Raw genomic sequence first — 281,237 nt, 5'->3', positions numbered from 1 at the left:
GGTCTATAAATCCAGAGAATTTTTTGTGGCAAAGCCTATCATCTGGAGCCACAAAGAAAAATTTCTTGTTAATCAAGTGCACGGGCAATTGGCCAAGGAAACTGAAAGCAAGCTTCAGCAAGCTCTATTCCAAGTAAGGTTTAACCAGAACGAAGATGTCGGCCCTATACATGGCTCCAAGGTGTTCGTTACGTGGAAGCAGGTGCTCGCGCCAATGCAGATCGGCAGCTTACGATTGGCAACGGCTTATCTCCGGCGGCTGACCTTCGGCGATGTGCTACTCCAGAGAATTCAACTCGCGGAACTGCCGACTATCGTAACCCGGTGCTCTATGCATAGAATGGCGCTCGCTTCTTTGCTGTTTTTAATACTCTTGAGGACTCCGCGCAAAATCACGCCTTACTTCGAGCCGTTTTGACAAAATAACCGGCGTCGAATATACGATTAGCGTTGAGATCTCGCTGACGTTGAGTTCACACGTGCTCCCACAGCGGTGGCGGAGCCTGCACTATAGTAGCCCGGATGTAGCTTCGGTGTGTTAGCATGAGCAGGTTGACAATTTTGTACCCAAACATTACGGGTCACGCTAGTCATCGATCTGAATTTGTTTCCCCCCACACTAATTACTGTGGTGTTTCTCATCCCCCACGTCATATTGTCCACCAGATTGTTGCATAAGGTTTTACGCACACTAGAACCCTCCAAACAAGTTCCGGATATTTCTGGAAATGTCAATTGGCTAGACAAGTTTAAGTAAGAAGTACGCGTCAATACGCATGCATTATCTTTACTTATTGCGTGTTCTGCTATTTTATTTTGTTTGATCATCTGGGTTGTGTATACTGCCGAGCCGGGGAGAAAACAGTGGGAACATTGCGTGTATCTGAAATGTTCATGTGGATTTATCATTTGCAAAATGAACTGTTTGACTCGTAGCATCATGCCCTGTTGTTTCCTGGTATGTAACTCTGAGGAAGACGCGATTATTGACGATAAGTTGGCACTGGGGTGAGGCTTGGGTTCAACTTTTTTGTTTGAGACACATCGTTTGTTTACTTTTACAGTTCCAGATGTGCTAAGCGGGTAGTCCGGGTTTCGTGCTCATGTAGCCGAAAACCCCCAAGCGTGCTTCAGTGCTAACTCAAACGTGCCGTGGCAAAGCGCATCCCCGAAGTCCGATGTAACGAAAGCTTTACTTCTGATCGGCACGAAATACGAAAAAAAAAAAAAAAAAAAAAAAAAGAAGGGCGTGTGACCAGGACGACGTGTTCCGAATGACTCACCTCTGATGGAGGCGAAAAGCAAAAACGCCCGTGTGTACGAGATTTCGGCGCACGTTAAAAAATCTCCAGGTGGTCGAAATTAATCCGGAGCCCTTCACTACGGCGCGCCTCATCGCCTGCGTTGCGTCGGCGCGTTAAACGCTACAATCAATCAATTATTCTGGAGATTTTTTTTTCTGATATCACGTATCTGAAATCTGCCTTACATGCGCGCCACCGCATATGCCCGCAACTATGCACTGAGCATCATCGTCTGAGTGCTCGAAGCGCTTTCCATGTTTTTTATTACTCGACACCGTTTGCAGTCGTGGCGCATTTAGCATTATTCGCAGCGACCGAACCTTGTTATGAGCTGAAAACACATTCTGCACTCCTGCCTGCGCGTTATTCTGTGTTTTGTCCCAGTCGAATCGTTTTTTTTTCCCCTGAGAATCCCGTAATTTAACATAACTCGTCCAACTTCAGATGTTGTTCTGTCTCCGAGTATAAAGAGGCAGGAAAATGTAAAAATCTGTATTTAGGCGCTTAGAGCCATTTCTATGAAAATTTAGGCAACGACAGCGCCCCTGAACGTATGCACGGCCAATGATAGAATACACGTGTGTCATGTGAGCTCTATCCCATCTGACATTGATTGTTGCGTTATAAAAAAAAATCATAAACCTTGGGGCAGAGCGCATACGCTTGAAAAAGTGCGGGAGGAAGTACAGTTAACGAACAATGAACTGAACCGGGCATTACTTTCCTCTCGTCGCGAGAGCCGTGAGGGGTGTTCTTTTTTTCAAGTACCAATGGTAAAACAGGAATTGGGAGGAAAAAATGTATTTGAAACAACGCTAGTAAGTATTCGGTAAAAATTATGTTTCAGCCACGGCGGTCACTTTTATGAAAGTGTTGCAAGGTTCCTTTAACAACGCTTGTGCCTACGTTGACGTTGTATTGCGGACACTCCAAAATTTCGGTTTATGTCTCCGAACAGACCGCTGGCCCAGCACAAGTACAGCTGTGCCTGCAAGCAATAAGTTCTCTATCACAATACTCTCGTAGAATCGACGTATTAATTTTCTTGGCGCCAGAAAGCGCGGAAATTGATAAGGAGGTGCAGTTTTTTGGCACTGATTCTACTCGCGTAAACGGACACATGAGCAACACACTGTACGATAACTAGTAGCGAGCGCTTCGCGTTCCGTGATAGGAGAGTGCCTCATTAGACCCTGGCCAACTGGAGACGAGGGTCAGCCAGCACGAAAGCGAAGGAGTTTGTTTCAATGCGTCTGCTATACTAGCGAACGCCGATTGGTTGGATGCCAGCGGTTTGTGGTAAGCCCCTTTAACTCCGTGGGTCTGCGTTATCGCGACCTTCTGAGCATCGATCGTCCCATGTCAAAGATATCCAGATGGCCTAAATCAATCCGTAGCTCCCCACTCACTGCCCACGTGTAGCGTCGGCGCGTAAAACCTCAAATTTGAATGTGAAATCTCAACCCCAATATGACTGTCCACGCATGTGGCTCTTGTTTCCGTACAGAGGGTGCGCAATCATGCCGCTGCAGGTATACGGCTGCGGCCATGACCTTGTTAATACAGATCCGCAAAACTAACACCGCCGTATTAAAATCGCTCACCAGGCTGTTCTGAAGGCTCCTGTGTAGAAAACTGCGGCCTGCACTGCCCTTTTCACCATGTCTTGGGCAATTCGAAATGGCAGGCAATGAGAAAACGCGTGACATAAAGAATTATTCGCCCGTGCATCGTGCATCAAGGCGGCCACGTCGAAGTGGCGGGCCAAGATTCGTTTGAACAGTGTCGACGCTTCACCGGGACGTTGAAAGGTTGTGCTAGCTGTATCAGAGTACCGCCACTGAGGCACGCAAGTCGTCAATGGCGGCCACCTTAGTACTGTTTATCAGTGTTGCGAGATGGCCGCACCTACGGCCTCGCCGCTACCTTCGACCGGGTTTTTTGTTAAAAACACTGCCGAAGATGCAGCAAAACGGCATCTCCGGACACCCCCTTGCTCCTGAAATGCTCCTACACGCGTTACCTTTTATTCACATTCGGAACGGCCTCAGTCGCCCGCAGCCGCGGAGCAGGCAGAACAGGCTAAGCCTGCCAGAGTTGACCGACTAAAACGCATACGCAACAAAATGGTGGCGCCCATGAACCGTCGCAGTGTAAACAAATGTCACGTGATGCTAATTATCATCACGGCGGCGGCACGGGACAATAAAAGAAAGGAGTGCCGATACTCTGGAACCTTTTCTAGTGACACTAGTTTGTGCCAGTGTTTTGGGATGGATTTATTCCTCAAGTCACCTAGCGTGGTAGTCATTTGCCACTGCGATAAGGCTGACGCTGGCTGCCGCAACGCGCAGAGAAGCCCACTGACTATAAATGAACGTGCCGTAAAATGAATTTCATCCCTAACGGCTGCTTCGGTTCGCGAGCACAATTTGCGCGTTGGGAAGAAACGTTAGAGAATAGGCTGAAGAAAAATACGCGGCAGCCTGAAAATACTGCGACATACTTTGTCTTCGAGGTCGCGCGGGGTAATGCACATGGACGTTGTTTCCTCTGCCCCCGGCCTTAGATTGTGTTTCCGAAATCGAGGGTTGGACGGAAACCCGTCTGGTCAGGAAAACACATGACAATAAAAACTTGCACCGACCAAGAATGTTTAAAATCCAAAAAAGGCGTTTCGGCTCCCGTACGGGTGCCTCGTTCACAATGAAAAGTGGGGGCGAAAGTGATCCGGTTATGTTTGCTTCAAGGTGTGACGTAGGCAACATGCGCACACGTGTGGGAAGTTGCCGTCATTGTGATTAAGTGCGTGCTCCGTGGTCTGGATTGTCAGGGATTCAAGATAAAGCCGTGCGGTGCAATTCTTCTTTTCCGATTATTTTTGCATTTATTTCATGGTGAGTTGCTTGTGCGTGTTCAGCGAGAGCGTTAGAAGACACGTTCTTCTTTCTTACGTCGTACATGTGCTGCTTGAGCCTTTTCTGAAAATTTCCTGTCTCGCTGACATAGCTTCGGTCGCAGTCTGCGCAGGGAATGATGTAGACAACGCCTGGGAACTTTTCCTCTGTGAGCTTGTCCTTCACGTTCACCAGGGTGTGCCGCAACTTTTGAGTTGACACATGCGCTACCTGCACACTGTAGGGGCGCAGAACACGCGCCAAGTGCTCGTTAATTCCAGGAACATACGGTATCAGAGCACGACGATTGGAATGCGTGTTGCCGGACAGCGCAGGACGTTCTAGCTGACGTTCCACGGAGCGCACAAATGAGTCAGGGAAGCCACTTGCAGAGAGGTCCCGATGCACGTGCTGTATGTCGGCGGCGACATCTTCCGGTTTCTTGCAAACCCTCTTCGCACGGCTTACAAGCGAGGTGATTACAAACCGTTTGTGGGAGGCAGCGTTCAGACTTAAAATGCAGGTAGTGACCCGTGTGGGTGCTCTTTTTGTACGCGCGCTGAACGTCAAAGATTTTCCTTCGCGCTTTACCAGGTCGTCCAGGAACGGAAGCTCGCCGTGCTGCTCCTCCTCTACAGTAAACTTGATGGTAATCCAACCCCTAACCAGCCGAGTGGCCGCCTTCAAAGGGCACCTTAACTTCAACGAGACGTGCAAAGCGCGTGGTTTTATTCCGCGGTCCCTGCGTCTCAACAGACCTGTGCCTACCAGCTTCGGGAACAGCGTCGTTTTCAAGGCGGAGCGTCAGCTGCTACAAGCTAGTATTTTGGACTGCAGACAACGGGTACGAACGCTCGAGAACGAGGCCTTCTTTGCACGTCGTCGACTAGAGCACCAGTTTCTGAAGGATTTCGCGAGCATTCAGCTGCACGCCAACTTCAAGGCCAAGCTGCACTGCCGCCGTGCCCAACAGAGCCAAGAGTGCAAGCTCGAGAGGCTTAACCATGGAAATCCGGCCTTAGGGCGAAACTTCTTGGTCGGTGCCAGTTTTTATTGTCAGATTGTGTTTCTGCGTCGTCCTGGGCAGTGTGTAAAAATACGTCCCCAGTTTTTCCCTGGGTGCAAGATTATTTCACGCGCACCCAACGATAGGCCGGTGTCGGTACAGAGGGGTATACCTGCATCTAAACTTAACATGTGTCATTTGGATGAGATTTCGGGACACATATTCCGCTCCAACTGAGCAAAGGCAATTGTATAACACAGTACTACCAAAACACATTGAAATACAAAGGAGCGCATTGCTTTCAGTTCATGCTGAGCATCCTGTAAAAATAAGTGAGGAGAGTTTGTATCTAACCTTGATATGGAAAGAGAATCATTCGACGCGTGAGCATTTTGATTTGAGAGGTCGCGCATTCGCAGCATGCATAGTATGTACTACTGGAAGCAACGGGCTCCGTGATTCGCATTTTAATGTACCTTGATAGTACATGCCGTGCACTACTAAACTATTTTGCAATCTAATATAGCATATTTACATTTTATGTACTTGCAAACTTCTATACCTACCCCCACCCCCTCCCCCCCAAAAAATCTCGAGCGCTGAAAGCACATAATGAAGAAAAATCAAGCGCCCGTAGAGTTATGAATCCACAACTGACGACTTCGTCGCGACGCTCTCCACCAGCCTTAAAGCCGATTTTCGTTCTATTTTTGTTGCCAGTAAAACCACACAGGGATATAAATATATAACATACCAAAATTCAGGAAAGATTCCACCGGTGCCGTGGTTGTTCGCAGGTGCTGTATACCAAGGTATTGTCTCTTTAAAGTACCACTTCGTCTTCGGAAGTGGTTCACTGTGGCTCTGGCACCGCCAAAAAGCCGTGAAGGCCAAGTACTACACGGTAACATATAGGGCGGATCATTATAGACGAACAGAGCACCATGTGTCCTCTTTTAGGTTTTGATGCACCATATCCCAAATAAGTGTTCCTTTACTAACCTGGCCTTATATTTTCTACAAACGTATACCAGTTCAGATAGATTATATCCGCATGTAGCCATACCGCATTCGTTGTTTGGAAAAGCGAAGCATCTTCACATTCAGAAACAGTTCAACAAGAATGCGTCAATTAATTTTTATTGTTTTCACTAAAGGAAAAAGGCGTGTATATTTATCCCAAATGTTGCTTTACGACAAACGGTACATATCTCAATGATATGTAGACTACAAATTGTCTTGGAGCTACTCAGCACAACTATTACATAAACCCCTTCATTGAGGATTTCAAATCGCCTCTGCACGAGAGAAAGTGCGTGAAGGATGCCTTGACCGGCACGCCTTTCAGCGCTCCGCTACATCTTGGCCATTCAAGGCGCGCAAGCGACAAGATTGGCGTCAGTTAAGCCGGCACAGTCGACACGACGTTCCGTATAAGAACCACGTTCGTCGTGGCCACGTCATCGCGCGCTTCGCAAACTCACTTGAGCCACAGGAACGCGCGTTCTGGGCCTTGAAAAAATTGGAGACACGTTGCGCGCACGATTGCAACACTGCAGTCTTGCTGCAATATACGCGCGCCTTTCGATGAACACGTTCCTGGAGGCCGCATCCGCGTAGGCAGAGCGTCCCCCAGCCTCGTGGGCACTCTTTTTCCTCTTGTTTTAGACGACAAACCATGGCCCATAACTGCGAAAAAAATTAGCGATAAGTTTGTTACAGCAATTGTTTAGAGCCCGACATTACTTTTATACACACCAACACTCTCCATTTATATCGGCAGACAACTTAGCCACCGTACATTTACGACGTCCGGCTGCTCTGCCCACTGCTTTTAATTATATTACAAAGCACCCAGACAATAAACAGGCTATTTCACTTCATTCTCGGTCAGCCCCCGAGTATTAAGTGCCGTTTCTAAGAAAAATATGCTCACCTAGGGAGTTCACATCCCACACCGTTGAGCAATGCAGATGCGCCACAGCGTGGAATGGGGCCGACTTCCTGCACACTGTGGTCTCGCCTACATTGTTGCAGCAGAAAAATCCGCCCACAGCTCTTATTTCCCCGTGCTGCCGATTCCATCCACACGAAGGATGCGGCACCCTTGGCTCCCTCGATATCCTGCCAAACGTAACCATCTGCGAGGGCGGAGGCAGGGCCGCCGTGCGCGCCCCTGTACATAATCTGATCCGGACTGCTCTCCCTCTCCCTCCAGAATGTCACTCGGGCTAAGCAAAGGCGGGGAAGCCCCCTCGCATTCGATTTCAATTGGATGTAGCCTTCCCAAGATATTTGTTTGTGTTTCTAAATTCAAAATGTCCCTTGGCCTCTTCGCCCTACACGCAATACCCACGAAGACGTCGAGCCAGGCGTCTGTCCAAGCTCAATGGTCAAGGTTCCATGGCAGTCTCCCCATCACACGTCTGTGTAGGCCGCATGACATGCACTCGAGTGGAGGACGGCCTATACCAACGCTATTGTGGTGCACTTGCGGAGCACGGGACCGGAGGGAGTTCTAGAAGCATCAGTCCGAGGCTCTGTGCGCGTGCGTGCGTGCGTGCGTGCGCGTGCGCAAACTCAAATGTTGAATAATGTTGCAAAATGTTGAACGATGCGCGCGTGCGCATCATTCAACATTTTTTGTTTAATTTTTGGCCACATCTGGCGTAGCAAGCTTAGCACAATGGATTCGCTGACATATTCGTTAAATGTTCCCCCCTCTACCTCTCTCTCTCCCTCTCCTTCTCTCTCCCCCCTCTCTCTCTCATGCATACACACTCATCGCCCGCATCACAACCGATCATTTGCGCCCCTATCTTGGTACAATTAACCTGGTGATCAATCGCGGGATCATTTACCGCCGCGAGCGGCTTTCGCTTTCGTTTTTTGCACGGCGTCATTCCCTTCGTTTCTTACAGGGGCGACATCTGAAGAACAGGCTATCACTAGAAACACAATATTAAATATCTAGGCAGTATGTAGAAAGAACTACTATGTCGTCGACATTTGTCGTCGAGAAATACCAGGGCATATCAGACAGCGACTGAAATCGCAAAAAAAAGTACCCGGGAAGGTAACTATCGTTTTCAGAACCTTGAAGCTTTCAGGCCTTGATGTGAGCTGTTTGCTTTCCTCCCTCCTTGACTGAACAGTTGTCGTCGGACCTGGTTTGACACGGTGGTTGTCAGCGCTACAGCTTAAAGGGATCCTGCAACACTTGCCATCGACTACTAGTAATGTATTTTGGGATAAAGTCTATTGTCCCAGAAATCTCCTCCCGCAAGAATTATGAAAATCCGTTCACAATTAACGAAACTACGCGCGATGAGAAATCGCGCATAATCGTTCCCTCTCAACTCGACCGCGGGCAACGCGACGAAAGCTGCGCGCTCTCTCCCGGAGAGGGGGGCGGCTCGCGGCGTTCTCTTCGGCGGCCTTCGATATATCACATGCCGGGTAGTTTTCTCCTTTTCTCCGCAACGCGGAGGGGCCTATTTCCGGTATGGTGCCACAAAAAAGCAGGCATGGGGGCCTGCTCACAAGTGCGCGCTCGGGCTGGTAGGTCGTTTTTGAAGAAATAAACGTTTGTAGTCGAGTGGTCCTGTTGAAAGGGAAGTATTGAGCTCATCACTCAAGCTCCGCGCGCACTCAAAACACAAAAGAAACGGCAAAACTGTGCCTGCAGGTTCAGGCATAGAAGAGGTTCGTACGCAGCGATGACGACGACGGAAATGGGAGAATCTAGCCGCGAAGTTGACCAGTGACAGCCGATCGGGCAGCCATGGCCTATGTGACGTCCCTCAGGCCCTGCATAATGAGGACAACTGAAGAGAGAGCGGTTTGTTTTTCCGCGTCTTTCTCATCGATTTGCGCGCTCACCGCTTCACGTGCACGTGTAATATTTGGCTCAGGTATTCCTGGCAGTGTAATCTAAACGTCGCGCAGGTTTACTTGCACTGCTCAAAGAGTGTTGCAGGGTCCCTTTAATTAAGCGGCCGTCTTTTCAGGCTCATTTGTTCTCCCGGAGAAACAAGATAAAGGATTGTGGAGATGGCGTCATGACGCCATCTCCTGTCCTGTCATGACGCACTGTCATTCCTGTCATTCCTGTCGCATTCCTGTCATGACGCACTAAGCACGGCCTAAAAAGTAACATCGTTAGCATGCTCTGACAGCTTGAGCCAATCCATCTGCCCGTGCTCCGTCGTGCATAGATACACGAAGCTGGACGTCAAGGCGTCAAGAGCAACGTCTGTTTCCGGTCAACTCGGCGGGCCTGCAGCCCTGAAGAAGCGAGCCAACCGACCTCCGATATGCACACGGGTTGCGCCATACATGCGCAATGCTTTGGGGGCACTTTGGTATCACGGCAAGGCGTGCCCAGTGTTGAGCCATTATCGGCAGTCGTGCGATGACGCCTGTTGACCCAGCACAAGACCTAGAGATTGCTAAAAGCGCAATCAGGACTTCCTTTCCCTGGAATTCCTACTGAGCCGTGGGAAAGTCGATCCCCAACGAAACGAGTGTGTTGACGAAAAGCTCTGAGTATACGGGGCCTACTTCCAATCCTGCCATCTTTTCCGGTGTTTAGGTCATACCTTGTTTTTGTTCTGTGCTTACAAACCTTTTTGTCGGTTTTAGCGAGTTCCCGTGCGCTTCGGTGCACGTGGTGTCATTTTTTTCTAGTATAAAAAATTACATTTCCACAGTCAACAGCATTAGCGCTCGACATGTTCAGGAACGCGAGTATTTTACAAAGTCCTTGCCACCGGTTCTATATTTTTTTCTTTTCCATGCCATCTTATATTCAAACAGGGCGTATGTAAATAGCGCGACTGTTCGATAGTTGCAGTACCATTTGTACAGGACTCCGTACTCTCTTTTCGTTCTCAGCACTGTTGACAGCGCGCCGAGGTCGATTCAAACCCTATGCGCCCACGCGCATCTCTTTGCCTCCAAGATGCAAAATGCATGTCAACAGGCCGGCAAACCTGTCTGCACGTAGTGTACGCCATTTCCGCACGTGGCATTTCGAACAGCTGAAGCTGCGCCTGAAAGGCTCACTGTGATGCTTAGCGTGCACTCGTTCGTGGCAGTTCCAGGCCACGGGCGTGCATGATTCCTCGCCAGTTTCCACCGAGGAAGACACCTTTCGCTGCGCTCGTCTCCCTTTTCACGCTTTATTCCTTCAGACGACTTGGGCGTTGACGTCTAAAACAAGGCAGCCGAAAAAGAGAAAGCGATGGGGAGGGAGCGGGCGACGCCGGCGCGGCCCTTGCCGGCGCTAAACCTGGCAGCGCGCCACGCAGGAAACCGCTGCGCGAAAAATAGCCAAACAGAGAGCTTTGAATCCCAGGCGACGCTCGCCCAAGTATGAAGAATGGCGTCCCGCGTGAGGCAGCGCTGAGGGCCCGCTGTGACGCTTCGGTATCGATCGCTCACCACCGCGGTCCGTCCAAAGGGAGCGAGCCAACGGATGCGTGCGGTGAAAACCACGTGGCTTGAGGTGACTCGCTTCGAGCAGTTTTGCAAATGCGCGGCGCTGTTTCATAACCCCGCGCCCTGTTGCAGCGAGTGAACCATCACAAAATCTCATTCTGTATACATTGGGCAGCTGACACGTAGCCCCGGAGCCATGCTGTGCTCGTGCAGACAGAGCGTTGTGCTGTCACGGGGAGTATAACACTGGAACAATCTGCGTGTACTTTCGGAATCCACGCACCCTAAGAAGGCCAGGGAGTCTAACGTATTGTAAGGGCAACGTTCCTGGGCTGTCATCCTGCACTGCGAATCGCACACGGGGCAGATCCTGGGATAGTTTCGGTGTCGCATCCCGGCGTTCTGCCTCTCGTGTGCAGCCCGCGCATGCTTCGGGGCCACGCGACAGGCACCTGACTTTCGCCGTGCCGTGCTCGGCGCGCTAAATTGGGCCACGGTGTCTCCGGTGGCACGACGGCTCGAAATGAACTGGCTCCGGACTACCGGGCGGCACTGATGGATGACTTCCAGGAACTTCATGTTCCCTCGCCTACGCGGGTCCGTTCGACTTTGCAAATCGAACGCGTTGGCAGCAGGGGGCTAACCGCGCTGCATCGCAGGTCGACTAATTGCGCCGCCATGGGCCGCGGACAACGGGGTCGCGTGAGTCCATGCAAATGTGCGACGCTGGGCCACGCGCAGTGGGACCTCATGACGCGCTTGCTTGCGCACTGCCCGTGCACGATCGGCCGATATCCACCAACGCTGGACGCTACGCCGGTCAGCAGCACAGTGCGGAAAGCGCGATGCCACGCCACAGGACACCCTAGCAGAAGAGAACTCTGCGGGACGGTTGCTGTGCGGAGGCCCGAATTAAGGCGAACGAAGGCTGCACAGCACGCGACACTTTGTGCACCAGTCTGGGGCACTTGGCAGGGAGCGGCCGCAGCGCCCACATGGCTCTTCGGTCTTCTAATATCAATCGATCAATCGATCAATCGATCAATCGATCAATCGATCAATCAATCGATCAATCGATCGATCAATCGATCGATCAATCGATCAATCGATCAATCAATCGATCAATCAATCGATCAATCGATCGATCAATCGATCAATCTATCAATCGATCAATCGATCGATGGCTCAAAGGTACAGCACTCGCCTCGTATGCGGGAGGTCCGGGGTTCGAATCCTGGTACCGCCGGACACCCACCGGTTTCTTTAATGGGTACAGGCGTCCCTGGTCGAGTGCGGACCCTTGAAAGGGGATTTCACGTCTGGAAAGCTGCCTTTACCCTATCGAGGGGCCCCTGACCCTTGTCCATCTGGCGGGGCCCCCGGCCATCATGCCGCGTTGCGCCATTGCCGGGGGTGAAAGAGTCTGGCGGCTTGTCCTGCCACAGGCGGTTGCGAGTTGAGCGTCCATCGTGGCTGTGGAAGGCACCACGTGAATTCGTGTTCCTTGGTGGCGCCGGGCACCTACCGGTAAAATAGGTACAAGCGACTCCCCGGCCTGGCGCTCGGCCCTTGTGTGGGACTACAACGCTTGGGAAGTTCACCCGGCTTGCACGGGAAATCGCCCCTATGGAATGGGGCGGCTGCAAAATCGCAGGAACTTTTTTTTTTTTTTTTCCGATCGATCGATCGATCGATTGATCGATCGATTGATCGTTTGATCGATTGATCGATCCTTTATTCGAAGAAACCAAAATACATAGTGTGCTATAGGGACAGAGACTAAAGGCTAAATCGCCTGACGAGGACTCTGTTCCTGTGCAGTTCAACAACGTTGCTTGTACATTTTACGCAAAAGATGTAGACAGTTTGGGTATCTGTACAGAGCAAAGTTTGCCACAAAAAAAAAAATATCTAAAGCAACTAGTCCATAAAAGAACACCAAGAAAATAACTACATCCAAAATATATACGAGCAAGTTCACAAGATAATATAATTAAAGCAGCTGATAGAACCGATGCCAAAAAAAATAAGAAATAAAATAAAATAATAAAAAAATATGGCTCATGAGGCTGCAGACGACCTTGCGATAGTTCTTTCAGCTGCATCCTTATCTAGCTGTTTTTCGGAAACACTTAGGGAAGAGCATATTAAGCGAGTGACGCAACTATGAATTGTGTAATTCAGCTTTAACACAAGAGCAGGCCTAGATTTGGTTCATTTGTACCGTCACTTTGTCGATAATTCCCCCCCCCCCCCACCCTTGGCTATGTGGCACACCGTTAGTGCTGTGTAAATTTGGTCGCCAAATCCGAGATTCGCGCTATCGGTACACACTTAACACAATTTGTGCTAGCACAGGAATACACAATAACTCAAGTTACACGTTGTTTCTGCTTGTTGATGGCTTCACATAAAATAGCCGCTCCTTTTTTTTGCTAATATTTTCGGGTTTTCTTTGTTTTCTTTTGCAGTTAATGTACATTATGCGAAATCGTTGTAGCAGAGAACACGGCATCACAACCGGTGTCTCTGAGGCAGATGGATCAAAAATGTTCAATCCGCCTGGAATTGTAGGCAAAGTGCACCACTAAGGCTGTGGAAAGTCTCAAACCATATACAGTCGAACACGGATATATCGAACTCCAAGGAGATCGTGAAAGAATTCGATATATCGATAATTCGATATATAAAATACGCCTATCTGAAAATTATCTGGAAACTCCGCACATCACTGAGAGTTTTCTAAAGTCGTAGAAAACGGTAGTTTACCGTTTCGACCCTCAAAGCACGGAAAATCCGAACCGCAGCATGATGACCACCGCACTTTATCATTGAAATGTCTTTGAGCTTCGCTTGTTTTTTTTCTACTGCGTCGTAAAGTTCGCCAAATTGTCTTCAAGATAACAAACACGCACAAATGAGAAAATCAACGCTGTACAATGTGCCCCAACAGAGGCGAATAACGCTACGTAACCTCGGCTGCAGTAGGCGGTTGGGAACGTTGTCAGGCACTGAGTGCCGTTATCTTCAGTATCCGAACCGAACACCTCCCCCACCTGGAGGCGTGCAACGAAGTCGCTTTGCGCCCGACACGCTCCGGAATAGCCGGGGCGGGTTGTGATGCATTCGCCTTTACGTCAACGTTGATGCGTGCATCGCCCTCAAAACAACTGCGAGGAATTCCGAATACCTTTTCAAACAACGTCTTTTAGCAGCCTGCACCCTGCAAATTCCTGCCTTCGTTGCTCCTAAATGAATGCCTTGGACAAAACAAACATACAACGCCGCATCGGTCCCCCTGCACGAGCCACCAAACAGCTCATTCTCTGAAAAAGAGTGCTTCCGGTCAATTTCTTTTGCTCCTTTATGTCCTTTCGCCCCAACCACTATCCGCGTTCTAGCTATCGTGGACCAGCCCCTCGTGCTAGCGTGAAAACAGCTGGTGAAGGCCATCGAAGCGACATAATGCCGCGGACGCCGTCTCTGTCTCACCAAGCCAGGAAGCTCCTGCGATGAGTCAACATTTTCATCAGCTCCACCCCATCAGAGGAAGCAAACTTTCAAGGGCACCTTCGGCGCGGTATTCGATATGTCGAAGTTGCCCGTGATCAGGAGTTCGGTACACGCGCACAACAGCCCTATACTTTTGCATGGGATTTTCAAGGGGATGCTTGTACTGTTCGATATAGACAATAATTCGATATATCCGTGTTCGATATATCCGTGTTCAACTGTATAAGCTTCAGTAAGGTATACGTGCGCCTTCTAATGTAAAATAAATGCGTCATGTTGTAAGTGTGCTCGGTGCCAACAATCTCCCCATGAACTGTTCCATTCAGTGGCTCTTTACGGAGGAACTTGTTCCCAGGAAATCTCGCGGCCAGTTTCAGCGCTTATCACAACTACTCGCACGTTACACTGAAGGAATTTCAAGGTTTAACTGCTTTCCGTGTAATGGTTTGAATGTCCTTTCAACCGACGGCGAATGTCCAAAAAGTGTCCGCGCAGCTCATCGAAATGTGTACCCCATTACTTTGAGGCCTAATTTTCGTTCTGAGGCGACACGTGCACTGTAAATTTGCCGATGAAGACAAGTACTGAGGAATGGAAACACCCGGTTTTTTTGCTGGAAGAGTCGCTAGTGACCGAAAAAATCTTGCAACAACCTCGTCACGCGAGAAGCGGGAAGTTTAAGACCGAACGTCGAGCAAAACTTTTACGACAAAATCAATCAAGTGAATTCAGTAAAGCAACTCGCCGAAGCCATGGGAACGAGGGGGAGGCGCGTGATGCTGGCTGGCTTGTTGGCACTTATACGGTGGCGTCGGCATCAGTAACCCATCTCATGGCTTTGGGCAGTGTTCCCTTTCAGATTCTCTGGTTTGGCAAGCTTTCCTCTCAACTTCTGAAAAACACGATATATTGCATTTTGCCAACTGGCACCAACTATGTGGCCCTGAGGTTCCCTATTCGAACAGTTACTGCACAAGCAAAGTTAGTTGAAGTGAAGGCGTTTTCACGAAAACATTTAGAGGCAAAATGAGCGCCATTGAGAGTTCAATGCCTTCAACTATGATGCCAGAGTGATGCCGTTATACCGATAATGGCCGTTCCTTAGTCACCTGCTGAAGCTTCTAGCATAGGCGTTAGCAAGAAAGGCTTCGCAGGTTAAGTTCGCTGGGGTTTCGCAGTGCAACTGCATGGTGATGGGGAGATTTACGAGATGTTCTCATCACTCGAAGGCGTAGACACAAAAACTGCTGGCCAGCCGACCTTTCACTGCAGCCCACCTCCGCCGCGGGTGAATGGGAGGGGCAGGCCTGTGATGTCGGGGGTCACCTCTGGTTCAGGGACGAACCTATCGCTGCACCCGTCGCGGTGGCTTCGGGGCTAATGCGTTGTGCTGCTTATGCCGAGGACGCGGGTTTTATCCCGCCCGCGGCGGCCGTTTTTTAGATGGAGGCGAAAAACGAAAACGCCCGTGCTGCGAGATTGCGGCGCACGTTAAATATCCCCTGGTGTTCGACATTGAACCGGAGCCCTCCAGTATGCGGCGCGCCTCGTAGATAAGCTGTAGCGCTGGTGTGTAAAATTCCAATTTAAACTGTAAACCAGTCACTGTGAACTAAATATGACCGCTATTACAACGTGTGTACGACAAGCTTAATAATCTGTCCGTGTGTAGGCGTGTGCGTGTGTGCGTGCGTGTGTCTGGGTATAGGCTAGATTGAAAGTTACAGCGTTCGGTAGCAGCAGAGCGGCAGTTTTTATAGCACAAAGAGATTGGCTTCGTATTCAATGACTGCATCGCGAAGCCAACGCGCCATTAGGGCGCCCAACCGTCCAGTTAGAAACGGGGACGCTACTAAACCCATTTTCTTGCGCTTCTCTCGTCTCCGTTTTACGTCTTCTTCCTCCGGCTGCTATCCTTTCGGCTACATTGATTTAGACGTCCGAATTCGGCATTGACGTCTAAAGCATGGTAGCCGAAAGAACAGTCTGTACTCTCGATTCATTAAAGGTAAATTCTGACGTCTCCCTAATTTGTGACCCCGCCTGTGTGGGTATTGTGTAAATTCGTAGTTCTACGTTTGAGTCCCCTGTCTTCTGCAAAAGGGGTAGCTGGCCGTGCCTATATCATCTTGTAAGAAAACATTCCTATAACCTTGGAACACATACATTTGAAACACTGTGAGTGCGTGTTTCCATCTGCATTCATCCGTGAACGTGTGCCTTGATGGCATGTAATCACTTGCTGTGTCTTTGTATCAATATCTGAAGGCAAAGTTGCCGTACGAAAAACAGAGCAAAGCGTTACTGGTCTAGCGCGCTGTTTTCATCGGTCTCCGCGCGGCAGAACAACTTCGGATCCCGTCCAGCTACAACGTTTTTTTTTTTTTTTTTTTTTTTTTTTTATGCCAGATCACGTTTGCGGATAATTCCGATTGAGCCTCATACTGGGGACTGGCTTCGAAAGTGGTTCGGTGTTCGCCGTGTAAACGAAATTTTGATGCATGCATGCACCAAGCGCCTAGAAGATATTCAGGTTTATATATTGATTGATTGTGGGGTTTAACGCGCCGACGCAACGCAGGCGATGAGGCGCGCCGTAGTGGAGGGCTCCGTATTAATTTTGACCACCTGGGGATCTTTATCGTGCGCCGAAATCTCGTACACACGGGCGTTTTTGCTTTTCGCCTCCATCAGAAAAGCGGCCGCCGCGGCCGGGAATCGAACCCGCGACCTCGTGCTCAGCAGCGCAACGCCTTAGCCACAGGTTTATATATTCGAAAACAATGTACAGATTTACGCATGCAAAGCTTAAATGCCGAGGGCGGAAAGCTTAAGCTTTGCGCGTGCGCATTTTCTACCGCACTGTAAGGGCGCACGCAAGGGTATTTTCTGCGTTAGTCCACATGAGCATATATGCTCCAGAGCGTACCCGAAATTAACGGCAGCACTGCTTCCTTGGCTTCGACTTGATTGCTGTACCGAACTGTACGCGCGCAATGTTCCACCTTGGGCTTTTTCTCCACAGCGTCTTTTTTAATCTTGCAAAATAACGCTAATTACCTGCGGCTTGGCCAGCCACGCCACTCCTGTTGTCACAAAAGTGAGCGAGCTCTGGGGGCAAATTCACTTCTCCTCCTTTGTCCGATCCGCTGGTGTGGAAAAAGTTCCTTCCCGTTCCAGTTTGTGCCTGGCGGGAGACCTTATAGGTTTTCTTTCTGTCAAAGACCATTTTTCTCCCACACGCGCCCAAGGAAAGTCGGCACACGACTAGCCAATTTACCAGCCGTGCCGTAAGGATTGCTTTGTAACCATTTGTTGGCTGTGGCCACTGGACGACGAGCGGCTGCAATTAAGGACTGAGGTACCAGATGGCGGCCCTTTCCTTTCCCGATACTATACCTGCCTATTCCTGTTTGAAGGAAAACGTGACCTGCCAGCTCAAACTAAAGTCACTATTTGTTGACGGTGCGCCCAACGAGCTCGCTCTCAGGGATCTCTCCTCGGGGTTGGGGGAAGGGGTGGGAGTGGTAGGTCTGGGTTGTCCTTGCACTCCCAGATGTTGCCTGGTTGTCAACAAAATTTGCATCGTTGATCGTAGTGGGTGGGAAATAGTAGATTAATTCGAATGGGGTATTCGTTTGAAGCAACCTGAGAGTGGTTTCCTGCGTTCTTGTCAGCTGTGGTGGGTGCGGGGCTGGAGAGTCTTCCTGCTTAGCTTTCAATGTTCCGTGATTTCATGGTAGATCGTTAGTGGGGTAGGCTCCGCTTCTCTTTCCGTGGCCTGGTCGGCGAGGGCTGGGGCCGTGAAATGGGCAAACTCGTTGCCTTCCACGGAGGAGTGGACAGGGGTCTAGACAATATCAGCCTTCCGGTTCGGGGGTTTGCTTCGCAAGATGCGAACTGCTGCCGGTGCCACTAGACGCGACGTGAAACGTCGGCAAGCCTTTTGAGAGTCCGCAACCACAGTGTAGGTATCTTTTTGCGTTGCTGACTCTTTTTTTTTACGTCCTCACCTTCAGGTCTGGACTGGCCCATGGGACGCTTATAATCCACGTTCCATGCGACAGCTATTCGCTGTTATCGGACATAGTAATCCACTTAAGTGGACACAAGTGCCTTTACAGTGAGCAGTACATTACTTTTCGTAGGATGTATCTATACAAGGGCTGATACCACTAACACGAGCTTTGCGATGGTTCACCCATATTAATGGCGATCCCGACGATGCGAAGCGTGACACGGGCAGGTCGCAGCGTCAGGTAGCGCAAAACACACGCACACACACACACTTCAGTTAAAAAATTCCAGCGTTCCGTGTCGGGAACAGGCGTGCGGGAGAGACATCGCGTGATATACTGCCGCTTTAAAAAGTAGAGCGTAGCGAGGACTTGGCGGCGCCAGCTCGGACGACCGCCGCCCAGAAGCACGAGTATAAATCAATGCCCTGTTTGGGGGGAAGGGGCAGCTCTGAGACACTTTCCAGTGGCCAACTTTCTCGCAACACAAACAAAGCAAGCCGAAGCAAGAAAGTGGCTCCGTGGACTTCTGAAATCAAATCCACACCCCGCATGTGAGCGTCTGCGAACACAGCGGCGCTCGTCTCGCCCTGTAAGGGCACGCTATCTTCTCGAAACGTGATAGGTGCGGTGCCTCGTGTTTCTCTCTTGTCTTTTACACTGACTTCGTCCTAGGCCTATGATTGTACGCCGGCCGCATTGAGCTCCGGCCGGGTCCTGCCGACTGTCACCAGTCGCGCAAGAAGTGCACAGACGAAATCTGTAGTTTACTTTCGGTGCGGTGGCGCCGGGTCGTGGGCTCGTTGACGTGCGCGGCCCGTTTCAGATTTCAGGCGAGAACGAAAAATACTTTATGTCCGGCGCTTGTGCGATCTGTTTAGACAAACTCAACTGTGTCAGCAACACGCTTCGGTCTCTTCTGAATGCGCACCGATAACTGTGAACCGGCAGCTTGCGTGTTCAGTTTTACTAGCCCATGCTCGCTCGGTTCTGGTAATTGACCATTTGCTAATGATTACAATAATGAAAGTCCACGCAAACTCGGCTATATGTGCTCAAACGCACCGTGCTCAAAAGACGGCCTGGTTAACATGAACCTCGGGGCCCCGCATGTATTTACACTGTACTGCAGCTGACTTCTAAAATGTTGCAGGCCACCGATGAACGCCGCCGAACATTGCGCAGTATTGTCGGCGGCAAAGACTTAACCGAAGTTTGTAATTCGAGACGGGCTTGGCTTCACGCACACCATAAGGCGCGCATCTGTGCCACTCAACGTGAATTTAAGCTGGACAAGTGGCGGAGGGTCCACAGGCGTGATTACAGCGCAGGCCACTGTTTCCATTTTGAGGCGGCATCTGTGTTCTGTCCTGAGCAGTCCTTTGCTCGGCGCGCTGTTTCTCCAACTGAAACGGATCACGTGACGAGGCCTAGCTACAATCGCTCAATATATCGGACATGACGCAGATGCCTGAGGAAGCGAGTCTTCACTCGCTTATAATGCGGGCCATCAGGTGGAGTTTCAATGGCTTTACGGCCACACCTGCTTTATTGGCAGCTGTACAGCTGCTAAAATAGGTAGCTTTGACGGACGTGTCTAGTTCGGCATGAATACTACTCCGCACGTTTTCCAAGAAAGAATCAGCATTGTGGCTCAAAGACGCGACTCGCCGCGGTCGCTCAGTGGCTTGTGCTGCTAAGCCCAAGGAAGCGGGTTCGACTAAGGGCGCCGTGGCCGTCTTTCTGATACAGGCAAAAAAAGACGTCTGTGTGTCGATATTTTGGCACGCTTAAACATCCCCAAATGGTGAAGATTAATCCGGAGCCCTCCACCACGGCGCACCTCACAGCCAAGGTGTAGGTGTAGCACCGGTGCGTTAAACCCTCATTATTATATACTCAAAGACGCGACGAAGGAATAACGTCTCCACTATACCAATCCCTAACCCAGCTTAAAACTCTCTCTAAGCTTTCTGCGCAGCGCAGTGATCTAAGGGGAACGGGTGTATCCAAGCTTATAAACACGACGATATTGACACGTGGTTGTTCATTCAGTTCGAATTTTTGACATAGCTTAGTGGAGTAGGCTCTCTCGGAATGTCTTTAAAAGCATGGTCACACGAACACACCCGAAGTTGGCTTTTCTTAGCCCGCCGATTTAGCCATATGCAATGCATATAAGAACGTTTTCCGCAGCTTATATATGAGGGATACCTATACTTGAGTGACGCTTACAGGGAGACCACACGGAGGCCTCTTGCTGCAGCTATCACACTCTGTTGACTGGATACTACATACGAATATTTTTCTCTTGTGCCCCAAATTGGTGGTTATATTTGTCTTACGCCCCAAGTTGGTGGTTGTAACGCTAACTTGGTTGCATCAACTTGGGGCATGAGACACAGATATTCATATGTAGTATACGCAGACGACAGAACTTGAAAGTTATAGTTAATAAATAAGTTTAACCGTATACGCACCTACCTTAAAATCCCCCTCTTACTCTTTTGTCGGTCTCTACTTCCTGACGTCATGCAACCTTAACAAGAAGGGGCCATGAGCCCGTTTGTGTTCCTCCACCCCTCGCGACGCCCTAGCCAATTCTTTGCCTCCGAATTTTCTGATTTCGTCCTCCATTAATGCTCCTCCTCTGCTGCTCGTTGGGTACTTTTACAGTCCACCGGTTGTCATTGATTGATTGATTGCGGGGTTTAACGCGCCCACGCTACGCAGGCGACGAGGCGCGCCGTAGTGGAGGGCTCCGGATTAATTTTGACCACCTGGGGATCCTTAACGCGCGCCGAAATCTCGTACACACGGGCGTTTTTGCGTTTCGCCTCCATAAGAAACCGGTTGTCAGTTTTATGCATTACATGCGCAGCACAGGCAAAATGGGCTTGAACGCGCTGTTAGAACACTGCGTTGCTGTAGCCAGCTCCCGGCCCGCACAAAAAGCTGCGGGCACGTGTGCGTTGAGTGCGTGCGTTTTCTCGTTCGTACACGGCAGTTATCTCAACGCACTCCGCATGTAGCAATAGAACAGCCACGACGATCAAACACTTCCCGTAATCACCATTTATGCTTGTAATCTTTTTGTTTTCTTTCTGCCTTGAACGTAAACTAATCACACGTAAATATATGCCACCGACGCGCGCTAGTCGCTGCCACTTGGCTAGTAAAAGACAAAAAGCGAAACGTTTCGGGCGAGCCACATTCGTTGATAGCCCCAAACCGCGACTGTTCGTGAGAGCAATAAATGCCCCCGGGAATTGGCCCGACGCGTGCGGACTGCAGCCGGACAACGACCGGCGCGGGGCTTTGTTTTTGCGTGTGTTTTCATTTCATCCCTTACCGTTTCTCGCTCTTTCTTACGACGCAGTTTTCGCTTCTTTTACGCGCGGGGGTCGCTAGAGGAGAAAGGAAGCGAGCCATTTTTCTCCGAGCGCGGAGCTACCGGAGAAAGTCGCTTGCGGAATGGCCGGCCATTAATTAGGGAAACGACGCTGGTGCGTATCGCTCTCAGCCATCGCTGCCAGCGAAGGAGGGTGGTGGGGAGCCGGGGGTGCCGCACCGGCCGACCTTCGCTCGCTGTCTGCGGCGCGCGTGAGCCGGCAAGACTGCTTATTCTGCCGCGCGATCGGAATCCTGGGGCGCCGATGACGCGAGCGCGTGCGGTCGAGCCGCGAAATCAGGTGACGTTCGTTCAGCTCTGCGGCACAGTTCAAGCTCGGCGAGCGCGCTGAAAATATGTATGGAGCTCAAGGGCATCCTGGATGGATTGCATCGCTGGTTACCCATTCGCGCAATTTAGGTGATAAGGCAAGATGAACTATCAAGACTTTCTGGCGGCATGTCAGGAAAATCAATGCCCCCCCCCCCAATTGGGGCAGCGCCTGTACAGCCTGTGGACATTTTGGCGGCTGACTGACCTGGTCTCAATGCACCCTAGTGTTCTGATGTGGACGCGCAAAAATCGGTGGCTTGCGGGCAAGGCTTTTTCTTTTTGTTCGCTGATTCAACATAACAAGCTCTCGATCTGTCGTTAATGGCGGAAAAAACAATTCACAAATTGTTTCCTGGTTGCCACCTACGCCGGGATTACCCGCAAGGAGCTCGCTGCAGCATGGTGCGTAACCCGTTCATGACTCCGGCAATATTACACTCCACTGCGGCATTAAAGAACCCTAAAAGGTCAGTACAAAAACTAGCAAAAAAAAAATGGAACCATGAGAACACACGAGAATGTGCTATCCGACCTGCTATAGAAGAGTGAAAACTGCGGTTTTGCAGGACCACGGATTGCCGAGATAAAACCCTGACTGCGGTCTTTATTTCTGGGCCCTCGCCATGAATTGCCGGAATGTTTGCGCCATTCATAAAAAGCAAGTGATTGCATTTGCCTTTTTGCTGAATTTTCTTAACTGTGGTTCCTCGCACCAATCACTCCCGTTCAACGGTGAGCACATCGCAGCACCAGACCACGCCATCCAGCACCTCAAGATATAACTTGATCAGACAGCCCCATTGCCCGATCGCATCCTAACTCGGTTACAGAGGACAGTGCTGCTGGGAACCCGCGAAGCGCCTGCGTGATAAGCAGGGGAAAGAGCTGTGTGCGTCGAAGTGAAAACCGGCTGTTCTAAATCCAGTTTGTACATGCAAAGCCTTATGCTTTAATTGCCTAAAAATATCCGGCTTTTTTTTTTTCTGTGGGTTTTAGCGCTTTCGTTTTCAAAACATCGTTGAGACCCTTAACCACTATATGGGTTTCATGTTGCCATCCATGAGATGCCCACCATCTTGAAAGCCTAAAGTGCCCCGTAGGGCAAAAAATTGTTCTCGTTAAGTGCAGAAACTGACTTCTGCTTATAGAGTAAATAAAAGAACACATTCGATATCGTATGGGAATTGAACCAAGACTCTAGAGTAGGAGCCCATACGGCCGTCGACCTACCTCAGTTTTTTTTTCATCGACACTTGCTAGCGGTAGAACAAGTCGCCCAGTATGTGCGGCGCTGACGTCGTGTTGCCTAACAGTTGAACGTGACGTCACATGAGTAGAACGGGTGCCCGCCAACCACGGGGAACTCTGATATCGGGGAAGCTGTTGCACGAAGTGCCGCCACTCTGCCTGTCGAAGTAATTCGTGCCAAATGATGGAGACGCAATTACGATGTAGCAGAAAAGTCCTTAATAAGTACCGCCAGGGGAAGCGTTATCGCCGTCAGAGCACGTAAGCAGACTTAAGTGACCCTAAGAATTTTGTTTTTGGCCATCGCAATCCTGTTTAACTACATATATTGTCAGTACCATAACAAAGCTTTTTGGCCCATCAGTAGCATTTGCGTCATTAAAACTAGAGCCAATTAATCCCCTGCAGTTGTTGAAGGGGCACCTTCACGTGCAGGGGTTTTATCGCGAAAACAAAACGACCTCATAACCTGCATTTCATCATACTATTTTCTCGACGTCCCCCAGAGTCTGCGATCACATGTTTCTTTTATTATTGTAAGCGAACCCAGTATACAATTGACTTAGTTTCTTTAGTCTGTGTTACTACCACGTGTTGCAACTTCACGAGGTCGATTTCAAATGGACCTACTCGATGAGGCAGCTGGGAGTTTTGATCCCATCACCTTTGCGGACGAATCGAGGCTGAGTGCGGCTGTAGTTGGAGTGAAGTTGAACGGGGGTCCGGAATCAGCACGATTTTTTTTTTTTCGAAGGGGACAAGTTTTTCATCCTGGCAATATTTATTTTGTGCATGAGGAAGTGAAACAAGCCTCTTAAAAAAAAAAAAAAAACACTCAACATCCATGCTTGCAGTATTCACTCTTGATATTTGTTTATTAAGCTTACACTTCAAAACATAATTGGTGGGCCTCACAATGACAAGCTTATTTCTACTTTAATTGCACTCAGTACATACACTGACCAGTTCAGCAATGCCGCCGAACCATGAACGCGCAGAATACTCGCGAAAAAAAAAATTACCCTTGCTTTTTTCGGTAAGCAATTAGCAGGTGCTTGAAGAAGTCTTCACAATAACTTGGTAATAACGGAACCGGGCAATGACCCGGGCTTTAAGGCGAGATGAGCTCGTGTTCCAGCGGAGATTACAAGCGACCTGAAGCTGAGGTTGTGTTGCCGGAGCCAAACCTCAATGGTGACGTTTAAATGAGCAAAAACTGGCTTCACTTTGGCGTCAGTCCAAAGCTAGTGAGCTTATTGGCCCTCCTGTGACAATCCCTCGCCTTACTTAAAGGAGCCATGAAGACAAAATACAAGTTGGGTTTATTAGAAAGACTGCTTAGTCCCGATAACAATGATACCAATCTCATCGAAATCTTCGAACAAATAACGGAGATATTAAAGAAAACGTGTGAAGCAGTCGCGACCCCCTAGCCAATTTCCCGCAACTTTTCTATGACGTCACGGAACCTTGTTTGTGCGATTGGCGGCCGCCTAACTCACCTGTCGCGACGACACATGACTGGACGTCTGTAATGGGGCCTCTAGTTCGATTTGACCGCATCACTTGAATTCTAACGTGCAGTTAACGCACTGAAAATTATGTTTTATTGTTGGCCCGTATGACGTCATTCTTGCTCATAACACGTCACTGTGGCGCAAAATTTGAAAATTTTTAAATACTTCTTTCTTTTTTTTCGTTAAAAAACGTCTTTTGTGGCTTTAATGGAGCTGAGTGAGATACTGAATCCTAGTTCTTTCAAATTAAACCAAGTTGTATTTTCTCTTCATGGCTCCTTTAAGGCACAAGAGGAAAAATAGATGATAGGTTGGTCCATTCTGCTTCCAGAGCCACCTGTTGCTCGGTGTGCATGTACACACCGACAGTAGGAATATGCACTGTACTGACTTCTCTACTTTAGCCAACACTACTTTCGACGACCAGCGAATTTACCGCTCACATGGCGAAACCAAGCATGTACAATAAGGAAATAACGTGCGTCAATTTCAGCGGTGCCATAGTTTGTGCTAAAAACACGGCGTACCAATAATCGCGTGTCATGGTCCCGTTTATGAATTCATGAACACTTGATCCTGAATCAAGTGTTGTATGTGCCGACATATAACACTCGATTATTGCAGTGTATGAAAGCGATTAACGTTTGATGGCAAGGCCGCCCTAAAGACCGCTATAAACTTAAGAACAGCAGCGGAATCGGTGCCCTGAGGCACTGACTGATGCATTTCCAGGTTCATGCATAGGTAAGTCACCAGCGCGCGTACGTTTCAAACTGGTACCGACCTTTTCATATCTCCGGCCATTATTGTGAACAATTAACCGCCAGTTGTGGCGTATCGGAGGCTCTCACTATTGCTCCGGTTGCACTGTTCTTGCTGTAGTGTTCGTCACCGAGGGCACGAGGATACTCGATACAGCCAGCTAGTACAAAACCACCGGGAAAGAATATGACCGTGCTGTGTTTACTTTTTTGACCAGCGGACCTGTTGTACAAGTTCGCTGTTTCAGGAAAAAAATACCAAGATTGTTATTGTTGTTATTCCCCTTTTTTTGTGGCGTATACCCACTTGGGGGATTGGCCAGGATTGGCAGCTTTTCTGGGGCTACTGTTTCCGATGTAGGAAACTAAGATTTGGAGAAAAAATTGATTAGAATAATCGCACAACAAATATAGGCATTTACAGAAGAAAAGGGGCATACTATGCGATAAGTTAGAAGTTGCGGAGCGCTCGTAAGCGCGTGCCTCGCGGAGACCGCCAGGCTCGCGCAGTGGATTTAGAAAAAAAGAAAAAAGAAAACATCCAGGCCTGTCATCAAGCGCTGCCGCGCATGTAATGCTTGGCGTGACGAACACGACGATATATCGATGCATATGACGATGAACACTACTAGCACAGTGAAAAGTAAGGACGGAACATCTAAATAAACAATTTCAAACTTGTACAAATGCGTGGTGAAGTGACCTTTAGCGCTCACGTATAAAGAAATCCTACGACTTCGCTATGGTTCAAGCCTTGCGCGACTTAGTGCAAGCTCCCCCAGTTAGCTGGAGGAAGTGCACAATGCTGAGGATGACTTTGCATCCACCTCTCGCTGCGAAGAAGACGACGACCTCTTCGATGCATATGACGTCAGTTTCTAGCACCGCAACTGTGCACATGAACAACGATACTGGAACTCAACTACGTGTCCGGCAATGCTCACCTACAACAGCTTGGCCAATCATGCAACCTTCCCTGAAATTTCTCGACGAAACACGACTAGTCGCCGACTGAGCGCAATTATTGCCTCATCACAGGAAGGTTCAATGTATAACATTATACTTTATCTGTTAACGCATGAAAGACTGAATCAACACGGTACGCTGCAGTGGGTTTCGTGCCCTTGTTGAGAAATATTTCAAGCAGGTAAGCTTTGATGACAGGGTCGCAGATGTATATTATTGGTACACAGGTTCCACCTCTGCCCGTCACTCTATTAAATGTCATGAGTGGGAGCAGCCATTAGCCTCTTTCACTAGCTTCTATATCTATGATTATGAACGCGTTTTCAGCCGCCGTGATAAACGCATCCTTATGTCAGCATGGTTTGTGAGGCTATTCTGATTTTCGTATTTTTTTTTTTGTTGCGCATCATGCATGAACTATTCATAGTTATTACGTATAAAAGCCTGGAAGAATGCTGCACGCTAGCTGGTGGTTTTGTGATTTTGTTGAGCAGTATTTCAAGCATGTAACCTTTACAAGTACGTAGGTTCCCCCTCGGCCCGTTACTGTATTGTAAGCCGAGGATCGGCGCAGCCATTAACCTCTTTTAATGGGAACGTGCTCTCAGACCCCGTGTTTAACGCAACTTGATGCCGACATGCTTTCGGAGGATATTCCGAAGTTTAGTATTTGTGTTTGCGTGTGCGTGTTATTAATATTGCGCTTCAGCAAGCTCCTTTCAGAGTAATTACAGGCCCACGCCCGCCAGGCATGCGCGAAGCTCTCTATACGTTCTCCCCGGGAGGTTTCCCAATTATCATTTCTAATCAAAATCAAATTTAAGGGCATCTACCTTACCGAATATTTTCACATTTGGGCGGGCGGCATAGGTCGGCAAAACAGAAAGAACTCACTCAAACTCAATCACTATTTTTTTCATTCACGCTGTACTCAATCAAACTCAGACTCAAAAAGTTCGTCTGTTCACAAAATCACTCGTACTCACTCATCAAATACTCATTTGTAATCGTACTCACTTGTACTCAAACTCATTTGTCCTCACGAGTATTCGTACTCAATCTGTACTCATGAGTACTGAATCTGTACTCATGAGTAGTCACTCTGTACTCATGAGTACTCAATCTGTACTCATGAGTACTACTCATTCTGCACTCATGAGTACTACTCATTCTGCACTCATGAGTACTACTCATTCTGCACTCATGAGTACTCAATCTGTACTCATGAGTACTCAATTTGTATTACTCACGAATAATCAACTTATCTGCACTGTTAGCTAGGTCGTAGCTGGAATGAAAAACTAAGTAGAAAAAAGAAATTGTTTAATTGATTAGAAAAACACAGGTTTCATATAAATCAGGACAGAGGAAGAAAACGTTTGACGCGGTGCACTGTCGTTGGGCGACTTACTGCGCGAAGGCTAGTACATGTGAGAAAGCGAAACGGAACGGAACGTAAGCACTCGCGTTGCGTCTGGCGTCTCCTCTTGTTCTCAGGCCGGGTCGGCCTCAGGGGAGCTCGGGGCTTATCGGTGCAGCCGTGGCCGTAAACTGCGTTTTTCTGCGTGTCTTCGGGTGGCAGCTTTTGTCGTCCGTTTTCTTGTTTGCACTACTGTTTGCACTACTGTATTCAGGAGTGCATATACTCAAGAGTGCAAGCACTCGCAAAAACAGTATTCATGAATACTGTACTCATGAGTACTCATACTCATGAGTAGTGTACTCATGAGTACTGTACTCACGAGTAGTGGACTTACCCCTGTACTCACTCGTCATCGTACTCACTGTTTTTTTTCTGGGTGTGTCATCACTCATCATCGTACTCACTCGTGAGTTTGAGTACAAATGAGTACAAATGAGTGTACTCACGAGTGAGTACGCCGACCTATGGCGGGCGGGCATTGTGAAAGCGACTTCAGCGGTTTCCTAGACATGTAAATGCGTTAACGCAGTTATAGAAAAGTAACAACAGCGTTATTTTAGATGCGACGCTGAGAGGAGCATCTCTTGCCGGCGGCCCTGTCCTGCGTCCGTCGTCGGCGGCGTCTGCGTCCGCACAGCTGCGTCTCTCCTCCGCTCACCCCCTCTCCTCTCTCCGATAGCGAACACTCTCGCCCAACATCTGCGGGCGCGTGGCGCAGCGCACTCTCACTCCCCCGGTGGGCGGAGCTGCGCGCGGCGCAAGCGCGCTGTGCGCATGTGCAGCGCCCTCTCTCTCCCCGGTCTCCTCTCCTTCGGGCGCGCTGCGCATATAAGCGGAGTGCCGCGCTCCGGTCGGTTTCTCAGTCGACGGTCGTCCGCACCACGCTTGCTCTCTCTCTCTCTCTCTCTCTCTCTCTCTCTCTCTCTCTCTCTCTCTCTCTCTCTCTTTCTCTCTCTCTCTCTCTCTCGCATTACCCGACGATTTCTCACGCAATTCGAGTAATCGACCCAACGGAAACGCACAATGGAACCCCCTTCAGCGTCGCATCACACCAGGGTTCCCGCGAGGGGAGGTGGGCGTAATTTTTCTTCATTGAACTTTTTCTCCGCTGGCAGGCGTTTTTGGCGTTGCCTCAGCAGGTAATACTGCTAGAGGCCGAAGCGTCTGCTTTATTCATGTGGTGGATAATGGCGGTAGAACGAAGAATGAAATCTTGCTAATAGGCCGTGTACCCACACTGTCTTCAGGCCATGATAACCACAGCGCATTGCTCTTCCCGCCTATCCATACCCAGCAAAAATAGCTACGGCTGCTGTGGCTTTGCAGAAAATCGATTGATTAGTTTGTCTGTCTGTCTGAATTGACAGAAGTGCACAGGAAGGATAGGGGCGTTAGGTACTCGACGTGTTAGCTATCCCGCGGAGATGGCTGGAAAAAATGGGCCTCAGCTGGGCCTCTTTGCCTGAGGAAGCCGTGGAGTGGCGTCATGCGGGAAAGTCGAAAACTAATTTTCCTACCGAGCATACAGGCAAGCAAATTTGCGAGAATGCAAATGAGCAAGCGGCTCATTGTCATGCGACGTGTACCACCGACAAAACGCAGAAAAAGCAAGCCTGCAAGCCACCCCAAAGCTTGCAATTAAGCAAACGTGCGTTAGAAACCGCATCTTCGTGCCACCAAAGCGTATCATAGTTCGAATAGTCTTGGAGTGCGCGTGACGACGTCCGACTCAGTCTTCTTGCTGCATGGCGACGCCCACTGGACTAGCCTCTTATCGAACGGCAATGAAGCAACAGGCACGCTGTGCTCGCGCTTTTGCCGGCCGACGTCTAGTGGCTGTAGCAGTATTTTTTTATCGACGCGATGGTCCTCCAAGGCTTCCAATGACCGGTGTTTATTCTTCCGTTTTTTAAGGTGAGGCAATACGTACAAACCATGGTGAATTACCACTCCGTCTTCCATATTTCTTAAAAGCCATAGAGCTTATGTATAAAGGCAAGCAGGGAAGCAGTCGTGGCCCAATATTCCTAACCCTTAAATAGTGTGGTGTGGGTTCGATCCCCGTTCTTCATGACTGGCGATTTTGTTTTGACACCTACTTTCCGTGCGCGACGCGAAGTCAGAAAATATATAGGTGAATTTGGTGTCGCCAAAGGCATTTTCATGCCCATAGGGCAAGAAAAAGCACGAAAAATGGGGACAGACGCGGGGTCGTCTGTCCTGCAAAGTACAACAGGAGTCCACTCAAGTGTGAGGACTTCAGGGAACGCAGTTGGGGCATGAGGTTTGTTTGATACGTATGTCTAGTAAAACACAAAAAATAGTTTTTTGTACAGTTCAGTGTATTTGTCAGCACACTGTCCCTTGAAGGCCACACATTTGCTGTCTCGAGCTTCCATTTTTTAAATCCTGTAACTAAAGTAGTAACTGTCAAGTCCAAAGAAAAAAAAATGGTTGATTCCTCTGTCATAGGAATCGGTAAAACACAAAAGTGAAATGAGCAGCGAAATGTGCAGAGCATGATTTGCGGGTCAGCTGCTGTCTTGTGGGTGTGCTTGGCGAGCGACGTCCTGCTGGCAGGTCGCTTCGGCAAAGGTGTACTGGCGTCATTTCCGTGACGGATATGACGTCAGAAAAATCTTGGGGTATCGTGGCATAAAACACTTACGTGTTAAAATATAAAACCTGAAAACGAATAACCATAAGTATAACGCACTCTTAAGTACTAGAGGTTGCTTCCCTGCAAGACGTCCCTATGTGCAGGGGTGCACCCTTTACAGGCCGCGTGACGGATATGACGTCAGCGAAATCTTCGTGTATGCGGGAATAAAACACTTTTGTGTTAAAAATAAGAGCCCTGACACCCAGAGAAGAGGGAAGCCCAGGGAAGCTGGCGCATTGGTGGCATTTGCTGTGTTTGGGTTTTAGCTATATTGGGGATTTGCATGTTGAAATATGAGGACAGTGGCGCGATCTCTACCTCATAGACAAAGGACACACCCGACTCGTGGTTGGAGACAATGACGCTTTATTGTAGCGTGGCTACACCCATCACGGCGCAGGCTGTAGTGCGCCGCACAGGTGGCCACCAAAGAGCGCGCGGCATTGCGCAAAGTCAGGGGGACAGAGACGTCGCGCGTCACGACTGGGGAAAGAGGCTGCAGCGGTACCCTCCATACTCCCTCCGTAGATGGCCATGCTTCACTGGGCAATACGCAATGTGCAAAAGCCCGCCTAACAAAGACCAAGCTTACATCGATGCCCTTAAAATTCAGCTTCACCTCCAAACAAAAGTACATTGCTAGGAAAACATGTTTCGGGGGCAATAAAAGCGGTCTTACATTAAAATATGGAGGCCCTAGGACCATTTTTTACTTTCTATTTTTTTTTCATACGCTGAAATTTGATCTAAGCTCGGTCCTTCGCGGGAGCCGATCTGCCGGATCTTAGCCGTAGACAGCTTCGCTGTAAAAACCGCCTCCGCGGACTGGGACGTAATGACTGGGCTCCACAAACGTTGCGCATAACCAAATGACATGTTTGATGTCTTCGCCTGTATCGCAAGCAAGGCAATGAAGATGCCCGCTGAATTTTGAAGATGAAATACTTTGTAAAGGGAACATTCAACGTGCAGTCGATGCAAGATAGCTTGCTGAAGTTTGCTTAGCGCCTTCCGAAGGCGAACTCCGGAACAGTTAAGTGCAGGGCGCGTACTGCTGTCATGACTCAGCGGAGATGCGTGTCCCAGGCAAACTAGTATGCCAGCGCTACCATATCTTTCAAAGCGGATGAAACTGGCAGCGCTCACAAATTAAGGATGTGGGCATGAGAGCGCTTCATTGGGGGCTACATTGCCGGCGACCCCTCACTGTGCAAGACAGTGCAAATTACAGGGTGTACGGCATCTGTATGGTTTGCACGCGTATGAAGTAACCTTCAAGGGCCAGTTTTGGGGAACGATGCTAAACACTCGAGTGCCGGCTTCGGAATTACTAAAAACGTTCCATCGTATACGTGTCTTTTGGCTAAGCGAGGCTCCGATGCATGAACGCAGAAAGGAATGTCTGGCTCCAAACAATTTCTGCAGCATCGTTATCGGTAATTTTTGCGCAAGCGTGTGCCAGGGTTTCCCTTCTGGACCAAGAGCAAAAGCGTGCCCACAAGGGCCTCTTGGCCGTGCGTATGAGCGGCCGTGTTCATCGAAGGCACGCCTGTATCGCTGCAAGACTGTTGCAATCATGCCCGCGACGTGTCTCCAATTTTTTCCAGCCGCAGACGCGTGTTCCAGTGTCTCAAGTGAGTGCGCGGAGCGCGACACTACGTGACGACGGCGGACGTGTTTTCAATTCGTAACGTCGTGTCGACTGTGCTGGCATGACGAACGCCCATCTTCTCGAATGGCCACCAGTAGCCGAGATATAAGATGGATGGATGGATGGATGGACGGATGTGAACATTTATTAGAACGAGCGGTCTTGCATACGTTTTCTCTCTGGCGTGGCGGTTTGAAGTCCCTCACGTTGCTGGAGACACCGTTGTGAGCAGAAAGACTTCCATTCTTTGCCGCCTCGGCACTGATTGCAGCTGCAGAAAGATGCATGCTTCCTCGGCCCGGTGCTCTTTCTGTACCGGTGCTGCACCCGGCTGCTAGCCAGGAACCAGTGTGAAGGGCTCACTTATATGGGCCAAGTTTTAGTACTTCATGCAAAGCTGAGAAGACTCAAAACGATATGTCTGAAAAAAGGCGCAAAAGAAGTCGGGCTCGGAATGCCCGTAAGAGTTGTTTACGAGGAGGAGTTCCATTTTGAGAAAGAACAAACCGGTTCTTGTCCATCTCGGCAATCGCATCAGACGACGTCGAACTTGCTTGGCAGCCTGTTATAGCGCGTAGTACGAATAATGCACCGTAAGCAATTATTTCTTGTCGTTCACAGCCCCGTGGGAAACGCTAATCTTGACGTATGCGGGTCGTAACGACATCATCAAGTACTCGCCGTGACTAGCCCGTCACCCGAAAATCACGGTGTAGAAGCACGCGTCTTTCCGGATTTTTTTTTCTCGTGTGTATAGTCTTTTTTTTTTTGTTCCTTCTCTGCATTTCTGTATTGCGCGGCAGTTGCGTTAGCCAAAGTGATGAAGACAGAACGGCTAGCCGTCTCTGTCGCCCCAAGGTCTCGGGGCGTGGGATCGGCCTCCTTCGAGCCCACAGCGAATGGAATCCGGTTCTTCTCACCCCTGCCAAGTGTTGGGGCATCGTACTCAATACTCTTTTATGCCCTTTGTGGTCAAAAAGGGTGTAGCGTAAGTAGAAAAAAGGGTGTTGGGAGGCCATTACACCCTTTTTCTGGAACCTCAACACCCTTTTTGTGTTAAAAAAAAAGGTGTTGATCAACTTCAACACCCTTGGTTTTCCTTAGTGCTGAAAGGGTGTGGAAAAGGTGTTCAGCTGTTCATTGAATAAGGCCATGCATGCATGTATAAATAATTGCAATGTAAAGAACAAGACATTCCGTCATACCCTCCTCTACTCGTAAGAAATGTTCAAAAGCTATATATATATATATATATATATACACACACACACACACTGTGCGCCTCATGCCCCAAGTTTAGCTTTGGCACGTGAAGCATCAATTTGAACCTTTAAAATTAAACAAACTATAGTTGTGCGGTGAAGAGGGTGCTGACCGACTGTAACACGCTTGGATTTCTGTAGGGTGTTGAAACGGTGTAACAGAGGTGTTCAGTTGCAAAAAAAGAACAGCGAAGCTGGGGGTCAACCCAGTTTCTTCCGGTGTCTGCTGTGTTTCGAACGTTTGCTGGGCTTTGCTATGTTCTTGCTAAGCTAGGATAAGCGCTGAGGGGTGGGGTCAAGTTTAAGCGGATTTTTCAAGGCTGTTCCAGTGTCCCCCCCACCACCACTGACAGCGGATCCGAAGGGGAGAGAAGCTAAATCGACCCCAGCTATGCTGTTTCTCCAGCCATGCACCACTTTGGCGAGCTGCCCCATTTTTTTTTTGCGTTTTAGAATCCCAAAAAGACTAGTACCTTTAAAATAGTATGCTACTATGCTCGTCAGTAATGCTACTGGCTATAGCCAGTAGCACTTGGGCCGTCGGTGATGTGTCATACCTACCTAACCTCGGTGGTGTGGGGATTCATTTTGTATAGTATACGCATTTCCTGAAAAATTAAGTACCTACTCCATTTCTGCAATGTGACGACCTTCGGAACAAACTCGTAAGCTCGCAGTGCGAAAAATGGGCGAGAGACGGAAATTGTGTTTAAATTCAATTTTGATTGCTACCCGACCTGCACTCTCTCCATCACCACGAACCGACGAAAGAGCAGGCTCGTTTGCCTTCATTCACAACATTACTCCGACGGCGGAGGCTGAATGTGCTGTTTGTGAAGGGGTGAGCATAGAGCCTAGCCAGGAAGGATGTGGTGATTGCGGAAGTGGGGAAGGGGATATGAAGCGTGGCTCACACCCGTCCCTCCATCGACCTTGGCTATGAGCCACGCAGAAGTTTACCGATTAATTCAGACAATTTACGGGATGCGCCAAAGTCTTACTCACACGGGTTTCTTACCTAATACAAAAACATCCGCTGGGACCGGGATCGAAACAACGCCACCACGAAAAGACTAAAGTTTGACTGCTTACGCTAATCCTGTTATCCGAGCCAAGTTTCAGGCTAGGCGCGCCTTGTTCATGCTTTCGGGTGGCGACGTTTTCTGACGTTTCTTGAACTCTTATACTAGCATCGTCAGAACGACATTCGAGTCACGACCCCGTAAGCAGGCTTCGTCCTTGCCTAGGAGGCGTTAGTCGAATCCCCGCCCCCGCTACTCATTCGCAAAGTATAACATGGACGCCCACCTAACGCGCACTCCGGTATCTCCAGCTGTTCGACAGAGTCAGCCGCCCGATTAGTGCGCGCTTCCAAAAGAGGGTGGTGGGCAATCTGTCCAAACGCAGTCAGACCAGCATACTCATACCGACAGCCAGATGACTGACTGTATGCCCGGGTGCGGCTTGCCCGCGCGCCTGCAGCGCGAGTGCCGGCAAGAGTAACGAACGGCGAGACCAGAGCCGACACTCGCCAGAAGCGTGGCTCTTCATCGCCGGGACCTGTATACGAACAGGGCCGCCGCGAGCAGTCTTCTCGTGCACGCCATAAACACGGCGGCGGCTGAGGCAAAGACTACCGGCTTTTAGCAACACTTACGCAGCGACAATAAACAAGCTGCGACGCCGTTCCGCGACTGCGCCAAAGGGCCACGAGTGCGTCCCTAAGATCTCGTACTCGCGCGGCCCCGTATCTCCTGCTACGCAGGTGCCGCCGCCTTCCCTCGTCGTCTTTGGAGCGTTTGCGGTCAGTACAGTGGTGTGTTGCGCGCGCTCAGGACACGTGCGCGTAAGCTAATTGGAAGAGGTAGCATTCATCCGGCTCCGTCGAAATAAATCGAGCAAAATGGTAGCGCCGCGCCGGCCCCGAAAAGCCGCACGCGTGCCAGGCGGAGATCGCGTATCTAGCCTTTTATTTACCCGCTTTCGATGCCGCCTTTCCGTCGGGAGGAAAAGCAAATCGAAGAAGTGGCCGTTGTTTGCATTTGAGAAGAAGAGAAATGCTCCTCGGAAGCAGCGCGGGCATATTGGGTTCGCGCGCTCGGTGGAGTGCCTTCCCGCTCTACGCGATATGAGCCTCCGCGCTGGCCTGGTTTCCGTCGCTAATTCGCGGCGTGTTTATCTTTCTGCGGCCGCGGGGCCCCGGGCGTCGCAGTGCCGCCTCGGCCGCCGCGCTGTCCATCATCATTACGAGGCGCGGCTGCCGCCGGCTGGCGCGTTCCCGGTCGCCCACGTGCGCTGCCGCCGCCGCCGCCGGAACGGGGCGAGAAAAATCGCCGCGCACCTCATCTCTCCAATGCAACATTGCACTTGAATTTACGAAATCGTAAATTACCAGATTCTGCCCGATTGCTGACCTAGTTTCCGTGTGTCTGTGCGTCGGTGCGCAGCGCGCGCGTGCTTGCGCGCGATAGCGCGCGAGCTTTGTTTATTTAGGACACCTTGCAGGCTCCTTTACAGGGCACCGAGTGGGGCAGATTACGTATGCAAGATGGAAATAAAAGCAAGATTAAGGGAAGGAGTACAAACTAAAGTACAACGTAGGCTACGAGTTTACCTTTATAGAATGCCACTGTAGAAAATGTCGGCTAGAAATAAATTTGACATTAGTCAAATAAAGCAAACCGAAAAGAAATGACAAAGTGAGACGATTGCTTAATAAAGTTACCAGAAACAGTCGTGAAATAATTCAATGTAGCAAAATGTATAATTTGAGATTCACTGAAAAGTAAGCTGGCCCCATCACTCAAAGAATATACAACCAGGGCATACAGCCGGTGATGACAAATGGAGCTGCAACTTGGCGCCTTGCTAAACTTAAAAGTAAACTTAGGTGGGCTCAACGGGCTATGCAACAAAGACTCGTAGGAGTTGCACTTCGAAGGATGAAAGCCCCCGCACGGGGCACCTTGAGTATTCATGGTGACGGTGAGCAGCGACACCGCGGACCCCGAGCTCCCAACATAAGCCGTGTCCAACCGTGGCGAGGTGTTTAAAGGTGAAGGATAGAAGCCGTAAACGGTGGCCGTCGGAGCCTTGGTCAAGCTCCGGCCGATGGGCTCCCTGCCTGTCTACCAGGCAGGGAGCTCCGGGACCTCTTTGACTACCAGGGTAAGGTCAAAGGAGAAAGTACCCCCGTCTCCCTGCTTTTATACTATGCTATATGGCATTTTCAAAACCCCCCTCCAAACGTGATCGTCCTCCGAAAAGGGGCCGCACCGAAGTTTCATTTCCACCTCTTTCAACAATTGTATTTCCAACAACCGTAAACAACTATTCCCGTTTTCTTGTAGTTGAGTCAACTGACACAGAAAGATCTGTCTCTTCATTGTCTGTCTTCTTGGTATCGAAGTTCCTGACGAGCATAATTGGTGAGCCGTACAAAGCCAAGAAACAAAGAACTGGGCAATTGCTGGTCGAAGTCACCAAGCAGCAGCAGGCAGAAAAACTCTTGAGCACAAGCACGCCTGAAGCATGCCCTGCTTTCAGGCAGAAGTTACGCAGACGCTGCTTGCCGGGGGGTGGAGCATCGTCTGGTGGATGCGGGCACCCAGTGCAACCTGGTCCCGCCACAGCCCCCCGCTCAGCAGCAGAAAGTTGCTCCCGTGGCTTCTGCTGCTACACCCTCCTCTAGTGCTGTGCCTAAGGCTTCCAGCGCGACCACCTCTGCTGCGCCTAAGGCCTCCAGCACGAGCTCTGGGGCTGTGCCTCAGGCCTCAAGCACGACCTCAGTCCAGATGAGTGATGATCTGGCTCCATCCCGGGCATCTGCAAAACAGCAGAAGGCTGCTCCTGCGGTCACTGCTGTTGCAGCAATGTCCAGTGCTGTGGCTGCGGCCTCTAGCACAAACAGTGTCTCCACTGACACTTCTCCTTCAGAAACCTTGGATGAGGCCATGGATGTCTCTCCAAGCACACCTGCTTCTGAAACACAACAGGAGCGCCGCAGTTCCGCTGGTCGGGGTAAATCAAACAAACCGAAGTCGTCCAAGATCACTACACCGGGAACTAACTCGGCGACCTAGGTAAACTACTCAAAGGGCCCCAAAAACAAAACTCCCTCACTAATGACCCTTTTAATGGAAAAAGAACATCTCACGATCTGTATTTCTCTTCTCTTGGTATTTATGGCTGCTGAAAGTGATATCCAGTGGAATTGTAGGGGGCTGTTGAACAACCTTGACGATATATATGATATACTCTCAAATCACAAACCAAACATACTGTGCCTCCAAGAAACACACCTACGCCCATCTCAGTCAAACTTTTTAACACAATACACTATATTTCGTAAAGAGAGACTGAACTACCACCATCCGTTTGGTGGTGTGGCAATAATAGTACAAAAATCTGTTGCTTGTCAACACCTGCAGCTACAAACTTCACTTGAAGCAGTTGCCGTTAGAGCCATAATTTTTGATAGACTAATAACAGTGTGTTCTCCTTACATTCCACCGGACTATCGTCTATCCAGCGTCGAATTTGAAAACCTCACCAATGAGCTACATGAAGCCTACTTAATTATTGGGGATTTTAATGCCCACAACCCTCTCTGGGGATCTGCGCGAGCTGATGCGCGAGGGCGGTTAATTGAAAAGTTCATCACATCATCCGGCAGTTGCATCTTTAATAAGAAACATCCAACATACTACAACACGGCCCACAACACATATTCTGCAATAGACCTGGCAATTGGCTCCGCAATTTTTACTGCCCACCTGTGAGTGGAAGGTAATTAACAACCCATATGGCAGCGACCATTTCCCCGTGAAACTACTGACTATAAGCAATAACTCCCAAGACACCGATTCGCCTCGAACTTTTAAACAACATGCAGCTGACTGGAAAACATTCAAAGAACTTTCCAGACTAACCCCTTCACTAATAAGTCATTTAGATGTTGAAGCAGCCAGCTCACTTATTACGGTCCATATTCTTGACTGTGCTCAAAAAAGCATTCCACAGACCACTCCTAAAACCCTCGCCAGACCTAGACCATGGTGGAATGAGGAGTGCAAGCGTGCACGTTCCGAACAGAATAAAGCATGGGCACTCTTACGCCGCTATCCTACGGCAGACAACCTGCTTAAGTTTAAACGGGCAAAAGCCAAAGGAAAGCGGACACGGCGCTTAGCAAAAAACGAAAGTTGGACAAGGTTTATATCGTCTATAAACTCTTACACACTCTCGCAAAGTATGGACTAGGATAAAGAAACTAAAAGGCTACAAGACCAACCCTACTCCCCTTGTAAATAGTGTGGGTAACACAATAAAAGACCAAGCAGATGCTCTCGGCAAACATTTTGAACACATATTCAGTTCCTCTCATTACAAACATTTTTACAGCACAAGAAAGCAGCTGAGCGCCAGCCCCTTTGTGTGAACCAACGCTCAAATGAAGGATACAATGCACCATTTACGATGCCCGAACTAATTACTGCATTGTCCACATGTGGTAAGTCAGCCCCTGGAGCTGACAGAATCAGCTATGAGATGATCAGGCACTTACACATGGACACACTTTACACAAAACTCTCTCTCTTTAACAAAATATGGCAGAAAGGCCGCTTTCCAAAAGCATGGAAAGAGGCAATCATTGTACCTCTTCTAAAAGAGGGGAAAGAACCATCCTTTGCTGCTAGTTACAGGGCTATTGCCCTGACCAGCTGTTTGTGTAAGCTCCTGGAAAAAATGATAAACCGGCGACTTTTTTTACGTTCTGGAGTTTCATGGTGTTCTAGACAAAAATCAGGCAGGGTTTAGGTCTGGGAGATCAACTACACATAATCTGGTTGCGTTTGAATCGTATGTTAAAGACGCTTTTGTCCATAAACAGCACTGCTTCTCTGTATTCTTTGATATGGAGAAAGCCTACGATAGAACGTGGCGATATGGCATTCTATTGGACTTGCAGTCGTTTGGCCTTAGTGGCAATATACTCAATGTTATTCAAGACTATTTGTCTGATCGCGCATTTCGTGTCCGTGTGGGGACTGCCCTGTCTAGAACATTTGTTCAAGAAAATGGCGTACCCCAGGGGGGAGTGCTGAGCTGTGCACTGTTCATTGTTAAAATGAGTTCTCTTATAACTGTGCTGCCTCGGACTGTTTCATAATCTACCTACGTTGACGATATCCAAGTTAGCTTTAAATCCTGTAATCTGTCGATATGTGAACGTCAAACCCAATTAAGTGTCAACAGGCTGGTTACATGGGCTGAAAGAAATGGTTTTAAGTTTAACGCTGATAAAAGTGCTGTTGTTGTCTTTTCTAGGATACGCGGTGTACAACATCTTACTTTTATCACGTTAGGAGGTCAGCCCATACCAGTGAAAAAGGAACACAGGTTTCTAGGTATTTTGCTCGACCACAAGCTCACATTCATACCACACACTAAATTACTAAAAGTAAAATGCCTGAAAACAATGAACATTTTAAAGGTACTATCTCATCAGTCCTGGGGTACGGATACAAAATGTCTGCTAGCACTTCTTAATAATGTTGCTAGGTCAAGAATAGACTACGCCTGCATTGTATACCAGTCTGCAACCAAAACAGCACTCAAAATGTTGGACCCAGTATACAACTTGGGGCTTCGCTTGGCCACAGGGGCATATCGAACAAGTCCTATTCCATCCCTTTATGTCGAATAAAACCAGTGGTCTCTAGGGTACCAGCGCGCCTACACTGCTCTGGTGTATGCCGCAAAGATGACTTCTTTGAAGGAACACCCCCTGAATACCATAATGAAAAATAACACAACTGATCATCTCTTTGAAAACCGACCACCATAGCTCCACCTTTCCCGCTGGCAGTTTCACACCTCGTCAGCGAGTTCCAAGTTCCTCTCACTGATGTCTACTGTACCTCAGTTTATGACTTGGTCGCTCCATGGGACACTTTTCCAATTCACTGTGACATGTCCTTTAGAGAAATTCAAACGAAAAATGTACCAAACTTTGTCATCACTCAGCATTTTCTGTTCCTCCGTGACAAATACAAGGCAGCTGAATTTTACACAGATGCTTCAAAAACTACCACAACCGTATCCTGTGCTGCAAATGGCCCCCTACTTAATATATCCAAAACAATGAACAGGAACACAAGTATATTCACTGCAGAGGCGCACGGTATTCTACTGGCTTTGAACCACATTCTTCGAAACAAAGTTAAAAAGTCAGTTATATACACAGATTCTCTCAGTGTCGTCTCAAATCTTTCATCTGGGAAGGTCAGTAGAAACCCTACTTTTAATTGTGTTTTAAGAGCTCTCCACTCTGCTTATGGCCTGAAACTCGTTGTCACAGTCTGCTGGATTCCTGGCCACTGCGGCATTCCTGGAAATGAACCTGCTGACCGTAGTGCTGCAGCTGCCACCCTTCGAAGCAGCATAGATATAAACAAGGTCCCATATCAAGATCTGAAACCTTTTGTAAAAAGGAAGCTGCGGGACCACTGGCAGCAACAATGGGACAGAGAAGCAGAGAATAAACTACATGTCGTTAAACCCAAAATAGGAAAGCCCCCTGCTGAAAAACATGACAGATTTGTGGAGGTAGCCCTATGCAGATTGAGAATTGGCCACACAGACATCACGCACTCATACCTTTTAACAGACGCAAACAAGCCACACTGTCATCGGTGTGGGGGGCAGCTCTCAGTTTTCATGTGCTTGTTGAATGCGAGATGTGCAACATAGAAAGAAAACGTCACTTTCATGAAATATACACTCATTGCATACCCTTGCACCCTTCATTATTTTTATCAGATAGTCCCATGTTTTCTTACAGAAGAGTCTTTAATTACCTTGCCGATGTTGACTTCTTAAAGTACATAACATACTCCCCATGATCTCGCTTGTCCTCATGTTCCGCCACAAAACAATGGCGGTATTGTGGGGTTTTTAACAACTTGCATACCAATATTTCTTACTTTTAATTATGGCCCTCTACACCAACTTCCATAGTTTAATTTTGATGTGGATTTTTCAGATTCCATTTTAATATCGCCTCAGCATCCCAACATTGTCATGGCGCTCTTTGCCCTCGTCGGCCTTGCGCCATAAAACCCTAAATCATCATCATTTACAATGTCCAGGTTATTTTGAGAAAATGTTGACCCACATTGTAATTTTGCCGAAATGTTGGAAATAGTGACGCGTTCATTCGCAGTGTGTTAAGATGGCCGCTCAGGTGGGATTCATATCGGACCCGCCACGGTGGCGCACTGGCTAAGGCTTTGTGTGCAGAGTCCAAAGATGCGGGTTCGATTTCAGCCGCGGTGGCTGCTTTTCAGATGAAGTCTAAAGCGAAAACGTACGCGTGTGGAGATTCAATCCGTAGCCAACCATAACGGCGCACCTTATAGCGCAGGTGTAGCTTCCACGCGTTAAACCCCGAACTTTTTTTCAAATTTCCGATTCATATCGGAGGTCGTGGTGGTCAGTGCTCACCTATGTGGCTTTCCCGAGCGCCACCTGCATTTCTCGAACACACGTCTCACGCGACTCAAAATTCCTTCAAGAAAATCAGCCGCTCGGAAGCAGCTGGCAGCCATTGATATACTGATATTTTTTTCGGTTGAGGGCGCACCGAAAACGAATGTGCACCGGTGTCAGCCTGGGCTTGAAGCTCAGCAGACAGCGCGGTAAAGTGCACCAACCAATCAGTGAATCAGTCAATCTAGAGCAGAAGTGCGCGGAAGGTCTGCCTAAATATCGGTCAGTGTTTGCGGAGTGTAAGACTTCGGTAGACTTCAGCTACAGAGTAGCATATACCCGCAATGGGGTGCTATCGGGAAAGCATTCTACTTCGGGTGTAGCCAAACAGTCTGATTTCTTTAGAAGGGAACTTCGTCTGAAAAATTGTCTACGGTACTGTGGGGGCGTTTTTAGATAAAACTCGTTTGAAACGAAATTTGAAAGCATACTTCCCCCTTCGACATGCTTCGAAGGGATTAGTATGCTTGGGGCAGTGAAGGGCCAAGTGGGGTAGCCGCATAACGGGAAAACTCCATGTGCACAGCGTGCGCGCGTTCCACCCGTCTCCCTCGGCGGCCGCGTGGTATACGCGCGCAGCCATTAGCGACGGCACTCGTGGTCTGACAGAGCACCGACGTTAGGGAGCACACGCCCACAGAGATTGGCGCCAGCTCTCCGGCTGTGCGCATTGAAGCTATAAAAAAGCGCCTCGCGGTGATCATTCGTTCTAGTTGCCATTGGGCTGAATTCAAAGATATGCTTTCTTACCGCCTTAGTTCGACAAAACGCCGCCATCTCCACCCTTTCGCTCGGTCGGCAGGTCGGCTTTGTAAAGTGCGCTGCTCGTGCCGCCCGAGAAGAAAATTGAACAGAAACGACCATGTTGAAACATGCCTGTTATGAACGCCAACTTCCCGAATTAGGGCTTTCTACCAGGAAGCAACAACTGGGCATCTAGGAGCACTACCGTGGAGGCCTATTAACCAATTTACACGTGCTCGAGGTCTTTTAAATTGTGCTGAAATCCCGTATACGCGGCATTTTTTTTTATTTCGCCTTCACCAGAAATACACCATCCAAGGGTGTGAATCAAACCAGCGGAGCCACCGAGCCGCGGCGGCGGCAGGCCACTTCTCCCAATCGATCAAACTTCCAATTGATAGTGGCACCATAATATTATATAGGCGTGTTACTGCCCTTACTCCATCATGACCGGGCAAGCGCTTAAGACTGATTGTCAGGCACGGAAATTAAAGCGCCCTCATGTATGTGGCCAGCTACGTGTGCTAGGTTTGCGGGCAGCAGTAATTTAGCGGTGACATAATGACAGGGTATCACGCGCAGTTAAGTGTTGTGATTGGAAAGACTCTGTTGCATTATCGTCTCTAACCCGTCTACGAGGAAGCGTAGGCATCTGGCACGTGGCCAAAGTACCCAAAGAAAACAATTTCTGCCTGCGCCCCGGGAAACTAATCTGCATGCGCTTTCACCACCTCCTAACAGATTGCCTGTATGTAAGCTAGATTGATCGTTATTTCTTACTCTGCGCACCGGGTGACGCGTAATTACCTAGACCTAAGCGCTTGTCAACTAATTTATTCTACATGGGTTTAAATAACTTCAATGCTGAGGTTTAATTTTCCGAGTAACTCTTGGGCCCACATCAACCCCGGCTCTTGCCGGCCTCGGGGGAAATGAGGCAGCCCAGGGCGTCGCTCGAAGACTTAGAATCCGAGGGCCATAGTCTCGTACCATACCGTTGGGCCATATCTGTCAAGGACAGATTCAAACATTACCGCCTCGTCCGCCGCAAGTATCCCCCTGCCCATTCTCAACTCACCTACGCGCGGGCACGCACATGGAGACTCCTCCAGACTCGCACACTCCCTTGCCGAGCGGTACTCCACCACATCCCTCCCTCCCTCCACCCCTCTCCCAATTGCCCTACGTGTGACACACGCTCCACGGTACCCCACTCCATGTGGGGCTGCCCTAATGGCCCCTTCCCTTTCATTTCCTCCGACGAGCAGTCGGAATGGGCTCCGGGTAGCTTTGACCTGGGGCACAATTCTCCGTTGTAGACAGGGCTACACTAATCGCCGCCAGGCTGGAGTCTGCGGCCACTCTGAACCGCTAACCCTACTGCCAACAATAAAGTTTTCTTTCTCTCCGTAGGCTCCGGATTATTTCCACCACGTGTTATTTCATGTTCGCTAAGCGTCGTGTGCGTGGGCGCCTTTCTATGTTTTCCACAGGAGTAAGATTGTCCACAGGAGTAAGGCAACAAGTCAGACCAAGAACGCGTACTTGGTCTGACTCGGTGCCATACTTGGACGCTGTGGCCACTGAAGCACCACAGTCATGGACGCATTGACATGGTTTGAAGCCCCTTACTGTAATCCTGTTATTTCACCAGTGGAATCAAGACTTAGAGCCGAGGCACTAGCTGCGCATGCAGCTTATCGCGATTCGGGCTCGTCGAATCGGCAAAGGCAGCATAAGAGGGGACTCCAGGCCAGCACACTGCCCGTAACAGGTCGTAGGCGTAAGGGGGACGGAGAGGGAGAGGGAGGTGCGGGGCTCAACGAACGCGGTATGGAATGTCTGAAATGATGTCGATGTCACTCTGTAGGTCACGTGGCAGTAAAAACACCCGTCAAACGTGGGCCATTGTTTTTGGAATTTTCTTCATCAACCGACGCGCTTAATTGATCAATAATAATAAAGTCGGCCTCTTGCTGTGAGCCATGCTTGTGAGGCAAGTTCATATATAGGTATACACCTACACCCGTACAGGTACACCCGTGGTACACCTACAATTTGATTAGAGGGCAAGGCACGCTGTGAGTTAGCGTGAAGGCCTACTGTTTAAGGCGCTTTTTAGCTGGCTCCTTTTGAAAATTGGACACATTGAATTACTGTGATGTACAGCCGTGAGCTGAAGTAAACGGACCACGGGAGCGGTGGCCAAAACTAATCGCTGCGCCGTCTGGTTGCGCGGCGCCTGCTGTCGAGATCGCACACAGCGCAGGAGCGGCCTAGCAGTACAGCACACATGCCGCTATCGCTCGCTGCTTCGCGATTGTCTCACGCTCCGATAAATTGACGCCAGGGGAATCACGCCGCGCAGTTAGAGGAACACTGCCGGGCACCGCCCTATCATTGAAAACGATGCGACTCACCTGACAAGTGGCAATGGTGCTACGCTGCCACACATAGCGTGTTGTGGCTGCGTTGGGCTCGTAGCCTTTTTTTATTCAAAAAGCAGGAGGTTTCTTTTTTGTTAAGTGATGAAGTTTCTCAGTTGATATCTGCTGTCTTGTTGTTTGTTCGAGTTTCTGCATGAGAGTGACAGAGTTGGGTCCCATAGCTATTTGTGTACACAACAATTGACTGTCTTTGTGGCCGCTCAGCGGCCTATAGAATTGGTTAATTGATAGGTCCTCCTCACTCTCGGTTGAGACGTCTCTTTGGCAGGCGGGACTTTTGTAATTAAACAAAGATTATGACATGGTGAAGGAAAGGGCTACCCGCAGGACTTGGGATTTGCCCGACCTCTGATTTTTTTATGCCAGTGGTACTCGGCCGGTAGCGTGCCAAAGACTCCTTCTGGGCTTGCAAAAGTGGTGAGGGACCCCACGATAAAATATGTTGATACGTGTCCTATTGTCGCACAATTAACCCTTGCAGCCAAAGTCGCTCATACACATATCTCTATGCACGCCCTTTGAGTGTGGCTTTTCTGCATAATTTACAAGTTGTGCAAAAAGCGAGCTTTAAAATTTGTGCTGTGCGGAGGCGTTATTAAAGACGATAGTCTTTCTTAGACATACAGACCAAGATTTCTGGGTTTAAGTAGCCTGTCTGTCTGTCTGTCCGTCTGTCTGTCTGTGACTATTCAGCCACCCGGCCAAAGCAAAACAATGCCTGCGCAATAGTCTTATATAGTCACAGCTAAATCTACCCGTCTATGTCCGGTGTAATGTTCATACTTGTCAACATTGTTGAAGAAGAACAAGATATTACGCAAATATGAGACAACAAATCAATACAGAAGCGATATTTGCAGTGTTCCTTTATAAAAACATCAAACATGCTTGACTTTTGCGAAATTAAATGCTTCATCAACTGCAGAAAAAGAATTCACTCCGCCGTCGCCTGCTGTCGCCCGCGCCGCTATAGCTTCTGGCGCCATTTTAAGAAATCAACCGGCAACAGTTGCGCAAGGTTCCACTAGATAGTTTCCACGTTCTGCTTGCAACGCACGTGGAGTAGGGAAACGCGGTTCTATAAACGTTGAAGTAGGGTGCCTCGATTAACGCGCGTCTTCGCCGTACGGCAGCGTTCGCATCGAGACACCCGGTTTGGAGCAGTGGAACGCGCAAAATTTAAAATGATTTAAGCAAACATTTGGAGTCTTTACCTTGGGAGGAGTGCGACGCAAGAGGAACAACATAAGAGGTGATCGGGAAAGCGAAGGGAGGCATTTACTTCGCAAAAGCCGATAAAGACTCGTCTTTATCGGCTTTTGCGACGAAAGGAGCAGATGCGCGGCCAATTTTTCTAACATGTCATGAGGCAAATCCACTTTTTTTAGTTCGCGGCAGGGTTTGAAAAAAAAAAAAAAGGAAGTTGGGAGTATCGCGGAGGTACCCACGGAGTTCCTCTTCTCCCACGTTCATCTTTTTGTCTGCGGACCCCCATCTATGAACGACAGCCCTGTGCAATGCTTTGTAAAATATTACGTGTAAATAAACTTCGCTGTTTTACTGTCGTTTGTTTGCCGCATGCCGTCGACCATAAGCCAGTAATCTTTTTATCTTCAATCGTCGACTGAACGACCCTCTTTAGATCAAATCCTTCAATTTCAACTCGTGGCACAGAAGTGCGCAAGAACTGTCAATAAAGTTTTCAAGTGCAAATAAATCTAATCGAAAAATGTAGTTTGCATGCAGTTCGATAGTCGCTGGGAATTGAAGGCGTGGTTCAGTGGTATCTCATATCGCAATATAGTTTTTGAACATAAAATGTATCCGTCGGTGACTCGAACTTGAAAAATTGCGAAGCTGGCAAACGAAGTTTCATAAAGCAGTGCAGTACATACCTAAACACAGCAGTATTTGTCAAAACCTTGGCATGTAAGGTTAACATCAATAATTTTCCCAGTTCGCTGATATTCTCGGGAGGCTGTGATTTCGCATCTATCCTCAAAACCGACAAAGATTGTGTTGTTTTATTTTCTTCGACTGTCCAGTGATTTTTTTTCTGCTTCATTTTCTGCTTCAATATATGACCGGGGGCGGGGGGAGGGGGGGATTGCAAAAAAAAATTCCCGCGAGGGGAACACGAGTAAATGCAGAGCATTGGAGGTCGTTAACGCCGCGTAAAGTCGCGTTAGGGTGGGTAGTTGGGTCGTAGTTGCGTTGGTGTTGTTTTGGGGTAGAGAGAGGAGAGTAAAGTCGCGTTAGGGTGGAGCGAGCGTCAACCAAGGAAGGAAGGAGCAACGCAGTGACTGAAGCACGAGCGACCGCTAGCCGCTTTATATTTGCAGCGCGCGCAGTAGAGGGAGAGCAGTACGGGGGAGAGAGCGCGCATGCGCAAGCAGCGCGCGCCCTTCCACGCCCCACCGCGCTGCTATCACGCACCTGTTACGCCGAGACCACGACGGAGCGAACGGGCTGACTACGACGCATGCGCGCGCCAGCTGCTGTTGAGAGAGAGGAGGGAAGGAGGAGAGGCGCACCTGCTGCGGACGCGGAGCTGTGGACGCCGTCCGACCCAGGAAGAGGCGAGGCTAAGAAATGCTCTGCATTTAAAAAAAAGCTTGAAGCCCGAGATAATCACCAGCGCGCCAACTCTGCCAGCGGAGCCGCGTTGCCGCCGATTGCGCCAGCGCGCCATTTCCACTGAAGGTGTGTGACCCGCAGGCAGTAAAAGGGCAGCGCGGCTCCCCTGGCGTCAATTTATCGGAGCGTGAGAAAATCGCGAAGCAGCGAGCGATAGCGGCATGTGTGCTGTACTGCTAGGCCGCGCCTGCGCTGTGCGCAGTCTCGGCAACAGGCACCGCGCAACCAGACGGCGCAGTGATTATTTTTGGCCACCGCTCCCGTGGTCCGTTTACTTCAGCTCACGGCTGTACATTGTTATAGATCACGCCATTCACGATGGCCCCACACGAGGTCGCAATGTAAGTGGCGCCGTCCATTACAGCCCATCTGTGAAGTCGGCGTCCGGCGGATTCACCACTTGCAGCCAGTTGCAGTTGGAGCAGAATTTTCGCGTTCCCTTGCAAAGCCAGTGGGTGACTTCGACGCATTCTAAATTGGCAAAAAACTGCAAATGCCCCTATTTGCGCATTCAGATTCGTAATTTTTGAAAAAAAACTAAATTTTGAAAGAGAGCTTTTGAAAAAAAAAAAAAAAATGGCCGCGGCTTAGCTCGGCAAACCCTGGATATGCAAAGCGAAAGCTTGGCTTAGCCTGGTTAAGTCTTGGTTTCACTTGGTTCACCATTGGTTTAAGTGTAAATATTATACTATATGTTCAAAGCCTGCCTTTATCTACGGTTGTGATCCCACTTCCGACGTTTTCGTAGCCGAACGGCGCGCTCTTCCTCAGTCTCCGTCGCTAGCTTCGCGCGCTTGGCATTCCGGACCCTTTCCAGTGAAGCGGCTCGCCGGATCATATCCGAGGTGTGGTCTGAAGCCGCTTCCCGACGATGGCTCAAAGCCTCCAGGATCCGTGCAATGCTCAAAGACGGCCCCGCGGTGGTGCCATCTGCTTGGCCATGAATGAGAGCGAGAGCTTGGTCATAAATGAGAGCGAGCCGGGGCCCCGCCTCGCTCTCATTTATGACCAAGATAGCATGCACGCGGCGAGTCACGTGGGCAGGCGACGACTCCGCTGCGGAGAGCGCATGCGCCAAGCCAGCAGCAGCTGCAGCGGCGACGGCTGCCAGCGAACGCGGTTATCGGCGGAGCTCTGCCCGACGACTCACGTGATGCGTTGCAAAGGGTACGGTGCCGCTGCGGTCAAATGAGTCAAATCTTCCGCGACGGCGAAACTGCTCGAAGAGATTAATAAAGCTTTGCCTCAAAAGTTTAGTCGATATCATAACACCGGTTTCTATCCTACATGCTGAACCTCTCACAGTACTGTTTGACGCCCTTGGGACTAGTTGGCCTTCCGCCACTAAATAAGTAGCATCATCACCGAAAAAGCTCTCACTCGCCCACTATCTCTCTCTTGTTTCAAACGTGCGCTGAGCGCGTGGCACATTCAGGCTGCAAATCCTCGCATCTTCGTATGCATGTATACGGGCGCCGCGCGCGGCAAATCACTTCCTTATTTATACCGGCCGTTGGCGCCGCCTTGCAGCCGCGAACGTGCGGCCGCGCTGTGAGACCCAACGAGACCGGCCGGCTGGCGCCAAATCGCGTCTGTATAATTATACCAACCTCGCTGCGCGGATCTCGAGTCAAGGGAACCGTGCAAGCTCCGTGTGAAAGGCAACCAAATCACAGCGTGTGATCGCGGTCACGTCGTCGACGCGGCGCCGCCGCCGCCGCTCGCTACATTGCGACACAGCTGTTTGCGAGTACGGGTAACCCAACTAGGGGCGAAACTTCTTCCGAAGCATAACTACCACCACCACTCGGTACAATAATTTTTCAAGGGCACCGCGAAGAGTGGAAGATGCTGAGAAGAGAGAAAGTAAGCTTGAGAATAGCGCGCCGACGATTACCGGCGTCTGCGTTTGGTCAGCTGTGGTTTACAAAGAAGCTCTGTTTAATCATGTCTTATAAGCCGTCCGAGAAAATTGGATAAACGAAGTCTTCGCTCCAGGGCACTCCTGTTGGTAATTCTGAAGGGAAAGCCGCGTTATGCAGGCTGCAAAATACTTCGGGCCAAAATCATGCGTGAGCTGGAAGCATTTTGGCAAGCGGTAGAAATTACAGGTGGCCTTTGCGTCACCTGTACAATACATCACAAGGGGGGGGGGGCAAAACTATAACAAAATATTCACTAATATGCTCCTTCCACTCCACACGCACCTTATATTCCTGGCACTGTTTTGGAAGGTGCCTAATGATTTGCGCACGGCCTGTTTAAATCACTGCAACGAATATCCTGTGCATAACAGCATAACTAAATCATGTCAATTTATTCATCAAACTCCGAGTGAATGATGTATTGCTTAATTTCTGGCTTTGTTTGTCGGTTGCAGTATTGCAATCTGCTGCCGAGCACCACTTGGCAGGTTCGATTAGTGTGAAAGCCCGGTTCGCATTCCGCATACCGCTAGCAAGGAAAAAAAAAAGTGATGAAATGCGCGCGCATTGAAATCTGGGTGCGTACTAAGGAATGCGACGGGGTTTGAATAGATTCGGATCCTTTCTACGCGACGCCTCTTCATTTACTCGGGTGGAGCTCCCGAGAATGAAAATTCGAACTAACACATTTAACTTCAATGCCGGCGTTGCGTCCCAGACTGTTGCGAGCAAATTTGCAGTTATGAAAAAAAAAATCCTGGAAGGTAAGCCACTGTTTTTTTTTTCTTCCAGCGAAGACACGCAACACCTATGAAGTGAAAAAGTTAATTGTCTATAGAAAATATAGCCAATAATGTTTAAGTGGGGAATGGTGCAAGGTACGCGACAGTATGGAGCGAAGAGTGAGCTTCTTTTGAAAGTAGAATCCATTCCTTGAAGGATCGAGGTCGCTAACATGTTGGATGGAGGGTGGTGTCTAATGGCGCAACCAACAACTGAACCCTCCACTACGGCGCGCCTCATCACCTAGGTCTAGCTTCGGCGCTTTAAGCTGCTTAGCGGTGGCAGCTAAAAGTCCTGCATCGCCACAGTCAAATGTTTCTCTCCCGCTGCTCTTCGTTCTTCCTTGGCGTCCGGCAGCCCCTTCTCCCTCCTCGTCTCTCGCATTTCCATGCGCACAGGATCGTTGCGCGCGCAGGAGGAGTTCGTCGGTAAGATCAGGCGGAACAAAATATTTTCACAGCCCTGTTTCTTATATTTCGTCTCGTTGTCACACGCGACGCCCTTGTTGCCGCTCGTCCGGCTTTCTAGGCGCGGCTGGTCGAGTCGTCCGTCAGATGGCGCGCAGCTGCTGTCATCATTGCCGTGGCGGTGCTCTCGGATATCGTCTAACTTGGCACGAGAGTCGTTTGCATGCGCTCCCAGTGCGTTTCTTATTTAGAGTGTCCCTCACCACGGGCTGAGCCGACGGCCCAGTCATTGGCCGCCGCGGCGACGATGAATCAGGCTCGCGCCGAAGAGCTCAGACAGTGAATTTCATTCTGCGGTTCAAGTGGCCACGCACCGAGAAGTGGCCTTGCACTCTGCGCAGCTGTCAGTCGGGCCACTGGCGTTCCGCGAACCAGACGCGCCTCCGAGTCCTTGCGAGGCGGCTGTCAAGAAAATGGTATCAACGAGATGGCACGGAGCGCTCAGTCTGTCTAAGCGCTGACTCACCGCTCCAACTCATCCTTGACATTGAGGGGTTTCTGTCCTCTTACGCCGGGGGGCGGCAATGCCTATTGTTTGGGTGTGGTGGGATCGCAAATTAAGAGGAGCGTTGCAGCTACTTTGAACCAGCAGCCAGAGATGAGAGGACGCCATAACGCTCAAGGCCCTTTTATTTGTCTCCTCACTGGCGCCAAGGCGCTTCCTGTGTTGACCTGGGTATTAATCGGGAGTCACGGACTAGTAGCCTACAGTCCTCTAGACGTAGCCTGGCTAGTTCCGGTTCCGAAGGAATTTTGCGAGGAAAACGGGTGTAGTCCTAGGCGATTACTGCACGCACATACAGGCACGCACACGTGCGCACTGCTTGGTTATCGGTGTTTTGTTTGTCTTTCTCGCGCGCGCGATGCAACGACCTGGACGAAAAGGGCGATGAAAGGGGCCAGGTAGTGTTTTCACACAGCATCTTCGGCAAATCTAAAATGATGCAAGATAATTCTATTAGAATCCGGACCATGATGCTCTGGGGAAAGTGGAAGCAGTGAGAGACGAGGGAGGGGAGCAGCGGAAACTTCAGATTAAAGGATGCTCAATAAAACGAACGACGGGGCACGTAAGCGATTCTTATCATGCGCTGTTAATGTCGCTGAGTTATGCAGCGGAGTTTTGTGTGGCGGCGGTGTCTCGCCAAGTTTAATGCTGCTCCTCATTGCCTCCGCTGACCCCTTTCCATGACTGCTGGCTGCGTTGTCGCTTTGTTTGCTGCCACGCCGTGTTCGCCGTTTTCCGCTCGCTGGGGACTCGCGGATGTGTGTCTGTGCAGCTACTGCGCCACGGCGTGCTCGCTTCGAAACGGACCCCCTGTTTTCCCCGTTGCCGGGGCTTGGCGGGTGAACATTGCTCCGCCGCCGCAGGTCGTTTCGCATGGTCTCGTACAGTCGTCCACTGTCTTTGGTGCAAAATAATTTAGCCACAACTGTTGCATGTCTTTCGAGAATAACGGGGCACTTAAGTCATCCACATTCTTTTAAACAGTTTTTCGTCAGAACTTTCCAGATATTCTGCGCTAAAGTTGAATCTGATGTTCCTGCTAAGCCTGTGGACAACTGTGCTTCGTCGGCACTGAACCGGCACCTCCAGCCACGCTTTGCTGTCTCTCCTGATGGATGTAGACGCGAGGGATACTGCGCGCTGAGTCCAGCTTGTACATTTTGTGCATCGCTCGCGAGACATCGTCAAACGGAATCCATGTGATCCGTCGCAACCAATAGTTTGTTTGCCACTGGTTTGTAATGAGAGTGGGGTTTTCGCACAATGAGCGAAATAATGCTGCACATTAGAAATTTACCTGGAACCTGGCGCTGCATAATATGCAAATCGGTCTTATAACGGCCTGTAGTCAGGGGCATATTCTCTGTAAGGAAGAAACCGTTATTGTATTTATTACCCTGTTGTTGTCCATTTCAGGGACGAAGTTTCCTGGCGTAAACAACAAACCCCTTCGAACTGCGCCATATGAATTTATTTTTTCGCCCCGAATTTTCCCGTTTCATCCCTAACACCGAGGCTTCTATCTTCCCTACCTTACCACTCACCCCCCCCCCCCCCCGCCCCTTGTAACCTGTTCTGTTTTCCTGGCGGTCCGTCTGTTGGCCGTCATCCCCATTAAGGGGCTGGACTAAATAAACTTATCCTAATTTGAGAAAATGTTTTCTACGCAAGTTTATCCCTAATCCGCGACGTTCATTTCCTATTCGAAGCGGTGCCCCTATTATCCTCATTCCAATCTCACTGTGAGCTGCTTTAAGTTTTCTTTCAAGGTTTTTGTAAAACCCAAAATTTCTCCCTTATTATTAGCACTGAGAGCACGCATTGTCTGTATACCAGTCTTTTGTGCTAAACGGATAACCTAGTGCAAACTGAACGCTTTCTGAACGGAGCTATCCCATACTAGTTCCACGTTGCTTTTTTTTCCTGGTTACAAGCATCAGTTGCACCCTTTCCGATATAATTTCCTATTTTTTTGTGCTTCATCACGCAGGCTGCAGGGCTGCCCAATCGTGCCGTGGTTTACATTTCGCTTTCTTCAAATTCATCTTTACTCCTAATACTAAGCTTCCTTCTCAACCATTATTTTAAGTCTTTTCCGAACTCTCTGAGCAATACTTTTTCATACGGAAATGACAAGTACCTCAAAGGGCCCTGTTTACTCCTGCAAGCGCCTGTTACAAAAAAAAAACAAACATCAGTGCCAATATTCCACTCTGCGAAGGATGATGATCAGCGGAGCTGTTTGTGGGTTACTGGTTGGCCATAAACTCCCGCTTAAACCGCGCCGTCGCGCCTGGGAAGCGCTCAGCAAGGTTGTGAGTAGGCCTCGCTGTGCGAGAAATGTGGGGAAGCCAGCTTACAAAAACCAAGCTTACGCCGATCTTTTAGGGGCGAAGCACCTTAGGACCTCGCTTTGTACGCGGCTTGTCCATTGGAGCCCGTGTACAGTGTTTCGCATGCGCGGGGAGCATTGGATTTGATTGGATTGTACCGGATTGGATTGGAATTGTATATACTGTACGCACGCGTTGTCACTCATTTGCATGCGCGAGTGGGCAATGCCACGGGTGATTTTCGGTAAGAACGATCCCCAGGGCTTCGCCCACTCGTCATGGTTCACTTCGTGGAGACGCGCGGATTTTTTTAAAGTCACCCTTGCTTTTAAACAAAAGTGCATTGCTGGGAGGACATTTTCTCAGGGGCAATAGACGCCATCTTATATTAAAATGTGAAGTTCCTGAGGCTAGCAGGTGGGTGAACGGGGAGGGTGTGCCAAAGTGTGAAGAAGTGAGTAGGCTTCACGGTGTAACACTGAATGTGGGAAAGCCAGCTTGCAAAGACCAAGCTTACACTGATTTTCTTAAAGTCGGCTTTACTTCTAAACGCGTGCATTGCTGGGACGGACAGACAGGCAATGAACGTAGGTCCGGAGGAGCACCGCCGCCGTTCAGGGTGGCAGCGCGGCGGGCCACTCCCACGTGGGGACGGGGAGGCCGAGCCTCACCGCCGCGTCGTGAGCCCTCTGGAAGATTTTTTTTTTTTTTTCAGTGGGCAATGTACGCCATCTTGCATCCAAAGATGAAGCGCCTGAGGAGAAGAGGTGGCTAAATGGCGAGAATGCGCCGAAGTGAGGATGAGGGGAGCGGTTTTTCTCGTCCTATACGAACTCAATAAACGGAGGAGGTAGACTATAACAACTCCGCTGTAAAAAAAGATGGCCCGTCAGCGTACCCTGTAACAAATTCAGAGAGATGGTGTGCCCTTGTCATCCGCTTTTCCTAATACGGAACGTACGTCTTTTTATGGAAGGTTGTCGTGCACGCCGACTGTCAGTGTGTGTCCTACAAGAGTCCTATGCGACTCTTTTTTTGCCTGACCTCGCAAGGCTTACATTTATGTGGTGGTTTGCACTGGATCGAACTTTTTCGGAATTTCTAGTTCACGTAGAGAGGCTTGTTTTATTCTTTTTGCGGATTGCGTGTTTTATAGCGTGGATGCGTTCCGCGGCAGGGTAACTTTTGTGGAATTCAGCCTATTCTTCCGGTTGATTGGAGTCTATGCTGTCACTTTTGCGACTATTACTTTGTAGAACAACTTGTCTGCGCCATGGAGTGCAGCGGTTGGTCTACAATTCTCAAGCACTTTGACATCACCCTCCTTGGGGATCAGAATTCTGTTGGTATTATTCTAGGGTAGACATACCTGGAATCGAGCTAAAACATGCCTAGATACGATTCTGGACCGGGGAAGTGAGTGAGCATTACTTAGATTGAAGACACGAAAAGAGAAACGGGAATACGAGCAATAAAACAAGCAAACAAATTACGCTTTTTGTTCCTTAAAAACATTACTGTGACAGTATGTAACGGGTCATTCCTCCTTGTGGGGTCCTCCAACACATTCACCAATCCACGGAAGGTCCACAGTACATAAATGGCTGATCGACCACTGCTCACACCCCCCCCCCCCCCTCACACCTTAGCACAATAGGAGAAAAAAGGAGGATATCCTTAAGGGCGGAGTATTTTATTTGAGGGTAGTCTGTTGCCATGATCGTCTTGGGGGTTCTGGGATTCTTCAAGTGTGTTTGGAGGTGCTGATGCCAGTAAAGGGATGGAAGGACTTACATGGTGGGGGAGACCCGCCGACTTAAAAATGTGCATGGGTGAGTGCTACAATGCGTAGTACCGCTGATCACAAGGTCGTGTATTCATTTTCAGACTCGGGGGCTGCTTTTATGAGAAAAAATAAAAAGCGGATTAGTTTCAGACGTCAGAACGGTCGTGAAATGAATACTGCAAACATTATTCCATAACCCAGCACCTGGCTGCACCTTAAAGCCCGGGAGAAAGCTGGCCACGTAAAACACCAACTTGAACTTGTGAGGGGGCCCTTGAGAATAAATTAAGCAGTTTAAAGCATCGCAGGGCAGAGGCAGGTGCAGTAGCTGTGTTCCGGCAAACGTGTTCGGTTGTAGTGATGTTTCGACACACGCATACGCATGCAGTGACGTGTATATACTTGATATAGTAAACTATTAGATGGGGCACCACCATAAAACGAAAACTAAATAGAAAGATGAGGTTTCCAAGCTCAGGAAGGGGCAGTGTCTGGTGGAGATCATTGCCAGATTTATCTAAAATTGTACTCTAGACAATAATTAGTCGACAATTTTTTACAACAGGGCCCAATTTGTTAAAGATGTATTTGTCGCAAACATGGAACACTAAATGTACGCGTTTTTAGTTATTGGGTATAACTGATACTCGTTGACGTGGGGGAAAAAGCCTTTCATAATGGCAGCTCACACGGTTTCAACACTAGTTTGCGACCAACATGTCAAAAAAATGTCCCACAAATTTTTTTCTGTGTACTTCTGGCCAAAGCACCCGAGGAATGTTGCTGCGGTTTTTTATGTGTTTATTACTTTAGCCTGTTTGCAGTCACAGCCAAAAGGGCATTTCCGGGTGGCGAATTAGCTTTCACTTAGCCATGTCTGGCTGATGTGGTGGGTCTTTCAAGCTTAGTGGTCGCTTTTTAAAGCTAATTCAGCAGTTATCTAGACAGCCAAGGACTCGTGCTTTTTACTTTTGGCTCTACATGAACGCAGTTCTGGGCCGTAACTTAGCACCCCTCTGGCTTTCGCGAGAAAATGACGCGAAGCCTGTTATTATGTGCAAGCGGAGCGCCCGCGGCAAGAAGCTTGGCGAAATTAAGGGAGAATGTTAAGTGGGGCGCAATTAAATGCCCGGTCGCGCGCGAAAGTTTATCACCTGCAATTTTCTCAAGCCGCAAAGTATAAACAGGAAGCCATGCTAATAGTTGGAACCTGCAATAGAGTGGAAAATGTTAGCGTAATGTGTTTAGCAGGTCGTTTTAGAAGCTACACAGCACTTTTCTTCGCCACATGAACTGGCGAGGGTGTCCCTTTTCTCAAGGCACGCAAAACGACGATTTTTCGTGTCCGCTGCTGGTGCTGAAAACTGATGAAAATTAATAATACTGCTTTCGCAAAAGCGTGCACATTTTCAATCGCAAGTGAGGGTTTATGAAGACATCGATGCAAAAGCGTTTCTAGCAGCTGGTAAGATACAGTCTGCGCATACTGCTATGTATTCGGGCGATGCGCTTCACAGGCTGTATTGTTCATTGCTTTTTGCAGTGGCAACGGCCATAGTGGCAGTCTCGTGCGCCTATCACCGTGAGCGTCACCCTCACACCAGGAGGTAAGCTGCATTTCCCCTTGTCGTTATTTGGATTACGTAGTGTTTTTTTTTTTTTTTGGGGGGGGGGGGGGGTACTCGTATTTGCACGAAGCAGTTTGTCCATCTTCACGAGGAGGCAGGGTACAAACGTAGTAAAAAAAAAGCAAATCTAATGGCGTCGGTGCACTCGTGGGCTCACTGACTGCACGCGCAGTGCATCTTGAATCACTACGCCATCTAGAGCTTCGACGAATGTTTTTTTTTTTTTTTTTTTGGTTGGGGCACCACATAATAATACCGTTATAGCAAAGTACATGTTAACAGCATGCTTATGGCGGTCGCTAGATATTACACTCGCATGACCATCGCTATTAAGTTACCGAAGATTAGAGTTTGAGCTCTTATACCTCAACGGGCAGAACGAAGCAATCAGAAATGTTGTTTGTGGTTGCTTCATCAGTAATTTACAACTTGCAAAGCCGAGAAGACACTAACTAGTCATTCAGACACGTACTCGACAAACCACATCGCGGGACTAAGTAATCACGTAACCTTGAGTGGATTCGGATAGGGCTTCACACTTTCAAGTTAGGAAGTAAAAAAAAAAAACTAAATAAAACAGCGCTGGCACAGAGCGGATACGACTTTACGATATGTGTCCACTGAATACTTGTACTTATTCTGCATCTGATAGAGCAATACATCTAGATCAGGATACAAGTGTTGCACCCGGAAATCGAATAAAGCGTATGAGCTCAAAGAATTGAACCAGGCAGTCAAAGCTTTTTTTCAGTTCAAAATATGAAAGAAAAATTGCAGGGTCCTACCACGAAGGGGGGTGCCGGTTTTCGCGGGGGCGTATTTTTTCAAATTTCTGTTGTCATTGTTTGTCTGGCTACTGTCTTATTGTTTGCCTTATTGATTCTCTCTCATTTTTAGCCCATTTCAAGACAGCGCAATAACGCATACCATTCGACTTAACAGCTGCACCTCTGACCTCTGGTCATTCGCGCCGCTGTGCCAACTTTTTTCCAACTTTCATCATCGAGCTTCTACACCCACTACACGTGATCTTCGAGTTGAAGGGCGTATAAGCGTACGCAGAGAGTTCAAAATGTTCAAAATTGTTTCACTAAGGTTAATACGAGTAGCGCTCGAGTGCGGGAGCTTCGCTTGGTTGTGCGCAGTAGCCAACGACGCGGTTCGGACGCTCCCCTTGCCGCGCCAAAAACCGACCACGGACGCACGATGGAAAGGACCTCTGCCATCGAGCGGCCGTGAACCGACGAACCTGGGTGTTGCGTTGCAGCGCGTTTTCTTGCTCGCGCGGCATTCTTCCCCTCCATTACCTTTATTGAGAAGGTTCACACCCTTACGGAACGCAGTTGCCTATAGCAACGCCCTTTCTTGGCCTTTAATGTCGAGCGCCGCTCACCTTAGTGAGCTTCATACCTACGCGACATACACCCGCGGCGCGATATACTAATCTGGACCCCTGCACACTCCGGCCTGGCCGCGAACAAATCCGCGCACGACGCCGCTCGAGGCATCAATGACCGAGAGGACGTCAGTGGTAGGCGAGGGCTTTGTCTCGCTGTCGGGCAGAGACAGACTCGTGTCCCACATGGGGATTGCCAACCACTATCGGCTGACCTGGGCCCATTGCCAACCTGCGCATCCCTCCCTAACTAAACGCCAATCCGTGGTCTGATGACCCCTCCAGACAAACTCGTACCCGAGAGCGATTGTCTACAGCTACTGTTACCCAGGGCGTTACCCCCCAGAGTGCCACAGGTGCCAGGAACGAGCCGACCTTGCACACATGCTATGGCAATGTCCGCAGGCAGCCACACCAGGTCACAGTGTTAATAACAGTGAGAAGTGGGAGACCGTAATGCGCAGCTTCAATTCGGAGGATCAGATCTCGGTCGTCCAACTGGCTGAAAACGCTGCCAGATCCCAGGGGCTTTTGGCCGACGCCTAGGAAGTCCAGTTGGCAACTAAAGCTTTCTCTCTCTCTCAAGGTCAATGCGTATACGCTCACGTGTACAAGTAATCGTAACTCTTTAAAGAACGTCATATAAGTCGGTCTTTACGCCTTTTTTTGTAGTATTTGTTTTCTGAAAGTGTGATTGTTTGATAATTTTCCAACAAGAATATAGAAGATTATTCTTTGAAGTTTGCTCTGGGGGTTCAAGAACCTAATCAATCGTTGGAGTAACTGCCCTTGCGATGAATGGTAGTTAGGGTCGTTTGAAAACAAGTCTGTGGTATGACGACTAATGGTTTACTGCTTATGTCACGTCGAGCCGTCCTTAGACCAAGAGAATGAGGACGCATGGGCAGGTAAGCAGACTACCGTGAAATGCAGGATTGAGACCGCAGCTACCATAACCGCCGAACGGTGCACCGCTAGCCTGGGTAACAAAAGCAGCGTCGCTCATTCGGCCAGCGGCAGCGCACGGCAGTTTTCCTCATTTCTTTCTTACTCAAATTTAAACTCACATTTTTGATCAAATATGCAAGCATGTAATACAGAGCTACTCTGACTTGCTTTGTTTCTTATTGTTTCCAGATCCCGCATGGAGCATCTCAACTCATTAGGTACTTCTCTACTTAACGGTATGAAACGTGTTCAACGCAATACTCTTTCATGGCCGTATATATAGCTTGAAAGTAGCACCTCGTGCAGCTTGCTTTGCGTATACCTGCATGCGCCGAAGATAAGCGTGAGACGAATATCACTATCTGCATTGGTTAGAGCATTTGCGGCACGAAAGTGTCTAACCAGAACGGATACCACCCAAGCGCGCGCTAGCAGCATTCCTTGGCTTGGTTACGTCCCAACAGAAAGGCCTAAGCAGGCATACGTACACACATGTACGTACAATACGTGGGCGCGCGTACATGCCCGATGTGCGTTTACCTGTTGAGCTGCAGGGCTAGCTGTCCGCCCTTCCATTTTCTGATGCATCTATTTATTTATTTAGAAAAACCTTACAGGCTCCAGGTGGAGCATGGGGTAAGGGGGGCTATACAAAGAAGAGGAACTTTCCATATATACGAGCACACGGGAAAGAGAAATATAAACAGGATTATAAGAACATCATTATACATTCCTTAAGAAAAAAAAATACCCTGAAAAGTTTATAAGCAATCAAAAAAGAGCAGAATTCAAGGAAGGAACAAAGAGAGATACAAAGGCATCGTTATCACGTTTGTTGGAAGCACAAATATGGAACAAAAATATTAGGAAAAATGCGCATTAAGCTCACGGCATCTACCAAAGTTTGATATAGAAGCGATGGCGTCTGGAAGGTCTTTCCAATGAGATATGGCACGAGGTACAGCTGATGAATTGGATGCAAGCGTGTTTCCATAGATACGCTTGAAGCTGAATTGATTGTGAAACAGGCACAGAAGAGCGACCACGCGACGAATTTGTTATGGTTGCAATGGGATGTCAAGTTCTATGTGTGTGATACTTGAATTGCGATTATAGTTGCGAGAAATAAAACGGGCGGCTCTGTTTTGAATGGATTCGAGCAGATTAACTAAGTAATTTTGACGGGGTGACCATATAGATGATGCGAATTCTAGCTGCGGGCGGACGAATGTGCAGTAGGACAATTTACGCATTTGTTTGCTTGCAAAATTGTGTTTCTTTTCAATTCTGCAGCCTAAATTATGCAATACAAAGAAATAAAAAAACACGTTACATAAACATGCATGAAATACCACTTTGGGGTAGGTAACGCATTTCTTCACAAACTGAATGTATATAACTATTTTGGGGAATTTAGCAGGGCTGACGTTTTCGACGAGGAGGGGCAGGAGCAACAAACTTTATTTTTATATTAGTTCTGGAGTCATGGCAATTAGGGGGGGGGGGGATCTTCTCAGTCCACAAGTCCCTGGGCGGTCGCTGCCAGGCGGGCCCTTTCAACCCGCCGAAGCTGATCGACAAGGCCCGGGTTGTCTAGCATGCCTCCCCACTGCTCATGGTTGGGGGAGGGGATGGGGGGAGGGATGGTGTGTGGGAGCACGCCCAAATCATATGGTAGAGTGTACATGGTTGGGGACAGTACTTGCAGGTGGCAGAGTAGGCGGGGGGGGGGGGGGGGGGGTGGCAAGGAGGAGGGTGTCGTGCGGGTATGTGTTCGTTTGGAGGCGGTGGTAGGTGGTGGCTTCTTCCTTAGGCAACTTGTCGTGGTGTGGGGGTAAGATGCGGCGTTCGAGGCGGTAGTGTTCGAGGATATCTTTGTAGTTTTGAGGCACAGAATGGTACGCTTTCGACGGTGAAGAGGGAAATAATTTTCGTCACGGCCTCGGCGAAAGCAGTTCTTTTTGTAGGCGTTTGCCCAGAGCCACCCTGTTTGGGAATAAAGGTCTTACAACAACAAACATATAAATACTTCGTCTTCATCCTCGCTATTGTGAAAGAAATATTGTTAATGCTGCAAGATTTACGCAAATGTTAATGTTCAGGCACACACACATAAATAGCGCCGGTGTTTTTTTGCAGCATGAGAAAGCAAGGACCAAAATTTGGGTCAATCTCCGAAAATCGCATATTACCAGTCTAGGAGTGCTGTGTATTAAAAGACTGCCCATGGAAAAGCAGTGGTAACCCACTCACTGCAAGATGATTAACGCAATTTTAGACTTGTTGGTAATATGTTACACTTAAAATGCTTCTCGATAGCAGCTGCAATTCCTTTTGCGCAGTCACAAGCTTGCAAGACGACAGTGAAGGACGACCCCCAGTGGAAGTGCCGCCTCAAAGGGCCCATCCGCGCGGTGGACTCGAGCTACCGCGGCGCGGTTTGAGGCGACACCAGAGGCACCGGCACCGGCGGCGGCCGCACAGCCACAGGGGGCCAGACATAGTTTACAGCTTCGGCAGCCAGGCAGCACCCAAGCTTCTCTACCGGGGCAACAAATACCACGTTGGGCCCTACTCAGGCTATGTGGACGTATGGACTATAGAACGTAAGCCGCGGCCTTCTTTGGTGCCGCGACCCAGGCAGTCGACGCCAAGGCCGTCTACGCCGGAACCCAGCCAGAGACAGCAGCAAGAGCGCTTCCCCGAGGGCACCGTTTTTGCCAGAGGTATGCTATATCGGTTTAGTGTACCTTCTACTCTACTCGGCTTAAAAAAAAAAAGGCACAAGATAACAAAGTCAAAGATAACGTTACCATAATGCCTTAGGCTCTGCCAGGTGGCGGCGCTACAACAGTCATTATATTGTTGAACTGATGTCGCAAGTTCTGTACCAAGCCGTGATGGCTGTGTAGATGATGTTCCAGGGGGTGATGTATACAGATAAAAACGATTGGGAGTGGTATGCTGTGGAGGCTGCGAAAACCCGAGGCGCTGTCTTTGTGCGTTTAAGAACAGTGCGCACTTCGATTCCCTGCCCACCCGATTCCAAATTTTGAGGAGAAAACATGTGTGTGATGTGAACTCGCGGCTGACGCGCAGTGCTGATCGCCCCGGAAACACGCAACTCCGTGACGCCGGCGAGGCCCCCTGGTTGCCTCCGCTGCCCAAAGGACCACACGGTGTGGGTGGGGCCGGGCTTCTCTTGCGCCGAGGTTCCCCGACCGAGGCTGCGTGGCTGCTCCAGGTGGGTCGGACTTATGCCGGTGCGCGGCAGCGCAGAGCCCGTTTCTTTAGGCTTTCGCGTCTCCCAGGCGAGGTGCACATAACTGCCACCATGGGCCCGCAGCCCGGCTCGCTCGTCATGGAGGGAGTCTACGAGATGGCTTTCACCTTCAAGGCGCCCGGCGTCGAGTCCCAGACCTGCCACTACAAGCTCAAGGTCAAAGGTGCGCTTAGTTATCCTCTGCCTGGAAACGAATTAGCGGAGCATAACTTGACTGCACAAGTTTAGCTCTGATTGACACGCTGCTAGAATAGGCTCCTGCTGTTTTGGCTCCGACGCGAACACAATACGGTACTGCCGTGAGAGCTGCGCTTTCTGGAGCCATCTCAACTAACGACGCACAGCGGTGATCCATTGTTAACGCCACACCGGCGGTCATACACAACCACGTGTACTTGTGCTAAATCACGTAGCCTATGTTTATCCAGCATGCGGTCCCTATAGTTTTCTTGCACTGTATTACGGCGACTTGCGCTGTGTTATTGGGCAGCATAGCCGATGAAATCGAGGAACGCATGGAGTGCCGCACATATTTCGGTAATGAGTTCTACTTCAACTGGCCGCAGTGAAAAATGCGGACAAATGCTGGGATAAAGCGGTGGAACTAGGCTTCCGAGCACGAGGACGCGGGTTCAATTCCCGGCCGCGGCGGCAGCTTTTCTGATGGAGGCGAAAAGCTAAAATTGGCTGGTGATCACGATACTCCCAAATGCGATATTTGGGCGCCACAGCAGTGCGCTGAGGCAGCACTCACTTGTGGGTTCTCTCGACGGCAGAGATGAGCCTCTACGTCGGTGGCGAGAAGTGCGTCTCGGGAAGAGACCGCGAACTGCGTCTTAAGTCCGTTCTACATGGAGTGAATTTCGCCGGCGAATCCGCTGGAACGAACATTCGCACTTGCGAAGTTCGCAATGCCTGGAATTGTCATCTACATGGGGCCTTCGAACGCCGCGATTTTCGCATTTCAGATGAGCCTTGTTTGCAGACTGAATTAAGTTTGCCACCAGCAAAGGTTGTGATTTCAACAAGGGTGGTTTTATTTTACTTTCTTGGTAAGTTGTTTCTGCCTGGTTTGCGGTAAATATAAGTTTATTTGCGGTTTTATATAAGAATCGCCAATTCTTTATCAATATACGCACACACAGCAGAAAAGACAAACGTTTTGGTGTGCCCGCGCTTTTTTTTTTTTTTGCGCTCATACAAGCAACGCCATCTGGTTTCCAAGCGTGCAAGTGGTGCCGAGCTGTGCTCCTATTGGCCGCAGGTCCGGCCCCTCTACTCCGCACACGCCGCACGAGCAGCGTTTGCTCGACCGCTTCAAATGTTTGGCACTTTGCCGCAGCAACGAAAAAAGGTGGTTTTGCGCACGAGCGGCGCCGAATCAGCGAATTCGCAGGCGAAATCGCTCCATGTAGTACGGGCTTTAAGGCTAGAATACGTGGAGCGATCTTTCACGACTAAGTTCGCGCGGCGGAAGACCAGCCGCGTCACGACGCCGGTGAGCTGCTGTCAGTGTGGCTAGACGAGGCAAATACATTGAAGTGAAACACAGGAGAAGCAAAAAAAGCCGGCAAGGCTATTATTATTGCTTTTTAGTTGCAAAACCCTCTAGAAAGGCGTAAAATGTTGTGTAGAAGTAAAAATGGTTGCAGCGCAAAAACGACAACGGACGAGTGAGGAACAAACGGGACGAGCGCTAACTTTCAACTACTTTATCTGAGAAAACACACATGAAATATACACCGTTCAGGAATGAAAAAACCCATAGGCAAGTAATCGCTAAAAGTGCACACACGCAAGTACACAAAACACACGTGGCACTAGGTAATCATCGCCGACATGAAAAGTCACGCAGGAAGGCCAATTCTTTATGCGTCAGAGCCACTGAAGGCGCACTTACACAGTGTTCCCTCAGCCTGGCTATCTCGGCAGCTTCGATAATCTCCCGAACCGTCTTGTCTTTATGCCTGGCCAAAATGCGGGTGCGTGTAAAATCGGGAAGGCAGCCACAATCACGGCAGTGGATACCGAGGTGGCCACTCACAGCACGAGTCACATTGTAATCATGCTCGCGGAGCCTGTCGTTAGTGCAGCGGCCAGGTGGCCACTCACAGCACGAGTCACATTGTAATCATGCTCGCGGAGCCTGTCGTTAGTGCAGCGGCCCGTCTGGCCGCTGCACTAACGACAGGCTCCGCGAGCATGATTACAATGTGACTCGTGCTGTGAGTGGCCACCTCGGTATCCACTGCCGTGATTGTGGCTGCCTTCCCGATTTTACACGCACCCGCATTTTGGCCAGGTCTGGCCGCTGCACTAACGACAGGCTCCGCGAGCATGATTACAATGTGACTCGTGCTGTGAGTGGCCACCTCGGTATCCACTGCCGTGATTGTGGCTGCCTTCCCGATTTTACACGCACCCGCATTTTGGCCAGGCATAAAGACAAGACGGTTCGGGAGATTATCGAAGCTGCCGAGATAGCCAGGCTGAGGGAACACTGTGTAAGTGCGCCTTCAGTGGCTCTGACGCATAAAGAATTGGCCTTCCTGCGTGACTTTTCATGTCGGCGATGATTACCTAGTGCCACGTGTGTTTTGTGTACTTGCGTGTGTGCACTTTTAGCGATTACTTGCCTATGGGTTTTTTCATTCCTGAACGGTGTATATTTCATGTGTGTTTTCTCAGATAAAGTAGTTGAAAGTTAGCGCTCGTCCCGTTTGTTCCTCACTCGTCCGTTGTCGTTTTTGCGCTGCAACCATTTTAACTATGTACCAACAAGCCCAACTGGTTCTCAATGTGTAGAAGTAGTTTTTAATGTTTTTGTCTGGCCACATCTCGCGAGACCGTTGCTATGACGACGACAAACGCTACTGCGTCAGGCTTAACAGCTAGAAAAACGCCCTTCTATCTGAAAAAAGAAGGCTATTTCGCTTGAAAATTGATGTGAGGGCAAGAGTGGACACATTTAATCCGAAGTAAACGGTTTAGAACACGATATCACATTGAGGGATAGCGACGAAGCTGTTATCGCTGTGAAACGGGCGGAGAAGGCGCCGCCATGTTTGGCAACGCTTTGCCGCTGCCGTCGACGGCGACGAACTTTTTCTGCTCCGGCTAGATCGGCGGCGGACGATGTTTTTCCGCCGCCGGGCGTACAGCGGACGCCGCCGGGCGAAGTTCATCGACGATTCGTCGCATGAACGCTCCATGTATTCCGGGCTTTAAGCGAACGCTCATGCGAACGCCAAGCGTCGCGCCGTCGAGCGCCTCGTGCGGGCACAGCATACTGCCCCCTCCTATCCCCCACCGCACACTTTCGGAGAATGCTGGCTTGCGCCGCCACGGCGAACCACCCTCCCCTCCCAATTTCGTGACACTCTCCTCCTTTCCTTTCTCTCTTCGCTCGCTTTTTCTTTCACTCGTCGGTCTTGCCATTGTTCGCTCGGTTGCACCGACAACGCGGCTCAGCCCATAGACTGCCGCCAAAGGGGTGCGCCCTAAAACGCCGTGTGTTCGAGATTTCGGAGCACGTCAAAGATCTCCGGGTGGTCAAAATTAATCCGGAGCCCGCCTCTACGATGGGCCTCATCGCCTGTGTCGCGTGGGCACGTTAAACCCAACAATCAACTATAGGCTTTCCGGTTGCGCAGTAACTAATCTGAAATTCACTTTAGCGGAAGGCAGCAGGTGGTCGTATGTACGAAAAGCTGTGATAAATAGACACAGGTGTAAATGTGGGAATAATTAAGAAACTCGTCGACGCTGTTACCACTTCTGCTCATGACCCCCCTTACCTGGTATCGGAACTATAGTAGTAAAGCGTAGCGAATGGCACGATCACATGAAGCTTTTTAAAATTGACCCCTTCCAGCATGCAGTACAGATTTCCACTGGCATGAGTCGCTTATAAAGCTTCATGAAAAAACGACACCCCAAATTCATGTTTGAAGGGGCTTCACTTGCGCCAGAAAAAAAAAAAGGAATAGGTTAAGCTTAGTCAAACCACAGCCCTGAGGTCTTCTTTTGCAATAACGCGACTGGGAACGAAGTAAATAAGTGTATATAGACTAAACAAAATAAACGGTACCCAAGATAACGAACGCAACGCGAAAAGGCCAGGCGACAGCCATCAAACGACTATAAATGCACAATTATGAAAAAAAATCATAATTGTGTCCAGGTATGAGGTCACACCTTACAGCATGCAACCTACAAAATGAAATTACCATTCCATACTAGCGATACCTGTATCCCAGAAAGAAACTTGCAGTCGATGGCAAAGCTGCCATATGCAGCCAGAAAGCGCGTAAGCGTGTGACGGCGCCATTAAGGACTAACGGAGATGACAATCGAGACCTCCTTGGCCAAACCGATTGCAGCCTAATTTAAGCAACACGGCCCATTGTAACGAGGAATGAGTTATACGTTAGAACTATTCGGGGCCCCGGTCCGAGTCAAGATGTGCGCCTCCTACATGTATTGATGATACAACATTTGTCTATTTCTCGTAACTGCATCCGCACTGCTTAGAGCTTCCGTGTTTTTTTTTTTTTTTCGCATATTTGGCGCTTTTGTACCAGATATGTGCATTTAGTTGACTGCGTGCGCTGTATTAACTGTTTCCTTCATCTATGAGTTGTAGATACATTTTTATTACTTCCTCTAAAACTCGCAACGCTTGCTGTGTTGTTCATGGTCTAATGTATTACACTGAGTCGTCGTTTCTCGTATCAGCGTGCAAAAATGATACCTTTAAGGGGAGTTAACACTGAATTTCAGCGTTTTTCTACTGCCCAGTGGTGCACTGTAATGGTTAGAGCAAGTTTGCAGTGCTTCTATCTCGGTTGCTATAGTTCAGTTTTTCAGTGGGACAGTTGTGCCGAATGAAATGTTAAGATAGTTACACTTTCTGGTTTAGAGGGTGGTCACTTGTATTTGAAGGTGCGATTCTATGTCCAATTTCGATGTTCTTTATCAATTCAGATCCACGTCGATATCACTTGGTTTGTAACATTAGGATCAATTTGAACCGACCCGGTTGAAAACAAATAGGCTTTGTCCCACTCATATCGATTTAACTATCTTTTTTTAACGAGGCTCTTTCAGATTCTCCTAAAAGTAACATCAGATACTTTGTTGATGTTATCATCAAGTTTTACTACCCCGTTCGGTAGTTACTTTCATTTGGCACGCTTTATCGCACATCAAAGGCTAGCGTTTCGGAATTCCATCTCACAAACAACTGTGCACAAATAGACGGCGACAGAAACACTCCTGCGAGCATTTATTTATTTATTTATTTACAGATACCTCAAAGACCCCAGTGGGTGGGGTTTTACATGAGGGGTGTTGAAGCACGAAAATTTCACAACAACCGAACAAGAAACAGAAAACAATACAACCGAACAAGCGCATCACGAATACAGAGGGTATCAAGCACGCTCTGTTGATAAAAAAAGCATACAATGCCAACCAACGAAGTAGATAACACCACTAAAGATAATCGCATACACGACACAAAAATAATCACTGCAAAAGTTTTTCTACGGCAGCTTTGAACTGAGTCGGGTTTGTTTGGGTGACGACACTTTCGGGAAGGCTGTTCCATTCGATGGCTGTCAGAACGTCAGAACGCCATCAGAAGGCATTCAATGGCTACCAGCGTCTTCCAGGGGGAGAAGCTAAGACAATAGAGGACATCCCGATTACATTTTTTCTAGGGCCACTGTCAAGCTGGTAAAATGGGTAAAGTCGCACAAGGAGGCCGACAAACTCAAAGAGAACCACAAGAACTTTGCCATGGTGGCTTATGTTCACAATATATCTCGCGGAATAAAACAAGTTGCATGAAGGTATGATGTGAGCGCAGTATTTCCGGCTCCTAATAAGTAAGGTATAATCTGTCCAACAGTGAACAAAAAGGCAAAAAACCGTCTGTGGGCATGTGGTGTTAATCACAAAAAATGGCTGCGGCTTAGCCAGCTAACCTTCGATATGCAAAGCAAGGGCTTGGCTTAGTCTGGTTGAGTCTTTGTTTCGCTTGCTTAACCTTCGACGTAGCTGCATTGCCGACCTCCGCGCAAGGTCGTTCGGCCCCGTGCAACGCTCACAGGAGGAGGCCCAGTCTCGCTTTCATTCTCGGCGAACGCGGCGTTCCTGTTTCACAGCGAACGCGGAGCAATACCAGTCACATATCCGATCCCCGCTCCTATTTAACATTGCCCTAATCCACCTTCCCAGTAAGCTCGCCGCGATCCGTCGCTTACGCCACAGCATATACGCCGATGGTATTATGCTGTGGACCACCGGAGGCAGCGACGCTCAAATCGAGGAGGCTCTCCAACAGGGAGCTGACTTAGTTACCGCCGCCGCTCGCGAAGTCGGGCTTGGAGGCTCACTTAAAAAATCTGAGCTTCTAATCCTCCCCGCCAAACCAATCGGCAACCCACCCCAGACACCCACCATTGAGGTCCGGATTGATGGTAGGGATGTTCCCCAAGTGGCAGTCCTGAAAATACTTGGGCTCTGCATACAGCGCAATCGCGCAAACACTAAGTACCTAGCACAGCTGACTTCTCAGGTGAATCAGACGATCGCCCTCATCCGCAGGATTGCTGCCCGCAACAAGGGGCTCAAAGAAACGAAGCGTATCCGGCTGATACAGGCATTTGTGCTCATCCGTCTCACTTACTCCCTCCCGTATCTCTTGCCCTCGCGTACCGAACTCTCTAAAGTCAACTGCCTCATCCGAAAGATCTACAAAACGGCGCTACAAATCCCTCAGAGCACTACCACTGCCAGACTCGAGAAACTCGGCATTTACAATACGGCGGCGGAGGAACTCATTGAAGCTCACCTTATCGGTCAGCTAAATAGGCTCTCAACTACGCCCACCGGTCGCACTCTCCTTGCTACTCTTAACCTTGAAGCCCCTATTCTCTGTGACGACAGGCTCCCGGTACCACCCGACATCCATCGCTCCCTCACTATCCGCCCTGTACCGCGCATTATGCACCCTGTTTTCAACAAGCAGCGTAGGAAACAACGGGCACGAGCGCTTACAGGGAAATGCCCCGTCCACCCCACTACGGTTTACGTGGACGCAGCTTGCTATCGAAGGCAGGACGCATACGCTGTCGCACTAATCAGCCATTCCAACACTCCTCCTCTTAACGCCCTTACACATAGGCCACCCCCTACCACTATCATCTCGGATTCGAAAACGGCCATTCGAAATTACGCCAGAGGCATGATCTCACCCCTGACGCTTGAAATTCTCCTCAAAAATTATCCTACCGTACCCATAGAGCTGATCTGGACTCCGGCCCACACGGGCGGGGGGGGGGGGGGGGGGGGAGGGGGGGTAAATGAGGCATCACATGGGGCCGCTCGAGAGCTCATCGTCCGAGCAGGCCATGGCCTCGAACCCTTTCACGGAGCCCTATCAGCTCGGGACAGTCTCTTAACCTTCCAAGACATTACGGCACATTTCCGCCTCTCACGCCGATAGCTCCCCCCCGCAAACCCGGATTTATCCAACACGAAGAACGGCTATGGCGACTGGTGCAAACCCATACCCTCCCCTGTCGATACCACCTACACCGTATTTATCCTTCCGTCTACCCCTCCCCCAACTGCCCGGCCTGCGGAGCAGTGGAAACACTGGACCATCTCCTTTGGAACCACATTTGGAACCACCTTTGGAACCACATTCTCCTTTGGAGCCAGCCACATTTTAAAATCTGGTTCAGATTGCAGCAGTCATCCGTGTATTGCTTAGTAAGCGTGGTTACGGTGCCTGTTCAGGGCATGCGTGCTGGGAGGCTACATACAATACAACCCCGTTCTATGCGACGCAGTAAACGGAGCTGTGCACCCTCACGCCCGCCAGCTCACTTCGCTTCTTTTACTGTCTCGTACTTCACCCCACCCCGCTCTGGTGCTGTGTGCATGCTCTCCCCGCTCCCCTCCACAGTCTGTCGGTGGCCATACGCGCCGAAAAACCTACACTGTAGCCGATGCTTGCCTTACAAGGCGGTCTTATAAGGAGGCGCCTTTTGATTCTCCGGGGTGGCGGGATGAATCGGTGTCCCGGTGCGCGCAGTGGTTCGCTGCCCGGCGCTGCCGCGGCCCGAGCACGGCGGCGTGTGGTGCAGCCGAGGCCGCCACTGGGGCAGTCGCTGCCGCTTCTACTGCAAGCCTGGCTTCGGGAGTTCCAGCGAGCGCATAGCCACCCGCTGCGCCATCCACGACGGCGCCCGCGTCACCTGGACACCCCACTCGGCGCCAGTCTGCAGGGGTGAGCCTCGTTTGCTGCGGGTTTCGATCACAGCTGACGAAAGTTGCAAAGAACAATACAAGGAGCGAAAAACTCCTACAATACTACTCTTAAAAACTCCTTGCGCTGCTCATAAGTGACCGAAGAAGGATCCCATCGTCAGAAAGTTTAACTTTGTAGCCTGTAATCTCTTCTCGCCCCAGTTGCATCACATCCGGAAGTGAAAAATTCTCGCAGTAACGCTTAAAATTTCCCCCGCCGTGGTGGCTCAGTGCTTAAGGCATTGATTGTTCTGCAGCGGGTTCGAGGGCGCCGGTTCGAATCCTAGCTGTTGTGTCCCTTTCTGATTGCGGCGAGGAAGCAGAGCGGCCCGCCTGTACGAGATTTCGGCGCACATTAAGTATTCAGACACCATGTTGCGCTTGTCATAGCTTCCTGGTGAAGCTTCTGCAAGTAAAACGATGCGCTTTAAAACGATTTCGAAGCGTGCTGGAACGTAATGGACTGACCTAGTTGGTATTCCATACTTAATGGAGTTGAGCGCCAAAGCACACATGGGCGAAGACGAGGCACGAAGGTGCTACTCCAGCTGAATTTTAATTTTCAATCGCGATCTTTCCTAAGCCTCACAAAACAGGTAAAATGACAACAAAAAAACTTCGAATGTTGAAATTTTTAAAAGAACATGAAAAATAAAATTCACTTATCGTCAAGAGAAATGACATTCTTTGATATTCATGACGCACGTGTCGGCGACATTGGTGACTGTAACGCAGGATCCGACGCATGTGATTACATTATTTCATATTTTTGTCCTGATTTTATGTTTTGTGGTGTTTATAAAGGAGCGTGTGTGAATATTAAAATTCAATTGTAGTAGCGCCCTTCTGTCTCGTCTTTTCGTCGTCCGTGTGTCCTTTTGCGCTCAACTCTACCAAGAGTGCCGAGACGTGCGTTATCAGAGAAAAAAACAACAATAATTTGAAAGCGGAAATATGGCCCAAGACACAGAAAGCTGACAATGTTTGTTCTTGGATTGAAACAATCGCGTGGTTCCGGAACCTTCATACATTCTGGTACTTTCTCTGCATGTTGACATATTCACCTTGCCGTCCTTGGAACGCAGAGCCGAGCTTTTGTGTCAAAGTCCATATCTGGTGTTCGCGTTCGATAGTACGTGATGCACGAATACACGAAAAGGCGAGCGAATTACAACCCAAAGCACCGGCACCAGAAAGGTTATCAGCACTGCGATCGTTTTCTCGCGTTTACTTCAATCCGTCTTCTGTTTCCGTTTCAAACATTGTCATTTTATTGTTTGAGTATAATGGTACGCCGGGAAATGCATGTGCAGCTTTCCCGCTCATGGCAGTCCTTTCAACAGCGATTACTTTGCAGTTATTTAGTATAATTGAAAGTTATTTTGCGCTGCTAATACTGGGGGTGAAAACTTGCTTTGCGCACGGTTTAAAGACTTGCACGTTTTGCGCCTAGGTTCCTGAGCCATGAAAACTATCCCATAGAAATGCATGGGGAGTAAGATTTGACGGCGAATTCCACATAAAATATTGAGAATCCTGCAAAGTTCTTCTAGTATTTTCATCTCCACGTTGAATTCTTACTATGCTCCAAATTTCACTTTCCTGAAGTGGTTTTCCTAAGTTCCTGAGAGGTCGGAATTTTGAGCGAGAAAGCTGGGTATGGTGCCCCTACACACACAAAAAAAGGCGTAAATTGTCAGGAGAGGCCTTACTGGATGATGCACGACGCATATACATTTCAATGTGCCGTTTCAATTTGATAAATGTCTTCTTGCACATTTAGCGTTGATTTTATCGCATTGGTGCGCCAATGAGATATCGCATTGGTTATCGCATTGGTTATCGCATTGAGTTATCGCAATGTCGCAATTATCGCAATGAGTTATCGCGTTGGTGCGCCAATGAGATAACTGGTTCCGTAACAGTATTCACTGTATGGGCATATCATTATAATTTGGACGTTTAGAAAAGGATCCTAGAGCGTTTGAAAGCAAAACTCATTAAAACTATCTCGTATCCTCCTCCGTCATTCTGCTTGAAGACCCCGTCTCTGAAGCTATATTTTTGAAGTAGTCACATTGCAATTGGCCTTCAGCGTGCGAAATTTCGGCGCTTGTTTACAAAAAAAAAAAAAAAAAGAGAGAAAGAAAACCATGCAGGCGGCTTCAATTAATCCCCATGGCATTCTCGTACGGCACATCTGAGCCCGGGTTTAGCTTTGGTAAGGTAAAACTGAAATAACCCTGCCTGAAAAAAAGTTGGGTAGTCTACCAGTCACACATCATGCAATAATGTAAGTGCGCACGCAGAAAGGCATATCCGAATAGAAAATGCCTGTTTCGGCCGTCAATTTTCCGGCAGAAGCACTATTTGGGTGCGTCGGTTCATTCTGCAACGGGGACACGCAGGAAGCGCCAGGCGATCGTTGCGAGGTGTGTACCTAGGTAAATCTTGGTCGGCCCTTGCGATTTTGCAGCTGGGAGCGTGACGGCGAACCCAGAAGTCGAGCCTCACAAAACGACGAACACAACATGAACAGACAGCGCACGCAGTAGACAGTCGGCGTTTTGTTTGACTTTTCTATTTTTATACTCCTGTCATGCAAGTTCAAGTGTTCAATCTGTTGTCAAATGGTGCCAACTTTGTTCGATTGTGTTTAAATCGCACCGTTTTCCTCTTCTTTTTTTTTAAATCAGATTCATTATGCTTTACATACAGACATAGAAAACCAACGTCATTCCACCTTCGTTCGTAACGTTCCAGGCAAGAATACTCCAAGGCCTAATCCAACTACGAACACCGCTGTTCCCTCCACGGCTTTGCCTTCGACTGCGCCTTCAACAGACGTCGGCACAACCTCTAAAGCTACAAACGAAGTACCTTCCGTAAGTTTTCTCATTCGCTTATCGTTGGATTCGGCTGCAAAGAATGCGTAGGCTGTTAAATATAGTTATGGAAGCGCTTAAGCTTCCTCTTATGATGTGGGAATGCCTGAGCAGCACTTCTGGTTTAGTTGTGTACGTATATCTGTCGATGGCTATGTTGACGTCGCTACTATAGGGTTAGTTAATCAGCCATGATCCTCTAGCAACAGCTGTCACCGCCACTGGTCAGTGTTATCTAACGGTTATGTTGATACCGCAGCCAAATTGAAATTGCTAAATCGGCCACGAGCTTCCCACAGCTGCTATCATCATCGCTGGCAAATTTGCCTATGTGGTTATGTTGTTGCGCGTTCAACCTTAACGTTAGATGACCTTAACGTTGAGCCTAACGGCGCCCCAAGCAACGTCAGAATCATCATACCTCAAGCTGCGGGTACAGGTTGACGACGTTAGACCTCAAAGCGTAACATTAAGGTTACCGTCGGGCCTTCGCATAGCAATTGGAGACGCCACGCCACCGAATGCCCCCTTTCGCAGGAACCGAGTACGTCAAGTCCTCGCGTACTCCTGTTAGCTGCCAATGGGGAATTTCGATTGCAGGTCTCTGGCTACACGTAACTAACGAAAATTTCGATAGGTTCTGGCCACGTGAATCTGAAGATGTCGCTTTTTTGCCTGCTAACCCAAGTAATCAGAAGAGGTCCCTTAGAGAGTTAAAGGGATGCGGAGCTTATAATTAATCATTACGTAAGGACACCTGCTGTGGGTGATGTTTGGTGTCGTATGACAAAAAATAACTTTTATCAAACGAGGCTAACGGTCACTTATGTAACGACTGCATAGTCGTATCACTATTGTTACGTGCCACAGGCCAAATGAGACAAACGATGGTTGGTAGTGAATCCGTGACCATGACAGCACCGACGCCAGCTGCGTGCGACGCACTGCTTCGTCCTCATCGGGGATCCCGTCTGGCGCTACGCGCCGCTGTCTCCTTTTTCCTCCTCGTTGCACTGACTAATGCAAGTCTAGTGAAAGGATTAGTGATAATTCATCTACAGGAGCTTCACCTTACGTCGAGGCGTCCTTGGGCAAACAAGTGAGGATGCATGGGCAAGTTAGGATACGGTCAAAGGAACGAGACCGTAGCTAACCAAACCACCGAATGGTGCACCGAAGCGACTGAGCAGCATGGTTCACGTAGCCGGGGCGATACCAAAGAAAAAGGAAGGGGAAGTGGGCAAAAAAAAAGCGGCACATGAAAACCTTTTAGCGTTCATCAAGATATGCTTCGCATATAAAACGGAGAACTTGTCTGCGTAACTGCAGTGCATGCAGTGGCTATGCCTGCTAAACTGGGCTTAGTTCCTGAAAAACCCCAGAGCACACTAAATTTGGCATGTCTTTGGGAGGAATCCGAATTGCCGTCCTGGCCATTCTCTATGTACCCGGTCAGACGAGGGGCTTACTTTCTGCCTCTTCTGGCCTAGGCTGGGTAAATGGTGCCAAACTCCGGCCATGCCCACGCCGTTCATTTCGGACGCGTCTTCCTCCCGCGCAGCCTTCGGGCTCCCCTCGGCCGCCCAGGCGCTGGAAGAAGCTGGCTTGCCGCTGGCCCAGGGCCCCGCTGCACGGCTGGGTGTGGTGTGATCGCGGCGGGGCGCGCAAGCCCCGGGTCGTGGCCAGGGAGGGCACGCGCTGCCGCCAGGGCTGTCGCTGGGCTCCGCAGGAGGCGGTGGCGCACTTCTCCTGCGTTGCGGGCGCCTGGCAGGGGCGGAAGCCACTCGTCTGCGCCGGCCCGCCAGCCGAATCGACCGAACTGCCGCCTCCGACCACAGGTTTGAACCCCTCAAGATTGTCACCCACTGCACTTTTTCTTCTAGTTTTGTCAGTCGCCATGCGGACACTTCCGAATGGTTTCGCCTTTGTGGATCGGCACATAAGGTGCCTGTCCTCGTGGGCACCGAGCCTGCGCAGTTCGCCGTGGGCGAAATCCGGAGGGCTGTCGGAACTATAAAAAAAAATTAAAGCTTACGGGTTTGCCGGTTACCGCTCACTGTGTACAAACTGCCATGATAGATCCGCTGTACTTTAACAATCCTCGCAGGACAGACAGGGCAGTATTACTTCAGGCATCCTAATGAAGACTAAGGCGCGAGACATGCAAGTTTTTTTTTTTTGTATTTTGAAGGCGTGTGGAAACGTGTACCGTGAAACGTCACATCAGCTATGGAAACGGGTAGTGGACAGCTCCAAACTTCAGGTCTGCAACTATTTCCTTTTAAACTGCTATCCAGTTGTAAGCTATCAAATAGTAGTCAATATGAACGCAAGTGGCCTGTCATATACCTAAAACTTGTTTGAAAGACTTATCTTCCACGCAGAGCTTCGCGTTCAACGGAATTGCTGAGCTCGCTTTTATGAACGAATGCCTCCCCCCCCCCTTCCCCCGTCAGCAAGTTTTCAAGATCAGGCAGCAACTTGCGCTCTTAGCGGTATTAATTTTTGGTAGTTTACGAGCGGGTACGCAGTTGCAGACCTGAATATTTATAGCGCGCCACTCCCCCTTAACAGTTATTTCGCGGGTGTGCAGCCGTACGATATACGTTTCGGCACACCTCCCAGACATTGAAAACGTGCACGCCTGCACTGGTATTTGTAAAATATTCATGCCCTTTTCATTCTGCGAAAAAAATCCCGTTTAATTAGAGCAGCTCCAACGCGGAGGTTGTTTACAGCCGTAGCTAGCGGCGGGAAAGGCCCTTCTGCCCCCGGACGCCCGCGCGACCGTTGGCGGAGCTGTAATGACGCGGCGGCTGCAGTCACTGAACTTCCAGTGGCTAGCAGCGACGGTAAATTCGTGGTGGCGTGACACCTTTAGGTGTCCCACGAGCCCTATTGTGCCTTCGTGTTTGGCCTGGAATGTGTCCACAGCATTATTCGTAATCAAAAATAGTTGACACGTATGAACCCACTTCACCGACGATTGCATGCACATTATGGTGTTTGGTATATGCTATCCATTAGCAGGCACTGTGCTGGCTGCGTCGTATCAGCAAACATACCGTCGCCATAAGCTCAACTCGGCGTCCAAGGGAATTAGAAATATACCACGCCAAAAAAAGTGCCACATAGTTTGTCCATGTATGATTAAGATGCAGCGGCCATAGGGGTCGGCCCATACCCGGCTTTGCTCGTCACGAGACGCCTAAGACGGCAGCGTGGCAAACAGGACGAATTAGAGCAGGCATGGCCGCCTGCCTAAGAAGCGAGGTGCGCCACCGCGGGCTAATGCGTCTTTTCCAGAACGGGTCCCCCGAGGATGCGCGCCTCCTTTGGCGGGCCCCGAGCAGCACGGCCTCTGGAGCTGCGGAGACGCCGGGCTCTTCGTGGCTCCGGGAGGGGAATGCGTGTTCGCCTGCCACCGGGATTACCACACGGACGAGGACAGCGCGCGGCTTTCCGTGCGCTGCTTGGGGGACCGCTGGAACCACACGGCGGCGCCAGTCTGTAAGAGTAAGACCGTTAGCTGTCCACTATGCCCCCTTACCGCTCTCCAGTGCGCGCCTCCAGTGCGCGCCGTGTGTACACCGAAGCGAGCCGGGAAAGGAATGTGTTTGTACGCGAACACCGCTCTTACTCTAGATGTGCCACGCTGTATACATGTGTGGCTGCTCAAGTCTGCTTTTTGCACCTTTTACCCGTGTCCTCGAATGGGCTGCAATCGGACGTCGCCGCGTAATAACGAAACAAGACAAGTGCTTCAACGTGTTAGTTGTGAGAGACTCGGTTACACCGTGGCAAAAGCTGGTGCGACGCAAGCCATAAACCCGCTTCCGTCATCCGTTTACGTTCTTTGGAGGCGAACTGTTTTCGTTCGCTAAGTAGGCCGGACGACCCACTTTTTTGCCACCTCGGCCGAGACGCCGGGCGAGGCGAGGCACCCGTAGCAGAGGGCCTATACTAAATGGATACGTGTCGTCGTCCTCCGACAGAACACGCGCAGAGTTTCTGGACTCAGGATTGTCAAAACGAAACCTCTTTTCACCGTGTCGAGACCCTGTAAGCTTTTAGGTGGCATGTCTGCCTGGACGATGTTGGCTAGCATTTGTTGTTTTGTACATCTGTCTTTTTTTATCACATCTAGTATGTGCCTGACTCAAAAAAAAAAAAAATCGGAGGGACAGGGAAGGGGGTGGCATTTGTACGGGCTTAAATCACTGAATTCCTTCCCTACTAAATCTAGCTCCTATACCCACGGTGGTGGATTACCGGCTAACACGAGAACATTCAGTAATTTTGCGAAGGCGCTACACTTGCAGACGTTCCACTTCCCTTTCACATCAGTCTGAAATTCGAAGGCCAATGTCCACAAAAGGAAGAAAACGCCGAACAGTAGTCGCACGGGGGTCGTTGAACAGAACCAACAACCACCGAGAGGTTGTTGCCTGGAGGTATACAGATTCCGTCTCCATACGCTGCAGCGCTGCAAACAACCAGACTCAAAATGCCAACAAATGCCACAAGCTCGCCTTTCGTTATCTGGCTCTCGTGCTGAAGCCCGCAGGCGCATAACACGGGAACGTAAAAAAGTGATATGGCCTCGTAACATTTACAGACATGTCTATGTAGCTGAAGAAAAAGTACAAACTTGCCTGAAAGAAGTGGAAAAATGGTGGCAGATCGCTCTTTCCGCCGCGCGCAATCGAACTGCACGGGACAGAAAAAAGAAAAAAGAAAAATAAGAAACCTGCCAAAGGAGCAAGGGAAAACGGAGTGCGGGCGTTTCCACAGTCATGGGCATGTTACCGAAAAAAAGTAACAGTGGTACAGTGACAGTTACCTAACCCAAAAAAGTAACTCTGTTACAGTTACCGTTACGAAGTTTCCAAAAGTAGCTAGTTAATGTTACTGTAAAAAAGTAACGTCGTTATTTTTCCGTTACTGTATGAAACTAGTTATTAGATAACATGATCTAGCTTATTAAATAGAGACGTACGAAGGCATGGGGGCCCATGGCAGCGGTTGCACTTGCTCTGTGTCGACAGAAATGGTTGCCAAACGTTTAGGGAAAAGTACGAACGCCGAGGCCGAACTTATACTATACCGAGCTTGAGGACAGAACAGATGAAACAATCAATGTCAACTAAATTTATTTTCACCTACAGTGTTGTCGCTTGACCGCCTTGCATAGTGAGGGAGAAGGGGAAAAAGGGGATGGGGGTGGTGGATCGCCGGAAACAGATGTGGGAGTACCTCGGTCGTCGAGGTGTTTTTGAAAGATACTAAAAAAAGTGGTGCGTTAGCATTTTATTTCGTACTCGTCGTCGGAGACGGAGACCAATTTGAGCTATTGCCGTAGCGACGTTTGTCCGTAGACCCTCGGAGTCGTTCTCCCGCCCCAACCCCCAGCCTGCCCCACCCCCGGAATGAGCCAAGGTTATTTCCAAAGGGAATAGAAACTGAACTGGACGCTTTACTGTTTTTTCCTGCGCCCCCTGTCACCTCGACCGGGAAACACTGTTCCCCCAATCCCAGCCCGCTCCCATCGTTTGCTTTGAGGCGTATGCCGAACGAAGCCCGCCCAAGTATTCTTTGCGCCCACCATTCACAAACAGATGTAGCTGCAGTATTCGTTTATGCCCGAGCTCTGGAAACGAAGTCGCGAGGCTTTCTAAGAATATTTCCTCGTGCAGCGGCAGTGTGGTCAGGCGTCTACCGGCCAAGATGCTGGGTGGTGTGTTGGCGCCGTCGTATGCGTGAAGGGGCCTGGAATTCATTACTTCCTCGACCTCGTTCGGGCACTGTTGACAGCTCGACGAAGCCTCTAGACCAGGGGTTCCAAACACGTGGTGCCAAACACGGCAAGGGGTCTCAAAAGCGCACAATGATCTCAAGCAACTGCGACTTGTGAATCGAACACTACAGTGCGCACAGGGCTCGACGAGCGCGGGGACGTCGAGAGACTCCCCGCGGCGTTTTATGACCCCACAAACGGGGCTCCACGTCGCTAATGAGAAGGCGACGCTTTGACCGGAGTTTTCCAGGCTTCCGCGAAAGTGCAAAAGATTCAGTACGTTGTGCAGTGTTTGTGGATGTTTTTTTTTTTCCTCTTCGCCTTTGTGTCAAACACTTGTACTGCGCTCCAGATGTGGCGAAAATGGTGCTGCCGCGCATCGTACTCAGTTCTGGTGTCAACATGCGTCCACGTGCGTGTCGCAGCGTTAATTATGGTCTGGGTGAGAGCGACATCGCCCTGCTGACGGAAATACTGCAGCTCATACCTAAAAAAATTCCCCCGCATTTCCCCGAGGGGGAGAATGTGAAAGTGCGAATGCACGGTTGTCGGCCCGCTTGCGGCGCTTGCGCTCGGCCCCCGCAGCCCACCGCCTCGCCGCCTTCTCTTCCATCTCTTCCATCGGGTTTGTAGTATCACGTGTACACCACGCAGTTATCAAGCCGCTATAACGCCGCTGAGTCGCCAACGCACGCCGCTGACGACGTAGTTTGAATGCGTTAAAGATATAAGGCGCGTCGCTAACACTGATATCACCGTCGCGTCCGTGGCTTGGTCGGTAGAGCGTCGCGCTGCGGCCGCAAAGTCCTCGGATCGAAACCTGGCGCCGGATGCTGTTTCTTTTTTAAATAAAGAGGAGCACTGCGGACGCCGCCGCCGCCGCCGCCGGCGGTGGATGGTTTTGGGTCGCTTATAAAGTGCATTCGCACTTAAAATTTGGAGCCCTTAGCTGACCGCGTGGGACACCACGCACACGTGCAGGCCTAAACATTTCTAGTCCAGCTGAGCTGGCATCCATGAAGTAGGCGAAGGCTTTGCAGAAGAAAGTCCGAAAAAGTGGAAAGCGCTTGTACATGGGCCGTTAACGAGTGTTGCTGTTGGATAATGTTTTTATAGAAATGAAGTAACTGTAACGGTATTTCTTGTTACAGTTACTCCATAAAAAAGGTAAGAGTTACAGTTACAAGTTCCTCTAACTTAAAAGTAACTAGTTACAGTTACAAGTTACTGAAAAAAGTAACTAGTTACCGGTAACGCGTTACTAGTAACTAGTTACCGCCCAAGACTGCTTTTAACCGCGTTCGCAGGCCGACCGCACAGGAAGCCATCCAACGGATCGGAACCGCCGTCTCAATTGGAGACGATGCACGAATAGTACAGTTCCCACTATTTATCTCGGTTTATTTTTATTTTCCTTCACTTCGGTTTTTAATGTTAGATTTCGCATGGCCGCGCGCACTGTATGGGGACGTTTGTGTGTAGACCTGTATGTGCATAATGGAGTTTATGTGCATGGTTGTATTTATTACTTGTCTCCTAAAACCCGCTTCCCTCTATAATTCTGCATGCCCAAATGGTACAATACATACATACATACATACATACATACATACATACATACATACATACATACATACATGCATGCATACATACATGCATACATACATGCATGTATGCATGTATGTATGTGTGTGTGTATGTGTGTGTGTGTGTATGTGTGTATGTATGTATGTATGTATGTATGTATGTATGTATAGTAATTCGGAGATACAGGAATACAGCGTAAAGTCGTCGTGTGCTTACAGCATATAACGGCAAATACAGCCAAACCCGGTTATAATGAACCCGGATAGATCCAAGTATGATATACATCGAACAAAAGCTAATCCGTTACGAAAATGCATGCGAAGCATATTCCTTATAACGAAGTTCACATCGGAAAAATCGAACTCGGCGCGCCTACAATGATCACCGAAATGCATGCTCTCGGAGCGGCGATCGAGATGCTGATTGGCTGATTGGCCTGCGTATTATTGCGAACTCGTAAAAAAATTCGTTGTAAACGGGTTCGGCTATATCGAACTACAGTAATTCCTCGCTATAACGAAATCGCTTTACTCGAAATGTCGCTTTATTCGAAATTTCTTCTGGTCGCAACCCAAACGCATGCATTTTAGGCCACATTACTCGAAGCCCACGAATTGCTGGACCCGCTCAGAAGTGGCGAGCGGAGGCGTCGCCTAGCGGCTGCGACTAGAGCCGCTAAATAAGCTACGACCTCGCGGCGAGTCAGTTGGTCAACATGGCGATTTTCTCGAGCCATTCATGCTCGCTTCGCGCCATCTGACTTTAGACAAACGGTCCAAATGCGCGGTAGGGTGATTGAATTTTGTTCTTAGGCATTAGTCGATGGCGTGGACGTGACGGTGCGCGAACACTGACCCTCGAAGCACAGAATTAGCAGTGCCGTCGACAGCGGGGCGCCGAAGAACTCTTGTTTGCAAATTCCACGGCTGCATACTTCGCGAAAAAAAATGCCCAAAACCGATAAGTTTTCACGATTGCGCTGCGTACCCACAATGAGCGGTTAATCGTTTTTTTTTTTTCAGCTCAACAAAAACAACCTCTGACTCGAGCTACGGAATTTGCGACGCTTTGCAGCGCAAGACTCTCGGAGCGTTCCGTGACGCCCGCACCGTAGCGTTCCCCTATAAAAGTGGCCACTGCCTACTCCTCTTCATTCGCTCTGCAGTCTGCGAGGCGTTCGGATGCCAGTCACTGCTTGGTCAAATTGTAGAAGGGATTCCTCGCGCCCTGCAAGAACATGAACCAGCCAAAGCTCACTGCCTTGTTTGCACCTGAATAACGTTTCGCTTCGCTGAATACATCGTGCTTTGACTCTTCATAGTTGCGGCGCAATTAAAGTTGAACTACTTTAGCTTTTCCCGAGTGGTCGCTTATATCGAAATATCGTTTATAAAGATATTTTTCGCCGTCCCGCTGACTTCGCTATAACGAGGGATTACTGTATTAGATATATCGAACTAATCGCGGTGCATATTACAGTTCGCTATAACCGGGTTAGACTGTACTTGCATATTCTTAGACCTTCTGGTTTTGTTCTCTTTGTGCGCGAAGTTTATGCCGCGGGGTACGCCGCTAGAGAAATGCGCAGTGAAAGCAGACCTGTAGATAAGAGATCATGACGCCGCGAAGACCCAATAAATTCATTTATTTATCTACTTCCAACGGAAGCAACAGGTATAACTGCGACTGCACAAACAGCGAGTGCGGCGGCTCACAATTTTCACCGAGTCCAACGAGAAGAGATATATATAGAGGGGGAGAGGGGAGAGAGTGGGGAGGGAGAGAAAGACTTCATTCAGGATCAGGTGGTGGTGATCCGGACAGCCGTAGTCCCGGCTATCTTCCGAAGTGCAAAGATACAGCGCCTTCTTGATGTGGCTTACCAGAAAGAGCTGGTCAGGAAAGAAAAGGTGTCTCTATTAGCTCACAGTTGGCCGTATTTTAAAAGTGGAAAGTAATACGCCACAGGCGGACATATCTGAAAAAGTAAGTTTAATGGTAAGCCAAGGCAATGTTGTATCAGTGCCAGTTATTTGCTGAATATATTACGTTTGATATAGCCTGGCTATATGAAATAGCTAGCTCTGTGACAGGAAAACTCACGGACATGCCTCAGTTTTTTCTTCTACGTATCTTCATTTCTTAAATGACGCTGCAAACTGATTTTCTTTAAGCGACGCATACGCACGCACGCGCATGCGCACACGCGCGAACACACCCATGCCTGCATTTGTTGGCACACTGCTACTGCTGTTTCGCCGGTATCGGTGCGGCACTACGTGTTACGTCCTCACGATACCGCTGTACAATCACCATATTTGCTTCGGAGCACGGAGAGAGATTTGTTACGTCAGAGCACTTTCCATCCGACATTTAGGAAAGAGGCGCCAAATTTAGCGAAACATCCCGTCTTGTGCTGTGATGTTTTCTGCCTTTACTCATGCTCAATGCTTGGAATTTGACTCGCAGACGGTTTGCACTTTGACTCTTTGAGCTTTGACTTTGACTCGCACGCACATGGGACTCTTGATCGCAGGGGCTTTGATTTTGACCTTTCGCCAATTCATTTAGCAGAAAGAAAGCTTCGCATTTGGCTATGGTCGTCGTTAAACGGGGGGCGTGCAGGATTTTTTTGTCTAATTTTGCACTCCTCTCCAAATCCAAACTGCTTCGACCGTGTCAGAATGGCACAATTGGATAGACGTCGGCTTCATAACGCGAGGAACCCCGGTTCGATTCCGGCCACGGCAAGCGTTTTTTTCTTTCACTTCACCCACGATCGTACTCATCGTGAGAGAAAGTTGGCTTTCGTGCAGTGCGTTTTCGACGCTACACACACCATCAGCCAGACATAGAAAGACTTTAATAACAGTCGATTAGCCAACCGTCCTCAACGGATGCTTTGGTTGGATGGCCATGCAAGATGAATGCTGTAAAACATGGGAGCTGTGGTTGGGTACGTGTCGTCGTCGCAGCCTGCTTCTTACGTACCGAGGAAGGACCACTTCGCTCCTTCATAGAGTTCAGCCCACGAGGAGAAAAGAAAAATGCAAGGGCGAAGCCGAGCAGACGCACAGACACGCTAGCTTTCAAATAACTTGAAAAATTTCTTATTCGGTGTTAGATTTATCGATGTTACTTCCTTCATTACGTCGATGGTCCGCACATCACCCGATGAAAGCATCTCGGCCAGGGAATGTCACCACCAGTGCCTCCTGTTACGATTGAGCCCACCGTTGGGCTTTGTTTCAACACTCCTCGGCTGTGCGGCGAAGCCTCCACCACGTGCGCCTTTCAAGCCGCCCCCCCTCCCCCGTGTCGGTGACTCGTGCTTTCACGTCTCAACAAGCCTGGGTCTCTGGCGCCTATTTTTCGGCGCGTTTCAAACTTCGGCGGTTGCCGACAAGGCAGGCTTCAACGCGTCCCAAGGACACAGAGGCCCCGTATCCGCAGCGGCGAACTCCTCTCTCCCCTCTCTCGGACTCGGCGTGCGGCGCTACTACCGACTGCTCACGAACTCTGGAAAGTGTGTGGTGTGCGTATGTGACGTTCGTGACGCGTGTGCAATCTAGAGGGAGCGCTGTTTTGACCGTTGGCGCTTTTGGGTATAAATACGAGCTCCTCAAGCGCTATACGCCTCGAGCGCTGCCTGTAGGGGTGCCACTGAAATCACCCTAGCGGCCCGTTTCGATCTCCGTCCCGGTCCGCACCGTCGCCGCTGCTTTTGCGGCATGTTTACGACTGAGATTTACCGTTCGTGGGCGTTGGAAATCTGCCTATGTGGAGCAGTCACTCTGTTCGCAAATGGGGCGTGTTTCCGATAGTGTAAATGTTTCTGATGAGGTTTTAGTGTGGTGTATTCGGCCTGCACAAGCGCCAAATGTGTTTCACAGGCCAGAGTCGCGGAACCGGCGTATGCGTGGAGCTGCTGGTTGTAGTTACACTGCCCTGAAATTTACTAACAGTGTCTCCCTAACCAGCGTTTCCTCAGATGTTCATGCTACGGCTCTACACTACGATGTAAATCGGTTTTGTGCACTTACATATTCTAGCGGAGCACTCGTACCTGAAAGCACGCCAGTTACGTTTGCCAATACCATACTTCATATATCGATCACCACCATTTACGAGCCAGTGTGTCTTAATTTAGCGAAGGTTCAACGAAATCACGATGGATAATTCAGAATTATATTTGGGGATCAGCGCACGATAAAGGGTCGTCTTGTGAGGTTAGCGCTAGTAAACATTCATCTGCTGCATATATCCTCCGCAAGCGGCGTGGAGACGGGCTTAGAATATAATCTGCGTGCGCGAGTGAACGCTTCATCGAAAAATCGTCATATGGCGCAGGGAGCCTGGAGAATAAAGCACAAACTCAAATCAGAGGGCCTTATCAGATACCACCCTCTTCCAATGACAACTTTCATCTCTTGTAAACTGCCTACTCTGTATACTTTCAAAAATGCGTCTGTCTAACGATCAGTTGTTCGCCGAAGTCGAAAAACAAAAGAAAGTGAACGCGAGATTTGTGTGTGTGTGATTACGAAAATGTTCATTGCTCTTCATTTCGCTCCGAATTCGTACACGTACAGCGTTCCCCTATCCTCCCCCAGACCATGTCTCGCGAAACAGCAGTGCATTTCGCGTCTATAGTTGGTCTGGTGAGTCCTATCTGGCTTGAGTTTCGACGAACAGCATATCAGAAGCAGCACTCAGTTTTTTTTTTTCATTCACGTTAGAGCTATTCTGTTTCTTTTCGACTTGCACAGCATTTATTTTTCCGTGGTTTCATTAACTTTCCTTGGTTCTTGCTATAAGGCATGAGTAGGCACATATTTAACTAAGTACTGCCTTGTAATATACTTAACAATTTCGCATGGCTTCTATTCATATAAAAGGCATTAGTTATTGTCCGGGATAGGGTAATCACATCCGCGAAACATATTTCTGGGAAGTGTATATTCGAAACGAAGCCGCATTCGTTATCGGCGCAGCAAAACAAAACCAACTTCTCACTGTGCCAGTATCAGGTCTAAGCAAGGCGACAGTAGAAATTACTTGTGCGTGACTTATTCGGAGGTGACAGTGGTGATATGCTGCTGCCGTCGCCGACGCCCGGAAGAGCGGCGACGAAGCGCACAGAACCGCGTCCCCGGGTAGCTCTTGTTGGCGTTCGAGTACTCCACGAAGACCCACCTGCTGTTTAAGTGACCTAAACGTACTCTTTGCTTATAGACGTCCCCATAACAAGTTTTATAGGGCGCGGAAATGCGAAAAGAAGCGAAGCAGAACTGAAACACTGCACGAGCCCCTATCAGCCGCGCAGGGCAAATCCCGTAAACGCCGCGGAGAAGCGGCGACAGGCGGCGCAGCGATCGCGAAGCTCGATGCGTATAACTCATTCCTGTTTGAGCAGAGAATCATTGCTGTCACTCTGCTCGAGTCCTGTACAGTTACCTCGCCCGTCAGGGCATTGTTCTTTGGCTTCGGCTCACCTCCGTTACGTTAGCCTACGGCTTCTGGACTTCTTCACGGCTGCAACAGCGGCTGGCCGCTCTTCACACCACGCTAGCAAACGTATGTCGGAGGCGACGGAGATCGGCTCCGACACGTCTCGTGCTTTCACGTCTCCACAAGCCTGGGTCTCTGGTGCCTCTCTTTCGGCGCGTTTCAAACTTCGGCGGTTGCCGACAAGGCAGGATTCAACGCTTCTCAAGGACACAGAGGCCCCGTATCCGCCCTCCCGGTTGGGGAGGGCGGATACGTTGGGCTTTCCCGGTCGCAACACTCCGCATCAAAACGAGCGGCACTGGATAAGCGAGCACAAAACAATCTGCGGCTCTCTGGCAGAAGACCACTACTGATAACATGGATTTATCATTGGCCACTCTGATTCTTTGTTTCTTTTTTCCTTTCTTTCTTGAACTTTTGACAACCAGAAATTGCCAAGGTGCTGAGGCAAAAGGACACTACAATAGTCACCTGAGCACCTGACAGCGCAAGCGACAGGAACAGATCCAACTATACATGCCTCAATAAATACAATTATGCATACACTTTTAAGGCACATTCCCACTGGCGATTCACCTCGTCGCGCGACGAAACGCGACGTCGCAAAGCGATGAGCCGGCCGTCGCTTTTCGTCGCTTTTCGTCGCTTTTCGTCGCTTTTCGTCGCTTTTCGTCGCTTTTCGTCGCTTTTCGTCGCTTTTCGTCGCTTTTCGTCGCTTTTCGTCGCTTTTCGTCGCTTTTCGTCGCTTTTCGTCGCTTTTCGTCGCTTTTCGTCGCTTTTCGTCGCTTTTCGTAGCTTTTCGTCGCTTTTCGTCGCTTTTCGACGGCAGAGCAGATCGCTCTCAGTCCGAATTCCCTCGTCGCGCGACGGCCCCGCAAAACCGGATAGCCAATCATGGACGCGGAGTAGGCTGACGTAGCCGGAACAAAACGTTTCTTTACATCCGGTAATGCCGGCTGCGGGCGGGCGAAGGCGAGCCGCCGCCGCCACCGCCGCTGGGCTCGCTCGGCCAGCGCTTGGCCCGCTATCGCTGTACCCGCCGGGTCGGGCCGGCAAGCAAATTCCCGTGCGCTTCGGTTCTTTGGTCAGTGGCTTCAGCGAACACGTGCACCAATCAACGAATAGCGTGGGACTCATCAGTGTAAGTAATCATAGTATAGAGCTAGGTGGACAGCGAGACGGTAGGTTGACTTGCAGCCTCTTCGTGCTTCTAGCGGCGACTGGTAAATACGCGTACAGTTCGGAGGCGTCAGAACTTTGCGCCTGTGAAAAGAAGCGAAATTTGTGGGCCGTGATGCGGGTGTTGTGGCGTGAAAGCAAGCGTGTGCATTTCTTCGTGCAATAATATGTTGAAAAGAGCCTTCTTGAGTTCGTTATTTTCTGCTCCTCCCGCAACCCGCAAATGCTTCCGGCATTGTTCCAGGTTAGTAGCATGTGTTTTAGTTTGATTTCTACCTGCTTTTATCGCGTAACATCATTTTCTTTGACTGCGAATGGTTGGCGCACCAACGAGGTCGTACAAGTCGGGAAGCAGCTGCGCTGAACGCAGTCGCATCATCTCTCATCGCAAGTGCGAACACCGCCTCATGGCCTCATCGCGCGACGCGCGCCGGCGGTCGACGAGGCAGATCACCAGTGGGAATGTGCCTTTAGCGTAATAAACGACAGAAATATTATATACTACAGGTATATAACTGAAGAGAGATCCACACTTTTCTTGCGTAACAGAATTAAAATAAAATTACCGTGCAATCACTCCGGTTTTGCAAAGGAAACAAGAATAGCGTAAACATATACACAAAATTAAAAAAAAATCTTACACATCACGTAGAAATTAAAATTGTTTCGTTTGCAATGATAAACGCATACTGTAATTCCAGTCCAGTGTTTTGCAAGGTGGTACGTGCAGAACGTCAAGAACAGTTTGCGTGCTCTTTTTTTTTTTTTTTTTGCAGGCGTCGTGTTATTGCATACATGTGCCACGAACAACGTCGTCAAGAGAAACGCCAACAACGGTGGGAACAGAAACCGATACACATCGCGCTATGCATTGGGCGTGAAAGCGCCTCCCATGCGCTGCTATTAAGGGCTTTTTAGGGCTTTCCAGACTAAGGGCTCTCATTACAACGGAGAGAGAGAGAGAGAGAGAGATAGAGAGAGGCAGAAGGAAAGGCAGAGAGGTTTTCCAACATGCGTACGTCGACATGCTACTCTGCAGGAAGGGGAACGGGGAAAAGACAGATGAGTAGTAAAAAGAGTAGTAGGTGAAAGAGGAAAAAGAAAGAGAGGGTCATATAAAGGGACATGTGGCGTAGCATAGACTGACCGCTTAAGGGGGAATATAAAGTCTCGGTGACGCCAATATCTTCAAGATGCCCAAATAACGGATCCAGGACTTTCCGTTGAGATGACGGAGAATGCCATGGTCCAAGTAGCAGGCTCAGCGTAATTGGTCCAGGGTGAAGACATGTGATCCTTTGCTCTAACCGACTCCTTGCGTCAGTGTAGGCGGAGCACTCTAGCAGGACATGCTCGACGGTTTCGGGGGCGCCACAGTTGTCGCAATGTGGGCTTGTACTTTGGCCTATGCGATGTAAGCAGGCACTAGTGAACGCCACATTAAGTCGCAGTCTATGAAACAGTGTTTCTCGCCGGCGAGGTAGCCGTTCTGGCAGCCTCAGTCTTATCCGTGGGTCAATTGAGTACAGAAAATCATGATGTTCCGGAAGGGTCCATAAGCGGTTTCTTTCTGCTAGAGCTAGGGCCTTGGTCATGGTTGAGGCATCATTTTTTATAAAGAAAATCTTTCTTTTGTTTTTCATTTCTAGGCCTCTGCGTGCAGCCTTATCTGCTTTCTGATTTCCTAGGACACCAGTGTCCAGGGAGCCACTGAAGGGTTACGCGATGGCCAACAGCGTAAACGAGATGGTGCAGGTATTTTACTTCGCGCTGGATGTGGTCGTGGATGCTGAAGCAGCTAGCAACGTCGGAGGCTTTGTAGGGCGGCTTTCGAGTCTGTGAATATGGTCCAGTGTGTCGGTGGCTGAGGAAGTATGTACTGGATGGCTTCTTTAATTCCATAAAGTTCAGCTAGCGTGGACGAAGTCGCTCGCTCAAGCCGGCATGACAGTGATTTGTTAGCTGACGGAATAAAAACTCCTGAAGAACTGCGCTTAGATGTTGCCGATCCATCTGTAAAAATATGGGTCGTTGCGGAGTAAAATTTGTGAGTATGGGCAAGTGTAAGCTGAAGTTGGACAGTTTGGGAGATGCGCTTTTTTGAATCAATTCCAGGTATAGAATGTTTTATGGTAACAGGTGACAGTCCATGGCGGAAAACCCAGTGGCATGGTCTGCGGTGCTTGATTTGGCACGGAAGCATCAATTGTCCTTATTGTTCGTCCAAAGCTGGAAGCGTCTTGATCCGCACTGCGAGCCAGGAAATGGGTTGTGGCATGTAGTCTGTACCTCAATTAATTTCGTAGCGTCTCTTGAAGCCGCAACACATCCATGGGCAGGCAGCCAGCTTCTGCAAGAGTCCTAGAACATGACGAGCCTGTAGGGAGACCAAGGCACTTCCTCAGACAGTTGTTCCTTGCCGCTTCCAGCTGTTTTCTGCTTGTCGGGGACAGTGTCTGCAGGACGGGAAGGCTATAGCGCAAGTTACTATCAACATATGCCTTGAAGAGGAGCACCGCAGAGCGACAATCACTGCCCCAGCGAGTGCCACAAAGATATCCAATAATTTGGGATGCTGCTAAAATTCGCGTGCGTAATCTTTTTACTTCTGGGGACCAGGAGAGGTTTCTGTCTGACAATTCCAAGGTATCTTTGGGTGCGTACGTAATGCAGAGGCCGGCCACTGAGGATTAGAGGGTATCGGTCCATTCTCTTGCGGGTGAACGCCATTGCGACACTTATTTCGGAGGAAAGATGGAGTCCTCTCGGCGATAGGTATGCCGCTATTCTTGAAAGAGCCTTCTGCAGCTTCTGCTGTGTGATCCGACGCGATCTTGAAGCACTCCAAACACAGATATCATCCGCGTAGAGTGTGACTTTGACACCCCGGGGAAGAACGCGTTTAAGGTGAATAAGCGTAAGATTAAACAGCAGCGGGCTTAAAACTGCTCCTTGAGGGACGCCTCTATTTAAGTCGTAGCATGGTGTGGGGTCTTCTTCTGTGCACATGAAAAGCTTCCGTCCGTCGAGATAGTTCGCAATCCATGCATATAGCCTCCCTCCTAAGCCGAGTGCAATAAGAGATGCTAGGATAGCATCATGGTAGACCGAGTCAAATGCTGACTTGGTGTCTAAAAACACTGCCGTTGGGATATGGCCAGAATTTAGTTCTTCTAAAGATGATACGAGTGCAATTATGTTGTCAATGGCCGATCGATTCTGTCGAAAGCCGTTCATTTCAGGGGGGTAAAGTTTCCTGGTTTCGACATATCAATTCATCCTTTTGAATATCATTTTTTTCCATTAATTTTCCAATGCAACTGAGTAGGGCAATCGGTCGAGAAGAGTCATAGCGTGTCGGTGGCTTTCCAGGCTTCAGAACGGAAGTAATCTTCGCTAGCCTCCAATCAGGAGGAACGATTTCATGCAGCCACGTAGCGTTATAGTACTCCAAGAGACGCAAGCGAGAGTGGTGTGATAAGTGCGAAATAGCCTCGTAAGTAATTTCATCGTAACCAGGAGAAGAGCGTTTTTTGACATCGGAAATAGCCGCATTAAGTTCTTGTATCGAGAATGGGTGATCTTACGCAGGCACAGCAGCTGGAGGGGAACGGGAATAATTGAACTGTAGGCGCGTCCTTGCGGTTGTGGTGGCGGACAGCAGCTTGTAATATTCTTCAGCGGTGTCTCTCTGAGAAATATTCTCATGCAATGACAGCGCGCTGAATGGGCGTAGTTGCGAGATGTTGTTACGCATGCCCTTTACTACACGCCAGATGTGCGAAAAAGGCTTGCGAACATCCAATTTCGCGCAAAACTCTTGCCATCGCTGCCTGTTTAACTTCTCTAAATGGCGCCTGACGTGTCTCTGCGCCCTACGTGCGTGCTGCATGTCTTCCAAAGTTTTGGTACGTCGAGCCTTACGCTCTGCACGCCTGCGAATGGCTCGTAGCCTCTCATACTCCTCATCATTTCTGACATTTGTAGGCCTTTTCATAACACGCGATGATTCCGGCAGGCAGCGAGCAATTATAGGAATTATGTCGTCATCGCTAGTTGATGCTGTAATGCTATGACCCACGCTCTCTTCATAGGCCTCCCAGTTTGTGCACTTGACCTTCGCTCCTTCTCAGAGCGCATCTTTGTCAAGGTAAGAAAGCAAAACGGGGTAGTGGTCGCTTCCCCTTGTTTCCAGGTCTGTGCACCAGAAGAATTTTGCAGCCCAGCTGCTTGAAATAAGGGACGTCAATGCAGCTGCTCACTTTCTCGTTTCTCATGTAGGTGATGCTGCCGTCATTAAGAGGCTGAACAGAGTACTTGATCAGCAGCTCGGCTAGCCGCGCTCCCCGGGAATTTGTATGTGCGCTGCCCCAGATCTCATGGTGCGCATTAAAGTCACCGCAAATTAGATAAGGCGGGGACGTGCCAGTAATATTTTCTAGCCGCGAGGCGTCAAAGCGGTTGCTTGGCTCTATGTAAGCAACAATTAAAGTGAAGCACTGGGTACCAATTCTGGTTTTCGCACAGACGTATTCTTCGGATTCATGAGCAGGGACAGCAACGCTTGCTACTGGCACATCATGACGGGCGGCAATAGAAAGTCGACTTGGGCCGTTTAAGCGCTGCGAATGAAGCAATTGATAATTCTTTAACTTAAAATGTTCTTCAACTCGACATTCAGATATAATAATCAACGGAAATTGATATGTCCGCACAAGCTGGCGAAAATCAGCTAATTTCGAGCGTAGGCCAAGTGCATTCCATTGGAAAATTGTACAACTTTTGAGACTTGCGTTAATAAGCGGTTTCAGGCGGTGGGTCTCCGATGCCATCAACTTTGTTGGGCTCCAGAACGATGCCGCGAAGCTGATGATGTGGAGGCCACGAAATGTTCCAAAGACAGTACCGCTTCTACCTCAGGGATATGGCCATAGGAGGGTTGGCGCGCAGCAGTGCCCTGATTGCCGCAAAAAGCATGGGGATGAGTATGCCAGTAATGTCAGGCTGCGTGGCCTGAGCTGCCATCTGTCCACGTTCCCTACGGGGACGTCGAGTTGAGGGGGAGTCTGCGTCCTGTGAGCGTACATCAGGTGTGGCTTGATTAATTGTGGTTGTTTGATGATCCCGTGTGGCCTGCGCGTAGGACTTGCTTGTGGGAGCTTCACCCTGAAGCGGAGGGTCATTTGAAGGCACAATCGCAGGTGAAAACACAACTTCTGGGTTTGATGGTGGCTCACGTCGGGAAGGAGCTTTCCCTTGTACTTGCTCGATACTGCGTGCAAGAGTAGCTGCCTTTTTCTTCGGGCAAGCTCCATACGAAGTGGGATGCGGGCCGCCACAGTTTGCGCATCGGGGTTGATTGCGCGAGGTACAGTCCTTGTGTGGGTGGTCCCCAGAGCATATTTTGCAGCGAAGTTCCTGCAAAATATGCAAGTTCCTACAAGTTCCTGCAGTTCCTGGCGATGTGGCCGTGTTTCTGGCACTTGAAGCACTGTGTAGCAGATCCAATGTACTCTTCTTCGGGGATTTCGGCGCACGTTAAAGATCCCCAGGTGGTCAAAATTAATCCGGAGCCCTCCACTACGGCGCGCCTCATCGCCTGCGTTGCTTCGGCGCGTTAAACCCTACAATCAATACTCTTCTACGGGGAAGCTGTTGAAGCCAAGAAACACCCGAGCTGGCAGAGGTGAACCTGGCTTGAACTCCAAGATGACTGAGCGTCGGCGGGTCTCAGCAATGACTTGATTTTCATCTCGTATGTAGGTGACTTGCCGACGGGCATAGAACTCCTTGGTCTCTAAGGTAATTCCCTAGTGCCTCATCAGTGTACTCAAGGGGCACACCTAGGATTTTCCCATACGTTGCCATGTACGATCGTGGCACGCGCACTTCGACTGGTACACCAGCAAGGATGGAGACATGTAGAAGTCGGTTCGCTGCGGCTAGGGACGACACGGTCACAATAAGCCTACCATCCTTGGTCAGGCGATGTGTTAAAACTTTTTCTTGTGCCGTCGCCACGACTTCTGACGCCAGTACGTTGGGGTTGAGTTTCCACAAACTACAACCTTCAGTTGGTTCAAAGACAACGGGAATCCCGGCGGCTCGCTTTTTCTTGTGAGAAGGGTAAAATCGCCTTGGTTTACTTCCATGTCAGTAGCGTCAGTGCAAACGTTCCGATCTGCGGTCTCTTGGTCAGTAGCACGCTTTTTAGGAGCTGACGGGCTTTCCAGGTTATCATCGGGAGTCGATTCATGCGAAACTGCAGGAGTACCTTGGTAGGGTCCGCTTGGAGCGGCCAGGCCCTGGTTGGTTCCGTCCGTTATGGCAGCATGAAGCGCAGGCGGTGACGGCACATTGCTGAGCTGCAGGGTCCGCACGCAGCTTCGCTGAAGCCGTTTGACACGGCGCGTCCGCCCTTGTGAAGTCGCTAGGTGCTTGTAAGAAGGCAGCGCGAAGGATTTCAGTCACAGCAAAGTGGAAAAAGTACAAAACGAAGAATAACTCCAGAGCAGCAAGAACAACCAGCCGGTTGAGCCGATCTTCGTCTTCCTTTTCTCATTACAACGGATGCTTGTCCTTTCGTTATTCATTCACTGTATTCAGCAACGCCACGATATTAATCATGATATCCGCGAATTCGAAGCTTACTCCCCGCGCTAGCGCGCTGCGATAGTGGCAAGATATTGTTCGTCGCCTAGTTATCACTGTGTTTGCCCATATCAATGCCCTTCTTGCGAAGGGAAAGCTGACATGCCCCAATCGTGTACTGTCCAGCATTGCGAGGTTGTTAAAAGGCGCCGCAAAAGCTTATGGAACATCCATTAGTGGATCTTCGGGTGGACGTGAGAATCTCAACCCTCTCCCTCACGAGCATGTAGCTCGGCTTGATGCGCACGCCTTGCTCCGGTTTTAGGAGCCCGCAACACCGCGTTTTGCGCACGACCCTTGCCCACCGTTCGAACAGTCTGTGGTCACACTTACTCGGGTTAACAGCGGCATTGGGCGCCTGTCCCACCTTTTTTTAGATGCAAAGCATCTCTTAGTCGACCCTCCGCCGTCCCTCGGCGTCCGGCGTCCGCACCTCTCCTCCGCGTCCCCCTCTCCCCGCCAGCTGTGATAACGCCGCTCTCCTCCTCGCCGCTCGGCTCGTCTCGTGCCGGCTCAGGAAGACACCGGCAACACTCGCTCCAGAAGCCCTTAAAGGGGAAGCGTGCTCGTCTCGTGCCGGCCCAGGAAGACACCGGCAACACTGTCGCTCCAGGAGCCATCTCATGGTCGGGGCTATGTCCCTCCCTTGTTGCGCCGTCCACACCCCCACTGCGCATGCGCGTCTCTCCTCCATTCTTCTCTCCTCCAGCTGTATAAAAGCAGGTGCGCGCGCTGCGCGGCGTTCAGTCTGCTCCGAGACATCGCCTGCGCCGGTTCTGCTCCGGTGTGGAACCTACACGGAACCCCCATGCTTTGCATCACCACATAGTTCCCTTCGGGGAGATGGTGTAATTTTTTTGTTCACCAGTACCTGCGTTTCGTCGCCCTCGTTTCCATTGCATTCTTTTGTTTCTCATAGTCATTCCAAGGTTTTTTTTTTGCTGTTCTGTTAGTAGCTAGCCTGTGCTTGGTTTCGGTGAATGTGGTGCCAATAACCGCGGAAAGGCGCAAGGTGGCGCTACACCGTTGTACGGTCCCTTAGGACAGCCGACGTAACGATGGAAAATGTAGTCAACAGAGACTCCAGTCTCTCTTTGCTAAATTTTCCATTTTCCAGCCTGCATCAATTGACGCAAACTGGATCAGGTCATTGTCGCTCGTCGAGAACCTCTTAGCCATACGTGTGTGGGCTGGTGCAGCGGCAGCGGACTCCTTCCCCGGGCAGGCACTGGCGATTCGAGTCCATTGAAACCAAGCGAACATATATTCTTTCGGCCCCAATAGAACACACGGACGCTGAGTGCCTGTTTAGAACATAAGTATGCTCCCTAAGGTGGCTCAACGGGCCATTTCTGTCGGCACTCGTACCGCTGGTAAATCGCTTCTGCCGACTGTGCGAAGAGAGCGCATGCAACTTTCACACCTACTCTCGTCTGTATGGAAGAGACTCGTAAAGGAGGCATTCTTGTAGTTCTCGAATTTTACCAAGGCGCCTAATGTACTGCAAGTCCCAAGCAGCAGCAATGGATTGTTTACCTGTTCTCCCATCTCGATGCCCTAAGGTGTAAATAATCGTATGTTCGACGAGCATCGAGCTTCCGTGAATGTACGCTTCCCGCACCCCTGAGGGTTTGGCGGAAACGGGAACGGAATGCTGGAGTATCGGAGGGGGGAAAGGAAGGTGCAGGTAAGGCGGCAAGGGGTAACACGAACATCGGGGAGAAGCAACAAATGAAAAGTTGGGGGCGCGTCAACAAAGCGCCAACTAATGCAGCGGGCGCGCAAATAGTGGCAACATTCGTTGTGTGCTCTTGCCGCATAGTGGTTGTCTTCTGTTTGTCGATGCTTTTGAGGTGCTCTACGGCTGTCCCTAGATGTCATTGATGAAATATTATTCAGATTAATCTGCCGTGCACCTGCAAAATAAAGCTTTCGAAGGCGTACGTGGTGCTACCTTTCTTTCCTCCGGTGTGAGCCTTAAAAGCACATTGACCTATGCATTTTCCCCCCTACAGCGCAGCCGATACGACGTTAGCTTTTACCGGAGGGCCGCACTTGTCTTTAGCTGTGGAAGGCCTATCCTATACAACGGCTTACAATTGCGGTACGTTTGGGGTGTGTGACGTTTCAGAGAGCGGCTGCGAAAGCCTGCCGCCCGTGCTCCAGTCCGCGCTCCAGTGTTCGGGTATTCCGAACAGCCTGGGCCGGTGGCCAGTCCGTACCACCTGCAGATACCTATGCGATGAGGGCTACGAGGTTCCGGCCAACCAGTTATCTCTGGTTCCTGTCACCTGTCTCCGCGGCGGGAGCTGGGACCATCAAGAACAACCACAGTGTGTCAGTAAGTATATGCACGCATTTTGTTCACGCGAGCGTCAAAATGCATGTGCGCTCCTTTCTGTGTCGCCGGTTGAGCGTATTTTAATGGTGGGTTGTACTGGGAAGAAGCCGTGTGTGGGGTTGCTCTGCAACACCTATTATTAGAATATCGCAGCACGTATACATGTGCTGCCGTCAATACCACGGCGCATGCATTGAAGAGCACAGGCCAGGAAAACAAAACGCTTATGCCTGTCTGAAGTTCTGTTTCTGAAGCAGAAATCAAAGCTGCTGGGCTACTAGTCTCCCTTTTAGTGGCCGAGCAAGCTTCAGTTTGCCGTCTACGTCTCCTCCACGTCCCTTTTGCGCTGTTCCAAGAATGTTGTGCCAGCACGCCCAAGCTTATACCTTAGTTAACTAAAATAACAGTGCGTTCACTGACCCATACTATTGAAGTTAGGTGGACACACATGCTTCAAGATAATGCAACCAGTCCGGAGACTGCGAATGACCCGCGTAGACTCCACCACATATTGTTCGCGAAAAATTGACTTAGTCTCCCGAAGTTTCTCCCCATTGCAGTCAATCATGCGACACTTCCGATAATATCAATACATATTTAACTTAATTTATTCTTAGTGTCACCATTCCGTAGATAAACGAATAAAATCAGCAAAGTTGGGTTCAAATGATTCCTGCTTGTGCAGGATTCAAATTATTTGGAGGCATTCTTTACTATCTCCTGAAACGAATTTCGTTTCAGGAAGCGGATGCGGAAACCCCGTCCCGGTGCTCGACTCTGCGCTCGAATGTTCGAGCGACGCCAACCATCTCGGCAACTGGCCCGCAGGTACGCTCCAGTGCTTCATGGCGGATCAGCCAGAACTTACTGTAATGCGGCAATACATCGCAGGCGCAGTCTGCAAGGTCGTCTGTGCCCCAGGGTTCGCGCTCGCTCCGAGCCCTCAGCCTCCTGATCGGTTTGTTTGTCAGGAGGACGGCACATGGAACCAGACGGCGGAACTACACTGTGAAAGTGAGTGTACGCTTAGAAATGCGTTCACGCACATAAAACAAGGGACTGGGTCTCCTTTCTCTGTACTTATCACGGCGCGCTAAAAATTTTAATTGTTTGCTGTTGCACAGGAGTGACTTGTGAGAGCCCTCGAGAGGTGCCCAATTCCATGCTGGAGTGCTCTAATGGCACCAACGACGACGGACGGTGGTCAGTAGGCACGCTGTGTCAGTACACTTGCAACGAAGGATCTGCATCACCTCAAAACCCGCTAGCCATGAGCTGTCGTGAGGACGGCACTTGGAACCAGAGTACACAATTCCATTGCACCGGTGAGAAGTTGAATAATCTGTGTTATGATATCAAAACAAAGGCTCTGTGCTTGCGACCGTTTGTAGTCGGTTGCACCACACCTTCGTGTATTTATATAGTCTTTTTTTTAACTTACCGCAGCTGTGACTTGCCAGAGCCCTCAACCAGTGGCAGGTTCTTTACTGCAGTGCTCTAACGGCACCAACGACGATGGGAACTGGTCAGTCGGCACGTTGTGTCGATACACTTGCAACGCAGGATTTGCTCCTGAAGGCCAAAACGGCATGAACCCGTTTATCTGTCGCGGAGATGGCACTTGGAATCAGACGGCACAGCCGCATTGTCGCAGTGAGTTATTCTTTCTGTGAACAGATGTTTCAGCGCACTAAGTATTGCCGAAACCTGCAATTCAAGCAAGCACGCGACAGCTGCCTGCGTGTTTGGAATCGTCGGCATGCCATTACCGCACTTGAATTGCCGACACGCCGGCGAAAGGGCACGCTGTTACGTGGGCACGCTGTTACGTGGGCACGCTGTTACGTGGGCACGCTCGCGCAGGCACGCGAGTGCCAACAATACGTATTTGTGTTGATGTCTGCCGTGTAACGACAAAGCTGCCTCACTATTCTTCGTAATCTTAGCGCCGGGAACGTCTAGCAGTAATATTTATTTTGAAAGTGAAGCTTTCAGCGTCTCACTTATGTTCGTACGCGAAAACGCACGGCACAAACTTTCTTGACGATGATGCTCGTGGTAGAAGTGTATAAAAATCTAAACTCTTCCCTGCAAAGCTTGGCGACAGCTCCGCTAGGCTAATGTGCAGCAGAGGGAGGAGGAGGTGGCGCAGACGTGCGACGGCGTGACGTATATGGTATTCCTAACGTCATGTTCTCAGGTGAACTAAGACAGCCGTTACTCACAGCTCGACGTACGATGAGAATGACGTTGCTCTGCATGCCGTAAGGCTATCAGCTGCAGGACGTTCGTGCTAACGTCGCATTTTAAGGTTTAGGACGCTAGCCCTAACGTAACGTCACATTTTGAGGTTTAACAGCCAGAACCGGTACCAACTGTAAAAAGTACTCACGCCAAGCAGAAGGTACCGATTCGCGCCGCAGACCTCAAACCCAAACGTTAGGCTTACGGAGTGCACACCCGAGAGTTGCTGTACTAGAAAAGGGTGCATACCTCCAGAGTAGCGCATAGTCGCAGTGTACGATCGACCAACCAAGCAATCGACCACGAGAGGGCTTCGCTTTCAAACATCGTCAGAAAAAAAGGCTATTCTGGCCTAAATTGCGTGTCTATCGGGCCACGCCGACGAATAATTGCACGCGCTCTCCCCAGAGCTAGTGTAATATGCACTGTAACTCTCAATCTTATGTAGGTATTTTGAAAAAAAATTATACTTACATTGGCTGCTAGGATGACTGACATTACGCCGAGTTTGATTACTTGTTTTAATTAGTTCACAGTGAAGTTGTACAAGTTCTCATCTGCTGTCAATACGTGGCCGTCCACGGGGGGAGTACGGTTGCAGAAAACGGCTGTAATTCATGTTTTATCGAAACTTTTCCAAAGACAAATTGAGAATTCATTTTTTATAGGAAAGTTACGTGTATATTTTTTTATTCGATCAATACACTAAGCCGTCATACAAAACTCAATATAGTTATCCACCAATACAGCTTCGCTGATGTGCCATCTTCACAGTAGTTGAAGAGCTTTAAATTTTATTATTGTTATTCCCATGCAGGAGTAACTTGCAAAAGCTTACAAGATGTGCCCGATTCCCTGCTTGAGTGTTCCGATGGCACCAGAGGCAGTGGCGGCTGGTCGGTCGGCACGCTGTGCCGATATACTTGCCCCGAAGGTTTTACCGCCACGGAACAGGGGCAAAGCGTATTGGGCCCGTTCGTTTGCCGCGAAGATGGAACTTGGAATCAGACTGCAAAACCACACTGTCGCAGTGAGTTCGCTGCAAAATTTGTTTGAAGACAAAAAAGGCTTTCTATCCATTATTCTCTACCTTGAAATAAACGTTTCGCGTTAGAAATTTTTATTGTTATTCCGACACAGGAGTGACTTGCGAAAGTCCGGAAGACGTGTCCAATTCTCGGCTCGAGTGTTCCAATGGCACAAGTGACAATGGGAAATGGTCGGTCGGCACTCTGTGCCGATATATTTGCCACGATGGATTTGCTATCCCCGGAATTCAAAAAGCATTAAACCCGTTCTTCTGCCGTGAAGACGGGACTTGGAGTTTGACTGAGCAATTAAACTGTCAAGGTGAGTGTAGTTCACTATGCGTAATGCCACCCGAAATTGTTGGCGAATAAAAGCGAGAGCTTTTCAGTAGCCAAAACTTTGTTGGAAGGAGTTTCGAATCTCCAGCATCGTATCGTATCTCGAGCATCGTGTGTGCCACGTGCTTGTCGTTTCACAAAAACTGGCTGTATTAGACCTTCGGAAGTGGCGCATTCAGTGATGACCTGTTCCGACGGGCCAACCAGTCTAGGAAAATTGCCGCCTTGAACATTGTGCTCGTACGAATGCAACGACGGATACGTCTTCGAAAGAAACGAAGTTGTGTTCAAACGGTGCGTGTGCCGCGTAGATGGCACCTGGAACCAGACCTAGGAACTTCACTGCAGAAGTAAGCTCGAGAATAGAAGGCTCTTGTTTCTTCTGGAAACGCTCGCTAGAAAATTGTAAGAACTTGGAGTGGAAAAGACTGCAACCAGGTTCCTTCGGAAGGTCACAGCGGCGCATTAGACCGAAGCTTTCTAAGAGTAGTTCAAAGTTAGAGGCGCTCGAAGTAAAATGTTTTGAGGAGAGGTTATGAATTATGGGTAACCGTAATTTGTGGCTAAAGTGTTTAGGGACCTGTACATAAAAAGCGTGGCCCATAGTGGCCAAAATGGCGAAAAGGGTAACTATGAAATACGTAAACCACAGTGAAGCAGCCAGTACATCCAATATGATAAAGACGCAAAACATTCGAATGAATAGGTGCAGAAAATGAAATCGATAACCGCCGTTAAAGATGTACAGATTCGGAGAAGTGGATTCATCGATCCTCCTACAGGAGTAATGCGTTAGCGGGGGTTCAAGTGGCGTTTCGAGATGATTCGGAAGACAGTTGCGTGGGCATATCAAGATTTTATATTTATCAACATTTAAATGTAATGCATCTTCGTCTGCCTTCTATCTTATTCGAAATCGCAGTCAAAATTAACGCCGCCTCCACCCCCCACACTTGTTGAAACAAAAGTTGTCAGCACCCATGGCGGCGGCACCTTATTTTTCTGTTTGTTTTGCCGTAGCTTGAGTTCACCTTTCCAAAAGTGTTTGTCGGGCTACCTTTTTCTTGTCCAACAGAAAGTGGCTGCGAAGACCCTTCATCGCTGCAATACTCTATGGTTAACTGTTCCGGAACCGTTAACAACTTAAATAGATGGCCCACGGGAACTGTGTGTTCTCACGTCTGCGGAGAGGGATATGCGCTTGCTCGAGACCATGCTCATCTAAATCTTTTTATTTGTCTTCATGATGGCACCTGGAACCAAACCCAGGGTCTACATTGTGCTGGTAAGTCTGGTTTGGAAAAAAAGTTGGCCGAAATTACTGGGAAATTCATCGATGAAATGCTTTCGCAAATGTGTGGGATTGATTATTTCTGTGATATCTTCTTCGATCTTACCTCCGCTTCTCAAACTAAAATTACTTAAGCGCATGCTCGCCGGTGCATACGCGTTGATAGTCAAGAGCTTGACAATAGTTTATAATTAAACGGAAGGAAAAAAAATAATCTGGCGTCGAATGCTGATAAAGGTGGAAGCTAGTGACATTAGGGGTCTAAGCTTGTAATTACAATTGTACGGGTGTCATGTGACCTGAAAACGTTGTCGCCTGCTAAAATTTTCGTAAAGCGTGCCGAAACATACAAATACAATTTTTTTTCGAATTGTTATTGTTCAAACAATTGCTACTAGCCGCCTCCCTTTCGGAGCCTTAACATTTTTCCCCAAACAACTCGCTCCTGAGTATAAGCTTGAACCTGTCAGCTGATCTTTCGCCTTAACTCGGTTGTTTGAGCCCAAATTTTGCCCGAAGGTTGACTCCTGTGGTCTATTTTAACATCTACATCAGTGGCAGCAGTGACACCCCCCCCCATCCATTCTTCGGGGCCGGGGGGCCTGTACTGTTTCGATACAACTGTATAAATTGATATACTTGGCATACCCGCCGCGGTGGCTCAGTGGCTAAGGTGTTGCGCTGTTGAGAACGAGGACACGGGCTCGATTCCCGGCCACGGCGGCCGCTTTTCTGAAGGGGGCGAAAAGCAAAAACGCCCGTGTGTACGAGATTTCGGCGCATGTTAAAGATCCCCAGGTGGTCAAAATTAACCCGGACCCCTCCACTATGGCGCGCAACATTACCTGTGTAGCCTCGCGCGATCGAACCTACAATCGAATGCTTGACATAAAATAGCCCCGCTGGTTCTTTGAAACTCAAATGAACGATGTGGTCTCGGCTAGCTCTAAGGTAAGTTCGGGTAATAGGATAGCCAGCGCGGTGTTTGGACGCGACACATCAACGCAACGTCCCCCCCGTACCATCGCATCGGGACCCCTTGCACGTCCGATTCCACTTTGGGATAGCTCTATGGACTCGCTTTATACAGCTCTCTGCTAGCTCGTACATTAAAACATTTCACGTGGGCCGCTTGGTACTCCAACTTTGGAATAAGTTAAAATAGTGTTCCTTTATTTTTGACCAGCCAACCGCAAAGTTATGTAGCGACATCTCGTTATCGTCAAGCAAAACAGCCGCCTGTTCCGGTGACATAGCAACCCACTGAAAAGATGCACCGAAAATCGTGGAATGTATACGTAGAAATGTTTGAACAAAAAAAAAAAAAAAACGCCATGTGAAGTTCTACCGAGAGTCTGGTCGCGGACAGTAATTTTCCGGATAAATTTCTGTTTGCCGCCATACCAAAGACTGATGCATAAAGCATTCTTTGGAATTATGTAAACGAACTGGCATGACGCCCTACATCTACAAAAAATTCTATGCTTAAAACAGTTCGAATACAGGCTTAAATTTATTTAACTTGATCCCCACTCCTCCACAGCCTTTGTTTGAATTACCTGATCGTATGACCCACCGCGGTGGCTCAGTGGCTAAAGCGTTGCGCTGCTGAGCACAAGGTCGCGAGTTCGATTCCCGGCCGCGGCGGCCGCGTCTCTGATGTAGGCGAAAAGCAAAAACGCCCGCGTGTACGAGATTTCGGTTCACGTTAAAGATCCCCAGGTGGACAAAATTAATCCGGAGCCCTCCACTACGGCGCCCCTCATCGCCTGCGTTGCGTCGGCGCGTTAAACCCTGCAATCAATCAATCACCTGATCGTATGTCCGCAATTTCTTTTCCCAGAAAGCGGGTGTGCAGAGCCACGGCAGGTTGCGCACTCTTCTCTTAACTGTTCGTCGGAGGTCAACATCTTGGGAAAGCGGCCACTTGGCACGCAGTGCTCGCACGTTTGTGAAGAAGGGTTCGCCATTCCTTTCGACCAGGAGTCCTTCAATCGCTTCACGTGCTCCGAGGACGGTTCCTGGAACCAGAGAGATGACCTCGTTTGTAAAAGTAAGTGCGAACCGAGGACGCGCAATGCTCCTTCATAACTTATTCGGTGTGAATTTTAAGTAACGGGTGAATGGCAGCCGTGACAATTACAGTGGCGACGTACGGTTCACCTGTTGCGACCGCGCTCTACTATGCTGGTGATTCGAAGAGAACAGGCATGGATAAGTTACCCCTACGGTAACGTTGGACGCGGGTTCGGTCCCCGGCCATGACTGACGCTTTTATGATGGAGGCGAAAAGCGGAAACGCCCGCGTGTTGGAGATATCGGCGCACGTTAACAATTCCCAGGTGGTCAAAATTAATCCGGAGCTCCACGCTACGGCGTGCCTCATCGCCTGTGAAGCGTCGGCGCGTTAAACCCCGTAATCAGTCAGTAACTTTCACAGTTTTTGAACGGGAGCAGTTCGCATAGACTACTGTCGCAGACTACTAATCCCCTACGCGATTCTGCCAGACACTATGGCATGCTAGACGTCCTTATTTGAGATCACTGGGTCTCCATATCACGGTGTAAAGGAATCTTGATCTTCGGTTGCGTAGATCCCGCAATCCTTGCCGACATAGATCGCTGAAGCCGGCCTGCGTTTATATCTGTTTGCAATCTTGCCCCGCAGGGCAAATTCTCTTAATGAAAAACTCTAACTGAACTCCAAACTGAGCTTCGTTCTACTTGAGAAGCGCCTTCAGGGCATCTTCAGGTTCTCCAGTAGTCGCACCCGTATTCACGTTTTACCTAGTTACCTAGCACAATTAAGCGTGGTTTGCGCTAAACTTCACGCGTTTTTTCTTCATGGGAATGCTTTGATCGCAAGAAATTGGTAGCTTCAATGGCCTGTTTATGGTGTGAGCTTTCGTTTTTATTGACCATAAGGCGCACAGGCTCACTTTTGAATGCTTTGCAGCTTGAATGCCTTGAGACGCCCTAGCGTGAAGCCGAAAGCCATGAAATTGGCTTCTCGATTTTGCTTCCGAGTTAAAAGATTCATAACATTTCGGTTTTGTGCATGTTCAGCCAAAAACTGAGCATTTTCTTTTTCTTCTTCTTGTCGACACCGTAGTATTTCGTGCCCTCAATCCACACCCATTTCAGGAGTAGATGAATGTTCTAAGTTAATACAATGCGCGAATTTTTTGTTTTGCTTTCAGACAGCAGGGTAGGCAAACAATTCCACAGCTAAATGAGCTGCCATTTCGTAGTTTCGAGTAACCCAACTGTCTATCCGCACGTTTGTGTCTTGTGTGCGAGGTTCTGTTCGTAAAGGCTAGTGCATTCCAATGCACAAGGTCGCCTGGTAATATGCCCTTTCCTTTCACGAACTTGCAACTTTGTCATGTTTAAGGTGTTTTGGGTTTCCATGCACCTTTTCTCGCCTAATTGTGAGAGAGCTCATTGCTGCCGGTGTGGGCATTCCACAAAAAAGCTTGTAATGAACAACTCAACGCTAAGGTAATCACTGGGGGCATTCCGCAGACAAGCTCACCTCTGTATTTACGTATGACAAGACGTTCAAAGAGTGAACTAAAAGGCGCCAATTATCCACGAGAGGGGGGAGGGAGAGGGAGAAAGGGAGAGAGACAGGGAGAGTGAGAGGGAGGTTGGGGGAGGTTGACGGTAGTGAGAAGGGGTATGGCGGGAAGGTAACTAACCTCTTTGATCCTTTTGTAATGAGGCGTTATAGACGTACATTGAAGAACAATGTTTGACTCGTATGGACGAAGAGAAATGAAAGAGAAATGACATAATTTTCCCGTTGATTTCAGAAACTGGTTGTGAAACGCCACGGCTCCTAAAGGACTCTCTTCTCGGTTGCTCCGAGAGTGCCAATGCGGTCGGCAACAGGCCCCACGGCACCACTTGTGTGCACGTCTGTAACGAGGGTTTTGTAATCCCACGGAGCCAGCGGTATCTAAACGAAATTGTGTGCCTTGATGACGGGAGCTGGAACGAGACGGACAACGTGCAGTGCGTCAGTAAGTTGACATTTTGGAATAGTGTACATGGCGAATAACGTAAACGTGAACAGTAGCGCGATACGCGGATTAAGCGAATTCACTAGCAGTTTAGCGCGCCGTTTCATTGCCAATGAGGAATGAACTTTCCCAAGACGGGATAACTATCAAGGAAAGGCGATCGCTATGAACTGAGAGGTATTTATTACCGGAGGGTAATATATACGATTAGAAAAAGTAGAAAATAAAGGCAAAAAACAGCTGCGAAATTTTGTACCATCAGTTATGTACTGTCATAATTACAAGCCGCATGCTTTCTGCAGAACTGGTGGATCCGCAACTGTCGCAAGGCTGCCGGGATGAAGTGGTGGTCGTCGGTGGCAGCAATGCCAGCTTTCCTGTCGCTGTCGAAGCCCCGACATTTGCGGCGTTCAACGGCACCAATGCTGTGGTTGACTGCAGCGCTTGGGAGGTGACCCTCTACGGAACGTTCAACATCGTCTGCAAGGCCGTCGATGTGGAGCTGGGAACAAACTCCACATGCACTTTTAACGTCGTGGCACTGGGTGAGTCAGCATCCCGCGCACTTCACTCACAATAACTCAGTATTGCTAGTAATAACTAGCGATACTGCCCCGTTGAAAGGGATACCAGGTCACTATTTCCTTCATCCAAAAGGGTCGGCGGAAATCAAGGACGTTGGTAATGCGCCGAACGTCAACTACCAGGGCAGCTTAGGGCGCTTCTATTAATGCGGAAGCACTGTACGCCTCGCGAAGCAACGCACATGGCGTTGTCCACATCGAATGACTAACACAGTCCACGTGTTGTCTAATTAATAAACGCGCAATGAGCGCGCGTGCCCCTTGTGAACCCATAGCGAGCCTGGGTAAGCCGTAATGCTTTCGCATTCACAGCACTATTTGTACAGACTTAAGGGCATCGGACATTTTTTTTTTATTCTAGCAAAGTCTCGCTGCTGGGCCTCTTCAGTTCACTGGTATTGGACGGCCTTCGGGAAACCCGAGAATTCTTTTCAAAGAATTGGGTTGATACGTCTTACAAAGGTGTCGGGTTCTTTAAATTCCTAGGAAAATTGTGATCTAGCCGTTTACTGAAGAGTAGAACCACTGAAATGAAGCGGCGCTAAAGCAAGGGATTACGCTTCAACTTACAGGGCCGCGTAGGGTTCGGCGTCATGATTAAAGGGTGTGACAGCTAACAATGCCGAATCTCTCGCGCCTATCTTTGTCTTTGCACTCGAGGTGCCCATTAACTCCCCTACTCTAACCCGCCGCGGTGGCTCAGTGGCTAAGGCGTTGCGCTGCTGAGCACGAGGTCGCGGGTTCGATTCCCGGCCGCGGCGGCCGCTTTTCTGATGGAGGCGAAAAGCAAAAACGCCCGTGTGTTCGAGATTTCGGCGCACGTTAAAGATCCCCAGGTGGTCAAAATTGACCCGGAGCCCTCCACTACGGCGCGCCTCATCGCCTGCGTTGCGTCGGCGCGTTAAACCCTACAATCAATCAATCAACTCCCCTCCTCTCCCCTGCAAGTGTGATAGCGTGCCGGCAATTCTCGAGTTGAGTTTTACTAAAAGTGTTCCATGCATAGGTCAGGTGCATCGTTTGCAAGTCAAACATTAAATTAAATTTTTTTATCGCACGACATGAGCCCACCGCGAAAGGAATGCGACCGAAGCATTCCGTTGCTGCTCCATGAAAGGTTCGTTCACAATACGCGACCGCTGTATTCCGATGTGACACGCACGCGCACGCGCGGCACAGACACACAGACACACTTTCTTTCTTTCTCTTTTTTCCTATCATTTTTTTCTTTCTTTTTCCTTCATTTTTGCTTTCCCCTCTCTCTCTCTCTCTCATCTCTCTCTCTCTCTCTCTCTCTCTCTCTCTCTCTCTCTCCTCTCTTCTCTCTCTCTCTCTCTCTCTCTCTCTCTCTCTTTCTCTTTCTCTTTCTCTTTCTCTCTCTTTCTCTCTCTCTCTCTCTTTCTCTCTCTTTCTCTTTCTCTTTCTCTTTCTCTTTCTCTTTCTCTTTCTCTTTCTCTCTCTCTCTCTCTCTCTCTCTCTCTCTCTCTCTCTCTCTTTCTCTCCCTCTTTCTCTTTTTTCTTTTTTTCTCACAGAGAGAGAGAGAGAGAGAGAGATAGAGAGAAGAGAACACCTGTTTTTAGAATATTTTATGTACATTTAGGAACCTCTAGTGGCCTAAATTATTATTCCTCTGCCGCTGCCGCATCGGGGTTCCTGTAAAGCGTGCCGCCCTACACACAACGGTACACTGTGGCAAAGCCGGCGTCGCGCTGGAGGCTGACACAATTCCGTGAGAGTGCTTGCAAGTTCTTGAGTAAATAAACTAAGCTGTCCTAAGTTTGTCCTTGATTGTTGCCTTTTTTATGTGCAAAGATTTAACAGCAGAGTACCACAAAAATGTTTTTCTGTGTGCGAACGCAGCGCCCGGGTGCCCGCCCTTGCAAAGCGACCCCTACAGCCTGGTGAAGTGTTCCGATGTCCGCAACGCCAGCGTCGTCCCGCTGCACCCGGTGGGCGACGTGTGCGAGTACACCTGTCAGACGTTCGACTACGTCATACCCACCAGCAAGCTCGACTGGGCAGCTAAGATGTGCATGCCCAATGGCGCGTGGAGCAACGACAACTTCAACTTCTGCGAGAGTACGCGCTTCTTGAAACACTATTGTCGCCGTTTCGATCTAGTATAACCAGGCTCACTCATGCACGCTTACTCAAACTCGCGTCCACGGGGTAGCAGAGAGGTGACTCAAGGTTTTGCCGGTTTTAGTGTGAGGGAGCTCACGAAAATTACGAGGCCATCAGTCTAAGCTCTACAATTTTTCCCAAGATTGCTAAAGAAAAGATGTCTCAGTGGCGCCAGCGCGCGCCACCATGGGCGTGGTTCCCGACAGTAAACACATCAGGAGCGTTCCGCCAATCAGGCGCGCCTTTACCATCAGGCCAAAAGAAACACCTTATACATATTGCAACCGGCGCGCATAACGAAACAGCGGAACACGTGCAGGATTGTGCCACCCGCTTCTCACCCTTCGCATATGCACACGCACAGCAGTGAGGGCAGCCTGCAGGGAAGCCTGTCGGTTGGAGTAGGACAGTGTTGTTGATACAACTGAGCCTACACGAAGCATTTTTTGCCCAAGGAAGCTAAGGAGTGTTAAGGTTGGTTTCTTCTTGTTTGTTTTTAAACGCCATACCCCGTTTTTATGAAGATTGCCTAGGACACCGGCTCGTACTCCAACGAAATTGCTCTAGGAAGGGCAAAGAGAAATAGTCTCTTAGACATAAAAAGACGCACAGCCGCACAGAGCGCGTGCGATACTCGGTAATACATGAACGTGCATTGGCCTCAGCCATTTTGTCTAGTAATATTATGTAGTGTGCCTGATTACGAATGAGTATTTGTCCGCGCGTACGTACCTGTCGCGACAAAAACAGGGCCACTCCTCACTGGCCGTGAGATGAGCCATTTCTTACTCACGTGAGGCCCGGAATCATGCGTGGGCTAATCATACCAGACACTGGCTGTTCATCCCACCTCTCACCATCGTGGGATTGCAATCCCTCTCTCCAGGGGGGAAAGGTTGGGGGACTGGGCTGTTCCATTCATCACTTGTTGTCATCGTATTGTGTGCTCCTGCTAATTCCTCGGAAAGGGGGATTAACCCGCGATTGCATCGCTAGCCACGAATGTCTCGCTGGCGCTGCAGTCAGAACTCGGGCTTTGACTGCAGCTCCTCCCGGAACATAGGGCTGAGCAGGGTCGTTTTGTCTCCGCAGAGCAATTGACCCCTGTGAAGGAGAGCGGCTGCGAAAACGTCAGGTTCTACAGCGACAAGCGCGAGACCAAGCCCGTTCCTGTCCCCGTGTTCCGCCGCGGAGGCTCCGGCGAACTAGTCAACACCACCTGCACGCCGGCATACGTGGAAGGCTTCGGCGAGCACTTGGTTAACTGCACAGCGGAGGACCACGAGCTCAGGTCTTTGGCGACCTGTGCGTTTAAGTTAATAGTCAAAGGTAGGAACTCGAGGGGGAATCAAGGCGGTCGACTGCCGGCAAAAGTGTTTGTCGGGCTAACTACCTTTTTCTTGTCCAACAGAAAGTGGCTGCGAAGACCCTTCATCGCTGCAATACTCTATGGTTAACTGTTCCGGAAGCGTTAACAACTTAAATAGATGGCCCACGGGAACTCTGTGTTCTTACGTCTGTGAAGAGGGATATGCACTTGCTCCAGAGCATGCTCATCTAAATCTATTTATTTGTCTTCATGATGGCACCTGGAACCAAACCCAGGATCTACATTGTGCTGGTAAGTCTGGTTTGGAAAAAAAGTTGGCCGAAATTACTGGGAAATTCATCGATTAAATGCTTTCGCAAATGTGTGGGATTGATTATTTCTGTGATATCTTCTTCGATCTTACCTCCGGTCTCTTAAAACTGAACTTCTCAAACTAAAATTACTTAAGCGCATGCTCGCCGGTGCATACGCGTTGATAGTCAAGAGCTTGACAATAGTTTCTAATTAAACGGAAGGAAAAAAAATAATCTGATGTCGAATGCTGATAAAGGTGGAAGCTGGTGACATTGGGGGTCTAAGCTTGTCATTACAATTGTACGGGTGTCATGTGACCTGAAAACGTTGTCGCCTGCTAAAATTTTCGTAAAGCGTGCCAAAACATACAAATACAATTTTTTTTCGAATTATTGTTCAAACAATTGCTACTAGCCGCCTCCCTTTCGGAGCCTTAACATTTTTCCCCAAACAACTCGCTCCTGAGTATAAGCTTGAACCTGTCAGCTGATCTTTCGCCTTAACTCGGTTGTTTGAGCCCAAATTTTGCCCGAAGGTTGACTCCTGTGGTCTATTTTAACATCTACATCAGTGGCAGCACTGACATCCCCCCCCCCCTTCCCCGGGGCCGGAGGGCCAGTACTGTTTCGATACAACTGTCTAAATTGACATACTTCACATACCCGCCGCGGCGGCTTAGTGGCTAGGGTGTTGCGCTGCTGAGAACGAGGTCGCGGGTTCGATTCCCGGCCAGTGCGGCCGCTTTTCTGAGGGAGGCGAAAAGCAAAAACGTCCGTGTGTATGAGATTTCGGCGCATGTTAAAGATCCCCAGGTGGTCAAAATTAATCCGGTGCCCTCCACTACATCGCGCCCCATCACCTGTGTAGCCCAGCGCGATCGAACCTACAATCGAATACTTGACATAAAATAGCCCCGCTGGTTCTTTGAAACTCAAATGAACAATTTGATCTCGCCTAGCTCTGAGGTAAGTTGGGGTAATAGGATAGCCAGCGCGGTGGTTGGACGCGACACATCAACGCAACGTCCCCCCCGTACCACCGCATCGGGACCCCTTGCACGTCCGATTCCACTTTGGGATAGCTCTATGGACTCGCTTTATACTGCTCTCGGCTAGCTCGTACATTAAAATGTTTCACGTGGGCCGCTTGGTACTCCAACTTTGGATTAAGTTAAAATAGTGTTCCTTTATTCTTGACCAGCCAACCGCAAAGTTATGTAGCGACATCTCGTTAGCGTCAAGCAAAACAGCCGCCTGTTCCGGTGACATAGCAACCCACTGAAAAGATGCTCCGAAAATCGTGGAATGTATACGTAGAGATGTTTAAACACAAAAAAAAAAACGCTATGTGAGGTTCTACCGTGAGTCTGGTCGTAGACAGTAATTTTCCGGATGAATTTATGTTTGCCGCCATACCAAAGACGGATGCATAAAGCATTATTTGGAATTATGTAAACGAACTGGCATGACGCCCTACATCTACAAAAAATTCTATGCTTAAAACAGTTCGAATACAGGCTTAAATTTATTTAACTTGATCCCCACTCCTCCACAGCCTTTGTTTGAATTACCTGATCGTATGACCCACCGCGGTGGCTCAGTGGCTAAAGCGTTGCGCTGCTGAGCACAAGGTCGCGAGTTTGATTCCCGGCCGCGGCGGCCGCTTCTCTGATGTAGGCGAAAAGCAAAAACGCCCGCGTGTACGAGATTTCGGTTCACGTTAAAGATCCCCAGGTGGACAAAATTAATCCGGAGCCCTCCACTACGGCGCGCCTCATCGCCTGCGTTGCGTCGGCGCGTTAAACCCTGCAAACAATCAATCACCTGATCGTATGTCCGCAATTTCTTTTCCCAGAAAGCGGGTGTGCAGAGCCACGGCAGGTTGCGCACTCTTCTCTTAACTGTTCGTCGGAGGTCAACATCTTGGGAAAGCGGCCACTTGGCACGCAGTGCTCGCACGTTTGTGAAGAAGGGTTCGCCATTCCTTTCGACCAGGAGTCCTTCAATCGCTTCACGTGCTCCGAGGACGGTTCCTGGAACCAGAGAGATGACCTCGTTTGTAAAAGTAAGTGCGAACCGAGGACGCGCAATGCTCCTTCATAACTTATTCGGTGTGAATTTCAAGTAACGGTTGAATGGCAGCCGTGACAATTACAGTGGCAACGTACGGTTCACCTGTTGCGACCGCGCTCTACTATGCTGGTGATTCGAAGAGAACAGCCATGGATAAGTTACCCCTACGGTAACGTTGGACGCGCGGTCGGTCCCCGGCCGCGACTGCCGCTTTTTTGATGGAGGCGAAAAGCGGAAACGCCCGCGTGTTGGAGATATCGGCGCACGTTAACAATCCCCAGGTGGTCAAAATTAATCCGGAGCTCTACGCTACGGCGGGCCTCATCGCCTGTGAAGCGTCGGTGCGTTGAACCCCGTAATCAGTCAGTAACTTTCACAGTTTTTGAACGGGAGCAGTTCGCATAGACTACTGTCGCAGACTACTAATCCCCTACGCGAATCTGCCAGACACTATGGCATGCTAGACGTCCTTATTTGAGATCACTGGGTCTCCATATCACGGTGTAAAGGAATCTTGATCTTCGGTTGCGTAGATCCCGCAATCCTTGCCGACATAGATCGCTGAAGCCGGCCTGCGTTTATATCTGTTTGCAATCTTGCCCCGCAGGTCAAATTCTCTTAATGAAAACTCTAACTGAACTCCAAACTGAGCTTCGTTCTACTTGAGAAGCGCCTTCAGAGCATCTTCAGGTTCTCCAGTAGTCGCACCCGTATTCACGTTTTACCTAGTTACCTAGCACAATTAAGCGTGGTTTGCGCTAAACTTCACGCGTTTTTTCTTCATGGGAATGCTTTGATCGCAAGAAATTGGTAGCTTCAATGGCCTGTTTATGGTGTGAGCTTTCGTTTTTATTGACCATAAGGCGCGCAGGCTCACTTTTGAATGCTTTGCAGCTTGAATGCCTTGAGACGCCCTCGCGTGAAGCCGAAAGCCATGAAATTGGCTTCTCGATTTTGCTTCCGAGTTAAAAGATTCATAACATTTCGGTTTTGTGCATGTTCAGCCAAAAACTGAGCATTTTCTTTTTCTTCTTCTTGACGACACCGTAGTATTTCGGGCCCTCAATCCACACCCATTTCAGGAGTAGATGAATGTTCTAAGTTAATACAATGCGCGAATTTTTTGTTTTGCTTTCAGACAGCAGGGTAGGCAAACAATTCCACATCTAAATGAGTTGCCATTTCGTAGTTTCGAGTAACCCAAGTGTCTATCCGCACGTTTGTGTCTTGTGTGCGAGGTTCTGTTCGTAAAGGCTAGTGCATTCCAATGCACAAGGTCGCCTGGTAATATGCCCTTTCCTTTCACGAACTTGCAACTTTGTCATGTTTAAGGTGTATTGGGTTTTCATGCACCTTTTCTCGCCTAATTGTGAAAGAGCTCATTGCTGCCGGTGTGGGCATTCCACAAAAAAGCTTGTAATGAACAACTCAACGCTAAGGTAATCACTGGGGGCATTCCGCAGACAAGCTCAGCTCACCTCTGTATTTACGTATGACAAGACGTTCAAAGAGTGAACTAAAAGGCGCCAATTATCCACGAGAGGGGGGAGGGAGAGGGAGAAAGGGAGAGAGACAGGGAGAGTGAGAGGGAGGTTGGGGGAGGTTGACGGTAGTGAGGAGGGGTATGGCGGGAAGGTAACTAACCTCTTTGATCCTTTTGTAATGAGGCGTTATAGACGTGCATTGAAGAACAATGTTTGACTCGTATGGACGAAGAGAAATGAAAGAGAAATGATATAATTTTCCCGTTGATTTCAGAAACCGGTTGTGAAACGCCACGGCTCCTAAAGGACTCTCTTCTCGATTGCTCCGAGAGCGCCAATGCGGTCGGCAACAGGCCCCACGGCACCACTTGTGTGCACGTCTGTAACGAGGGTTTTGTAATCCCACGGAGCCAGCGGTATCTAAACGAAATTGTGTGCCTTGATGACGGGAGCTGGAACGAGACGGACAACGTGCAGTGCGTCAGTAAGTTGACATTTTGGAATAGTGTACAGGGCGAATAACGTAAACGTGAACAGTAGCGCGATACGCGGATTAAGCGAATTCACTAGCAGTTTAGCGCGCCGTTTCATTGCCAATGAGGAATGAACTTTCCCAAGACGGGATAACTATCAAGGAAAGGCGATCGCTATGAACTGAGAGGTATTTATTACCGGAGGGTAATATATACGATTAGAAAAAGTAGAAAATAAAGGCAAAAAACAGCTGCGAAATTTTGTACCATCAGTTATGTACTGTCATAATTACAAGCCGCAAGCTTTCTGCAGAACTGGTGGATCCGCAACTGTCGCAAGGCTGCCGGGATGAAGTGGTGGTCGTCGGTGGCAGCAACGCCAGCTTTCCTGTCGCTGTCGAAGCCCCGACATTTGCGGCGTTCAACGGCACCAATGCTGTGGTTGACTGCAGCGCTTGGGAGGTGACCCTCTACGGAACGTTCAACATCGTCTGCAAGGCCGTCGATGTGGAGCTGGGAACAAACTCCACGTGCACTTTTAACGTCGTGGCACTGGGTGAGTCAGCATCCCGCGCACTTCACTCACAATAACTCAGTATTGCTAGTAATAACTAGCGATACTGCCCCGTTGAAAGGGATACTAGGTCACTATTTCCTTCATCCAAAAGGGTCGGCGGAAATCAAGGACGTTGGCAATGCGCCGAACGTCAACTACCAGGGCAGCTTAGGGCGCTTCTATTAATGCGGAAGCACTGTACGCCTCGCGAAGCAACGCACATGGCGTTGTCCACATCGAATGACTAACACAGTCCACGGGTTGTCTAATTAATAAACGCGCAATGAGCGCGCGTGCCCCTTGTGAACCCATAGCGAGCCTGGGTAAGCCGTAATGCTTTCGCATTCACAGCACTATTTGTACAGACTTAAGGGCATCGGACATTTTTTTTATTCTAGCAAAGTCTCGCTGCTGGGCCTCTTCAGTTCACTAGTATTGGACGGCCTTCGGGAAACCCGAGAATTCTTTTCAAAGAATTGGGTTGATACGTCTTACAAAGGTGTCGGGTTCTTTAAATTCCTAGGAAAATTGTGATCCAGCCGTTTACTGAAGAGTAGAACCACTAAAATGAAGCGGCGCTAAAGCAAGGGATTACGCTTCAACTTACAGGGCCGCGTAGGGTTCGGCGTCATGATTTAACGGGTGCAACAGCTAACAATGCCGAATCTCTCGCGCCTATCTTTGTCTTTGCACTCGAGGTGCCCATTAACTCCCCTACTCTACCCGCCGCGGTGGCTCAGTGGCTAAGGCGTTGCGCTGCTGAGCACGAGATCGCGGGTTCGATTCCCGGCCGCGGCGGCCGCTTTTCTGATGGAGGCGAAAAGCAAAAACGCCCGTGTGTTCAAGATTTCGGCGCACGTTAAAGATCCCCAGGTGGTCAAAATTGACCCGGAGCCCTCCACTACGGCGCGCCTCATCGCCTGCGTTGCGTCGGCGCGTTAAACCCTACAATCAATCAATCAACTCCCCTACTCTCCCCTGCAAGTGTGATAGCGTGCCGGCAATTCTCGAGTTGAGTTTTACTAAAAGTGTTGCATGCATAGGTCAGGTGCATCGTTTGCAAGTCAAACATTAAATTAAATTTTTTTATCGCACGGCATGAGCCCACCGCGAAAGGAATGCGACCGAAGCATTGCGTTGCTGCTCCATGAAAGGTACGTTCACAATGCGCGACCGCCGTATTCCGATGTGACACGCACGCACGCACGCACGCACGCACGCACGCACACGCGCACGCACACACACACACACACACACTTTTTCCCTTTCTCTTTTTTTTCTTTCCTTTCTCTTTCTCTTTTTTCTTTGTTTTACACGCACAAAGACGCACACACACAGAGAGAACACCTGTTTTTAGAATATTTCATGCACTTACGAACCTCCAGTGGCCTAAATTATTATTCCTCTGCCGCTGTCGCATCGGGGTTCCTGTAAAGCGTGCCGCCCTACACACAACGGTACCCTGCGGCAAAGCCGGCGTCGCGCTGGAGGCTCACACAATTCCGTGAGAGTGCTTGCAAGTTCTTGAGTAAATAAACTAAACTGTCCTACGTTTGTCCTGGATTGTTGCCTTTTTATGTGCAACCATTTAACAGCAGAGTACCACAAAAAAATGTTTTTTATGTGTGGCGAACGCAGCGCCCGGGTGCCCGCCCTTGCAAAGCGACCCCTACAGCCTGGTGAAGTGTTCCGATGTCCGCAACGCCAGCGTCGGCCCGCTGCACCCGGTGGGCGACGTGTGCGAGTACACCTGTGAGCCGCTCGACTACGTCATACCCACCAGCAAGCTCGACTGGGCAGCCAAGACGTGCATGCCCAATGGCTCGTGGAGCAACGACAACTTCAACCTCTGCGAGAGTACGCATTTCTTGAAACAATATTGTCGCCGTTTCGATCGAGTATAACCAGGCTCACTCATGCACGTTTACACAAACTCGCGTCCACGGGGTAGCAGAGAGATGACTCAAGGTTTTGCAGGTTTGAGTGTGTGAGGGAGCTCATGAAAATTACGAGGCCATCAGTCTGAACTCCAGAATTTTTCGCAAGATTGCTAAAGCAAAGATGTCTCAGTGGCGCCAGCGCGCGCCACCATGGGCGTGGTTCCCGACAGTAAACACATCAGGAGCGTTCCACCAATCAGGCGCACCTTTACCATCAGGCCAAAAGAAACGCCTCATGCATATTGCAACAGGCGCGCATAACGAAACAGCGGAACACGTGCAGGATGGCGCCATCCGCTTCTCGCCCTTCGCATATGCACGCGCACAGCAGTGAGGGCAGCCTGTAGGGAAGGAAATCTGTCGGATGGAGTAGGGCAGTGTTGTTGATACAACCGAGTCTATACGAAGCATTTTTTGCCCAAGGAAGCTAAGGAGTGTTAAGGTTGGTTTCTTCTTGTTTTTTTTTTTTAAACGCCATACCCCGTTTTTATGAAGATTGCCTAGGACACCGGCTCGTACTCCAACGAAATTGCTCTAGGAAGGGCAAAGAGAAATAATCTCTTAGACATAAAAAGACTCACAGCCGCACAGTGCGCGTGCGATACTCGGTAATACATGAACGTGCATTGGCCTCAGCCAATTTCTCTAGTAATATTATGTAGTGTGCCTGATGTCGAACGAGTATTTGTCCGCGCGTACGTACCTGTCGCGACAAAAACAGGGCCACTCCTCACTGGCCGTGAGATGAGCCATTTCTTACTCACGTGAGGCCCGGAATCATGCGTGGGCTAATCATACCAGACACTGGCTGTTCATCCCACCTCTCACCATCGTGGGATTGCAATCCCTCTCTCCAGGGGGGAAAGGTTGGGGGACTGGGCTGTTCCATTCATCACTTGTTGTCATCGTATTGTGTGCTCCTGCTAATTCCTCGGAAAGGGGGATTAACCCGCGATTGCATCGCTAGCCACGAATGTCTCGCTGGCGCTGCTGTCAGAACTCGGGCTTTGACTGCAGCTCCTTCCGGACCATAGGGCTGAGCAGGGTCGTTTTGTCTCCGCAGAGCAATTGACCCCTGTGAAGGAGAGCGGCTGCAAAAACGCCACGCTCTACAGCGACAAGCGCGAGAGCAAGCCCGTGCCCGTGCCCGTGTTCCGCCGCGGAGGCTCCCGCGAACTAGTCAACACCACCTGCACGCCGGCATACGTGGATGACTTCGGCGAGGTCTTGGTTAACTGCACAGCGGAGGACCACGAGCTCAGGTCGTTGGCGTCCTGTGCGTTTAAGGTAATAGTCAAAGGTAGGAACTCGCGGGGGAATCAAGGCGGTCGACTGCCGGCAAACTTTCTTTCAGCCCTCAGAGATGTGCTAGCGCATCACGTCACGCGCGGGGTCTGCTTTTGGTGCAGAGGCACCAGTTGTTACAGCGACTGTACCCGTGCCCTTGCGTTCAAGTGCGCAACTCTACCACATGTCATCTGTGTTCGTATTATATCTACGAGTTACCTTCTAGGATAGACTAAGCATTATCTCCGAGTGTGGACTAAAATTCTTCGTGCGGTACTGCAAGCGGATGCTTGTAGTCGTGAGAGAAGCAAATGACAATCCGATGAATGAACTTTTCATAGATGCGCAGTTATTGTGTCGTGCGCCGTTTACTTGGACCCAAGAGCTATTGAGTTTGGCATGGCGTGCTAAGCCACTACAGGTAAACCTGGATGTAACGCAGTTGGCAAATTCCGAATTTTTCGTTAGACGCAGGTTTTTCTTACTCGCAGGTTTCGAGTTAAGGCTCGCGTGAGTGAAGCTGAAACAAAACCAAGATGCTATACATAAGTGTTGGTGAACTCACCCTTAAATGATTTATTTCAGAGTGAAAAACTGCGTGATTTGCGTCTGCTGCTTTCCCACGAACTTAGTGACTACTGCAGACTCCAAAGAATCAAGATCACTTACCCTCGTATGTACAAGTGTAATTTAGGTGCCTTAATTTAACCCATTTCAAGGACCAAACATGTGCTGAAAAGGCGCCTTTTTGCAAACTTGATGCTTTTTGCCTCCCTCAATATTGGTGAGACGGTGCTAGCTGGTATACTGTACCGGGCGGCGACGTTCTTCGTTCTCGCCGGTAGCGACGGCATTTAAAATTGCGAGCTTATCTTGAAACGACAAAACGTTTCGTTTTCTGGCAGCAGAACTAATCACCCACGAACCGACACCACAGATGGCAGTGGAGGCGCGCGACTACACGACGACAGGCAGGCCTAGCACATAACCGACACCGCACTCACGCCGCAGTTCGCTAAGTTAGTGAATTTCTGCAGCCGATTTTTCAGAAAAAGTGCAAAAAACACTGGCTCATCAGAGTAGCAAATTCGTTACATCAAGGTTAACCGTCCCAGCGCCTTCGTTGCATAAAGGTCGCAAATACATGGGTTTCAGTGGGGCTAAAAATGGGGAATTGAAAAACTTCGTTAAATCCAGGAATTCGTTACATAGAGGTTCGTTACATCCAGGTTTAACTGTACTGCAATGTCTGCTTACACCCCCGTTAAAAAAAAAAGGACTGGAGGCACCAGGAGGCACGATAGACGCAATTGTCCCGTACGGGAAAGATACCGTCTGTCCGCTTCCTGCAACGCTGCTGCAGTGGCCAGGTAAATTGGAAATCTGTGCTGGCTTTATGTGGAGCCTAACAGCTCATTGCGCCACATAGGATCAGTCTGACTTCCATGCGCCCTGTAGCGACATCCCAGTATCCCAGCTGCCGATTCAGCGCAATGACTGCAAATAGCTGCACACTTCAACCAGGAGCACATCTTTGTTGGTCTTAAAGAAATTTGCGGCGCACGCCGTCCGTCCTCCGAGCATGTACGAGTCGCTCGGAAGCGAGAGAGCGTTTCCGACCGCAGCTGGACACTTATCCCCGGTTTCCTTCGTTTCAGGTCAGGCTGGACCCCGAATTCGTGAAGCTGGTCGATTCTGTGTAGACATCCAGGAAGTTCACGATTCTTACCCGGTACTAGTGAAGCCTCCGGCATTCGAGGCGGCGTCGGGCGGCGACGCCCTGGTCACCTGTGAGCCGGCCACGTTACTCAGTCCGGGCGCGTACAACGTCACCTGTACGGCTAGAGACAATAAAACCCAGGCAGAAACTCAGTGTTCCTATGTCGTGAACGCGAGGCAGATCGAGCAGTTCCGTGGTGAGTAGAACCGCTCCTGCTGCATGGCTGCTGATGGCTGCAAAGCGCCGCCTGTACGCATGGCTCGCAGCGCAGCCCGCTCCTGGCCGACAGCCCGCGCGCGCGCGCGCCAGCGCTTACCATTGGGTCTGCTCTCTGGCTTGGTTCCCCGGGTGCCTTGGCTGACCAGCAAGTGCGAGTCCACAGTATCCCCCCCAACGACCCTTCGGGGCCGTCGGCGTAATTGTTCCGCATTGACGCAGTGCGTCGTTTCCAGTGTCGCAGTGTTTGTCGGTAAAGGCCCCCGCGAACGGCAACATCCACTGTAAGAGGCGCCAGGGACTCATCACGTGCCGCTTCTCGTGCTCGGCGGACTACGTAATGAACACCAAACCGTTTCCCCTGCTGGCCAGGGGCTACGTGGTCTGTGACCGCGCCCAGGGAGACCGCTTCGACTTCCAGGAGGACTACGGCCTCTCCGAGCTGCCCGCCTGCACGCGTGAGTCCCTCCCCGTCACCACGAAAAAGAGTGCATTTGAACGTGGCAAATATTTCTGCAACGCTGAGAGGCTACGAGGGGCTACTGGTTCAGTCATCTGGTGAGGAAAATGTGACCCGCTGACCTTTTTTTTTCTTTTTTTTTTTCGTTCGACTTCTCGGCTGAGTCTAGGGCAAGCCGAGTCGGTTGAAATACTCTAGTGCATGGTGTAAGATACACTTTTAGGTGAGGACACAGCTTGCAAAACTAACGTTTACTCGTTGTTCTAATAAAGTCGCCAAACGGACGCCGCTGAGGCCGTTGACTGCAGCGCCCTCCAGGGCGATAGAAACGAAGCTGCGGGAGCACCAGCCATTCGGAGGTGTTCGGATTTTTTTCGGCTCTTCGTCGGGCCTTCTCGGCAGCTTTCGTAACGGTCATCTGCTCCCCACGGCATGGCCGCGCTTGGCCAAGTCCCCCGGCCGTTGGTGCACACTATCGTTTGGAGGAAGCCGTGCGAAAGCATGTGCGCTCACCGCAGTGGTTCAACGTATTCTCGACCGGTGTTTTGAGTCGGTAGCTGTCAAAAGATCATTTAAACACTAAACCGAGGTGAATATGTGCCGCGGTATTTGTTGAACCCTCACGCAAGTGGGATTTTATGCTTGCACAACGACAAAATGGGGTGAAAACGTGTCATAGAGGGCTTCAACACCGGTACGCGCAGCTGGCACGAAAACGTGACATTATATAACGTTCCCTGCGATCCTAAACGAGTGGATGAAGATCCCGCTGACAATGATATTACTTGCAGACGGCATTTCTCTGAGAGCGCGGTAATGCGAAACGGTACTTTTCAGAGCTTGGAGAGGAAGTACGTACTACTGAACGTCGGAGATGCGTGCTCGCAAACGATGCAGTGCCGTCGATTTTGCCCTTTGGCAACAGCACCAGCAGCGGCAAAAACGAAGCGCGCGCTGCCGTAACAGCGCCCCGAAATACAAGGAAAGCAGCTGAATTCCCGGAATGGGTTGGACTAGCGGCGAGTACGCTATTTCTTCGTCGTGAATGACGTTGCACAACTTCGATAAGTTCATGCACGGAGCAGCAGAGACGAAGCGATGTTGTCGAACTCGCTGGCGGTGCCCAATGTTCAGATCGAGGTGCTTCGGCGCGGGTCTAAATAAACTTGGGACGTTTGCACTCTCGCAGATGTTTTAACAATGAGGTATAATTACTCGTTTAGATCGCGCTGGGTGAGCTAACACGGTGCGCTTACACAACGTTGCGTTACGCGCATGCCTGTGGTGCATGCGAAGCACCTTGCTCCGGACAGTCGTTGGTGAAGCCTCGTGAAGTCTACAACGCTGGGAAGTGATGAGTTGTGCCACCGGATGACCTTTCAATCGAAGGTCTACGCGTGGCGCCACCAACTTTATTTGACAGCTTTTTTAACAGCTGTGTCCACACCTAAAAGTGTATCTTACACCGTGCTGTTCTGTGACTGAACAAAGAAAGGCGCACAACGATTTTCAGACGTTCTTGCATTTCAAATTTCAACTCGATACATGGAAACCCCGATAATACGACTTTCAAGGGACCGCGAGAAAGCGTCATATGACCGGGGTATCGTACGACTGGGGTGCGGGTAAATGCCGGCCTAGTAGACGGTCTCACGCAACAGTTGGGCGAAGAACTCATTTAAACTACTATATTTAGCGCGTTCTCCCGTGATTTGCGAACCTTTCTCTGAAATCCCAAGTTAAAAATGAAGGAAGCTCAGACTAACGCGTAAGAATTGAAGGTAGCGAAGGAAGAAACTTGGATCGAGCGGGCACGAAAAACGGCTGTTCGGTCATCGCTGTGGGGTTGTGTCGTATGTGTTTTCGCGTTCGTTGGCGGCTAGATGGGAGCTTCAAATTCACGGTCCGCCTGCTACCTGAACTTCGACTTCTCGCGGTTGGCGCGTTGGCGTAGTGCTGCCGCGTGGGGCCGTCGCAGGTTAACTCCCGCTCACGAGTATCCGCCTGCTTGCTTTCGTCTGTTCAGCAAGTGGTCTGGCCCGCCTGCGGACATTTGCACATCAAGCAGCGTCAAACGGGGGTTAAGAATAAAGATCGGGATGGGACGGCGAAGCGGTGTAAAATATGAAAAAAAAACGCCGGTTTATCAGCGTCACGGTCCGTCGTATAAACCGAACGGCATGCACCCGAGCGTCATATCATCGGGGTTTTTAATGCATTGTTTCTATGGGGAGGTTTCCGGGACCGCGGCTATCCGTCGGAAGAAGCGGGTCGTCGTAAGTTGCGGGGACGTACCAGCGGGGTTCCACTGTACTAAAATTGCAATGCGGTCACGTGGTGTACTGCGAAGTTTCAGCGCGGCTACGGGTGAAAGGGTGACGTTGAAACCACAAATAGTCGCACGCGGTACAAGCAGAGCAAAAGGCATTTTCGAACACCACGCGCAAACTCAGTTCCGGCCTTCACGGTTTGCACAAGCGCACGGCGACATTGTTCAGCTAGATCGGTTTAGGCTTGACGCACCGCTGGTCCACGGCGGTAATGCAGTTGCTCCATATGACAAACCTTGAATACATTATCAGATTTCTCGACGCTTCCGAAGACCGCGAACACGTCTGCCCTCTCTGAACGCGCCTTTCGCGGGCGACCCCTTCGGTTTCCAATTGTACCAAGAACAAACGCAAGACGCAGTTTAAACGAAGGGCGCCCTCTCGGTCCCTATTCGGAGTCGCAGCTGGGAAAATTTGCGGCGCGAGTTTTTGGTTATAGCAACGTACTAAGGCAGAATATCCTCTTGACAGCTGAGCGGTAGAAGTGCAGCCTGCGATTTCACGCTTTTAACGAGCCTAGAGAGTACCGAAGCAACGAAATGGAGGTAACCGTTCCGTTCAGATTCACCACGGTGCTAGTCAAGAGCTGTTGCGTATGCAGTCTTCTGCCAAAGCAACTCGAACAAGAGCCGAGTTAGTTTTTAACGCTGAATCCCAAAACGCGTGCTAGGATTTACCGCAATTTAAACGGCCGATGAAGTAAAACTAGACATACGTTTTCTTCAGTTACTAACGCCGTTAGTTCAAAGCTGTGCGCTTTTGTATCCGGAAACACCGCCTCACGCCTGGAAATGTTTTGCAAAGAATACTCTTTTGCAAAGAGTAAGAGACCAAAAACTACCGTGGACACTCATCAACGCCAAAGCTGCTCTAAATCTTGCTGCAGTCAGCGCTGGAGGAGAAGCACCTAATAGCCTTAGCTTTTCGGAAGTAACCAGTGCGCTCTGTTGCTCAAGAGAGTACTCGGCTTTCTACAGATTGGCACAAAATCGAACCACGCTTCCCGCAAAGCTGGGTGAAACAAGCGTCGCGACCAAAAGCCCTTTCTTGTTTCACGTTTCCCTTTGAGGTTTTCGTCACTTTCGGCTTGTTTGATGTGGTCCGCTATCTAGATATCGGCGCACATTACGGCGATCGAAAGACAGCAGCTAACCAGTGGCCGCAACCCTTTTCCTTGGCCAGTGCACTGGCATGTATGTTTTGTTCGAATGGTGGGAGCCTATGCAAAGCGCCTCTTTCATCTCTACACCGACTCCTTCCCTTCGTATTTATGAGAACAATGTTTGCCTATGTCATTAGTGGTGCTATTGTGGCTGAGCGCCTTGGCACAGCGTCGGCTCTTGACGCTCCCGTGCAGGCCTTCCGTCGCCCACATATTTCCAGCGCAGCCTGGAATTCCGCGTGGGCATGCCCAGTTGCTCGCTAGAGAACCTGGAGATGGACTTCATGCCGACGGTGACAGAGGCGCTGCTCGACCGGGCGGCTGAGATGTGCTTGCAGGCCGTCTGCAACAACGTCACCTTCGTCTGCGAGACTGACGTCCGGCGAAACGCGTCCACTTCCGTCACGGCCGCCATGAAGGTCGTCTGGACTGTTCAGGTTGGCTGTGCCACCGCGCCTGCTTATACGTTCTCCTTTTTAGGGGCCCCAAGATACCGTGATTCTTGATATGTGATATCGTATTTGGTTGAGAAGGGCATACGGTCACCTAGGAGGTGGGTATGAAATTGCACGCAGAGATGTCGTAAAATTTGCCTCCATCTACACGCTACTTTATGCGTGTCTGACAGCGCATCTTGGGCTCTGAACCAACCAACAATAACACAATCAGTGGTGCGCCGTCTAAAAAATTATCCCAGAGACATACTTACTTCGTCGTACTTCTTAAGCCCATTACGCGCTGTTTATGAAAACATGATCGACGTCTCATTCAACTCAGCACGGAAAGAACAAACAGTTTATGGTAGCCAAATATAATGAAAATATTGTAACGAAAGCTACAGGAGTTCAATCAATGCACTGAAAAACTATTCCTGTGGCGTGCATAAAGCGAGCGTATAGCCGCTTGAGATTCAGAGCGCGCTCTATACGGCCTGAAGGATTTAGCACTTTTTTGTCTGCAAGAGCTGGCACGACTACGAAGAAAAATTTGGCGTTCACCTTAAAATGAAACCGTACAGCTACACACAAGCGCTATACAGCTTTCTCAGAAACTTGAGAGTTGAAGAACCATTCCTCCTTGTCGAGATGGTTACTGCCTCTTGGGGATCTGCCCTAAATCTGGTCGATTAAAGCCTGGCAGGGCGTGCTGAAGGGGAGCGGAAATGTGCTATCCAGAGGTATATACATTGCCGCTTTGATTTCCATTGTACAATCAAGGTCTTACTTCGTATTGACGCGCATAGAAAGGCGTTCCGTCATTCATATCCACTGCGGCTGCAGATTCAGAACTGGCGGTTCCCGCGTCCACTGTTGACGGTTGCAAAAAAAAAAAAAAAAAAGTACCAGCATAATTTTATTTGCTGGCACACTAGATATCTCTCACTAGCCAATAAAGAAGTTGAATTCGATATTCTGTGGAGGGATAAAGCTGGGCAAAAAGGGATGAAGATGAGCCGCCGCCACGGCCCAGCAATGTGAGAGTCCTTACTTTCCTGCGCTGGTCTCCTGTCGCCTGGGAAAAAGCAGCTGAACAACCGCGGCACGTCCTGCAACTTTGACGCGTTGCTTGTCAATAAGTGCTTCGTGACAAGGCTTTCGAGAATTTTGCAGGAGGTGCTAGTTGCGGTTGTCACCGGGAGTTGTGACAACAAAGTATGTGTTCTGAACAGGTCCACACGGGACGTATGCGCTTCTTGCGTGCATGAACTGTGGCGGGGTACGTTTGTGCATCGTCACGTGGAAGACGCCTGTTCATATGCAATTATTCAAGACTCGCCATTTCGTAAATGCAGTCGCATTACTATGCGATTACTTTGCCACGAGGCAAAGATGTCGCTACCATTTCCTCATCGTGCTTCCGTGGCGGACCCTGCTAACCTCCGTTCGAAAGCCCGGTGTACCGGGACCCAAATGAACCTCGCAGCGCCTCCTCCCAGTGCTTAATTTCTCAAGGATCAAATACTTTGTCCATAGAAGTCTTTTTGTAGCAGGCTTGATCGGCGTGTGTGCCGCTGCTTCATATTCTTTTTTATCCAAATCTGTAAGCCCTCTGAGGCTCTCTCCGTTTCTTTTGGCACTTGTATGACCACGCGACCAGTGCGGGCGACGTGATGCCTTGTAGACAAAACGTCACCTCCGATCAGATGGCCTGCGCGGCCACTCCTACTCACCCGCATTGTTTTCAGTGGTAACTACAGACAGCAGCAGTACATGAACCTAGCGATGCCCCTGATCACCTCCATTGCGGCTCATTTCTGAACGATGTCAAAGCACGCTGCAAGGAGAAATATAGGTTCTGCGGAACAATCCCTGAGCGCGGCGTGGAAATGACTTTATGACGTCCGTGAATCTGATCGCATGTCGACGGCGTTCACATCGCCGTTTTTCTGATTTTGAGAGTAAAAATTAACAGCCTTTAAAAGATAAAATGTCCGGAGGGACTGTAAATGCGACCATTTTCCCACGAGCGAGTGGGTTCACAAACAATGGCTTGGGCAAGTCTCGGCCGACACCGTGATCACCGTCACAAAGGTGAACAAACAATTAGCCGGCAGTAACTTTTAACACAAATGTGGAATCGATTCTGGTCCTTTTCAACTGAGAAGCAATTGCTCATGCGACTCCTTTCTGGTCCTTTGTTAGGAAGTGAGGACCCATGTTCACAATAACTTTTCGTTTAATAAAATTTATCCGTAAAATTTGCTCACGTACACCCGTAATAAACTTCAGCTCTTTTTGTATTATGCACTGAAGCAATACTACGGTCTTCTTGAAGCAACTGTTTCGCATGTTTCTCATTCGCAAACGATATAGTGTGTTGACGAGTGTGCCTCGATGGGATCGTGTTTGACGGAATCTCTGGCTTTGGAAGACATGACTTGTCGATAATGCATGGTCACTGTGTTTCCTATATAAAATTTATTTCATTGTTATTTTTTATTCTGCCTTAGCACAGGAATTTTTCTTATCAGTGCCTGCGTCAATCTGGCGACTTGTGTAACTTCGTACTAAACCGCCAACATTATGCAAAATGCGCTACTAAGCTCAGACCTACCGCCACCTTGTGGTTTAACATGGAAGCGCTTTCAAGGCCTTGACTATTCAAAAGACATAGCAACTGACTGAATAATACCCATTTATTGTGTCTGAATGGAATTGGTAACGCGTTACTAACTACACCTTGCAACTTCTTTTCTGATAAATGATGTAAGTTTGTATGTACGTATGTGTGTTCTATGTGTGCATATGTACGTATATAGGTATGTATGTATACATGTGCGTATGTATGTATGCCTGTAGGTATGTATCTATGTATGCGTGTGTTTATGTGAGTACATGTGTGTGTACATGTGTGTGTGTGTGTACATGTGTGTGTCTGTCCGTGCGTGTGTGTGTGCGCGCATGTATATGTCCGTGTGTGTGTGTGGGTGTACATACGTACAGCCTCCTAAATTTTTAATGATATAGCTGGAGCGACGACCGATAGGCATGTCAGCGCCTTATCACGGTGTCGACCGGCAAAATAGGCGAGGGTACGCGCACCCACATAGCAACTATCTGTTCTGGGAGTGTCGTCTGCTCCGCTGTTCTTCTCAGGGCAACACACCCCCTGTTTTTCTTATGTTGCAAGGCCGTTTAGCTACCGCCAAAGGTAGCTAAGCAGCGTGGGGCATAAAGTCATTCAGATGCAGTGGCAGGGGGTGTACCACTCTTAAAGGAAACAGCGTAGCAGACGACACTCATACAGCAGATAGCCCTATCCGCATGCGCGTACTCTCGCCCATTTCGCTGCTGAACATCGTGATAAGGCGCTGACATGCCGGTCGGTCGACGCTCCCGCTATATTATTAAAAGTTTTGGAGGCTGTACACGTGCGTATGCGTACAGTATGTATGTAGTATCTGGTGTAATGTTATTAGGAATGAGTGGCTCTGAATCAATACAGAAACAAAAGCCAGCAGTCATAAGGAACGCATAAGGGAAGTATCTTGACTGTTCTAATGCGAAAGCATAAATATCCCACTAAGCGAAAATGCGGTATCTGTAGTGGGAGTGACGTAATTATTGTTAAAAAATATGCCGACAGGGCAAAGAAAGTAGAAGCAACGAGAAAATTCAGCGCGTCTGAGGTTTCAACCTGGTTCCTATAGAATGCGGAACCAACAAGCATCTCCTGCACCATCGCTGAGCCTCGGCTTTAGAAAACGAAAGTTTGACCTTGTAAATGCGTTGTAACCTTTGACTTAAAACGTATTAGAGGCATGCATTGAGCCCTAAAGGAGTAATTTAAGCATGCTAGTTACAGAAACAACGAAGCACTTATACGCTAATAGCGAATATATGGGCTCACAAGGGCGAAGAAGGAAACAAAAGAGCAGAAAATCTTAGTCGATATGCGGCAGTTCTTTAAAGGAGGATGAACCCGAAGAGATAACATCGATTCAAAGAAAAAAAAAATGGCAGCATCATCCACTCCGTGGATGATGGCGAGGGTGCGGAGTACGGGGACTCGAAATGACACCCAAGTTGCGCCCCGAGTGACATCCGATTTGCGCCCCGACCATCATTAGATTTGAGCCGTGAGTTGCACCTTAACTCACGGCTAAAATCGAATTTCGCTTTATTTTCGCTTGATGGTGGTGTGCGCACGGATGGACGCGGACGGACATTGGGAGTTCCTAAGGCACAGGCGAGGTAGTAAGTCGTTTGACTCTCGGGTGCTAACTCACGGTCGTAGCACAATGGGCAAGACGACTGACGCTAACTCTGTCTGGTCTACCAGACACAGGCTCGAATCCTGCCGATGCCTGTGCGATTTTTTGCGATTGTAAATGCTATGCGCACGGACGCCGGCGGACATTGTGCGGTCCTAAGGTACTCCGCACCTAAAAGGAGCATGACTACGGTAATGAGAGGACACAACCGCCCCACCGGAGGCCTACAGACGTATTTTGAGAATGCTAATTACGAAAGCAGCAAAAGCACGCATACCTTAAACACGTACGTGTTGCCAAAGAGGGGCGATTGGCCATTCCTCTGTCATAGTAACACAGAGCAGAAAACAACGCAATGGTAAAATGATTATAGCCGAGTAATAAAAAACTGATGCACCTCTCCGTCTGACGACGGTGATGGTTGAACGCGAAGTTTCTCGTGAGAGATTCCTCTGTTAAAAGCTTCGCTTAAAAAAAAAAAAAAACCTAAAGTATGCTTTACCTGTGAAAGGGTATATTAGAGGCAGAGTACGCTTTCCAGGTGGAAGTTCTCTCTCCTGCAGTGGGTTTAAAGTGGACAATAGACGCCATCAGCGAGACATGGAAAGCTTCGCTTTAAGCTCCCACCGTGTCGGAATGGCGCATCAGCTAAACGTCGGCCCCGTAAAGCGAGGGACCCAGGCTCGATTCCGATGACAGCAGTCGCTTCACCCACGATCCTCATCATATTCCGAGAAAGTTGGCTTTCCTGCAGTCTGTTTTGAGGCGGACTACAGATACCATCAGTAAGATACAAAGCTTCGCTTTAAAAAATACATCGAACCACTGGACTAATTTCTGTTTGTCTGTGCTGTAGCTACAGCGATGAAATCTGAAGCGTCCGCCTCAGCGGCAGATGTAAAACATCGTCGCCCACGGAAGCATACACCTTCCGTGCAAGCGAACACAGAATGCCGCACTGCGAGCAAATAGGCAGGCGCACACTGCTGCTGGAACCCCGAAAACCCCGAAAACCCCGAAACCTAAAGAAAAAATGTGGTTGAGGAGGTCCCTGGAATCGAACCCGGGGATTTTACGCCATGAAACCGGCAACCTAACCACTGGGCCACCCCACAGGTCTCAAGGGTACGGGTTAGCAGCGGTAAGGAACAATAACATGTGCATCCGATTGGAAAGACAAAGAAAAAAACGCTCCCCGTGGTGGGAATCAAACCTGGGTTCCTCGCACTATGAAACCGGCGTCTGTTCGGTTAAACTACCATCGCATTCCGGGCGCACAGCATTTCATTTGGGTTTTACGCGGGCGTTGGCTTGGGACTTGGCCGCGGGTTCTAGCTCGTCCAAACGCGGTCCACTTTGGGATTGATGTGAAAGCCTGCGGTCGAAACGATCCTGCCCTGCCAGTCATGGAGGAAATTCAGCGGCAAGTTCAGAAATAAATGCGATGTGACTACATATGGAGCCGAAACTTGACGTATTACTAAACAACTTGAAAGCAAACTTAGGTCGGCTCAACGGGCAGTGGAACGAATATTGGTCGGAGTAACACTTAGAGACACGAAACTAGCTTCCTGGATCAGGGAACAAACTCGAGTAGAAGACATCATCGTTCAAATAAAGAGAAAAAAATTGACTTGGGCTGGCCACGTAATTAGGCAAAACGCCAATCGGTGGACTGCCAGTGTGGCAGAGTGGCAGAGAAATCCACCTTGGGGATTCCCCCCAAATCTGGTCCATTAACACTGAGAGCCTGGTCTAGAAAAAGGGGACGGCGATTAATCCCATGGAGGGACGAAACAGGGAAATTCTGGGGAAAATAATGGACTGAAGCGGCGCGGGACAGAAGCGGTGGTCCTTGGGAGAGGACTTCGTCCTGCAGTGGACCTAGTGGGCTGCTGCTGCTAATGCAACATCCGGGTCTCCGACGAAGGGAGACAGGACGCAAGCAAGAGGTTGGGGGGGGGGGGGGGGTGTAAAACGTAAAAACTACGAGACATATTGGACTGCATGAAATGTATTCTGGTTCAGTAGAGGTGCAGCGAATGTGTGTGGAGTTTCCTTGAATTAGGACAAGAAGCGGAGGAACAAGAGAAAAGAGCAGCTACCAGGAAGTCGCCACCGTGCCTCGCAAAAGGGACCAACGGTTGGAATCTTATTTTTCTTACCAACAACTAGGCACTTCAGGGCGCGAATATTTTGACATCAATAAAGACATCTTCCCGTTGTTTTTGTTCCTTGTTTATTCTTTGTGACTCTGACCCTTGAAGAAACGCTGAAATGTTGTATGTGACTCTTTCTGTAGTTTAAATCTTGTTATCTGTTGTTTTACTACTTAGCCGTTGTCAAGAGCTTTAGTTTATCTGAAATTCGCCGAAGAATAACTCCCCGGGTACTCTCCACTGACGTGTAACCTGAAAGCGGCGAAGCATACAAGTGTATTCAAAGATTGCAAGTCTCTCTCTTGCCACGCGGCACGCGCTGATTGGGTGCCGGAGAAGCGCCGGTGGGAGAAGCAATGGCGCGCTTGCTGAGGAGGTGGCAGCGTCTCTTGTGTTGAACCGGTTTTAAGCAGTCAAATGAGACAGACTGGCCGTAAGTTGTCTTCGTGTCACACGCCGCAGCATGCGTCAGCGCGAGGCGTTGGAGAACAAGTTTCCCGGCGTTTTGGTACCGCGACCACTTGAGACGACAGCAGACGCCGACACCCGAGCCTCTAAGGTGCTTCGCCCCTAAAAACGTCGCGCGTTCTCAGCGGCTGCCTTAGGAACTAGTTCATTTACGTCTGCCACGGTTCCTTTGGGCCGTGTTCTTATGCTATCTGTTCTCAAGATCTTGATTATGATTTTTTGAATTGTAAAACCGAACTGTTTCTTTACATACAGGTTGGAAAGGTTAGGCGTGCATGAATCGGTTAAAGTTAGTTCTGCGCCATAATATCCCCCGTAAGTAAATCGGCAGAGAAGGCGGTGGGAAGGAGGCGCCACCTTTGAGCGCGCAGCCCTTCTGAAACAAATATCTCGTAAATTGGCCGAAAGAATCGAGACATGACCACCACATTTTGTCGGCTTTAATCTAGTAAAGTAATTACTCTGTTTATAACTCGGTTCCTTTGAATCGAGTGCGAAATCGCGAAGTATTATTACTTGAAATAATCGTAACGAAATTATTATTCAGGAATCGCTGTTACGTGGTACGATGGTAACCACGCCACGTCGCCTCCAAAGCGACGGGGCGTGGGTGTACTGAAGCATGTACATTTTAGAGCGACGCCTGTCATGTCGCTACAACGCTTCTGTCTGGTAGCTGCCCGCGTCACGATAGTTCTCAGCAGTGCTCTTTCCAATTTTACCCACCGCTGTGGTGGCTGAGGCGTTTCGCTACTGAGCACGAGGTTGCGGTTCAATTCCCTGTCGTGGTGGCTGTTTTTCTGATCTATAGGCGAAATGCAATGGAAACTGTAGTGTGTCGCGACGCATGTTAAAGACACCACGACGTCGAAAAGAGTGCGCAGCCCTTCACTATAGCGCAATTCGTAGCACGTGTATAGCTTCCTTTCGTAAAGGCGCAAGTTAATTTATTTCCTGTACTACATACGAGAATATCGTCGACGTAGCGTCTCGGTTTCGTAATCAAAGAGAACCAATTCACACCAGTCATCTTCCGCGGTTCTTCCTAGTTAAATGGGGTGCGCATCATGGCAGCTCGTGAGAATCGTTCACGAAGTAACTCCTGTATACTAGCTCCTGTATATACTTGTGGTCAGTAACATGTGCGCGTGAAATTCAGTTGTAGGGACATAGCCAGCGCGCGTCTTTTTCCGTCAAATCACGAGACAGGCGAATGCACGGGGACGGACTTTTGGAATTACGAGGTGTAGCGATGTGTTTGAAGTAATCACGAGGCGTCACTTCTACGCGGTTAGGTGTGCTCCAAAGAAATACAGCCTGCCTCACGTTTTCCCCGCTACCCAGACAGGCTTCCCCAGCAAATGCTAACGCGTCTGGCAGCCGACATCACAGTGAAGCGGTGTATGTGTTGCGCCCGAGGAAATAAAAGGAATTTCTTTCGCGGTTTCCGGGGGAAACCAAAAAACGAGTAGCAAATCTGTAACCGGGAGTTACAATGTCAAATTGCACGAAATACCCAAAGCATAACGGTGGTTTCTATAGCAACACTCGTGTTACTATAAGCAACGACATTGTTGCTATCGCTGTAGCACCGAGGAGGAAGGGGACTCGTTAAGTTTTATGTCACCACTTTGTGTACAGACAGCGCAAGGCTTCTAGCACGTCCGACGAGTGACTGGAAGAAGTGGCGCCTATCAGAGCGTTGCAGTGCACGTAAGTGCCATCATGATTCGGGCGCGTTAAGGCCTGAATACATGGAGCGAACTTTCACGACGAAGTCCGCCCGGCGGAAAATCCGCCGCGGCACAGCGCCGAGTGCTCGTCGGGCTGCGGTACACGGGGCGAAGACACGGCGTCCGCCGCATCCTCGCCGCTGGGTCGCTGTCAGTGTGGCTAGATGAGGCAGATGCAGCGAAATGAAGTGCATCACAAGCAAAAAGCTCTCGATACCACTACAACTTTTTGGAAAATTATGAAATACTTCAAAAAAGCATAAAATTATTCTTTAAAAATAGTTCCTAATCTTGTTGTTGTGTTGCCGATATGCATATGCCGCCGCAGTTGAAAGAAAACGGCGATCTGAATGTGGTCTGGCTACACAGGGAAAAAATCGTCTGCACTTCATCGTCTGCTCCAGCTACGCGGGAAGCTTTTGTCACTATCTCCGCTGAATGGTTACGGTCATTAGGTAGGCATCCGGGGGGTGGGTGTTTGGATGGCCGTGAAGTAGCCGAAAGCGGCTTATGTACAGTCGCTTATTCCCAGCTGCACAGGTCACCGCCACTGCATTGTGTGCACGTCGGGTGTGTGCACCGGCGTGAACGGGGAACATCACGCCCAGCAGACGACGCAGACAAGCGGAGCAGGCGGAAATGGGGGCGAGCGGCGAGACCTCCTGATTGGCTAGTTTTGGTACGCTGTTTGTTTGCCGCTTCCGGTGCCGTCGACGCCGGGCGAATTTATCTGTCCTCGGCAGATCGGTGGCAGACGTTTTTTCCGCCGTCGCGCGTCGGGCGGACGCCGCCGGGCGTTGTTCGTCGACTTTTCGTCGCATATTCGCTCCATGTATTCAGGCCTTTACGCTGCACAGAGGCGATACCGGCGATGGACAGAGTTTCATGGACGCAAGGCGGGGGACAAATGACGAAAGTACTTCGATAAGTGTCGCGAAGAAGCACACTCTGAATTCGTTGGCCGCTGTAGCTGGCTTTATTTCAATCATACAGTTGTGAACAACCCATTCGGCTTTGCTTGCAATACGTGCCATCACTAAGGAGTCGTCGTCACCCTAAAATAAACCGCATGCAATAGTTCTGCGAAAACTTCCTTCATCTGGCAATACACACGCTCTGCACCGAAAGAGACCTCTGATTGGTCAGAGTCGTCATGACTGTCGGGAGCATTGGAAACTGTCTGCACTGTAGTCGCGCTTGCCTTTGCACTATTTAGCTTTAATTGATAACTTACGGATGTGTCGGTTCAAGTGTCTTGGTGCTTGAATTTGCTTTATAGGAGTAAGAACCGCGAAGCAGTTATGGTCAGTGGCGTTGGCTGGCAGATTTTGTTAGAGCATGCCTAGACTAGGCAACCTGCATAGCGTTTCAAATGCTTAGGATAACGTAAAGTACTATCCCAACTGTTTAATATCTAACAATATAGAAAATATCGCGCACAGAAATATTTCCTTCATAGGCTGTAGCCGCATAGCTGGAGTGGTGCTTGTGTTCCCGGCAAATGCATGCACGAACGAACGAACTCTACGATGGACTTCCTTCGTTCGTTGGCTTCTAGCTGATCTCACTACCAACCCATCCCCACCGCACCCCCCTCATTTTCTTAGAAGTGGTTCCAGGGGGCCTTTTCAGTCCCTGCTGTCTGTTTTGCAAGGCTCGTAGGTTTCAATTACATGTATTCTTGAATTCTCGTAGAACACTAGTGCACAACTGCTGCTGAATTAGTGACTCTAGTTGGGCATGCTTTTCGGATACGTCTTGCACAGTTTGCTTTCACAATACAGCTGCCTCGATAACAGACAAGCCGGACCACCCAGTAGTTCAGAAAGTGCTAAGTTACTTTGGGCAGCCATCGAAGAGGGTGTGGGATAACAAATCCTTGGCCTAGTTGACTATATCTAGATCTGAGCGCGTACCCGCATTCGGACAGACGCAGAATGCACATTCTTTTGCTGAAACATTTTTCGCTCCTGTAGCAAATTATGAACCTTTTTGCGTCATAGTTTTCTCTCAACAAATTTCGAATGCCCTGAGTCCAGACGAAAACAGTGTGATAACCGGAGCATTGTATACCTATGGAGCTTAACTTGAAGCTGTTAAGCTCCATAGGTATACATTATTTGGGTTAACGGGACACTAAGGAGAGGTTTAAAAGTATTTAAATTACGCTATCACGCAGCAGCCAACATTGTGTGGCCAATGTTTTCAGCTTTTTTAGCTCTTCTAGACCGATTTCTTCGCGAAATTGCCGTTTATCTCGCACCAGCGTCCCGGTGAGTTTGCTAACCCCGACTGGGATGACACATTAGCAAGTGCGCATGGCAGTTTTCAACAGATTGCGACAGGCGTAACGTGTATACAGCGTGCGCAAATGAATGCAGACCATATTACCCGCGGAATAGGTGAGCGTAAATTTCGAACGCCTCAATAAAGTCAGACTACGAAGCAAACTGGTTTGGAGTATTGCCACAGTTCACGGAGCTGCTGTGGATGGTGTCTCGTGTTCTCCCTTCTTCCTGGCTTTAGAGTAAATATTGGTCCCTAGTTTTGAAACAGTCGATTAAATTACCTCTGCTGAATTACAAAAGGAAGAGACATGTGGGAGTTCGTCACATTAGCTTGAATTCCCCTTTAACGTTATTCTTCCAGCAACCGTGAAATACTGCCGCAACTAGGAGCGTCGGCCACCAAAAACCTGTGCACGTGTCTGAAGCCTCAAAAGCTTCTGAAGCAAGCGTGCATGATCTGAAGCAAGAGCGAACGGGCGAGGGAAAGCATACAGTGCGAGCGCCAAGAGGTGCAGGACGGAAAAAAACTCCCACCTCCCCTCGCGGGAACCCCTGTGTAGATGCGACGCATAGGGGGTTCATGTTGCAGCGTTGGACAGCGGAGGAACGGCGCTGGAACGATGGAGCGGAGCGGCGCAGGCACCGCGTTTTATAGCGCGCATAACGGTGAGGGGACGCGCCGGCGCCAGTGCGTCTGCCGCGGCTATGACGCAACACAATCCAATCCAATCGAATCCAATCCAATGCCCCTCGCGAGAGAGTGTTGGCTATCGGAGAGGAGAGTGGGTGAGCGGCGGAGAGCGCAGCTCGCGTGGCGAGGAGAATGGGGGAGGGGCGGACGCCGACGACGCCGGATGCAGGGACAAGGCGAGTGAATGAGATGCAGTCGCATCTAATAATACAGCGTAGAAAAGAGGACGCGTGATGTCAGTCTGCTCCACGCCTGCGTGGTGGGGGAGCGCGGCAGGGTTGTACAAGGCTCACCGCACGGGCGTTCGCCTGAATGAAGGTGTGCACGGCCACTGCGATCAGGAACGGCGCAAGAGATGCAATACCTCGCGGAAAGTGGGAAGCTGTAATGGGCATAGAAAGACCAAAAGAACAGGAGGAGTTCGCCACTCTGTGCAGTGCGAAAGAGGCGCGGAGTGCGTTGAAGGCAGCCCTCGGGTGTCACTCAGCGATTGGGCGCAAAGAAACACTACAGAGATCCAAAGCAGCAATTGATGTCGACGCTGATGCATACACTAAAGACAGCAAGCAAGATTTGTTTGTGGATGACGCAAATATACAAAATTAGGCGTAGCGCGCATCTAGACCGAATCTGCATCAGGTCGTCTCACAATTTTTACATCGAAGCTGTTGGCCTATCGTTGGTCGGGTTTTTTCGTGGCTCTTTGTGTGCAGGAAGGAGGCGGAAGTGCAGAGAATGAACGCTACAATGCCCCTCACACACCCCCGTGGGGCAAGAAAAAAAAAGGCCGCTTATGTGCTTGCTTCACTGCTGATGCCTTCGGAGTCTTCTGCCGCTCCTTTCTGCCCCTCGCGTTCTTCCTCTCCCCTCTAGCTCGCCCGTGATGAATGCAATGGAGGTTTGTTCAATTCATTTAAACCTTCCCGCGTTCACAATGCTCGCGCGCCCGCTGTTGGACAGTGCGCGTCTTCTTTGTTTAAGACGAAAGTGTTTTATTATGGATACAAAGATTTCACTGACGTCATATCCGTCACGGAAATGATGCTGGCACAACGAAACAAGTGGCCTGTAAAGGATGCACCCCTGCACACAGGGTATTATTGCGGGGAAGCAACCTTTAGAACTAAAGGGTACGTTATACCAGAGTCCTTCAATGCTTTTCTGGTCACGAAACTTCTCCGTAACGCTATGGGAGAGCTTCATATGGGGACCAACGCTCCCGCGCGGTGGCGCTACGAGTCTGGTGAAGGCGGCTTGGACGGCGGCGGCCGTATTTGCAGTGCGTTGGAGCGCGAGCTTGCTGGTGTTTGTTGTGTGATATAGCTTTCTAAACTCATCACGAAGGGTAAATTATGTGAACTACCATGCCTCTGACGTGCTGTGTACCTGGTTGCCGCTCTGGCTATCGGAATACAACGGAAAAGGCATCGTTGTTCTGCCTCCCAAGCGACCGCGAACAACGCGACAGGTGGAAGCGAGCCATTCCACGACAGCAGACGGGCGCTTTCAGCTTCGAGTTGAAGGCCGTTCGTGTGTTCGGGAAATATTTCGACCCCACGGACATTAATCGAGCCGATGAGTTCAAAATAAGTGGACAACCTGTGCTTCTGCAGCGCAAGAAGCTCAAGCTCCGCGTCGCCCCGGATATTTGAAAACCTGCCAAGCCACGATCGCGCTCACAACGAGAAAATCCGTCTGCTAAACGTCGTCGCGTTTCGTCGCCGCACAAAGATCGGACTGCAGCTACGGTGATTTTGGTTATCCAACCAGATATTTTGAATTTGGAAAGCGGAGCATTGCTATCTTTGCCTGCATATATTTTTTTTACTTGCTCGCCGCGCTTGCCCAGGGGCTAAGGCGTTGTGCTGATAAGCCCAAGGACGCGGGTTCCCAGCCGCTTTTCTGATGGAGGGGAAAAGAGAAAACGCTTGTGTGTTCGAGATTTCGGCGCAAGTTAAAGATACCTGAGTGGTTAAAATTAATCCGGAGTGCTACACTACGGCGCACGCCCTATTGCCTGTGTAGCGTCGGCACGTTAAACATCATAATCAATCAATCAATGTTTTTTAACTTGCCGTTTGGGTGGGAGGGGTGTGACAGGCACTGAGCGGGCGAGTTTTTATCTGTTGACACCCTATGCCTATGAGAACAGCCGAGAAAGTAGCTCAAAACTGTAGCATTTACTCCTACCCTAGCCCCTCCGCGCGCCCATTATTCTGCTTCCATTTCGTGAGCGTTTTTTTCCCTGCTGTCCACGCTAACTTTCGGAATCTCGATTATTATTTTACATTATTAGCGCGCTATAAAATAGCGCAAACACAGCGCTAACCCAACGTGCTGTACGTTTGCACACCTATTTGCTCAGCGCAGCATGTCGCGCCGAGGGCTGAATACAGATTTAATTCTGGCGCTAGTTCACTCAAATCATGCAGGCGGCTGCAAAGGCTAGTCAAAAATTGAAAACGCCAGATGTCCACCTTTTCGAAGCGAGAACGTAGCGGTGCTTGCCGGAACGAACGAACACTGCAACATATGCGCCTCAGTAACACCCGTAGTCTTGCCTCAGTTTCACAGCTGAGCTACGGGACAACTGACTCAAAAACTGACTCAAAAACTTCGCTCGCATTTTTACTGGTGGAAATAAAGAGCAGATGAAAGTAGGCGCGTGCCGACGGAGAAACAGCCGGCCAGCAAGCGTCGTCGCTTGCCGGCGAAGCCTTCACGTTAACACGGGCGATCCTAGCGGCAGCTTTTGTCCCTGAATGAAACTTCGGCCGGAGTTTCGTGACCAGAAAAGCATTGAAGGACTCTGGTTATACTTAGGGTTGTTTGCTTTCGGGTTTTATATTTTAACGCGAAAGTGTTTTATGCCTGGATACATCACGATTTCACTGGCGTCTTATGCGTCCCGGAAATGACGCCAGTACACCTTTGCTGAAGCGAGCCGCCATCAGGACGTCGCTCGCCAACCACACCCACAAGGCAGCCACCGACTCGAAATCATGCTCAGCCGCAGATTTCGCTGCACATTCACTTTCGTGTTTTATCGATTCCGATGACAGAGGAAGCAACCACAGTTTTTTTTTCTTTTTGCTTCGAACAGGCCGAGCCGAAATCTTTTTTTTTTTTGGCGCTTGCTTTCTAGTTGCCTCTCTTGCGCACATTTTTGTCTAACGCGTAGTTTTTCCATTTACTATCGTAAAAACCAATCCAACGTGCATTCGTAAATAAAAAGAAACGCTGGCACTCTGGGCTGTGGGCTTACACTTTGCCTCGAATGTGAACAGTTTCCTTCCCGCTGATAATATGGACATGTACCAGCTATGCCAGGTCCCCTTCATTTTGCGGAACATAGACGTCCTGTGCCCCACTGTACAGGATTCTGGTGATTCATGCTCAGCAACGCTCAGCCGCAACCTAAAACGCACCACAAAGCGTGCGGCGGCTGAACGCGGCATTCTCGGCACCTGCCAAGCTGTGGTAGCTCTTTCTCCAGGTAAACTGCTCACGAAAAGAAGTGAGTGTAGCACGAAACACCAGAATAAGTTCGTCGCCTGTACGGAAGGAAAGGTGTGCACGACCAGTTTGTCCTCCAAAAAGTATACATCTCCAGACTGGCAGATGTTGAAATAAGTTTCGTGAACACAGGAATACCGTCCGCAACTCTATCAAAGGGCACCTATGCAATCATTGGCGGGACTGCAAATGTTTTCCCGACTTTATAAATACTGAGATGCTTGCTGGAAGCAGTCATTGGCTCACTTCAGAAAGGATTGAAGCCCGGGATATTGTCCGTAAAGGAGATACGGGCATAAGCCCTGGTTCAGTATATTTATTTCCAAATAAATCATATTTATGGATGGGGGTGATTGTATGCAAGTGGCATGCTTGCTACAGCTAATAGCTGGGTTCTTTTCTATTAGTTTATCACGTGACGACATTTCAGTATGTGTGCGCGTGGGGAGAACACTCGGGTGGTTATTCTGCGCCGTGGGGTGTGTTCTCTCTGCTCTTCCTGTACCGAGTGCTCGTCGTTTGAAAAATTAAGGGAAGACAGTTAATAACTATTACAGACGACCAATTTAAAAATAAAGCAAGAAATATAAATCCAAGATATGTATCCAAGATATGAAAATCTGGCAATTTGGGTTTGTTAGCCCAATGTGGCAACAATTTTTCTTCGCAGGAAACTATCAAGCTGTAGGGGTATTACAAATTCACTGATCGTCGTGTTGAGAGCAGACATCCAGACCGCGTAAGCGTAGTGCGGAGCTTCCGAAAAATAATTTCCTTTATTGGCATCGTTCGATGGTCCGAAGCTAGGGTCTCGTCTTTTACACCTCCACACCCCGCATCTAGCTGAGAAGTTTCAGTCAAGGGGACAGCGGTACTTCAACCCCCCCCTTTACCTTGTGTGTACACGAGGGCTTGTACTCGCCCAAGGTTACAAACGTTGCTCCATGCTTGTCACGTTTGCTACTTGTGTTTGACGAAAACTTGGCGCGGGGGGAAGGCTATTGAAGGACATGCCAGCAATCTTCAGCTGTTGAAAAAACGTACAAAAATTAATATTGGAATGCCTTCACTGCGTTCAACGGCTGCCATAAAATGGGGTGTAATTGGGGAAGGGGGGGAGTCAATGGGCCGCCTTCTTTTCCATAAATACCGGCATGGAGAGGAGATCCCTTCCCAGTTGGCACATACTTCCTTTATTATGCCCGCCGTAGCCTAAAGAAGAGCACTCTTTCAACGGACAACCTCAATGATACGAGTGATCCTCTTCTAGGGGGGTCCCAGTTACAGCAGCAAGCGCAGTTACAGTATGGGTAAAGCCATCGCTTTGAAGGCGGTCGAATGCGACCTCATGCTAGAGTCGATTCTGCAGTAGCAGACGAGAAAGTCGTTCGACATTGTGGCGAAACAGCGCAGCCTAACAAATGCAAAAAAAAAGAAGGAATCAAACAGGACGTGCACTTTCCTGCTTGGTTCCTTCTCATTCTGTTTTGGTTAATCTGCGCAGTTTCGCCACAATGTTAGATCACTAACTCGCCCGCCTGTTTATCGTTCTGCAAAGTCGCCGTGACCAGACGCTTGTTTCGCGCCAGTGTCAACCTGCTGTCCGACCACCTGTTGTTCTTGACGCAACTATTGGCTATTCCCGCGCTTCCACGATGAAGTTCGGAGCTCTTTTTCTTTCACCACTTCTCTTACCCTGCTCCCGCTCACATTTACGCTCGTGCATGCACGTGTCGCGAGCTTCTGCGTCGGGCATTTGCATCCAGTCCGCGCCCTCAGCCACGCGAGCGCGAGCTATAGGCCGTTCTGGAAACGCCATTGCCTTTTCTCCACATTGAGCAAAGAGTGCTACTCCACAGAACTCGCAGTTCAAATGGCTGGCGCATCGCAGAATGCAAGACCAGGCGGCCCCGACAGAAGTTTTGGCCGCTCTGGTGTCTTAGTGGAACGCGAACTAGGCTTCTTTACCCTCCGCCGTTCCATCGGGCGCCACAAAGCCCTGGGCGAGCGCTGCCGGTCACTACCGCGACTCCACAGCACTCTTCACTGTGGCCATTGAGCTGAGCTTGCGGCAGCGATTCAGCGTCCTGGCTGCTGCGGCTTGCTGGAGAGAGAACAGCGACGTCGGCGGAATGGCCATGTGCCTGCAGCTACGGTGGGTCAGGGCACCGCTGCGTTTTCCGGTGTACGCGCCCAGCCTTCGAGAGGGTGCTCGAGCCAGACCCGACGGGCCAGCATGGCGCGACACCAGCAACACGCCACCAGCGTCCGCCACGTCACCGGCGGCGTGGGCTTGCACCGGGAGCAGACCTATACACGTCTGCGAGCCCCGGGCGTATTTCGACAATTCCCCCTGGGTGCTGCACTCGTTTCCTCCTGGGTGCTGCGCTTCACCTGCCCTTGCAGGCCGACATAAGGCTGCGGGCCCCAGGCGTCTTCCGACGCTCCTGTCTCGGGGCGCCGCTCCGAGTCTTGATCCAGGACGCCCGCCCGCCTGCTGTGCGCCGGTCGGCGTGTTTTCCACAGCGTGGAGTTCGAGCTCGTCGTTTGACAGGGACGCCACTGAAGGCGTCACACTCAGGCAAGCGCAGGACGTTGTCGTTATTATCCGCAAATCTTCCAGATCTTCAGACGCGCGTGCTTTCAGAGCAGTGAAGCACAAATTCACGGTCCATGCACGTCAACGAAACATCGTCGATGGCAACTTCAAGGACTGCGAACAGATCAGTTACATTTTTCGAGGTCATCTCTACTATGGCAGCTCAAGGGCAATATTTTAATTTATTGGACATCGCAACTCCCCGCTGCCAGTATGTTTGTGAGGCGGTCGTTATTTTTAAATTTAGTTTACAACGAATAAAGTTTTTTTTTTACCACGGAAACTTTGTCTTTCATTACAGTGTGACTTGCATACACGCATTAGCGTACCCGGGGGCGATTTCCAAACGCTTCGCTGCACAGAGCGCCCACGTGACATGTCCATTCACGCGATACAGAACGGTAATTAAATGTCGTCATTGGCTGCGCCCAAACCTGAAGCGACCTAAAACGTACCAAATCACTATTATTAACAAAAACCATACGTATATTTGTGTTTAGAAAAAAATTAATTTGGAAAAGAAAAGGTAAAGCTCAGTAAAGCAAAAATCCGGTGACCGCTAGGGTTCGAGCCCCGGCAGGGGCTCGAACCCCAGCCGTGTCAACGCCAGTACCTAGTACTGTACATCGAGGCCACAGAGCCCGAACGGTTGCTTCCTTTTAACAGGCGCTCAAAAGAATAGCACACGCAGCGACATCACACGTCACGTGGGTGCTCTGTACAGCGAAGCGTGTGGAAACACCCCACCCGGGAAAGGTGGGAAGGGGGGGGGGGGAGATTGTCGACTGAGACTCTTACTGTAATCATCACCAAAAAAGAGCACCGATGATAATTTTAAAGCAAAGCTTTAGTGTCCTGGCTGACGCCAATACGCCCTGCAGGAAAGCCAACTTTCTCTGACGATGATGATGAATTATCGTGGTTCAAGGGGAATGGAATGGATGACTTTATTATAGGAGGAGGCCAATTGGCCTTGTTGGGGGACATGGGAAAAAGGGTAGGGGAAGATGGTTCATATAAAGTCTTCACTGCACTGTGAGGGTTCACTTAGCACGGTATGCACATTGGAAGTTGTGGCGAGGACACTCTAATACGACCATGACCGAGGTGTGCAATAGGAGCCGTTCAGGAGCCACAAAGGGTGTTTTTGGGGGGCCATCTAGAGAGTGGGTGAACGATCCGCCATCATACTACTTTATAGAGACCTGTTCTGAGACCGAATTCTGTGATTTTCTGTAAAATTTGGGGGTTGTTTCTGACGTGCTGGACATGTTCTTCAGAAGTCGTCGGGCGTACTTGCGTTGTAAGGAACTGGTCGCGGTCAGTTGAGTAAGCTGAACAAGCCCAGATGAGGTGGAAGAGGTTCGGAGTATTGTTGCTGCCGCAGTAAGGGCACCGAGGACTAGCAAGGTGCCTATGCGTTGTCCATTTGGAGATGACGTCCGGAGTGTAGGCCGAGTCAGCGTAGACTTTATTAGCAAAACTTTCTCCTGTTCTTGGCAGGGACTGCAGAGGAGCAAGAAAACCAGGTGGTGAGGCGTCGGCAAGCCGTTACCGGTTGAGGTTCTTAATTCTACAGTATTTTTGCTGCCAGACCAATTCGCATGCCTGTTGGGGCTCAGGTCTTTCTTGGATGGACGCGGGAACCATGTGAGGATTGCGTAAACACTCCCGGGCAGCACCTTGAACACGTGCCTCAAGGTCAATCCATTTTGAAGTGGGACACATTAAACAGTACGTTTAATGCTGACACTTTTCCACCTGCTATTCTACCCTGGGAGCGACCCGCCCTGGGCCACCTCAGGCGCCGACCCATTTCTCGCCGTAACCGCGCCGTACGGGAACAATATGTTCGCACTCTCGCCCACGACGAAGCTCCCGATGAAGTAGACATTTTTACCGACGCAGCCATGAATGGAACAGCAGCGGTGGCCTGGACCTGCCCTGACATACCCCAGCTTAATGGATCTCGCAATATAACAAACACATACGGCCTCACTGATGAAGCCGAACTTTTCGAGATCCTCGGCGCCATTCAGACCATACAAAGTGCGACCTCATTTATCACCACCAACAAGTTCCGTGTCATCACTGACTCCCATGTCGCTCTACGGGAACTGAACAGGACCTTCTCGCCCAATTCCACGGCCACCAACATTCTTTACAAAATTCGCGACCTCACTCACGAAGGGTTCTAAATACGCCTGGTCTGGACTCCTGCTCACACACATGGAGCGGACGGTCAAGGGGAAAAAAACGCTTCTCGTGGCCGCAATTGAACCTGGGTCTCTCGCGTTATGAAGCCGGCGTCTATTCGATTGCTCCGTTTTGTCATGCTCACTGAACGCCAAGCAGCGGACAGCGATTCGCGCCGCACAACCCAAACTCAAACGTTAGGCCTACAGAGTGCACGCCCGAGAGGTGCTGTGGGTATTCTAGAAAAGTGGTGCGTACCTTCAGAGTAGCACATACTCGCGAAGTGGGATCGCCCAACCAAAAAAATTAAAGCCGTTCCACTCAACGTGAAAGCTGTCGTAAATGCAGAGCAGTGATTCGCCATAACGGCCTGTGGCACCGTTATCCGCTTACCGCTACTACCCATCACGCTCTTCGCCTCCCTGTCTCACTTCTCTCTTGATTAATTGAACGGAGGTTTGTCCAAAGCAGTTCAAATTTCCCGCGTTCGCAGTGCTCGCGCGCCCCCTGCCTGGAACGAACAGCGCGAGCGGTTCTCGCACGTGCCGGCACCTTACTGCGCAGTCCACAACGCGTTGTTTTTGGCGGTCCCATCTCCCCGCGAGGTGGGCTCGAGTAAATGCGTCGCATAGGGGGTGGGTGTATTGCGTTAACGTTTAGTGTTTGGGGAGTTGGTGGTAGTGAATGCGTTGTATCAGCAGCTTCTTGACGTAGTTTGAATGAGCCAAGGATATAAGGCGCGTTCGTAGCCTCCCATTCTGTGTCGGCTTTGTGGAGCAGTGGGTTGAGCACCATGTTCATTGCGTTCCGCCCGCAGGGTCGAGGGATCGAAACCAGGCGCCGGATAGTATTTTTTTTATATAGTGTAGGGAGGGGTGCGGACAACGACGGTGCGGACTACGACGGACGTCAACGCGGGTGTCATCGTGAGTTACTGAAATGCTCTGCATTTAAAAATCCATTCAGGGAAGGCTGCGCGTTCACGGAGGGGTGCATGATTTTTTTCCCTGGGAGATCTTGTGATCTCACCGGCGTCGACGTCTGCTCCTACCACGACGATCAACCATTTTGCAATGCTAATAGCAATAAACGAAGAGAAAACGGGAACGTTATACATCTCGGGAGTTTTAAATGCGAATGCATTTATTAGTCGGGGGTTGTCTTGCGTCCATCGAGCGGCGTGCGCCTGCATTCCTCCAGCGCGAGCGCACGTGAGCGCGCGCCTGGTAGTTCTGCCTTCGTCGTCGTCGTCGTCGTAAATGCGAATGCATTTCTTAGTCGGGGGTTGTCGTGCTCCGTCGGCGTGTGCCCGCAGGTGTTATCTCTCCGCCCTCAATGCCGAACGCATGCGCTTGAAGCGAGCTGTACTAGTTTGCTCGAAGCGGCAAGGACGGCGAGTACTGCGGTGTTAGTCTCGTGTCTAACGTGTATGGGAACTTGATATCGCACGCCGTTACCACGTCTCCCGTTCGAGACACGTCTCCGTACAAGGACTTGTACACCCTTGCCTACACCGGAGACGGAGTCTTTGTGGTGTCCTCCAAATGGTGTGATGCGCTCCAAACCCTCTGACCCCATAGTCTTGGTTGGCGACTTCAACGTTGACGTGCGCAAGAAGAGTGGCGAGTGGCTGGTCGAGTACATGCAGACCAGGCACTCAATGCATTGTCTCTCTGCCGGCTTCGACACGTGCCCCACTACCATTCACGGGAGTTGCATTGATCTGGTCTTTACGCGAAACTGTGACGCGCGTATGCTTCTCAAAGACCCTTTGACCGTGCACTTTAGCGATCACAAGGCAGTGATTTTGGCCGTCAGGTACAACGATAACACAAACAGGTGCTGATGAATAAATGATTGCGTTCACACTCTCGTCATTAATTACGCCATTACTCGCAACACACTCATCGGTGCACCCAATGCATTCGCATTTCTGCACGATTCCCTTCGGGGAGGTGCGGGGGAATTTTTTTTTGTTTTGTTTTTTTGGTGCCAGCAGTTCCTAAAGAACATCTGCTTCTTCCGCTGCAAATGTCATCGAAAGACTCTCCTGCCTCCTCGCTTGTACGCAACTGCCTCTCCTCTCCCCTCTATCCCCCTCTGACACCGCACGCTTTTCCCCAGCCCTCTCAGTCTCCCATGATAAACGCAAAGGAGATTTTCTAAAAAAAAAATTACACCATCTTCCCGTGGGGAACCCTGATGAGGCTGCCAAGCATCGTGGCGGTTCCGTGTGGTTCCATTGTGTTGCCGTTATGTTGAGTGATCTTGTTTTTACTAGCGCCAGAGGGAATTCCGCGTCCGGGTCCAAACCGGTGGCAAAGGCACGCAAGTACTGTTGTGTTACGGTGAGTAGGCGGTGGTTCTCGAGGCGCCGAAACTCGTCCATCATGTTCTTGTCGATGTTGTCTCTGTGGTAGGATCGGTAGTCCCCGTCAGCGTTGGTGAGGTAAAGGTTGTTGACATTGGTGCACCAGCTGAGAGCCCCTCCTCTTCGCAGCTTTGTCTTCTCTTCTTCTTCTTCTTCGGCGGTTCCCCTACGGGAAGATGACGACAGTGGTTGAACGCGAACCTATCTCGTCATGGATTCTTTGGTTGGCCAATCTCTAGGGGCATCCTGCCACAATCAGCATCAGAGGCGCTGCGGACGGGGCTGGTTGAGCTGCAAGGCGCGTGGCGCTTCCCGCCACAGCTTTCCCACGGGAAATCCAACATCCTCCTCTAAAGTTTTCAGTTCGTCGTTTCCGTTGACGTTCAGCTTCGCGTGCCTTAGCTGTATCAGTAACTTCTTGACGTAGTTTGAATGAGTCGAGGACATAAGGCGCGTTCGTAGCACTTGCTCCTGTCCTGGATTTGTAGCGTAGTAGGAAGAGCACCGCGTACCTCCCGTTGTGGTCAGAGAGTCGTGGGATCGAAACCGGGCGCCGCTAACTATTTCTTTTTTTTTATAGTGTAGTATCGCGCAGCTGTGGGTGTAAGGAGGAGAGTTGCGCATGCGCAGTGTGAGTGCGGACGCCGACGCGGGACATGCCGAGACCATACCATGTTTTCGCATCTAAAAAAAATGTCCCTCATTCGCACTCCTCACACTCCATCGGTATGGGAATTTCGCTACTGCCAGCCGTGAAGAGCCTCGCAACGGAGCGCTTTTCTTTTAGTTCTCGCTTTTATGTAGCCTTTCTTGGATAACCGTTGTTACGTGCTTCTTTATTTTTGTGAGAGAGACTCTTGTCCAAGCTTTCTATAAACATTTGGCCGGACCGCTGAATCGAGGGAGGCGAAATAAAATTATCTCGTTCAGGCAGCCCGAGAAAGAGGCGGAAGTGAAGAAAATTAACCCGGAGAGCGAGGAAAGAAAAAGCACCGACGATTACTGTACTCCCTAATGCGAAATTTCTGCGCAGCGCGAACGGCAGTCATCTCGGTCACGGCGCATATCTGCTGCGTCTCAGGAAATGACCGCGTGATCAGCGAACGCTCGGTTATAATGCCGTCGCCATCGCCGCCGACAAACCGCAGTATCGGCCGCCAAAGTGCTTGCGCACAAAAACGATTTCAGAAAACAATGAACGCGGCACAGCCCCTCACGAATGCCGTCGAAGAGCGGTGAGTCGCGCCGCGATGTCCGTTCATGAGCACGCCCCGCCTCACACTCGGCGGTTGGCATTTTGGAATAACGGGACAAGTGATTAACGCGTGCATGGGCGTCCAAACGACGCTGCAGACGCTCACTACAAGGCCGTTCTCGTCGCGGTTCGTATGGTAATTAAACCCTTCTAAGGTGCATTTCTTTGTGTCAATTGATTTTCTCACGTGTTTGGTTTCGTACGCCCAACAGCTTCGCTGACCGTTACCTTCTGTAGGACAGGATGCCTCCTCGATTTGTGTGTGCGTGTGTGTGTGTGCGTGTGTGCGTGCTTGCGTGCGTGCGTGCGTGCGTGCGTGCGCGCGCTTCGTTCTCTCAGATAAACATGTGAATGAGCGTTTCGATGCTGTCATTGAATTGCTCGTCGTGTGACAGCATATAATATGCTTACCGGGTCGTCGCAAGCAGAAAGCAGTGACCTTTCATTTTGGAATTCCAAAATGAAAGGTCACTGCTTCCACTGCTTCCATTTTGGAGCCGAGGATAGCCGGCTATATTTACTACCATAGCTCCTGGAGCGCGTCTGCCCTTCACGCTGGAGCCATCACATTATCATCATCGCCGTCATCATCGTCATCAACAACATCAACAACATCACCAGACTGCTCACGTCCACTGCGGGACGAAGGCCTCGCCCATTGACCTCCAACCGCTCCGGTCCTGCGCCACTCGAGTCCACAGTTTACCCACGACGTTCCGTATCTCATCCCTCCATCGGGTTAATGGCCTTCCCCTTCTTCTACACCCATCTTTTGGTATCCATTCTATTACCGTAATTGTCCACCCTACCCTCGGTTCGTCTAACTCCACGGCTCCGTTTATCATCACCGTTTCAGCTCCGTATGTTTCAGCTCCGTATGTCATCACCGGCAGTATACCCTGTTTGTAGATTTTTCTTTTGAGTTACCCAGGCAGCTTGCTTTTCATTATTTGGGAGTGCTTGCCGAGCTCTCCCCAACCCATACCTATTCTGCGCCGGATTTCTCTCTCGTGGTCGGGGTCAGCACTAACCATCTGTCCGCGGAAGTTAAATTCTTTCACTTCCTCTACCGTTTTGTTTCCTAAGCTGAAGAAGGCGTTGTTGACATGCTTATTTCTCATTACTTGAGATTTATTCATATTTATTTTTAACCTCACGGCCATACTTTCTGATTGTTGTTCCTAAAGCATTGTTTGCGTGTGTTCTGCAGTCTCACTCAGTGAGACTATGTCGTCTGCAAACTTCATTTGAGGTTTGCAGAATTCCCCGTGTATGCTTGATCCTATGTTTTCCCAGTCAAGCTTTCTAAACACCCCTTCCAGACATGCGTTCAATACTTTTGGAGAGATGGTACCACCTGCCTTAATCCATTTCGGATCAGAAATTTATCGCTTTGCTTATGGGAGGTCGTCCTATCAGTGCATACCTTATATATGTCTTCTACAAGTCTTATGTAGGTTTCCTCTATTCCCTAGTCTTTTAGTTCTTATAATACTGCTGTGACGAGTGCGGAATCAAACGTTTTCTCATAATCTATAAATGCCATGTAAAGAGGCTTAGAGTACTCTGCAAATTTTTTATGACCTGGTTGACGACATAGATGTGATCCATAGTTGAGTACCATTTGCTAAACCCAGGTTGTCAGGAATCCAGGCTGTCACCTACCCGGCTAGCTACAACTTTGGTAAACAGCTTGTAAACAACTTAGAGTAGGCTGATGGGTCTGTAATTCTTGATGTCCTTGGGATCTCCCTTCTTATGAATCAGAATAATGTTGGTGTTTTTCCAGGCTATGGGCACTTTTTGAGTCTTCAAGCATTCCGAAAATAGTACAGCAAGCTTTTCTAGTACAATACCTCCTCCCTCCTTCAAAGGATCTACGGTTATGCCGTCGTCACATGTAGCGTTTCCTATTTTCATGCTTTTAAGAACCTTTCCAACTTCCTCTTTAGTTACTAGTGGGACATCGAAAGTTGAGCTTGTATTCTCAGTAGTTTCCCATGGTCTAATGTCGCTGGAATACAGCCTGGTGTAGAATCGTTCTGCTACCTTAATTATCTTTTGACAAGTACGGCGTAATGTTTTCCTGCTCATCTTTGAGTACGCACATCCTGTATTTGCCGATGGCTAGCTTTCCCTTAGTTTCAAGCTTCCCCCTACTTGCAGCCTTTCCTCGATCACTGCCATGTTATATGCACGAATGTCTTTTGTTTTATTTCTGTTAATCAGTATTGACAGCTCGGCTTATTCAATCTGATCCACCGTACTTGACACTTTCATGTGGCAATTAGTTTTATCGTTTTCTTAGTTATTTCTCCAGTTTTTTCTCTACAAGTTGCTTCTCCCACAGCTGCTGCTGGTTCACTGACTGCCGATGTTAGGTTGTCATTTAGCCTGTGTGCACGCCCTTGTTCTGCTCGTTCAAAAGCGAAAATTTGTTTTGAAGAGTTATTTTAAATCCCTGCGATGTAGCTCTGACTGATTCCATGCGGTGTTTCTCAGTTTTCACGAGTTTCCTTCTTTCTCTTTTGAGATACGGCCTTATCTTGCATCTAACCATCCTATGATCGTTGCTTTGAATCTTGGTTAGAACCTCCACGTCTTGCACGATACCTGGGTTGTCACTTAAAATGAAGTCAATTTCGTTTCTTTGTTGTACCATCGGGACTTTTCTATGTCCATTCCGTATTCTTTCGTTTGTAGAGGAATGTGTTTATGAACCTCAGATTTCTGCTTTCTGCAAATCCCACTAATGTATCTCCTAGAGGGCTTCGATTGTCCATTCCGAAGTTTCCCACTGACCTTTCTCCTATTTGCTTCTTACCGACCTCTGCTTTAAAGTCTCCCATCACACTCGCGAACTGCGTTTTTGCCTTATTTATTGCTGATTCAACGTCCTCGTAGAAGCTGCCTAAGGCTTCGTCATCACAGCTGGTTGTTGGCGCATAGGCATGTACTATCTTTAACCTGTAGCGCTTGTTTAGCTTGATCACAAACTGCGACTCTCTCGCTAATGCTCAAAAAGTCCTCCACGTTTCCTGCTATTTCTCTGTGGATTAAAAATACTACCCCGTGTTCTTTCTCCTCTTGAGGTCCAATGTAGCTTAGAATATGCCCGCTAGTGAGTTCCATGAAGCCTTCTCCTGCCCTTCTAACTTCGCTTAACCGTATGATGTCCCACTTAATGTCAGAGAGCTCGTCTAGTGTACAGATAAGCTTTCCTCGATAGACATAGTGCGTGCATTGAACGTTGCCAGGGCCAATTTCCAAGGGCGGCCGTCCGGACCCAGAGATTCTTAGCACTCTCTGCTGTATCGCTATTCTGACCGCCGCCGTGGACAGGTGGTCTACAGCTGCTGGGGACTGAGGGCCGAGAGTTGAGCTGGTTAGTGATAGGAGGTGGCGGTGAATTACTGCGCCACGGTGGTCAGATCCTTCTCTGGCGAGGGAGTGCTGTTTGTGTCCCGAAGAGCTTTGCTAGCATGGTTGAACCATTCTAGTCTAGCCCGGTAGGTATTCGGGATGGTGGCTTAGGTATTCGGGAAGATGATGCAAACGGCAGAAACAGCGGTTGTAATGGAAAGAACCGCATAAGATTGCAGAAATATCTTTTGCGGTCGCAAAACAGCAGTGTACCTCCCCCCCCCCCTCCCCCCCCCCTCTCTCTCTCTCTTTCCTTGCAGGCGAGACACAACGTGAACGTTAGCTATGGCTTACTGGAGGCCGAGATCCTGATTGAGCAGATCCAGGTGTTGACCCACGACATCGTCACGTCGGACACGACGTTCCAACAGGAGGTCGCCGAAGTGGGGGGCGAAGTGTGGCCGGAGTCCTTCCGACAGTCAGATTTCACACTCGTCTGTGCCAGCCGTGGCTTCACCATCGACGACGCTACAGCACTTTGTGGTGGGTCCCATACCATGGCGCTCTCTGTTAACCGCTCAGTGCGCTGCCCCCAACTGAACGGCACGGGCGTGCGAATTATCGAGACTGGAAGCGTGAATAGAATAAATTTGTTGCCCAATATAAATTTAATTCGGGAATTTGACGTCCGATATTTTGATACAGTACATTAAAGTAAAATATTTGGGTGTACCGCTATTAGTATATGAGTGCATCGGGAGCTTCAACTGTGGAAAAAAATAGGAACGCACGAATGACATTTTTATTCACCTAATATCTCGGGTTGTGTTTCGTTTCGTTCCATTTTTTGTTCGCGGCTGAAATGGAGAATTGTTTTGAGCATGTGTGCGTTTATCAGGTTGCGACGGCTGGTGACAAGAGCTTTAGAAGACTACCTGAGAATGCTTGCGGAGGGGCCGGGAGCAGGCGCAACGCCAGCAATAGCCATGCGTGCGAACTGGACGGCACGCAATGAACACGTGCGGTGTTGCAATCGGTTTTTCGTGTATTATTAGTGGGGGTGAGCAGTCACTAAGGCCATGAGTAAGCTTTTATTATTTCATGCGAAAAAAAAAATGATGGTGTAAGCATACTCAGTTGTCTTACTAGCGTCATATACTATTCAAATGCCTATATGAGCTTGCACACTAAAGTTCGTTTTCCATAAATACAGTAGAGTCCCATTAGAGAAAAAGACAGCCGTCACCAAGCAAAATATTTATTATAGCAGGATATTTGCTGCTAAAGAAGCCACCTTAAACATTTATTTACTTCCACAAAGGTTGTTTCCAAGGTTCTCAGTGGAGGTTTTAGGAATCCAAATACTGACAGAACTCAACTGAAAAGAATCATTCACGGTAAACTGAAGAAATAAGCAATAAAATCGTGTGTTGTATATCCACGAAAGATTTCCGGGCTTGTCAATGGCGCATACAGCCTCTTGCCAGCATTCATCATACTTTTCACCAACCTCGAGAATCCGAATTCAATTAAGTTTACACTGTGTCTGGGAAGATTCGGGCACTTTTTTCTGCTTGTTCATTTCTCCGTACTCCGGCTTCTGGCAAATTTCCCGTACCAGTTCACTCCCCTCCAGGTAACCATAGTACCCCCCCCCCCCCCCCCCTTCGCATTTACGGATACTGGGCAGATCGGAACTGCATAACTAGGGACGCCAGCTCAAGCAAAGATTTGCGACAATTTCTCGGAAAACATCATGGCTCATCCCATTCATCGATGACAAGATCACCGCAAAGTCTACCGGTACGCGTACTATAGGAGCTTGTCTAGTTTCGCTGTCCACTATATCCACGTATTTTTTTCATAAACAGGCATTGAAATTCGCCTTGAGCGGGTAGTATTGTGCATCCACAGTTATTACAATGCAGGTCAACTGTTTAATATTAAAAGCGTCACCCACGTAATTGCAGTGCTTATAAGTTTCATTAGTTCGGCTCCGAGAACCAAAGTTAGGGGAGACCTTCAGTACAAAGAAATAAGGGATGATATGATGCAGACTACGCCGCATTTGGTTTATTTGAGTGACTAGACGAACCCAAATGGATCTTGTTGGAAAACTCGCCGCGGTGGCTCGGTTTCTGAGGCTTGTTGCGACGCCTGAGATCACTGGTTCGATCCCGGCCGCGGTGCACGTGCTTTTTAGATGGCGGCAAAAAGCGAAAACAGCTGCGTGTCGCGATTTTGGCGTGGGCTAAAGATCTCTTGCAGGTGGTCAAAGTTAATCCGGAGCTCTCCACTACGGCGTGCCTCGTAGCCCAGGTGTAGCCTCGGCGCGTTAAGCCCAATAATCTGAATGTGAATCGGATCTTGCTGCAGAGTGATGGAAAGTGACTGCAGCTGCTTCCTCATGCTCCCTTACTGAGTCATTCGGGCATTGTGGGTTCGGATCCCACTGGAATAAAGATTTTTTCTTTCCATTTTTCAGCCCCCCATCATTGTTGGGGCTGACCGCTGTAGAGTAGGAGCTCGTAGATGCTATTGCGCCTGATTGCTGATTGATTGATTGTAGGGTTTAACGCGCCGACGCAACGCAGGCGATGGGGCGCGCCTGAGTGGAGGGCTTCGGATTAATTGTGACCACCTGGGGATCTTTAACGTGCGCCGAAATCTCGCACACACGGGCGGTTTTGCTTTTCTCCTTCATCAGAAAAGCGGCCGCCGCGGCCGGGAATCGAACCCGCGTCCCTATTGCGACCGAGCTGTTCTCGTTAAATACATTTCGGGCAGTGGTTTCTAGCGCGAATGGCGCCAAGGTAAGGGATACCGATGACTTACCGGCATGTGGGCGTCTGTAGAGAGGTATCGACTCAGTGTTGGTATTTGTTTGCGTGACCCTGATTTCGATGGTGCTCTCACTACGCCACAACGCCAGTATAGCGGTAGTTGTAGTTGCTAAGTAAAGTAACTCTGATTAAAGCGTGATTGGAACACGCCAGTGACAACTGCCAGTACGGATACTTCTGGGCGTGGATTACACGCAGAAACATCGGGAGAAGCAGTTGACAAAATATTTTAGTGCGCTACCGTAGGAAATATTGTTGAATGGAAGCGCGCGTTGCCGTTCGCGCCCTTAAATTGGTGGCCCCACTTTGTTGTCCGCAGTGGAGTGCCCCCGGGGCACGTTCGAGGAGCACGGGGCCTGTCACCTGTGCCCCGAGAACCACTACCAGAACCTGGAGGGTCAGACGAGCTGCAGACCGTGCCCCAAGCACACGTTCTCCTTCCGAGGCGCAAAGATGGCTGACGACTGCACCGGTGAGTGAGGCCACTGTTCGCGACGCCGCCGAAGCTCGGAGCCGCGACTCATACAAGCCCTTACTCTAACAAACCGTGGCTGTAACGACGGAACGCATAAAAGTCGTCGGTAGCCACTCAACCCGCTTGAGGGAATATCTAGCCTTTCAAATATTAACGTCAGCCGCTGTGCCCGATTGTACACACCGATATCCAACTTATTTTACAAGTCGGTCCGATTATTCCAAATTATTTTACAAGTCGGACAGATCTAAAACACGTTGCACAGACTGGAATGGAGCTCTTGTTTGATCAGAGATAATCACATATCGTGTACCGAGTGGTGATTCATGGTAAATTGACTCAAGGCCTCTACGAACCAGAGCTGGTTGCATGTGCTCCAGAGTAGCTGTAAGAGTTGACCAGGAGTTTTGCCCAGTCTCAGGGCACTTTCGTAGCGCCTGGAATTAGCCGACTGACGAAGTCTTCGCAGTTGTATGCTTACCGATATGTGTTGCACGATGTCGATGGATCTTGTGCCCTGGGGTATACGCGCACTTGGACTGACCTTCGTTCTATATAGGTGCTTATACTTTATTTATTGCGTCGATTCCTTTTCTGAATGATTCATGGCGAGGAGCTTCAGAAGGTGTGATAGTAATAGCCATCCCTGTAGCTTTTTCGCGAGCGTAGACGCGTTCATTCTTGTAGCTAATGAGGTTGCGGATCACTCATTATGAACACGAACGACGAAAGAACTTGTACTGTGGCTCACGCTGACTTTCAGATGGCACTTGAACTTGCAAGAGATTGGCAAGAAGGTATAAAAGGTCATCAGTCTAATCCTTTGGCCATCACACTGCAGAGGGGGGATCAACTTAAGAAGACCGACAGAGAATAGAGACATTGGCTATGGCTATGTTCATTCATCGTACCCTTCGCTGATATGATATCGCTCCCACAAAGCTTTCTGCTACTCTACAATCCACTAAGGAGCACCTCCCCGTCAGGCATGGGGCACCTATTCTGACATTAAGCAGGCTAAATAGTCTTTTCCTTGCGCCAGACGGTCGCCTCGATTTCTCAATCCCCCCCATATTTTCTTCACGTGGCTGAGCTGGGCCGCTCCCCGACCGAGCCTGCCGCCCAGTCCTCTCGCCTCGCATTGCCCTGCAATCTGCTTATGCAGTGCCGGCCCTCAAGCCGCCGCAAGAACCCTTTAGACTTATGCCCACACATCAGCACCCCTTTTCGACAGGATGTAATTTCATCTAAATAAAGCTTGTTTCTCTCTCTCCTGTTGTTGCAGTGACAGCGCACTTAGTTCCGTGCTGAGGCGACACTGATTAGAATCTTGTTGGGGCGAAGATTGCTTTTTTTATATCACGATCAAATGTATGTGTCAGTGTAATATTTGACATCTCCGTTACAGCGATGGCTTGCGGCACGTTTTTCTTTTTTATATATATAAAACAGACCGCGTGTTAAAAAAATTGAAGAAATTCTATCACGATTGGTGGCTCAAAAATATTCCGGCATGTTTGGGTCGATCACGTAAAGGGTACCGCGGTGATTGGTTGTTATTCTGTGTTGTTTCAAAGATACTAAGTCTGGTGGGGTATGACGAAGTAGCTTGCTTCCACTAACCTACCGGGCACCGTAGCTTTGCTCAAACATATCCAGAGGAAGTCGGCGCACGCAGCCAAAGGAAAAGTTGTTTTCAAACTGCCACTGACGGCATGTCTCACGTAGTAAGGTATACATAAAATTTTGCATGCATAAGAAATATTTCTGATTGCGTCTGACTGCAAGCAGTGACTTAGTTTGCTTTAAAACAGCAGGATTACAGCGAGAATGGCGATTGTTAGTCCGCAGCCATACAGCACCACGCGCTACTTGAATATTCTTAGCTGCGTTGGCAGCGTCATTCTCGAAAGCGCGGTTACCTGAGACTAAACTACTCCTAGTAACAAACGTTCTGCGCACCGCTTTTACGGAGTGTGTGTGTGTGTGGGGGGGGGGGGGGGGGGGGGGTGAGTTTTAGCTAGATGCGGCGGTTTACTTTTCATTAAAAAAAAACGGAGGCTACGTGTGCATCTAATGAATGAATTATCTTCACGTACCCGAGAACGGCGTGAGGTTCTTGTAATAACTAATAACTTGTGCCCCGCAATAAACTTGAAGAAAAGCAGACGCGTCTAAGAAGCAGTCAACTAAGTGACGTCCACAGTGAAGCGTTTGAGAATGGAATGCCCGGGTGTTCTGCACACATTTATCTAGGAACAGTATCCTTTCCAAAACCTTTCATTAGATCGAGAAAATTGTCGATTGAACAATATCCTTCCCAAAACCATAGATTAGATTGAGCACATTGGCGATCAAACACGAACGTTATAGGTTAGTGACAGAAAAGTGAGACCCTTTTTCAATTACACAATGTTGCCCGGCGCTGCACACAATGGAAGGAAGAAACGGACGGTCCGACTGAAGCAAGGGATAAGATAAGCGGCCGCGGCCACGCGCTGTTCAAAAAAATTACACCATCTCTCCGAAGGGAACTATGTGATGATGCAAAGCAGAATTGTTGGCGTCCATTCAGCTCATAGGACGGTGCAGCGTGTTTCAACCGAAGCAGCAACTGAGGAAGCGGCGCGCGGACCGGGTTTATTATGCAGAGCATATGGAGTGGAGAGGAGGAGATGAGAGAGGAGACGCGCATGCGTGCTTATCGCGCAGCTGGCGTGTTGCCGTTATGTTAAGTGATCTGGTGTTTAGTAGCGCCAGAGGGAATTCCGCGTCCGGGTCCACACCGGCGGCAAAGGCACGCAAGTACTGTTGTGCTAGGTGAGTAGGCGGTGGTGCTCGAGGCGCCGAAACTCGTCCATCTTGTTCTTGTCGATGTTGTCGTCTCTGTGGTAGAATCGGTAGTCTCCGTCAGCGGTGGTGAGGTGAAGGTTGTTGACGTTGGTGCACCGGCTGAGAGCAACGTACACGCCCTCGTCTTCACAGCTTTGTCTTCTTCTCCTTCTTCTTCTTCAGCGGTTACCCTTCGGGAAGATGACGACGGTGGTTGAACGCGAAGCGATCTCGTGATGGATTCTTTGGTTGGCCAGTCCCTAGGGGCATCCTGCCACAATCATCATCAGAGGCGCTGCGGACGGGGCACGGACGCGGGACATCCCCCCGAGCAAGAGTCACTAACATCCTCCTCTAAAGTTTTCAGCTCGTCGTTTCTATTGACGTTCAACTTCGCGTGCCTTCGTTGTATCAGTAGCTTCTTGACGTAGTTTGAATGAGTCAAGGACATAAGGCGCGTTCGTAGCACTTTCTCCTGTCTCGGTTTTGTAGCGCAGTTTGAAGAGCGCCGCGTACCTCCCGTTGCGGCCAGAGAGTCGTGGGATCGAAACCGGGCGCCGCTAACTATTTCTTTTTTTTAGTGTAGGGGGAGAGGTGCGGACAACGGACGGACGCCGGACATAGCCCCGAGCAAGAGATGCTTTGCATCTAAAACGTAGACACGAACAAGGCATGGCTCGCAGAATTATTAGCTCACCTGAATTATGCGCTCAAGTTTCCTCTGAGTTGCAGCTATGGTTTAAGTTTCGGATTGCATGTAGCAACATTTTGTAGGACTGCTATTGTCTGCATGCTTGCACGCTCTATGAGGGCGCTGCAGCCCATTGTCCATCATGCGGTCGCCGTGAGCTGAGTGCGGCCAGCCATCAGTGAGTACCGGGGTACGCCAAATGTGGTCTGCCCCTAAAGTATGAAAGTGGAGAAAGGACGCGCTCCCCTGGTGACACCCGACCCCACGACTCTCAGAAACGCGTAGTCTGAAGGGAAAAAAGTACACGCTTTCTAAAAAAGTTGTTTATTCTTTCGCCTCACGGTCGGAGGCCGACCTTTCTCAAAGCAAAATTTATTTGGCTCTGATCCGTGTTTATAACATCGGCGTCCCACGGCGGAAGCAGACTCTGCAGTACACCAAAAAAGGTAACACGAAAAAAAAAAAAAACGCGAAAGAGAAAATCTTGTTTACGTTGAAATTTGCGGCCATTGAAACCTGTGTGTGACTGCGCCTGCTTTGTGTGCACTTTCCGGTGTCGTTTTTTTTTTCTTTTTTGAAGCTACAGTTGTTTGGCTCCTGCCGCCGTTTTTCTACTTAACCTTTGACATCGACACTCTAACTAGGATCGACGAGCTAATGGTGGGAGGAGCTGACCCACTGAATTCGGAGAGCGTAGCTTACTTGTGTTCCTCTTCTCCCCCAGCTGTGTTTATTCTTCACAGAATTTTTCTTTCGCTGCCTGCTTATGTCCCCGCGGAGCGGCGACTGGGGCTGTACAAATTTCGCCATGAGCAAGGTCGGCCGCCGACCAAAACGTCGACGAATAAACAGTTTTCGGAAGATGTATGCTGTTTATTCAAGCTTCTTTTTACGGCAACCTCAGACTGCCTGTGTAGTAACCGGCAACATACGTGGTTATATATACATACAGAGAAAGGAAAGCCAGCGTAGAATAACGCCAATGAAGGCATAGGGGAAGTAGTTCATATTTTTTTCTGACTGAAATGGGCATATTTTCCTAAATGTTTGAAAAAAAAACAACAACAAAGAAAGTGGAAAAAAATATTCTTTCAGGATGGGTCACGAACCCATTATTTTCGGAATACGCGTCCGATTCCAAAAAAGTGTATCTTTTTTATAAACCAGAAAAAACGATGAACGTACTTATCGTGTGCCATTTTTGGCGTTACTGACTGCTGTCTTTTCTTTCTCCTTTACTTCAACAAGCCCCTCTTTCCCGATTCTGATTCGCTGATATATATAGGTAGAGGTAAACTGGGTGAAACCACTGTCACGTTTAAAAAAAACGACGGAAATGTTATCACCGCGCAGCTTTTTTTACTTACGTGGAGAGGTTATTTTCTTCTGTGGCGAAATGTTTCCGTTATGCCCAGTCAGGCTCCCCTTGTCCAAGGCGCCGCGGTTCGATGCAAGATGCTCACCGTGTGGTAGAACGGGTGCTATGCACTCTGCCCGTGGCTCGCCTCTCGTCTCCAGAAAAGCCTTTTTGCCCATCTATCACATCCCTGAAACAATCAACCTCGTTCAATTTCCCTACGCCCGGATACAGCCCATGTTTTGATTTCACGAACAAGAAATAAATTCGTCGTTTCGTGTTGTACTGAACTTCTGCCTTCGCGCACACCTGCAATATGCTTCAGTCAAGTCTTTCCCGACACGCTGGGCATGTTGCCCCCTGCACCTTACTAAGTGTTATTCAAACTTCTGTGTTTCTCTAAGGGAATCTTTACTTAAACTATACAATGCGCTCTACAATGATTTTTACAATCCGCACAAAACTTTCTGGTAATTGCAAACTTCAAAGAGGTTTTTGGCACCGTTTAAAGTGCATTTCTCGCGTCAAATATCGTAAAAAGGCCTAAGCTCTGTCAAATGATGCCGTGGTTTAAGACAGGGCTTCTCCTTAGGGTGCGAAATCGCCGTCATTTCTTTTTCCGAACAGTGCGCTCAATCTTACAGAAATATTTTAAGAAATATTTTAGGTCGTATAGCCCAAATATATTCGTAGCGTATATATTTAAATTTCTCTTCTGCACTTTTTCCCGGTAATTTCGAGACGTATTTTTTATATTTTTTGTCTGGTATTTCAGTGACCACGCGTACACATATATATATATAGCCGCATGTGTGCAATTACACAATTTTAAGTATTTTGCTGAAACAAGCACATTCATAATGCAGTTCAGGGCATCTTGTAGGTGTGTATTTTTCTGTTCCTCAATTTCCTTCCTACATTTCAGCCTCGATCTGTGATATCCTCAATATTATCCTTACTTTTGTGACCCTGTGTGCGTTGCTGCATACAAAATGCTCCGTTTTACCGATTTTATGCCTCAGTAACCTTCCGAAAATTTGTTTCGATGAGTTTGACAATTTTGGCTGGCAGTATAGGCCAGTGGACAGAGAGGGACCTGTTGGCGAAAATTCGCTTTGTAAATACACATCAAAAGAACGAGTAGGCAGCACCCGTACTGCATTTTAATGCGAAGGCGTTAATGGCCAACTTTGTGAAACATCTAGCGCCGGTGTCGGCGTCGTCTGTAACGGCGAAACAGCACCTAAATTCCAGTTGGCTGCGACCGTGGATATGCGGTGGCCTGACGCTCCAGTGGCCTCGACGCGTCGTGTGACCCATAGCAACGACGCCATCGTGGCTTAAAGGCACATTCCCACTTGCAACTTGGGCACGTCGCGCGACGGCCTGCGACGGGTGTCTGGCGATGAGGCGGCGTTCACACTTGCGACTAGCGATGATGCGACTGCGTTCGGCGGAGCTGTTGCCCGTCCTGTACGACTTCCCTTGTACTTCCACCATTTGCATTCAAGGAAACATATGTTACACTAGCGCGACAAGAACAGGTAAAAATCACCCCGAAACACATGTTACTAACCAGGAACAGTTCCGTAAGCATTTCGGTTTTTTGCTTTCACACCGCAACTCTCGCGTCACGGCGCGCAAAGTTTGCGTCTTTTCATAGACGCAGAAGTTCTGGCGCCTTTCTTACCGATAGAGGTACAAAAATGCTGCAAGTCAGTCTACTGTGCCGCTTTCCATCTAGGTATCTACGAATATTACTTGTTTTTACAATTCAAACACACTTCTCCGCACTGATGAGTCTCACGCTGTTCATTCGTACATGTGTACGCTGAACCCTCTGACCAAAGAACCGAAGTGCACAGCAAGTCGCTTGCCGGCGGCGGCTCGTTGCCTTTTCAAAGCCGGATATATATAAAGTTCAGTGGTTTCCGGCTACGTCAGCGGACTCTGCGGCTATGATTGGTTGACTGGGTGCAATGCCGTCGCGCGACGAGGAAGTTCGGTCCCAGAGCGATCGGTTGCGCCGTCGCAAAGCGACGAAAAGCGACGGCTGGCTCGTCGCGCGACGTCTGCGGTTCGCAAGTGGGAATGCGCCTTAAAGGGACACTAAACGCCGAATTAAATTTATTTTAAGTGAAATATCATACGTTTCGTAGCCTCCTAAGCTTTTGTTTGACGACCAACGATGCGTCGTTTCCTGAGAAATCCTGCGGCCGCTTATGCTTTATGGAGGACCCCACAATATCGGCACATCCGTTCGGCGTCACCTCATCCCCAGAGCGTTCAATTTGACATCAGTGCTTTCGCATTCACTACTCATAGAGGGGGCTTAGGTGTCCTCGTGCTGAGCACACTTTTGCACTTAATTTTGTCCTTCCGTCGTTTCAAGCTATTTTTTGGACCCGGACAGTTCGGAAAGCTTGTCCTTGTATCCCTTTAAAGTTTCAGTCGTTCATGGGCATAGCAATTGTACGGAACATGGGAACGAGGCAGCACTTAAGTCCTGGTGCGTGTGCAACGGCAGTCGTGAACGACAGTCCAAGCTCTGAAGGACTGTGTTTTCTTTCCCCCTCACAGAGTTTGGCGGTTCCCACGCTCCGCCCCCAGCCAGAGACGTGTCCGTACAGCACCTTCACGAACGACGGGATCCCTGCTTTCCGAACCCGTGCCAGAACCAGGGCATCTGCTACCTGGAGAGGGGCGGCTACGGCTGCCTTTGCCAACAACGCTACAAAGGTACGCACTGACACGTTCGAGCTCTTCCACTATCGGTCTCACACACGTCATGGGAATCTATGTAAAAAATGAATACTAGATTGCGTCGATGGGAGTCTATGTAAAAAAAGGAATACCGGATTGCGTCGCACGGACAGTCCGCGGTGATTCCGGGGCTGAGAATGTAAGATCCCATTACCTGCGGCACTCGTGGCGATTTACATGTGTAACATTTCTACACAGACTCTGTGGTTTTTGTGGCCGTAGGGGTATGTAGTCTCAAAGGCTTTTAAAAATTAGTATAGTAGTGATGCTACTGTTACTGTTACTATGCGCTACGGCTACTACTTCTACAACTGCTACTACCCCTATTATAACTGCTACGACCACCACCACAATCACTGCGAAGACGAGTAGCACTACCAGTTAAGCTACTGCTACTATTACAATTGCTACTACCACTACTGCTTCTGCGGATGCAATACCCCCACTACCACTACCAATATAATATAGACAGCTTCGCTATAAAGGCAGTTCCGCAATGGCCCTTCAAAATCCCAAGCCCCTGGCCTGAATGCGTGCCCCATTATTATAATGATGGAAACTAATTCGGATCACAATGAGAGAGGTCATTTAAATTTACCCACATTTTCGCGTCATAAATATTCCCCCGTGTGGCACAGCTGTTGTCCTGCTTGGAAGTGTCGATCACCATTCCCCGCTTCCATGTGGGTGCCTCATCATCACTGCAGAGCGCTCCTATGCCGAGCTCTCTCAGTCTATTCCTTGTTACCGAATTTTCTTACCCGACTTGCCCATTAATGCTGCCTCCCGCCTCTCGTCAGCCACACCGTCACCTTGGTGGCCCGTTCCTCCTCCGTCTTCCGCATTAAGTTCAAGTACAAGTTTTTATTTAAATCGTGAAGATGTGGGTTGGCTCGAGCGAAAAGTGAAAGGAGTTTAACTTACATTACCTCGCTGATTGATTGTGAGCTTTAACGCGCCGACGCTACACAGGCGATAAGCCGCGCCGTAGTCGAGGGCTCCGGATTAATTTTGATTACCTGCAGGGGATCGTTAACGTCCGTCGAAATCTCGAGCACACGGGCGTTTTCGCTTTTCGCCTCCATCAGATAAGGGGCCGCCGCGTCCGGGAAAGGAACCCGCGTCCTTGGGCCCATTACCTCGCATACCTCACTTAAGTACACCCGCGACGTCTTCCACCCAAATTTGATCCCTAATACACGAAGCTGGCTGTTTTATCCCTACGTTTTACTCCTATCACTTTTCCCGTGGCTCGTCAGGCTGACCTAAATTTCTTTCAAGGTCCTAGTAAGACCCTAAGTTTCTGCCCAATATATGACACCGCAGGATTGGCAGTACTACCCTTTTCAGTGACAGCGGTAGCCTACTGCTAATTATATCAGAATACTAGCCGACAGCAGACTAGCCCATGCTAATTATGCGTTTAATTTCTTCCTCACGGTTTATAGCAGCATTTAAATTTTGCCCAAGGTGGTTGTAATAATCTTTTTGTTCTGGTATCCGATTACCTACCGTGAAGAAAACCGTTTTCTGCACATCTGTTTAACATTACTTTTGATTTCTTGAAATTTATTTCTTACCCTACGACTCAGCTCTCTAAGTGAAGTTTTCAAAGCATGTTTTGTTGATGTTTCCTGGACGAACTCAAAAAGGCTATGTAATTCACAAATCTCAAGTGGCTTAAATACTCTCCGTTTATTCGTATCTCTGACATCTCTCAATCAACCTTCTGAACGCCCTGTATGAACCGACTGTAAACGTTCTCTATCAGGAGGGGTGCATGTCCGACAAAGAGACTTCCAAAACTTCCTCTTCTTGTGGAGGGCTGTGGCGTCAGGAATTCTTTCGTTATTCAACAAGGCTATCTAAGCCTCAGCTACTCCCTGTTAACTGATTACTTACGTGGCTGTGGTGGCATAATCTATAAATTCCATCTATTTGATTATGCACCAAGTGACCATTTTGGGAGAGGTGTATATACGGCTTGTGGAGGGCGCCATTTATTCCAATTTAAAAATGTGGCTTGTGGAATAATGCATGATTCGTGTTGCAACTCCTTGTCTTTCCGGTGCCATTTGTTAGTGCTGCCGGCTCGATCTACCATTTTTCCAAGGTTCACAGCATCTAATGACAATCCTACCATCCTCCTTTCGAGCCATTGTATGCAGTGATGGAATTTCAAGCTAGCGGGGCCGTATCTACGTTACACTATACCATGCCCATAGGCAACAAGTTAAAAAATTACGCCCACCTCCCCTCGCGGGAACCCTGGTGTGATGCAACGCATCTCATGGGGGGTTCCATTGGCGTTTTCCATCGTATTGATTACGCTTATAGCAGGGATTCTCACGCGAAGGGGAGGTGGGCGTAATTTTCCATTTTCACCATGCAATGCACATGCAGTACACGTATGCTCAGGTACGGTCTTTATTTCAGACGAGAATGAGTGGTTTGTGGTCCGTAAAGTGTGCACAGTTAGGGGCTCGACGACTGCATCAAGCAATCGTCGAGTACTGCGAGAGAGTGCAAGCGTAACGCGGACGACCGTCGACTGAGACCGTCGGAGCGCGGCATGCCGCTTTATATTCACAGCGCCCGAAGCAGAGGAAAGCGCGGAGAGAGAGAGAGTACTGCACATGCGCAGCGCGCGCACCGCCGAGCGCAGCGCCGCCCACCAGCGCCTAGCGACGGAGTGAGAGCGCGCTGCGCCAACCCGCAGCTGTTTGAAAGAGAGTGTTCGCTATCGGAGAGAGGAAAGGAGGAGAGGCGCAGCTGTGCGGACAACGCCGGACAGACGCAGGAAGGACAGAGGGGCGAGCATGAGATGCGTTGCGTCTAAAAGTGCCGTTGTGCAGAAAGGCGCGCCAGAACCCTCGTTCCCACAGACGCTGTTATCTATACCTTGCCCCTCACACCAGCTGACTAGTAGCTGCCTCCTCCTTCGACGCAAAGTTCCCAGTTTGGCGCCTAAAATAATTGCGGTGTATAAATGGTTGCCTTATTTTGAACCAACCTGATCTCCGTACTAAGTACTTATTAAAAATAAATAATACTTACTAACAATCCTTCAGACTTATGAACCATAGTTATTCGGCAAGAAAATGTTTGCATCCCCCTCCCACTTTTCTTTCTCGAATTTTGGGTTCTAGGTTTGTAAGACGTACGCGTGGCAATGTCGTTCCCCCTACTGTGCACGTTTTAGGTCTGTAAGAATAATAATTATGTTGTCTAGAGATGTTGAGGTTAGAAAGCTTTGCTAACAGAGCTTTTTTTTTGCATCGGAAAAAAGCAAATACTTAATAGCGTTTACTATTCAGTTTTGGAAATAAAGTTGTCAAGCCTATTTTCGCCACTCTGCCGCATCAGTGAGAAACCAGTAGTAAACGAACAATTAGAAAATCCCCACCCACCTTTAGGAAAGCAAGAACATATCGCGGCATAGCGCCCCGTGCCATAGCATATAGCGCCTCGTGGCATAGCGCCCCATACTCAAGGTACAAGGAACACCCAGCGAAAACGCGAAACAACACGCTCGTGTTGCATCTCGCTCTTCGATATACATAGCTTGCACCGACGTCACTGTAGCGGCCATCTTGGAGCACCGCTTGCACGGTGGAAGGCCGTGAACTTATCTCCCCCTCCGATCTCGAGTAGCACTGGTAAAGCGGAGAGCGGTACTCCAGAAAGGGCTGTGGGGACGTCACATGCACGCTATGTATTCCGTCTGCTTGTAAGCTTGCACTGCAGGGCGCATTTTTCACTCGCAGCCTTACCTGCAAGGTTCGCCAGCAGCTGTCCTGCAACGCAGCTGTCCGGCAGCGCAGCTGTAGCAGGAAGACCTTGAAGATGGGGGCTTAAGAGCCCAGCAGCACTGGACCTCTTCTGGTCAGGCTGTTGCGGATGCGGAAATATTTGGGGTGATCTGCTGAAAAAATGGTGGCCATGCTTTGCTGTGCAGTCGCACAAAAAGATGGAAAGCTTTCACAGCTTTCGTACGAATCGGCTTCAGTATGTTTAGCGAAGCACGAATTGGAGCCTGGAACTATGGGGGCTCTCGAAAAATATATTCTCGGAGGAAGTATCCCAACGGAGTTCGAATTCTATTAATAAAAACTGATCACAACAGCAAAAACTTCTTGCCCTGCAGTTGTCAGCCACTAATTACGATACGTAGCGTGAAGGAAATTGGGAACTTGCGGCCGCTGACCACGTGAAATACAAGTTTTAACGTTTCGGATTCCCTGCGAGATCCCTACTCGAGTGAGTTTTCGTCAAACTGTACACTACCCAGCGCGGCGACTTTTTTCAGGTGTATTAAAGCCGCACTGCCTGCTATACCTAGGCCTCTTAAACACCACGGTGTAGGTGTTTAGTTATCGTGAGGTAACTTTTGGAAAGCCCTTCTAACCGCCACTTGACAGATTTCAACAAATGTGCATGAAGCTACCAAACCCGACGCTTCGCTCTGATTCACACCACGGACAAAAGCCTAAATTTTTAATGTAGTCCTCACTGTCTAATTCACAAAAGCAACTGTTTTGCTACACGTGCACCAATTCACCAAGTACATTAAAACGTCGCAAGCATTTCGTAAAGTTTTGAGTTGCTGCTGTCTACTCTCTTGCATTTTCTTGCACCTAATGCCTGCAGAAGTGATCGCCAAAAATTTCTTCGCCTGCTTATCAACATATAGACGCCTTCTTACAGCCACTCTGATAGACCATGCCCAATAACCGTACGTTAGAAGAACCAATGAATTAGATTTGAACATTTTGTTAAAATTAAAATATTTTTCTACAAAATTCAGTTTCTAACGACATGTTCTAGAACGAACTTTAAGGTGCCATAGAGCAATATGTCTTGGGTTCGCCTCGTAGGCGTTCGCGCATTCGTCTCAAAAGGATGTGACCGGAGGTCACAGCCCCCCATACCAGTTCGCCGCATAGTGCGGCAATGTCGTTCGTTAATGGAGAAATGTAGCAGACCGGGAAACTAGCCCCATACGGCGCCCGGAACACGGTCATCCCAACTGAACGGGCATTCAAGTTGTGGGAAAAAAGACAGCTAAAAACCGCTGCAGTGGAAGCTTAATGAACGCGCAGATCTATAACAAAGCTCAGTTCAATTATGCACAGAGAGTTTAGTCACTGTGCTGTTTTCTAACGCGTAGACCACAGGGCATAAGCAGTGGAACAGACAAAGCAGCGTGAACAGATGAGGACGCAGTCAGCAAGTGGGCTTCCCCACGAGACGACTGTGCGCATTGCGCAAGGCACAGCACGAACCACGACCTCCACACTAACTATATAATCGCTGCCCGTCTGGGGAGGCAGGTTCCGCTGTGCAAGGTATAGGGACAGTGCGGTACAGTCGATTCTGCTAAGTTTTACTAGCTAGTCCAATGAAGTTTGGAAGTAAACCGTTAGGGCACAAAGTTATGTATTGCGACTTCGGTTAACTCGATTTTACACTTAACTTGGCCAAATATTAGGGTACGGACAGTGGGAAATCAACGAGAGTTCACTGTATATCGAAAATGTGCGTTTTAAAAGAAATCCCTTGGAGTAAAGTCGCACCAAATGCAAAAACAGTTTGTTTCCGTTTTTTTCGTTCTTCGGTCTATAGGTCAAGGGTGAGAACATAATGTATAGGAAACGTTAATGTAGGCGTGGCTAATTCGAGATCTGCAGTATAGGACCTCTGAGAGAGTATCAATGTAATTGAAACCATAATGAAGTAATCATGAAATATTTGGAATTTCATATTGATTTGTACACAATCGGAATCCAGGAGCGAAAACAAAGATAAAATAGCTCACCGGTGGCCGATTATTTTCTCGCATTGAGTATAGAGACTTGCGTGGCAAATTCATACGCGGTAGAAGAATATAAACAATATTCTTGGAAGCATTCGCGAGTTCCATACGAACCACATGTGAGATTCTAACGAAGGCATGTGATCACCGGGTGTGCATAAATATTATGATGTCGCTGTAAATATTTGAACGACTAATGAAGCGAGCCACTAAAACAGGTGAAAGAAAAAGGCGAGCTAACACATTTCACCGGATACCCGTGCAGCGTCGTACTCTCCCGTATCACTGTTTTCGATAAAAATAACTTTTTCACTCGGAACAAAATTCCATGCAACTACGATTTTCTGTGAACCGAGGTCCAGTTTCCGCATAAAAAATAAAACCATTCAAACCAGCGTCTAAGAAAGACGATGCTTTGAATCGGTTGCAGCTGGTATTCGCGCATGCTTCACTTTTTCTTCCGTTTTTTTTATTAACCGAAACAAACACTTTTAATCCGGTCCTAAAGTGTACTCTGCTTTCGTCTGTTCCCCTAAGCCTCGACAAAGTGGCGGCAAAAGCAAACATTTGTAGGCGCTCTCACCTCGCCCCATTACAGGCCGCATTTCACAGAATGCAATACCTTACAAGTGGGCTGTAAAAGTAAGCTGTCGGAGTATTTTTCTTTCTGCATAAGGCAGTTTCAGTGCACAGTGTACAAGTTCTCGATTGTTGTGAAACTCAACGGCGGCTGCCTGGACCGAGGCGGCTGATTCGTCCCACCCTCCCATGAACAATGAAGTTTCTATCTATCTATCTATCAACGAGGCGAATGGCAACACGCGCGAGCGTTCATCACGGAAGATGAACGCTCGAGCGAGGCGCCACGACATTCCTTGCCATATATAATGTACGCACGCAGTTTGCGCTTCAGAAAACGCTGAGGCGTAGGTAAACGAGAAGAGATATTTCATTTCACAACATTAACAACAACAACAGCAGCAGCGAGAAAACGCGGCCTACGAGAGCGAGGTAGGCTCGCTTAGCACGAGCGGGCGGGCGTGGATCGCGGTCCCTTGCAGGACGAGCGCTTCAGGCACGCATGCTCGGCGCGCGCAGGTCGCCAGTGCCAGCAGCCAGCGTAGCGTCCCCGGCGTCCTTCAACGGCAGCTGCGGTCGGGACCAGTCCCTGTCGCCTACCTTCTGCGCGGCGTGAACCAATAAAGGGCGGCCCGCTGTTGGTGGCGATGGCGCCAGAATCTCAGCCGATGTCGTCGTTCAGGGTGGACATGCTGTCGCTCTTGTAAGGGGGCGGCGGCTCGCCGCACAGGTTCGCGTAGGACGGCGGCCGGTCCGACGAGGTGTTTCCGTCGTCGTCCTCTTCCGAGGATGTCGGTGGCTCTGCCTGGGTTGACGCCTCGGACGACGAAGACGTGACCAGGAGCGGCGGGGTGTCCAGGGCGTGGTTTGCCGTCGAGAGCGGCGAGAGGCGGTGCGTGTCGAACATCCTGGGCGGCTGCTGCGGGAACTGGGCGTAATCCTCGAAGATGGTGAGCATGTCTCCCGCGTTGTCGGGACAGAAGTCGGTCTGCGTGGGCGGCACGACGCACACGAGCGTGCCGGCGGGCAGCAGGCGCACGTCCTGCGGCTCGACGAGCTGCGTGCCCGAGCGCAGCGTCACCACGCCCAGGATCTCGGCGAAGCGCGAACAGGCCACGCGGCGCTTGAGCGCGCGGCCCAGCAGCTTCAGCGCGATGCTGGCCAGGATGGTGGTGAACAGCGTCATGCCGCTGATGCAGAGGATGTCGCCGATGGCGTAGCTCCGGAACCGGCGCCTCAGCACGATGCCCGTGATTCCCGCCGCCAGGCTGACCAGGGCGCAGGCGAGCAGCCAGCGCGGCAGCTGCATGACCGCATGCCTGGCCGCCCGACACCCGTCGCCCGCCAGCACGTTTCTCTTCAAAAACGCCGCAGCCGCTGCAAAGCGTCGCCGCCGCAGTGTCACAAGCGCTTCCCGTCATCATCCGCGGCTTGCATGCATTCATAAACGCACAGCGCGCGCAAATCGATAGCACACACGCACCCTGTTCCTCCGGCTTCCCGCGGTCCGGTCACCCAGCGACGAACGCGCGTGTTCGCGCGTGTGCCAGCAGCGTGCCAATGACCCCCATCTTCTGTGGTTCCTCCGGCCGCGCCTTCCTCTTTCCTCCCTCTCATCCCTCTCCACGCGCGCCGCCTTCCCTCGGCGCCCCGCTTCCCGAGGTAAACAAGGACCTCCTGACACACTGCCCCACTCTCCCCGACCCAGATTCTGGCCAATGGCGGCGCGCGGACACCGCCCCCAAAGAACTCGGCTCCCGGAGCCACCTGGCGGCCACCGGTACAAACTCGGGATCGCGAGGAAGAGGGCGCTTTGCATGGCATTCGCCGAGCGCGCTCTTAAGAGGGCGCATCCCCCGCAAAACCGCGGAGAGTGCGAGGCTGTAGACGCGTAATGTAGTAGAAGCAGGCCGACTTTCCCCCGGCTACAAGATCTATTCAAGCGTTGATGCAAGGCAGACTGGAGGATAATTTTTTGGCTCTACACCTACGCCGGTAGCGCAAACAAAGCTGCAATAGAGTGCAGGGATATATTTTTTTTTTTTTCAGATATTACTTTTACGGGATTTTCTTTCTATCTCTGAAATAGAAAAAAATTACTTATTACATGCTTTTACTTATCATAAATATCAGACGGGAACCGAAATCAGAGACGCGGCTGTTTCTCACTCGCCAATTAATTATAGGGAACTTGCTAAATATATTTTAAAGGTAAAGCTGCCGAGACTTGACGCTTATTACTTGCGCTTCACAAGCGACTAAAGGGGAAGCTATTCGGTCTCTGCCTTTCTTTCCCAGGCCTGTGATTTATGTATACAATTGGCGTGTCATGGCATTACAGATCCTTCAATTCCGCGACTCCAAAAGTCTACTTTAAACGCAGCCTCTCGTTGCGACACGGTGATATACCTCGCTTATGCCGTGTGAAAAGTGCGCGGACAAAGATGCCGGAAACATCGTTGAAATGTCCATATCTGTATCAATGTACAACCCTTGAACTACATAAAGGCCTCTGGCGACGTGCAGGCGTGGGTGCCAACAATGCAATAAACACTGCGGCTGACCGGCGTGGTTTTAGTGAACGTCGCCCGGTAGCGAAGAGAAACTCCCCGAGAGCGCGCAGCCGACCGATATCTATGCGTAATTGGACGGTGTGGGCTAGGGTTGACAGGTAGCGCCGTGTAAGAGGCTCACCTCATCGTGGCCATGGCATTGCAGCCATGGCATCTCCTGGCGACACTGCGGAGCGTGCCGTTGCAAGCCCGACAGGTGCCGGGCCTGGGAAGCAGCGGGACATAGTGGGCCGGCCGGCCTGCGGACGCGCGGACCGGCCAGCGAGCGGCCGGTGGAGGCGAGGCAGCGCGTCCACCCGGCCGAGCACAACTGCTGCGCGCCCCGCGGGGCCCCCCAGAGAAGAAGCGTCCAGTCGACCGGGCAGCGCTCTGACCACCGCACTCATGCGCGCAGCCAGGCGCGCGGAAAGCCACGGGCTAGTCTGCCGCAGCCGGTCTACGTAACGTTGCTGGCTGAACCCGTTTTTCTGCGGCTTTCGCTCGACGGCCAAGCTTCCGTGGTGTTCAATTCCGTGACGCTCCACTGCCCACAGAGGGATGCGGCTATCCTGGCTATACCCGCGAAGAAGCCGAATGGGGATCGGCGGCGACAAGTACAATAAACGCAGGGAAAAGGCCTGCGGCGCCCTCTCGCGTAGTGGGCGCTTAGCTGCGCCCGTCGATCGATTGCTCTAGCGTGGATAGCGTGCAGCGTGAACCATGGCCGCCGCTGTGGTGCAGGCCGCGGGCAACACAGCTTCCGCCTGGACAGCGAAACAGGCCCATGGTAAGAGCCCTGAGATGTTAACGCAGAACATTTTGGACGCGCCTGTTACCCAGCCAAGGCCGCAGCCCGTGCACGTCCGGTAGGCCTCGCCTGGCCATGCACGGGAGGGCCGTGGGTGTGTGCAAAACCCGAATTTCGCTCGTTTTGGGACGGCCCAGCTGATGGTAAACCGGGAGTTCCTGCGCCTGCGAAGAACGGCGAGGGACGGCCGACTTTAAGAGGGAGGCGAAGGACGCGCCGTCACAAGTGCAACGTAGCCGGGCATGCATAAATTCGCATTTACACGGGAAGAGTTTACGATTCCGCATCTCTTCGTCCCCCTTTTTTTCCCCATTCGACGGGGGAAGAGAAAGCAGGGTGAAAATCATTGATCTCAGTCTTTTCGGGCATGTTCTGTAAGCAATGTTTAGTACATGTGTAGCGTTATACTCAGCCTACTGCTCCAGTGTTCGCAGTATGCCACGTTACTGTTTAAGCTTGGCTGCGTGCAAAATTGTCTCCACCGCGGATTCCCTAGCGTCCTTAGCTAATACGTCCGAGTTCCGAATGCGGTGCATCGCAACGTGCGCGTGGCATGGAATGAATGCTTATCTTTCACTTGGTTCTACGCGGAAGCGTGCAGCTGTCAGTGCCTCGCACACCGACTCAAGCACACGGACGCGTCGCGACAAAGTGCGTCGAAATTTGGAACTAGTTCGCCTGATCTCAGCTGTTTCATCGCTGCCTTCCGCGAGGTGGCGGAACAGGACCGCTGAAATGCTTTGAGCGAGAGGCCGTACGTTCCCGGCGCCGGCGTCCACCTTGTACTGCTTGTACAACTTATAACATGACATTGGCAGTGGCAACAAAGGGAGTTTCTCCTCAGTGCACGTCATTTGTACAGAGAAGTTGTCTCGCGCCAGATTCTCGCCAAAATTGTGTGCGTCCATTGGGTCGCGTCGACAAAGAATCCCACGCACTCGCTCCAGAGGTGGTGTAAAATATCTTGGGGAAAAAATACACTAGAATTGGCCGCTAGGACCGCTGTAAATTACACCGAGATTTGTTTACTTCCCACAAACAGTTAATTCACAGTGAAGTAGTAAACTTTACAAAATTCCCGTCTGCGGAGGGAGAATGGTTACAGAAAACGGCTCTGACTCTTGTTTTATCGGAACTATCCCCCCGGACCAAATTTATATGGGAAATAATTCAGAATTGTTTACAAGGAAAATATGTGTGTGTGTGTGTGACTTTATCCGATTAATGTAGGAAGTCACGATACATACCCAATACACCAATACAGCTGTGTTGGGCTTCCATCTTCACAGCAGTGGACGGGCTGTAATTTTTTTTTTAACCACCTTTAATGCATCGCCTATATTATTTTCAGCTATAAGTTTCGAAGAGTTAGTTCTGGAGCTGTGTCGTTGTCTATATATATATATATATATATATATATATATATATATATATATATATATATATATATATATATATATACATATATAAAGAGCTGGGGTGGACGGAACAAAAACCAGCCTCGTGCTACGTGGCAGCAAGGTTTGGAAAACTTATCAGGAGCGCAACCTCAGCCTCTTCGCATCGCTCGCAACCTCGCACGACGTCAGCCTCGCACGACTTCAGCCTCATCAACGAGCTGAAGTTGAGGGTGAAATCAGTGGCTGCCACTTGATACATCTGAGTAAATCAGAAAGTTTGACTGCAAGCTCAGCCAACGAGCTAGATGCGTGTTCACGTAGACTTTGGAGCTGGGATTAAGCGCACTTTTCAGCGGGGACACTTTCCTCTCCTATCGTGATTTTTATTGTTCCCTACCAAATCACACGAATCTTTCGAGCACTCTCAAAGCACCCTTGAATATGTTTCACCACAACTGGCTGGAATGGACTGCCATCGAACGAGCGGCGTAGGTCAGTCATGGGCAGCTACTGCTTGACTCAAGAAAAGAGGCTCTACACGGCCGCATTACGCAATGCAAACATCGTGCTTTGCGCAGGGTTATGTCGCAGCCCAGACCACATTTTTTTTACTCGAATCATTTGTCTCTATTCGTTCGTAATTCATCAACTTTGCTCATTTCGACGCAGCGACTGGCCGCACCCGCGCACCGTGGCAAATCAGAGTAAGGAAAGTGTTCCCGCTCTAAATCTGCGGCTAAGATTCACCCACGGTATTTTTTAAACGTGAAGCGTCCCCGAATGCCGTGAACGGATTTATACATTCTTTAGAGGAGCGACTTATCGGGTTTCACATCGAAAGTATAATTCGTGGTTAATGATTTCAAACCTCTAAAATACTGAGCAAAATGCACAAAATGCTTCTCCACGGGAGGTATCGAGTGCGTACAGAACTGTCGCCATCTGAACTATTTTGTCATGGTACATTTAGCAGGTTACTTGTAAATATTTATAGTGTACACATATTTCCTCATTTTAATTTCCAGAAAAGACTGAATGCTGCCTTAGGCTGGAAGCTACGTAAGAGCTTAATGAGGCCCAGAAGGTCACAACATTGCGCTGTTATATCGTAAGGTCCTGATATCTTAAGGTCCTTCTCACACGCCATGAAGTGCATTACGCATTCAATAAAGGTGCTTCCAGAAATCTTCACTAATCCTCTTGCTTCGCGCTGAGCGACCCGGTGCTGATAAATCTCGCTTCGTTGTAGCATTCCTGGAAAGTTACTCCTGTATATGGGTTTCAAGTTTTGCTGTTACCTTTCATACTTCGGGGGGGAGGGAGGATGGGGAGGTGGCTTTGGAGGGAGTTAAAGACGCTGTTTCTACCGTTTGAAATGTATTCTCGGTTGGCGAACAAATGAACTGTTTCTTATGCACCGCGATCGGTAGCGAATAGTATGATAGTTGTAGCAGTCTCTTATGCACCGCGATCGGTAGCGAATAGTAGGATGATTTTTAGTTAGTTTTATTGATTGATTTTGGAGTAACGCGCCGAAGCTACACCTGGGGTATGAGGCACGCCGTGGTGAAGGGCTCCGGATTAATTTCGGCCACCTGGGGATCTTTAAACTGCGCCGAAATCTTGACACACGGGCGTTTTCGCTGCTCGCCTCCATCAGAGAAGCAGCTACCGGGGCCGGGATGGAACCCGCGTCCTTGGGCTTAGCGGCACAACGCCATAGGCACTGAGCCACCGATGCGGGTAGTTTGGTTCCTTGCAAAAATAATGCTCTCGTCTCATGCAAAAAAGCAAACACAAAAACATGGCATGCCCCTCCCCCCTTTCTGCCCTGACTTCCCATTTTTTTAAATAATTGATAGAGATTTTCATTTCATGGCACATTTGTCAAAACTGCTCCATTATTTAGCGCATCGACCTTGTTCTCGCAATCGATCTATCGCGCTTTGACGCGTTCGAGGCGTCGACGCTGATTCATTGCCGTTGCGTCTGCACAAAGCATGACAACGTCTGGTTAACGCAGGGTAGTGAAATCCCCGCCCAATAAATATTCGTGCCGGGCTGGCTATTTTTCAGCAGCATGTCCTCGTTAAAACCTTATAGCTGGACCCGAAATAGCCATCTCTATAACAAGTACAGAGAGCCACATGGCTGTTTGTAGGGGGTATACGTGTTGATTATTTTTCTCCATTTTTTTTTCATTTTTGTTACCCTACAGGCCCTTGCGGGCATTACATGGGGGGGGGGGGACAACAAAATCACACGCTACACTTGAGCGTCAAGAAAAAATACAGGTGCTAAATATCTGCTTAGATTGAATTTAAACAAAACGGTACAATGGAACAGAAAACTCCGTGTGCAAAATACAGTGCAGTTGAGAATGTGGGGTACCTTAAGTGGCCGTATGGAAGTTTGACATCGGTTCGCAGCCAAGCACCAACTGGTGGATGACACTTTTGCGTAGATGCCGCACAACGCTCCATCCTGTGGTGAGTACATTGTAGCGTGAAGATGAAGGTTCCTCGTGGTCGCCAAACTAAATCCCGGTTCGGACGAAACTTCACGCGCACACGCACGCGCACGCACGTACGCACATGCACACACAAGAAAACTTTAAAAATCCAATGTGCGGAGTGCCCGCCTCAAAGCTCTCAATAAAGTCTTCAGTTAATATTGCCTCGAAAATGATTAAATTTCAAAATTCTAGACTTTGACTTGAAACATCGCAAACATCTCAGGTTCGATAGAAATCACGCTGGATTATTTTGTATTATTATTTTTAGTACTACAAGCATTACCAGGCTTACTATTAGATATTTTTTTTATTTGCAGGGGTCTGGCATCTCCTTTCCGCCGGAAGCACAGAATCATGGCCCAGTGTTGATTTCACCCCTCACCTCAGCGAGGTCAATATTGGCCGCTGCAAATCTTGTAATATACTGCGCTCCAATATACTGCGGCAGTGTCTACAGAGTCGCCGCAGCAGTACTGAAGCACTGAAGGACCAGGGAATAGAGGAGACTTACACAAGACCTTTGTAAACAAATATCAGGAAATTGTGTGCAGGATAATCTTTCACAAGAACAGTGAAACACTTCCTATAAGGGAGGACCTGAGACAGGGGAGAAACGATACACTAAAATTGTTTACAGCACTCAGTGCTCTAAACTATTTTAGAGATATACAGAGAGACAGTGTCTGGAAAGGGTATTCAGAAAGCTTCACTTGTAACGTCTGGACTATGGATAAATGAAGAATATTCGGTCCACTTTACATTTGCGGATGACATGTGCAGTGAGTTTAAACGCCAGCAAAAATGCTTTTTCACCTGCATTCAGAAAGCTTCGTCGTAGGGTTAATGATCAAGACTAATAAATCGAAAGTAACCCTAAACTGGAATGCAGGAAGCACCCCTCCAGCTTAAGAAATGATATGCTTGAAGAATTTTGCGATTACAACTACCTTGTACAGGTTGCCAGTACTTATCCTAACCACGAAAAGGAATTCCGGCACATACTCCGTATTTCCTAGGGTACACTCGACGAGCACTCTCAGATTCAGTGCGGCATACTTCTGTCGTGTCACTAAAAGGAATGGTATACAGCAAATGCGTACTGCCGGTCACCACATGGAGCGGAAACTTTGGGCTTTACTAAACGCCTGGAAAGAAGACGGAGGTCAGGCGAAGGAGCCATGTAATGAGGAATAGCGATAAAGCTTAAGGACGGGAAACGAGCGTCGAATAGCAGGGAGCAAACTCTGGTGGAAGATATCGTGGTAAAAATAAAGAGACAGGGGATTGGGGTTGAGCATGTAATGCGAATTGACAACCAGTGCACCACCAGGGTAACAGAGTAGCTACCGAGCGACGGGACTAGAATGGGGGTCGGCCGTTAACTCGATGGAAGGACGAAGTAGAAATGGTGCACCCCTCCGTCTAACGACGGCGATGGTTGAACGCGAAGCTTTCTCGTGAGGGATTCCTCGGTTGATACGGAAACTTAAAGCAGTCTTCATCTGTGAAAGAGTGCATTTGAGGCAGAGTACACTCTACAGGTGGAAGTCGGCTTTCCTGTAGGGGATTTTGAAGTACACTACAGACTGCATCAGTGAGACATAGACAGCTTCGCTTTGCAATGTCGGGGGCAAAGAATTAACTCCGGCAGCGCAGGTCAGAAGCAATTGGAGGGGTTTTCGTTATGCAGTGGACTTATATAATTACATGGGAACACCCCCGTGTTGATTTTGTTGACACCTGTTTTTGTAAAAATACATCAATTACGGATGACGACTGGGCAGCTGCTCTTATGGGTGCATCGTTTACCTTTACGAGACTGTATATTAACAACAAGACAGATTATGAGCGCCACGAAATTATTTTTCAACATGTTAGTATGGAAGTCTCAGCCGCAGATAGAAGTGAAGCGTTTTTTACTGGCGAATTCGGAAATTAATGCCTACCCGCCGCGGTGGCTCAGTGGCTAAGGCGTTGCGCTGCTGAGCACGAGGTCGCGGGTTCGATTCCCGGCCGCGGCGGTCGCTTTTCTGATGGAGGCGAAAAGCAAAAACGCCCGTGTGTACGAGATTTCGGCGCACGTTAAAGATCCCCAGGTGGTCTAAATTAATCCGGAGCCCTCCACTACGGCGCGCCTCATCGCCTGCGTTGCGTCGGCGCGTAAAACCCTACAATCATCATCATCATCAGAAATTAATGCCTACTTCTCAAGAAAGCTTGTCACCAATCCATTTAGAGGCCCGTAACAGACAGTTATAATAGTGTTATCTACTTTTAAAGACGGGATTTTGTATTTAATAATTGTAGCTCGTAAATAGTTTTTATTTTTGAAATGACGCAACAGCTGTCCCCCGCGGTTATTCGATCAGATTAGTTTATTTCGGGTAAATAAATGATTGTGATGAGTGTGTTGAACGATGGTAAGCGAAAAATATTTGTCACATCAATAGGTCATTTTTCTGTAAAAAATACTGCGACGAATGACTGCTTGATTTTTTATTATAAACTAGATAAATATACGATTTCTTATTTAGAACTTCTTGGATGTTTAAGAGGAAATATTTGAAATATTGAGTGGGACTGAGCCTTCCTTTCCTGCATGCTTTTGAAAAACGTAGTAGAGGAGGAGGAGGTGGAGGAGGTGGAGGAAGAGGAGGTGTTATGATGGATCGGGAGGGGTGGGCGAAGGTGACGCGGCATTATCTGGCAAGAGTGGTAGATATCGTATAATTTTTTGGCGTCATTTGCAGTAACGCTCGCAGATACGTGACCAGTTTTTCCTTTTAAAGACGATAGTCTTTCTTAGGCTACTTAAACGCAGAAAGTTTGGTCTGTCTGTGTGCCCATCTGTCTGTCTGGGACTCGATTCAGCCACGCGGCCAAAGTGAAACAAAATCTGCGCAATAGTCTTATATATCCACAGCCAAATCTAAACGTCTTAAGTCCAGTGTCAACGTTCATACTTGTCAACATTATTGAAGAACGAGACATTGCACAAATATAAGGCAGAAAATCAATAAATAAGTGATATTTACAGTGTTCCTTTATAAAAAAAAAATTAGGGATGCTTGATTTTTGAGAATTGAAATACTACATTCACTACAAAAAAAAGTTCACACCGTCGCCGGCTGTCTCCCGCTCCACTATAGCTTCTGGCCGCATTTTAAGAAATCAAGCGGCAACAGTTACGAAAGGTTTCACTAGATATGTTCCACGTTCTGCTTGGAACGCACGAGGAGTAGGGCAACCTGGTTCTATAAACGTTGAAATAGGGATCCTCGATTCACGCGCGTCTTCGCCGTACGGCAGCGCTGGTATCGAGGAATCCGGCCTGGAGCAGTGGAACGCGGTAAATTTAAATTAGCTTGAGCAAGCCTCTAGGGTGTTTATTTTGGGAGGAGCGCGCCGGAAGAGGAACAGCATGAGAGGTGAGCGGGAAAGCAAAGGGAGGCATTTACATGGCAAATGCGACGAAATACTGTCGTCTTGGTAAAAATGTGCACCGGAAGAAGCAGATACGCGGCCAATTTTTTTTTTTTTTTTTGATGTGAGACGGCGAACAGCTAGTTCTACGTGCACGTGACAGTTCTACATTCGCCGCAGGCACGATGAGTATATTCAGTTCGGTGAGTTCGCCTTTTCCGTTCGCTTGATTTCAAGGCATTTTTTTAAATCGTGTTGTCGACCCGAAAAAATTACGGTTCGATGGCGGTTCGAGTTCGAGTCAATTCATGTCGTTCCGGTTCAGTTCCGGTTCGAGTAAGTCCAAGGCCGAACCGGTTCGCGAACCGGTTCGGAAGCTTGAACCGGTTCGTGAACCTGTTCGATGAGTTGAATTACCAGCACAGTATGAAAAAATTTATAGTAGTTTAAAGCGAGAACAACAAGAAATTACTAACAATTATTCCAAAATAGTGCTTTTTTTCTCATAACAATGGCGCAATTTCAAAGACAACTGAAGAAATTGGGACATATATTAGGGGAAACAGGCGAAGCAGGGGCGATTCATTAGCCACTTCCTCGATAAGCCCTTGTGTTGTCCCAGGGACTGGTTTGCGGCGTTTTCACGAGAATTGGGACAGGTGTGTTTCGTCACTATTTTTTTATTTTGGCGAAAATTTTAAATATAGCTCATTTTCGCGCATGAAATTGCATATGAAATTCGTCTGCAGGAAACTTTTCCTAAAAAAAACGAAACTAGATCGGGTCACAGTCGCGTTGGACGAATAGCATGAAATTCGAAGGTTCTACCATTACAAAAGACAAACTATTGCAGCTATCGCCACAGATTCTTTTTTCTGCCGAGACTTTCAATACGTTTAAATTATATAGCGTATTTTTCTGGCTTGCGGGATAAGTTTTTTTTTCTAATAAATGTTACAAACATGATTTTCGAAAATTGCCGAAATGTCGGGTCGAGTTCTTTGCTTCTAAACAAGCTGAGAGGTACACTTTCTTTAAAGCGAAGCTATATTGTCCTCACTGATGCCGTTGTAGGCCAATACACCCTGCAGGAAAGCCAACTTTCTCTGAAGATGATGATGAATGATCATGGTTGAAGTGAAAGAAAAAAAACGCTTCCCGTAGCCAGAATCAAACCTGTGTCCCTGGCGTTATGAAGTCGACGTGTATCTGATTGCTCCACTTCGACATGCTCGAAGCGAACGCCAAGCAGCAGGTACCGATTCGCGCCGTATACCACAAACTCAAAGGTTAGGCCTGCGGAGTACACAACAGAGAGTTGCTGTGGGTATCCTTGGAAAGTGGTGCGTACGTCCAAAGTAGTGGTGCTCAGAAAGGGGGGTGCGTTTGTTTTGCGCAAGTGTTGTCATGGATCGTTTCCAACTAAACCGGCTCGCGGTGTTGCTCCAGAGTAGCGCATACTCGATGTGTGATATTGGCCAGCCAAAGAATCCATCACGAGAAAGCTTCGCGTTCAACCATCGTCCTCGTTAGACCCAGGGGGTGCATGATTTTAGCAAAATTCACCCATCAATTTCTATGCGTGCCAATTTTAGGTTATTTAGAAAAAAATATGGTTGAATCTTCGAAATGCGGCGCATTACAGGTACGTGAAGCACTTACTCTAAATTGAAAACCAATGTAGAAAAATGCCTTTCTGGTTTTTTTTTCTAACTTTCACAAATCAAAGCAACGTTCTTTATCACAAGCTTCAAAAGCATGCTGCGTAATTTTGTGTAGTTGAGTGGCTTCATGAAATATGACCCTCCATATCCTACATTCCATCCATAAACCCCCTTACCTCTACATTCTCTGGACCCCGGGACATGAGTCTCTGGAGGGGAATGAGGCGGCTCATGCTGCCGCCCACGCGGATATCTACCGGGCGTTCCCCTCCAACACTCCAGCGTCACCGTCGGAAGCACACCATTCTGTACCTCAAAAATTCAAAGACATCCTCTAACACTACCGCCTCGAACGCCGCATCTTTCCCCCACTCCAAGACAAGTTGACTAAGGAAGAAGGTGCACCTACCGCCGCCTTCAAACCAACACCTACCCGCATGGCACCCTCCTCCACGTCATCCACCCCACCTCCTACTCCGCCACCTGCAAGTACTGTCCCCAACCATGTACTGTCGGGAGCAAAAGTCTGGATTCCACGCGAGCGGCGGCCGAAATGCATTGCAGCGCCACCCTGCGAAAGCTCGCCTGCTGTCGAGACACCGGCTGTAGGGCCTATCTTAACTGCACGCATGTTCGTTTGCTCGCACGAGTCTGATACGCTTTTTGTTCACGGAAAGACCGAATGGTGTCGCTTCGGCCGTGTCTAGCATTTACGACTGGGCAATTCCGTCGGCGTGTAGCATTTGCGATACGGTCTCAGTGAGTGGCAGTAAGCGGCCACTGATGCGTTGAACGGGTAGTTTTTCGTCACTCTTTATCAGCGTTGCACATCGAAAGTAGTTGCTATCTGCGACTGCACCGCAAAACAATAGTCTCAAACTGGTTTAAGGAAGCGTGTCGCTTCGCGACTGCTTTTATCGAATGAATGCTTTTCAACTGAGAAATTATCGTAGGCATTTTTTCGTTCTGGTCGCAACGTAGGAAAACTGAAGCTTGAAAGAAAAGAATTTTAGTGGGCGCATCAAGTGGAACAGAAAAACTGTGTGGCTTTCATTCCGGTGTCTCCTAGTTAAAAAAAGAGAGCGCACAGGGGTCGTAGGTTATTTATTTAAACAAAAATAAAAAAAACAAAAAAAAGAAGTAGTAACAAAAAAAGAAAAGCACACTGCTGAGCGCAACGCGCCCACAGATAGCAGCTCATGCTGTAGTGATCGCAAGTTGCGCCCCTGATTGTGACCACTTTCAAAAGGCGCGCTACATGGACAGCCGAAGCGACACCGTTCGGTCTTTCCGTGAGAAAAGAAACCGTATCAGACTCGTGTGGGCGAACGAACATGCGTGCAGTTAAGATAGGCCCTACAGCCGGTGTCTCGCAGCAGGCGAGCTTTCGCAGGGTGGCGCTGCAATGCATTTCGGCCGCCGCTCGCGTGGAATCCAGACTTTTGCTCCCGACAGTACACTCTACCATATGATTTGGGCGTGCTCCCACACACCATCCCTCCCCCCTATTCCCTCCCCCAACCATGAGCAGTGGGGATGCATGCTAGCCAGCCCGGACCCCGGTGATCAATTTCGGCTGGTTGAAAGGTCCCGCCTGGCAGCGACCGCCCAGGGACTTCTGGACTGAGAAGACCCCACATTGCCACCACTCCTTAAATAATATATAAATAAAGTTTATTCCTCCTCCTCCAAGTGATAGGTCTTCTATTTTTGTTTTCCCGCGCAAACACAGTTGTGAAAAAATATAAGCGTGTTTGATGGTCGCGTTTGATGGCCGATGGCCTGTGCTATGAGAAAGGAGAGATCAAACTTTATTTAAAGTGGCCCCTATGCAGGCTGCCGAAAATGGGGTTCTGGTGGGCCTGGAATGCGTCCAGGCGGGGATTCCGCCGGTGTCAGGGCCCCGCACATGGGCAATGTGCCGGGCGAGACAAGACCAAAGGATGGGGCGAAGATCAGGCGGAGGAGCGGCCCAGCTTTCCCTTGAGTATGGAATGTGGGATGGTAAAAGGTGTGGATGAAGAAAGTGGGGTGATCGCCTGGCGCGAGGACAAGTCCAGTAAGTGTGTTTAACGTCGGGATAGGCGCCACACACCTGACAGTGGGGCGTGCCATCTCGGGTCATTATATAGTGAAGAATTAGGTCACAAGGGAGGGAGAGAGTCTGAGCCTGGCGGATGTAAGTAAGTTCGCGGCATGTGAGGTCAGAAGTGGGAGGAGGAAGATTGCGGCGAGAACTGCGAAGATCCTTCAGCAGTTGCCTCCGAGCCTTGCGATGAGCGGCGCGTTCTTCCTTAGGGCTGTAGTCTTGGGGCCAGGGTTGAGGGTCGCTCGGGTTTCGATTTGCACGAGCAAGGGCATGAGCCCTTTCATTCCCTACAATTCCCTGGTGTCCGGGTACCCATTCTAGAAATACGTGCAGGTGACTCTGGGCTGCCATGTAGCATGTCAGCTCGTGATGAATGTGCGCAGGTAAGGAGTTAGTTGCGAATTCTCTGAGGGCACATTGACTATCCATGCGGATGGTAATTTGGTCAGTTTAATGGGTTTGCAGCATGATCGAATCGGCAATGGCTTAAATTTCAGCCACTGTAGAAGAAGGTAAATTGCAGTGTTGACGGATGATGTCTTCACGTGGACCTACCGCGTCAGTTGTGGCTATGTTGTCGGTATACGTGGCGTCTGTGTAATATGTGTCATGTGATGGGCTGGATAGATGCAGGGCTCTACTTCAGCGCCTGCCGGAGTCTGAAGACGGGTCCATGTGACGCGGGATGGGCTTGACCATTATTCTAGGAATTGTGTCCCATGGTGGAGGTTCTTTTGGCAGAGGAGATAGGTGAGATGTCGCAAACCCTGTATCAGCCAGGATGGTGCGTCCTTGGGTTGACGTCGTGAGCCTGTGCTGTTGGGCAGCAATGTGCGCGGCTACTTTCTCCTCAAGAGTATTGTGGAGGGCCGTGTCGGCAAGAAGATAGTTTGGGGCGTAAATGGGCACACCGTGCTCCGTTCGTAGGCATTTCCGGATGGCGATCTCCAATTTATTGTTCTAGTTTTCGTGAGTTTAACGTAGGGAAGAGCGTACAAAACTCTGGAAAAGATAGTTGCTTCTAGTATCTTGCGAAGCTCATGTTCTTTGAGGCCTGAGTTGTGGCGGGTGACTCGACGAACCATGTTATTGATTAAATTGATCTGATTGATAATACTTTTGTTACATACTGTGCTCTTCCCACCTTTTTGCCATATAAAGCCGAGGATGCAGATGTGGGGTCGTCGGGGAATTAGGTGGCCGTTGACAGTGAGGCTGCTGAGGGAACGATCGATGTCTATGAGGCGCGTCGTACAATGCAGGGCGGCAGAAAACGTTTGACCACCGGTTAATATCGACACAGACGTTTTCGTTTTTTGTCTGCACCAGAAAAACGGCCGCAGGCGGGGGGGGGGGGGGGGGGGGGGGTTATCGAACGTACATACTGGCCAGTGTCCTAACCATTGAACCACTCCCGTGGCTAAAACTTTTCAAGTATTCACACATTCGAGGTATGCGAGAGAGACCTTGCTAAGCACATTATAAAATGCACCAAGGGGGCCGGTTAAGGGTATGGGCTTTCGCCGTTGCGTAGGGCGGCAATCTTTGCAGGGAGGGCTGGGCAAAGTCAGAGTTTCATAGCGTCTGCAGGATGCCGAGAGTGTGTCTTGCTCAGCCTTGCACTCTGGAGTCTGGATGCGCGACCAGCAGCAACATATCAATGCTAAATTGGTGCGCTTCCCTTTCCATGCTGCTACCATGTATAAAGCGTTGATAGTGTTGTGCTTGCTCTGAAGGGGAGAAGCTTCTGAGTGAGTGAGTCTTTCATTTACACAAGGAGGGGCCGCAAGGGCCTGAATAGGGAAATGAGGGCAAATATCACGAATCTGATCTTGGGTGAAAGGGCAAAGCCCCGGATGATTTTGAGCGCGCATTGTCAACAAAGGTTGGTCGAACCATTTCGTCATGAACCGATAACCGTTATTTATTTTTCGCTTCAGTTCCGGTTCGGGTTCAGCGAGCTGAAAAAATAACGGTTCGAGTTTGGGTTCAGTTCCAGCAAAAATACCGGTTCGGTTCCGGTTTTCGGTTCAGTTCAGTAGCGCCGGTTCGACAACCTGTTTTAAATTGATATGCCGGCTCATTCATACCAAATTTTCGGTTGTCGATTCCATACTGGCGATTTCATCCGATGTAATCAACAACTGTAGAACCCTTTATTTTCGCGCGCCCTTGATTCGCTCTTCTAAACCAAGCATGCGTGAAGTTTTCAGTCTTCAGGAAAAGCTTCAGGGGATTATAGTTCAATGGCCATCCCTTGCTTTCTCCGCCCACAGCGCTCTGCCCAGGGTCGGATTTAAGAACGCTTTTGTGTTTGGAAAAATGGCGCTGATGTTTTCGCCGGAGCGCCCTTGGACAATGACAGGTCCCAAGTGCTTTATTATGCCGTAGAGAAGATCAAAGGTCATCTCCCCCTAAAAGGTGAAGAAGCGGGCCAACCTTCTCGTGCTTGCTTCAAGATGTTCTACCTTTTTTTTTCTTGTCGCTCGGTCACGCGTGTTATGACAGGACAAAAGATATGGTCCTTTTTCCAGTAGCGTCTGCTCTTTCGTTAACTGGTCACCATTGTAATCGGCCGGTAATGTACGTAGGTAATAAAGTACAACGATAAAAGGCAATGCTAGGAAAATAAACACTTGGGTTTTGTCTCTTCCGATCACCAGTCCACCGGCCAGCTTCGTGCTACTCGTTTTCGAAGACGTTCGGGGGGTAATCAGATAATTGAGACGTGCACTCGTCTGTGAAGAGTGCTGAGGGCTCTTTTAGGTGCGCTTTGAATGACTGAACTTTGTCAAATCGCGATTCCATCGACGACAGCAAGGCGGCTGTGCTGCTTGCTGTATTTTGTGTTTTGCGCCCCAGATGTAGGCCTCGTTCGCGAAATTTAGTCGCCACGAACATGCGCTCTATAGGCACCCTGCACCCGCAAGACAACTGCACCGTCGCGCTGCGAACAGCGCCGCGCGCGGGATTTCCAGCGTCGCTTCTATGGTGAGGGCCGCAGCACCGGCAAAATTATCGACAGCTTGCTGAATTCAATTGAAAGCACTGAGGGCTCTCAATGAGCGATGAAGCCGGCGTCCCCGAAACGCGAGATGATAAATTTTAGGTGCGGAGCACCTTAGGACCTCAGAATGTCCGTCCGAGTCCGTGCGCATAGCATTTGCAATGGTAAAAAATCACACAGGCACCGACAGGATTCGAGCCTGCGTCTGGTAGACCAGACATAGTTAGTGTCAGTCGTCTTACCCATTGGGCTACGACAGTGAGTTAGTAACCGTGAGTCAAACGGCTCACTCCCAAGTCTGTGACGGTGCGGAGTACATTAGGACCTCCCAATGTCCGCCCGCGTCCATCCGCGCGCACACCACCCGATTAGCGCCCCGACCGTCATTCGATTTGAGCCGTGAGTTGCAGTTCCGTTTAGGGAATAATCAAGGTGCAACTCACCGCTCAAGTGGAATGACGGTCGGGGCGCAAATCGGCTGTCATTTCGAGTCCACGTACTCCGCACCCTTGCCATCATACACGGAGGGGAGATGCTGCCATTTTTTTTATTAATTGCCACGCATATCCATAGCGCTTGCCTCAGGGTGAAGAACGCACAAAAGAAAAGGCGCGCAATCCTGTAGCTACGCCAAACTCCTTTAGAGCGTCCCAGAGAGAGGAAGTGGCGCAGTGGTGAAACGTCGCAGGGAGAGGACCCGCTCCCCCGAACTCCAAAACTTGCACGTCCTCGGCCCCTTCACCTTCGACATCAGTAGGTTCGAAATGCGAGCGCTCTCATTGAGAAACTGGAATCGGCAGCCTGTATCCACACTTCACTGATTTCACTGCATTTCGGTTAGCCGGCGCCGCCGGGGACGACGACGAAACAGAGCCTCAAAATTACGCAATAAGATTAAAAAGCAATCCGACGCGCCCCGCAGGATGGCTATTACGGTGAATGAGGCCACGGAACTCCAGGACGTCGATAGGGTACAAGCTATTTCCTGCAGGCTAATATTTTAATCACGCGTCTGTACTGTACACGTGTACTGTTGGGCGAGTGGGTAGTTCATTGTAAAAGATGCTACAGCGCGAAATAAAACACGGATACAGAAAGACGACGGGACGAGCGCTGACTTCCAACTAAATTTAATACGATGAACCTTGCACCTTTTATACACATTCTTCATGTTAACATAACTGCAAAAAAGTTCTAATCTCTAGTATTACACAACATATCAGCACGCGTTCAACGCACTTGGCACAATCTATACAAACAACAATTCACGTCATGCGCAAAGTGCAGCACGTGTTCGAAAGGAAGTCTATCTCTTTTATGACTCAAGAGGTTATTACTCATGAGGGCCCGGGGAATGGTGCAATAAGGTTTTTGCATTTGACTCTGGCAGTAGACGCAAAACATGTTCTTTGGCGGTACAATCCCCGCGCCAACAAGCCGCTTCTCCCGTATCATTCTGCACATTCCAAACTGGTAAAAAGGGAAATAGTTAGGTTGTGCGTCTCGGACGCCTTAAGTAAGTCGTGCCCCCATGCCGTGCAAACTGCCTTTGACGAGCAGGTCAGTCGGATTCAAGCGGCTGGCTACCCACTCCACCTGGTCGTATCGGTGACTGAAGGCCTCCTCGGGAACCTGAAATCTTGCCATCGTAAGGATGCGCATGACGGGCCTACTCACGAGAGTGAGAGGAAAAAGGTTGCCGTTGTCCCGTACATTCACGGCTTGTCTCACGGTTTAAAGAAGATCGCCAACCGTGTAGACGTGAAGGTAGCGCTTAGCGCTCCCCAGAAGGTGGTGAAGTTCGCCAAAGAAACTACAAAAGCAGGTGCGAAAAACCGTGGGTGCCATGTAAAGCACCGTATACAGTACGTCCCATGCGTGGATCGTGTGGTGTATCGCATTCCCCTGAGGAAATGTGGGTCTGTGTACGTCGGTCAAACTGGCAGATGCCTTAATGACCGATTGAGGGAGCACGACAACAATGTCAAAAAAGGAAACGATGGGTTCTCTGCCGCGCATTGCAAATCTTGTGGATGCAAACCTCAGTTTGAAATGTGCGAGGCGATAGGTAGAAGCGGTAATCAAACTACTCGGGAAATTATTGAAGCGCACGAAATTTTAAGGCATGGCAGTAAATGTGTAAGCCGGGCGTCTATTGCGTTGTCAAAAAAAGAGATAGACTTCCTTTCGAACACGTGCTGCACTTTGCGCATGACGTGAATTGTTGTTTGTATAGATTCTACCAAGTGCATTGAACGCGTGCAGATATGTTGTGTAATACTAGAGATTAGAATTTTTTTGCAGTTATGTTAACATGAAGAATGTGTATAAAAGGTGCAAGGTTCATGGTATTAAATTTTGTTGGAAGTCAGCGCTCGTCCCGTCGTCTTTCTGTGTCCGTGTTTTATTTCGCGCTGTAGCATCTTTTACAATGTACACAGTAAGCCCTCATTCACACAGCCGTTTTTCACCCCGTCACGTCACCGTCACGTCACCGTGTTCCGTCATGGGCGACGTTTTCTCGGGCGATTTCTCGTCGAAAACGGTGCGACGGTGACGGGAAGCCGATCTCTACGTTTCCGTTCCGTCAACGCGACGGGACCACGCCCCGCGGTAAACCAGCCAATCAGAAAACAAATTTTTAGGGCTAAATTTAGCGAAAAGTGAACACACGTAAAAAAATAAGCCATTTTCTTTACTTTTCAGATTAAGCACGCTGAATTCTAGGCTAAAGTGATCACTAGGCAGACGACCCTGTACTCTGATGGAGAGCTCCAGTACGAACGCTACACCGTTACATCTCCATCGCGGTTTTTTGACGGCACGGTGCCGGGACGGAGAAGGTGACGGCTGCGTGAATAAGGGCTAACGGCGCATGATATGATGCATCTATCGCAGCCAAACAAGCGACTGCGACGTCATGCAATCATTTCGCGAAGACATGCAATGCCTTCCTTGGTTCAATACTAATACAGTTGGGATATTTTAATTTTCCAGATGCCAGATAGCGGACTATGCAGTTCTCTTCCACTTGCTCAGAGATCATGTTTGATATTGTGTTGTCTTTTAACCATGCTTAAATTGTCAACGGAGCGAATGAAGCGACTCGTATTCAAGGGTCCTATTTCTTACACCAAAGCTTCCTAAGCGATAGTTTTTCTTTTCAGATAAAACAAAACTTGATTATGTTGACGACTTATCAGTCCGCACATTTACCATATGCACCCTCGCTGTTCTATACAGGCCAGCTTCTACAGAATCACAAATAACAATTCTCAACTCAACCTAGGATCCCCTGCGGTGGCTCAGTGGTGGGCTGTGCCCGAAGACACGGGGTTAGCCGGGCCGCGGTGGCTGTTTCTCTGATGGAGACGAGAAGCAAAAACGCCCGAGTGTCGAGGTTTCGGCTCTCGTTAAAGATACGGAGGGCGTCTAAATTAATCCGAAGTCCTCCGCTACGGCGCACCTCATAGCCTAGGTGGAGCTTCGGCGCGTCCAACCCCCAAATCTTGACATTTCAATTTCGACTCCGCTGACGACACTACAGTGCTACACTATCTAGGTTTTTAATTCTCCCGTGTTAGAGCACTATCAATCTATTGCACAACTGATGTAAAAACGCTGTGACACAAATTTAAAGTAATCGCTTTCCGCTGCATTGATAACTACGTTTGAAATAAAGTAAGAAATGGGAACATAATTTATGGATGGTGCACAATATAATGCTCGTTAAACGAAAACTACAGAGACTGATAAAATCAACAAAAAATTTGAGACGGATTTTTATACCAGATCGTCCGCGTGCTGAGCCAGACATCATCACCAAGAGACCCGTCCGCCATCTTGGAAAGGTACTTTCCGCAAATGACCTGAACTAAGTGTTTCGCATACGGGACGGATATGTTAAATGATCCTGTGCCAGCTGCGAAGTTGTTATTTTTTTTTTTTTTTTGCTTTTCCGCTCAAGCCCTTCGTCTTCCCCAACATGAGGCGTTCGACCTCTCCTATACGAATAAATTCATTCATTCATTCGTTCATTCATTCATTCATTCATTCATACCCGATGGGTTTCTTAAAAAGATATCCGATAGGGTGCACCAGGAAGACTGTTTTCTGTCAGACGACGCCTTCGATTAGGGCCGCCAGAAACGAAAAAAACTCCCCCCACCTCCCCGAAGGGGATCGTGCGGAAATGCGAATGCATTGGGTGCACCGATGAGTGCGCTGCGGCAAGCAGTAACGGAGAGAGGCGTGCGCTCCACTGCATTTATATACATTTTCCGAGCGCAGCGAGTGGAGAGAGGGTACGCGGAGAGGAGAGAGAGACCCGCGCAACACGCCCGCCCCGCGCGCGAGCTCTCTCTCCCGCCGAGCTCCGCGATGCGAGCGCCCTCACACGCCCGAGCGCGCTCCTCCTCTCCACTCACTCTCCGCTACTCCGCCCGAGCTCCGCGATGCGAGCGCCCTCACACGCCCGAGCGCGCTCCTCCTCTCCCCTTGCCCTCCGCTACTCCCGCCCGAGCTACCACCTGCTCCGGTTGCTAGGCGCGCCACAGCTGTTGCTAGGGGCGAGGAGGAGCGCGGAGAGATACCACCTGCGGGCGCACGCCGACGGAGCACGACAACCCCCCCGCCGCGCCGAGACAACGACGACGAAGTCAGAACTACGAGGCGCGCGCTCACGTGCGCTCGCGCTGGAGGAATGCAGGCGCACGCCGACGGAGCACGACAACCCCCCGACTAAGAAATGCATTCGCATTTAAAAGTTAGTTTACAATACTTTCGTGGGACCAGGCCTTATGACTTTATCTGGTTCTGGCATACTTGCTTACGGGTAAGTAAATTAGAGCGGATATGAAAAAAAAACTACAGGTGCCATATAACTGGCTCGCCAACGGGACTATAGAAGAGCCGGAATCCTTACCATTTATGGGTGGCGTCACTGTCGGTGCTATGGAGCCCCCTTTCTTCGCAGTTCAATCACTCACACATCGTACAAATAGGCTAAGGGACCATCCTCAACTTTCATTGACGGTGGGCAGAAGGAGGGGAGACCTGGCCGCTGGGATACTCACGTAAAACCGAATAACCAAGAAAACGTTCGGCTGGAGTGTCCAACCCAACCTATCCTCTGCTGGGTTCGGCTGCGTTTTTTACGATATGAAGGGATTTTTCAGGGAAAAGGCTGTGCGCTAAATATAATACTGCAGTTTTGACACTTGCACTATCTTCGTGTTGCGTTTCCGCAGAGGTGTCATTCACCAGTTGGAGCTTAGCTGCGAATTGATCTCCAACTTCCATGAGCCCAGTTAAGGCTGTGGAAAAAATAATAATTTGGGCTACACCAATGCCCCAAATGTGAGATGCTCCGAAACCTGACGGGCGACCATGTGTTAAACTGTCGCTGTCGCGCTGTGTATTGCCGCCGCAATGGGCATTAGAGAGTTTTAGTGCAGCGTTTGTTGCCTTTGCGTAAAGCAAACGCTGCATGTTGCGTCGCGCTACGTCAACACCTCGAGGAGAGTTTTAGTAGAGCGACTCATCAATTTTGCGTAGCGACACGCTCACGCTTACGGCGCCACCTCTTGAACAAATTGCGAAATGACTCACCCATCGCCCTATCTCCCAGCGGAGTGCCGGAGTGCCTGGACTTTTTACGACTGCCCAAACGATTGCAAAGAAACGCCTTCGCGTTAGTATTTAGTGAAAACGTCCATAACAAGATATAAATCTCCTCTTACCTGAGCACGCTTCATAAAGGAAGCGTTGAAACCTCGTGAGATTTCTTTGAAGCCCCGTGAGATACGACGCCCTGAACCAAAGGTTCGGGTTGGACGCATACACTTTATTCAGCTTCAAAACGATCAAGAGATGCGTTTAGAACAAACACAACGGCACGTATTGCAAGTCTGTAGCGCGATTAAAGGCCAACTGCACTCAAAATTTCAACCTCTTGAAAACGTTATTTTCGTATAGTCTGCCTAAAAATACTGCAAGATACAAAATGCGACAGCTGAAATACGCGCATCCGCAGCGTACACGACAATCAAAAACTGACGATTTTGAAGCTGAAATTGAGAAGAGTGTGGCCATTACGGCCAGGTTGGAGTGACGCTCCAACCGGCCCGTCCGGCGAACGAGCGGCCGAAAGTGGCTGGCCGGCCGGAGCGAACCTGCGCGCAACGCGTCCCCCTCGCTGCAGCCCTAGGAGAAGCGCGCCCGGCGGAGATCGACCGGTCTCCTGGCTGGCCGTAGGAAAAAGTGCAGGACCGTCCGCAGTGTCACTTCCGCTTCATGGCTGTTTGCGCGATCCGCCGCCAGGTGCAGCGACGCCTGCGACGGAGCTATTTTAAACGCTTCTATTTAATTAACCACGCATTTCACGGGGCTACCAGTCATGTCCCATTTGGTTTGTTGGTGCGTACTGTACATTCAAGCTGAATTTGGCCGAGGTGAAATTTGAGTGAAGTTGTTCTTTAGCAAGCGCTCGATTGCCTTCTGTCCGTCGTGAATTTCGGCACTCGCCTCTCGCGGTTTGCACGATCGGGCAGCAAGTCACTTCACCCCGGCGCGCAAGCCGAGAAGGCTTTTGGCCACGCACTCTGTACATACCCGATGCGACGTTGAGTCGTACGTCGAAAGATAATCCCGAGCATGACAAGTAAAGTTCACCCGCAGAAGCACAACGTCGCATTTCATCACGGAGCGAACGCGTCCACGACATGCATACACAGCTTCGGTCGCCGGCCTGGCTGCAAGGCTTCGTCCGGACAGCCAGTGATGCCAGGGCGATACAGCGCTGCGCGATGGCGACGTGCAAACCACGCGACGTATTTAAAAACACAGGAGGAAAGAACTTCGTCCATCAGAGGCAAATTACTGTGCACCGAAGCGTGGAACCGTGAAGGGTCGTCGCGCTACTTGCCGCCATGCTGTAAACACCGAGATACGCAAGCCGCCTCGCGTACGCACTCTGTTTTGTTGAAATCGCGTCCGCTCGTCTTCCGTCCGCTAAATGCAGAGCCGGCTTAGCGTACGGCGTATGCGCAGGAAGCAAAGAAATAGCGTTCGCTAACTCTTTGCGGACTGCAGCGTACACTATTCTAAAACTCTATCTGTTACATTCGGGAAGGCGACCCCGAACCGGGTTCTGGCGCCTCCGTCATGTTTGGTAGCGGGGGGGTCGAGGGGCCAGCAAAAGTTGCTGCCTTGGTGATGACGACAAGAAGCCGAAGGCAAACTTAACTGGTTTACTGCATGGCGAGAGGTGAACTGCGACGATAAGGAAGCAATACCCTTACGGGCGAGGTTACAGCCGGAAGCGAGCAGAGCAGCGCTCCTAACAGAAGCCCGGTGCGATCTGCCATTGGCTACAGGCAGCACTGGATTTATACACACAAGCAGTAACGGCTCCGCCGCTTTCGTAGTGCTTGTGCACACGGTCCGAACAGAGTACAAGCACACACAGACACTCTTTCCAGAGTTCGTGAGGGCCGGAAGTAGTGGCGCACGTTCAGCCTGACAGAGGGGGAGAGATCTCGGCGAGCAGCGTCCGATTCGCCGGGGCACGTCTCTACATGAATAGCGTGTTTTTATATTTTGCAGCTGCATCGGCTTGAGTCACCGCCATGGGCCCCGCGCGACAGCCGCACGTAGTGAGTGTTCGAGGAGGGTAAGCTCAGCCGCACAGCACAAGAGCACTGCACAAAACTTGGAGCCCTAGGATTTAAGGGTATCACAGAGGAAGTTAACTTCAAGGCTGTCGAGGGGACGAAAAGAAGATTAGAATGCTGGTGGACGAAAAGCAGAGAGGGGAATATTGCCTAGGACAGTTACCACCTGTAACAGGGAAAAGAAAGTATTTCGGGCCTAATAAGCTTTAGTGCCTGCCCTAAGCAGCGCTAGTAATAAACCAAGAGTGTAAAATATGGTTATATTGGTCCTTTTTGGTAAGATGACATGTCATCACCCCGCTTCAAAGGGGAAACCAACAACAATCATCATCATCATAATAATCATCAGGGTAGCGGTGCGCTGAATCGTAACAGCATGCATTAGCTTCGTTGCCTCTGACGCATCAGAGCGGGACTGAGCTACAAAGGTCAGTGCACTAAATAAGGCGTAATGCCGCAGTTTTGACAGTTGCACTATGAGAAAAAATCTGCATCAATTATTTAACAAAATGCAGCAGCCAGAATTGGCAGGGGTGAGCCGTACCGTGTTTTTGCTTGCATGAGGCGAGACCATTATTTTTACAAGGAAACAAATCAAAACATCTCATTACTAATCGCAACCGATCGTAATGCACAAATCGCTATTCATTTGTACGCCCATTGACAACACCCCTTGCGTCGGTTAGAAAAGCACCGCCTTCGAATCCGAAGCATCTCCTGAAAGCCGAAAGGTAACAGGGAAAATTGAGAGCCACATCCATCCGGAAATTTCCTGGAAAACGACAAGGACGCGACGTTTGTCAGCGCAGAGTTGCGTAGATCGCGCAAAACGTAAAAATTAGCCGATGTTTCTGGGAGATTGCTTCTAAAATAATTTTAAGCACTAGCCCCAGAATTCTTGTACGCTGTGCTCTCTAAAAGGTAAAAACAGTTAATGACGCCTTTCAACTTGAGAGCGACAATACAAGAATATTGCAAAAAATAAAAATAATGGGCAAGCGCTCCCTCGGCGCCCCCCCCCCCCTCCCCCCTTAGGCCACAACGTAAGCAATTCAGGGAACGTGGCCCTGTGCCTTTCGCCACATCTAGGCGCAAATGAAGTTTGTATCGGAGAAGGCTTATTAGCATTGCAGTCTGGAGGTTCACACGGCAAGGGATGTTAACGGAATCCCCGGTGATCTTGCACCGCTCGCTTCTTTATTCCCTCTACAAGAACCCCCTCCCTTCAAGAAGCGAGCCACCTAGCGGAGCACGTCGCATTGCCCCGGTGTTACAAGCTGCACCGCTAAGAACAAACGCAGAACCCTTGCGCAGTTGTCGGCTTTACAGTAGTTTCTTCTCCCTTTTTTCCCTAACCACCAATCCAGGCCCACGCTCCTCCTGTCCCTGCGTACCCCGTGGGATCGCGTAACCTTGCCGTGCTTCTCGTACGACCGAGGACGCCACGCAGCCTGGGTAACCATGAGGTTATCCAGCATGCGTGACGGCTTATCGATCCCGCACATGGCCATAAAGCGTGGACAATCAGGGAGGGGTCAGGTTTCCACGCGCTTGAACACCGCTGCACACGCACGGCCATGGAAAGAACCTCACAACAGTAGCACCAACTATTCATTCAGTTTAACCATGAACCACGTAGGTGGAATGCTCTCATGTACCATGGATGTCTTCTGCTTCATGTGATGCCATCGATAAACGTCAAAATCACACCAATTTAATGTACCTGATTCAGTTTATTTTATAGTCAGCGCTCGTGGTGTATCCACATTTTGTGTTGGTATGTCTTTTGCGATGTTCAAGTATCAAGCATAACAAAACTCGTCATACTTATGTTTTGCGAAGTGCTATGGCTGTTGAGCCGCAGGTGTAGCGAGGTCGTGCAAAATGGGAAGAGAACATAGCCTCATAACGGGGCTTTGAACCCTAGTAAGCATCATACGCGTGAGGCAGGCGCCGCTTATTCGCGGAAAGAGATTTTCCCTGCATCCGCCTCGCATAGAAGCTTGGCTGACAAATGACTTCAGAGGTGCCACATCCAGGCCCTCCTCGCATGCCGGGGTGGTATACCTGAGGGGCTGCGGCCTGACCGAACGCCCTCCCAAGTGTGGCAACGGGGCTCTTGTGGCCAAGAGCCCCATGGGGCACCAACGCTTCCTTTCTTTCTCCTTCCGCATGAAATCGTCTTGCGATAGTCCCGATTGGGGTTGGGGGAGCCACAAGGCGGTGTCCACACCTTGAGCATCCGCGTGGGGCGCAACTGTTGGCACATGGGGTACAAATTGTGCGCCTCAGGTGAGGAGCCGGCCAAGGGCCGGTGTTCGGCCCAAGAGACGCCTGGCCCCTGACCGGGGCCGGTGGTGGGCCGCATGGAAGCCGAGGAAGCCGTGGATCATGCGTCGGCCCTTGGCGCAGAGCGTGCGCTGGGCGGCTTCTGCAGCCGCTTTTGCCGGGGCCTCTACCTGCTCTTCATGCTGGCGCTTTTCGGAGCCGCTGTGGCCGTGCTCGTGCTCTGGGCTCCGCCAACGCCAACACAGGTCAGTCACAGTCGGCCCAACTCTTCTTTGGGAACCCAGCGGAAGGGTAGGTTGTAGGGGAAAGCGCCGTTAAGGTGACCTAATGCTTCCGATTGATTTGCCAAGCCTCATTTGCAGAACGCGACTGTTGTAGAACGCGGCTTGTTAGGGTTTTGCTTAGCTGTTGATACTAGACTAAGCCGAATGGCAAGCTTGCTGATTCCTGAACTTGTGACTTACGCTCTGAGAGGTCGGTTTTTATCGGAATGAAACACTCAAACAGCAGTTGGCCAAAGTTTGAGTTCCGGTGAGCGTAGTGTCATAGAAAGGAGAAAGGCTGGATGATTTGTTTTCGGCTTCATAAGGCTTTCTTTTACTGACAGTACGAGAAATTGTGGTAGTTTCGACAAGCGGATGTGATGCAGGTCTTCCTGGGAGCCGTGCTGTTCGCCCTGGGCGGCTGCTGCGGCCTCGTCTTCGTCAGCTGGGAGAGCGTGGTCCGCTCCACACGCCTCGGCTGCTGCTGCATCTACGCCACTTCGGTGGTGTTCTGCGCCGCCCTGCTGGGGGCCGGCTCCTTGCTAGCCGAGCGCACGCCACGCTATATGCGCGAGGATGGTTTAGTACTGCTCGGCCTAGGCTCGCTCGGCCTGCTCTTCGTGGCCCTGTACGCCTTGGCCGGCCGGCGTGCCGCTGAGCGCTCGCGGGAGGAGCGGGGCTCTTTCTTGGGGCAACTGACGTCGCGCTCGCGACTTGGTTCCAGTTCGGTGGCTGTCGAGCTATGCAAGACGCTGTTCTCCGAAAACCGAGCATTCGCGCCGCAGCGCCTGCACGAAGACGATAGCGGGTCTAACAAGGTGGTCATGCTCTGCGTCCTCCATTCGGACGCTGCCGGTGCCAAGACTGTCACCTTTGTGGAACCCGACACACCCATCGCGCAGCCTGGAGAGTCCCAATTGTCTGCTTCAGCGACGCCAGACTCCGCACCAGACTATTCGACTGAAGCGCAAAAATCGTCCGATCCACCGGCAGTCTAATGAGCCAATCTCTTGACGCATGCGGGTGCACTTTGGAAATAGGGCAACTTTGGCGCACTACAAGCACGGTTTATTAGCAACCAGTGTTTTTTAGCGAACTAATACGATTACGTAGGAGCTGTGCCAGCACCTTAGCGGATTTCGATTATTTTTCGGGCGTTCAGTGTGCATCAGTTCCTGAGGCCGAAGAGTCAGATAAACCATCTCGGCAAGATGAAAGGTTCGCCCCCAACATCGCGTTACGTCGAGTTGGAACTTAGTCACCGCGTTGGCCAATTCATCGCATAACGCGCAAGCGCCAGTGTGAATGCCGCTGAAAGGCGCCCGCGGAAAGTACAAACAATGGCCCAGCACAGGTGATGGTCCGGTTACAGTGATGAAGGTTACTTCGCGGCTGATGCTTTACCAGCTTCTACAACTTTGGTAAAAGTAAGTGCAATAGCAAAGATGCACTGTAGATGGAGCTGTGGGCTTTCTTGAGCCACATCCCGTCCAACAATCAAATGTGACGAGTGCCTCACAAACTTACGGCCAAGCTCACCTAAGCGCTAGATGTCGTCGGTGTGACTAGTCCTACATGACCAACTCCAGTAGTCGAATCGGTGTACTAAATACCGGACTGCTTGGCCGTACTCGCTTCTAGAACGAGTTGGAATTTACACACGAAGCGCTGTCTTGGCCGAAGCGATCAATTCCAGCACAGAAATGGTACTCTGGTTCAATGACTGGAATTGGTCATAAGGGTGAGGTCTCCGGCGACACTGTAGTACAAATACAGTTTTTACATTTCCCCGGCGTGCTCGCGTCCGTTACTCAATGCCTCAGACTGGTTACTGTTCGAAAGATACCGTTTCTGGGACGCTTCTTACACGAAGCGCTTCACTGAGTGCAGCGTCTTCTGACGGCAGCGTGGGCCCACGATCAAACGACCAAAGTTGTGTAAGAGCCGACAAAGGGGCGTTCCGCGAATGAAGCCTGGATGTTCGAAATTCACTTTTGCGCAAGCCTTGGTGCCCTGCAAGTTCTGCGAGTCTACCCATCTTTTTGTAATTTCACGCCAACGTCGTCTTTTCTGTCTCTTTTTGCTCGGCTCGAGCTTCATTGCGTTAGAGTGAGAGCAATCTTCTACGCTAATGTCACTCCGAACACAACACTGGCTGTGTCGATCTGAACTCGCATAAGCAGCGTACAATCCGGAGAAATCTACCCCTAAAGGGAATTATCACGGTCTTAACATCCTTGGCTTCAATTGAAGTAGCGCATGTGTCACAGGCCCATACTCTACGAACGTTTCCGAACAAGTCACATTTGCTCAAAGCAACTGCCATATCGCTTCCAACTTTAAAGCATATAGTATGTACCACCCCACCGTTCTGCCCGTTTAAGACGTGGCACACAAAAAGTTTGAAACGAGCAGTATAGCCCCGCAGCTAGCACCATCGCAGTGAAGTTTCCGCCAGCAGATGCATTGCATCGTGCTGGACACACTGACTAACGAAAGTACGGCAATTAGAAATTTGCCAATGCTCTCCTCTCTTGTCGCTTACTTGCATTCGCGCAGTATATCGAAGGCGATTGCATGTACTATATTGCTCCCGGGCGCTACGGGCGGCGCTTCAGTTATATCATTGAGGCGCAAAGTGCGCGTGTCATTGCGCTCGCTCGCTTGCGTAATCATACGATCATTCTCGTTCCTGCCATCTCGCATGCGCCCGGCGGCGCAAGATGGTTGCTGTCACGTGCCACACAGCTCGTCGTAAGCACAGTAAAGCACCCGATTAGTGAACTGAAAAATCGTGCAGTGTGAACGGCGCCTACTGGGGATGGCGCCCACGTGTTGCCACGGGCGTCACGGGGTTCTGCATAAGAGACCCTTAGTCGTAACTATACTGTATAACATGGACTTCAGCATGTGTCCATCGCGAATATCTGGATGCATGTGCGGCCGATCATATCAGAAAGACGAAATTATTTTGCCTTTTTCGAAAGTTCCGAGGATCGAACTCTGGCCGCTCCGTTGCCGAGATGGTAATCGTAACCAACTGGAGCACGGGTCTTGGCTGATGACAAAATATCGCTGGCTTTTCATGCAAGTTTTCTGGCATGGTCTGTAAGGCCCAGGAGTCGAAGGAATTATTTGGGGACAGCTGCTTAACTTTGCCACAACTGAGAATAGCAACACCCAAAATACAGGCCGTTGCTGCTCCAGACCAGTGTACAAGCAGAGATGAAACATATCGGCACAGGGAAAACTTGTGCATCTATCAGACTATCAGCGCGAGTCCGATACCCACATATGCACACATGGCACATCAATGTCACGCTTAGGATTATTTTTCTCTTGAAGTGACAACTTTAGCACGTGCCGTATGAAATAAATAAATATCTTCCTTGGAGACTCATCACCACACTATAGCCTCACGTCAACACCCGACCCTGTGGGTGGTATCACCTTGGGGGGTGATAGTCTCTGAATATTCTTTTAAATAAACGACAACGTTCAACATGGAGAAAATAAAGCCAGAGTCCCCGGTGGTCACCGGCGCATTGGCAGAAATGTGCAGGAACTCGCATGGCTTTTTCACGTTCTCAGGAGGCCACTGGCAACCGCGTCGTGGCAATGGCGGCGAAGGCCAGCTCACCGAGGCCCTACGTCACCGCCGAGCCCAGCCGATATCCAGTGGTCGGTAGGCGCAGATGCAGAAGACGACAGTGGGGCGAACACAGGCGGAGGAGGTGGCGCGTCTGTGCAAAATGCATGTAAAAAAAAAAAAAAAACGCCGCCTAAATTGGCGTTTCCGACTTCAGTATAGGTGACGTCAGGACCTCACTTAAACTTTCCTTTCCTCCATGTCGCTCAATGCAGGACCATTCAGACCGAAATTAGCGGCTTGGGTGATCCACTCATAAGTTCAAGTGGTGTTCACGGAGGGAACCCTCTTGCGAAAGTCATTCGCTAATTAAACCTGCGCGTGTGCGGGATCAGCTCGAGAACACTGCTATGGTGCTAACTGCAGGATAAAACTGCACGGTGCTGGGCATGCAAAGGACGTGTGGGGAAGCCCTTCCCAGTCAAAGTAGCGAACTGTGTTCTCTGCCCCTTTTGCTACGAGGGAAAATGCATGCGGCGCCAAGCATGTGCTCGCAATGCAACTGTGACATATCAGCGACCGCAGCCTGCTGTATAATGCTGGCCACGAGCGGAGACACCACGAGTACGTCTTGGGTCACTTCTGCGTGCAGTTCCCCCTTTTGAGGCACCCTTCTGCATTCCTTTCTCGTCTCTTTTTCATCCAGTCTGTGCGCAAACTGTCGGCGGCAGCCGTTTTCAGGCAATAAAAGACGATAATAATGGCGGCGGCCTTCTTGTCCTGTTCCTATGCGGCGGAGCCTCGACGCACTTAAAAAAATCCTCCGTCGCATGCCCCCGCGCGAGGGACACGGGTAAATGCAGAGCATTGGGGGTGGTCACGTGGCGTAGGTTGTGGTAGTTGGCGGTGGTAGTTGTAGTTGTTGTTGTCGTAGGGGTTGGGTAGTTGGGTTGCGAGACGAGAGAGAGAGAGAGAGAGACGAGAGACGTAAGTACGTAACGTGTTATTTATTGCCATCGTTTCCACCCCACCCTCTCTGCGGGGCAATTGGTTGGATCGAGACGGCGCGCTGCCGACGCCGAACTCAAGCGTCTGAAGCGCGCTGCCGACGCCGAACTTCGTGCACGAGAAGCCGCGGCCAAACGTCAACGTCGGGCCGCGGATCCTTCGCTCGGGCAACGAGTATATTCGTAGCGCGCGCAGTAGAGGGAGAGGAAGTAGCACCTGCTGCTGCAACGCCTCTTTCAGCGCCGGAGCACGCGCATGCGCGCCCGCACCTGTTGTTGAGAGCGAGGAGGAGCGGGGGAGGGGCGCACGTGCTGGCTGGCCGCGGACGCCGACTTACGGACGCATAACATCGTGAGTTAAAGAAATGCTCTGCATTTAAAAACCTTGCCTAACCTAACCTAATGACTTCAATATTCGTGTTGATTGGGTGTGCCTCGAAAAATGTTGCATGCTCTGTCGCAAAAAAAAAAAGGGGGGGGGGGGGGGGAGGGACATCTTGGCGTCTCCGTCTGAAACCCACGAAGCCTAAAAGCAATGCTCGTTATCGGCGTCCGGCGGACATCGTTTGGAAATGGTAAACACGACGCAGGTGTTCCAGACGGAAAAAATGTAAGTCGTAACACGATACCTAAGAAAATGTCACACGCCCTATTTGTGCCAGATCTTTAAAGGCTGCATAACAGTTTCAAGTACTGTAGTTCACTACAGTTTGTAGTTAACTAACTAGGGGTTTCCAAAAGTATCACCCTGTGCTTCACCCTCGCATCGAAAAAGAAAGAAAATTCTGGGTCGCCTCTCAAGTGTATCACGTAAACAGGTAAGTCACGTACTCTTCCGTGCGTATTTCTGGCCTTGTACTCTCTTTGAGAGTTGCGGTTAACTTAGCCCAAGGGGTTGGACGGATGGAGATACAAATGAAGCGTGCTGCCGGGCCGGCATGCTGGGAAGGGATATGTCGATGAAGGAGCATGACGTTGCGGAAACCGCGACCCGCACCGCCAGCACGCCAGCATTGGGGGAACCTGTCTACTCTCTCCCATAGCAAGCTTCTGTCACTGTGCTCACAGCGGATTCTGCGACGGCCATGGACACTGCGAGCGGGCAGGCACAGCATCAAGCACCTTCCCGTGCCGCCGAAAGCGTGTCGATTGAGGCCCTCCCGCTGCTTCAGCTCGGACGGAGGACGCTGCATGCATCACTGTGCATGACCTGCAGGGTAATTTCAAATTTAGTCTCGCTAAATTTTGTTTAAATCCTTGTGGACTTCGGATGATTTCGGCAGACTTTGTTACAACGAATTTCGGTCTTCATTAGCATTCATTGTTGCGCTTTATGTTGACTAATGTGTAATAACACAAGCTAGAAAGGGAGTGGTTGCGCTCACAGTTGACCAAGCATCACGAGCGGTGCTTCTGTGGTGAGCTTTATGCGGCGACACGCAAGCAAGCTTGCAGATTTCCGTCTACTAGAACGTCGTGAACTTTTGTATCGTACTCGATATTGTACTGGAAAAGTTTGCTGTACTATTTTCGGGACGCTTGAACACTCAAAAAGTGCCCATAGCCTGGAAAAACGTCAACATTATTCTGATTAATAACAAGGGAGATCCCAAAAACCCCAAGAATGAGACCCATCGGCCTACTCTCAGCTGTTTACAAACTGTTCACCAAACTTATAGTTAGCCGCATAGGTGGCAGCCTGGATTCCCAACAACCCAAGCAGCAGGCTGTGTTTAGGAAAGGGTACTCAACCATGGATCACATCCAGGTCGTCAATCAAATGATAGAAAAATCTGCCGAGTACACTAAACCCCTTTACATGACATTTATAGATTATGAGAAAACACTTGATTCCGTGTTCACTGCAGCCGTTTTAGAAGCACCTAAAAGACCAGGGAATAGAGGAAACCTACATACGACTTCTAGAAGACATATATAAGTGATGTACTGGCATGATGACCCTCCACATGCAAAGCGATAAATTTCCGATCGGAAAGGGAGTAGGACAGGGAGATACCATCTCTCCAAAACTATTCACAGCATGTCTGGAGGGGGTGCTTAGAAAGCTTTACTGGGAAAACATAAAATTAAGGAGCCATTTGAGGTTTGCGGACGACGTAGTCTTGGTTAGTGAGGCTGCAGAACACATGCAAACAGTACTTGAGGAACTACAATCAGAAAGCACGGCCGTGGGGCTAAAAATCAATATGAATAAATCTCAAGTAACGAGGAATAAACGTACATAGAACGTCTTCTTCAGCTTAGGAAACGAAACGTTTGAAGAAGTAAAAGAATATAACTATTTCGGACAGGTGGTTAGTGCTGACCCCAACCACGAGAGAGTAATCCGGCGCAGAATAGGTATAGATTGGGGAGCACTCAGCAAGCACTCCAAAATAATAAAAAGTAAGCTCCCTCTGTCACTCAAAAGACAAATCTACAACCAGTGCATACTGCCTGGGATGACATACGGAGCTCAAACTTGGCGCCTTACTAAACAACTAGACAGCAAACTTAGGTCGGCTCAACGGGCCATGGAACCAATAATTTTAGGAATAGCGCTCAGGGACAGGAAACGAGTTACCTGGATCGTGGAACAAAGTAGAGAAGAAGTCGTAGTTCAAATAAATAAAAATAAATGGACTTGGGCTGGCCTTGCAGTGAGACTAACCGACAACCGGGGGACAATTAGTGCAACAGAGTGGATACCAAGAGATGGGTCTAGGGGAAGGGGAAGGCCATTAACCCGACGGGAGGATGAAATAGAGAATTTCGGGTGTAAACTGTGGACCCGAGCAGCGCAGAACAGGAGTGGTTGAGGTCAGTGGGAGAAGCCTTCGTGCCGCAGTGGACCCGAGTAGGGTGATGAGATCGTAGGGTGTGATTGACTGCGTCGGCCAGAAGGGCGACTCTCTTCCTGGGGAGAGAAGTTCGGGCCATTGTAGCCAAGAACTGAAAAGGCGGCAAGACTGTATGCTCTTTGCCAAGGGGCAAATCGGTGTTCCAATGGCACTGGTAATATGCTTTTGGGAATAAAATTAAACCTAGATGTAACGAAGTCGACAAAATTTCACAATTTTTCGTTACATGCAGGTTTTCGTTACACCCAGATTTTCAGTTAAGGCTCGCAGGAATGAAGCAGAAACGAAGCCAAAATGTTAGACACCAGTGCCGGTGAACTCGCCATGCTTGGATTTATTTCACAGAGAAAAACTGCGTGCAGTTGCGCCTCCTGCTTTCGCGCGAGCTTAGGCACTACACGGCGCCCCAAAAAAGCGAGATCACTTACCCCCTATTAACAAAAGTAACTTAAGTTTCACATTTGCCATATGACACTTTTCGGTGCCTTAACGCGTTTCAGTAACCAACTTCCGCTGAAAGGGGGCCTTTTTGCGAACTTGGTGCTCTTTACCGCACTCTAACTTTTTTTAAAGGGTGCTAGCTGGCATACAGTGCCAGGCGGCGAGGCATTTAAAATTGTGCGCTTCTGTTGAAAAGGCGCAACTTTTGGTTTTCTGGCAGCAGCACTCATCGCCGACGAATTGATACCACAGATAGCAGTGGAGACGCGCGACTAAACGCCGACAGGACGGCCTAACACCTCAAAACTTGTGTCGAACCGAAACCGCACTCACACGTCGAAACGCACGGTAGTTTGCGGTGCGGTAGAAAAAAAAAAGTGAAGTGTAGTTACTCTTGCTACCTGGTGTGGTGTCACGCTACGCAAGCAAAATGCTACTTTAGCCATGGGATGGCGCTAGCGCCTCAGTTCATCATCATCATGACGAATTTCGCTTTTAATTGATTTCAGACATTTTCATTGCTGCTGGCTCGTTACGGTAGTGGCAGTATTCGCTAAACTAGTTCATTTCTCCGGTCTATTTTTCAGTAAAAGGGCAAAAAACAAGGACTGATCAGCTTGCCGACTTCATTACCAGGCGCGTAGCCAGGAGTTTTTTTCGTGGGGGCTAAAGTTGTTTTCAAGCCCCCTCCCGACAGAGAAAAATTGCGGTAGTTTGCAGGCGCCCTTAAAGGCTATGAAGAAAAAATTTTTGGTTCATTAAACAGACTGCGTTGTCCCGATAACAATGATACCAATCTTATCGCAAACTTCAAAGGAATAATAAAGATACGAAGAGGCGACTCCCCACCCACTTAAAGAAGATTTCTCTATGACATCACAGGATCTTTTCATGATTGGCGTCAAACGACCTGAGACACCGCCAAGGAACATGGCTGCGCGATTGTATACATTGATTGATTGATTGTGGGGTTTAACGCGCCGCAGCAACGCAGGCGATGAGGCGCGCCGTAGTGGAGGGCTCCGGATTAATTTTGACAACCTGGGGATATTTATCGTGCGCCGAAATCTCGTATACACGGGCGTTTTTGCTTTTCGCCTCCATCAGAAAAGCGGCCGCCGCGGCCGGGAATCGAACCCGCGACCTCGTGCTCAGCAGCGCAACGCCTTAGCCACTGAGCCACCGCGGCGGGTGCGATTGTATACAGAGCATCTAGTTCCATTGATGCTATCATTTCAAGTGTTACGTGAAGTCAACACACTCAAAACTACGTTTTAGTGCTGGCCTATACTAAATCACTCCTGCCCAAATGACGTCACTGCAACGCGAAATTTGAAAATTTTGATATTTGTTGCATTGATCCGGTTGAAAAACGTGTTCTGGGGTCGGAATGTAGCTGAGTGAGTTACCAAAGGCTGGTTCTTTCAAATTCAACAAGGTTCTATTTTGTCTTCAAATGGACTTCAGCTCTTTTGATATTGGTGTTGGTTATGATAGTATTTAGTGCCAGATGAAGTTGTAAACTGGGAAAAAATCCGCAGATCGCGTGGTGCAAATCTGCGCCCGTGATACGCGACGTATACTGCACGTTAGGGCACTGCAGGCATTGCCTTAAATGACCATAGTTACATGTGATTCCTTGCTTTATTTCAACGTGTATTTCAAAGCTCGGAAGTGTGCTAGTGTTCTTGAGAGGGCCTAGGCTGTGGTCTGTAGCCTGTTTTTTTTTTTTTTTAATTACGACATTCGTTCATCATGCCAAATCGATTGAGCATTGAAAGAAGGATGCTCTCAAGCCCACAAAACTTAAATTAAAAAGGCCAGAAAGAGGTAAACGAAAATTCTACCAGTAAAGCTCGTTCGTTTCTTCGCCACCAGTACTTAGGTCCTTCACTTGCGCACACTGCTATGCTGATTTTAAAATTGCGTGTAGCAGCTTTGGATGCACGCGTCGGTATGAAACGGGGTAGCAAAAGTCGCGATAACGGGCGCACCATGCGACAGCGGCTACCACACTTGGAGTTGCGTGCCTGCAGATGAAGCAAACTACTAAAACTGCAGCGAAAACAAGTATATTTATAACTCTTCATGTATTGTAACTGTTCATGTAATTCACGGAAAGCGTTGTATTGTAACTCTTTATGTACTTAACGCTGTCACGATACGCTTTGAGTAACCCTCGCCAACTTTGTGCATTATAGGATATTTAGGCGTTTATGAGTAGAATTTACGTTTTCCCTCTTTCAAAGTTACCTACCCGGTTCATAGCTGGCCCTCCTTTCAACAACCAATTCAAACGCAAATATCGCATTAGAAATAAAAAAATAAATAATTTCTTTGGCTCGCAGACATAAAGGTACTGTGACATCGTGTAAATATTACGAAGCGATTATTTTAATATTAAAGGACATTAGTGATCACGCAAGGATAAATCAGGGGTCAGGGGAAGAAAATGACTTACAATTGCGGCCTCTTTTGTGTGTTGGCACTTCGAGTGTGAGCTTCCCAAAGCCAGGGCGCTTCTGTCCTTGCACCGTTCTGTCATGTCGGCGTTGTTGTGATTCAGGCCCTGAATATACACTGCTCTGGGCAGCCGTCGCCCAGGGAAGAAGCGGCCGTGCACGCAATGGAGGGGCTTTAGTTGTCACTGAGGTCGAAGATGGCCATCGGATATTTGTTACTGTTGAGAGCACCGTCTGCCTATGGCAGGGCTGGTGACCGTCATGCCTTCACGTTTAGGGTAAAGCCTGGAACTCGCTCAGCAAGCTACAGCGTGCCCTTTTCGTCAACTCCATGTTCCCCAGTTTCCCAGGTTAGCGAGAAATACCGCCGAGCGAATCTGCATAATCGCGGAGGAGAAAATGACTGTCTGCAACACCGCTTTCAGACGAGGACACGCAATGAGCGCAAGCTGAACCCATGCAATTACCCGACGCCAACACCCTCCCGGGCTCCACAGAAACGTGAAAAAGAATGAAGGGGTGACGCGCAGAAGAGGGGAATACTCTTCTGTGCGTCTCACCCACAAACGCCGTTTGCCCAACCACGACATTCACCCAGCTAAAGCGCACGTTTCGCCCAATACGAAGACCCAGTTAACTTGCAGGAATATTGACTGTCTGCCACCACCGCTTGCACGTGGTTCTGCTTACGCACACAAAGATCGTCTTTTCCCTTTCGGACCTCCATCGTACCAGTCTTCACCCATCAATGGCCGGGGGTCTCTCTTTTTTTCCGCCGCGAGTCAGTGCGGACCACTCCTTGCTTCCCCGGCCATACCGTGACGAGTCAATCTCCTCTGCTAATAACGACTCAGCCGGCCAATTATTCTCTGTGTGGCGACATGCCACATACAAAGGGACACAACGCACGCCCTTGGCGTCCCGTGCGTTGAGCGTACCAGAGTGCTGCCATCGCTTTTGGAGCTGCACCCCTACAACGCAATTATCCTGACCCGGGCGCTTCGTTTTGTGTAAGCACGAATGCGTCAGGACAGGCATTGAGTCATGAATGTTTTTAATAGTGGCACGTCCGAAGGATATGCGCCTTTGTTCACAGGCGACGTATCTGCAGGCATAACAGGCAGCACGGCGCCGGCCGGAAAAATTTCGAAAAAGGGGGGGGGGGGGGGGGGGGGGCACTAAAGCCCGGTCAGACCCCCCCCCCCCCCCCCCCCCCCCCGGCTACGCCACTGTTCGTTACATCAAGGTTGACCGCCGCAGCATTTCGTTGCAAGGAGGTCGCAATTAACAAATGGGCCTCAATGGGGCTGGCAATGGGGAATTTAAAAACTTCGCATAATAGAGGAATTCGTTACCCCCAGTTTCGTTACATCCAGATTTAACTGTAATTACTAGAGGCCGGATTTTCAGGTGCTAAAAAAAAGCGTTTAGGCGTTGTACGTTTTTCAGTCAAATGTACGTTGTTGACCTTTTACTACTGTACCCTTTCCTGCCAAAGCCTTTGTTAGGCTAGCAGTATGTGCAAAACAAACAAACAAACAAACAAACAAACAAACAAACAAACAAACAAACAAACAAACAAACAAACAAACAAACAAACAAACAAACAAACAAACAAACAAATAAATAAATAAAATAGGCAAGCGAAACACCGTTTTAGGCTCCAAACAATTGAAATATAGCCGCCATAAATTTTTACATAAATGGAAATAATTGCCAAAAGAAGACTTGCGGGCTTGCATCTTTGGTAGAAAAACCAAAATTCGTATTATTAATGATAACCCAAAGGCGCCAACAGTTGAACACAGCCGTTCGGTTGTTCCATACAACTGCTAAACTAATCGCGATCTATTGGCTTGATTCAACAAACGCAGCGCTCACATTCATGTTCAATGACCTCTGTCGCACGTTCAAGCGTCGTATATATAGAATCAGGCATAAAAAGAGAATACTTGACAGCTGGTAATCCTATCTAAAAGGAGCGATATTTTATGTCTTCTGGCGGAATTTAATTAAGGCGCAACAGAAACTGTCAAAAGTAATAAACCCAAGGGAGACTACGATTTATGAAGGAATTACTCCGCTCTTACGTGGCGGCTGTTAGGTACAACTATAGCAACTTCCTGATATACAATGGTATGCTAAATGAACAATCAAGACGCTTCAACTCTGGAAAATGCACGTCCACACGCTTTAACAGCGTTTTTCAAAAGGTGCGTAGCAGCCGAAAAAACATTTTGACTGAAAACCGCGTTTTAGAACCCATCGGCAGTTTCAATTTCAAGCCGTAAGGAAATGCAGCTGCGCAATAATGCTTGGCCGTCGGCCCTTCAATGTGGGAGTTATCTGCTAATAAGACATCTGATGCTCAACCGTTGCATTGAAAATAAAGTTTGATGTGATTATGCTTCCAGAAACAAGGATGCGACTGCTCATGTTTCAATAAATCTGTTTGGAGAGCACGAGGAACGTAATCTAACAATCACCGTGGAAATTGTGAAACAGTGGCGAAGTTACGCCTCCAGATTTTTAACACGAAAGTGTTTTATTCCGGGATTCACGAAGATTTCCCTTACGTCATATCCATCACGGAAGTGACGCCATTACAACGAAGCGAGTAGCTTGTAAAAGGTGCACCCCTGCACACAGGGTCTTCTTGCGGGGAAGCAACCTTTGGTACAAAAGAGTACGTTATACTTCGGGTTGTTCGTTTTCGGGTTTCATATTTTAACAGGAAAGTGTTTTATGCCAGCATAAACCAAGATTTCACTGACTTCATATCCGTCACGGAAATGACGCCAGTACACCTGGGCCGAAGCGACCCTCCAGCAGGACGTCGCTCGCCAAGCACACCCACAAGACAGCCGCCGACCCGCAAATCATGCTCAGCTGCAGATTTCAATGCACATTTCACTTTCGTGTTTTACCGATTCCTATGACAGGAATCAACCACAGTTTTTTCACTCAAAACTGTGCCTCTCGTCACCAAGAACTGGAGTGCCATTCTGCTGGTGCTAGCTGCATAGCGCGAGAGTTGGTTGAACGGTAGCACTAGGCTGAGTCCTTTAGGTTTCGGAACTATCAATGCTGCCCGGTAATATGTGAATAACGATTTCAAACAGCGCCCGAAAGCAAAACCTGAAGCTAAATAGTGTTCACGTAGGCGCCGATATTGAAAATGAGCATTGAAAAAAGGCATTTGTGGGCACTTCAAGACATTTAGGCACAAACCCCAAAACAGGCATTTATAGGCACTATAAAAACAACATAAAAGCCTTTTTTGACCTCTAATTCGTGCTCATATATCGAAATTGCGCGATAGGAGCGCAACGAACAGAATAGGCATTTGCCTGAAATCTCGCCTCTAGTAATCACGTTACAAAGATAGGTTTGAGTGAAGTAATAGAATGTTTCGTATTCATATATGTCGCAGTGCTAGTTATAAGAACAGCTGCTCAATTTTCCATAGGCGCGCTCGCACAGACAGTTACCGCACATCAATGCTCGCAGTTATTTATGTCTATCTTGAGATTCGAACAGAAGGCCTAATGGAATGTATAGTTCTCTCTAGTGAATATGCGAGAAATTAACATTTTTCTGCTTCTTATACAATGACCATGCCATACAAAATAAGTTAGTGAGGAATTTGGTCAGAAAGGCAACGTCAGTGGGACGTACTGCACAAAGAATTTCGAAGGATATTATTGAGTGTGATTTGTTTCAAATACAAAATGTCACATTTGAGTTGTGATTACTTTCAAGGGGTGGTGAAAACGAATAATACTTCTCCGTGCAAATTAAAACACGCGTGCAGTCCATCAATTCCGAGACACTCTTGGTATTTAGGAGTTGGACAAGCTTCCAATAAGGGAAAGAAAATCATGGTTCCAAGAAATAACACGCTTTTTCCCCATTTGTCACCAGATACTGTCTGGTGTAGCCACCGAGCTACATTACCACCAGTGCCCCAAAAGATTGAACGTGTATTTCACTATCTGGTGCAGAATTGCACGATGTGACAACGCTGCTGCCGAGTTCGCTGCGTCGCCTGAAGCCACACTCGGGGCTTCCGTTCGAAAGACAAAAAAAGGATGCCCTTTTCCCTTGAAAACAGACGGGTGAAATCGGCAACACTAACGTTCAGCCGTTGGTGCTGCCCGATCCGGAAAGAATGCGCCCCTGCGCAGTCGTACCCGCTGCCGCTAGCGTAGCGTTCATCAGCCGCTACGATGAACTCTTGATTTCGCTAGCTTTCGCACCTGCGACAGCTGTGGCCATAATACGCGTACCGAATAGAGTAAACCGAGCAAAAAAAAAAAAGATAGAAAAGTCCGGCTACGCCACCTTCTTTGCTCTGTGCACCAAAGTGAGCTTGCGTCTTCCAGCATTGTGTAGCTGTTTTAGACTAGCGCGGTCACAGCTAAAAGGGGTATACCAGACGCATACCTAACATAAAACCCGATGCTGATTTTAATGTGTGCCTTGTTTAATAATGAAGAGAAGCATTGCCGAGGTGGCCGCCGATTCCGAATTCGGAGGTTCTCTACCACCATACCCACCACTGAGAAGCCACCACATCCGAAGTACACTTTCGAAATCGCTTTGCCTTCGAATCATCTCTAGCAGGTAAACTTCACCACAACCTGTAGCGCGGCTCCAGTCTTTGCCATTGAAGACAGTTAGGTGCACCCATTTTAGGGCAAATCGAAGCTGATTATTTCGCATCTCAAGTCGCATCTCATTTGCGAAGTCTTCGCATCTCAATTGCGAAGGGGGCCGATTTTTTTTTTCTTCTCATTATTATTTGAAGACAAACGCCCTTATTCTGCGTGTCCGCAGCTTTAACATGAACTATGAAGTTTGCCTTTTAGTCTGCGATATACATTCTGATTGTATAAATTATTTAGTGTGCTTGTTCTGGCCCTTCACTCGCTAAAGCATACGCAGGTCGCTTGAAGCTGCTGTTTTAGTTCTGATCTTGTGTAATAGAAAGAACCGCCGGGTTGACGCCAGGAAGCTCGGTTTTCTGCAAATGAAGAATGCATCAAGAAAAAATGCAGCATTCCTCATCTTAGTTTATTCTTATGGGACACATCGCCGCATTTATTTTACTTTTATTCTATCACCCAAAGGCCTTGAAAGAGCTATGGCAGCATGATATCAAGTTGAACCTGTTCGAGGCAGTTAAAAAATACTGCAATATCTATAACTTGAACTGTGAAGCTCCACTTTGGCGACACGAACTGCAGTGGATACCCGATAGATTTCTGGTATTCGCTGAGGGGATCTATCGCTTTATCAGTCACTCTCTTCAAAGGGCGCGACGACGCGTTGTGCCGGTCAAGCGCTTCTTTAGCGCAACTTGGCGAGTGAAAGCGTGGTTTCTCACGTCCTGCGTGGGCAAGGTGGCCGAGCACGCTATTCACAATCGGGTGTAGCGGTACATCGAAGAAAAGGAAGTTTCCCCACAACATGGTGGGCTATCGTACAATCCCGCTGAACGGTTCCCCAGCGCGACGGCGCGGTTAGGGCGGGAGTTTGTGGCCAACCAGTAACCCATAAACCTCTCCGCTGTTCATCTACCTTTACAGAATGGAAAAGCACCGAACTTTTGAAAGTGAAGCTTTCTATGGCTAGGTGAAAGAGGTCCTGTGTACGCAGAAAACTCTCCCTGCGCAACCGGATACGCACACATAAAAAACACGTTGGAGAGGCGTTACAAGTAGGTGGAGAGACTGCGGCTGGGCTTGTCTTCCTCTTGGAAGAGTGGGCGCCTGAAGCACAGATCAAGCGATCGGGGAAAGATGGCAGGTGGTCGCCGGTGCGGGTCGAGAAGCGTTACCCTGGCAATGGCAAGCACCGGCCGCACATTTCTTCGAAATGGGTAGGCCACGCGTTACACCTACTTCCGAGGAGCACGCAGGTTACCATGAGCGACGCCGCGAGCAGTAACAGGAAAGAAAGAAGATGCCACAAACACGCAACGTATCGTGAAAGAAGACTTTAATCAATTGCATGAGGAGCAACACACGAGTAAACACCGGCTGCAGGTTACAGCTTCGCTGGTGGACCACTTATGCGGAATGCGCGGGCGGATCTCTTTTTACGAGGTGCCACTCAAGCCGCCAATTGACTGAGAAAGTGGATCTGCATTATTCCTCGGTCTGTGAATGGTTCGCTACCTCTTCCGTCGCGTTTCGGTGGCGGTCCCGCTCGTACGAGGGCTGGGCCAGTTTTTGGCGATGTTTCTGTTGCGGCCACTGTTGAGCGATCAGTTTGCCCCAAATACTTGGCAAATGTATCATGACAAAGACCGGGTTGCCTATTTTCCAGTGATATCAAATAATTTTTTCGTGTCTACTGCGATGGAAAAAATTTCGAAATTTTGAACACCGTCACTTGTATTTTTCTCCACTTGCGCCTCCATGTGCGAAGAATTTGAGAAAAATATTCGCCGAATATAGAGAAGTTAGCTGCCCACTTCGAAAATATGTCAATTAGCGGAGTTCCGGAAGTAAATTGGTTGCGGACAAATAAATTACATCTGAATGCTATAGAAAGGCTTAGGAAAGCAAAAAAAAGCAAAACTGCCCTAATAGATAATGTATTCGTGACTCATTGCAGAGGGATAAATTTTGCTTACGGGTTGGCAGTACACCTACATTTTACCATCGATAGGTGGCAACATTTAATTATGAACTTTACTTTGTTTTTACTCACTCAGGTTTATACGGCAGTCCCTCGTTAACTCGAAATCATAAAATCCGCTGAGAATTTCGAAATAAGTAGAGTTTCAAGTTAAGCGAAATGCCGCAAATTTGTGGCCAGGTCACTGATATAACAGCTAGTGGTGGTAAGAAAGGCTTCATTGCACAGGGGAGCTCTCCTAGTAAAGGCAAAATAATTCCCAGGAAAAACAAGTTTTTATAACTGCGGAAGAAAGAACTGCGTGATGCTTGCCTGCTTCGCGTTCGCATTTCGTCCGAGAAAGGTGTTCTCGAGCTGCTCAGTACATCGCGTCTATTTTTGGTCGCCACCGCTACATTCTACCATGCTGCGAAGCAAGCGCAGCATGTTTCTTGTTTTTGTAGGCACTTCTCGAGGCTCCTCGTCGTTTGCATGATCGGCTGCATCGTCCACAGCTAGCGCAACGATGTAGGTTTCGGTCAGCATTTCGGTAACGGGGACATCGGCCTCGTACACCGCGTACTCCGCGTAAATTTGCCGTTCACGACGGCGTTCGCCGAGTAGTGGGAGCTAAGCGTTCGAACGTAGACCTTATCAGCTGCCTGCAGTGGACTGTGCTTGTGTTCTCTCTGTCAACATTTCTAGATATCCCTGGTCCACCGAAAAAAAACGTTTCACGTGTCGAGATAAAGGGGTGCCAATACACAGCAGCTATGGGAGAGAAAAGGTTTTGACTTAACCCATATTTCAAGATATCCGAGTTCGAGAGTTCGAGCTAACGAGGAGAGAGAGAGAGAGAGAGAGAGAGAACAATCTTTAATGAGTTTATGGCAATGCACCTATACGGTAATGACGAATATGGCAATGCACACGTGTACAGGAGCGATACAGATAGTTAAAAATGTGCGACCATGTATGTGTGCTTATTTATTTAGACCTGAGTTTCTAAAAAAGTTCTCAACGTGACATACAAACAAATTTTGATGCCTATGTGTGCAGTATTCTGGCAGACGTTAAATATACCCAGAGCTACAGTCGCAAGTCCTATGCACATGATTTGATTTGTAACTGGAGCAATGATTGCTGCTTACCAAAGAGATAAGTTTTTTTTTTCGCCGAATAAGCAGTTTTCGGGAATATTTTTAAAGGCGCTGAAAGAACAGAGAAAGCCGGAAGAGAGCGCTGCTGCAACTGATACCAACTACAAAGTGAGCTATTACTTCCGCGGTTATGTTACAAAGCAACACTTGGTAAGTTAAAGCCATTCCGCTCATACATTTTCTTTTATTTCCGTTTTTCGCTGTATACGTGTCCCATTTCGCACCTTTCTGGCGCGACTCATACTAATTAAATAAATATAACGCTCTTTACATTAAAAACTCCACACTGCTATCCCGTGCAACCGACACTCAAGCTGGGTAGGGCCCTGAGAATTGTCCGGGCACCGCACCAATTAGATGCCACCGGCAGTCAAAGCGGCTGTGTTCGCACCCTGCGCCAACGATGACATCTACTAGCTTCCCGCGGAGCACACGTGTAGGGAGGAACTCTACTGTAGAGTCATTGGGATCACCAATACCACAGTGCCGATTTAGCAACGCAACAATCGTTCCAACACGCGCCTAAGGAAAGTTTCGCGAGTGTTGAGAGCGCGTGGAACGTGCTGATGTAGCTATGTACCTCGGCGCTCAACCTCAACACTTTTCCATAGGCGCGTGTTGAAACTATTGACTTGTGTTTCTTTACCGGTTTAAAGTTGCCCCTGTGGTATTAGTGATCTCAATGACTCAACAGCAGAGTTCCTGTATGCAACTCCCGCAGGGAGACGCATACAGTAACTCTTGTCTACAGCAGACCGAGCACCATCTGTCGGTGGGAAAGCCCGCTACGGCCTATATTTACAAAGAGTGGTTCCCTTCTGGCGAGATAGGTGTCGACACGGTGCTCGGAAAGCGAAAAAGGATGGCGAAAAAAAATCAATCGCGAGATGCCGCTGGTGCGGAATTCTAAGCGTGCAGACAACGAATTTTGTTTCGAAATAGTCAATATGAGACCATTCCTTTGGAGTTCGTTAGTTTGTTCCGGAAGTTTATCGAGGATATAGATAATTATTGTCACTCGAACAACTTAGACAAACGGTAATGGTAACAGAGCCCTGCAAGTGCTCATACACAATGCAAACAAAAAAATGATGCATATGGCGCATGTACGAAGACAGTAATGCGGTTGAAATACATTACCAAGGTTTATTACGCCACTTCATAAAGTTGAGGGACAGCAACAGCACCATTTACAACTTGCTGCACATTTTGCCCAAGCTCTTTAGCCTAACGCTGCATGCTCCAGTCCCGGTCGTACTTATATGACAAAGGCTAAATACAAAAAAAAAAAAACATTGCACCGTGTATTTTTCACTCATGAAGGCCTTTTAGAGTAAACCGTTAAAAAGTACCTGTTTGCCTCCCAAAAGTGCTGCGAATTTCAGCGCCATCAGGAATTTCTGACTGACCAATTGATTGATTGATTGATTGATTGATTGATTGATTGATTGAAATTGACCTACTGGGGTCGTTAGGAGTCAAGTAAGTGAGTGAGTAAGTGAGTGAGTGAGTGAGTGAGTGAGTGGGCGGACCTAGCCTTGCGAAGCGCAACCGCAATTTCTCCGCCCGAGTGGCACCATTTAAGACTATTCGCAGCCAATCACCAACAGTCACACAAGTTGACTGATTGGTTGTAGGGTTTAACGCGCGGACGCAACGCAGGCGATGAGGTGTGCCGTAGGGGAGGGCTCCGGATTAAGTTTGACCACCTGGGGATCTTTAACGTGCGCCCAAATCTCGTACACACGGGCGTTTTTTCTTTCCGCCACCATCAGAAAAGCGGCCGCCGGGCCGGGAATCGAACACGCGACCTTGTGCTCAGCCAGTCACACAAGTTAGTGCCCTTCAAAAAGTTCAGGACAACGCGTATAAAGCTGAGCGCTCCATCGCATACAATGGGCGGTCCATGAAAAAAGTTCTGGCGTCACCAAGCACACCGCACGTTGGACACAGGGGCGATGAGGTTAGATTGAATTTATAAAGACAAGCAGGTGTTTCGGATGAATTAGTCCTGGTGCGGAACAGTAACGACGTCTCTGCTCTTTTCATTCCTTTATAGTAACACAAGGTTAGTATCGTAGGCACCAAATGGGTCTGAAATGATCGGTTATCTACTGCCTTCGAATGCGCGGGTGGTCTGGTATCAATGTGAAAGAGCTTCTCGGGCAAACTTATCGCAGATGGCTCCTGCACACCTGAGCGCAGTTCCTCCAGAATATTTATTCCCTCTACTGGCCAGACGTTCTCCTATCGCCTCGGGCGTGCGACATCATCGATGACCGCCGAGCTTCGCGCCATCAAGGAAGCTATACGCTACATTTTACGCCAGCAGCCAAAGCAATGGACTGTTTTCACAGACTCTAAGGCGGCTCTCCAAAGCCTGCAACGCAGCGACTGCTTCACCCTTCATGAACATGCCTCTCGCAACATCACCTTGCCAACGACGCTGGACACCGTATAACGTTTCAGTGGCTTCCCGGTCACTGTGGTGTTTTAGGAAATGAGAAGGCGGACGAAGCTGCTCGCAGGGGCCTGGACATGCGCAATGTGAGGAAGATTTTTTTTCACTAAGCGTGATGCCACAACTATGGCGGCGAAGGCGCTCGTTTTAACGGAACGGAACCGCCTCTGGTCCCTTCCAGATCACTACCATGCCTTCCTACGCTACATAGACCCTGAGCTCAGGATCAGGCTGCCAGAGGTACTTCCGCGCCGATTAGAGACATTATACCACCGACTTCGTCTCAACGCAGCGCTTACGAAGGCATACCTTTTTCGACTTGGTGTCACCACAAACCCTTACTGCGACAACTGCGGGTCGCCGGAAACAGTAAAGCATTTGCTGCTGGAATGCTCTGCATACATACACGCAAGATGCAGTCTTGCGCAGAAACTAGAGCGCCTCAGCCCAGGACCAATGACCTTGAAAGTACTTCTTGGTCCATGGCCATCTCCACCAGCTCAACGCAAAGTATTGGAGGCGTTGTTCGTCTATCTGGACGAGATTGGCGTCACTGCAGTGATTTAGAGTTTAGAAGACAGACTTTTTAATCCCACTACTCACAAACTGAGTGTCATTTTCTTGTTATTTTTCCTTCTTCTTTTATTTCTTCTCTTTCTTCCTCTTTCATCTGCCCTGTAATCTATGGGGCCTTTTCTTTGCCTCTTTCCCCTTCCCCCGCCGAGTAGCATGTCGGTGTAGAAATTCCGGCAAACATCTCGGCTTTCTCTTCTAATAAAGAGCCTTCTCTCTCTCTCTCTCTCTCTCTCTCTCTCTCTCTCTCTCTCTCTCTCTCTCTCTCTCTCTCTCTCTCTCTCTCTCTCTCAGCAGCTTAGTTTCCGAAATCGCACGCCGACATTGGGAGGGGAGCCACTGGAAGCGAACTCCTAGGATGGTCGTTTTCCTTGAACTTCTACACAATACGTAAGGAGCGTTGGCACGTTCTGTCAATGAGGACTCCATGCATAAAAATGTGTAGAGCTGTTTTCGAGTCTCTTAGAACTACCGCACGCCGTGCTGAAGGCGTTTTCGTCTTCTTAAGGGCTGCCTCAAATCGCAACACACTCCGCCGTTGTGGATGACGTCATGTGGTCGAGTCGACGACCCCAAGGCAGGCAACACAAAGGCCCTTCCTAGACTTGAGGAGAAATCCAGTCGTTCTTAAACTGAAGGCGGTCTCATACCCTGCTTGAGAATTCGTGCGGATTGTCAAGAATATTATGCTTGAACGACCGGTAGGCACGAGCAACGCCGCCAGTACAAACATTGCCTAACGCGTCGCGCGCTTTTCAATGGGAAGGGTAGGGACGCCTAGTTCAGGCACTCATCCGCTATGTGGCGCGCGCCGGCGGACATCCCGCCTTACGTCACTCCTCCCGAGTCGAGAACGCTGCACCCACTTATACGACGTGTGTCTGTCAGCTTGCCTGTCGGGTTTCAAGAGCCGTTTCGCTCACATCTTAGCCGCCACGGGGCGCTAGTTCTGGGGCGCATTGAGTGAGGATCTCGTTCAATATGTCGCTCGCTTCATACTTGCTGCATTTTTCCAAAGATAACTGACGTAGGTGGAAGTGAAATAGTGTAAGAACGTATTAATTGTCGGGTAGACAAATAGCGAACAGAAGAACCATATTTTCGGATGGTACAGCCATTATTTTGCTGATATTTTTCTTTCTGGAGGATTTAGGGAAGAAAAAATAGCGTGCACATTTTTTGTTCAGGCGCTCTCCAAAAAATTTCACGTCCTTGTAAATTTCAGAACATGATAGAAAACAAAAGGATAAGCAGCCGAAGGGGCCGCCACGCTGACAGGGAGCTTCTACAGTACAATCGTCAATTTTTTAAGTGCGTACCGATGCGGAGTGCGAACATCAGGGACAAAAAAAGACCAAATTCGGAGGGGACAGAGAGGGGATGCCACACTCAGAAAATTTCGGGGCTCGTGATTCAAGTAGATACGCGCGCAAAGCCGGAATTGTCGTGCGGCAGCACAAGGGTGGTTTTGTGTCCGTCGTGACAAAGGCTGTTTTATCAGCGACAGACCAAGACAGACACGCATGGTGATAAACAAAAAGGCGTAGGAGCGCCGCCTGGGGAACGCTAGACAAACTATCAACTATTTTGCATAGTTTCCGAGAAGCGGCGCTGGCCGGCGGACATGAAAGCACGCAGGAATGCTACGGAGCGGGAAAGGGTAGGAGAGAGCGACAGGAGAGTGGCTGTTTGGCCATTTTTCGCTCACGCGTTAGGCAATGATTATACAGGCGGCGTTGGCACGAGAGTAAACCTGGTGCTCGGCTTTCACTTCGGGCGTTGCCTTTTAGGGGCGAAGCTCCTCTTGCTCGGGCCCTGTCCCGTCCCTCGTTGCTGCTGTATACCGCACGGCACATTAATGATGATTGTGGCAGGATCCCCCTAGGGATCGGCCAACCAAAGATTGGCCGAAGAGTCTGCGCTGACCACCTCGGCACCGGAGCGCCAAAAAGCGCTTGTGCAACGGGCCCTGGAATCAGCAAAGGCTCGCGGCCTCCTGGACGTAGGAATCTGACCACCACCCCTCACACCCGTCCTTTTGCTCAATAAATGTTTACTCCTCCTCCTCCTCCTCGTTGCTACCCAACAAGGAGAAGAGGAAGAAGAAGAGGTTGTCGTTCGCCGCCTGCGAGCTCAAGACACGTACCGGGGGTACACGACACAAGACGCTCTGCAGAAGGCGACGGCCAAGGTGGCTAAAATGTCACACACCGAATTCGCCAACTTACCCATGGAGATTCTCATCGTCCAAAACAACCCTTACATAACCACCACAAACATCGACGTCGTCGACGGGCTTGTCAACGGAGCGGTGGAAAGCTTGACGTGTCGAGTCTTTATATGATGTGCGGGCGTATGTTTCACGGTTTTACCAATAAGCATTTTTGCTTCGCCCCTCTCATCATCATTCACTTCGTGGAGATGGCGGAATTTTTTTTCCTTTTGCTTCGCGGGGCCGAACTGTAGGATCCCGGCCGACGTACCCGGTTAGCTACCGCTCTAGTTTCACGATTACGCTGTCTGTCACGATCACACTTCGCCTGGTCGGTAGATAAATCCCAGTTATTTTATTGGCCAATTCCGCATCGACAGATGATGATGGCAGGGAACAGTTCAATAGTTAAAGAGACTCTGAAATACTTCAAATAGACGCTTTCACCATTTCCTTCACGCTGGAAGCACTGCGAAAGCTATAGTTATCGCCAGCACGCAACGGCACTGCGTGATTTCCTCGTTGCAGCTGACACGTTTTCCCTTTCTGCTTTGCTTTTGGGGCTTTCTTTTACAGCGAATCTGTTAGCTTCGAGCTGGTCTGAAAACTTCGTATCGTAAATAAAAAACCCAGGTAAGACCCAGCAGTTCTCGCCTAAGACGCCCAGCGCTTGCGCCAAGACAATCAGGCATACAGCATAGAGCGCAGTTTTTCGTTTAAAAAAATCACAAAACAAGCACCGAAACCGAAACCCCACCCCCTCCACCATGTGTGCTGGTAAAGATTATGTTTGCAGATTATGTTTGAAGGCTAGACAGGACTAGTGCCACTAAAGAGAGCAGTTCTCGCTTAAGACGCCGAGCGCATGCGTCAGGCTACGCAGGACCCAGCATTTGCCGCCAGAGAAGCCGAGCCCAAGCGACAAGCCCGCCGAGACGTCGAGAAACATTTCATGCCCTCCCCCATCAGCATTTGCAGTGGTTTACAACAGCTTCTCGAGACATCCACTGTCGCAGGGCGGGATGGCGGCCATTTTTTAGATGCGACGCTGAGAGGAGCAACTCTTGTCGGCGGCCCTGTCCTTCCTGCGTCGTCGTCGTCCGCGTCCGCGCAGCTGCGTCTCTCCTCCGCTCGCCTCCTCTCCTCTCTCCGATAGCGAATACTCTCGCCCAACATCTGCGGGCGCGTGGCGCAGCGCACTCTCACTCCGCTAGTGGGCGGCGCTGCGTTCGGCGCAAGCGCGCCGTGCGCATGTGCAGCGCCCTCTCTCTCCGCGGTCTCCTCTCCTTCGGGCGCGCTGCGCATATTGGCCTCGAGGATATACCGTGGCGCCACCTACGAGTGACGTCACTTGTAGGACGCCGAATCGTGTTGTTGTCTGCTACAACACATTTCCCGTGTGTATGCGGAAGCGTGTTTTCTTGTTGTGGCCACCGTCTCGCGCCCTCCTTGTGGATTTGATGCAAATTACCAAAAAGTTGTCTGTAAACCAAATAATCCAGGTCAGCAATCAGCGACTCGATCGTTCCCGGCGATACCGCCGCGTTTAGTTAGTTGCTACCATCGCGACCCACAGCTCTTACATACGCAGCCAGCTAACGCCAAGGACGCTGCAGCTGACGCCGAGAAAAGTACGCTGTAAATTCATTATGAAATACTTGTGACGGTACATGTGTGTGCAAGGAAACACCTTGTAAGAGCGACGGAAACGCGTCGCTCTCTTATGATCTCACTGCGCGAACTGCTCGTATTGCCTGGTAAATGAATGACTACATGAGAACGGTGATCAGATTGCTTCGCCGCACATGCTTAAAAGTATGGTTATGGTCTGCAGTTTGGATTAATCAGTGCCTGTTTCCCCTACGATGTTTTTATAGTCATGCCCGGATTTGATTAACGATCACTGCCGTAGCCTGTACTCTGCACGGATGATGTTTTTTTGGCGACAACTTGTCCGCAATGTATGAACGGTATGAACGAGAGTTTTTAACGCCTTCGAGCGGGTTTGTACAAGGCTATATTTAGTTTTCATTAGGTGCTCGCGTGGTCATTTATAATTGCAGCGTGTTTTGTATGTTTACAGTTAGCCGACCTTTCTGAAGCATCAATTTCGAAACTCACGACTGCTCACATAAGGCGAGGCTGCGTACGAGGCGAAACTCGTCGTTAATGATTTCGGGTAATGGGAGATTTAGAATAGGAGAACCGAGCGTTGGGGGCCCCCAAGGAGCTAGATGGAACCCAAATGCAACACGCGCGTGCGCGACGGGAGGACCTTCCCCAACAGCTCGCAGCCGGCTTCGGATGTACGTAATCGGATGTTGGGAACTTTATTAGGCTTGGCGTCGCAGCAGATATTTCATCGCCGTTAGAGTTGCGAGTGACAGGCCCTAACAGAAAGCTTCACCGCGCTGGGAACTCTGTGAGCGCGGTGATTCCCGTTGAAACGATCGACGATCAAGATACCTGCACAGCCTCGGCCGATTCTTGCCCGCAAGCATAGCCATCCTTCGACCGCTCGCCGCACCGTGCGTGAACGGGCCGGCGCTGCCGGGACCTACCTACGCGACCGGTCGGCGTAAATCGCGGCGGATATTTGACCATCGCTTTGAAAACCACAGCTGATGACACTACCTATCACAATTTTTCATCACACTAACATCCACTTTCACCAATCTGGAACTTATTTTCCACGACTTGTGTGATTTTAAAAAGCGGCGACAAGTTGTTGCTGCCGCGACCTGCGTCGGTTCGAGCCGCACCGTCGGCCGTGCGGGCAGGCACGGCGGGTGCGTGTGCTTCTGCGAGCAGTTAACGCTTCACGATTTCCTGCTTTATACATTTCTTGCAAACAAGGGAAATCTAGAAACTTAACTCGGCGATCGTCGTAGTCCACATTGTTGATCGGGGAAACAAGCCGCTGCTTACGCTTCGGTCGCATACGTAATATACCATCACGCTCATGGTGTTTGCGGATAATCTACCACAGTTAATACGGTCCTCATGAGGCCGAACAGCGCTTGACGCACTGAGAATTTACTTCAAACGAAGGAAATTAACACAAAAATACTTTTAGAACGCGCTTCCTAAGCGAAGTGTCACGCGCTGCAAGCCAACTACGCAGCAAGATAGGAACGGTGATCCTACAAGTGACGTCAAAACGATCGCAGCGCCGGCCTCTCCGGTGGTGGGCCTCGCGGCCAATAAGCGGAGTGCCGCGCTCCGGCCGGTCTCTCAGTCGACGGTCGTCCGCGCTACGCTTGCTCTCTCTCTCTCTCTCTCGCATTACCCGATGATTGCTCACGCAATTCGAGTAATCGACACAACGGAAACGCACAATGGAACCCCCTTTAGCGTCGCATCACACCAGAGTTCCCGCGAGGGGAGGTGGGCATAATTTTTTAAGGGGCTATCGATTGCTTTCATTGCTGGAACTGACGGAATTAAAGCCGGCCAATAGCCGCTAGAACGCTGTTATCACGTAATTCCAGCAGTCGAAGAACGCCAAGACCGGGAAAAAGAAAAATATTTTGAGCAAGTTTTTAAGTTATGTGATGGGCATAGGACAGTAATTTTTGGCTGAGTTCCTTGCAACCCCTAATCTAAGGGTTGTATGTGTTAGTTGACTACGTTCTGCAAGCATTTAAGATTTCACAAAAAAAGTTGAAGGAAGTGTTTCAGGGTCCCTTTAATGCTTCGAAGACATTGTGAAGGCCCGACAATTCTAACCACTGACAGTGTAAAGCGGTAAAACTAAGCATAAATGGCACGACTGCCGCCTGCACATTCCTTCCCTGTTTCTAATTTCATATAAAGGTGTGGAAAAGGCGGGAAACGGCGTTTGTACTTATCCATTGCAACTGCGGCAGGTGACATGTTAGCCAGAACGGGGTTCGGTGTATGTCCCTGCGCGTTTATTGCTAGGTTGAAAATGGGTTGTCTGTAAAAAGGAGAAGGAGGAATAAGCGTTTATGGCTCCCCGATAATGAGAAGAAAGGAGCGCGGAATGGTTGTCGGTCGTCCATGGTGGGTGGCATTCTTAAAAAAATACCTGGTTTTATCCGTACTCGTTTGGACGCAATTTAATGGTCAGAAAGTGTGGAGGCAAGCTTCGGTTGAAGGTGGTCCAGTGTGGTTGGGCTTAGGCAGCATACGGCGGCCGTAGCGGTGACGGCCGCGGCCATGGGGTTGCTCTAGAGTGTACTAAACTTCTAGTACACTCTAGTTGCTCGCTCTCGCTGGCGTAGTGCGCAGTAGCGCATACTTCTACGCGCGTTTCAACACCGGTCACCACGCCCTCCTAAGGGGCCTCCTTTAAAGGCCCAATAAAATGTTTGCCCTCCTCCTCCTCTACGCGCGCTCACATCGATGCGTGAGTGCGTCGTTTTTGCGGTTAGGGAAACGGTGTCCTCAAAATGCCCTCGAACCGTGGGTTAGTTGCGATGACAACTAACATGTGGGCCGTGGCCATAATCAGGGATTGCAATGTGCATGTGTCGGAATCGACAGGGGGGCGTTCTACATGTTTCGTGTTGGCGACATGTGGCGTGTGATACCAAACTAGTCCGCCCCAACCGACCACCCAGTGGCGTACGTGCATCGATTTAACGTGACCCAAGAAAGTGTTCGCTGTTTCGAGTATGCCCTTGTAGCCGTTGTTACTAAGAGTCAATTTTATAGCTCCCCTGGTCATTCACTGTCGCAGGGCCAAACGGCCTTGATTTTTTTTTTTTGCGCTGTCTTTATCGCAATACCAGTAACGTTTCAAAATTAAAGGCAAGGTATCCGGTGTTGGCCTATTTTATCTTAGTGACGACATTCAAGGAACCGGTCCTAATATGCGATGTCAGTATGCGTTTTTCTATATACAGTAATCCCTCGTAAATCGAACTCGGGTATCTCGAAATATCGGTTAAGTGGAAACTGTTTTCTCGCCGTGCATTTACCTCTCATAGGCGCATTTATATATGCCCCTCTTTATTTCGAAACGTTTTTTCAGGGGACCAGAGATATCTTGAAATCTTGACAGAGAGGAAACAAGGCAAAGTCCGCTACAGGCACCTGGTAGGTCTCCGCTCGAAAGCTTAGCTCCCACACTGCGGCGAACGTGGTCGTGAACAGCGAATTTAGGAGTACGCGGTGTGTACGGCCGACGTCCCTATTACTGGAATGCTGTGCGGCGCCTACAGAGTTGAGATGGCTGTGGAGGGCGCAACTGATGATGCGGATGGCGAGGAGAGTCGATAAGTGCCTACAACGACAGAAACAAGAAACTAGCTGTGCCTGCTTGGCAACAAAGTAAAATGTTGCGGTAGTGACCAACAATTGATGCCATATACTGAGCAGTTTGAGAACGCTTTTCTACGACCATATGCGAGCGCAAAACAGGTGAGCATCACGCCGTTCTTCCGCAAAAATAAAATGTTGCTTTTTCCGGCGAATTGCTTTGTCTTTGTATTACGAAAGTTTCTCTGTGCAGTGTAACTTTCGTTACCAGCATTAGCTCTTATTTCAGTGACCTGGTTACAAATGTTAGGCATTTCGCTTTACTCGAAATTCCGCTTATCTCGAAGTTTCAGCGGGCTTTACGACTTCGAGTTCAAGGGATTACGGTATTTGAGTGTAACGCCGGTGCATGCGATCCTTTCACTAGAAGGAAACGTAATTCGGTGGTGACGCGAGACTTCTTCTTGCGATGACGAATAATATGCGCGCCACTCAAAGGATCTGCGTCCACAGCTGCTTAGTCGACGACGGTGCACAACACAGTGAGTGGAACTCCGGTAGAAATACCAGAAACACATTCCGGCAAATAAAGTAACCCGCGGCAAACAAAACAAAAGAAATCGGAGAACCAGGTAAACACAGATCGAGAACGCAGCGTAGAAATGCAGGCCAACGACAGCAACCTCTGCCAGCGTCCTTCCTTCTGCCAGTATAAAACAAAGCCATGCAATCCCTCCTACGCAATGGCGGCCACGCGCATTTGATTGTCGCAATCAACGGTCCAGGGTTAAAAAATAAAATTGGGCAGCACGTTTCCTTCCCCATTCCTCTCTCTGCTACGGCAGAAGGCGGGCAAGAAAGGACGGGGACAAATCCTCCGGGCGGTTCGCCAACTCTCATAGCAGCCACGGACGCACCGAGCAAAGCTTTCTTTCATACGTGAATTGCCAGTTTATTGCATATATATGGCCAGTCAGAGTCTCTTATGGATTTATAACTTGGAGGCATTCAGCAGCTGCTACGCGCAATCATGTTTAGTGTGGAAGACCACGCTCTTGTTCCGTTGGTAATCTACTATGTGGAATTGAATGCCGTCCTTTCTCGCACGACTAGAACAACAAGATGATGATGATGATTGCTAGTGATATCCCCTTTGTAACGATGATAATGGCGTGTCATCTTACCACAAAAACTAATATATCTATGTTCTATACTCTTCATTTGATACTAGCGCTTCTCTAGGGACAGGCACAAAGTACTTATTTTTTCCGTTACAGGTGGTGGCTGTCCTAGGCAATATTCCCCTCTCTGCTTTTAGTCCACCAGCATTCTAATCTTCTTTTCGTCACCTCGACGGCCTTGAAATTAAATTCCTCTGCGCTACCCTTAAATCCTAGGGCTTCTGGAAGCCGAGTATTTCCCTCATGTAGATTTGGATGGGTATACACCCGCATTCCAACTCTATGTGCCACATAGTTTGTTTCTTTTCCGCAGACCGTGCATACCCCATCATTTTGTGAATACCTCCCCACAAAGCTCTTAGTTCTCAAGCAACCTGCTCTGGACTCAAAAAGTAAAGCACTGCCCTTAGAATTATCGTAGAAATTTTCCTTTCTGTTGTCTTGTTTGTCTGCCCTGTACATCTATAACGACGTTCTAGCTTTCATTTTTTCTCTCCATTTATTCGTTTCTATCTGCCTTGCTTCTTTTTTGGTTACCTTGGCTGTCTTTGATTCTCCTTTGTTCTTTCCGTATTTCATCGTTAGCCGTCTAGTCTTCCTTAGCCACTACGTGTCCACGTCAGCTTTTCATGCATAGGTACTTAAAAACTTTAGCTGTCCTCCTACGTTGATAGATTACCCTCATCATCATCATCGTCGTCGTCATCATCGCCATCACCATCACCAGCCTACCTACGCCCAGTGCAGGGCAAAGGCCTCTCCAATTAATCTCCAATTATCCCGGTCGTGTGTTAACTGCGACCAATTTATCCCCGCAACCTTCTTGATCTCATCTGCCCATCTAACTATCTGCCGCCCCCTGCCACGCTTGCCTTCTCTAGGGATACACTCTCTTACCCTTAAAGACCAACGGTTATCTTGCCTTCGCATTACATGCCCTGCCCACGACCATTTCTTCTTAAAAATTTCTACTAATATGTCCTTAACACGCGTTTGTTCCCTTACCCACTCCGGTCTCTTCCTGTCCCTTAATGTTACACCTATCATCTTCCGTTCCATTGCTCGCTGAGTCGTCCTCAATTCAAGTTGAACCCTCTTTGTGAGCCTCCAAGTTTCTGCCCCGTAGGTGAGTACTGGTAAGATGCAGCTCTCATACACTTTCTTCTTCAGGGACAATGGTAGGCTGCCAATCATTATCTGAGAATTCCTGCCGCATGCACTCCACCCCATTCTTATCCTTCTAATTATCTCTGCCTGATGGTTGGGATCCGGGGTCACAACTTGGCCTAAGTAGGTATATTCGCTTACCACTTCCACTGCCTCGCCACATATCTCAAATCGCTGTGCTGTCCCGAGCTTATTAATCATTGCTTTAGTTTTCTGCATATTAATGTTCAGGCCCACGGTTCTACTCTGTTTGTCCAGTGCGGTAAGCATGTATTGCATTCGTCCCCCCCCCCCCCCTTCCCGAGTTACTTAGCAAAACAACGTCATCAGTAAATCCTAAGTTACTGAAGTATTCTCCGTTAACCCTTACTCCCAACTGTTCCCAATCCGATGTTATGAATACTTCTCGTAAACATGCTGTGAATAACATTGGAGAAATTGTGTCTCCTTGTCTGACGCCTTTCCTTATATGTAGGTATTTTACTGCTCTCCTTATGGAGGATGATGGACCCATTGTAATATCCTCTAGTAGTCTTGCATAATGCTTGTTTACACCCTGGTTGCGTAATGCCTGAATGACTGCTGAGGTTTCGACCGAGTATGCTCTCGCATAACCTCTGAAGGCTATATATAGGAGTTCAGAATACTCAGCGCACTTCTGTATCACCTGATTGATCGTGTGAATGTGGTCCATTGTTGAATAGCCTCTACGAAACCCTGCTTGCTCTTTAGGTTGCTCTCAACCTCCCCTCAAAACATATTCTACTCAGAGCTTCTGGAGCTTCACAAACAACGCCCAGCCCATATCTCCCTGCACTGCTTCGTTAGTTGTTCTACCATGCGCTCCTACGGGCAAACGGCGTACTGTTCTCTGGTTCACTTCAAGGCATGCTAAAGCGTCTGATTTTAAGCATACTACTGCATTCGCAAATGTGAGGCCCGCACCCAGGGCTGCCACATTCCTCTGACTACTTCATATTTGTTATACCTCCACAGAGCCCTATCATTCATTATAGCTGCATTTTGCTTTCCTTTATTTTAAGTTGCTCCCCGTTAATTCTTTTACGTAGGTGTGCCCTTCGTTTATCCACACTCCCAAATATGTATATGCCTTGCCTCTGGGTAATTCGCCATGCTGCACTGACACTGCGTCAGTGCTAGTGTCATCAAAAACCATTATTTCCGATTTTTAGTGCTAAAATTTGTGGTCTCTCTACCTCACAATATGCATAACCCTAGCATTGCACAAAGCAGGCACTAATGCACACTGCGAGGAACCACCGTGGGTTCGAGCTAACTGAGCACGCTCATGATACTGAAGCGCCGTCGCACCAACTCAACACCGCCTCTATTGGGCAGGTGGAGTAGGGGCGACAAAGGAATATGCCCAGGGTACGGAGGGAAGACGTTTATTTTACACCAGTGTCCGATTTACATGATTAACAGTACATACACGTACTTCTCTTGAGGTGAATGGGGCGATGGGGCACCACGCGCAAGTGTGCGCGTCGTCGGCGCAGAGCCAGTGGGCTATTCGGTCAGGGCAAAATCCGGGGTGCGGCGCACGTTGTGCGTGCGCATCGCCGTGCTGGCCAGATTGGCTCGCAGCAGTGAGGGAGACGGGGCCCATTAGCCCACAGGCGCGTACCGCACGGCGTAATCGTCGAGTGGTAGGTACGGCCTTACCATGTGCAAGCGTAGGGACAACAGGAGCAGCCTAAGGCACGGGCCGGCAGCCGGGAGGGCTGGTGGGCTTTCGCCGGCGTAACAGAGTTGCAGCCGGCTGGTAAAGAAAGCGTCACATACCTTCGGCCAACGCCTTCGGCGTCCTCGAAGCATCTCTCTGAACGGACCCCCGCGAAGGGCGCGCGTTCGCGTCCCGGCGAGAAGGGGAGTTAGGGAATCGTTCAAACGGGCCAATGAGGTGAGGTTAGCTCCAATACCAGGGCGGAGCACCTGCTGCGCGACAGTGTTTTATCGCCGCAACGGTCGCCGCAGCCTTCAGCTCAGGCAGGATTTTCAGAAGACGGCTCGGCTCTACACAGTGGCACCGAGACGAGCCGGCATTTCGAGGAGAAAGGGGAAAAGCGCCGCGAAACGGCACAAACCTAGCGATCGCGCAATGGCTCGGGCGCCAGGATCCCCACAAATTTAACCCGAGGTCTGCGGCTTCCTGGCCACTAATATTTATGAGCCGTTGCCTTACGCTCTGGTTATCCCTAAAAAACAATGTCGTCTGCGTATAGTATTCCCGCAATACGCTGTTGAACCACTTCGCATTGCCTCTTATGCATTAGGTTGAACCATAATTAACTTTCTTCCAGTTTCTTTTCTAACCTGCCATGTAAAGCATAAACATTATTGTGCTCAAAGGGCGTCTCTGTTTCAGTCATCGATTGGTGTTGCCTTGCTGCGCGCATTTCTGCACTTCCCATGTCAGGTGCACTCTATGATCTTTATAGTTCACGGTTAGGAACTGTATTAACTTGTCATCTAAGCCCTGGAGTTTCAGCACCACCCACTCTGTTTACGTTGTCATATGCCCCTTTAATTTCCAAGAACGTAACCCATAAGCTCTATTCTGAGGTTTCGCAATTTCAGTGCACTCTGTTATCACGAACAAATTACCATCTGAACCCCTGTTTTGTCTAAATCCATTCGGCAGTTCTCCAGGGATTTCATTTTCGTCCATCCAGGCTTGAATTTCTGATTTTATTGCCTGCAATACGAATCTATACACTACTGACGTTACTGTGAGTGGTCTGTATGAATCAATACTGGTTTTGTTGCCTCTGCCTTTATATGTTAAATTCATCCTACTTTCTAGCCAATCCTCCAGTATTTGCTTGGTTTGCATCACCTTATTTATTGCCCTCATAAACGATGCCTTACTTTTTGGTCCCAGCAGGTTAATATACGAAACAGCTGCTGTTTTTTTTTTGTTGTAAGTTCTTGCATAATATTCATAAAAACGAAATTCACAAGCACAATATTCATAAGAACAATATTCATTTGCACAATATATGTTTGCATAATATCCGTAAGAACGACTGAAGGCGACTGATTTCGTAGAATGGAGGCGCGAAAGCCGGGTGTTTTGTTTTAAACAAATAACAGTAAAATAGACACTAAAACCTGCAATGGTTCACTATCACTGTATACTGAAAAACGTGTCCTGTAATTCAATAAATATCCAAATGTTGTCTGACAGGAATTGCCCATCCGCCCATGTTGAGAAGCGTGTGTCGGCTGTTCTATTTCCTCTCTATCGAGTTGCGTGTTTGATTGAATCTTTTTGCCAGTAGCCTCAGTCATAGAACTCGCTATCCGCGTTAGCGCCCTGACGCCTCCATCTGCGTGGTTAGCGACTCCCAGATGGCGCTACGCAATGTAGTTCGATAGACCATGCATCCTCAAACCACTGACACCCTTCACTCCATCCTCCACATCATCCCTCCCCTTTAGATCACGTTGGTATGTGTCCCTGGCAAGGCAACATGAACGGCAGGGCCTGAGTGCACACGCCCACCAGTGAACTCTCCTCGGATCTGCCCATGTGGGCTGTCATTAAGACAGCATCGCCGTAGTACACAGCTCGCTATGATGAACGGCCCGTTCAACTACATCTTCACGCGCTATGTGCCAGTACACTCGAATACGTTCGGCTAGGTCGTCTTCACCACAGCGCTCTAGAGTGACAAAGGGGGAAAATTCGGCGAATGACGAAGCCCAACACATGACTTGACTAAGGAACGTAAAAAGTAAAAGTTAAAGCCAGTTACATGCCTGTGAAATCTGCTGAAACAGCGCAGCTGAATTCGCCACGCTGGCGGCCACATCGCCCGCACCGGCGGGGGTCGCCCACTACGGCACTCGCCGCGGTATGTAAGTATTCGAAGCTGACCCACGGAGGCCTGGTAGTTTATTGGTGCGTATATGTCAGGTAGTAGTGTGTGCCCCGGCACATGAGCCAAGATCACATCGTCTCGGGAACACTTCTGGACCCGCAGGAAGTGTCTGAAGGTGGCGGGCCGGCGGTGTGCGCGTACGGCCGAGGACGTACGGCCCCTCACGATCGTGTACGTCAACCTTTCGTTTGACCACCGCGGTGGTATTTGGTGATTTCGGCACGCTGGCGGCCACCTCCTGCTGGCGCGGGGGTCACTCACAACGCACCGACGTCCCAAGCTCGCCCACAGAGGTCTGGTAGTTGACCGATGCATATATAGGGCGGGAGGTGGACGTGTGTCGCGCGCCTAGGTCTTGCACTGGACCGCCGTCGACGCGGTGGCGCCATCTGACGGCCCAGCGGGGTACCTTCGTGACGGGCATCATCGCCGGAAATTGCGAGCCCCTCAGCAGCTGCGCTGTTAAAACAAATAAAGGCAGGAATGTTAACCAGGCTATAGCCAAGTTTACTATCATACACGGGGCAAAAGGGAACAAGGGAAAAAAAGAAGAAAACAGAAAACGAAGGCGAAAGGTAACTACAGGGCGGAAAAGTCTGCCCACGTTAGGACGCTATAGACGATAGAGTTCAGTGAGCCCACAGAGTGACCGTTTTTTGTCCTACAGTCTTCTGTACAAGTCTCGTTTTTAGGAAGCACAGGACCGCTTTTGCCGGCTTGTGCGTAGATAACGGATAAGGTCAGTGGAACAGGATTTTCTGAGAGAACAGCCGGCGAGAGTCTAGGTTCCGTGGAGTTGAAGAGCGCTGTCTTCCTTCCGAGAAAAAAACGTAAGCACTCCCTTAGAACATGCCGTGTGGTCTCCGGTGTGTCACATTCACACGCCTCACTGGCTGTCATTTTGATCAAATAGGAGTAAGTATTTATGAATGCGAATCGCAACCAGATGCGACAAAGAAAATTTGGTTTCATCAAACCACGGGAGGCCTAATGGAAGAGGACGCTGAAGATGCTGGTCCGGGGCATTAATACGTGCGCTCGTGAACTCTTCTCAAGTCCATTTGGATAGCGTGGTCTTCCGGGCAAGTTTGCCGAGAGTCCCTTGCGTCCGTCCTGGATAACGGAAAGGATATGGTCCCCGTTTTTTGGTGTGCCAAGCGGGTGGCAGCGTCCGCACTTTCGTTGGCGACAATGACGCAGGGACTGAGAAGCCACTGGAAAGCAATGTCATGACGCGCTTGGACAAGACGGCAGTGGAATAGTCTTATCTCGGTCAGCAGCTGTTCATGGTTTCCACGGCACCGGGTTGACTGACAGCAGCGAATGAAGCGCAGGCGTTGAGTCGCGAAAGACCGCCCACCTTCGGCGTGAGCTTGCTAAACGGTGTGCATGGCGCAACGAATGGTGTTGAGTTGTGTAGCCGTGGCAGTGGTAGGATGGGCTATTTTGAATTTGGTGGACATTGACATTCGTGGTATAACAACGGCGCTGGCTGAACCAGATGTTGTTACAGAGCCATCGGTGTAAATATGGGTGCGGTCACTGCATTTCTCGTGCAGATAAATGAGAATTAGCTGCTGCAGTACTAGCGTTGGAAAATCTCGCTTCTTCGTTACGCCTGTGATATTTAAGCATGATCCGTGCTCCATCGTACACCAAAACGGGAGCAGCGCGTCATCGGAGGCGCATAGCTGGATGGCATGCATGGTGATGTAGGCAGCTCCAAACTTTTCGAGAAACGCATGGGGGCGTTTAGATGGCACACTCGCGAGGGGATGACCAGGGGCTCTGGTTAGGAGCGTAACAGGCGCCCTGAGTGTATCAATTGTCACGTAAGGGGACAAACGGTGATCACGAGCCACAGCAATGGTTGCAGATGTTGACGTGCATGGTGGTAGGCCAAGGCAAGCTCTGAGGGCCTGCACGCGTATGCCCTGCAGTTCCTGTATATTTGCGCTGCCCGTACCAGAAAGTACAGGCAGGCTGTACCGTAGGGAGCCCATGAATAGTGCGTTGCATAGCTGCAACATTGGTTTTATGGGCATTTCCCACGTTTGCCACCAATGTACAGGAGAATACGGGCCACTACAGACAGCCGCTTCTTCAAACAACGTACGTGGAGGCTCCAAGAAAGGTTTCTGTAGAGACAACTACGCTGAGAACTGTGTGATATGACACATAAGAGACCATTTCGCCATTAACTGACAAATGGTATGCATACATAGGCTTCCGTCAGAACGCAATCACTGCGTATTTGCTGGCAGACACATCCAACCCCTGTCTATGCAGATAGGAATTGGTCAAGTCTGCAGCCTTTTGCAGGCGCATGCTCACGTGCCGGCAGGTAACTCCATTTGCCCAAATGGAAATATTATCCACTCATGTATAGGCTTTGAATGCCACCCATTTGATTTATTTGCAGTGGAACCCCTTACGCAATCTGCAGCCCACCAAAAATTCAATTACAGATATGCGAAATTTATCCAGAACCCCACTATGCTTTAGGGGGCGGAAAATGAGATAAGCAATGTAGACACTAACCACATCGTGGTTGCAAATTCTTTGAAGTGACTGGTTCCACTCCCATTTCGACTTGAGTGAAAGCCAAATGGCCGTCATATCTGCACTAGTCCCCTTCTGTACAGAGGATCGGTTTACGACGATCTAAATTGTAGCTACAGATTCTATACCAGCTATAGTGCATCGTAGTGAATTTCACGTCAGTAGAACAGTTATTCAGTTAACGCGGCCTGGTGATACGGGAAGGATACATATAACCTTTTCAGAAATCAGAGTTTATGCGCCGTGTTCCCCGCACGGGGCACCATGAGTATTCATGGTGAAGGTATTGGTGACACCGCGGACCCCGAGCCACTATACTTAAGCTCTTACCTACCGTGGTGAGCCGCTTAAAGGTGAAGGGCTAGAACCCGCGAATGGTGGCCGTCGGAGTCTTGGTCAAGCTCCGGCGGACGGCCTCCCTGTGTATTTATCCGACAGGGGGCTCCGGGACCTTGCTGAGCATAAGGGTAACCTCACTGGACCTAATACCTCCTACCCTCATTCGCACTATGCCGCATGGTATATTTCAAACCTTCCCTTCCAAATGATCGGGCCCAGCAAAGGGTCCGCACCGAAGCTATATTCAAACCACAATCTAACATTGTTTCCTCAAATTCGGTCAACTTTCCCCGTTTCTTGGTTATGTAATCAGCCGATAAAGACACGCCTATCACTAGTAATTCCTAATATCAAAACTAAATGAAAGTGCTGCAGGAATAAACTACGACGCGAAAAAGTTACCATCAGGAGACATACTCATTGACGTAAAAAACAAAAGAAGTCGACAAACATTCTTACCTACACTCATAGGCAAAAAGGACTAAAACAGGGACTAAAATACAGCTGTTAGTCTTCGCGGGCAACTGTTCATCTTTAATGGGAGTATCTGTAGCAGAGTGTGTGCCATGTGCACAAATGCGGACTAACTGTTCGTCCCCGCCGATCTATAAGGAGTAACGGGAAAACGAAACGCATGCATGTAGTCTCTTGGCTGCGTCGTTAATCCCCTAATGGCGTCGTCGTTGCAAATTCGCGTATATGTCTGTGGACAGTTTCAGATTTCCAAAACACAAGTCATTGCAATCAGTGGGTCCTTTACATGGTGCCACTGGAAAAAATCTCGATGTGAATTATAAGAAAAGCGCCTAGGGTTACTAGAGCGGCGGGTAATGGCAAGGAGCGGCGATGCGTTATCGACAGACGCTTCTCGGTGAGGTTATGTTGATACGCTGTGTTGCATCCGATTCAGGCGAGGTAATAACGGCTAATGAAAGATTTCAAGCCCGTCAACAATAACACAAATATTAGTGACAATAGCAAATGTTGATCCCCAAGCGTAATGAATATGTATGTTTCATAGACGAGAAAAAAAACGCCTTATAGTTGCTGATGACAACTTCAGAATAAAATTGTTCGCTACAGGTAAGCGTCTTGAAGTTATCTTTTACACTCGGTACATAATTGCCTTGTGCACCAAAGCTATGACATTGCTGCAACTGCTGTAAAACCCAGTTGCATCTCCCAGTCCACATCGTCTAGCGACGCTAACTTGAAGAATTCAGGCTAAGCAACACCAAATTTGATTTCGCCGATGCAGGAAATTATGGTCTCTGTCCTTATTGTGACACTCACACAGATGACCGCTTTCACACACGATACCTGGAGCACTTAACGCATGTATCGAGCACAAGAATACACTTAGTTTGCGCTAATTTGTGCGGAAACAAATCAGTCGTGCGATCACCCAGCCATCATTCTCAACAGGCGATGAGTTGATTGCTCTTTACGAGAAAAAAACTGATTGTGAGGCTGTACTTGCAATCAAAATGAGCAAAGGTTCATCAAGTTAGCAAAGCGCTAAGCGCAAATAGCGGTCACGGTCGTTTGCACGGATAGGAATTCCGGGACCAGTTGCAATGAAACCATCACCTGGCACAGCACTACACGCTGTACACTTGAAAACTATCTGCCTGTCAATCCGTCCGCCGGCGTGGTGTCGTGGTAGCGCGCCGGGCTCCTAGAATACAATTGCGGGCGTGAGTGGTTAGATCCCTGCTGGTGGACTAAAAAATTTTTTCTGCGACTTTCGGCAGTTCGTCCTTGGGGAGTATCGGAATGGACCAACCGAGTGGCGGACTAACCGTTCGCCCCGTCACATTTAGTCCCCAAAGAGACTAATGATTGTGGCAAAGGCCGTTAGTCCCCCAAAGGACGAACTTTTAGTCCTTTTTGCCTAAGAATGTAACAAGCCTAGATTTCCTCCAAATCACCATCACACCTCACCGAACCCTGAACAGCTGCAAGGGTATCATATTAGATACAGAACTGTTAAATGAAACATAATCTTATCTCCTAGAATGTCTGCGTGAGTACAGACTAACTGCTGTAAAGCGTATAACCATCAGGCGTGAAAACAAGCAAATTAAAACTACGCACCTCATTCTGACATTTGACCGCAGCACACTTCCTGAGTCGGTAAAAGCAGGTTCATACACTGCCGCTTGGAGCCCTACATACCAAACCTGCACCGCTGTTTCGAATGTCAACGTTTTGGGCACGGTTGCAAGTCTGGGGGAAACTGACTTGCGCGAAATGTTCAGATCATGATCATCCGACAGAAAACTGCCATAGCAGACATGTGAAGTGCTGCAGTTGTGGTGGACCCTATCCAGCCTATTTTCGGTCATGCAAGAAATTCAAAGATGAAAAAGAAGTATTCAACATGAAAGTTTCTCAAAATATCTCGATTTCAGAAGCGATGAAAAGATATGCAATGCTTCCGTCTGGAAAATATGTCGACGCAAATGGGCGGGGGGTGGAGCAGCGTCTTGTGTCGGCGGCGACGCAGTATTGCGAGTCGGGCTGTGTCCCGCATCAGCCCACCTTCGGGCTGCATCCGGCAGCCCCGCTGTCGCCGGACAACCCATGGATCACGCTGATGCTGTGGCGACATGCAGCACCGTCGGTAGTGGTGCGGCTCTATCTGGGCGTGATCATTCAGCCCCCAGTACTTCCGAGAGGACAGGGAGATCCCGACATCTGCTGCCACAACTGCCACACCGCGTCCTACGCTTCACAGGCACGGGGTTGGGGCGCAAAACGCTCCTTGTGGTGGATGTCCCAGGGACCCTAATTCTCTGACCACTAGGGGGACAGACGAGGACATGGACTTTAACACCAAACGAGCGACGCGGCCCTGCTGGTCGTGGAAAAAACACTCTTCTCCGAATTCATGGTCCCAAACCTGATCCAGTTACATAAAATAACGTACGCAACTCATACTCCCCAGGTTCGAAATCTCTAGCTGTAATGGCAGCAGAAAAAATAGTTCAGTGGTATTGCAGGGACGATGTATATGAAATCTTCGACAAAAACCAATCAAACTTTGTTTGCTTCAAGGAGACACACCTAAATTCCTAATATACCAATGTTCTTGAAGGAGCCATGAAGACAAAATACAAGTTCGCTTTATAAGAAAGAGTTCGGGTTTAATGGCGCCCCCAGCGCTTGTCCAGATACAAACGATGCTTTCTTCACTGAGAAATTAATCAATTTAAGTTAAAGTTTCGATTTTACCGCTAAATCGTGTGTTTTCGTGGTCTGCAATGACATCACAGGAACCGACCGCTCTGCAGCCTAGTGGCCTAGGGTGCCTTGACTCACGCGACCGCCGTTCAGGGTGGAGACACGTATACGCTATCGCCGCTCTTTTGGGTCACTCGCTCGCCGCCGAAGCAAGTCATTGTATCAAAACCGCGCTAAAATTATCGCCGCAACACGGTTTACTGGCGAAGTTTGAATCATCTTATCTGTTTCGCGTTGGTGGGTCTCGTGGGAAACGAAAAAAGCAACGCGTTGAGCCCGTTGACCCAATTGCGGCGACACGGGACCATTCAAAGGGTGTCTCCGCCCTGTAAGGTGGCGTTCGCGCATTTCTTTCCGTTACTGAACCTACATGGTGCCACCATACCGTGCCAAGCCGTATTTAAAGGAGCCATGAAGACAAAATACAAGTTGGGTTTATTAGACAGACTGCTTAGTCCCGATAACAATGATACCAATACCATCGCAATCTTCGATCATCGCAATCTTCGAACAAACAACGGAGATATTAAAGAAAACGTGTGAAGCCGTGTGAAGCCCTAGCCAATTTCCCGCAACTTTTCTATGACGTCACGGAACCTTGTTTGTGCGATTGGCGGCCGCCTAACTGAACTGTCGCGACGACACATGACTGGACGTCTGTAATGGGGCCTATAGTTCAATTTGACCGCATCACTTGAATGCTAACGTGCAGTTAACGCACTGAAAATTATATTTTATTGTTGGCCCGTAAGACGTCATTCTTGCTCATAACACGTCACTGTGGCGCAAAATTTGAAAGTTTTTAAATACTTCTTGCTTTTTTCCGTTAAAAAACATCTTTTGTGGCTCTAATAGAGCTGAGTGAGATACTGAATCCTAGTTCTTTCAAATTACACGAAGTTGTATTTTCTCTTCATTGCTCCTTTAAAACTGGCTTATTTTTGTTCTGGGAGAAAATAATCGCCTCGTCAAACATAGTGCTCGTTCGACAAATATGGTCCCGTAAGACACCGTTGCTTACGTCAATCGGCCAGTGTCGTCTGAGTCAACCCCATAGCCCCGCAGTGCTGTGCAGATAAACCAAGCATAGTGCGCGCAATACCAACAGCAGTACGCATCAGTACCAGTCAGTAGTTCTATGTTTACTGTGCTTTCGTAACTTCCACAGTTTGTCCCACCATTCTTATTGCTTTAAAAAGAATGTGTCCTAATTTTAAGCACAAACAGCTTATTCTGCAAGCTTATAAGCTCAGCCCAATTTGCGTTTGCTTTTGCCGGCCTCCGCCAACCACAGAACAGGCTGGTATGACATCATAGGTTCTGTTGCGGGAAATGAGCGAGTGGGTCACACGGCCATTCCCTTTTTTCCTAATCATATAGCTTATTCGAGCGAAGTTTACGTTAAAACTGGTGTCAGTATGATTCTAACGAGGCCGTCTTTTGAATGAACCAAACTTGTGTTTTGTCTTCATGGTTCCTTTAAACAGTACACTGTTTTCAGGAAAGACACAGATAGTTCAGTCCACTCCTCTGGTGGAGTAGCCATAGTTACACAAAAATTTATTCCGTACAAGACCGTTCAGCTATACTCACAAGTCTGGAAGTGGTTGCTGTACGAGTAATCATTTTAGGTGCGAAGCATCTCATGCTCGGGGCTGTATCCCTCCCTCCCTTGTCGCGGTCGTTGTCCGCCGTCCGCACACCCACTGCGCATGCCTGGCCAGGCACCGCTGATGATGATTGTGGCAAGATGCCCCAAGGGATCGGCCAACCAAAGAATCCATCACGAGATAGCTTCGCGTTCAACCACCGTCGCCATCTTCCCCTAGAGGAACCCTGAGTAGTATGTGAGGCATTCCTCCTTTCCTCTCCGACACTCCTCTCCTCTCCCTCATTCATCCTCTCCGTCATTCCTCCTCTCCTCTCCGGGATTGCGCAACGAATGGCAACACCTGCGGCTCCGCGCGCGATAATGCGAAGCAGGTTTTTGCAGGTTTTTTATCGGGCAGATGCACAACTGATCAGCTGGTTGCGTTTGAATCCTATGCGAAAGGCGCTTTCATACGCAGGCAGCATTGCCTGTCCGTAATCGTTGATTTAGAGAAGGCATACAACACAACGCGGGGTAATGGCATCCTCCTCGACCTGAAGGCTTGGGGTATATTGGGATTCAAGCTTAATACATTATAAAGCGACTCATCAGAACGAACATTTTAAGTGAGGGTTGGTACAGCACTATCAAAAAGATGCATTCAAGGAAATGGTGTTTTTCAAGGTGGAGTGCTAAGCTTCACGCTTTTATTCTAAAAATGAACACTCTAGGTAGACACTGCCACCCTCAAGTTTTTACTGTATATGTAGCTGGTGTCAAATCATCAATAAAGCTTTCAAACTCTCTGTTTGTGAACGTCAGACACAATTAGGTGTGAACAAACTTTCTAAGAGGGCAGAAGAAAACGGATTTAAACTGAATCCCGAAAGTAGCACCTGCGTTCTGTTTTCTATACACGCAGTGGCATCCAACCTCAGCCTACGTTCAGCTCACAAGAGTAGATATACCGGTGAAAACTGAACACAAGTTATTTGGTGTTCTGCTTTATCAAAAACTTACTTTTATCCCCCACATAAAACAACTTAAAATGAAATGTATGTAAATAATGAACGTGCTAAAATTAATTTGCTACCACACCTATGGAGCAGACAAAGCATGCCTATTCAGGGTTTTATGGTCTAGTAAGATCTAGTTTAAACTACGGTAGAGTGGTGTACAGCTCGGCACTAAAAACTTCATTAAATATGTTCGACCAAGTGCTACACTTGGGGTTCCGACTTGCGTCTGGTGCTGTCCGGACGGGCCCTGCGCAAAGTTTGTACGTGGAGTATGACCAGTGGAGCTTGGAACATCGGCGAACCTACACTGGTTTGACGTATCCTTTAAAAGTCAACTCGATTCAAAATCACCCATGCGGTAATATTTTAAATGACATGTCTTTTAAAAACTTGTTCTTAAACCGGCCGTCCATTCCCAGGCCTTTCCCATTGCAAGTCAGCGGAGGCTGACTTGCAATGAATGAAGCGCAGCTGAACAACTCGGGATCTCATTCCGAGACATCTATAAGGCTCCTGTACCTTTTTACACTCTGTTAGTGACATCTTCATTTCATCATGACCGTATTTCACGTTTTAGACTGAGAGCTTTTTACACGCCATACCAATTATTCATGTTTTAGCTTGATCACATTCGTCTCAATTGTATTTTACTGACTGAAAGGCCACTCACTTTGACCTGGCGCTCTTTGGCCTCGATGCCCTCGTGCCATAAACATTCTGCATTACACGCCTTGTTTTTTACAGCGAAGCTGTCTATGGCTATGATCTAGCAGATAGTCTCCAACTACAACTACACAGCGATGTAGACAAGAATCGCACGCGAGCGTGGCGCCACCTTGCGCCCCCCCCCCCCCCCCTCAAATCCCCGGGATCGTAAAACTGCGCCAGTCCTTCAGCGTATGAAAAAAAAAAAACTCCTAAAAGATAAAGAATGACGTCCTAGGGCCTTCATATTTCGATTCAAGACGGCTTATATTTCTCCTGGAGAAATGTATGTCTAGCAATGCATTTGTGTTTAGAGGTTAAGTGGACTTTAAACGAATCGGTGTAAGCTAGGTCTTTGTAAGATGGCCTTTCCACATTGAGTGTTGCACAGTGAAGCATGTCGATCTACGGAGGAGGTATGATTCTAAAAAAACGACTCTAACTCTCGTTTTATCGAAACTATCTCGAAACCAACTGTATGATGATTCGCAGCTAAGACGACTCGATCATTACGCTGAGTGTCATGTACTTGTCGGTCGCGATTACTTAGTTCACATGGAAGCTGTAAATATTGTGGAATTACCGTCTGTTCTTAATACATGGCCATCTACGAAGGGAGTAAGAAAATGGCTGCAACTTATTTTATAGAAACTATCCAGAAAAAGTTATATGACAATCAGTGGCGAAGACGACGCTAACATTACGCCGAGTTTAATTTACGTTTCAGAATATAAATTGCTCACAGGGTACTTCTAAATATTGTGGAATTCTCATCTGCTGTCAATATAAGGTTGTCTACGGGAGGGAAACGGATAGACCGATGTTCGTCCGCTGGAATAAAACTCTAGCCCGTCCAAGTTTCGTTCAGGTAATTAACTATAAAGTATGTTCTATCGCAAACTACAGACAAGTGTGTTTTGTTTCGCGCACTCTTTGGACTAGGCCCGGTCAAACCATATTGTAGCGCCCATTAAGGCTCGGCGCACAGCTTCGTTGGTCATCCTTCTTCACAGAGTGGAAAAACACTGAATTATTTTCGTTTAGTTTTCTTTCGTTCCTATATTTTCCTGTTGTTTTTTTTTTTCTTTCCGCTGTCGAAGTCTCAGTTTTGATACCGTTTCACGTCGCAGGGAAAATAAAAGAAACGGGAAGAGAGAAGGCATACAAAATCTTGCCCTCTATACTGCTTGTTATATAGGTGCACGGGCGCTCTGTTGCCACGGGGCAAATTTCCTGCCCTCCTCAATATCTTTCACAGAAGCTTGGAAGAGCAGAATGGACCTAAAATGACCTCCCCTAAACTAAAAAAAGACGGAATGAAAAAAAAAAGGAAGAAGCTTCAGAGTATCTGCCCGGAGAGCTTGCAGCGTGCGCCTTCATTTTGCTCCTAATCTTCGGCGAAAGTTTAAGGACCCCTGATGTGACCTCCCCGGGCCGCACGGGACACACACGATCGATGACAGCCGCTTTCGTTTTAGAAACCGCGACCGGAATCTCGGTATTGGCTCAGGCGTTCCACTTCCGCCCCGAAGAGCGTTACCGCAGAATGTCGGCAGCCGTGGCTCCGTAAGCGATTTGAGGGCGAGTCCGACAGATACGAGGAGGCGGTCGCCACGGCTAGGGCTGGCGGCCAAATGAACCGCGGCTCTTCCCGAAAGCAGAGCACCGGGCGGGGGAGGAAGACGCACCTCAGCTCAGCCTGCCGTCGCTTCCTTCTGCCTCTCTTTATTTCGTTTTCATTCACCACGCCTATTTGTTACAACTGTCTCCCAATGGCCGTTTTTAATCAAGACCCGCAACGCCAACAAGTGTGGGATCTTCGCAGCGCCGGGGGCTCATTGCTGCTTCCGCCCACCCAACTTTGTTTTCCAGGTCTCTTTTTTTACTGCACTTCGACATCTCCGAGCATCCGCTAAAAAATGAAAAATACCTCGCTCGCCAGTAAGCACCGAGAAAGAAGCTGCGTTTAAAGAACTGCTACGGCTACGGCTCGCAATATTAAGATGCTCCTGCTTCCAGCCCGCGCTCCCCCCCCCCCCCCCCCCCCCCCCCCCCTTCTCTACTCCGTTTCACTTTGTCTGCCGTATTTTTATTGAAATGTAGTTGTGGGGTACGCGTCTTGATTAAATTAAAGCGAAGACGTATGGACTTAACGAAGTTAGGCGTAATGGCTTCATACATGGTCCGTCAGCGTAATGGAGTTTGTGCTGCCAGGCAGGTAACGAGCAACATGCGCTAAGCACGACCCACAACTTCCGTTTAGTTTTGCTTTTTTTCGCCCGTGTAAATGATGTAGAAATACACTGTTCACCGATAGGGAAAAGAAGATGCCGCCAGAGCACATAAAACTTAAAATATATAGTCTGACTGCTCTTCAGGATTGACTTTAACAAAAACATTTTGTCCAATGAAGGAACAGGCTTGAGTTCCTCTCAATTGAATGTGAGCACAAATGTTCGACGACGCAGATTAAAATTTTCAGCAGGGTAATACCTCAGTCTGTCCTATATAGGTGAATTTTAGTTTACGTTTTATTTATTGCTTTTCGCTAAATCTTCAAACATTCATCTTCATATATATTTTTCACCGAAATTGTTGTTTCGCTGCCACCTATTTTATGCCTCCGCGGCTTATGGGTTACTTCTAGCTCTTGTATCAAATTATAACGTATATTCTAACACTACCTGTCTCTGAAATTCGATTTCTTACTTTCGCTGAGTCGTATTCGTGACACGGAAGAAGCGGGCTAATAATTTCACTCATGATGCGGTTTTAACGGCGTGGGCAGCCAATTTGGTGAGAAGTGAGATCAGGAAGTAACACACGCAAATTCCGCTTTTCATGCCCGTGGGTGGTGAGCATAAGCATGGAGGAGAGAATACTCAGGACAGGCCCCTTGTATTGGAGATGCGCTACAAAAGAATTTGCTGTAAATCACTTCCCATGTGTAAATTTCGCGGCGCGAGGTATCAAAGATAGGGAAATACACGCGGGCGAGTGCGCTCTGCGTCCTTCCTTGAATCCCTTACCCAGCGCAGTGAAATTGTCACATGTGCTTCAGTGCGAACTCGACGAGCTGCTTTCAATTTTAACGAACGGGCCGGTGTTTTTACCCGAGCCCCGCCCCAGAAAAATCTGTGGAGCGGCGTCAGTGTTGAGAGCTTTGTACGGCTGATTTCTTCGGCGTTCCGACAGAGGTTGCAGCATCCGCAGCCTCCTTCGGCGATTTTGTTCGCGCACCATGGTTTGTTTGTTTGTTTGTTTATTTATTTATTTATTTATTTATTTATTTATTTATTTATTTATTTATTTATTTATTTATTTATTTATTTATTTATTTATTTATTTATTTGTTTGTTTATTTATTTATTTATTTATTTATTTATTTATTTATTTATTTATTTATTTATTTATCCTGTTCCACCCTAAGGAATTCTTGCAGGGATGAGGAGGGTACAAACATAAAGAAGTACAAAAGCATAAACAATCAATTTGGCAGGCATAAACAGTAATCAGCTCAGATCGCGAATAAATGCACTAAATGCTGCATCAGTTGTACATTCATCAATGCGATTCAGCAGCTTATTACAAACAGAAATAATATATGGAAGAAACGAGCTCTATAAAACATTTGTATGACAGCTGAATTCACGAACTTTGCAATCGTGGCGGCAGCGCGCCTATACAATGTATGGTGGGTCAAGGTACAAGCTCTTTTCCATTCCACTTTTATTAAAATATATACGATATAATGGTTCCAGTATGTTGCGCAAGCGCCTACTTTCTAACGTCTCCCATCGGAAAGACCCTTTTATAGCCGAAACATTGTGGTGAAAGTCATAATCATTGGCGACAAAACGGGCCGCTCGGTTCTGTACACGTTCAGGGGCATCCGATAGGGCAACCATATGCGGGTCTCAGCTGCCTTTAGGAAAAGGTACTCAACCATGGATCACATCCATGTCGTCAACGAAGTGATAGGAAAATGCGCAGAGTACATTAAACACAGAATAGCTCTCACGTGCGAAATATACAAGTGTTCTTTTACGTTTGCTGGCGCTTTTAGAAAATTTCGCCTGAGGCAACTTAATGTCCTGGAAGCTTTGCTTGTTACAACTCCAAAGTGTTTCCTAAACCTCTAATCTTCCGTGAAATACACACCTAGGTACTTCAAATCTGACACCTTATTGATGGGAACTGAATATACGAAATACCGAAAATATACCAAAGTTCATTCGCGACTAAAGCCGACATATTTACACCTGGAGATATTCAATGACATCTGCCCCTTCTCACACCAACTTTGAACCCTATCGTAGGCATGCTGCAGGGAAGGAATATTATGCACAATTTCAGTGTTAGTGCACACTACGCAGTCATCAGCGTACAGGCGAACTTTTCACGACAAGACTTTGACAATATCATTGACATAGACCAAAAATAATAATGGCCCCAATACCGAGCTGTGAAACAACCAGCTACCATCTGGCCGAATGCAGCGACAGAGGAGGCGTGCCGCACAGAGCATAATGCGACGTTGTAGTGAAAACCCTAGGTTGTGGAGCGCACTCACACAAAGCTGCGTCATGGTACTTTCGTAAGCGATGTTTTCTCCCTAATTATCCCCTCCCTATCCGACCACAGAAGGGAGATTGCGCGGACGCCGCTCCTACCTATCTAATGCCGACAGCATGTGTCGTGTTGCGAGAACCCCGAACGTAGTCGATGGGCTTTGATTTTTCAAGCATAATAACGTACAAAGGTAAAAACAAACTGCGGTTTTCCCCACCGAAGCTACAAATGTTCCCTTAGACGAACTGTAGTGGAGGGTGCTGATTCATTTCAACTGCCAGGGGATTTTGACCGTGCACCTAAAATCTTACTCTCCCGAGGGTTTTCGTTATTCTCCCACTCCACAAAATAAAAAAAAAAGACGACTAGCTTGGCCAAGAATCGCATCAACGTGCCAGTGATCCGTATCCTCAGCAAGTTTCCGGTGTTCCCGTGAATAACTGTGTCCAGTTTCCGTGAATAACTTTCGGTTATAACTGTGTCCTGTACAAGCGTGCTAACTTAGTGACGCAGGCTGAGGTACTTTCTTTTACAACGAACCTGTTAGCCTCTAGTTGGTCGGAAAATTTCGTGTCGTAAACAAAAAAAAAAAAAAAAACCTGGGCAGGACCCAGCAGTTCTCGCCTAAGACGCCGAGCGCGTGCGTCTGGCTAATCAGCCATACAGCCCAGAGGTCAGCATTCGTTGAAAAAACCCACAAAACAAGCATCGAAACCGCACTATGGATGATAAGACGCCTCTGAACAATGGGTACCCCCCATGTGTTCGTGGTAAATATTATGTTTGCAGGTTGTGTTTCAAGGCTAGGCATGACTAGTGTCGCTAAATAGAGCATTTCTTGCCGAAGATGCTGAGCGCATGCGTCAGGTTCAGGAAGACCCAACATTCGCCGCCAGAAAAGACGAGCGCAAGCGACAAGCCTACCGAGACGGCGAGAAACATTTTATACCCTTCCCCATCAGCATTTGTAGTGGTTTACAACAGCTTCTAGCGGTTTGCAACAGGGCAGGATGGCGACCATTTTTTTCGTTTCCTTTTCTTCGCGGATGTATATCGCCTCAAGCCCTCAACATACTACGACGCATACACAAGCTGCCCTCCATCTACGTCGTGTGGACACCAGGCCACGCCAACCTTCCAGGGAATGAGGCGGCACATGCCGCTGCCCGCGAATTAACTACCCGGGAATTCCCTGAAGGCAGAGAAGACCCACCGGAATCCCTCATTCACCCCCCAGTCCCGAGTCGTTACACAAACATCTTGTACCACTACCATCGAAATCGCCTCGTCTACCCTCCTCCTCACCCATCTCTCAACATCAACGACGCACGCCTTTGGCGACGACTACAAACCCAGACATACTACAACACAACAATTCTACACAACATATCCCCAACCATGTATCCCTACGAATGCCCATCCTGTAAAACCTCCAACACCACATACCACCTTGTCTGGGCTTGCCCCTACCACCCAAATCCCATCCCTTCCCCCTCCCTGGAGCAGTGGGAGTGCGAGCTGACCAGCTGCCTGCTAGAGACGCAGGTTAACCTCGTGTCTCGGGCAAGAGCAGCTGCCACGACTCGCGGCTATCCGGACTAGGAAGGCCACCCACAATAGCACTTTCCGCTCCAATAAACGTTTCTCTCCTCCTCCTCCTCCTTTTCTTCGCCTGAAAATATATTTGCATCCCGTACAGGAGCTCTGCCAGTACTTCCCAAACAGGTGTGAACCACGTGAAGCAGTGAGCGACAGATGAAAATGGTTTTAATTAACTGTCTTATCGAAAAAAAAATGTCACTAATCCACGCTGTGAAGGTGGTTGGAAGCTTTAAACGACGCCCACAACAATCGCCCATGCGATGTCACTTGAATTCACACACGTGGCTGTACAAAGAGCGAAACCAGAGATTCTGCAGCCGTTACCTGGAATTCGCGGGGGCGGCGTCGGCCACGGCCTGGACGGCCTATCCCGAGCGCAGGAGCGTGGGCCACGGCGGCGCTTGAGCGGCGGACGCCGCCGCCGCTGTAGCCCGGCCGTGCGTCGGCAGAAAACGGAGAGGAGCGTCTTTCGAAGGGTGAGGCAGCGGAACCTAGACATCCTGATGTTCTAGCTTGGGGCTACACCACGGCGCGACACAAGCGCAGACACGGAAACAATTCTGCATGTGCGCTTAGTGATTCCCATTTATATTAATTTGAACTAGTTAGTTTTATTTATTATACCTCAAAGGCCCCTTTACAGGGGTTTTACATGAGGGGTACTTTGGTAAGTTTTAGAATTGTGAGAAAGCTGAGGAAACTTTATAATCGCTATTTGTCATATCCAGTTGCTCCTTTCGCCTTTTGTAATGCTTGCGAAGACACAACCGAATTGGTGTTCACCAATTTAGAAAACGGAGTCCCATTCGTGGCAAGCAGTGCGCAAAAGGTAACGTTTCTCTAGCGGCCAGATTTCTATGTGGTCCCTATATTTTGTTTTCCCGCCCTGCAAACCAATCCTTAACGCATCTTTGCCGTACGACCACTTAATTCCATCGGGTCAGGATAACCCAGGAGGTGCTGTCGAACAAGTTAATCAATGATTGATTGTAGGGTTTAACGCGCCGACGCAACGCAGGCGATGAGGCGCGCCGTAGTGGAGGGCTCCGGATTAATTTTGACCACCTGGGGATCTTTAACGTGCGCCGAAATCTCGTGCACACGGGCGTTTTTGCTTTTCGCCTCCATCAGAAAAGCGGCCGCCGCGGCCGGGAATCGAACCCGCGACCTCGTGCTCAGCAGCGCAACGCCTTAGCCACTGAGCCACCGCGGCGGGTCACAAGTTAATCAAGCCGTGAGAAGCATAGAGTTTCATACTAATATACACTAGAGGGAAATCTGGCGTCACTGTCTAGGGGAGGGCCGCGCTTCAGCGAGCTTTCCGTCATGTACCGGGCAGGCACGTTCCACTTGTCCTTGGCATGGCTCATGAAAAGGCTGCAACGTTGGCTCTAGATGCAAAAAAGCAAAAATATTACTGTAAAAGGTTCATGAGATTTGTTTTGTTATTATAAAATTGAACCTCCAAACAGATTAATTTGTCAGTAAATATTTAGAAGCTTTACGTACGAAGAACAGGAAAAAAAATTTCCCTTTTTAGTTGGTTTTGGCTTCGAGACAAAAAGGAAGCTGAAGGGCTAGCTAAGCCAAGTAGGCGAGGAACGTCGCTAGCGGCAATGGCGCCGCTCACGGCGGCCCCCGACTGTAGCGATAGATTTCCCTCTAGTATATATTAGTATGAAACTCTTTGGTGGGAAGGAAGCGCGTAAAGGACGCGAAGCACGCCAGAACAGGCCAAAAAAATTGGGCCCATCTCCCCGCGAGGGGGACTCGAGTAAATGCGTCGCATACGGGGTGGGTGTATTGCGTTAACGTTTAGTGTTTGGGGAGTTGGTGGTAGTGAATGCGTTGTATCAGCAGCTTCTTGACGTAGTTTGAATGAGTCAAGGACATAAGGCGCGTTCGTAGCCTCCCATTCTGTGTCGGCTTTGTGGCGCAGTGGGTAGAGCACCATGTACATTGCGTTCCGCCCGCAGGGTCGAGGGATTGAAACCAGGCGCCGGATAGTATTTTTTTATATAGTGTAGGGGGAGGGGTGCGGACAACGACGGTGCGGACTACGACGGACGTCAACGCGGGTGACATCGTGAGTTACTGAAATGCTCTGCATTTAAAACATCCGTCGCTAAAGCGGACGACAAACCCGTCCCTCCAACGCACCCGCCTGTGCGAGCAGGCAGCTGCACGCGGGGAACGCCCTATCGCCGCGCAATCTACACTGCGCTCCGGGAGTAAAAACCACCCTCCCCCTCCTCATCCACATTCGGAGTTTCTTGTCCCGCACGCCACGAAGGAATCGTTGACTGGTAGAGGTAGAAAGCTTTGTTGTAAAATGTACTGTTGATTGATTATGAGGTTTACGCGCCGACGCTACACAGGCGATGAGGCGCGCCGTTGTGGAGGGCTCCGAATTAATTTTGACCGCCTGAGGATCTTTAACGTGCGCCGAAATCTCGTACACACGGGCGTTTTCGCTTTTCGCCTCCATCAGGAAAGCGGCCGCCGCGGTTGGGGATCAAACCTGCGTCCATGGGCTCCGCAGCACGCCTTAGTCCCTGAGCCACCGCGGCGGGCAACTCTGTTGAGCTCGACTGGAAATATCTGAACACGATGTGAGAGAGATAAGTCCAGCCAAAGCAAAAAGTTCTGTAATTAACAAGACAAAAAGTTAGATTGGAGCCGCTCCCCATAAACGTGGCCGCGTATGCACGCGGGACGTGAATGCAGACACAGCCAAATATCTTAGATACCGTCCTTGCAATACTCGCAGAATTAAAAAAATATTCCCGTGCTTGCTTGTGCTGCTGAAAAAGCTGTTTACGTTGACAAGTGATAGCAGAGGTTGGCGGCCTGTTCTTCGGTTCTTGCGACCTCCTGTTAAATGCGGTCGCACTTTACCCATATAGGCTGAAGAATGCCGCCGCATTACTCCAGCTCAAGCTTTCAGCGCCGTTTCGTGTCCTCTTTTTGCGGATTTTTTATTTTTTTTTGCGTTGGTTGTGATTGGAATCGAGCTTTTCAGTTCAGCTTCGCGCCTGTACGCCCTTTTGAAGGCGTCCCGCACACGCATGCCGTGAGTAACCGAGTACCGTTATGACATCCCCGGGATCCGCCGCACGGCATGTTTGCACTGATCGGCCTTCACAGTCTTTGGTGGCGTCAGCTTCGTCACGGGCTTGGCGGGCCAGCCGGGCAAACAAAATTTTTTCTTGCGTGCAACAGTGGCTTTTGCTTGTAAGACACAGTATTTGCAATTCAGAGGATCAACGCACTGATTGAAGCCCTCTCTCCAGTCTGCGGGTGCCTACTCTCTCAAATTTCGGTGCAACGGTGCAACCTTACCCCGTGTTCTTGAACGGCCTTTCATCCAATGTGCGCGTACTCTCAACTCTGTCATTATTCTGTTTCAATGGGACTTTCCAAACAATATAACAAGAAAAAGTAATCGTGCCGGAGTGGATTGCACTGCTTTTTGCTTCAGATGAGAATCAGGCTTGAATCTCTCAACGCTCTCTAGTATGAATGAATTTATTGTCAAGAAAAAAGGAAAGTCTAGTATGCTTTATGCGGAATTTAGTAAACTCGATAGGTCAAAATTCTAGCGTCGTCGTGGTCAAGAGATGGCACACAAAATGGCCGAAGGCATGAAGAATAAAAAAACAGGTAGAAGAATGGACGAATTAAAGCCAAATTTCTCGGGAAAGGTCCTTCTAACGAAGTAAAGTAGTTGAATTGCAAAACAATTTGGTAAATTTCGTTACGGGTGAGAATCAAAGCCGGGAACCATGGAATGCAAAACGAGCAAGCATTAAAGGGTCAACTACCCGAGATAGAGATCGTCTGGGTACCCGGACACACATGCCTTGCCGGTAATGAGGCGGCCCATGCCGCTGCCCGCGCGCATGTACACCGCGCCCTTATTTACGAGGGACGAATATCGCCTGCTGGTGTCTAGTTTATTGGTCTTGTAGTAATATATCCGGATAAACACAACGTGTGTGCTGCAGAAAAGTAGTCCACTAAATGCTGCCCGAAATTTCTAAACTCACTTTTGTCCAGCACAAGCCCCTTTTTTGTGAAAGTTTGCCCTACCGCACAGTACAACACTCTTCATTTTTGTCATTCTTTTCCTTGAGTGGGTAAATTTGGTGTTATTCATTTTGAGATACCGGGCCATTTTCACCATGTTAAGTGGGTTTATAATTCTTATTGGTAGAAATGAGTCGTTTATTCATTCGCGTGGTATTGCAGGGAAAATGGTTGTCTCGCGTGATACTAGTGTAGTGCAGTAAAGCGATTTTACAGAATGGTGGTATGTATTAGCCAGCATGCAGGCTGCTTGATTGTTGTTGTTTTTTGGTGATACAGAAATTGTGACGAATTACACAGAGACAGGTGCAGGTGTAAAAATTGGTGCTGCACCCTCATCGGTTCCTGGCCGTTCGAAAAGTGTGGTTGCATCTGGCTACCCATGCTATGACTTATCAGCACTACTGTTTTTCTTGCAGGCAGTGTTCCTTGAGCTGACAACCAGGACTCCCCTGCGTATGACACAAGTTGAAATGAAGTCTGATTTCTATGGAAACAACGGTATGAAAATGCAATAACTAAAACACATTAATTCAAATATTTTTTGTAAAGATGGCACCGAGGCCTGCACAGACAAAAGTATGATTCACTTGTAAAAATTCGAGGCCTTTCTTCAAGTGTTATGATGTTATATTTCGTATCTTATTTTGCCTCACGTTTAGTGACTCTTCCTATCAGTTCGTTACTACATGAACGTTATGAATTCACATAACGATTTCCTCAGCATGGAGCTTTGTACTTTTTAAGCAACTCTAGCTATTCTATAAGATGCGTGGTTTTGCAGAGCCAAAAAGAAGAACGTTCTTTTTCGAAAAGAGCTCTTTAAGTAAGCTCCAGTTGTTAGTGAGTACTTGTGCAGTGTTCTTTTCTTCGTCTTGTCCAGTTTGAGGTGTCCTTTAATTATGAATGTACACCAACTGCCCAGCTCTAAAGCCTATTACATTTTAACCCAAATAACCCTTCGAGTCATTACAGGTACAGACCTCCTGGGAATGCCACTTGAAGATCGGTGCAAGTTCTAGATGTATCCTCTCCCACAACACATCTGGACGAAGAAAAAATGTAAGTTGGCGATTCCTTTTTACTGATAGCCGTGGAAGTAACCACCGATAAGAACACTTTACTTAAAAACGTTTCGGCTTCCACGTGGGATCCTTGTTCAAAATGAAACTGCCAGTACAAGGGGGGGGGGGGGGGGGGGAGGAGGATGTTTAAGTACAGCCAAAAATGTGACGCAGGTGGCGTCAGCATCGTGAAAGCACGTTTCCTGGGTTTAGTGCGACGTTCGCTATGTTGCGTGTACTAGTGATTCCACATGAAGGTGCGGAAATGTTTTTGTTTTCTCTTTTGCAAATGTATGTCAGTTTATCTCTTAGCCCAAAGTTTCTGCCTGTTCTGGGTGAGCATGCAGAAACATTTCGCGAGATAAACTGGAACACTGCACAATTAAAATTCGGGAAGGTTGGCCGGTATGACTATAGTAGCTTCGCGTTGTTCTGAACAATGCGGCCAAATTACTCTATGTAACGATTACTGAAATGATGTGAAATTATTTGAAAGGACGTAAATCCCTCCTTCTCTGGTGTGGCCTTTCATTTCATTCTCTAGTCTCCGTCTTCATTTTCGTGCAATATATTTTTCGTACTTCACATGCCTGTGGTTTGGTGTGAGGGGCTTATGGTTGCACTGGATTTTGTTCTTTTTCTGAAATTTTCTTTAGATGGCTCTTCAAGGTGGGGAAATCCAAGTGGCGGCCCCTCACATTTACACCTCCATCTGCGGCAGCATGGAACAAGTTATTCAGATGACCTCGGGAAATCTTCAGCGTGCCCCGATTTTGTGCCTGCTTGTGTACTACGTAAATTGCGAAGCTTATCTCTGAATTTTTCCAAGCGCCTTTTTTCATGCAGGAAATTATAGATCCCATTTAAAGTTTGTCCAAAAGACAGATTGCAATCGGCCTAGAAACTTGTTAGTGCTGCATAAAAAACGATAACTTGGCATGGGAATCACAACTCAGGTGGAACTGTAAAGAGGAACCTAAGAGGGAAGTGTAAAGATGGATTCGTAAAGACGAGTGAATTCCAAGTGTAATATTAGGCTCTGAGTGAAACGGAGAATGTAGGGAACATAGCCATAAACACTGCTTTGTATGAAACTGTGAATTTGTAATAAATGTTCTTTCTACTTTCCGACATTCTGCGTTTTTTCTGTGGGGAACCATGACAATAACGCTGTACTGGGAAAGTTCACCTCTGAGAACCATCTTATAAATGTAGCTCAAACTCGAATTCGTCTGAAATTGTTCAACGGCAGTATTCAAACAATTCGAAATACTTTGCATACACCCGTGCAAATATTGACGTAAAGAATTTGTATATTTGGCCATGTTCGTGAATCCGTTCACGCAACATTTATTAAATTGGTTTAATAAGGATATATGAATAAACAGAATTTTACCTGGAATTCTAAAGCAATATAGGAAACACTAATTCTCCCAGGAATCCGCACTCGTCTAATACTCATTAAAGAACGATAATAACATTGAGGTGGTTCGCAGCTTTGCTTTTTAATAAATAGCCCACAGGTGTTTCATAATAATAAATGTGAATGTTCAAAAGTACTGATGCCAAACTTCTGGAAATGTGCTCCTGTTAAATGCGCAAACATGTGTGCATTTACTGCAATTCTCTTTTGATAATCATGGCCTAAGTTGTCAGACAAGACTTTTTGGCTTAAGGCTATGTTGTCTCAACTTTGGCGTCCTTTTGAAGTATGCTATCAAGTGCATGTTTCGACTAAAGTTTGCCTTCACTAAAGCCTAATGTTGTTTAACTAAAGCTCAAATTCATGCCCGCAATTTACCAAAAGACCCATCATGCATGTTTGATATTGGTTTCTTAAACGCCACAAAGCTGATGCAAACATCAAATTTAGTTATGCCTGTTTATAAGACTTAAGCGTTGCCAATACTCACGAAGATTTTTGGGTGACAACCTGGGTAACAATTATCGAACAGGTAATGCAATGCATATATATTAAGAGAACATTTTCAAGGTTTCTAGCACCGCAATTTTAGGAATTATAAAAGTAACTTCTCTTTTAGCCCCAGCCGTGTAGCCGGAAGTTTATTCAAGGGACGAACAAAAGACACCCGACACAAAAGCTTAGACGGCGCAATGGACAGCATGGCCGCACATATCGTCTTCCACTAACGCGATTTTTGTTTACCACGCGGGAAAGGCGCCTTCGGGGTGGCGCCAAAGCGGCGCCGGCGAAAGCGCGCCTGGCGCGCAACATGACACCTTCCAGGTGTGTGGCCTTGGATGGCGGTACATGTAACTTATATAAAGGTATACATGCTGAAAGCTGCAAAGTAACCCATACCTGAGTAACCCTTACGTGTATACGTATATAAAGGTTACTAAGATATAGGTTACATTTGTACCATATAAATAAGGGGTTACAAAAATTCGAAAATGTATACCTCTATCAAGGGTTACCCAGCTTAGAGTGTATACCCGGCCACCCGTAATTTCTGCCGTTGCCCGGCACCTTATACCATCAAGTATGGAAATGCGGACAAACCCCAGGCCTACCCCCTCTTACGAGCAGTGGGTGGCTTGCCTGAAAAGGTGGGCCTAGTGAATGCGTTGTGGCCCTAGACTTGGAAATGGTCGTTAGAGACGTATATACTGAGCAGCCCACATGAGTAATTTCAGCAAGCCGTTAATGACGCAAGCAGCAGCAATTAGGCGAGCAGCGAAGTACGTTCCCGATAAATGTCCTTTTTGCTTGGCGATGCTAACTCGGGTATGTGCCTATAAAATAGAGAGTTTTAGTATAGCGTTTTGTGTCTTTGCGTACGTTAAACGTTAAATTTTTGCGGCACGGTACATCGGCACCGCACGGAGAGCTTTAGTACAGCGTTTCGTCGGTTTTGCTTTTTGGCCTGCTAACGCTTATGGCGCCATCTGTTGCACAAAATGCAAAGCGACGCTCATCTGGCCAGAGGAGCCCTCGGAATTTTGCACGACTACCCAACCAGCGCAATCAAACGCCTTCCCGTTAGTATCGAATGAAAAACGCGCGGAACATGATAGAAATATTCTTCTGCATAAGCACACTCTATAGCGAAGTATTGAAGCCCCGAGGTTTAAGCCCCGTGCGATCGCCGAGTTTTGGCGATCGCACACAACGCGCAGAACCAAAGATTGGGTTTCACGTATACATTTTATTCGACTCGAAAACAATCCAGAAATCCGTTTCGAACACGCGACGTAACGATGGAACTGCTTGCACTGCGAGGCGGAGGCACGACAATAAAATGCGATCTTTTGCCTCCAGTCCGTCGTAAACATCGCACTCAATTCACGCGACTTGCGGGGTCGACAGCACTTCCCTTCACTCTGGCGCAAACCCAGAAGGCTTATAACCGCATACTCTGGGTTGAGTCGCTGCTAGTGATAACTAATTCCGAACATAGCAAGCACAGTCCACCCTCACGAGCACACCGCAGCCTTCCACCGTGAAGCGAACTCATCTACAGCACACACACAGCATTCTACGCCGGCCTGCAGGAGCTTTGTTCGGGCAGTCAGCGATGCCACGTTAGTTTCGCTCACCGCAATAGCAACGTGCAAACCACCGGAGCTATTTAAGGATGCAGGAGGAAAAAACTTGTTCTATATGGCGCAAATTGCTGCACTCAGATGGATGATATAAACACAGGGACACGCAAGGGCCGTATCGCACGCATGAAATAGCGTACGCTCGTTTTACGGCCGCTAAACGCAAAACCAACTTAGCGTGCTGCGCATGCGCAATTCCACGGACGCAAGGAAATAGCGAACGGTAACACTTTGCGTAGGGCTGAAAACGCTTATACTAAACCTCTCTAATGAGATGACACATTCGAAAATCGGACACTTTTTTGTATTCGAGAGTTGGTTTCGTTTCTTTTCCGGTCACGCGAGTGGCAGGCAGAAAAGTAGATGTACTTACACAGATACTCCCATGGTTCCTCAGTGGTCTCCCAACCAAAGCTACCCCTTTTATGGGCTGGCTGACCAACTTCGCTTCAAGAGGTAAATTTAGAGGCAACACAAAAGTAGAAGTGATGGTTATGCGCACGAAAGTCTTGTATTGACAGCAATACAAGAATGAAGCCACTCATGTCTTCCCCTCCATCGTGTCTTCCCCTCCACGTGCGCACTGAAGGGCTAGTCATTAATTATCAGCTCCTATTACCATGCAGGTTCTCTTTACCCCATGTTCCGCTTTGGAACCAAAGCGTCGTTGACGTTTCATGCACAAAGTATCTCGCATGCGCAACGAAGTGCACAGGGAAAGAAAGGAAGAAGGAGCAAGTAAGAGCGCACCGGTAAAACGGGACTTCCTGACGCGCAAAAGAACCGCAGTATTTATAACCCGGCATCCGGAGAGCGGGGCGGCAGCGGCGTTGTATCGCAGCAGAAGTGCCAGCGTTCAGCCATGCATGGTCCGGCCAGGAAGACGGGTTCGATCGCGCTCCCGCCAACAGATCGTCGCCGCGCGAGCCTAAGTGAAGGCCTTGTCCCGGCCGCTCTTTCTAGGAAGCGTTAAGGGGTGCCGCGCCCCCAGACCATTAGGCGGCGCGAATATATCGATGCCAGGTCGTTGGTCAGCAGCGCCTACCGAAGCCAGAACGTCCTTCGCAGAGCCGTCTCCATGGCGATGCTGCGCCCGGGGCCCGCGCGCTTTCAGCGTGCCGACGCGCCAACGTGAGGCTGCGCGAACGACTGCGCTCGACAAACGTCGCTTAGCTAAACGAGCAACTCCTTTTCTTAGGATGCCCCGCTCGCATGTACACACATCGCGCCGTCTCGTATACACGAAAAGGGAAAATGTTCAGCAACACGTGTGTACAACGCGCCTTATGTGCGCGACAAGTTAGTCTGATATGGACGAGTGGTGTCCACTCCTGAGAAAGCACATGACCAGAGTGCCATGACTGAAAACCCGTAAATGAAGGATACCCTTACGATTCCCACATTTTTCTTTTGTGGTTTCAGCTTCGAGTAAGGCAGGACGTAATTATTTTATGACATTCGTTCACTACTTAATGAGGGGTGTATCTTTTTTTACTTATTAAAAGTACTTCCTAAAGCTATGCGACGTGACTTATAGGCGACCGCTCTACTGCGCTCCCTCCATTTAGAAAAGTACTGAAACTGAAGATCGCTCTGTCTGACTTCAACAAAGGAACGACACGCAGAAGTATCCGAAATGTACTCCTTACTGTTATAACTAAAGACCGGAACTTTAGGCAAAATGCCGTTTTTTTTTTTTCTTGAGTCCGTATCCAGCCTGTTTAACATATGCATGAACTAAGGGAAGGAGAGCATTTTAACCTATATTTCATTGTGCCTATAAGTGCCTATTTTGACTATATAGGCTTATATGGGCTTTGTAGGTCCTAAAAATGCCTTTTTTTGTGTTATATATGCCTTTTTTGGTTATTCGAGTCGACGTTCTGCAAGGACTGTTCTCGCTTCAGAAGCCCGCAACTGGGTGTTGGTCGTACGCCGTTTGCGAGAAAAATCCGCGAGCCGTGCCAAACACGCCGAGAAACTCAAACCGTGCTCGAGCCTCCGCAACACCTCGATCTCGCCACCTCGACCGAGCCGCTAAAGGCCCGTGCGCACTGCGCAGCGACACCGCAGCCAAGTTCACCGACGTCACCCCTGCCCTCACGAGCTATTTTGTTCTATGTCCTTCTGATGCGCTGTGTCCGCGGGCCAACGGCAAAAACTTGTTCTGACGTGTCCTATTCATTGCTCACGCAAGAAAAAAAAAACACGAGCAAAGAAGAAATTGAACGGGACACACCTGCGCAGATGCCACTCAAGATCAAAGACGCCTCCTAGGGGAAAACCACGTGCAACTCTGACACACCAAAGATTTAAGTGGCACCACGAACGCGTGCAGAGTCATCCGCCGGTCACGGGTATACACATTCAGCACGTGTAGGACGAAGAAGCAACGAGAAACAGAGCTTACAGGAATGAGCATCTCGGCACTTTTCAAGTACTCCAGTTGTGACAGCCGTCATTTGCCGCGCCGGGTAGCTTCCAAGGGCATTTGAAAACCTAGCCGTAAGGGAATTAGTTGCAAAGAATCTTGCGTGCAGTTTAATACTCATAATAGGTATATAGTCCATAGTTACTGAATGATGTTATTCCCACAGCTTCGCTAGTCATCTGCTTCTGCAGAGAAGAATAGCTCAGTAATTTGCACAGAATTATTGCACTTCCCTGTACTATCCATGGGATTCAGCGGTGTTCTAAGAGCTGAGGGTGTCGTTCTGCTCGGTCAACGAATAAATATTTGCAGTTAAGACTCTTTTTTCGAGGTGCAGTTGTGTCTTCAAGCAGCCGTTACTGATTGTGCCTCTTCCACCACAGCCCGCTTCAGTGAACGTTGAGCGTTGTTTTCTCGCACCGAATTATCGGCTGAAAGGATACAACTTTAAGCAGCAAATCATTAAGATGAGTATGGTTTGCCACGGCTTTTAATCCTTTCATTTGTTGTGGAATCACCCTGCATTTCACGTAAATCTGTTATAATAGCAACTCCTGTGTGGCTTTTTTTCACGACGAAAATAAAATAACTTCCCCACAGCACATTACTTGTCCTCTGTTTGTACTGGAAATCAAAAATCTGTCGCAAAATACGCTGCTGAAGTACATACAAATTGAGCCTACATGTGCCTAAACGACAGTATTTGGTGCCTCTACTTCCTAAAATGGCACTTTTAAGTGCCTATTCTAGGCGCCTAAAACTTTGATTTTTCGTGCCTAAAGTTCCGATCTCTAGCCTATAGCTACTGGTTTGTATATGCATTGAAGCTAACTTAAAAAATACTTCGCATAAATCAAAGTACCATTATGTAATATAATCGCAATTGCTAAGTATTCGTGCGCGCATAGTTTTACGCAAAACGTTCTTGGGTATGCTAAGAATGTGAAGGCAAAAAGCTAGTTAGACCTCTTGCTGATCTGCTGTTGAACTTTCCCTGAAATTTGCAGCCGCACCCGTCAACCCTTGACTTGACCATCCCGCGGGACAGCCCCCCTCCGAAGCTCGTTCAGCTTGCTCGCCATCGCCAGGAGCCTCCCGTTCGTGCCCGTCGGTACACCTTCACATCTCAAGGCGTCTCGTGTTGCACGTGCGGCAGCTGCCTGTCCTCCTCCCGCTCTGCTGTTTTCCTTTCCCGGTGCACGCTCCATCAACCTTTCTCAGGACCCTCCTACAGCACTGCTGTTCCCTGTTCCTGGCGCGCGGTCCCTGGTTTCATTGGGTTACACGCATTCACGACGCGAAGCACGATTCAGCGGGGCGCAGACCAAAGGAGTGCACCAAACTGCTGCGTCTCTCCTGCCGGCGGAGTTCGCCGCTAGGGGGCCGCGCGGAACAGTAACACCTCACACTGGCTCCGCTTTTTTTCCGTCCTAGCGAGAAATACTTCCGTAACCCGACCTCGTCAACCAAGGAATCACATTCCCAACGTGACAAGGTACTCGGGGAGACCAGTAACAAGTATCTGGACAGCATCAAACCTTGTTACCAGCCGCACAAGGTTGGTTCGATACCGCCGCTTCGCTGAGCCTAATCGAGGCGGCGCCGATGCCGGCTTCGGCATGCCGGAGCAAGCACGTGCGCCAGCAGCTGCAGCAGGGAATTCGCAGTGAATGCGCAGTGAATTCTCTAGCCACTGCATTGGCGAATTTCAGAGAAACTATTGACCTAAAGGTCACCAGGGCGGCGCGGAAGCCACACCGGCAGTGTTGGCCAGCTCTCCGGCCGATGCTTCCACGTCGCAGCAAGTCATCGGCGCAGCTCTAAGGCTGGCAACCACGGTCACCGGTGAATCCATCTCACAAGAAGAATATGGAGACAACACGGGCTGGCTCCAATGTTACAGGCGCAAGCATGGCCGCACCTCACCACGTCGTCCCATGGATGCGTCGGACACGCCGTCCCCCGATCAAAGAAGCGCACACTCCGCTACGCAACCAAGCCACGAGGCAAAGACACAGCACCAGAATCGCCCCATTCAACGCCCGCTATTCCCACGCCTACCCAAAGACGACATCAAAGTCGTGATTCGGCCGCGGGACGGCCTCAATGTTGCGCGCATCATCGAAGCTACCTTGAGAGACAGCATCCTACAGGCTGCCGGCCTAGAGCAAGAACTGGCCTCAACGGACATTTTCCGAGCGAACCAGACTCAAAACATTGTGGTTATCAGCACAGCGCTTCTCGAAAGAGCGGTGAGATACACTCGCATTGAACAAATCAAGATCGGCGAAACAACTTACGCTACCCGAGCCTACGTGACTCCCCCAGAATATTCCGTAAGGGGGGCCATCCACAACATTCCCCCTTACGACTCACCTGAAGACATAGCAAGAGCCCTCCACGCCAGAAGGATGGGACAAACTCGGCCATTATAGCCTTCTCTAGCAGCACGGTGCCCTACTTCGTATATTACCGCGGAGCGGAGTACCGCTGCTACATCCATAAGAAAAAGCATGAGGTGTGCTCTGCCTGCGGTAAGTTGGGTTGCAGCGTGTGTGGCATCGCTAACCCCATGGAAGAAGAGCACGAATGCGTGGTGAAATGCGCCCTGTGCGGCAAGGACCACCCTACCGGAGACAAGCAGTTCGCAAAGCGCTATCGCACCCCCTTCGTCCTCAAGCAGCGACAGTGGCGCCGCCAACGATCCCGCAGGCAGAAACGAGACTCTTCCAGACAGCGCCGTCACAGCGGAGGGACCGTTCGGTTTCATTCCCACGCCTACCTCCGGTGGGGTTGTCGTCTCAGAATAATAATAACGATAAGTCCAGAAAGCCTCAACGACACTCCCGCTCCAAGTCCAAGAACCGCGACCCTGATTCAGCCGAGACAGCCCCACTACGACAGCCCTGCAGCCCCGGAACACCAGACTGCAACGCGCAGGTGAGCTGGGCAGCAAAGGCCTCCCAAAATGCTAGAGCAGGGGCACAAACACGAGGCATCAACATCCGTGCAAAACAAGATAACGAACAGGAAGAGTTGCAGAGCATTAGGGCTATACTGGACCAGGTTCTAGCCGAAAATAGGCAACTCAAATCCGAGCTCGCGCTGATCAAACGTAGCTGTATGCCGGCAACATCGTCAACCGGAACACCAGCCTCACACTCTTTTGAAGAAAACGCTACTCGTAGCAAAAGACGGGCTGAGGAGGCGGCTGATCGCCCATCGCAAGAAAGCCATCAAATGGAACAACTGGAGCAGCGCTTCAAGCAGGGATTTGAGGAGCTTCAATGCGCAGTGAATTCTCTAGCCACTGCATTGGCGAATTTCAGAGAAACTATTGACCTAAAGGTCACCGCTGTCGAATTTAAGGTAACTCAACTCCCTTCGGCGTGTACATCGTCGCCAACACCACCCGCGCAAATCGGACCTATTCGCCTCTCTCTTTTCCAAAGGGGACACGGAGCACTCCCCTACGCCGAAGCCGTACAATTGTCTGCCGTTCAAACAGCATCTGATCACCATGGCGCAAGAACCGGGCAAACACAACGAAAGCCACTCTTACTGCACCTGGCAGTGGAACTGTAGAGGATACAGGTCCAAACGAGGGCTCCTACAACAGCATATCAACCACATACGGCACAACCATTAGACTGCACCAGATATCATTGCGTTACAAAAGACAGAGGTCCCAGCTAAACTCTCGGGATACACGGGTTACCACTACGTTCCTACAGATGCCGGTGGACCCTCGCCAAGAGGGGTCACTACCCTCGTGCATCGCAATATTCCAGCAAAGCAAATATCGCTTGAATTTTAGGGGCCGGAACATGTTTTCCTTGAAATCCTGCCCGCTGCCGCCAAGAAGAAGCAAAAGTTTTACGTCCTCAATGTATACAGCGCCTCAAAACTATACCGTAATGTCGGGTCCTTGCTCCAGATGGCTCACCAGATGTCCCATGGCCATTCTTTGCTTATCGTTGGGGATTTTAATGCGCCCCACCCAGCTTGGGGATATCTCCGACTCACAAAAAAGGGTCAGCAGGTATTTGATAGCCTGCAACAGCTGAATCTCAGCGTCTTAACGGATCCGGCGCACCCAACCAGACAGGGCAACAGCGTCCAGCGAAATACCACGCCGGATCTGAGTATAGTAAAAAACGTGAACAGCGCACAATGGAGAAACACGCTTATCGGCCTAGGCAGCGATCATTATATCGTGGCAACACTCCTCGTGGCCGGGCCGACGAAATCAGTGGGACGCAAGCACACAGTAATTGAGTGGGACCTCTTCCGGAAAATTCAACAAACGCAATACTGCCCTAATATCGAAGATGTCGAGGAGTGGGTGAAAATCGTACATGAGCACATCGACTTGGCCACTAAAATAGTTCCTGAAGAAGCAAATCTCGAGCAAGTAGACTCGCGCCTGGTTCATATGTGGGAGGCCAAGGAAAGCATACAGAACCGCCTTCACAGAAACAGACACAACCGCCCCCTGCGGCGAAGGTTGGCTCAACTAAACAAGGATATAGAAAAGCATGCCACCTATTTAAGCAATCAGCACTGGAATGCCGTGTGTGATATCATCGAGAGACAAATAAGCACACCACGCACGTGGCATACAATCCGCAGCCTGCTAAATCCCGAAGGAAAGCGCATCGTTCAACGAAACAATATGCTAACCTTGCTGCATTCCTAAAAAGCTGATTCGCAAACACTGCTGGAAAAACTACAGCACCTGTACATACCCAAAAGTTCAGAACAACTTCCACGACCCTACACGGGGGAACCAAACTCAGCGCTGGACAGTCCCATAAGTAGAGCAAAGGTGTATGCGGTCATGACCAAACTAAACACACGATCCGCGCCCGGACCCGATGGCATCACTAATAAGGTTATCGCAAATCTCGATGACTCATTCATAGCCGCGCTCACCAACTACATGAACAGGGTGTGGGATAGAGGTAAGCTCGCTTCTGCATGACAACATGCCTTGGTCACCCTCATCCCGAAGACGGGCAAGGAGCTGAAATTGGAAAATCTCAGGCCCATCTCACTCACATCATGCCTTGGTAAGCTACTTGAGCATGTAGTTCTCAGTCGACTGCACCAGCACATGGAAGAACGACAGTTATTTCCTCATACCATGGTAGGATTTAGGCCCGGTTTATCTACTCAGGATCTGATGCTGCAGCTGCAACATGAGATAATTGACAACCCTGACGCATCCCCCCTCGACGCGCGGGTAATCATGGGGTTGGATCTTATGAAGGCTTTTGATTGCGTGAGCCATGCGGCCATACTTAATAATCTCAACGACCTCAACGTTGGTGTCAAGACATATACCTACATTGCGGACTTCCTTTCGCAACGTACCACTCAACTCAACATCCAGGGTCTCAAATCGGACTCCATAAGCCTGGGCAGCAGGGGGACACCACAACGCTCCGTGCTCAGCCCCCTTCCTTTTCAATGTGGCCATGCTTGGGCTGCCTCCTTTGCTCGACCAGATCCCCAACATTCGCCATGGCTTGTACGCCGATGATATTGTGGTGTGGACAGTAGGTGGTAGTGATGCGGAGATACAGGAACGCCTGCAAGCAGCCGCTGATGTTGTCGTGGAGGAACTTTCTGAACGAATGCAATCCTGAAAGGCTTCTGAACCAGCAACAGGTCGTCACTGAGCCAACGCTAGAACTGCTTATCGACAGCGACTCGTCTGACTTCGACGTCTGCTAGGAAGGACGCAAAGGTGAAGCCGTTTCAAAGCATGTGGTGTGGGGAAGAACCAACGTCTTGCTCGAGAACCTCTGTTGACTACTCAACAACGAAGTGTATGACGAAGAGGACAAGCATCGAAAGAGAAAACTCCAGGCACTAACAAATAAATGAGTCAACGTTTGTCTGTTGGTAAAAAAAAATTGGCCGCGTATCTGCTCACCAGTGTGTCGCTGCAAATGTCGTCGAAAGACAACAGTATTCTGCCGCCCATGCCACGTAAATGCCTGCCTTATCTTCCCCGCCCACCTATCATGTATTTTTTTCACCTTTTTGCCTGAAGGCTGAGTCGAGGAATAGCCAGCCAGCCAGCCAGCCAGCCAGCCAGACAGACAGACAGACAGACAGACAGACAGACAGACAGACAGACAGACAGACAGACAAAAATTTTCGGGTTTAAGTACCTCAAGAAAGTATATCGTACTTAAAATTCACCTTTGTGTGGTACCTCCCTTTTTCTCCAATTATTTCATAAAGCGATAAACATGCCGCCCCTGCGAAAACCAGTGTACTCGCATCGCTTCTCCAGAACGCTCGTCTGCGGCTGGGGCAAGCCCAGAGCGCTACGTCAATGGGCCAACTCCTCGGGATTGAAAACCCTCTAGGTGGCGTTCTTCTGCGTCGCGCCCTCTCCGCGGCTCTGATGCAGCGCCGAGTGCTGATGCCACACCCTCTCCACTCTCTCCCACGCCCCCGCTGCTGCCGCTCCGCGCCCTCTCTCACTGCCCGGTTTTGCGCTCACGGACGCGGTCTGTTCGCGGACAGCTTGGGTTGGGGTGAATGCTACTCAGGAGTGGAACAGCTACATTACGAGACCAAACGGTACTATACGCCCTTAAATTTTGAAGGTGGATATAGCTTCAGACATACCCCTAGATGGCGCCATGTGCCACTTGGCTGTGCTGACTAGGAAACGCCTATACGCTCCCGAGTACACCGTAGTGCACGCTTGCAGGGAATGCGTATACAGGGGTTAAAGGGTGGACACGCTTCAGTAAAATCGCTCTGCACTTCGATGGTAGCGCTGCTGTCATTGGGGTTTTCAATCAGGAACAAGCCAACTATGCTATTTTTTGTCCTTTGGTATATTTCTCTACCGACCGCGGCATGTTGTAAAGCAGGCAATTTACCACACTGATCAGTGTTTGCACAGTTAACTTCGCTCCGCTTACCGTTGTACCTACCCCAGGCATGCCAATGTTCTGTGAGCGACTATTACAGTCAGAACTCGATTTAACAAAGTTGAGGGGGGTCGGTAATTGTTTCGTTAAATCGAGAACTTCGGTAAATCGAGTTAGGAGTTTCTTGTTCACGTAATTCGGTACATTCTATTATCTACTGCAGCGGCATTCAGCAAGCTAATACGGCGTCGTATTTGCGCACCAGAAATGCACCGAAAATAAAATTGCGGCCCGGGCGTATGAAAAGAGACCACGAAAATTGTTACCCGAACAAAAACGGCTGCCGGGGGACTACAAATGTATTTCGCATTAAAGAAGTCGGTGATCTCTCCTTGCGTACGCTTTGTAAGCAGCGGCAGCACGGATTTCTCGTAAGTTTGCAGTGCGACTTCCGTATCCTCGTGCACCCCGGCAAACATCCGCAGCATATCAAGGGCATCCATCCCTTGACCCGGTGTCGGCACGGGAGCTTCGATATCTTCAACGTCTTCGCCAGCGTCTTTAGCCGTCACTTACTTTTTTCTTTTCTCGGAGGGCACCATGTACGACACGCTCGTAACAAGTTTTAACGGTTCTCTTGCTTCCACACTCCATTTCCGCGCACAGGAGTAGCAATGCTAGACGGACTGTATGCGTAACGACTTGAACTTCGCAAAAACAATTACAACTCCCGTTTTGTGCCGCACAGTTTTGTAAAAGCGATACAAAGGTGCTCCGGGATGTTATCTCTGGCGCGCCATAAATCAATTTTGAAGCGTTCTCAACATTAACACTTCTTGAGCTGATTTTTTTTTTCAGAAAAGGCGTTAAGCAGGGAAAGATCATGAAATTGGTTTCGTTCTTTAGAGTTAATCAAAGCATTGGGCTCCATGAGCGTCTGAGGAGGGATAAGGATAACTTCGTTAAATCGGGGCATTCGTTAAATTGGGTTTCGTTAATTTGAGTTTTGACTGTATTACAGCGAAGATGTATATGTCTAATCTCATGACATCTCGCGCACGTTTGAAAAGAAAACTCGGCTTGTGGAACGAAAACTGGGCCCAATTAAGTTTGTTCAGTCACTTACTCGATGAATTGTGTTCAGCGTACGGAAAAATTCATGAAAAATAAAAATAGGGTTTAGGACCTCATTATTTTGGCGCCTTATATTTTCTCTGTGTCTTCGTAGCAATGCACTTTTGTTTAAAGGTGAATCCGACTTTAAAAACTCGGTGTGAGCATAGTTTCTGTAAGCTGGCTTCCCCACATTGCGTGCTCCGCAGTGAAGCATGACCATTCATGGAGGGAGCATGATTACGGCCTCATCCTGAGTCATGTATACTGCTCGCCACGCACTGCGTCTACCTCCCCCCTGCAGTTTTAGGGACGAAGGCGGGAAGGGGGGGGGGAGGGGGCGCACTCGCAGGCTCCGTTTACATACCGGTTCCGCTGGGGAGAGCTTTCAACACGGACGTCCCACGAGCCGATTCGAGCTGACTGCTGTCCTTCGTGGTCGAGCTGCTAAGGCTGCTAAGGCTGCTAAGACAGTAAAGAGTTTTAGCATGGCGGCTAGCGTACGCTAACAATACGGCGGCGGGTGCGGGGACCCTTCTGAGCAGGAGCGCATTCGTTCCGCGGAGACGGGCGCCCATGCCTCGCCGAGCCCGCGCATTGGCCCCGATAACCCACTACCGTAGCGTTAGCGCACGCTAGCCGCCTTGCTAAAATTCCCTAGTAAGATGCCTACGACGCGGGAGGGAAATGGACAGCCCCGTGTTTGTCTCCTAGAGCAAAACTGTAGTCCTAAGTTTCATTCAGCTAATTGGCGAGGAAGTGTGCTCAGCCCCAATTACAAGCAAGCGTGTTTTGCGCCGTGCACACCTTGCACTGCGCCCAGCTGGCCATCCTTCTTGACAGAGTGGAAGGGCACTAGTTTCTTTTAAGTACGTTCTAAGCAGCCGTGAACGTATCCAGAAGATCAGCGCCCAAGAAATCCAGTTTCCGATGCGATGCCGCAGCGGCCGATGCGGTGGGTCATCCGGCAGCCAAACCGGTTCTCCGGGCGGGAACGCGCGTGGAGACGCGTCCTTTACCGCGCCAACCGTGCCGTCTGCTAGAAAAAACGGGGGTCGACTCGACGCTGAGTGGAGCCGCCGCAAAACCAAACCCACGGCAAGGGCGCGCGGATACTAGCGGTGCTGCAGATCGCACTTTTCTGCACAGGCAAGCCTATCAACGGGACGGGATTGGCTGCAACCCCAGAGTAGGAAACAAGATAGGGTGGTGCTTTGGGGTAACGGCAGAAGCATTTTAAGGGAGACTTGAGAAGCACAGGAAGCCGAACTAGGGTACAAATGTGAAACACTCTTATGCACGCTAAATTTGGGTATAAGTCAGGTCAATAGATAACGGACGGTCCGACAGGCATAGCTCACTATGGAAAAGAAGCCGGACTAAGTGGAAGCTGCACAGGGAACAATTAACCTACAAAAAAAAGCAAGGGCAAAAACACCGGGATAGCGGAAAGCGAAAGCCAGAAAGACATGCAATAACTATTTATTCAGCTATGTAAATATACAGGTCGGTAGAAAGCCTGAAATATGCCTAGAAATACAAAAACAACTTAAATCGGAAAAATAAACACGTACGTTCTAGCCGAAACTCATCTCCGAGACCTGCAGGCACCGCCTGTCATAGACAACTACGTCGGAAGGGTGCATCGGAACAGCGGAAATGAGAACGGGGCGAGAAGTTGGCATGCTGATTAAACAACGAACAAACGGAGTTAGTACACGAAAGCTGCAAGAAACGCAAATGTCTGGAAGCAAGAGTAGCAAGAAAAATTTCTGAGACTGAGTTGCTCATCTGTGAACTAGCAGCCAATGTAGGTAGGAAAGTTTGAAAAAAATGGCAAGCTGTTTGAGAACATACGTACGCTAGTTTAAAGACACGGGTGAAATTTCCTTAGTAGGAGATATGAACGCCACACGGGGGATTTGGATGGATACAGAGATTACATTGACACTCCTGTGCTGTTTTGTCGTGAGGAAAAACGGCTTGCAATGGTAAACACAGAAACTGGAGAGAAATATTCCGTGCGGAAGCGGTAATAGACAGTCCATCGTGTATTCTCGTGTCAGAACCCATATGTGAAAGGCTTCAAGAAATGAAGACAGATTAAAACCTCACAGACAACTCAGGAAGCGGCTACAAGCGGCTTATACCTTTGGTTGTTCGGTTGTTCCTGCGTTGGCACCAGTTTTGGTTCCATTTTTATCGTTGCATCAAATTTAATCTATTCTTTTTCCGTGCTGACATTGTGTGGAATCACTCGCATATGAGGTCGGTATCACACTGTATACTTGCACGAATTATATCAGTGTACACACGCCTCTGTAGTGACTTCTTTTGCGGTTGTCAAAAGTCGGCTGGCAGTAATAAATAAATAAATAAATAAATAAATAAATAAATAAATAAATAAATAAATAAATAAATAAATAAATAAATAAATAAATAAATAAATAAATAAATAAATAAATAAATAAATAAATAAATAAATAAATAAATAAATGCAGTTAAACCTGAATGTAACGAAGTCGAAAAAAAATTCGCACTTTTTCGTTGCATGCAGCTTTAGAGTTAAGGCTCGCGTGAATGAAGCAGAAACAAAACCAAAATGCTATAGACATCAGTGACAGTGAACTCATGCTTCAAGGATTTGTTTCACCATGAAAAACTGCGTGATTTGCGCCTGATGCTTTCCCACAAACTTGGTGAGTACACGGTACTCCTAAGAAGCAAGTTCACTTACCCCCGTACTCACAAAGGTAACTTAAGCCTTGCCTTTTGCCAATTTTCGGTACCTTAACCTGCTTCCTGGACCAATCGTATGCCGAAAGGGCGCCTTTTCGCGAACTTCATGCTCTTCGCCGCACTCGAAATTGTTGAGAGGGTGCTAGCTGGGACACTGTACCGAGCGGCGACGTTCTTCTTTCTCGCCGGAAGAGACGGCATTTGAAATTGCGAGCTTGTCTTCAAAAGACCAAAGACGAAAATTCGTTTTTTGGCATCAGAAGTCGTCACCGACGAACCGATGCCACAGATAGCAGTGGAGACGTGTGACTACACTCCGACAGGCAGACCTCTGACTCACTCTGCGTGTGTGTACCTGCATGTATATGTGCGCGTGCGTGCGTGCGTGTGTGCGTGTGTGTGCATGTGTGTGCGTGCGCACGCGTGCGCACGCACACGGGCTTGCGGGCGCGTGCGTGCGGGCGTGCGGGCGCGTGCGTGCGTGTGCACGCGTGTGCGTGTGGGTTTGTGTGTGTGTGGGTGGGTGTGTGTGTGCGTGCGCGTGTGTGCGTGCGTGTGCGTGTGCGTGTGCGTGTGCGTGTGCGTGTGCGTGTGCGTGCGCGTGCGCGTGCGCGTGTGCGTGTGCATGTGCGTGTGCGTGTGTGTGTTTTGCACAGTTGGTAAAAACAGGAGCCTGGACCCCGGGTGCCAGGTCCGACACAACAAAATCTGTTTTCTTCTTGATTTTAAGTGTAAGGCATCAAGCGCATTACACGCACGGGTTCCATTTTTCAGGTCGCAGCGGTCAGTAGGAAGCGCTGGACATGCGGTTAACGCACCTGCCAAAGGGTAACGTGGCTCTGTAAGACTGTGAATAGACAGACAGAAGAAACTCCATTAGATGAAAGGAGTCAAGTGGACGGTTTTCTAGCATTCCCATGTTCTGATGTGGCTCTCGGTCCCGTTCAGTTCACGGGCTCAAAATGTAGTGTTGCTGCGTGCGTGGATACTACAACTAGGTGAATATGAGTCGGTGGCCGCGTCTATCGTAGTGCCGTTCGCCCGCGGGAAGGATGCCCTCGCAAATGACAGGAACGTAGCGGTGGCACACCTGGGAGGGCGCTCCTTCCGCAGGTCATCAAAGCTGATGGGCAACTTCACCAGCCCTCCCTTGCCCGGCGCTGTTGTTGGAGACAACTCTTAAATCGATTTGTATTTTGACTGTCTTCTATATTGAGCAGAATATGGTGCTGTCGCATGCCACCCTAGCCTCCCATGCTTATAGCCGGGAAAATATGAAGAGCCGAGCTGACTTTAATGCGACATTTCGCTGCGCTCAATTGGATGTTTATGGTCAGGACCAGTGTTGCAGAGTTACTACTCCGGAATCGGAATGACTCCTAATTCATTCCACTTTCTCACGACTCCGGGATGGAATGAGACTGGAATGCCGACAACGCTTGATCAAATTGAATGGGAAATGAATTAAGCGCCCTTTACCCGGAATGGGATGGGAACATCGGATGGGCTGAAGATTTAGCTCCGACCTACAGCCAATCCGGCGCTTTAACCAGCACCACTGCAACACAAGTGGCCAATGCTGCGAACTCGTAGATGAAAGTGGTGATTCCCAGTGAATCCACCAAGAGAGAATTTCTAAAGAGATAAAATGTTTCGGCACGTCACGTAATGTGCGCCAAAGCAACTGCTCTCGCGACTACCATTGTATTCCGCGGGTACTCTTCCCCGCCATGGCGATTCCAACGTTTTTCCAGCAATTTTTCCAGATTTCAGCAATTTGTTTTAAATGCCAGTCGGCAGCTTCAGATACAACAAAACGTAACGTGCCAAAATAAAGTACAACGATTCAGCGGGTTGGGAGCAATTATGGCGCGGTCACCTTCTCAAATCACAGTGCGGTTCCATTATTTCACAACGTTGACACAACTGTGCCGGGATGGTATTTTTCACCCCTTCATGCTGCTATACTGCAGTTTAGGATTTCGCTTTTAATTTAGCGCTACCAAATTTTACTTCGCACACAGAACACGCCCTATCAGTTGTGGGGCACAGAATATTGGCGGGCGGTGTAGTGGGAAGGGTGGCACGCATGGGAGCCTTTTTAGGGGTGAGCCTCGCTCAAGCATTACATGTTCAGGTATCAAAAAAATTCCCCGCATTTCCCCGAGGGGAAGAATGTGAAAGTGCGAATGCAGGAGTTGAATTTGCGCGGTTCGGTAATGTTCGCGAAAGAGAGATCACACACACACACACACAACTACAAAGAAATAAAGATGCATTTATTCACAGACACCTATTTGTGTTGTCGTTGTACTTGATTGCTAGAGCGGATCTCAGCTTTGAAATTTCGTGTCAGTACTCCTTTAAGCGGGTGCATTAGCCCTTCTCACGCCCGATTCCTGGCCAATCCCCCACGTGGGTATGTGCCATGCACAGACACCTATTTGTGTTGTCGTTGTACTTGATTGCTAGAGCGGATCTCAGCTTTGAAATTTCGTGTCAGTACTCCTTTAAGCGGGCGCATTAGCCCTTCTCACGCCCGATTCCTGGCCAATCCCCCACGTGGGTATGTGCCATGTCAGCGGCCAGGCAGCGCGCGCCCATCTCCCCCCGTTGCCAAGGAAGACGAGGATATTCCTGGCCAATCTCCCACGTGGGTATGTGCCATCTCCCCCCGTTGCCAAGGAAGACGAGGAGCGCGCGCACCCGCAGCTGTTGCTATGTGGACGGACGGCGGTCAACGGAATTCAGGGTCGCTTATAAAGTGCATTCGCACTTAAAAACGCGTTGCCCCCGTATATGCGTGACGCCAGAAACGTGGGAACAAAATCTCAAATAGCTGCGATCGCGGGTGTGCATTGGCTCGGAAAGCGGGTGTACATGTGTTGGCCTGCGGACAATCCGCTGGCCTGACGTATCTGCTGGCTGCGAAAGCGAGCATGCGTCGGCCTGATGTACCTATTGGCTGGTACGCGAGATTTGGCTGGACAGAAAAGGGTGATTACGTATTATAAATCGGTATTGGGCAAGGTGTTGCCGGTGGCGAAGGAAAAGGCGGGAAAATGTCGAAATGTAACCGGCCAGACGGCAGGCGAAGGAGGGGTGGACGCGGGTATGCCATGGCCCGACGTTAATCCTAACGTGTACCCTTTGAGGTCTTACGTCTTCGATCGGTACCCCCAGCTCGACGTATATAATGAGTTTTACGTTGCTTGGTACGTGGATAAGGTGAACGATGGGGTTGTCGACGTTAAGCCTTAACATGGGCCTAACAATAGCGATTGTCAAAAGTGCTTGGTAACACCACAGATAGAAGAAAATAATAAATTCTGTCGCTAACTAAAGTTAGCGACAAAACTCAGTGACACATAACTCAAAGAGCAGATGCTTACGCATTCTCACACCACAAGAGAATGCATGGGTTCCCCGATTATTATATATATATATATAATATCTATATATATCAGTGTCTCGAATCGAAAAAAATACCGGTTCGGTTACGGTTCTAGTTCAGGCGAAATCATTTCGATCCGGTTCAGTTCCGGTTCGACAAAATCACGTACCGAACCGGTTCGCGAACCGGTTCGACGAGTTGAATTATCATTGAAAATAGAAAAAGAACATTTAGCAGTTTAGAACGACTTTCAAATCAAAATACAAACACAAATTCAAAATGCTGCTGTTTCCCAATGGCAGTGGCGCAATTGCAAAGCAAACTTTAGACAATCGAGATATTATAAAAACAGATGAAGTGGTGACGATTTACCACCTACTTTCTCACCCGGACTTTATGTCGTCCTAGCGACTATTCATAAAGCCACCGGCAAGAGATATGACGGTGGGATATATTTTCTGCCCTTTCCTTTTTTGTTGAAATCGCAATCGTCGTTATGGAATCGCCCGTCACGCTAACCTTGAAGCCTTAAATTTAGGCGTGCGCACTGGCGCGTTCAAATACCAGCACTTAATACCAATGGCGCACATTTTTTTATATTTGTAACAAAACAGAAAAATCCTACAACAGGCACATAAATACTACCAGTGAATTAGATTACTTGGTCACCCTGAATAATTTGTTAGCTGTCACCTTATCGAATGTGTTAGCCCCACCTTTGTTAAAAGTAAGCTTTAGTTAACGCTCAGCCACTGCATTATTGCTCCGACCACTGCAATTCCTTTTGCGATAGCTATACCGGATGTGTGCATTACAATCAGTATGTCATCGTACCGCCTGACCCCCGGCCATCGTTCCGCGTGCTACATTGCGGAATCTTATAGTAGATTATGCTGTTACAAAATGAAAGGGAAATTTGACGCGCGGATCATGAGATGGGACTTTTTTAGGTATATGCTCTTTAATTCGTCCACAGCAGTACTCCCCTCCGGAACGAGTAGCAGTAGAAGAAATGTAGCGAGTTGGGCAGTCAGTACAAGTGCACCTTCGAAAAAAAGCAGATCTGAACGAGACAAAACTGCAGAACAAGCAGAAAAGATGATCGCTGGGCGAATGGGGCAGTGTGTAGTACCGGCCTGCCTTTCTGCACGTGTCATATGCTTTATTACTGTTTCTGCTTCCAAGACAAGGTCAAGAGATGCGGTTTCTTGCCAAGGGATTAAGTGCGCACCTTAACAGTTTTCTCTGACATATATGTTGTTATTTGTACCTGTAAAAAACGGAACTTGTCCACTGTACTCTCCTCAAAAACAGACCACGGAACTCACTTCCTTCGCACTGATGACACGTCTGGTTGTGAAAGGCAACGCAAAGAAAAGCATAGAGCAATATCCATGTTTTGATGCTTTTTAGATGCGAAGCATCTCATGGTCCGGGCTATGTCCCTCCCTTGTTGTTGTTGCGCCGTCCACACCCCCACTGCGCTTGCTCGGCTTGCTGAACGCCCGGTGGTGTCTTACCCTTTAATGGCTCCTGGAGCGGCAGTCTTGCCGGTGTCTTCCTGGGCCGGCACGAGACGAGCACGCTTCCCCTTTAACCTTTTACTTGCCAATGTTCCAAAATTCGAACCCACAAAACCTGATTTTGTATTTCCTGCCAAATATACCAAATTTCCATATTTTTTGTTTTCGCGCACTTACTGGTGTTTGTGGAAAACTTCACAATTTTAATTTTTGTTAATAGCCTATAAAAAAGATTTGAATAAATGTTTACAAAAAAGGCATATTTTGTGCTTCTTCACCACCTTATGATTGTTGCGAACTTTTGCGGGAAAATATAACGTTGAAACCTGCAAAACAGAACCAAAATATTGGCAGATAGTTAGGAATTACTCTGCGAGTAATATAAAAAAATATAAACACACTCTAGCTTTCTGGCGTGAGAGTTTTGTGCGAATGTCCTTTTTTGGAGCATTGGCGTTGCATAGAGCCAGAAACACGGAGACCTACCGCCGCACTTCGCGTCACTTTTTCTTCTTGTTTTCGCGTGTTGGTGGCGCCCTCTAGTTAACACTTGCAGAAGCTTGAATTCTATCTTTTCCGCCTTTCCTTGGTATCATTTTGAGACGCCGGCACGTTGAAGGGCCGCAATTAAATTGCAGCAAATATCCGCCTCAGTCCTCGTGAATGTAAGTGGGGAACGACTTTATAACTATTGTTCTTTTGTACTACCACCGTTCTGCACAACAAAATTTCCGTTTATAGGTTATGGCACAACGCTTCCTTCCTTTGGAGGCTACAATTAACGTTTTGTTCAGCCTTTCCGACGAGGAGCGCGAAGGTGCATCTATATGCCAATTGCCGCCTGATGAAGATGGCAACATTACTGACGACGAGCACCTGCACGAAACAAATGTCTGAAGTTGTTCCCGAGCAAATTTGCAGGTGCGCACACGTTATGGAGAGCAGCGATGAAGACGTGTCGCTTACTGAATGTTTGAGTCCTGAGCCACGACGGAAAAAGCCAGCGTGAAGGCAACTGACTGTAGAAAAACGTCGCAAGTCTTCAGCCATGACCGGGAAAACAAAACCCCCACAGCCGTCGCTTGGAGCCGACTGGAGCGACCACGTGACGTTCGATACACCAGTGGTTGGCCTAAGCCTTCAGCTTTTTCTAGCGACATTTCATGAGAATGCGAACATCAGCCGATTTGAGTTGTTCAGCAAAATAATTTCTCAGGAGTACCTTGCTTTACTGGCTGACATGACTGCAATGTACGCACTACAAAATGGTGCAGAGGTACCAGGTACCTCGTACCAGCAACGCAGGGGCGGTTTGCGCAGCATAGAAAAACTAACCACTGCCAGAGTGCCATAAACAACTGCACAACAAGTGCTTCCAATCCTACCACGGCGTGTGAAATGCTGACTGACCTACAGCGAGGGCCCGGTGATTTTTCTAGGTAATTGTTTTCACTCTTTATCCTCTTCGGAGTCATTTCAGGAAGATACATAACTGTCTTCGGTTACTAAGAGCAAGCAATTCCACTTTGAAACCAATAAAATTTCTACCAGAGAACTTTTGCCTTTTGTGCATTAAAAATGTTCCAAAAATGGAACATTTCCAGAAACCTGCTTAGTCATTGTGAATGTGGCTGTATTTTTGATCACAGGAAATTTATAAGCCAAATGCAAATTATCAACACCAATTTCAGTTTTTTGCACGCTGCTTCATAGTCCGGCGTTTAAAGGGTTAAGGGCTCCTGGAGCGACAGTGTTGCCGGTGTCTTCCTCGGCCGGCACGAGACGAGCACGCTTCACGCGCCTTCGACGTTTCCTCGTCGGCGGCGGCGGCGTACGTCGGCGAGTCTCGGCGGGCCGTGATTACAAGCAGCCTACAACCATCCGGGAAACGTGCATCGACCTCATCCTCAGCAACTTTTGGGTTCATCCACTACAATAGCCCTTGACAACAGCCCAGCAGCAACAGACCATTGTTACATTGGTGGTCGTTCAATTCCCGCGTTGTTACAAAGAGCGTGATAGTGTTCAATTGTCTGAAGGGGAACGTGCGCGAGCGGGTACGAAGTTGATGATATGTGAAAGAAAAAAGGACTGAATTGCATTGACTGCAATATCAACAACGGAGGGTCGAACCGTTTCGGCATGAACCGGTAACCGTTAGTTTTTTTTTTTTTTTTTTGCGCGGTTCAGTTCCGGTTCGGGTTCAGTTCCGGGGTTCAGTTCTGGTTCGACACCCTAATATATATATATATATATATATATATATATATATGCACTTCTCAACGTGTCTGATAAAGTCAGCGTTGTACCGCGTTCGAAGGTAACTCTCGATGCAGCCACCAAAAATTAACTTTTACGCTGAGGAATAACTTTCCGGCCATTCTAGGAGTTGGATTGGGCAAAATATTGGCATTCCCCTGAATTGTAAGTAATGGAATTGCCGAAAGCTTTAATTCCCTGGTATAGAATTCGGGCCGCCCATTCCGCAGCACTGGTCAGGACGTAACATTTGTTGTTGACATTTTCCCTTAGACATAAAGTGACACATTATTACATTCATAGCGCAAAAAAGGACGAGGACATAGAGAGAACACACAACACAGCGCTAACTTCCAACTAATTTTATTTCACACAAACGTACAAATATGTATCCCCAGCCTACCCGCAATCACTTCCCATCGTCACCGCCAATGCTGACGTGTTGCAGCCATGCAACACGTCATTTGTCTGTTTTGGCCATTTGTCTGTTCACTGCCACGACTGCGGCTGCGTGCCAAAGTTTGAGCAATGCGTGATACGGTCGAGACACAAGGAACAAAAAGTAAGAGAAATAGTAGAGGCAGATTTGATTAGTAAAGCGGGGTTGTCCTGTGTGAGTGTGCCGTCACTGAATTTGTCGGATAAGGAGGCAACGTTTCTGCGCATGGCTGCAACACGTCAGCATTGGCGGTGACGATGGGAAGTGATTGCGGGTAGGCTGGGGATACATATTTGTACGTTTGTGTGAAATAAAATTAGTTGGAAGTTAGCGCTGTGTTGTGTGTTCTCTCTATGTCCTCGTCCTTTTTTGCGCTATGAATTCATCAAGATCGCCACACCAACTTGCCCAAGAATCCGTACTAGTGAACATTATTACAGCATGCCGCGCTGGTATATGCGAAATACGGCTTTGAAAAGTTGCCAGCTGTTTCTGGCCCTCCACTAAGGCGCGCCCATTACTCCCCCCTTCTCCCTCCAAAAAACATATTGTTTTAAGTGTTGGCACCTGCGTCCGGCCGCAAACCAGTTTTGTGTCCATTCACAGATCTGACATGTCATGTAGTCGACTCAAAATGTTTTAACGGAATTTTTTTTGCTACTTGCAGCGCTGAATTCAGTTCTCATTTTCTAACGTAAATCAGTAATGGCACCTTGTATTCACTTCTGTGTTGCTTGATAATAAAGGCTGAAGTAGTTGAAGCAAAACGGCAACGGTAATCAGTCTGTGGTTTGCTTGAAGCAGATGACGTATTTCAAACGACTTCTAGGAAATGTTCAACCACGTACAAGCCACTTTCGTGAGGTAAATGACTCTTTTTTATGCTACACGGCATAAACAGAACTCCATAGGCATATACGCACAAGATTCGCGAATGAATTCAAACAGGAGGCCATGGTGTGATCCGCGTATACATGAGAGGAAATCTAGTGGACGCCCGCAGCGCGGACCGCACGACGCGGGGTCCTGCTCACGACGTTCCGATAGCCTCACGTCAGCACGCAACTATACAATATACCTAACCATACCTTTCTACTTCAAGCAGCATCCGGTTTAGACGCTTTTATACCTGCCTTTTTGTGGTTATCACTTCTCTTCAACCATTAAATAACTTCGCTGGCGCTCTTTGCCCTTGTTGCCCTTGCGCCATTAAACACCAACCATCATCATCAACTTCTCCTCGGGCCCCGTCGAAGCCATCGGATCTGCAAAGACTGAACTTAGTTAGGTTCCTTAAAAGTAGATACAAGGATTAATGCATGGCGGAGGCCAGTACAAAAATTAAGGGTCTGGGTGAAAATGTCCCTGTCGACGTCCACATCATGATCACTTCGTTACCTTGAAACATAGACCACGTACTCAATGTCCATCTGAAACGACGACAATTCACAAGTCGACATATATATACTTCCCCAGTTACGTTAAGAAATGCGAACTCGTACCATGCACATATGTCGAATCTCGTGAATCCGAACTCGAATGGACCCGAAAGGGCCAGAAAAGTTGTTCGAATTAAAAGAATTTTGAATTAATCAAAGCTATTTCAATACACAAAACTTTTCCGGGACCGCAGCGACAGTTCGAGTAAACCGGAAGTTGGTATTAAGCGAGTTCGAATTAATAAGATTAGGCTGTAGCTAACCCGGAAACTCGACTTACCATTTCCCTAACGCCATTTCATTTTTTTATTACGTTGGATTTGTTAAGCTTGCTAATTTATCGAACTAGTCATTTTTAGCTAAAGTTTGACATTAAAGTACTTTTGACAAAAATATTCCCATTATCCATATGCTATTTTGTCTTTTGTGTATTGCCCCGAATAATGGTCGATTTTTTTTCCCAAAATGTTTAAACTAAAAATATCCATGTAACGGTATCCTCTACATTACAGCTGTCGCAAGATGACATTGAGATTGCTCAGTTGGGGGCCACGGCATATGCTATAGAAATGTAACTTTGTATATCTCAAGAAATACAACACATGTAACTGCAATTGTTTTTTGTGCTCGCGGAATCGGCGCTAGCCGCGAAAGTACTGGGAATGCGGCAGACCGTCGCCATAAAGCAATAAAGCTGCTATCCTGACTTGCGCCTCAGGAGATGGAAATCTTGCGGCTGCCGGTTTCCAGCGGCAATAGCTGCCAGAAAACACGAGTGATATCGTCCCCGTTTCCTGACCCTCGCCCCCGTCCGCAATAAAAAGATTGTTTTGGTTGCATTAAGCAGTGTTCTTGCATTTCCCGAAGAGGACAAGGCCATGAGAACATCGGAAGGGGCTGTTTGAATATTGTTATTGCAAACATTCCGCGTTGTTCGTTCCTAGCTAGGTTCATTTCGGCACGTTATGAAACGCGCTGTAGTTTCTTCCTATTGATTCACGGCTCAAAGTTGTTTAAAAATATCGCCGTGTCATTCGACGCGTTTCTCGGGCATTCTAAAATTCATTTCTTCCGAAGGCGTCGGAAGAATGGAGCCACCTTCCTCACCACATTGTGTCCGTTGAAGACCCAGTGTCGTTTAAAAACGGGGATGACGATGGTTTGTGTTTAATGGCGCAAGGCCAGATAGGGCAAAGAGCGCCAAGGACAAAGTTATTTAATGATAAATTTGTAAGTGTAAATGCTAAATTGTGTCAGTAAAAACAAAAGGGAAGCAAGGTAAAATCCAACAAATATGGCTGGTGTATAGGGCCAATCCAATCCAATCCAATCCAACGCTCCTCGCGCTTGCGCAGCACGGCCCTTCAGGTTCTACGCGAAACTGGTCAACCTCGGCCAGTGTAGCTTACGCTACAAAAGATTATGTGTATACACGTCTAAAAAGGAAACGGTGAGGTGTGAAGCTCGCTCTCTCACTCTAAGTGAGAAGGGCCGAGCAACGGACGGGCGATTTACAAACGACAGGGATGTAGATGTATCATTAAGGACTGGTTTTAAAGGATGGTTCTTCACCGGTGAAATTTTAAAAGCGTAGAGCAAGTCCATGTACGTTCGTTGGTCCTCAAGACACCACATGTTACATTCAACATACAGACTTCGGACTGGGCTAGTGCGGAAAGCACCCGACGCAAGACGAAGCCCGAAGTGTACCACTGCGTCCCGTTACCTTTGTCCCGCTTATACGAAACTGCGGGGCGCAAAACGGAAGCTGTTATTTTGAGACGCCAGTGGTAAAAAAACAAAGATTGGCTCCAATCCACGCTGTGAAGGTGGTTGGAAGGCAAGCTCTAAACGAGACCCACAACAATTGGTCATGCGACACCACTTGAATTCACACACGTGGCTCTAGCAGCATATGTCGGATCCTGCTTACGGTGCTCTCGAGTGAGACGGTACTGTTCTTTTCATCGATCTTTGTATTCCCGCTCTTCTTCTGCAGTTTTCACTTTGCGTGGTCTACCCATAGCAGTCTGCAATCAACTGAAGGCGTCGCCCGAGGGGTTCCGCTTTAGCCGTTACCTGGGATTCGCGGAGGTGGCGTCTCGAACGCATCAGCGTCGGCCACAGCGGGCTAGAGCGGCAGACGCCGCCGCTGTAGCCCGGCCGTGCGTCGGCAGAAAGAAAACGGAGAGCAGCGTCTTCGAAGGGTGAGGAGGAGGGTGGCACCTGCGTCGTCTCTCTCACTGCCTCCCCGTCACTCTTGTTGCATGTGTCACCTCCAAAAAGCGCCCTCCCCCTCCCCATCCGCTCAATCCAAACCACCGTTTGTCTCCCCGTCTCCACGTGGGGGCGTAGCTTAGTCGGCAAGACGACGGGCTCTCGCTCCGCTTCTCTTCGGGCCCAGCTTCGGTCCCTGGCGGTGCCAGTAGTTTTATTTAGCCTGATTGGGAGTCTCTTGCGGCGCACGTGACGAAACCGTTGGCTGGTAGAAATGGAAAGCTTTGCTTTAAAAAAAGAAAGTCGGTTGCTGACAATTGACGTCCCGATTCAGAGGAAGGGCCACTCATTATCAGCATCATCATCATAGAGGTGACGAAGAGGCGGCTGGAATGGCGGTAGAAGAAAAGCAGGGAGCAAATGGGTACGTAGGGGGAGTAATCATGCGGGTGAGAATTTAGAGCAGCGGGGAGGAGGAGGAGGAGGAGGAGGAGGAGGAGGAATAAATGTTTATTTCACGAGCGCTCTTGCTGCTGTTAGGGCACTCGCCTGAGGGGGGGGGGGGGGGTCCCTAGCAGCGCGGGGGAGGAAAAAAGGGGGGAGGGAGCGATGGGAGTTTAAAACAGGAGAGGGGGGGGGGGTAGATGGGAGGGAGGCAAATATATTAGGTTTGCTAAGAGTAGGGCAAGTAAATGGAATAAAACAGGCAAGTCGGTTGCTGACAACCGACGTCCTGATACAAAGGGAGGGCATCTAATCCTCATCATCATAATCATAATCATAATCATAATCATCAGTTTCGTTCGCACGCCCAATTCGGTCCATTCGCTCTTCCGATTCGGTCTTCGGTGGTCGGATTTTTCGGGGCGTCCTTTGTCTGGTTCGTTCGCCATCGTTCTGCGGGTAGTTCCCGACAGGTGATGAATGCCCTTTATATGCTGCGGATGTTTGCCGGAATGCACGAGGATACGGAAGACGCACTGGACGCACTACAAACTCACGAGAAATCAGTGCGGCCGTTGCTTACACAGCGCACGCAAGCAAGCATCACCGACTTCTTTGGTGAGAGATAAATTTGTTGTCCTCCGGGGGCTGTTCT

The 281,237-nt window shown here is 49.1% G+C and overlaps 3 protein-coding genes across 6 annotated transcripts; 2 read left to right on the top strand and 1 right to left on the bottom strand.

The window, feature by feature from the left end:
• The first annotated feature begins 57,051 nt into the window (after positions 1–57,051).
• Positions 57,052–169,435, top strand: LOC144156175 (sushi, von Willebrand factor type A, EGF and pentraxin domain-containing protein 1-like). Of its 4 annotated transcripts, XM_077688036.1 has the most exons (35): positions 57,052–57,182; positions 59,737–59,783; positions 61,890–62,273; positions 62,647–62,791; positions 62,842–62,993; positions 70,938–71,132; positions 73,916–74,037; positions 75,599–75,875; positions 77,344–77,553; positions 96,894–97,103; positions 97,845–97,931; positions 97,995–98,117; positions 98,228–98,428; positions 98,550–98,756; positions 100,165–100,377; positions 100,488–100,697; positions 101,790–101,999; positions 103,849–104,058; positions 105,821–106,030; positions 106,333–106,575; positions 108,476–108,694; positions 109,832–110,068; positions 110,151–110,360; positions 112,218–112,427; positions 114,194–114,403; positions 114,706–114,948; positions 116,587–116,805; positions 117,952–118,188; positions 119,834–120,091; positions 120,348–120,569; positions 124,259–124,500; positions 151,737–151,959; positions 154,579–154,731; positions 162,195–162,353; positions 169,291–169,435. In XM_077688036.1, the coding sequence occupies exons 1-35, from the start codon at positions 57,067–57,069 to the stop codon at positions 169,314–169,316; spliced, it is 6,840 nt and encodes a 2,279-aa protein (XP_077544162.1). In that variant the 5' UTR covers positions 57,052–57,066; the 3' UTR covers positions 169,317–169,435. The 4 variants fall into 4 exon arrangements, with proteins under 4 accessions (XP_077544162.1, XP_077544159.1, XP_077544160.1 ...); XM_077688033.1 differs by lacking the exons at positions 120,348–120,569; positions 124,259–124,500; positions 151,737–151,959; ... (1 more) ...; positions 162,195–162,353; positions 169,291–169,435 and having other exon boundaries at positions 117,952–118,175; positions 119,834–120,047; XM_077688034.1 differs by lacking the exons at positions 101,790–101,999; positions 119,834–120,091; positions 120,348–120,569; ... (3 more) ...; positions 162,195–162,353; positions 169,291–169,435 and having other exon boundaries at positions 117,952–118,421.
• Positions 169,124–171,900, bottom strand: LOC144156177 (uncharacterized). The gene is made up of 2 exons (XM_077688038.1): positions 171,466–171,900; positions 169,124–170,148 (listed from the first exon to the last, which is right to left on the bottom strand). Exon 2 carries the CDS (start codon positions 170,078–170,080, stop codon positions 169,433–169,435), a length of 648 nt encoding a protein of 215 aa, XP_077544164.1. The 5' UTR covers positions 170,081–170,148; positions 171,466–171,900; the 3' UTR covers positions 169,124–169,432.
• An 89-nt stretch (positions 171,901–171,989) lies between these two features.
• Positions 171,990–200,798, top strand: LOC144156176 (uncharacterized). Its single transcript, XM_077688037.1, has 3 exons — positions 171,990–172,110; positions 196,195–196,436; positions 196,841–200,798. Exons 2-3 carry the CDS (start codon positions 196,269–196,271, stop codon positions 197,450–197,452), a joined length of 780 nt encoding a protein of 259 aa, XP_077544163.1. The 5' UTR covers positions 171,990–172,110; positions 196,195–196,268; the 3' UTR covers positions 197,453–200,798.
• The last annotated feature ends 80,439 nt before the right edge of the window (positions 200,799–281,237 follow it).

Source organism: Haemaphysalis longicornis, unplaced genomic scaffold, assembly GCF_048455015.1.
Source record: "Haemaphysalis longicornis isolate Haplotype H1 unplaced genomic scaffold, Haemaphysalis longicornis Haplotype H1 scaffold_1, whole genome shotgun sequence".
NCBI lineage: Eukaryota > Metazoa > Arthropoda > Arachnida > Ixodida > Ixodidae > Haemaphysalis > Haemaphysalis longicornis.
Note: the sequence above shows the minus strand (reverse complement) of the source record. Positions and strands in the feature narration are given on the sequence as shown.

Excerpts from the sequence above, each read along its gene's own strand:
- LOC144156175 (XM_077688036.1), top strand. The coding sequence starts at position 57,067 with ATGTATTCGGGCGATGCGCTTCACAGGCTGTATTGTTCATTGCTTTTT. Across the intron at positions 62,792-62,841 it reads AGGCTGCGTGGCTGCTCCAG|GCTTTCGCGTCTCCCAGGCG; the intron begins GTGGGTCGGACT and ends CCGTTTCTTTAG. Across the intron at positions 100,698-101,789 it reads TGAGCAATTAAACTGTCAAG|AAAGTGGCTGCGAAGACCCT; the intron begins GTGAGTGTAGTT and ends CTTGTCCAACAG.
- LOC144156176 (XM_077688037.1), top strand. The coding sequence starts at position 196,269 with ATGGAAGCCGAGGAAGCCGTGGATCATGCGTCGGCCCTTGGCGCAGAG. Across the intron at positions 196,437-196,840 it reads CTCCGCCAACGCCAACACAG|GTCTTCCTGGGAGCCGTGCT; the intron begins GTCAGTCACAGT and ends GATGTGATGCAG.
- LOC144156177 (XM_077688038.1), bottom strand. The coding sequence starts at position 170,080 with ATGCAGCTGCCGCGCTGGCTGCTCGCCTGCGCCCTGGTCAGCCTGGCG.